Source organism: Schistocerca serialis, chromosome 8, assembly GCF_023864345.2.
Source record: "Schistocerca serialis cubense isolate TAMUIC-IGC-003099 chromosome 8, iqSchSeri2.2, whole genome shotgun sequence".
NCBI classification, from domain to species: Eukaryota; Metazoa; Arthropoda; class Insecta; order Orthoptera; family Acrididae; genus Schistocerca; species Schistocerca serialis.
In genome coordinates this window covers 480,886,907-481,175,264 of record NC_064645.1, presented here as the reverse complement: position 1 = coordinate 481,175,264, position 288,358 = coordinate 480,886,907, and the positions used below count along the sequence as shown (strand labels likewise).

Sequence of the window (288,358 nt, the reverse complement as noted above, 5' to 3'; positions counted from 1 at the left end):
GAAACATCAGATATTATAATCTGGATGATATCAACAATATTCTTCATACTAGCACTTTTAGGAGGATTAAATGACAAATGAAGTGAAAGAGCATTTCAATGAGCAAAATAAAAGGATTGTGATTAAGTATAACATTTTAGTTGAATTCTAAAAGTATGGATATAATCAGTCAACTTTAACAGAATAAGAAGAGAATTATTGCAGTCAGTTTCGATCTGGAAGGTTGGTAAATACTTTACCCTTATTCTATATCAATGGAAGCCAAAAATAGTTTTATTACTGTTAATAATATAATTGAACTGTAGAGTTCTAATTAAGGATATGTAAAGCCAACATGAAAGGTGCTAACTTTTTACATTAGAAGTTAAATTTCTTTAAAATTTCTAACATTTTATATTTTAAATAAAACATTACATTTTCCCTATGAAAAATATAACCTACATTTATAAATACCTAAAAATTAAATATTTCCTTAACATTTTCAGTGCCACACTCTAACTATAAGCTGTTTAGGTACAAGAAGACTTATACTACTAGAATAGATATTAAAAAAATAAAAGTTCAATGATAAATCTTAAAATTTGAGTGAAATCAACCATAATTGTAACCAATGAAACAAATATACAATCTATATAAACCTTGATCACCCAATAACTCACCGCATGTTTGAATAATAGCCTAAATTTAAAAGTAAATATCTAACAAATTTAGTTGAAAGGAAAGGTATAAATCATATACAACTAGCAAAACTAACAAAAGATAATATAGTTAAAGAAAATAAATTCTGAGAAAAATCAAATTTAGAAATAAGGTAACCTAAATTAGAACCTAAAACAACAACAGTAATTGTTAAAAATTTCAAATAGTAAGATGAAACGATTATATGAGGTACAGAGAAAATTAATAAAGATAAAAGGCTACCTCCAAAAATAGCAACAAACAATAAACCAATTATACCAATGGAGATATAATAACCCTTATCATCAATAGAACATGTTGAATAAAATTTACTGTCACCAGACATTCAATAAGATAATGAACAAAAAGAATAAACACGTAGGAAAAAATTAAACAATTAATTCATCTTAAACAAACCATCACAAAAATTAAATCCCTTGAATAAAATCCAGTTAAAAGGGTATGCCACACAAATATAAACTAGAAACATTAGCACAAAGAGGATTAAAAGTATAAAATCCACAATAGAATGTATAAAACGAATATCAAGAGGATCCTTTAAACTATACATTATTGAACCTGTACAAATCAATAACAACGCCTTTAGTAAAGCATGAGCTAACACAAGAAAAAAAAATTCTGCGTAATCCATTGCCAAAATTCTTATTATTAAATTAAGTTGTGTTTAAGTAGAAAGAGCAATATTTTTTCAGATCACACTCAAAATAAGCCACCAAACAAGCTATAAACATAGTTATAGAAACAATTAACAATAAAAGCCAACCACAATTATAAGAGTCCCATATTGGACAAAAACGTATTAATAAATAAATGCCAGCAGAAATAAGAGTTAGAATGAACCAAAGCAGAAACAGGAGTAGGAGCAGCTGTACTAGCAGGAAGTCAAGAAGAAAAAGGAATCAGAGCTCTTTTACTTATTGGTGCTACAACAATCAATATAGTAATAACCTTTATTTCAAAAGAACATAAAATAAAATCATAAGAGTAAATATAATTTCAACCAACAAGATATAACATTCAAGCAATAGAAATTAAAATAGCAACAACTCCAATATGATTAGACAAAGCAGTCAATATACCAGCACTATAAGAGTTCACATTTTGATAATACACAACCAAACAATAAGAAACCAAACAATCCCATACTAATAAAAATCTAATCAAATTTCTGCTAATAATTAAAAACCCTATTGAAAGGGAAAATATTAAAATAATAATAAAATGATTAATGTTTTTTTCACCAGATATATAATCCTTTATATAATAAATTACCAAAGAAGTAATACATATAACATAAGATATATAAATAAAAGTTATTGTATCAAAAATTAAAGTTATCACAACAATAGAACTATTTAAATTAAAAAGTTCCACATGACAAAAAACTCTGTAATCAATTATTAAATAATAAATACCGAAGACAAAATTTATAGTTCTAGGAAAAATAAAAGAAGTTCAAGAAACAAACAGAAAACAAATTCATAGCCTAAAATGAAAAACTTCATATCATTGACCCCTCAAACCAATACTTTTATTTAAAACACTTAAATAAATTAAAGAAAGAAATGATCACCCTTCAAACAAAGAACATTTAAAGGCAACTAATGTAAAAGTAAAAGACGATATTCCTGAAAATAACCAAGATAACAAGTACAACCACTAGAATGATAATTACCATGCTGAGAATAAGAATACATGTACAAACTATAAACATCACTAAAGAACAACAGTTAAACCTAAAAATTTAGAAGAGGATCAAGACATAACTCTATTTAGTAATCTCAATTCGCCCACCAAATTTAAAGAAGGAGAAGCAGCCATATTTGAAGTTCTCAAAAGGAATTACCAGAAAGTCATTCTAGGTATCAAATTAATATACCCTTGTTAATTAATAATCTTCATCTACTAAATCATAAATAATATTAGTTAAACAAAATAATCTAGAGGAACATAAGCCAAGAGCAACCATTAAAGAAAGTGAACTCATACAGGACGATCTATTCGTAGTTATGCAGCCACCAATAATTTTTCTCATATGAGGAACAAAAGAATAAACAGTCAAAGACTATCCACCAACCTGACAAAAACAAATAAATCTAACAATAATACAAAGAGATAAACCAAAAGATAATCAAAAATAATTAAAACTCAAACCCAAATAGAAATAACCTTTACTAGACGAAAAAGACCATAACTATCTAACTTTACTAAAACTCCTGCAAAATCATTCTACAAGAAATGGAAGCTTCTAACAAGCCTTGGGAAGTAAAAGATAAACTGAAAATACTGGCATCTTAACTAAAAAAGGCAATATTATAAAAAACGTAAAATATAAAATAAAAAGAACCAAAATCAAACAACATAGGAAAATACAAAGTGTTAGTGAAATCGTAAACATTAAACAAAACTAACAATAAAGGCAATCTAGCAACTAAGATATAAAGAATCAGCCAGCAAATGTTCAGGTTGATAACCCCAAATTAAAATTAAAAGCAAATTAGGAACTAGTATACCTTCAAAAAATATAAAAAGAAACAAGACTCAATCTAGCAAAAAAACTATAGAGCATAATTAATAAAATCAAAACCATAAAACAAAAAATTAGAATGATATGAAGTTAAATAAACTCAACACCTAGCAGTAATTATTTACGAACAGATCCAAAACTCGATAAAATAAAACTGAAATTAAAGTAATCAACAACAAAATAATATCTAATTATATTCATATTACATAAATATACGTAAATCATAAAGCTAAAGTTTGAAGATAGTATCAAAAAGAAACAATCATTTTAATTGTTTAATAAACAAAAAGGGATTAAAAAACAGACATTAATAAATACTGTAACATAAAGATAAACCAAATGAATTAAAGAAATGAAACCGAATCATTGAAATTAAAATAGAAAGACCCAAAGCCCCCTCACACACAGAAAAACTAAAAAATAAGAAGGAAAAAGTAATCATAATCAAATTAAACTACGAAAATAATAATTAACATAATAAAGAAAGAACAATATTTTACAATATCAACAACACCATCAATAAATGGTTACCTTTTGCAGTACAAAACGTAAACCCCAGCAGAATACAGCATTAAGAAGTAAAAATAGAGAATATAGATGATAGTTATAAAAAACCAGTCTTGTTAACCGGAAACAAGACTAGCCCCCACTTTTAAAACTTCAGGTGTGATAAAGTTTCCCAACATTGGTCTGCATAACCTACGTTTGAATAAACTAACCCCTGAAATTTCTAAAATACTAATTATGTCACTATCAAGAATAATATATATCAATTTTTTAATTTAAGTGATCCAGTGTCGATAAAACTTTTTATTATCTTAGAAACTTTCCTTATTGGTTTAATAACAGGGACAACAACAGAACATTATTGCTTATCATACATTCCATTTTTAACATTTCTTGGTGTCTTATTAGCCTATTTGTTTACATTACAAGAATTGTATTAAATGAAATATTTCAGCCATAATCAATTACTATAAAAATGTGCTTTAACAATATGAATCATCATTGCATGTACACTAATTATTATAGACATAATAATATTTATAGGCTTCTTTAAAGATTATGAGACCATAATTATTAATAAATCAATTAATTGTCAAGAAATAACAATATCTTTAGAATAACTGTATAATACTCTAACATTTATTATTACAATAATAATAATTATTATTATTTATCTATTTCTAGCTTTATTAACAGTAGTCTAAATCACTAACATTCACTAAGGACATATTCATAAAATAAGATAATTATACTAATGAATAAATCTTTCACATTAAGACACTGTTTAATTAAAAGGAGATGGTGATTGACTGTTTCATTAATCTCTCACTTACTTTAGACAATGCCGAGAGGAGTGAAATGGGTCGATAAGTTTCAATGTTGTGCCTACTACTACTCCTTGAATAAAGGTATCATTTTCGACATTTTTAAACTGACCCCCCCCCCCCTCCCAGGAATGATAAATTAACAATATGAGCCAAGAGATTTGTAATTTGTGAAGAAGTATGAATTATAAGTGACAGTGCTACATCATCTACAACAGTTGATATTTTGAATTTGAGGCGTTCAATCATCTTTACTACTTCATGTGCACTAGTTGGAACCAGCTTCCTGCTGTATGTAGCTATATGAAACTTTAACTTATCCTGATTTGCCAACTTTAATATAAGTGTTTGGGAAACATTTCCAAAGTAACAGTTTATGTAATTTGGCAGGTGTTTTTGCTGATGCTGATACCACCAGCACCCATAAGTGTATTTTCCCATTCTTCATATATCTTCCCTGATTCACGTTTTACCATATCCAATTCAGATTTTGCTTTGTTACCCAATATTCTTATTAAATCATCATTTCTAAGTAGCTTCGCCTTTGCAAATTACTTGTCGATATATTTCTTATGAGGCCTACCATATCTTTTTTAAACTGATGGTCTGCAGATCTTTTCACCTGAGAGCTGAGCATTTTGGAAGTCCTACAGGAAATATTCATGCTCTACATAATCCAGGAACACAGTAGTTCGCAGACAGGGACACACTTGTAGAGGGCATCATAATAAATAAATACTGCTGCCACCAGACTACTGCTGTTTCCACTAGTACGCCCTTGCTTTCTTCTAACTTATCTACACTGGTATCCTAATTAAAGCAATAACCAGAAATTTTGCAAGGTTGCATTTATTTTGCCACAAAACAGTATAAATAGGTGATCATAAAGTAGAAACAATGTAAAGAGTAGAAAACGTAAACAACTGCAACTTGTATAATGGTAGACAAAAATGTTGTTCATTTTTTTTCAACTTAACGGAGTTGCTAACATATTCTAACAACTGATTAATATGCTCAGTATGAGGTGTGACCACCTCTGGCAGCAATATAGGCCTCACAACGACTGGCCATACCGTAAATGATATCATCAATTTCGTGTTGAGGCAATAACACCCATTCTTCCTGCAGAGCTGCTCACAAGCCTTGGACAGTGGTTGGTGGATGCTTATTTCATGCAACCTATCCCCCCGGTGCATCCCAGATATTCTCTATGGCTTTCAAATCAGGAGAGCGAGGAGGCCACGCCATGAATGCAGTATCTTCTGTTTCCAAAAAAAACATCAGCCACCTGTGGTCTATGAGGTGGAGCATTATCGTTCATGAATACGAAATCTGGGCAGACAGCACCTCGCTACAACTGTGCATGAGATCCCAAGATCTCCTCAAGGCACCTGACAGAATTTAAATCTTGCTTATTCCCCCGTACAATTTGATGAAGAGGTGTTCGAGTGGTCAACATACCCCCCCCCCCCCCCCCGTCATATCATTAGGGATCCACCATTTTTGGGTCCCAAAATTCTGTTACACATGCCCACCATATGCGAATTCCGTCAAGAATCACTCTCCAGTCGAAATTGGGACTCATCTGTGAAAAGAACATTGGCCCACCGTTCGACTTTCCAGGTGGCATGTTGACGGCTCTGCTCTAGATGCTCCCTTCTTTGAAGATACGCCAAAGGTAAAGAGACAGCACATCTTCAACAATAAAGGCTGCTCTGCTGGAGCCTTCTGTACAATGTTTGCCTCGATACAACATGTACAGATGATGCTCTGAAGTCAGATGCCAGTTGCCGTGCAGTACTAAGGCGGTACCGTCGTGCCCTTAAGTCAAATAATGGTCCACTCTTTCTGATGTCACACATGGTCGTCCTTGTCCTCATCCTGAGGATACAGTTTCCGGTTTTTCCCATTCGTCTACCTGTTTGCAGTTGAACATCAGCTTATTTGGTGTAAATGCGGTTGGTATATGGGGAAGGTTGATAACTTCTAAGAAAGGAGTGACATATTCAATCCATTTGGTATGTCTATGAGGTATATAGGTCTTCATGAACTGTTGAATTCCTTAAACACCCTTTCTAGGGGGGTGTTTTGCTATGAAATTTGGATACTGAAATGTGTTTGTTTGGTTGGAATCTATAAATTCTTTCCATTTACATCCCATAAAATACGAGGCATTATCTGTTAACATGACTTCTCGTTATCCTACTCCTGCAAAATAATCTTCTTTAGTTCAATTTATAATTGAACTGGCAGTAACTTTCTGTACAGCATATTTTTATGTATCTAGTGGAAATATCATACAGGCCTACTATATATTTTACTCCCCCTTTACCTCTGAGGTAGGGTCCAGCAACATCTAAAGATACCTTTTCTAGAGGTTTCTTAGGCACAATGGGATGTAGTTCTTTCTGTTTGCAGATGTTAGAATGTTTTGTTTTCTGACAAACAATACACTCTCTTACCACCTATAGTACTCTTGTTGTAAGGTTGGGGAAATTACAATATTTAGCTATTTTAAGAGTGCATTTAGCCATGCCATAACGGCCCCAAGTATTGTGTGTGTATAAGATAAAATCATCCACACATTCCTCTGGCAAACACACACGCCATTTCTCTAGTTCTGGAGATTCCTTATCTATCAGAACACCGTTGTGAACAGTGAAAAACCTTTTTAGTTTTTCATCACAGTTATGTGCAAGTTTTGTAAACTAAAAAATACTTCCAAATCGAAATTTTGTTTGTATTGGTTCTTTTCAATTAAAGCAGATTTACGAGGTGTGACAACAAAGTAATGAGACTAATGTGAGAAAAAAAATGTTACTTATTGATTTAGTCAAGTTTAGTGTTGTCTCCTTCAAAGTTGTTCCCTTCTGACTGCACACACTTTTTCCAGCGCTTCTGCCATTGACAGTTACATTTCTGGGAATCATCTTCTGTAATATCCTGCAATACCCTCATCACAGATTTTTGGACATCTTCTGTTGTTTGAAAATGGTGTCCCGTGACCATCGTTTTGACTCTTGGAAATAGAAAAAAGTCGCACAGAGCTAAATCTGGTGAATAAGGTGGCTGTGGTAGTAATGAAACTTGTTTTGAGGTTAAAAATTGCTGTACTGACAGAGCAGTATGGGATGGCGCATTATCGTGATGCAAAATCCAATTATCAGCAATGTTGGCAAGGACACGAAGAACTCTTTTACGAAGTCTTTCTAAAATTTCTTTGTAGTAATATTGGTTAACTGTTTGTCCAGGAGATTGTGGTGTGAGGTTTTTGGGGCTATTTTTGCACAAATGTTTCTCATACCAAGATCTTCAGTTATTATATGACAAACCGTTTCTCGATTGATGTTCAGTTCTTCTGCAGTCATTTTCGCGGATAATCTTTGATCAGATCGCACGAGTTCACGTATTTGACATCCGTCCGCGAGGTTGATGGTCGTCCACTGTGGTCTTCATCTTCAACATTCGTTCTGCCTGCACTAAACATTTAATGCCAATGAAAAACTTGAGCTCTTGACGCAACCTCCTCTCCAAAAGCCTTCTGAAGCTTACCAGAAGTTGTCGTCGCGTTTTCACCCAATTTAATGCAAAAAGAAATCGCACACTGTTGCGCAATATTATGCAGTTCCATTTCCGTGACAAGATACACAGACACATGTTAACTTATTACAGCACAACTCACAACTGAGCAGTTGCATTGATGTGACACTTGGACTAGAAGCAGCTTGTAGACCAAGGTCAAAGATATTGTGCGTATGCAGACCTGCAGGGTTGCCACATCTAGTAAAGAAAATCAGTCTCATTACTTTATTGTCGCACCTCATATTTGCATAATCATTAATGAACCTGATTATTCTCTGATACAGTCTTACAGAATTTGAATGAATTATTTTGCACTTTGACGTTGACTTTACGCAAATTTAGTCTTTCCTTCAGAAATGCACTTCTGTAAAGGATATTAATTAGAAGGAAAAGAGATTATTCACCGTGAAAGAGACAGAGCCAAGTGCGGCCATATAAGCACACGACGTACCAGTTCCTACCTTAACCACTGAAATCCGCATTCTCAATGCATCTTGTTTGTAAGGAGAATTTAATTTTAAATTGTTCCTTCAATTGTTAATAGTCCCAATCTTACCGACAAATGCAACAAAACCCTCATTTCTTCCTTGTAACGAAAAAATGTATCATTTATCTCAAAAAATTTTTATCCCAACAATTGAAAGGTCTGTTCATATTCCACTTGGCACCGTCCTTTGAATGGTCATCATGTAATATATAAAGCAGGCATGCATAAAATGCAATATGTAACGGAAACGTGATGTCAGTGCACCGAGGGGGTTCAATTGTAATGTATCATATAATTATTTTTTTCCTTTTCTTTTCTCCTTCATTCTTTTCTGTTTATACACATAAAAAAATCTTTTTTCACTATAAGTGGTAGTGGGCGAACGTATGAAGAGTTCCGCCGCATTAATATTGTTCAAAAATGTGTATTCTAACCAGACATTAAAGAAGAATTATAAAAGTTATTTGGGAGACGAAGTTTACTAAAAAACCATCTGTTCATCAATCCACCACTCGCCGAGAAACCTTCATCAACAGGATCGAAGTAAACAATAGGAATTTTTGTGAGCAGAGGAGGGGCGATCGTCAAACCAGCTCTATGCATAATGGCGATGACGAGAAGTACGTAAATTTAAATGGCGAAAGTTGATCTTAAATGTACTGAATATTGAAGGTCTGTTGATATTAATGCCAGTTAAAATTCACTCAGGATATGTGTACCTTCCAATTTTTTTAAAATCATTCTTTCAAAATTTCTTTTTTTTAATTATTTAAGCAGCAATTATTAATCAGTTTCCATTATATATTACATTTTATACCCCTCCGAGCCACTATGCAAGTGCACAGAAACAGAAACTTATTATGAGTCAGCAGTTTCTCTCAAGCTACAAGAATAGCTCTAATTCAGTGCATAACCACCTAACTCAGGAATAGATCTCTGAAAACAATAGATAACAAGCCTAAAAATAAACATACTCCTAGTAGAAATAAAACAGCACCCGTGGTGCACGGCGCGAAAAATATGTCGACTGCTGAACGGTAAATAAACATTCCACTGCACAAGGACGACTGTAATGTAAGTCGCTAAATCAGCCCCTTGTGGGGAAGCAGAATGCCACCCATAAAGCGTGCTCCTTATGATATGACTCTGTAAGCATCTGTCTACAGTGGCTGAAGTGAGGGTTTGACGCCATCCGTATGAAGGGTGATGTGTGTACTTGTTTCCACGTCACAATGTACATAGCTGGAAGGTGTGCCACGTCATGTAATTTGGGTAGGGCGGATCTGTGAAATCTGTTCCTTCAACTGATGAACGAAATCACAGTAGTTGTGGTCAGAAAGCTGGAAGGATTGCGCGTCTACAAACCGTTCTTGAGGCCACAGTGCTCCTCTGTGAAGTAATTCCGCTGACTGGGAATCTAAGTCTGGCTTGTAAGTACTCTTTTGACCAAGTAAAACCATTGGTGGAGCTGTGGCCCAGTTTGTTTCGTGAAACATGAGTGTTGCATTCAGAGAATGGTGCTAGCATTCTGTTATACCGGTACTCGCCGTATGGTAGCTTGTGGTCTTGTGGCGAACAGCGCAACAGATTTTCTGAAGTTAACAAACACCTCTGATTCGAATTGGGGCAGTGGTAGTTTTCGACGTGTAGCGGTCGACCAAATCGAGAAACCCAGTTTGAAATGAAAATGGAGGCTAAGGGTTCAGCGGAGATGTTATCAGCTGCTACTGCTTTTGCCCAGCGAGTGAAACGATCTATCACCGTTAGAATATAATGTTGTCTTTTACGACAGAGTTAACAGTTCTACGATGTCGATGTGTACGTGTGCAAAACGCATAGTTGCGTCAGGGAAGTCCCTCACTGGTGCATGCATGTGACGAGAAAATTTGCATTGTTGATACTTCACGCATGTACGAGTCCATTCTCCGCAATCTTTTTGAATTCCAGGCTATGCAGAATGTTATTCTGATGCCGGGTAGAAATAAGTTATGTAAACTGTCAAAGGCCTGTCTTCAGAATGTAGTATGCAAGAATGGATGAGATTTTCCAGTTGAGAGGCCACAGTACTAACACTTGCTCCAGGACATCGACTAATTGTAATTCCGAGTTTGACGACGTATCCTTGAGGAGGCCCTGGAGTTCTTGGTCAGTGTCTTGTGCCTCAGCGAGTTGTTCGAAATCGACAGTGCTTGAGATGATATTATCACGGGAAAGACTATCAGCTATTATGTCGTCAATACCCGAAATACGTCTGGTGTCTGTGCTGAACTGAGCAACGAATACCAGTTAGTTATGTTGTCAAGGTGAGTAATTGTTATCGTTTTGCCAGAATGCATGTGAGCAGTTTATGATCTGCAAAAATAGTAAAGTCTCTAGTTTCCAGTTGTGGTCGAAAGCCTCGGAGATAGCGAGAAGTTCTCTATTGTACTCACCCCACTCTTGCTGTGCTGGAGATTGGTTGTGTGAGTAAAAGCCAGTGGCTGCCATGCACCATTGTGTAACTGTTGTAAGGCTGCACCTGGCTCACATCTACAACTAGTGCGAGGGATGCATCCAGTTCAGGGTGGGTGAGAAATGTTGCATCCGCTTTCCACTGTTTTGCCACTCTAAGGGCAGAGCTCATGGCATCTGTCCACTGAATCCGTGAGTTGTCCTTGATTTTCAGACCAGAGACAGCCAAAGTCAATGATTTTTGTAGTTTGGCGAAAACATGGCAGATGTCAGCGGTAGAAACTGAGCACGTTAAGGAAGCGACGTAATCCTATAGCAGAATTTGGTCGAGTAATATGAAAACTGTTTTTCACTTTTTCATGTAATGGTAATGAGACCATAGATGAAATCTGGTTCTCTAGGAAGTTAGCTTGTTACTGGCCAAACACGCATGTAGCGGTGTTTAGAACTGCACCATATTGTTCTCATCGCTTGAAAACTTCAATTAAGTGTTTTTTGTGCTGCTCCGCCGTCTATGGAAAGACAAAAATGTCATAACAAATTGCCGTAATAGTCCTTCACACTAGCCGCTGGCCACTTGTACAATCTTGGCCTTGTGCCCTGCTACTCCACATCGGAAACTCGAATCCGTTAGGCCAGTGATGCTGTTGACGATTCGCGCATACACCATGTCTGACAGGTGGTAGTACGCTAGAAACCGACACCAGTGATGGCCTCTGTTATATCTGTAATTGTGAAATTCCATGTGAATACAAGACACAGCTGCAGATATAATTCTGTTCACTGCGTTCCGTACGTCGCCATAGAAGAGTTGTTCACCGAAGGCAATCGGAACTGGGTTGGCGATTGACTGCTGCAGTATAGGGTTCTAGGAAATATACACAAATCCGACGCGGTATCCACTGAATACTTACGGTCTGACTTCTGATCACTAAATCGGATAATGATCCGCTTACGTCCGATTGGAAGTGACATTTGGGTAGGTGCAAGGCGTGGTACATTTGCGTGCCTGATCACCAATCTACGAAGATGCCAACTGATGGACTGTTGTCATGGCCCAGAACTCGAAGAGGCGGAGGAGCAGCTTCTTGAACTCCTGCAGTAGCGGTTTCTATCAGTGCTGCGATCACGCCAAGGTAATAGTTCACTGATCTATTTGGTGAGCATATCAAACGTGGCTGCAAGATAGTCATAGTAATCCCATGTTACAATTGTCGAGGATATACTGCTACACGACACTGCCACTGCACTTATTGGGACAGGCGTCGTCACATCCTTTATCCTGTCAGCCACGGCCACTGCATCCAAGGGCATCTCAGTTTGTGATATTATACCCTGAAGCGCAAAAGAAACTGGTATAAGCACGCGTATTCAAATACAGCGATATGTAAACAGGCAGAATGCGGCTTTGTTGTCGGCAACATCTATATAAGACAACAGGTTGTTATATCAGTTACTGCTGCTACAACGGCAGGTTATCAAGTTTTAAGTGAGTTTGAACGTGGTGTTATAGACGGCGTGAGTAGCTATGAACTGGGGTTTTCCCGTACGACCATTTCAAGAGTGTACTGTGAATATCACGAATCCGCGCAAAACATCAAATCTGCGACATCACTGCGGTCGGAAAAAGATCCTGCAAGAACGGGACCAACGACGACTGAAGAGAATCGTTCAACGTGACAGAAGTCAAATCATTCCGCAAATTGATGCTGATTTCAATGCTGGGTCGTCAGCAAGTGTCAGCGTGTGAAGCACTGAACGAAACGTTAACGATGTGGGCTATCGCAGCCGAAGACCCACTTGTGCACCCTTAATGACTGCACGACACAAAGCTTTACGCCTCGCCTGGGCCCGTCAACACCGACACTGAACTGTTGATGACTGGAAACATGTTGTCTGGTCGGACGAGTCTCGTTTCAAATTGTATCGAACGAATGGACGTGTACGGGTATGGAGACAACCTCATGAATCCATGGACCCGCCATGTCAGCAGGGGATTGTTCAAGCTGGTGGAGGCTCTGTAATGATGTGGGGCGTTTGCAGTGGAATGACATGGTACCCCTGATACGTCTAGATACGACTCTGACAGATGACACGTAGGCAAGCATCCTCTCTGAACACCTGCAACCATTCATGTCTATTGTGCAGTCCGACGGACTTGGGCAATTGCTGCAGGACAATGCGACACGCCACACGTCCAGAATTGCTACAAAGTGGCTCCAGGAACACTCTTCTGAGTTTAAACACTTCTGCTAGCCACCAGACTTCCCAGAAATGAACATTATTGAGCACATCTGGGATGCCTTGCAACACGCTGTTCAGAAGGGATCTCCACCCCTTGTACTCCTTTACGGATAGCCCTGCAGGATTCATGGTGTCAGTTCCCTCCAGCACCACTTCAGACATTAGTCGAGTCCATGCCATGTCGTATGCGACACTTCTGCGTGCTCGCGGTGGCCCTACAGGATATTAGGCAGGTGTTCCAGTTTCTTTTGCTCTTCAGTGTACTTTCCTTTACTTGCTTGCAGTGGCAGGCGACTACTCCATAATGCACATAACAAGTTGATAATGCGCATAACAAGTTGATAATGCACATAACAAGTTGAAGAGTACAGAGCCGTTGTCGACCTAACTCGTCAAATGCCTTAGGCATCGCACTGGCTTCCAGTCGCCGATATAATCCTGAGTCGAAACTTGTCTTTTGCGTTCTCCCTGGGATGTCACGACTCGATACGAATCAATTCCGTCTTTAGTTTCTCATAGGACCTTGTTGTAGGTGGTGCGGTTAACACATCTTCAATCTCTGCAGCGTACCAATGAAGTAGTTGACACACCACTATAACTGACTTCGTCGAATCTGTTACAGTGCACAAACCACAGCGCAGCGTTGGGGCCGGAAAGGCGGTAATCGCATGGCAAGTCTGGATAGCGACGATTCTGTCGCATCCAGCAAATCAGTCATGGTAGAAAGCTTGAGTTCTTCCAGTGCTGCACTGCAAGCTAGATCATTTTGGGGTCACCAACTATCGGGGTGGCTGCTTTATCTGCTCTGCGACCTCTAAATTATGCATGTGGGGGTCTAGCCTGGATGGCTGGCTTGTGCAGGGAACTACAAAATTTTACTGCATAACATAAAAAATGGAACTTTTAAGTATATTCCTGATAGAAATGAAACAGCGCCTCGGGTGCTGTTGCGAAAAATGTTTCACAGATGTAATGTTGACAAAAATGCACTAGTGGCACAACATGACTCCGCACAAGGAGGGCCATAATATGAGCTGCTGAAAACGTAATAACACTGTGGGATTCTTTCATAATACAATCAGTAATAATTCAGTGATCCAGATGTAATCAAATAAATTGGTTTTATTTGAACAATTGCAAAAATACACGATACTAACTAAAAGCAAAAAATAACTACAGAGAGAGAAAAAAAAGAGAATATATAACATCGGCAACATTAAGCTGATAGACCAAAGAACAATACATGCATACACTTTCAATCATTATCCAAAGACGATGCTTCCCACACAGCCCCCTCCCTGCAGTAGAATGCAGCTCTAGGAATGTGCAGGTATTTATAATGCATGCATAGACCAGCTCGCATGTAAATTGCTGGTGTCTCTGGTGCTTCCTGCAGGCTTGTTTGGTGATGTGAGAGTGACACTGAGGTTGAATGATGAGGCCAAATATGGAGTTGGTTTGAAGTCGTTGATGTAGGATCCCAGGTTCCCTGCCTGTGAGCAGGGGCATCTCATGTCAGCAAATATGCTGGCTTGATCCATACCAGTGATATCATTAGTGGTTTGCTACTGCACATTATTCACACCCTATGTTCATCGCATTTCAGTATTTGGGATGGTCCAGTGTATGGCAGTTGTAACAGTTGGTGTACTGCATCTGTCATTGGCATGACATGCAAGTGCTTTTTAAGGTCCTTATGGTCAAAAACTTTCTGGTTCCCATGGCAGGATGCTGGTGAATGGCATAGCTTAGAGATTTGGCTCCTGATTTGTTGCAGGAAAAATGGTAGTTCTCGTTCAACTGATAGCTGTTGTGCCAAAAAAGCTTCCACAGCAGGTGTAATGGCCTCCAATAAACCATGATGATTAGGGGTTGTGAAGCAACTCAAATTGCTTGATACAGGCAAGTCTTCAGGTCCAGATTGTATACTGATTAGGTTCCTTTCAGATTACGCTGATACTATAGCTCCCTACTTAGCAATCATATACAACCGCTCGCTCGCTGATAGATCTGTACCTACATATTGGAAAATTGCGCAGGTCGCACCAGTGTTTAAGAAGGGTAGTAGGAGTAATCCATCGAACTACAGACCTATATCATTGACGTCGGTTTGCAGTGGGGTTTTGGAGCATATACTGTATTCAAACATAATGAATCACCTCGAAGGGAACGATCTGTTGATACGTAATCAGCATGGTTTCAGGAAACATCGTTCTTGTGCAACGCAGATAGCTCTTTATTCGCACAAAGTAATGGCCGCTATCGACAGGGGATCTCAAGTTGATTCCGTATTTCTAGATTTCCGGAAAGCTTTTGACACCATTCCTCACAAGCGACTTCTAATCAAGCTGGGGGCCTATGGGATATCGTCTCAGTTGTGCGACTGGATTCGTGATTTCCTGTCAGGAAGGTCGCAGTTTGTAGTAATAGACGGCAAATCATCGAGTAAAACTGAGGTGATATCAGGTGTTCCCCAGGGAAGCGTCCTGGGACCTCTGCTGTTCCTGATCTGTATAAATGACCTGGGTGACAATCTGAGCAGTTCTCTTAGGTTGTTCGCAGATGATGCTGTAATTTACCATCAAGTAAGGTCATCCGAAGACCAGTATCAGTTGCAAAGCGATTTAGAAAAGATTGCTGTATGGTGTGGCAGGCGGCAGTTGACGCTAAATAACAATAAGTGTGAGGTGATCCACATGAGTTCCAAAAGAAATCCGTTGGAATTCGATTACTCGATAAATAGTACAATTCTCAAGGCTGTCAATTCAACTAAGTACCTGGGTGTTAAAATTACGAACAACTTCAGTTGGAAAGACCACATAGATAATATTGTGGGGAAGGCGAGCCAAAGGTTGCGTTTCATCGGCAGGACACTTGGAAGATGCAACAAGTCCACTAAAGAGACAGCTTACACTACACTAGTTCGTCCTCTGTTAGAATATTGCTGCGCGGTGTGGGATCCTTACCAGGTGGGATTGACGAAGGACATCGAAAGGGTGCAAAAAAGGGCAGCTCGTTTTGTATTATCGCGTAATAGGGGAGAGAGGGTGGCAGATATGATACGCGAGTTGGGATGGACGTCATTAAAGCAAAGACGTTTTTCGTTGCGGCGAGATCTATTTACGAAATTTCAGTCACCAACTTTGTCTTCCGAATGCGAAAATATTTTGTTGAGCCAACCCACATAGGTAGGAATGATCATCAAAATAAAATAAGAGAAATCAGAGCTCGAACAGAAAGGTTTAGGTGTTCGTTTTTCCCGCGCGCTGTTCGGGAGTGGAATGGTAGGGAGATAGTATGATTGTGGTTCGATGAACCCTCTGCCAAGCACTTAAATGTGAATTGCCGAGTAATCATGTAGATGTAGATGTAGAATAAACCATTTCAGCTGCTGATACTCCAGTGTGTGGTTGTGTTGAGGCCCGGTAAAACCACTGGCATCGCGATAGACCATCTGTTCTCTTGGCACACGTGCGCTAATTTTAACCCCATATGTTAGTGCTCTACCATCCCGTTGCTTGTGGGACGGTAGCTGGTCATATGGTGGTATTGGAATCCACATAATTTGGAAAGTTCGAGCAACAGCGCCGATTGAAATTACCGCCCTTGTTTCGTAGCGACCTTAACTGAGCAGCGAAAATGGGAAACCGTCGCCTCCACTGTGGATTGTATCTATTAATAGTTCTAAATATATATCAGTACCCATCTGACTATAGGAATGGGCTCACAAGATCTGTGTGCATGTGGGAGATAATGGCATGTTGCTTCTGGAAAGTCTCCCACATGCTTTTGTATATGTCTGCCAACTTTGCACTCTTCACACATTACACATGTTCTTGACTACTGGTGACAGGATTTTTTTTAATACTGGGCCACGCAAAATTCTCTGATGTTAGCTTAAATGTGGCTTCACACTGTGATGGATGAAGCTATGATTATTACGAAACACCGCTTTGTGTAGCATTTCAGGCATAAATGGTATGGACAAGATTCTACACACATCATATCAAATATGGTCTTTGGTACCTATTAACGGTATTGGTTTGTGCTAGAGGGCAGTTGAAGTCTGTGCCTTTCTTCATTGTAATCTGCAACCATATTTTCTGCTGCTCTTACGTGTCTTACGTCAGTCGTAAATGCGACCAGTGAACTTCAGTTGACTAAATTGTCAGGGAGAGCAACACTCTTTGAGTATCTTAAATGCTAATGTAATTGGTTGTGGCCTGTATAAATTACAAATGATCTGGCTTCCATATAAGGGCAGAAGTGCTCCACTTCTTCATATATGGGCAGGAGCTCTCGTTGTATGCATTCTAGTTGATTTGTGCCTCTGTCAGTTTGTAGGAGAAAAAAATTAAAAGTTTCCAACACTTCTCAATATATGGATGGTGAGCTGCGCCAACAGCGTGCTTTCATCTGCCACTCCTGTTAATGGCGCAATATGGACTGGGCGAGACAAGAGAACTGCATTTTGTAACCAGGCATTTATCTTTTCATCTTTTCAAAGGTGTGCTGCATCGCTGGCGTCCATCACAGGGAACGTCAGCTCATGGTGTTGTTATCTGTTTGTGCCACTGTCTGCAATGCCTCTACCTCTACTGTCCCCGGCTGGTGTCGGCGATAGAAGTTAACGTTTCACAGGAATCTTCTTAACTTCTGAAAATCCGATAGACGTGGGACGTTGTTAACGACCTCTGTCTTCACTCTTAGTGGACAAATACCAATCACAGAAACTATACGACCAAGAAACGTGACTCGTTTTTGGTGCAGTATAAATTTTCTTTCATTTACTATCAAACCATATTTTCGTATCCTGTCAGGCACTGCACTGAGGCGTTTTTCACATAATCCTGCTGTTTGAGAAAATGCCAAAAAATTGTCTAGATAGACGAAGAAGAAATTCAGTCCCAGTAGCAGTTCATCTACAAAACGCTGCCATGGCTGAGCTGCCTTTTTTAGACCAAATGGCGTGCATAGATAGTCAAAACGACTAAACGGTATTGTCACTGCGGTCTTGGGGATGTCCTATTCTGCCACAGGTTTTTTATAAAAAATTAAGCTAATAATTGTAACTCTGACTATTAAATTCGTGAAATTCCTTAGATTAGAGACTTGACAATAGCTGGGGATAGCATGTGCATTCGAAGTGTGGTGATCGTCACAGGGCCCTCATGTGTCATCTGTCTTCATCAGTAGATGTAATGGTGATGCCCACAGGCTGTCAAATCTTCATATAGTACCCATCTGTAACATTGTCTCGAATTCTGAGTTTACCGCAGAAAAATAGTTGGGTGACAATCTCTGTGGCCATGGAGAGACTGGTTGGAAAGGCTTTTGTCCTAAAATGGTGCAATGTGGTATACAGTACTTTGCGTTAGTGGCCGATTGCTTACTACCTGGTCTCTGGTATAACAAATTTACTGGGTGAGGTGATGGTATTAGCAGCGCCTTTGTCTACGTGTAATACCTGTGACCACCCCTGCGCCCATCTTGATCTGTGGCATACAGAGGTTTATTTCCAGTCTTTGGTGGTGAACGAAATCCACTCCCAATATTGGTCCAATAATGTATACTACTACAATCCTCCTCAATTTGAAATTTCGATTAAAAGTCTGGTGATCTGTTTCCTCACGTTCACCTTTTGTTATAATGGGTAAGTTCTTGGCTGCAGTAAGATTGAGAGGTTCGCCTACTGATGCAGTTTTCTTCTGTCTGTATGGCAACAGACTTACATTTGAACCCAAGTTCATAATATAAACAAACATGTTTGATTCGCTGTGTGCGTGGCTGTGATCGATTTGCCACTGATAACTGGGCCAGTTTCGAGCACCGTGTCTTGGTTAACTCTGGCTATGTCATCGACAGTACTTCCAGGACTAATGATAGCTCCTCCGTGCATGATTTGACTCTTTTGTGGAACAGTGCGGCCTGCTGCACTTACTGCAGGCTGCTGAGGCTGTTTGGGAATGTGCATGGAGACGTGCACCTTGTGGACTGACTGCCAGAACACCTGTGGTACCAGCACACCAGGCAATGTTGTTTCCATTGAGTCCAGTCAACGGAGACCAAAAAAAGTCGACTGAAGGAAAAAGCCGGCCGGAGTGGCCGTGCGGTTCTAGGCGCTGCAGTCTGGAACCGAGCGACCGCTACAGTCGCAGGTTCGAATCCTGCCTCGGACATGGATGTGTGTGATGTCCTTAGGTTAGTTAGGTTTAATTAGTTCTAAGTTCTAGGCGGCTTATGACCTCAGAAGTTAAGTCGCATAGTGCTCAGAGCCATTTTTTAAGGAAAAATTATATACTCGCAAATTTCTGCACAGTACTACGAGGAAGTATCTGAAAATGTTGTGTGGGGTGTGAGAGTTAGGATGGTACTGAGTTTATAGATCACTTTTTTATGTTATGCTCTACCAACTGAAAAACCACTGCTCCTAGCGATAATGTTTTCCAGTACAAAACTAATCTACATTAAATTTGCTACAAGAGAGTTAGTATTCGTTTTTTTCTCTAGGATTAACAGCTTTCTCATTCAAGGGATGGAAAAACCACAGATTATTAAAAATATTGTTCCAACGATAAAAAAATTATGTTTTTTTATAGTAAGTTATTATTCTTTGTATTATATATATATAAATCTCTATATTAAGTTAAAAACAGTTATTAAATGTATGTACCACATCTAAATGCAGTAGAACCGTATTAAGGAATAAATCGTGTCCTGGAGGTGTAACAGGGTGGAAGGCAGATCTGTCTGGGTTGGAAGCATAAGGGAAGGTAGGGCGATGGACTGTGTTCATACACTTCCCTCCTTCATAGATCTGCAAACTGATGATCGAGCAGGCCATACCCCACTCTGTCTACCTCAATACGTCACAAGAAGCAACTACATGGTGCTTCGCAAGGTTTTACAGACCCTCTGCAGTGCGACATGCCCTGCGAATGCTTATTTTACTCAAAATGCGTTAACAACTATGTGGAATGCGGATATTACTTACTAATAACTATAATGCAGGAATGCATATCGACAGAATATGCGTGAGCCTCTCCACACCGTTCTGCACTGCCAGAGAAATTGATTCTTGGTCATTCTCCCCGCAAAGGCAACTTCCCCTGCCATGAGCGATGCTCGCTTTTCAGTTGTACAGGCAGAGTACACGTGCCCAGCATCCCCTGTCCTGTTCTCTTATGTGAGTAGACAAAATAACTTCACTGAGATCCTATTTATATAGTGGAGTTATTTTCAGTTCATTATATGAAGAAACTACAAAAAGGTGCTAATTTAAGGAGATGGGACCTGGATAAACTGACTAAACCAGAGGTTGTAGAAAGTTTCAAGGAGAGCATAAGGGAGCAATTGACAGGAATGGGGAAAAGAAATACAGTAGAAGAAGAATGGGTAGCTCTGAGGGATGAAGTAGTGAAGGCAGCAGACGATCAAGTAGGTAAAAAGACGAGGGGTAATAGAAATACTTGGGTAAAAGAAGAAATATTGAATTTAATTGATGAAAGGAGAAAATATAAAAATGCAGTAAATGAAGCAGGCAAATAGGAATGCAAACGTCTCAAACATGAGATCGACAGGAAGTGCAAAATGGCTAAGCAGGGATGGCTAGAGCACAAATGTAAGGATGTAGATTAGAGAGACCTTTGGAGAGAAGAGAACCACTTGTATGAATATCAAAAGCTCAGATGGAAACCCAGTTCTAAGCAAAGAAGGGAAGGCAGAAAGGTGGAAGGAGTGTATAGAGGGTTTATACAAGGGCGTTGTACTTGAGGACAATATTATGGAAATGGAAGAGGATGTAGATGAAGACGAAATGGGAGATACGATACTGCGTGAAGAGTTTGACAGAGCACTGAAATGCCTGAGTCGAAACACGGCCCCGGGTGTAGACAACATTCCATTAGAACTACTGACAGCCTTGGGAGAGCCAGTCCTGACAAAACTCTACCATCTGGTGAGCAAGATGTATGAGACAGGCGAAATACCCTCAGACTTCAAGAAGAATATAATAATACCAATCCCAAAGAAAGCAGGTGTTGACAGATGTGAAAATTACCTAACTATCAGTTTAATAAGTCACAGATGCAAAATACTAACGTGGCTCGGGGAAGATCAGTTTGGATTCCGTAGAAATGTTGGAACACGTGAGGCAATACTAACCTTACGACTTATCTTAGAAAAAAGATTAAGAAAAGGCAAACCTACGTTTATAGCATTTGTAGACTTAGAGAAAGCTTTAGACAATGTTGACTGGAATAGTCTCTTTCAAACTCTGAAGGTGGCAGGGGTAAAATACAGGGAGCGAAAGGCTATTTACAATTTGTACAGAAACCAGATGGCAGTTATAAGAGTCGAGGGCCATGAAAAGGAAGCAGTGGTTGGGAAGGGAGTGAGACAGGGTTGTAGCCTCTCCCTGATGTTATTCAATCTGTATATTGAGCAAGCAGTAAAGGAAACAAAAGAAAAATTCGGAGTGGGTATTAAAATTCATGGAGAAGAAATAAAAACTTTGAGGTTCGCTGATGACATTGTAATTCTGTCAGAGACAGCAAAGGACTGGGAAGAGCAGTTGAACGGAATGGACAGTGTCTTGAAAGGAGGATATAGGATGAATATCAACAAAAGCAAAACGAGGATAATGGAATGCAGTCAAATTAAATCGGGTGATGCTGAGGGAATTAGATTAGGAAATGAGACACTTAAAGTAGTAAAGGAGTTTTGCTATTTAGGGAGTAAAATAACTGATGATGGTCGAAGTAGAGAGGATATAAAATGTAGACTGGCAATGGCAAGGAAATCATTTCTGAAGAAGAGAAATTTGTTAACATCGAGTATAGATTTAAGTGTCAGGAAGTCGTTTCTGAAAGCATTTGTATGGAGTGTAGCCATGTATGGAAGTGAAACATGGACGATAAATAGTTTGGACAAGAAGAGAATAGAAGCTTTCGAAATGTGGTGCTACAGAAGAATGCTGAAGATTAGATGGGTAGATCACATAACTAATGAGGAGGTATTAAATAGAATTGGGGAGAAGAGGAGTTTGTGGCACAACTTGACAAAAAGAAGGGACCGGTTGGTAGGACATGTTTTGAGGCATCAAGGAATCACAAATTTAGCATTGGAGGGTAGCGTGGAGGATAAAAATCATAGAGGGAGACCAAGAGATGAATACACTAAGCTGATTCAGAAAGCTGTAGGTTGCAGTAAGTACTGGGAGATGAAGAAGCTTGCACAGGATAGAGTAGCATGGAGAGCTGCATCAAACCAGTCTCAGGACTGAAGACCACAACAACAACAATGTGAGTACTTATTTTCAGTTGTTTAGTGAGCTGTAACATAAGATATGTTCCTATTAGTTTAGTTTGTAACTGTGACGTTGACAGCGGCCTATGTAAGTGTTGGTGGGTAAGAGATTGGACTGATAGATGTGCCGCTGTGTATAGTTGATAGCGTATTGCACTGCCACGACACTGTGTTGTCACTGGATGGTGAATTAAATAATGACAAAAAGGTTACTTCAGTTGTCTCAACATTAATTGTGTTACTAGTAGTTTACATAAATCTTTTCCATTCAAGAACTGCCGGTACTTGTAGAATGGGTTGTACTGAATGGAGCCACTAACGACACATTCACAGTCTGTCTTCCAAGAGAGGTGTGAACATGTCTGATGGAAGGGGACTGATCACATTCAAGTCTGGAACAGTAATCCGCCGTAATGCATTGTCTGATTTAATGGAAAAAATCCTAATTTCGATAGACGTAGGTGACCTACATTTGCGGCAGAGTTATACAATTTAAGTCTCTGGGCCTCTTCAGATATTGAGAGACAGGCTGGGCTATGCATTTGATACCAATAGTGCTGTGAAAAGTAGTCCAGACAGAGGCAGTGCAGACAATGAAATCGACGAATACTTATTTGCAGCATGTTAGACTTGAAAAATTCTCTCCAGTGTGGCAGACAGTTGACAGCTCCAACAGTTGAGATTTTTTTACATAATAGATCACTTAACAAATGCAAATAAAAACTCACGTAACAAATTTAAAACAATTCCGCAAAATGAACATGAGCACAGGTCAGTTATTCTGTCTATTTGTGTAAGAAAACTGGACAGAAAATGCTGTGGACATATAGTTTGCCTGTAAATTGAAAAACAGGCAGCACGCATGATGGAGGAAATTTCCTTTCCTGGAGGAACACTGCGACTGTTGCATAGAATGACTATGAATCAATTGCTCCTCTAGCAGTGTAGAACAAAGTGCAGAGATTTACGTAGATTCTGTCAAAATGCATTACCTGAATTAGTGTTATTAGTAAGTAATATCTACAGGCCACGTAGTGTTAACACGTTTTGAACAAAATTAACACTCTCAGTACATGTCTGCACACAGCATGATAAGTGATTCATAAGGTGCGCTTTGGATGACCCATAAAACTTTTTGAAATATCCTGTAGTTGATTCTTGTGATCAATTTGGGTAGATAGAGTGTGGTATCAGCTACTCAACATGTAGTCTCCAGCTCTATAGAGGAGGGAAGTGTATGATCACAGTCTATCGATCTAGCATGCCACACACTTCTACCCCAGATAGCTCCTCACTCCACCCATTTACACCCCCGGTACACCATTTACTCCTTAATATGCCTCTACTGCACTCTCATATGATACATACATTTAGTATTACTTTTAACCCATTTAATTTAAAGATAAAACAATAAAACTTGTTGAAATATCAGCAATATTAGGAAAAGGACAGATTGTTACTCACTGTAAAGATGACCTGTTGAGTTTGCAGTCAGGCACAACTGAAAGAGCGTTTCACATTACAGTATTCGACCAAAACCTTCTTCAGCAAAGAAAACATACAGCCATTCATGCAAGTAAGTATACAGCATGCACACATTACCACTAGCACCAGCAGCTCTGACCATAATGCGACTGTCATGTCAATAACAACTTTGAGTTTGGTGGGTTCAAATGGTTAAAATGGCTCTAAATGCTATGGGACTTAACATCTGAGGTCATCAGTCCCCTAGACTTAGAACTACTTAAACCAAACTAACCTAAGGACATCACACACATCCATGCCCGAGGCAGGATTCGAACCTGCGACCATAGCAACAGCGCGGTTCCAGACTGAAGCGCCTAGAACCTCTCGGCCACGTCGGCGACTGAGTGTGGTAGGGAAGGGGAGAGATAGCAGGATGCCAGTGGAGGGAGAGGAGAGCGCTGGCTGGCGGGGCATGCAGCTGGTGTTGGAGGGAGGAATACTGGCGTCCCAGGTTGTGAAGCAGCTGATGAAATCAAACATGTTATGTTCAGCTGCATGTTGTGCGACACGGTGGTTTACTTTGCTCTTGGCCACAGTTTGGTTGTGGCTGTTCATCCCAGTGAACAGCTGGTTGGTAGTCATACCAAAATAAAAGGCTGTCCAATGGTTGCAGCAGAGCTGGTACACAACACGGCTGCTTTCACAGCTGCCCGGCCTTTGATAGGGTAAGATAATTCTGTAGTACGACTGGAACAGAAAGCACTGAGTGGATGGATTGGGCAGAGATTGCACCAGAGTCTTCCACACGGATATAGTCCCTGTGGCAAGAGGTTGGGGTTGGGAGTGGCATAGGGATGGATTGGTATTTTGCAGTTGTTGGGTGGGCCACAAAACGCCATTTCAGATGGGGGCTTCAGAGCAAAAAATGGATAGAACCCATTTTGCAGGAAATTCAATGTAGTTTAGTTTTATACCAGGAAACATTTTCGATAGAAGTCGTGTTTTTCGAATTATTCGAGAAAAACATAAAAAGTGACCTTCAAACCCACTCCCATGCCAATGCTCACACTAACCGGTCAGGATTTTTAGTATGTTGTTCATTACACTTCCTCCTAGCATTGTGAACAAATTTGCGACTACATAATATTTTCCACTAATTTTCCTTCGTCGACTAAACTATTTGTGCCATTTGGCCATCTGCTTGATTATGCTGGTGGAATTAGTCACTGTCTGCTTTACTTTGCCTGGTTAGGGGCTGCTTGTTTGCCCTCAGTGCCAATAATTGTTTCTGAAGTGTATCCATTTGACATTTTGGGCCCCAGAACTGTTCGTTAACGTTCGATTATTGCTCATGTAAAATGGACGTTGAGATTATATTTTTAACGTAACGTCCAAAACCATTGTGACTGCTCTGCTATCTAAATTGTTAACTGTTATAGGAAATTTTGTGTGATAGCTAGTAACGTAGTTTTGCGTGAACGCATATCAGAAAAGGACCACAGTTCAAATCAAGACAGGACCTCAGTACAGAAGGTGAAGACAAATGCTTTGATATGTCAGCTATTGAATTAACAGGGCTTGATATCACCAAGGAATTAATCATTTTATTTGTGTATATATCTCCCAGTGGTAGTATGGACACTTTTTTCAATAAATTAAAAGAAGATCTAGATGAAGTCTCAAGTATGAAGGTCAACATAATTCTGTGTGAGGACATTAACATCAATACTAATACCATAATTGAATCCAGCAGTATCCGAATAAACATCCTTGAAAGTTTTAGCATGTCCCTATTGGTCAATAGTGCAACAAGGGTTACTACAATGACTGTATCGGTAATTGACCATATGGCCACAAATATGGACAGGGAAAAATATGATGTAGCTGTAAAATCTCGGACTATCAGACCATCTCTGTCAAATAACAACAGTAACATCAGGCATCGAATAATTCCCTAAACTACAATTATACAAACAACATCCATCAGAAATCAAAATAAAAGTTTTCAAAGGAACTAGTAAACCAAAGTTGGGATGAAGTTTATAAGGAAACTAATGTGAATATGAAATTCTTTAAATTCTCCACATTATTTAAATTTAAATTGAACTTTGAAAAAGCATTTCCAAAAGTATGCATATCAACGTCTCACAAAAACAGGTGGATAACAGCAGGTATTAAGAAGTCATCCCAAACACTAAAATACCTCATTTCCATGAAAAAGATTCGCAGTGATCCAGAATTCTTAAATTTCTATGATAGATACAAAAAGATCTATAGGAAGGTGCTGATTGCTGCAAAAAAATCATTTAATGACAAAATAATATATAATGCAGAGAATAAAATCATAGCAGTCTGTAATGTTATAAAAAAGGAAACAGGGAGAGGCAAAGAAACGTGGAATAACACACTGCTAAGGGAGTGGGATAAGGCAGTAAATGATCCACAACACTTAGCAGACAATGTAAATGAGCATCTGTCAAGTATTGCAGAGACGTTACAGCAAAAATACCCCAAAACAAATATTACACCTGTAAATAATGTTGCACTAAATACAGTGACGTTACTTCCAAAATCAGAGAATGAAGCCAATAAAACTGTTCAAAAACTAAAAAAATAAAAAGTCAATAGGCTTAGATGAAGTACCAATGGTTGTACTGAAAAAATGCATAGAGATTATACAAGGCCCCTTAACAACTATAATAAAAGAATCCTTCACATCAGGGACATTTCCAGAGCAGTTAAAACAGGCAAGAGTTGTTTGTACCTTTGCTTAAGAAAGGTAATGCAAAAGACATAGAAAATTACTGGCCCTTTTCCCTGCTGTCGCCATTATCAAAAATAATACAAGTAATTATGAAAGACAGATTAATGAATTACCTGAATAAATACAATTTTTTATGTGAATCACAGTTTGGTTTCCAAATTAGTAAAAATATGGAGTCAGCCATAGTAGCATTCACAAAGGTTGTACTTGATACTCTTGACAAAGATGAGTGTGTCACAGGCATGTTTTTGGATCTTTCTAAGGCCTTTGATACAGCTGACCACAAGATTCTATTAAATAAATTGGAATCACTAGGAATAAGAGGGATAGCTAATGACTGGTTTCAATCATACCTAGCAGACAGGGTACAAAGAGTAGAGATAACACATACTTCAAATAGATCCAAACATTTAGTAAAACACTTACCAGAACCAAAACACATCATTATAGGAGTTCCGCAAGGTAGCATATTAGGACCAATAATATTCCTGATATACATCAATGACTTTCCCAGTAATGTTACTCATGGTGAAACAATTCTTTTCGCTGATGACAGTAATATTATAATCACTGAGAAAACAAGAGAACTCCTTGCAGAGAAAGCAAATGAAGCTCTCAAGGAAGTATACGAGTGGTCAATAAGCAATAAAGAGACATTGAACATAAAGAAAACTAATGCCATGAACTTCAGTTTGAAGAGGGAAAATGACAATATTAAATTAAATGTAGATGGCACCTCTATAGACTGTAACAAATGCAAAATTTCTATGAATGAATATTGATTCTCAGTTGGAGTAGTGTGAACACACAAAGGTACTTGCAAACAGAATGTCATCAGCTTGTTATACCCTTAGAATCCTATCATCAGTGTGTAACATGCAGTGTCTTTTTTGGGAAACAAATGTGCAAAATATGAACACAATTTTCAAACTTCAGAAAGAGCCATAACAATCAAAACCAAAAATGGTAGTCTAGCTCATTGTGAAGATCTGTTCAAAAAACTGGGGATTTTAACTGCTTCCTGTGAACAGGTTTACCAGCCAGTAATACACATCAAAAATAACATTGGTAATTACTGCATGAACAGTTCTGTCCATGACCATGAAACAAGAGCTAGACTCAACTTACACTTGCCAAGAAAAAATAAACATAAAACTCAAAACAGCATTTTCTACCAAGGAGTAAAACTCTACAATAAATTACTAAAAGAGATTAAAGAAATTGCAAAAATACACTCATTTAAAGAGGCAGCTAAAAAGTATCTATTACGCAATACATTTTATACATTGAAGGATTACTTAGATAAAACACAGAAGGAGTATGGTAAAAAAATGTTATACAAATAAATAACAATAATGTTTACAAAACATCCAACATTCCACACCTTCACACTATGTTTTTTCCCATCCTTTTTCCTTTTCTAGAAAAGTTTATCTCCAAGCTATGCACAGCACAATACTAACACCTCTTCCTCTTTCTGAGCTCAACATCTCACTCATTATAGAAGGATGGTGACTCAGTTTTCCAGGATTGCAAATGGGAAGTTGCGGTACAGAAAATGTCTCAGAGATCACCAGTGTATGTGTGTGTTTGATTGTTTGTTTGTTTGTGTGTGTGTGTATGTGTGTGTATGTGTGTGTGTGTGTGTGTGTGTGTGTGTGTGTGTGTGTGTGTGTTTGTGTGTGTAGTGAGTGAAATGTTATGAAACAATGTGTGTATAGTGTGTGCCGTTACTGATTGTGAGATATGAGTGAACAGTGAGGCATTACATTATTTAATAGTTATTTGTAAAAAAGTATAGTATATCAGGAGTAAATTTAATGACTGTCTCTAACTAGAAGTCTACAAATGTAAGTGTATATGAATTCGCTTATTTTAAATTGGTCTAAACTTGTAAAATCTTTGACATGTCCTATATCCTTGTAAAAAGAGATGTACAGATGAATAAAGCAACTGCTACTACTATTGATATTACTACTACTAACAGTAGAAAATCGATTCCTGTTTGTCCAATAGGATTTTCGGAATTTGTATTTTCATTCACTTGTGGGAATATTGTGTGTTGCAGTTTGAGTTTGGAGGTCACTTTTTCAGACCTTCTTGCAGTTGTAAAAACTGTCTTTCCATTTGAATCCGACTGAAATCATGATGCAAAGCCTCTACTTTACTTTATATGATGACTGTCCTCCATTGTATTCCAGGAGTCACTAGTTTGCAGGATACTTCAATAATACAAGCAGTAATAGCTCAGTAATATGCACATAATCACATAAACTAATTGTGGTGTCACCGCCAGACACCACACTTGCTAGGTGGTAGCCTTTAAATCGGCCGCGGTCCGTTAGTATACGTCGGACCCGCGTGTCGCCGCTATCAGTGATTGCAAACAGAGCGCCGCCACACGGCAGGTCTAGTCTAGACTCCCTAGCATTCGCCCCAGTTGTACAGCCGACTTTGCTAGCAATGGTTCACCTTCTACATACGCTCTCATTTGCCGAGACGACAGTTTAGCATAGCCTTCAGCTACGTCTTTTGCTACGACCTAGCAAGGCGCCATATTCTTCAAAAATGAATTCTGAACAGACAATATTGTGAATCTTGTACCGTCAAGAGCGACGTTCATCAGTAATGTATTAAAGTTAAGTGTCAAACTAGCTACGTCCGCTTACTGAATTCTAATTCCTTGTCATGTTCCAGACCTCATGTCAGTATAGTCCTTCCCTCCTCACGCCAGCCTGTGTGACCTAAAACGCGTGCATTTCGGCCTTCACTAGTAACACGGTGTCGGCTTTTCTGCCAACACAACACTAATTGTATTCAAACGATTACGATAATACACCTTTACAATGGAAAGTAAACAAGAAACAGTAAAAAAATAGAACAAAGAGAAAGCGTAACAACGAAAAGTTATGTTGGTAGACCAAAGAATGATATATACATTTTAATCACTATCCACAGACAATTCTTCTTGCAACACCATCGGGGGAGCTTAAGATTACTTTTCATAATGTAAATAACTAGTATGAAGTTGTGGCTGATTCTCACTTTCAAAGAAAGAAAGCAGCAAATGTTTCAAAAATTGCAATGAATGTACCAGTTAAAGATATGAGCTGCTGCTTTAATTCATCTGCTAAAATGGCTCCTGCAGTTTAGGATCAAAATACTTTGAGAGCTTATATGTAGCCACTCTAATGGTACTGTGATAACATAGACATCTATGGTGCCTTTGATACTCCAGAATGCCAATTTCTGCCTGAACGAAACACCTATAGAAGCACTATGTAAAGATAATAACCAATAAATTCTTGAGAGGTCAACAGTTAGTGAATCCCATACACAAGTAACGGATCTTTGTTGTTGTACCCATGGTTGATTAATAAAACTGACATTACCTTTGATACTTCAGAAAGAGGAATGTTAAATAAAGATCTAAGCTTAGTATTGAGCCACCATTTAACAAAAATATTACAAATGAAATTATTGCTCTCAATAAAACAACAATTGAATAATGAAATTGGTTATAAGTCGCAAAAATTAAAAAACTGAATTGAACAAGAGAAATATAAATAATTATAAGGCTAAGCTGACCAATGAATTATCAGTTCCATAATTAAGAGGTTTAATGAAGAGAAAGTCACTGGCACTAGAGCAGATAAAGGGAATAGACTCGTGACATTGGAGGGAGAGTATTACACTTCAAAGACGTTAGGGTTTTTTGCCAAAAATGACATCAATGAAATCTCAAAGTGCTTAACACCAGAATTGCTACCTCAACTAAAACATATTTGAAACATACAGATTTCTTGCTGATGGATGCCGAAAAAAGAAGACACCTTATTATGAACTCAAGTGTCCTAAATAAGATCACAGTTGAAGATACATAAGGATCACCATACAGTTCGTCCATTTGTGAACTCTAGAAACTGCCGAGCTTATAACGTGACTAGACTGCTCGACCTAACTCACAAAAAATCTTATGTCTATGAGAACAAGTATTCTGTGCATGATAGTATGGTCTGATAGACGAAAGTAGGGAGAAACCAGTCACTGATACTTTCTGTCTGGTTACACTGGCTGTTAAATAATCTGTACTCCAGTGTTCTGGTTAATGAAACGATACAGACTTCAGATGAAATTTCCTTAAATACAGTATGATGTCAAGAGAAGAGACCATCAAATTCGTTGAACTTTTGCAGCTGATTACAAATTTTAACTATTTTCCTTTTTCATCGTACGTTTTATATTTAGTGTGGGATCCAGCATTTCAGTGGATATGGCTGGATGTTTATCGATGCCCTGTAAGACAAAGTTTTAAGGTCTTATCAAGGCTTTAATAGTAAAACTCATTATTATAAGCGTTTCGTTTGCGGTTCTGATGAAGATATTGATGAAATAGTAAAAAAGTTCAAAGATACCATGGCTAATAGGGTTTATTGTGGATTATGAAATTAACAGTAGTTTACAATTCCTCACTTTGAACGTTAAAACCCACTGCAATTTCAAGCATTTAGCATGTACAGAATCCCGCAGAAGCTGATGATGTGATTCTTCATGATTCACTTCATCCACAGGCTTTTAGCGAACCAGCAAAGGACAGTTAATATGCTACCAAGCAGGAAGGATAGAGAGACAGAACTAAATATCATTAAGAAGATAGTGGTCAGCAATAGCTAGAAAACAGATATTATTAATAAATTGTTGTGTGGAAGTAATAAGCAACAACAGAATAAATTTAACAGAGATAGAATGAAAATGGGCATGATGCCAAATTTTGGAATAGTCTTGCAAAAAGTCACAAACGTTTTTAAACTGTAGACTATTAAAATAATGTTTAAGAACAAATAGAAGGATAAATAAGTTCGAAAAATCTGATGTTTATAAAAGTCAATGTGCATCCTGTGGCGTAAAATAAATCAGACAGAGAGAAAGGATATTTCGATAAAGTACAAAAACATAAAGATGCATTCGGATTAAGTAATTACGAAAAATCGGCTATTATGAATCAGATACACGAAACAGGCCATCTCGTTAAGGGAACAGGAGAAGATCTAGAAATCCTGCACATAGAAAAGGAAGGGATGAAAGTAGAAATTGCTATAAACATTGGATATCGCTATTCATGAAAATAATAATCACAGTATTCTAAATGCACAAGTGAAAGACAACGAAATGAGATTTCTTAGCAACTTTGTAGGATTATTTAGGCCAGATACATTTAGACATACAGTAGAACTATTGGTGTTGCTGCTTGCAGTGACAGCGTCTTTGCTCCACTGTTGTAATACTGAAAGATCTCTGTTGGATTTCTTTCATGTTAATTTCTTAAATCTGTTGTCATTTACGGCATAAATTCCTCTTCTAAATTTACTGTGGTGATTCTGACTATCTGGGAGGAGACTGAGCAGTGAAACGTGTTACTTTTACACACAAACAAGAACGATCTGTCACACTACTACACTTTAAAACACAGTTCATATGTAATTCATGTCACACAGTCTCATACGGAACCTACATCCGCTTTCTTTTATATACTGTATATGGGACGTTAAACACTAATATCCTCCTCCTCCTCCTATACTGTATATGATAAGATACTGTCATCCCCCTTCCCTTCTGTGTGAGAGGATGAATGAGCAAATGTATTTCTAGTTGTATGCTTGAGGGTAGCAGACAAGCCTGTCTGCTAGAGAACAATAGGACCAACGTCGGAACAGGTAGCTACGCTTTCTAAAAACAGAGAGGTTTCTATTCTTAGTATGGTCCTGTCTGTCCCTTGTCATGTTGGTATAGGAAGCGGCCTCTCTGGCCACTTCCGTTTGTATTTGTGAGCCACCCTCAGGAAGGGACCAGGGCAGTCTGTCCGTGGCGAGCGTCTGAAGTGGTAAGATCTCCGGCTAAGTGCATGTCTGCTAAGTCCGTAGGACAATGGATTTCTTAAGTTCAGCCTAACTGAAAATTTAATCACCTTTATTTCAGGTTTAGCTCTAAAATATCTAATGTTATCTTAAATTGCAACGCAGTGTAATTCGATTGTGAAGCTCAGAATATATTCTGGTAGTTGCTTTGTCACTACTTTGTGAGTAAAGTGGAACCACGTGTTGATCAGTAACTCTAACTAAGATCATCAATCTTAAATGCGAATGTGCGTGAGATTATAACGTCTCGTCTCGACAATATTTTTCAATATAGCAACTTTTCTTTATGTTCAACCCACGTGGGGTGTACTTTGTGAGACCAGTACCATGTGCTTATACAACTGTTTGACCCATCAGGTTAATAGTAAGACGATAGCAACCAGTTCGAGGTTTTTCTTTAGTAAATTGCGTTTCGATGTAATTTATTTTAATTATCAAAATTATTGTGGAGTTACACTCTTTGTGTAAACCAAGTTGACCACGTGAAGCATGTGGTGTAATCATCAAAGTAGCCCTCAGCTATTTTTTCGGGAAGATTTCACAGAGAGTTAGTATGAATTTAGTATACCAGTGTGTGGTAATTACACAGACAGGATTGTGTTATGAACGTAACTTCTTTGGGTGAAAATTGAATCGGTTGGTAGTGGTTAATTTCCTCTTGCATATGTTTCAACGTTCTTCATGTGTTATTTTATGAATGTTATTTTATGAATGCAGTGTCGTATGCAGTCTCCCAATCTTGGCACCATATTTGATGTTTTCTGTAAGATTACAATCTCACGTTTTCACAATCCTAAATAAGGCACCAGTTTAGTTATGAATCAAGTTTAATATGCTGAAATTTCAATGATCAATGTTAAAATAAGTTTCCAAATATAAACTGATTTATTTCTTTTTATTTAAATTCTCTTATGTGTATATATATATATATATATATATATATATATATATATATATATATATATATATATATATATATCACCGGTTATCGTATGACTATTAAAAGATTATAATTAATGTTAGTCTGGTTGGGAATTTGGTAAGATAGACTGGATACCTGGTGAAACAGTTGCGCAGTAATGCAAGGTTAACTTCCCCAGACAGCTCACAGCTTTTAACCCGCTTTTATTGTCTATCTACACCGCTTTCATAGCAAATTAAAGCAACAACGTTACAATACACCTTCATTATTCCACACTTCCTGTATCACTCATTTCAGATGTTTCACTACTTTTTGCCCATCTTGTGGGGTCACTTATTCAGTTACCTCCTTCAAAAGGCATTCCAATTAAACCAACGTATTTGTTTATGTCGTTTGATCTGAGCCAAAACAAGTTCTATTGCATCGAAATGGCAATGACACAGGGGAATCTGAGCATTATATGGCGGTATTTTTTGTCATTTCATCAAAAAGGTAAACTAGATACTTGCTAATTTTGCGACAAAAGTTATAATAATTCTGCCCTATTGAAGGTACTATCAAACCATATCTTGCATTTCTCTAGCCATCAAACAACGTATTTTTTACTCATTGCCTTTGTGGGCTCTTTATTGTGTGCTATTGAGTGATATAGAGCATTATCCATAACAATTATAGAGTTTTTCTTTAAGTTTAGAAGCAGAGCGCCTTCAAACCATTTCACTAAAGTACTGTTGTTCGACTCTATGTGGTAGTTGGAAGTCTTGTTTCAACTGAATAACAACAGACAATTAGGAATGAAACTGTCTGAATTTTTGGTGCACACTGCAATTATTCTCCTTACTCTGCCAATCAGAAGTGCCATACTACCTTCGATGGTATCATGTGTCAATGCTTTTCAAACTGTGTCCCACATTTGCCCATGTTTCACCACGCCAAACGACATCGCCAAAATTTATCCATAATAGTTTCCTAAGAAAGTGGCAGCATAGGGCTGTAATATCTTGACTTTTCTTTAATAACTTGTAGCTTTTTCACTATGTGTAGCAGGGGCGTATGAACTATATTACTATATAGCAGATATCATTAAAATTGGTCCTTACCTATTTCCTAAAAAAGTATCAGTATCAGACTGTGATATCTTGACGTTCCATTAATAACTTGCGGCCAGAAATAGAGTTATAGCGAATCCTAATTTTTTCATAGCTTGTAGCAAGAACATTTCAACTGCACCATCCTAGAACACATCTGCTGTTACAATTGTAGCATCTACCTTTTTCATTATCAGATACTCTTTCCTTGGATAATATGCATATATTTCAAGGTGAAATGCATTTTCCTGGCAAGGGCCTAGTTTTGTAACCTTCCTCTCAAGGAGCCTGTTCTTTCTGGGTGTAACAAGTTTAAATCACTCGCCAAATTCGTCTTTTGCGAATTTCCCCTTGCACTTTTTTTATCATTCATTGTTCGCTGTTTTGTAGAGCAGCTTCAGCTGGCTCCACCAACTTATCCAAAGGAATGAGTCGTTCCTGCAGCTCTCGCTCTCAAAATATTCCCAACAAGAAAACACAAATTCACGTTGCTGACTGTGTATAATCATGCTGTGCACAACGCTTTTAAATAATTTTCTAGGTTCCGCGGCCTCGGTCTGCCTCCCTCTTTCGAATATTTTCATCATACGTCGTAAGGTGCATGAAGCTGGCAGTCAGCCGAATCTCTTATTGTAATGGCTCACTTAGGACTAGCTGGCACAATGCTATAGGCAGCACAGTGCAGCAGAACTGGCAACACAGTGGGACCCAACAGTGCCCCACTACCACTCATGTATTGGTGGTGGGAGCCGTAAGCCCACTACCTGTCAAGTGACAGCTAGTTTAAATCAGCCAGTAGTCACCGCCTCGGCAGGCAGGGTGCGGCATCTAGGCAGGTGGCAAGGCGCAATGCTCCTCCAGCATGTTGCGGCAAATAGCCATGATTTCTATTTCTTTTATTTCGTTGTTTGAGAAAGTTATTTTTACAGCGTGTGTGGAGGTGTGTTAGATGCACTGAATTGTCAAAATTCTGTTATAATTCGTTTGCCATGAACTATCTGTTGATGTTTTAGAATAAGTGTGGCGGCAGCCGCCGGGTGGAGAGCGCGCCAGAAGCATCAGCACTTGTCTGATAAACAGCAAATTAATTTAGTCTTTGGTTTTTCGCGTACTTTTGCAAAGAAGTGAACTATACATGTGTATTTTACTGTGTAGACTAGTGGTTAGAAAATTAATCACAGTTTTTGTTTTTGCCTAAGCTTTGTGAATATCCTTCTGTAGGACAGCTTCCCAATGTAAATTTTCCCGTCGCCAGAAACTTCGTCACACCAGATAGTTTTAATTTTGTGCTGGTAGACAGCACACAGTTAAGATCAGTGCATTCTAGTTTGTATATTTATCTCGTACGGTAACATTCTGGCAAACAGGAATCCTGTTAACAGATATCTGTAAATACATCAACTTATTTCTGTTTAATAGCTTGCAGTCACAGAGTACAGTGAGAAATCTGCACAGCAACTTTTAGTGTTATTTTATTCTCCTTTGGTAGATTTTGTATGCATTTCAAACTCATTAGCGCCATTTAAGACCTTATATCTACTTCAAACACAGTACGGTACGGATAGGGACTTTGCTTGTTGTGAACGGACACAAGGGGAGTTACCTTCTGTCCGAAAACAGCTGGAAGCCACCTTGGCTACCGTCAACAAGCTTCTAGCTCACGCTCAAAGTTGTGGAGACGTCGGAGCGCCTGTGACGAGACCTGCGACACTCTTGGTGCCACTGGAATCCCCTGGTGATCCGGACATCGCTGTGGCTTCTGATATGCAACATCAAACTGGTCCGTCGTTACTCCAGAATGGGTGGCAGACAGTCGTGGGTCTGAGTGTCACTGGACAGAAGCCAAAATAGGTAGCAGGCAGTGCGGTTGTCTCCCTACGTCTTAGCAACAGGTACGAGATGCTACCCAGTGTTGATGATAACTCCGAGCCAGCACAGGATGCCTCTCCTGTTGGGCCAGCGGTCGATTTTCCTGCCCAGTTCGGACAAGTACAGAAGGTGGATATGCTTGACATTCGGAACTCCAATGTTAGGTGGGTGATGGAGTTCCACAGGGAGATAGCAGGCAAGACAGGAAAGAATTCTAGTGTGCATTCGGTATGTTTGCCGGGATGTCTCATCCGTGATGTGGAGGAGGCCCTGCCGGCCGCTATCGGGGGCACAGGGTGCAACCGGCTGAATGTAGTGACACATGTCGAAACGAATGACGCCTGCCGCTTGGGTTCTGGGGCCTTCCTCGGCTCTTTTCGGCGGCTGTTTGATATGGTGAGCGCAACTAGCAAAAAATGGTTCAAATGGCTCTAAGCACTATGGGACTTAACATCTGAGGTCATCAGTCCCCTAGACTTAGAATTACTTAAACCTAACTAACCTAAGGACATCACACACACATCCATGACCAAGGCAGGATTCGAACCTGCGACCGTAGCAGCAGCGCGGTTTCGGAGTGAAGTGCCTAGAACCACTCGGCCACAGCGGCCGGCGGCAACTAGCAATGCAAGTGGGGTGCAGCCTAAGCTGTCTATTTGTAGCATCGTACCCAGGGTTGATTGCGGTGCTCTGGTTTGGAGCAGAGTGGAAGGTCTAAACCAGTGGCTCAGATGATTCTGCGATGGTATCGGATCGAATTTCTCGAGCTCCGCTATTGGGTGCAGAATTGTAGGGTTCCCCTTAATAGGTCGGTGTGCACTACGTGCAGGAAGCGGCTATTAGGGTAGTGGAGTACATGTGGCATGCACATGGGGCTTTTATAGGTTAGAGAACCCCTCCCTAGGGATCAAAGACGATTTGCCTGTTAAATAAGCCACAGTGACCTCAGAGAATCTTCGTCCTCCTAGATCGGAGATAGAAAAGATTAATACGATTTTCGTAAACTGCAGGAGCATACAAGGAAAGGTCCCAGAATTAGTATTGCTTACTGAAGGTTATAATGCACAGATAGTATTGGGAACAGAAAGCTGGTTGCAACCAGATATCAATGACAATGAAATCCTAAGTTCATATTGGAATGTTTATCGTAAGGATAGGTTAGTCGCCAATGGTGGCGGCGTATTTATTGCAGTAAAAATTTCGATAAAATCTCGCGAGGTTATCACGGATTCCGAATGTGAATAAATCTGGATGAAATTGAGTATCAAAGAACAATCAGAAATCGTGATCTGATGCTTCTATAGTTCACCTGGGTCAAGCTCTGTAGTTGTAGAGTGCTTCAGATAGAACTTGCAGAATATCATTAGTAATTTTCCTGATCATGCCATTGTAATAGGTGGTGACTTCAACTTGCCAGGTATAGATTGGGAGTGTTGCCGGCCGCGGTGGCCATCCGGTTCTAGACGCTGTAGTCTGGAACCGCGCGACTGCTATTCATGGCAATTAACAGACCTGAACTTAACAAATCAGTTAATGTAGGTTAATCAAGGTATCAATGACTATAAGGCTGTGAGAGCATGTATGATGACAGGATGCAAATTTCGGAATGTCTCACCAGTCAGCATCAAATATTCCGTGATGAGGACGAAGATGTGGAGAACAAATGGAAAAAATTCGAAGGCATCATTGAATATGCCCTAGACAAGTATGTTCTGAATAAGGTTTTAAGGGATGGAAAAGATCCACCATGGTTTAATATCTGTGTTAGAAAAGAGCTACTTAAACAAAGACCACTTCATCTCATATTCAAGAGACGTAAAAACCTAGCTGACAAACGAAGCTGAACGAAGCGAAAATGAGCGTAAGGAGAGCAATGAGAGAAGCATTCAATGATTTTGAAAGTAAGGCGTTGTCAACAGATCTGAGTAAAAACCGTAAGAGATTTTGGTCGTATGTAAATTCAGTAAGTGGGTCAAAATCATCTATTCATTCTCTCAGCGACCATACCGGCACCGAAACGGAAGATAACAGAGAAGGTCGAAACACTGAATTCGTTCTTCCGAAGTTGTTTCACCGTGAAAGATCGTAACACTGTCCCTCGTTTCGATCGTCGTGTGAACGTCGAAATGGCAGATATTGAAATAACCGACCGTGGAACTCAAAAGCAGCTATAATCGCATAGTAGTGTAAAGGTCTCAAGATCAGATGAGATACCTATAAGATTCTATAAACATTATGTATAAGAACTTGCTCCCCTTCTAGTAGTAATTGTTCGTAGGTCGCTTGAGCAACGAAAGGTACCAAAAACTGGAAAAAAACCGGAATGCCCGTTTTTAAGAAAGGCTGTAAGACAGATCCCCAAAATTATAGACCTAAATCATTGATGTCAATCTGCTGTAGAATTACGGAACACGATTTATGCTCAAGAATTATGACGTTTCTGGAAAATGAACATCTCTTCTACAAAAATCTACATAGTTTCCGCAAACAGAGATCATGCGACTCTGCTCGCTCTGTTCCTCCATGAGACCCACAGTGCAGTGGACAACAGAACTCAGATTGATGCCATGTTTCTTGATTTCAGCAAGACATTTGACACCATCCCGTATTATCATTTAATGAAAAAAATATGAGCTTAGGGAATATTGGAGCAGAATTGAGATTGGATTCAAGACTTTCTTGCAGATAGAACTCAAAATGTCGCTATTAACAGAACAAAATCAACAGATCTAAAGGTAATATCTGAAGTACAGCAGGGAAGTGTGATAGGACTATTGCTGTTTACAATATAAATAGATGACCTAGGAGAAAGTGTTGGCTTCTCTTTAAGGCTATTGGCAGATGATGCAGTTGTCTATACCAAAGTAGCAACGTCAGAAGATAGTAAGAACTTGCAGAACGACCTACAGAGAATTGATGAATGGTGCAGACTCTGGAAGTTGACCATGAATGTAAGTAAATGTAACATATTGCGCATACAAAGGAAAAGAAATCCTCTACCATAAAGCAACACTATTGATGAAAAACAGCTGGAGACAGCGTCTGCCATAAAATATCTAGATGTAAATATCAAGAGCGACATTATGTGGAATGATAATATAAAACAGATAGTGGGAAAAACAGACACCAGACTCAGTTTCATCGGAAGAATCTTAAGGAAATGTAACTCATCATGCAAGAAGTGGCTTATAAGGCACTTGTTCACCCGATTCTTGAGTACTGTTCGTCTATCTAGTATCCCTATCAGGTAGGACTGATAGAGGAGATAGAGAAGATCCAACGAAGAGTGGTGCTTTTCGTCACGGGATCGTTTAGCTGGCGAGAGAGCTTTACGGGGATGCTAAACAAACTCCACTGGCAGACGTTACAAGAGAGACGTAGTGCATCATGGAGAAAGTTGCAATTGAAATTTTGGGACAGCACTTTTCAGGACAATGTATTACTTCCCCCCACATACATCTCGCATATTGACCACGAGGATGAAATTCGAGATATTAGAGCCAATACAGATGCTTCCTGACAATCATTCTTCCCACGCAGTGTTCGCGATTGGAACAGGGTTGGAGGGGTCAGATAGTGGTACCGAAAGTACCCTCCGCCACACACCATTAAGTGGCTTGCGGAGTATGCTGTAGATGTAGATGTAATTTAACCAAATCTCCACTCATGTTGCATAATACTACTATAGTTTCACCAGCAAAGGCAAAGTCACAACTGAGGTCATGTAAAAACATTCCACATCGCATTTCTAACAGCTGCATTCACAAAGGGTGTCAACGTCATATCACACCACGTCACGTCATGTCATGTCAAGTCAAATCATGTTGTCATATGGGTTTCTAAGAAAGATAGCTTGGACGGTGATGTAGTCTGCTAATATCAGACAGCTAATATCGAACGTTAACCTACTTTCACAGTGAGCGAGCATGTTGTCTTAGTTTTTTTGTGCTTTTGTTTCTTCTTGAAATTAATTTTTTTTATTGTGTTCCATTTCCTTTACAAATGACGACGTTAAAAGTCAACTTGGATATTTTTCCATTGAGTGTTCTTCTATATGCCGATTCATTCTAGGCCATGTTATATCATGTCAGCTTCAAGGTGTATTCACACTGGACATCAAGCCATGTTACGTCAATTTGCTTTAGTCCAGCATTGAATTGTGAAAGTGAGATTTTGAATTACCACCTATGATACAAAATGTCTGAGTATAGTATTGGAATTGAGGAACTAACTGATGAAACATATTATTTTAAAGGCAAGAAAACATTTTGTTAACTTTATAATTACACCCTGGATAAAAAAAAACACATTTACTACAAAAACCACAGAAGTTACACAAAGCAAAGAATAAAGCATAAAGAATAATGGAGCAGCACATAAACAAAGACCTCAAGAGTGATTTTTTTTCTTTTCTTTTAACACCTTCCCCAAAAGAAAAAAAATAATGAAATTATTGCTTTGTCTCTAGCATGCCAATTTCTGAACATAGAAAATTAAATCGAACTCATTCAAGGGGTTTCGTCAAAATATCTGCCAACTGGTTGTGTCCATCAATGTGTTCCAAGAAAATCTCACCATTCAGATATCTTTCACGAACATAGAAATGTCGGACCTCTATATGTTTAGAACGTCGATGATATTCTAGATTTTTTGCTAACTTCAATGCACTAGCATTGTCAATGTAAAGAACTGGAGGCTGCCCCGACATTTCCACTAATTACGACGTAACGAAACTAACTCTTTCGCTCCTTCACTAGCTGCAATTATTTCCGCCTCGGTTGTGGATGTGGCCACTACTTTCTGCAACTGACTTCTCCATGACACTACACCACCCAAGTACTTTGCAAGAATTCCAATTGTTGAGCGCCTTGCCCGGTTATCACCTGCGAAATCTGCATCAGCGTAAATCTTTAACTCTTCTTTTTTTATTATACATAATTCCAAAATTTAAGGTTCCTTTCAAATACCGGAAAATGCGCTTTACTCTATTCCAGTCTTCAGTGGTTGGTTTCTCCATAGCTCGAGCAGCTTTATTGACTGCAAAAGTGATGTCTGGACGAGTTACTGTTGAAAGGTACATGAGACAACCAACTGCTTCATGGTAGGGTACAGATGATGTAACTTCGTTTTTATTATTGTCCTCACGTCCAGTAGGAGTTGAGACTGTATCGCATTCTGCCATTCGAAATCTTAGCAGAATTTATTCTGTGTATTTCTCTTGACTTATCGTTTTTGCTCCCTCTTCATATTGCTTTATTTTTATGCCAAGAAAATTGTCAAGACTGCCAGTTCTTATTTCGAATTCAAATTGTAAAACATCCATAAAAACAGCAATTTCTTTCTTATTACTGCCGACAATCAGACCATCATCAACGTAGATTGCCACATAAAGGCTACTTCCATTTTGTCTACGATAAAATAGGCATTGATCTGCATCCCTGTTTAAAAAACCAGCTTTCTTCATGAACTCAACAAAACGTTTGTTCCAGCAACGTGGTGCTTGCATCAACCCATAAAGACTCTTTTTTAAGAAACACACTCGACCTGTACCATCTTGGAAACATTCTGGTTGTTCCATATATACTTCATCTCCAAGTATTCCATTCAAAAAAGCTGTCTTTCATCGAATTGTTCTAGCAGCATTTTCTTTGAAGCAGCTACAGCCAACAGAGTTCGTATGGTGTCATAACGTGCCACAGGACTAAAGGCGTCGTCATAATCAATTCCTGCTTTCTGAATACAGCCTTTTGCAACCAATCTGGCTTTAAAGCGAGTACCTCCATTGACTGCGACCTATCGCCGTAGAACCCAGCGGTTTTGCAATACTTTGGCATTATTTGGACGGTCAACCAGCACCCAGGTATTGTTGTTCTTTAGTGATTGAAGTTCTTCACTAATAGCTTGCATCCATTCTTCCTTCTCGTTTGGCTGCAATATTTCTGAAAAACAGTTTGGATCTTTGTATTCAAGTGCATCAACTTTTGTTGCCATACAAAATTCACCACTTTCCATCCAGGTTGGTTTTCTTCATTGTCTTTTGTTCTTCTGTTTCTCTTCATTAGAAGATTCAGCAGCTTCTGCTTTTAGAAATTCTGTTAATTCTTTATTTTCATCAGATGTACTCGACTTTTGACTTTCTCTAGAATCGAGAGTGCCAATTTTTTTCTGAGTTTGACTTCCTCCAGAAGGAGGTTTACATTGGTCATCTTCAGATGAATTCGGATCATTGAATTCTTCCTGAGGGACTTCAACATGATCATTATGTAAATCACAAACAATTTCAGGCTTAAATTTCACGTCGTGACTCAACACCACTTTTCTTGTAGATGGATTCCAAACTCTAAACCCATCCTAGTCATTAACATATCCAACAAGTCGTCGAAAAACTGCCATATCATCAAACTTAGAATGGAATTGTTTGTTAATGTGAACATAGCAGCCTGTGCCAAAAATTCTGAGATGATCAAGTCGACCTTCTGGTCGATTAAACCATAGTTCATAAGGGGTTTTATTTTCAACTCAAGTTCTGCCCACAACCCGTTAGGTAATTTACTCGGATTTAGCATTGACCGGGCAGCTTCAACAATGGTCCTATTTTCCCGTTCAGCCACACCATTTTGTTCAGGCGTGTAAGGAGGAGGAATCAGAAGCTCTTTTCCCCAGTCTGCAAGCAGTTCACTGACATTCTTATTGTTAAATTCTTTGCCACCATCACATCTAAATTGTTTGACAACATGTCCATTAGTTCGTGCCTCATTTAAAAACTGCTTGAGCACAGTACACACTTCACTTTTGTGTCTTAAAAAGAAAATTCGACGAAATTTACTCAAATTGTCCTTGAAACATACATAATAATGCTTACCTCCAAAAGATTTCGTGCTCATTGGTCCATTGACATCCACGTGGATTAATTCACCAGTACTGGTAGAGCGTATTGTTCGTGTTTTGAATGGCAGCCTATGTATCTTTCCAACCGCACAGCCGTCACAAAATTCACTCTTGGCATCTTCCACATTAATGTTCATTCCTTTTAAAATATTCTTCACTTGTTGTTTATTTTGATGACCAAACCTTTCACGGTACAACTGCAATGTTTTGGATGAAGTCATCAAGTTCATATGATTCATTTTTGCATTTCTAACAACACACATGTTCAACACATAAAGTCCATTTTTCACATAACCTGTCATAACAATATTTCCATTGACTTGTTTTCGAACACAGACATTATTATAACTAAAATTAGTACTGTAGCCTCTGCATGCAATGGCTCTAACAGAGAACAGATTAGCACTTGCATCAGGGACGTAAAAAACATTGTCCATTTTAGCATTGTACCATTTGTTGTTTCGTCGAATTTGGATGAAAACTGTTCCTTGACTGTACGCACACATTTTGACATCTTGTTTTCCCAATGAAATTACTTAAGGAGCATCAAATTCACTATACGAAACAAAATACTGTTCGTTTGGAGTGATATGATTTGTAGCGCCACTGTCGCAATACCATTTATTTGGGTCTCTGTGATTATTGGTACACACACCCATAGCGTATGAAGTAAATGAAGCGTGTTCACTTTTTCACTTCTTCTCTTTTCTTTTATTGCTGTCACGAGTGTTCTGTGGACACTCTGCTGCCCAGTGACCTAATTGTTTGCATATATTACACGGAAACTTCTGTTTTAATTGTGACTTTGTCATCTTTACTTGCCGATTACTTGTTTGCCTTTTTCTTGTTTTAGAAACGACGAAAGCTGCACTTCCATTAATGTCTTGTTCACGTAGTTCAATAGTACAGAGTTTTTCAACTAATAAATTCAAGCTTTGCTTTTTTGTCGGTATCGTATCCCAGAGATCCTTAAAATTGTCGTAGTCTGTTCCCAGTGTAGACAAAATTCGACCATTTAAGATTCTTTCAGATAGAGTATTTTCTTCATGTTTTGCTAATTCAACGTTCAGGTCCACAAATAACTTTTGCAGTTTGGCCACATGTGCACTAATATCTTCTGTTTCATCACGTTTAATACGGAAAAATGTTTCGATCAACACATTCAAACGCTGAGTACTGCTATGTTCAAATCGGGCGCGTAATTTGTCCCAGATTTCTTTAGAATTCTTGCACGTTAAGACGAGTTCTGCAACAGCTTTACTTAGCGCACTTGCTGTAAGACTTGCTGCCTTTGCGTCGTCCTTGTGCCATTGCACATACGCTTCTTTTTATGCATTTGTCGCATCTTGCGGCCACTATACACGTTCGCGCGTACCGTTAATAATATCTTCTAGTCCATATGAACGCAGCACCATAGAAATATGCCATTTCCATTTGGCCCTGTCCTCGGGTCCTTCAAGCTTATCAATGCTGACCTTATAATCGCCGCTAGCAATCATGTTTCTTTACAGACATAGGCCCATTTCAAATATTGATTTAATTAAACTATGTAAGGAGAATCAAGGCAAAACTTATTTAAATAAAGAAACAACAAATAAGAGGCGTCCTCACCAGAAGCAGAACATATGGCGAGGTGGATGAAGAGCCACTCACCATGCACCACCTAAATAGGGAAAGGGAGACAGCCGCAGGAAAGTGCATAAGTGAGCTGCAGGACAAGCAGGGGAAGACGCTCACGACGAAAACGGAATTAACAAAACACATCAAGGACTATTTCCGAGACACGTTCCGTCGAGAAGCGACAGACGACGCGGCAGCTGCTGAAATTTTGCAGCAGAGGAGGAGTGTGCTGACAGACCCAGACAGGGCGTTGCTGACAGAAAATATCGACGAGGATGACGTCAAAGAAACGATGAAGACCAGCGCCAGAGGAAGAGCACCAGGCGCCGACGGCATCCCGCTCGAGTTCTACCTCGCATACTGGGACGTACTAGGATTGCAATTCACAGAGATGGTGAACAAGATATTCGTTAGGGCGGAAATTCCACCTGGGCTGACTGAAGGGACCATAACCCTCATCCTTAAGAAGAGGGCTGCCCCCCGCATTGAAGAGTTTTGTCCGATTACGTTCCTCAACGCCGACCATAAAATAATAGTGAAATACATCACAAACAACCTGAAATCGGCAATGAGGGAAGTCATCAGTCCGTGGCAAACATGTGCGGTACCAGGGAAAAATATATTTGCCGCCACCTACAGGGAAATTATAGCACAGGCAGCCACCACCAGAAGCGCAGGTGCCATAATTTCAGTGGACTTCAACAAGGCCTTCGACAGGATCGATCACAAATACCTCGTAGAGACACTAAACAGACTCGGGTTTGCGCAAAAATTCATCACAATCATCCATAAGATACTAAGTACTGCGAGATCGACAGTGATAATCAATAGTCGGAAAACAAAACAGATAAAACTGGACAGATCCGTGAGGCAAGGCTGTCCATTGTCAATGGCTCTATTCGCTATAGCACTGGACCCGCTGCTCCAGAAACTCACAAATGACAACAGAGGATTCTCCGTAGGAGACAAAGCAATAGCATGTATAGCCTACGCTGACGACCTAGGCATCTTTATTGGAGATCAGGAAGATATTGGGAGAGCAGAAACCATCATGAACACATTCCAAAAAGCGTCAGGCGCCCAAACCAACCCCAGAAAAACAGTGCTACTGCCTATAGGTAATCTACGACTCAAACCAGACAGGCAGTGGTACAGAATAGCAGAAACCCATAAAGTTCTTGGAATATCGATACAGTCTTGTCCACTTAGGATGGCCACATACAACTGGAGAGATGTGCTACACACCAAAAGAGGTCTCTTCAGACAGCACGCGAACTGGAAACTAACAATCCACCAGAAAATAGACCTGGTAAACACGACGGTCCTGTCGAAAGCATGGTACCTGGCGCAAATCTTAAGCATCCTGGCCGAAATTGTGCGAGCACTTACGAGCGTAGTGTACTACCTGTTGTGACGTGGTTGCTCGAAGATTATGCTAGATGAGATGAGATACTGTGGACAGGAAGATGCGCAACCGAGTATGTGGAGACTATGTGTGCTGGATGAAGTGATCATTCCTGCAGTCAGCGCAAGAAAGGTAACTGTCATGTGTCATTCCATGGCTCTTGTAGTGGAATGTAAGAGAAGCATACCACTGAAGAATAACTTGGTCATCCCAGCCTCTGTCGTCTCGTTTAAGAACAGATTTGGTGAACTGTGGATAATTAACTGTCGCCGAGAACTGCAGATCCTTCCAACACATATGTGTGTAGCAAGCGCTGAGCTATTAATTGAAGAACAGCTGAGAGTCATAGAAACCTCCCATGCCGAGTCTGTGGGCGAAATTAGCGCTACCACTGCGAGACAAGATCTTTTAGCTCGACTATCAACAGATCTCACTAAGGAACAACAGAAGAAGCCACTTGCCATTCTACAAGAGTTCTCTGAATGCTTCAGTCCACAGGTGAAGAGCAAATTAGATAAATCGACGGTGAAGCACCGGATTAGCACTGGAGACCATCAACCAATAAGCCAGAGAGCATACCACGTGTCAGCAACGGAACGTCGAATAATTCGCGACGAGATAGAGAAAAGATGAAGAATGTCATCATTCAGCCTCCGCAGAGCCCATGTTCGTCACCAGTGGTTCTCGTCAGGAAGAAGGATGGTAGTTGACACTTTTGTATTGATTACAGGAAGCTTAATAAGATAATTAAAAAGGACGTTTACCCTCTTCCACAAATTGACGATACACTAGATTGTCTGAAGGGGACTAAGTTTTTCTCAACCATGGACATGTACTCGGGATACTGGCAAATCGAAGTAGATGAGGATGATCGTGGGAAAACTGCATTCATCAGCCCTGAGGGCCTGCATGAGTTTAAGGTATGCCATTTGGTTTGTGTAATGCACCAGCCACTTTTGAACGGATGATGGTTAACCTTCTATGTCACCTGAAGTGAACGATGTGTCTTTGTTATTTAGATGACATTATAGCGTTCTCAGAGACATTTGATGAACATATAAAAAGACTGCGGGCCGTTCTTAAGTGTCTTCAACAAGGCGGAGTGAAACTTAATCCAAGAAAGTGTCTCTTTGGAGCGAAAGAAATCAAAATACTTGGCCAGCTTGTGTCAAACGAAGGTGTGCGGGCAGACCCAGAAAAGGTGAGATCTATAACGGAATTTCTTATTCCTAAAAGTATCAGAGATGTGAGAAGCTTCCTCGGAGTATGTTCATATTACTGTCGTTTTATCAAAGACTTTTGTATCAAAGCCAGGCCACTCCAAGAGTTGTTAAAAGCTGATGCTAAATTTATCTGGGTGGTGCCCAACAAGATTCTTTCGATGTGCTGCGAAAAACTCTGAGGACTGACCTTGTAGTTGGTCTCTACGATGAGAGAGCACCTACAGAACTACACACAGATGCCATTAGGTATGGGATCGGTGCTGTTCTGGTGCAAATTTCAGATGGAAAAGAGAAGGTTGTAGCCTTTGCTTCTAGGACACTTACAAAAGCCGAGAGAAACTACTCAACCACAGAAAGAGAATGTCTTGCTGTGATCTGGGCCATGTGCAAATTTCGACAGTATCTCTATGGAAGGCCATTCACAGTTGTTACAGACCATCATTCACTTTGTTGGCTGCCAGATCATAAGGATCCAACAGAACGACTCGCCAGCTGGGCACTACATCGTCAAGAGTATGACATTACCATAGCGTACAACAGTGGAAGAAAACACCAATATGCAGTCTGTCCCTTTAGGAAACTTAGTGCAAGACCATCAAGACTTTGATGAAGATAGTGACTGTCTCGCTCCACTCCAGGATCTCTCTGCTGAACAGAAGAAGGATATCAAGATATCTCAAATTACGCTTGCCCTAAATCAGTCAGAGGATGTGCAAGGACAATTTAAGGTAGTTAATGGATTACTTTGCAAGAAAAAGGTGGCTACCAGTGATTCCTAAACACATGTGCTTAGATGTTCAACAGAAATTCCATGACACACCTGAGGCCGGACATTTAGGATTTATTAAGACCTACAATGATATCCACAAGAGATTTTCCTGGCCAGGTTCATGTAGGAGCGTCCGTCACTATGTGTCGCACTGTAGAGAATGCCAGAGGAGAAAGGCAGTTCCTCAGATTCCACCTGGCCGACTCATACCAATTGCACCAGCCAAAATGCCTTTCCAGCGTGTTGGGATTGACCTTCTCGGACGATTTCCAACGTCTGCTAGTGGCAATAGATGAATTATTGTTTGCACTGATTATCTGACATGCTATGCCATTATAAAAGCCGTGAAAACAGCCGAAGCATCTGAGGTAGCCAAATTCATCGTGGAAGACATTGTATTAAAACATAGTGCCCCATGGTCGTTAATTACGGATCGAGGAAAGTTTTCAATCGAATCTTGTGACACAGCTAAACCGTCGATGCAACATTATTTATCACATGACGACTGCCTACCATCTGCAAACTAACGGGCTTACTGAACGCCTTAATAAGACTTGGCCGACATGCTATCAGTGTTCGTCGATGTTGAGCAGAGCAACTGAGATGAGGTGCTACCTTTCGTGACGTTTGCCAACAAACCGCCAAACAAGACACCACAGGATTTACGCCATTTTTCCTGGTGCATAGGCGTGAGGCGACTACGATGATGGACATTGCGTTTTTGTGTTACATCCTGATGATGTGGGCGACGACTGCATCGGCCAAGTGTTAACCATAGCTCAGGAAGCTCAGTCAGCCGGCCGCTGTGGCCGAGCGGTTCTAGGCGCTTCAGTCCGGAACTGCGCTGCTGCTATGGTCGCAGGTTCGAATCCTGCCTTGGGCATGGATGTGTGTGATGTCCTTAGGTTAGTTAGGTTTAAGTAGTTCTAAGTCTAGGGAACTGATGACCTCACATGTTAAGCCCCTTAGTGCTTAGAGCCATTTGATTTGATTGGAGTTCGGCAGTTAGCTCGACTCCGCACGCTGCAGGCTCAAGAAAACGATCGTCGAAGGTATGACGCGAGCCACCACCCTATTGTCTACCAGGCTGGTGACCTCGTCTGGATCTTCACTCCTGTTAGGAAAGTTGGTCTCTCTGAGAAGCTCCAAAGGCGCTACTTTGGACCTTATAAGGTTGTAAGACAGTTGTCTGATGTTACTTATGAAGTTGAAGATTTCGACCCAGACGCAAAGCGACAAAAGATCAGAGATACGGTCCATGTCCTTCAAATGATGCCCTACAAGGCACCCAGGGTAAATTCGAAGCTCCAGCGACAGGCAACAAGCGGAAAGGTGACGAAGAGCGTAGCGACAAAAGAAGTTCTAAGAAGATAACCGCCAGGACAGGGCATCAGTCATTGGGAGTGGGAGTATGCAGGACCGATGACTCGTTTCTGGACTAGGACGACGTAACACCGAGACGCTGTTCGCTTAAGGGGGGAGCAATGTCGCAGAAGAAGCTGAGTAGCTCTGTGGTGTAGTGGTTATGATATAAAATTGTTGCATGGAGGGTTGTGAATTCAAAATTCACTGGGACTGTACAATTTTAACCTCTATATTCGGTTTGAGTACATTCTAGAAGTATCCACAAATTTCAAGAATCACTGTACTGGAATTTTCTGTAGCTGCATATATACTGTATGTGTTCTGGCAGGAGGGAGTTCGCTCCGCGCTCTTGTATGTGCAAGTGCTGAGTAAACTTTCGTTAAGTGAAGTTAGTGTTCGTCATTCATCTAATTACACCTTCTTCTATGGAACTATATCGTTTGATGTGTTTGTAAGTGTATATTTTCCCTAACAACTTAATGTCGATGGTTGAAATACTCTTGCACATCTCCACATACTGCCATACGAAATTGATCAAGAACAAATATTATGAAGTTTGCTTAGGACATTAATAATCTTTTCATTGTTAGTTTCTCAATTCCGATACTACACATCTTGTTTTTGTATCATGGATGGCAACTCAAAACCTCGCTTTAACCGTTTAGTACTGGGCTAAACGAAATACTGTGATGTGATGGGCAGTCTGAATACACCCTGACGTGAGAGTGCCGTGAAGTGATGAGATGTGATGACCAGTGTGAATTGGCTTTTGTAAACAAAGCCAGATATGTAAAAGCAAAAATTGGTTTATGTTTCACAGCAGAAAATGCTGACTCCTACATTGTGTATAAATAAGAACATATATTGATGTAGCGATTTTCATTAAATAACTGGTTGTTAAATGTAGATAGTTGTTTGCTGCATATAGAGAAAACATAATGTATAAGGTTAACAGATTCTTTGTATTCCAACATAAATATTGTATGATACTGTATTACCTAAACCAGACACTCATTTTACCTTGTTTTAGAAAGTTTGGAAAGTTTTTGAAACAAGGCTAAAAAAGTGTTTCGTTTAGATAATACTAAATACAGTGCAAATAAGTGTCGAAGCTTTGGTTTTTTTTTTGTTACTTTCCGCAATTTGGCTCACAAAATTCATCTAGAATATGAGTTATGAAGTTTGGTTCGACGTTGTAAGTTCCTTAGTTTCGATACCATACCCCGATTTTTTTGTATCACGTACGTTATCCCTTAACCTCATGTTCAGCGTTCGGTAGTGGCCTAATTAACATGACGTCCACTGTGAATACATTTGAAGTCGACGTGACATTACATGACGATTGCTTGACGTCTAGCGTGTATCTGTCATCGCCGTACACGCTGATCTGGAAACTCAAGTTTCCACTAGGTCTGGTAGGCTGAGCCCAAATATTATATCATCTCTGAATGCTCACAGGGTCTTTGCCGATTTGGCGGTTAAATTTGCTCGCAACTCGCAAGGTGGTTGCGAGCAGCTCGGGAACTGTGACAGTTTCTGTGGCTAGTGGTGGTGTTGTTGTTATGTGCGATTTTTCGTGAAAGACAGGACAAAATAGAACCCAGTACCTGACGTAATAATTGACTACTCTTACAGAACTAACTGTTGTGACGGATCTGACTTTGTGATAAGCCGTACTTGAATCACATGCCTTCCATTGTTCTCTGTTGTCAATAGGATATTCAGTTCACGATGCCCGTGAAGGTATTTTATCACCCTTGTTTGAGGAAGAAATTAAGAGTTTTGTTTATATTTTGTATTATCGCTCCATGTGGAATATAGCTTAGTATTAAATTGTGCTGAGAAAGTGAATAGTTAATCAGTTTGCACAATGTCGAGAGCCTTAATTCAGGTGTTAGTTTGTAGAGTGGCCGCTTTATGGCTGTCGCGAATTTTGTTCTGTATAGTATTTGTATGTATTCATCATTTTGTTGTTATTGTGTTCAGGTCGAAGACTACTTTGTTGTAGCTTTACCGAAATTGTAATTGTGTGCCTTGAATTGAAGGAAATAAATTAGTTCAGACAGTTCTGCATGCTGTGACTGCTAATATATTTTGCAGGTTTAATTTGTTTTTACTTCAAAGAGAGCGCAGACAATCATGAACAGCATTTTCAGGCATGAGACATTCCTCTTTGCACCTGCAAAATCTGCTGTTTTCCGGTTTTCGAAAACTACCTGTACTGATACTGAGGAAGAGTTACATAGCTATGTAACTGCCTGTTTGGAACTCGTTTTGATTTATTAAATTTGGTGTTATCTGCTATTGCTTCATATATCCTGTTGTCTTGTTGCTGAAACTTCATCCATAATTGAATTACTAAACGATGCGCTTTTTCCTTTGGCCCGCCCTGGACTTTAATTTAGTCCAAATGAAGTTAATTTTTCTGTCTTGGAAGGCCATGACTGTGTTCATTTGTAACACCACATCATAGAACCCGTTTTGGGGAAAGGCATTGCAGAATTTAAGGTAATGCAGGATTGTGTCCCATAGGTGAGGACGTACAGTGCTTGAAAATTTTGGATTACATTTCAGAGAAAACAATTTCATAAATAAACAAATTATCACCACCCATCTGTTATGTAAAGAAAGTCGGCTTAAGACAGGCTGTACATCTCTGTAAATAGTTCGGGGCATTCATTGAGCATTTGATGCCATTTCTGTGGGTAAATTTGTGTGTAAAAATCATTTTGCGAATGGAACAATGCAGCACTGTGTCTTGTTGGCAGTTTTTGCCACAACAATGTAAAGCCCACATTGAGTATGGCAATGGAAGCTTGCTTTAAATATTTTGTTAACTTCTTGACATATTTACTGTTTTGATTATGAGCTGCTTTCCCTTCAATTTGTGATCTTATTATTCTCTTGCGTGTTAGTTGTATTATACTGTTGAAGAAACTAGGCAGTGGCTCTACGGTAAGAGGTGGCTGACATTCAGAAAGTGCACATTTGATTCTGGTATTCTCCAGTTTGATTTCTGTGATTCAGCTCATATGAATGATATGGTGATTTCTGTACTGGAACCATAATTTGTTCTTTAGTGAGGAAAAGGCTTGTTCCGGTAAGAACTGTTCACCGAAGTGGTAAAATTGTGTACATTAATTAGCAGTGTAGGCAACAGCATTCCCTATATAGTGCCGAGATGTAGGACCTCCTTTACTTAATTACATACAGGTGAGGAAGCTAGTCATTAATGTTTCCCACCAAGCCTCTGTGGAAGGCTGTGTATTGTAATGCTCCATTTTGGAGGAATTGTTGGTAGCTCTTGTGGTGCACCCTCAGAATTGCTTTTCTGTTCATTTACGAACGGACAATACATGACAGTCACTGTTGTGGTAAGTGCTACTTAGAGCATTGTTAGGTTGACAATAGCCGTAAACTGAACACCAGCAGTCCGTCCGTCCTGATTTCAACCATTTCAGAACTAGAAAGTTCAACTTTGACTTTGTGGTAATTAGATGTGGCTGATGGTTAATTTTATGGGAAATATTAATCAACACTTTTTTTTTTTTTTAACAGGTGAAGATGTTCCCATCTGTTGTCTGTGATGAAAAAGATAAATCTGTAAGTACTGTACTGGTCAATCTTTCTTTCATTACAAAGTTGTTATACCCTTTGTGGTTTTTTCAGTTGTTGAACCTAGTGGAATTCCTACAACTCAATACTTTGTCTAATGGAGTACTCGAGAGAATGACAAACTGTGAGAAGCTTATATCTGGGTGAAAATAAAGGGTTGAAAGAACAAATTGATAGACTAGTTTTCACAGAACACTTACCATAGCACCAAACAATTGAGGAAGAACACGTAGTGGTATGCTTGGGGGCCTCACTCAACCTGTTACAGAGGCTATACCGGCAGCCATTGAGAGAATAGGGTGCAACCAACTGCCCACATTTTACCAAATGATGCCTGCCACCTAAGCTGAGAGGTCATTCTTGGGTCATTCCAGCAACTGGCAGAGAAGGTTGAGAAGACCAGCCTCGTGCATGGAGTTTCAACGAAGCTCACAATTTGCGTCACTGACTCCAGAACTGATTGTGGGCTTTTCGTTCTGAGTCAGATGGAAGGACTGAACTAGAGACTTCGGAACATTTCTGTGACAAGCCAGGCTGTGACTTCCAGAGCTTGCACCATAGGGTTGAGAACTGTAGGGTCCCTCAAAATAGGTCAGGTGAGCACTAAACATCAGAGGTTGCTACTCAGATGGCTGACTATGTGTGGGGTGCACACAAGGGTTTTTTATATTAGATGATTCTCCATCCAATCCAGATAATGATAGCTGTAGGAAACCCAGAAGTATCGGTGTAAGATTGAAAGAAATCGCTCTCACAGGTGAGAATATTAGAATCGTAATGGTAAACTGCTGAAGCATGCACTACAAAGTGCCAGAGTTTGAAATGCTAACGGAAAACAGTGCAGCTCACATAATACTAAGTACAGAAAGCTGTTTGAGACCTGAAATTGGTAGCAGTGTGATTATTGAGGAAATTTTAAGTGTGTGTTGAAAGGGGAGGCAAAAATAGGAAATGGAGACGGTGCGTTTGTTGCCTATAGACAAGAAACTGAGATCGACAGTGGTAGAAATTGAAGCTGCATGTGAGATTGTTTAGACAAGATTCAGTGTCAGGGGTGGGCATAAAATGAGTGGATCTCTCTGGCACCCAACAGACTCATCTCCTGATTTACCTGAAAACTTTAGAGAAAACCTCAGTTCACGCGTACATAAGTTCGCTAGCCATACTGTAATCATTGGAGACTTTAATCATCTGACTAATTCCGAAAATTACAGCTTTATTAGTGGTGGGCATGATAGGACACCCTGTGAAACATTACTAAATTCTTTCTCTGAAAACTACCTAGAACAGATTGTTAGGTACCCCCCTCATGGTAGAAATATATTGGATCTAATAGTGAAGTTGCTAAATTTCAGGCAAAATCTTTTATTGATGGTAACTCCATATTAGCAGACCTGTGTTTATGTAAACTTTTTTCTTTAGTTTTACTTGTAGAATAACATTAAAATATTTGCTTATCTTTGTGAATCACCCTGTATATTTTATCCCTTCTAACTTTACAACAGTGTATGTCAGTCATTATTGTTTAAAGCTTTTTGTAAAGCTACAAATGCTTAAAGATATGTTTGGCTATGTTGAATCTCTTGTCTAAGATGAATCTCGGCAACAATATTGCCTGGCATGTTTGCACATTTCTTGGGAACTCAAACTGATCTTCCCTGAAGTCAGGATCTGCCTGTCTTTCCATTCTTGTGTAAATAATTTTTGCCAATATTTTGCAATGATGATGTAAACCAATGGTTGTGTAATATTCATACTTGCAGTGCCTGCCTTCTGTGGAATTGAAAGCAGCATTGGGGTGTTTTGTATTGTGCTTCAAATACAATTACAGCCCACAGTGTTTACTACAAGTTGCAACAGAATATAAGATAATAGTTCTTCTAACATAAACAGTTAACAAAGATATTTTATTTTTGATATGTTAACAATAATGTTACTATTATTGACAGTGCAGAAATGAGTGAAATGCACATCTCCTTTATGGTTGTTCATCATAGTTCTCACAAAAGATAGAAGCCGCACACTAGAGGTAGCGCACAAGAATGATGGAAGGCAGAAGTCATTGCCACTGAGTTCCTTGACAGAAGTTGTTTTGCAGTTTCTTTCACAACACCAAACAGTATTTGTAGCCAGTCGTCATATCTTAAATGAGAAGATAATTGTTTTGGGAATACAGAAGCGTCCGATTCCACCCGTCTGCTTTGACCCATGACGTCACAAATATTGCGGAAACGACTATACACTACGACTCCAATATGGCGCCTATGATGTCATCAGGTAAACATGACCACAAACACGAAAATACATTGAAAAACCAACACACACACGTTCCACAAAAAATCTAAATAAACTAATGGGACAAGTGTGGGAAATTGGGGGTTTTTGGATGGGGACAAAGTAAATATAAACAAATTTAGACACAAACTAAACCAAAAACATCACCTAACACACCACCAGAGAGCACCACCAATCACATCAAAACGACACCTACAAACACGCCACTCTCACAAACTAAATTCCGCGCCGTCGTGATGTCACACACCACAACAGCCTCGCGTCACGGGTCAAAGCCGACGGGTGGGATTGGGCGCTTCGGTTGACCTATTGTTTTTAATCATAAATATTTTGGTGCACATATGTGTGTGGACTTCGAACATACTGAGTTGCCAAAGTAAGAGATGCGTTCTGTTTCAGAAAGAGATGTTAATATGGTGCAGATAGTCACTTTATATTATTAATGTACACACAACTACAACTTTGGCCGTGACATAGGCCAGGTTTTGAAGATGGTATGTAAACATCATTTTCTCAGCAAAGACTCCACAAGTTACCTAAGGAATGGCATGCTATCAGTTAATGTCGGGTTTTCATAGCTTGATGTGACCATCATATTTATGAGTTAGTGAAAAAATTAAGAATTATTGAGTAAATTTTGTTTCAGGTTTTTCTCACCTCTTCTTCCCTTTCGTGCTTCTCCCCATATCGACACATATCTCTGCTTCAAAATAAATGACAATAGCACTGGACTACTGTTTATTTATTTATTTATTTTATTTATTTCTTTATTACAGGCTTCCGTAGAAGTTGAAAGTGTGCATTCAGAAGATTGGAGAGGGGTGAGTGGCTTTTTAGACCATTCTTTAGTGAATGGGCATTATCTTTCATTTATGAATACTTCAAAAGCTGCTGTGAGTTTTGTTTTGTTTTTGATTTTTTTGTTTTGGAATTCTGTAAGGCAGAATGTGATGCAGAAAGGTGTGTTTGGAGTGGTAAGAGTTATTTACTGTATGAAAGATCTCTTTCAGCACTGTACTAATTTTTTTCCTGAAAGTAGGTAAAGAAAGGGATGTTAACACAGGAAATAAGTTCTGTTATCACCATCTCAGTTTTGAGAAATAGAATCGAGTGTTGAATGAAAAGTGAAGGAAACAGAAGCAGAAATTTCTGAGAACTTTTGATTTGAGCTACATCCATATTTAAAACTGTGACAGTGTTTTTGAAAAAAATATCAAATACTATGTAGATTCAAATTGATGTGTCCAGAGTTCAGAATGGAGTAATTTCATAGCTTTGTAGCTATTGAGGAAATGCATTTTGTCCAAATCAAATTCCTTATTGAAGATTTAGTGTCAGATAAGTGAGAGCAAAGTAACTCAATATCGGAAAATTTCAACAAACCCAACATAATCAAATAGTGATACATATTATGTAATGAACTGATATTAGGCTGTTACAATTGTATGTTAAGTCTATAACACCTACTTTTTTGGGGAGGGGAGGGGTCAGTTCCATGACTAAGTGAAGAGCATTTATGCTGCTTTAATCAGTTATACATTGGCACTGTGGCATATAATTCTCTGTGTCATTGTAGACTACATGTTAAAATGTATCAAAAATTATTTATTTCTTTTGTTTCAGGAAGAACTTTCTGAATGTTCAGGTACTTTGTCAGAGGTACGTATAGGATAGTACTACACCATCAAATACTCCATGGTTTCACTCTGTTTTCTGAAATGTGGTTTAAAGAATTTAACTGTACTTTTTACCAAACAAGTCTACTCTAAGTCACTTTTTGTAATTGAAAAGCTTGTCATTTGGTTATACAGTTTTTTATGCTATTAAGAACAACTACGCTGCTTCATAGTATGAGATACAAACAAAATTTAAGTTGCAATCATAAATAAGGATAAGAGAAAAGCAATGAAATTCAGGAAAGTAGGAACTTCGAAAAACAGAGACAAATTCATCCGTGGGGAATGAGAACTGGAAATAGTCAAAGCTTCAGATACCTAGAACTTACACTGCAGGTGGCATACTATATATTTTCCAACCATTTTGAAGACTGGGATCACAGTTGGGGCCACTCGTGTTCCTTATTTATATAAATGATATGCCCTCTAGTATTATGGATATCTCTAAAATATTTCTGTTTGCTGATGACACTAGCTTGGGGTAAAGGATGTTGTGTGCAGCATCGGCCCGGTTTCAAATAGAGCAGTTCACGGCTTGTAGAAAATAAACTAACACTAAATTACAGTAAGATTCATTTTTACAGTTTCTAATGTACAACAAAACCTGACATTTTAATTTCACAGAATGGGCATATGATTAATGAAACTGAACAGTTCAGATGGATAGTCGTGTAAAGCCGACGTTCATAATCTTGTTCAATGACTTAATGCTGCCATTTTTACTATTTGAATGGGATCTAAAGTGAGTGATCGTTTGACATGAAAATATGTCTACTTTGCTTATTTTCGTTCGCTTATGTCGTATGGCAATAAGTGGTGTAAGTTACGAACCTCTTGTCGACCCCTGTTCACGAGTCTTTTGACATTGGCCCCTCTATATATACTGCATTTGGATTGCACTTCCTTAACTTTTGTGCAGAAAGGTGTGCAGTATACTGCTGCATCCATTTTCAATAAGCTACCACTCGAATTCAAAAATCTTAGCAATAATCCACACACTTTCAAATCGAAACTGAAGAGTTTCCTCATGGGTCACTCCTCCTATTCTGTTAAGGAGTTCTGGAAAAATTAAGCTGCCTCTTGTTGTATTATTGATTGCGTTTACTTAAACTTATGGATTGGCTTTTTTCGGGTCCATAAACATTTTGTTTTTATCTGTTATTACTTTTATGTTGTAATTTCATGTACTGACATGTTTCATGACCTTGGAGATTGGCTCCTCAGTGTGGTCCTACGGAACTTGACGTGTAAATAAATAAAATAAAGTGCTACTTTTTTGTTGAAGACCTGCTGATAGCTTGGCAGCAAAAGCAAGAGAGAGAGATCTTGGACTTCTTGGCACCCTACAACAGCTTCCAGCCATGACACTTGTGCCCAAGGTTGGCAGCCCATTGTCTAAATCAGAGAATATACTAACCAAGGGATATCGCAGTCCCATCCGTAGTTGCCAGTGCACCCACCATATGCTGAGGACCATGCAACACATATCACATCATTAAGTGCAACGAAAGAACTTCATCACTATTTAACTATGCAGATGGTGATGTAGTAGTTAAGTAATCAATATCTTGTACATATTGCATTTAATAAAATCAATCACATTCAGCATTATTACATTATATTGTACTTAATGAGGAAGGTCCATGTAGCACCACATTTTCATGACTGTTTTTTTATCAGACCACTATTACCCACCAAGCAAACAGTTTCTTATACCTCAAGTGAAAAGCTAAATTTGATGCTCATTTTTTTTGTGAAAACTTCTGTATACTGAAACCCACACAGAGTCCTTAGAACATTTCTGGTGATTTTTATCAACCCTTACTACCAATTTCTCAGTCACCTAAGATGATCTCCCACTTTGCTCATTATCACAGATTGCTAATTTATACCTGTTGATTCATGTGTTGCCAAATCTTCTTCAATGTAAAAGAAAATTGACAGTTAATATTTGATGATTTGTGTCTTGAGATTCATTAGCAACATTTCAAATGTCATGTTGTGGCCCCTTAGATGAACTGTCTGAGCAGATTACTTTCAAGATGACCTAACATGCATTGCCTCTTTTTTTTAGACAACTTAGTTTCTGAGAATAAGCTGAGTGATTTATTTATTGTTTGGTATGTAGATGCTGTGTTGTATCACCAATGTGGGCAGGGAATGACCTGTTAGATCTTATCGAATAGTTAACTCTCCAGAGTTTGCTGTATCATGTTTAGCTATGTAGCTGTAAATGCTGTTCGCTAATGACTTGTTGAGATTTCTATATAATTCACTTCTTGCTCTCAAACAAAGTAAGTGTGTAAAGTCAAACTGGGATTTTTAATGGATCCTATAAATAGACAAATTATTTAAATCTGTATATATAATGCTGTGAGGAAAAACTATCATAATTCATTGAGACAGTGCTTAGTTTGTGTTTTAACCTGACAAAATTTAGGAATATTCTGAGTTTGATAGATTTTCTGTAATACTATGTACAGATTTTATCAGTCCTGCCTTTTGGACCTGCTGTTTAACTGGCATGTAACTGCGATAAAGTTGATGCTTTGAGTAAAATCTTGGAAAACACTCGATGGCTTAGTGGTTGAACTGCATTAACACAGATTTTTACAGTCTGTCCTGAATGTACTTACTTATTCTACTATCTGTCACTTGTTTGTTCCACAAATTTTCTAATTTTGTTCTACTAATTTTCATCATACTGGGAATTTAAAGTCGTTTGATGATTAATGTAGGTTACTTCTTACAAAGAAGAAAACGGCAACCAGCCATTATTAACACTGCTATTTATTTAGGTAAATAGCACCGTTACCGGTTTCGAACTGGCAAGTTCATCATCAGACGGCTGTTCACATGATTTTCAAAATACACTTTACATTATCGTCCGTTTTAGACATTATATCATTTGATGATGCTTCTTAGAAACACTATCATCATCATTAGTCAGTATACTCATTGTTGAGTGTTGTGGTCTAATTTCTTCCTCGACTGGAGATCTGCATTCACAGTGATCGTCAGCACTTCATAATATAATAATATGAAGAGGTAGGCTGGTAATCTTTTTTGGGGAAGAAAGTTATCTTATGCATTTTGTGAGCTACGTATATTTTTACTGGGGCCTTTGTTTGAAAGTTGGAGGGAATGATCTTTTAGGTATGTGATAAAAAAAAATGTACCTAAGTTATTATTTGATTTTGTGTTTCTGGAATAAACAATCCAGACCATTAAGTTGTCCACTGATCTTTTTAAAAATAAATCCACCCATCAGACAACTTGAACTAAATAGGCTTCTATTTTTGGAAAATAAAGGTTGAAGACTAATTTTATTGTGTTAATCAGTATCAGTAGCTTCATTTAGAGATATGCAACTAACAAACTGAAGAAATTTAGAAAAGTTTCTATCGCTTTACAGGGAGCAATGTATCATGTTAAGTGTGTGCTATGGCAAGTAAATGAAGTCAAAACTCGTGTGCTTTTGTTGTTAAATTTGTTATTGCCTTAGTCTTTGGATCTGGACTGCACTGTGACCATTTTCTTCTAATTATACTTGTGAGATTATTGTTAATGGACAGGGACTGAATAATGAAGTATTTGTCTTCTTAACACGAAATAATTACCATGCAGAAGGCTAATTCAAGGTTTCAGAGGATGTGACTGATGGGTAAGTAACTTTTAGTGACAAGAGGAAAAAAAAAATTCAAATGGTAAACAGAGAAGTAGCTTCAAAAGTCTGTAATAATTTACATCTAGTCTCTTTTTTCCCTGGAGCACATAGTTCTTTTACCTGTCGTGGAAAAATATTTAGGACAAAAATATTGACAATTGTTGATGTATGAGTGCTATTAGATCAGTTTTCCTATTCTTTGTATGTACGAGCATTACATATACATAAAACTGTGTGACTTTGATTTTATTTTCTTCTTTACATAAGAAAAGCAATGAAGTTAGTTTTATAGACTAATTTATGCAAAATTTCTGATTAGCTTATAATTTAAAAAAATATGATGTTATCAGTTCTAATGATTGATCCAGTTAATTTGTGTACTCACACCCAGTTGCCCCAGATGTTGGTGTAAGTTGGCTGCTTTAATTTGGTTGCAAAATACTTAACTCCATAATCGCTTTGCTTTTCCAGGCTGACTCAGAGCAGGCAACCACAAGCTCTGGATTTTCAGAAGTAAGTATGACGAGATGTGACAAACTTGAGAATACCTTTGCTATGTTTCTGGAAAAAAAAGCTAATAATTAATTTTTCTTGCAGGATGGATCAGCAATCATGGCCCCAAGGCAGAATAGTGTAGCTGAAAGACTGGTATGTTTTGCTCTGTACATTTGCTACTCGGGGTCAGTAATAGTCTTCTGTTTATGCTTTCAATGCCAAGTGGTGTTCTTATTTCTTACGTTTATTTGTTGTTGAAGTGAAACTTTGAATGAACAGATGGAATAAGTAAAGTATTACTTGAATTTCATCAGTTTCTACTTTAATTTTTTGAAAAACGTATTTAGCTATGCCTTCAGTTACAACAGTAATATCCTGTGTAGTGGACCACAGTGGATTATTTAGCGCATATGTTGGATCGGCTACATCGGTGCATACATTGAGGTGACAAATGTCATTGGATAACAATTACGCATGTACACAGATGTCGGTAGTATCTCGTACACAATGTATAGAAAGGCAGTACATTGCGAAGCTGTCATTTGTACTTGTGTGATTCAGTGAAGAGGTGACAAACGTGGTTATGGCGACATGATGAAAATTAAGACTTTGAACACGGAATGCTAATTAGAGGTAGATGCATGGGACCTTCCATTTCAGAAAGTGTTAGGGAATTAAATATTCTGAGATCTACAGTGTCGTAAGTGTACTGAGATAACCAAATTTCAGGCATTACTTCTCATCACAGACAACTCAGTGGCTAGTGGCCTTCAATTAATGACAGAGTGCAGCGTCGTTTGCGCAGAGTTGTCAGTGTTAACAGACAAGAATACTCTGTGCAATAATTGCAGAAATCAGTGTGACATGTATAATGAACATATCCATTAGGTCAGTGTATCAAAATTTGGTGTTTACAGGATGTATATGCCCCAGGACAACTGGGAAAAACTGGAACATTTTTTCATTCCCGAGAAAACCAGGAAAATCCAAGGAATTTTTTAGGTTCCAGGAATTTTTCGTTGTTTTTGTTTCCAGATACATTTTTGCAATTTTGACTGGTGAGTACTCTAACCAAGAATTTCACTTTAACCTGCTACTGCAGGGTAACACTGCAGCAAAAGTTATTCCTGTATATAAAAAAGGGGATAAAGTCAATGTTAACAACTACAGACCCATCACAATTTCCTCCTGCATCTCTAAAGTACTGGAAAAAGTTATGTATGACAAACTTATGAAATTTATAAATAAAAACAGCATCCTATGTAATGAACAACATGGATTCAGAAATAAGAGGTCAACGACAACTACTGTCTATGAGTGCATCAATTCCATCCTAAACCTGATGGACAAAAAACAGGAAACAATAGGAGTATTTATTGATTTGTCAAAAGCTTTTGACGTGGGGGACCATAAAATTCTGCTATCAAAGCTTGAAAGGTACGGTTTTCGAGGTCTGCCCAACAAGTGGATCAGTTCCTTCCTGACCAATCGTAAGCAGGCAGTGTGCAGCAAGCACACAAATATTGAACTAAAAACTGTATCTAATCACTTGCTGTTGTGGTCTTCAGTCCTGAGACTGGTTTGATGCAGCTCTCCATGCTACTCTGTCCTGTGCAAGCCTCTTCATCTCTCAGTACCTACTGCAGCCTACATCCTTCTGAATCTACTTCGTGTATTCATCTCTTGGTCTCCCTCTATGATTTTTACCCTCCACACTGCCCTCCAGTACTAAATTGGTGATCCCTTGATGCCTCAGAACATGTCCTATCAACCGATCCCTTCTTCTAGTCAAGTTATGCCACAAACTCCTCTTCTCCCCGATTCTATTCAGTACCTCCTCATTAGTTATGTGATCTACCCATCTAATCTTCAGCATTCTTCTGTAGCACCACATTTCAAAATCTTCTATTCTCTTCCTGTCTAAACTATTTATCATCCATGTTTCACTTCCATACATGGCTACACTTCATACAAATGTAGGGAGTGCCTATATTGTTGGCGACACCCCAAATCACTTTCGGCTTCCCGACCAGTGTTCGGTTTATACTGCGGAGCTTTACGCTGTTCTCCAGGCTGTCCACTACATCCGCCGCCATCAGCGGATACAGTACGTAATCTGCTCAGATTCTCTCAGCTCTCTCCTAAGTCTCCAAGCTCTTTACCCTGTGCACCCTCTGGTCCACCGGATTCAGGACTGTCTGCGCTTGCTCCACCTGGGGGGCGTCTCAGTGGCGTTCCTCTGGCTCCCGGGACACGCTGGTATCTGTGGAAATGAGGCGGCCGATATAGCGGCCAAGGCTGCAGTCTCTCTTCCTCGGCCAGCTATTCAGTCTCTTCCGTTTACCGATCTACGGAGCGGTTTATGTCGCCAAGTTGCTCATTTATGGCATGCGCATTGGTCAACACTTCCCCATAATAAATTGCGGGAAGTGAAAGCCCTTCCTTGCGCTTGGACCTCTTCCTCCCGAACGCGTCGTCGAGAGGAGATAATTTTAGCTAGACTCCGGATAGGGCACAGTCTTTTTAGTCATCAACATCTTTTAAGCGGTGATCCTCCCCCTCTCTGTCCCCACTGCTCTCAGCTGTGGACGGTCAGACACCTTTTAATTGAATGCCCCTATTTTAATCCATTACGCTCCCGTCTACAGCTATCGCCTGATCTATCGTCGATTTTAGCAGATGACACGCGCTCAGCTGACCGCGTTCTACAGTTTATTAGTGACAGTGAAATGACGTCAGTCATTTGAAGCTTTTTTTGGGGGACAACCAACCCCTTTCTATAGTGGATTTTTAAGCATTCCTTCTGCCTTTAGTTTCTTAAATTTTATGACTTTGTTCCCATTGCTGCTGATTTTAAATTTCGTTTTTTTCCTGTTTTCTACGTCACGGGCTGGGCGCTAATGACCATAGAAGTTTTGCGCCCTAAAACCACAAAAAAAAAAAAAACTTCATACAAATACTTTCAGAAACGACTTCCTGTCACTTACATCTATACTTGCTTTTAACAAATTTCTCTTCCTCAGAAACGCTTTCCTTGCCATTGCCAGTCTACATTTTATATCCTCTCTACTTCGACCATCATTAGTATTTTGCTCCCCAAATAGCAAAACTACTTTACTACTTTTAGGTCTCATTTCCTAATCTAATTCATGCAGCATCACCCGACTTAATTCGACTACATTCCATTATCCTCGTTTTGCTTTTGTTGATGTTCATCTTATACCCTCCTTTCAAGACACTATCCATTCCGTTCAACTGCTCTTCCAAGTCCTTTGCTGTCTCTGACAGAATTACAATGTCATCAGCGAACCTCAGAGTTTTTATTTCTTCTCCATGGATTTTAATACTTATTCCGAACTTCTTTTATTTCCTTTACTGCTTGCTCAATATGCAGATTGAATAGCATCGGGGAGAGGCTACAACCCTGTCTCACTCCTTTCCCAACCACTGCTTCCCTTTCATGCCCCTCGACTCTTATAACTGCCATCTGGTTTCTGTACAAATTGTAAATAGCTTTTCGCTCCCAGTATTTTAACCCTGCCACCTTCAGAATTTCGAAGAGAGTATTCCAGTCAACATTGTCAAAAGCTTTCTCTAAGTCTACAAATGCTAGAAACGCAGGTTTGCCTTTCCTTAATCTTTCTTCTAAGATAAGTCATAAGGTCAGTATTGCCTCACGTGTTCCAACATTTCTACGGAATCCAAACTGATCTTCCCCGAGGTCGGCTTCTACCAGTTTTTCCTTTCGCCGGTAAAGAATTTGCGTTAGTATTTTGCATCTGTGACTTATTAAACTGATAGTTCGGTAATTTTCACATCTGTCAACACCTGCTTTCTTTGGGATTGGAATTATTATATTCTTCTTGAAGTCTGAGGGTATTTCGCCTGTCTCATACATCTTGCTCGCCAGATGGTAGAGTTTTGTCAGGACTGGCTCTCCCAAGGCCGTCAGTAGTTCCAATGGAATGTTGTCTACTCCTGGGGCCTTGTTTCGACTTAGGTCTTTCAGTGCTCTGTCAAACTCTTCACGTAGTATCATATCTCCCATTTCATCTTCATCTACATCCTCTTCCATTTCCATAATATTGTCTTCAAGTACATCGTCCTTGTATAGACCCTCTATATACTCCTTCCACCTTTCTGCTTTCCCTTCTTTGCTTAGAACTGGGTTTCCTTCTGTGCTCTTGATATTCATTCAAGTGGTTCTCTTTTCTCCAAAGGTCTCTCTAATTTTCCTGTAGGCAGTATCTATCTTAGCCCTAGTGAGATAAGCCTCTACATCCTTACATTTGTGCTCTAGCCATCCCTGCTTAGCCATTTTGCACTTCCTGTCGATCTCATTTTTGAGACGTTTGTATTCCTTTTTGCCTGCTTCACTTGCTGCATTTTTATATTTTCTCCTTTCATCAATTAATTTCAGTATCTCTTCTGTTATCCAAGGATTTATTCCAGCCCTCGTCTTTTTATCTATTTGATCCTCTGCTTCCTTCACTATTTCATTCCTCAAAGCTACCTATTCTTCTTCTACTCTATTTCTTTCCCCCATTCCTGTCAATTGTTCCCTTATGCTCTCGCTGAAACTCTGTACAACCTCTGGTTCTTTCAGTTTATCCAGGTCCCATCTCCTTAAATTCCCACCTTTTTGCAGTTTCTTCAGTTTTAATCTACAGTTCACAACCAATAGATTGTGGTCAGAGTCCACATCTGCCCCTGGAAAAGTCTTACAATTTAAAACCTGTTTCCTAAATCTCTGTCTTGCCATTATATAATATCTATCTGAAACCTGTCAATATCTCCAGGCTTCTTCCATGTATACAACCCTCTTTCATGATTCTTGAACCAAGTGTTAGCTACGATTAAGTTATGCTCTGTGCAAAATTCTACCAGGCGGCTTCCTCTTTCATTTCTTAGCCCCAATACATATTCACCTACTACGTTTCCTTCTGATCCTTTTCCTACTGTCGAATTCCAGCCACCCACGCCTCCTAAATTTTCATCTCCCTTCACTACCTGAATAATTTCTTTTATCTCGTCGTACATTTCATCCACTTCATCATCTGCAGAGCTAGTTGGCATATAAACTTGTACTACTTTAGTAGGTGTGGGGTTCGTGTCACTTATCTGACTATAAACAAATTAAATGTGGTGTACCCCAAGGATCAGTAATGGGACCATGTCTGTTTCTTATGTACATAAATGATGTAAGCTTAAATGTTGATGCACACAAAACAATCATATTTGCAGATGACACCACGATTCCTAACAAGGACATGTTTATCCCATCAGTCTCCATCAATGACAAACCAGTTGGTAACAATACTGAAACCAAATTCTTAGGACAGAGTAACATCAGATGGAATAAGCATATTGCAATGCAGAACTGAGCAAAACATGTTGCCTTCTTTGTTCATTAAAATCATGCTGTAGTTAGAAAACAGTATTAAATGCATAACATGCATACTTTCATTCTCGTCTTAGATATGGGGTCACCTTCTAGGGAAACTCTAAATCAGGTAATAGCACTTTTAAACTACAAAAAAGGGCCATTAGAATCTTGTTTGGGTGCAAGCCTAGAGAGTCTTGTAAACTCCCTGTTTAAGAAATCTGGTATTCCTCCATTACCATGTGTATACATTATGGAAACCCTTTTGTTCTTTAAATTAAATGTAATAGGTAAGGACTGGAGACTGCAAAAAAACTGTGATACACATGATCACTTTACCAGACAAAACAGAAACTTAACATATGACTCAAATCAGCACAGCACTGTGCCAAAAAGGTACATTTCACATGGGAGTTAAGCTTAATAACAAACTTCCTGAAAACATAAAAGCTATCACAGAGGTCAATACATTTGGAAAATCTCTAAAGTCATATTTACAGCATCACTGCTTTTACTCAATTGAAGAATATTTAAATTTATGAAATGTGTTATATAAATACTTACGTGTAAAGTGTATTATTGTAACCTTTAATATGTATGCCTTGAAATGACTTTCAGCCTGTATATTTATAACTTGACTTGTCCAATGTCTTATGCATAAGCTGATCTTATTTTACTTCCAATGTTATTGGTAATTGAGCATTAATCACCTTGCAGAACGATGAAGTTATTTTTGTCGGTTTCTAAAGAAATTTGGCTTTTGTTAATCTTTTCCATAAAGACAGTCAATTTATTTGAAATGAAGTACTTCATTCAACACTATTGGCTAGTTTCAACTGTTCACTGAATTTCAGTTGTATGTTTTCATCTTCAGGCACATGTGACATTACACGATAATAAAGAACCAAACATTAGATAATACAGTACTGTTACTCCAAGAAAATAGGCATCCTGAAAACCACACTGAAAAGCTTAATATCGGGTAGGGGACTACGCCATTGTGAATCTGGACATTCAAATGTGCAATTTGAACTGAATTGTGCATTTTAGTATAGTTTACGAAATTCTGATGCTCTTGGAGTATTCTCTTATGTCTTGTTTCTGTTTGGCATAATGTAAGATCTCTCAATGCTATATACATACGAACATATGTTCATGTTCAATTGGAGATGAATAAGCAGGCAAATTTGGTCAATAGTATTGAATAAAATGTTTTGTTTCAAATATATTGTCAGCTTTAGCAGAATGTTATGTATGTGCCTTCCTCAAAATGCAATGTTTTTCAATCATAAGACATGTTACAACATGTGTCTGGCACCTTCTTTAGGCTTGACATTTCCTTTTTTTTTTTTTTGTCTTAAATTTACAGAACACCATTTTTCAGTAAATTATAGACTGGCAGCACACTTGTTTTCATTGTAATCCCTCTCATCTGCCCCACCCCACCCTGCTGCCTCCCCTCCCTCCCCCAATGGCTTTATATTGACTCTTGAAGCAGAATATAAACTGCCAGTTATACAGTTTTCTAGGCTTTACAAGGAACCTTGTTAACTTTTAATGCAGTTTGAAAAGTCATGCAAAACTTATTGTTCTTAGCTGTAGTGTATACAAACGGGTAGTGATCCCTCCCCTCCTCCAAGAAATTTGTATTCTTTCTTACTAGCTTTTTGCCGTGCTGTGTGGATGTAAATCCAATTGGAAATGTTGCACAACGGTATTGCAGAGTACAAATAAAAATAAAATATATATTAAAATCACCACATAGCAAAATATTGATACTTTTGAATTTTAGATTCTAAATTGAAATAAGTATTATGCCAAGGACTACTTCCTTATTTTGCATTCCTTATTTGGACAGGATATGATAAAACAATTCCTCTATGTACAATGACTTTGTATGTCCCCTCTGAACAATGTGCCGCAGTGATGCACATCACGTGATTCCCCACTATGAACAAAAATGTGACAAAAGGCATATGAACAGATCAAACACAAAACATGGGCTTCCTACGTCATTGTAGCTGCTCATGCGTAGTAAGCCCTCTTTTCTGGCGCCCTCTGGAAACTGCTCAAATGAAGGTATTTCTAACAGGTTGTGGGAAAATATTGCAAATGGTGGTTTATGAAGCATTAATTTCAAAGTAAATTTCCTTTTATGCAGGATGAATTGTATTACGTATGAGTATGTACAATGAACTTCACAACTTACAGAGCATTTGACTCTGTCAAAACTTAATGCTTTGAGGACCAGCACTCAAGACCAGACGTTTATTTCATTATTTAAAATTTTACTGGCACATGTGTGTTTGATGTCTCTTAAAGAGTAACACATGAAAAAAAGGCCAATATTATATGTGAAACCTTCTTGTAGCTATACTATATGTATATTAATTTAAACAATTAACTTTGCCTATTTGTGTGTTCGCCATACTTCACCATTGATGTTGCTGTTGGCTGACCACATCACGTGTCCAATGCTCTGAATATCTGCCATCATTGGCTGGGGAGATCACTTGATGGGAGCTATGATTGGCTGACAAAAGCTCATCACAATCTCGATCTCAGTTCTTTGGAAACTAAAGTGCTGTGTTTGGTAGAATTTGTTTTTATATTGTTATAATATGGAAATGTGCAGCGTGTATCTTGCTGTGTATCAAAGATCTTTCCAAGACATGTTGCTGTGTAGTGGGGTTCGTTTCCTAAAGTGCCGGTAAGTTCTACACCATTGAAAGGATTGGTAAGTTCTACAGGTCTGAGGGAAAGTATACTGTCACTTAAAATGGTAAAAGTATGTTTCCACCTGGGAAGAACTGTATTTTTATGCCTGTTGCACCTCTTCTGGGCTTGTGACCATATCAATTTGACCTTAGACAAATGTGTCCTGGTTGTATGAGTCCTGATTTCAGTTGGTAAGAGCTGATGGTATGGTTTTAGTGTGGTGCAGACCCCATGAAGCACGGAACCTAGTTGTCAGCACGGCAATGTGCAAGCTGGTGGTGGCTCCATAAAGGTGTGGCCCTGTTTACAATTAATGGCCGGGTCCTCTGCTCCAACTGAACTGATCATTGACTGGAATGGGTTATGTTCGGCTACTTGGAGACCATTTGCAGCCAATAATGGACTTCATGGCTCCAAACAATGATGGAATTTTTATGGATGGCAATGAGCTGTGTCACAGAGCTGCAATGGTCTCAATTGGTTTGAAGAACACTGTGGACAATTCAAGTGACTGATTTGGCCAACTAGATCGCCAGACATGAATCCCGTCATTCATTTGTGGGACGTAATTAGAGACGGGCAAACTCGTTCATCCTTGGGAACTAGTTCACTGGTGATCGCTCTTTTTTTGGAACCGTTCATTGTTACTCGTGTTTTTAATCATAACAGAATTCTCACACACTTTTAATTTTCGTGATTCTGCAAAACCTCTCGTTTAGCCAACTGTAGCGTTATGTGGCTGATCGCAGTGAAATAATATAAGGTGGCACATGAAAAACCGATCCTGAGTAAAGACTGCTCACCAATTACGCATGATTTGCTGATTGTACTAATTAGGCAGTGAAGAAATAACAAATAAGCTAAGGCAAACAACTACTTCGAAACAATAGATGACAGTTGGTGGGCGAGAATGAGTAGTCTAGTACTCGGGGCTGATTTTTCATGCGCCACACTGTACCATTGAAATAATATTGTAGATGTTATCATATTCTCTTTACAAAATGGGACTCCAGCCACTCCATTATGGAGCCTGGTCTTCATTTGGTTGTAAGTCTGTCTGCCTTCCATAACAATGAACATGCTCTTTTACTTTGGATCAAAGAAAGATGGAAAATGGCCACTCGTGTGTGCTGTGCTGACTTTCTTTGGACGTGTAATAACAAAAAAATATTGCCTGTTTACAACTATTTCTTCTGCTATTTATTGAAATAGTGAAGTAAACTGATATGCTGTTTTGTTACCTGAAAAGATGTATGTATGTATTTTTATGTAATTTACATAATTGTAAAATACACTTTAATTACCAGTCATGGATGCTGAATAGAATACGAAAAGAACCAGAAGTTCAGAGTTCAAAAATGGTTTGAAAAAGATCTAGAATGGGCATGCGCAGCGAACGAAATGAACAACTTGATACTGAACTAACTATGAGCAGTCTGCAGTGGAACTGTGATGAGTGGCCATGCGAAGAAGGAAGAGTCCGGCCAAGCGAGACCGAGACAGGCGGGAATAAGACCGGCCGATGTGCCATTGCGGGAACGAGACTGACCATTTCCCGTTCCCAGGAACTATAAGTAGAAAGCCGCATCTGGAGTGAACTATGAAACATCGTTCCTTAGAATTTGTTACTTGCTAGTTCCGTTCATCTTGGTGAACTGTTCCTTTGGACCCCTTAGTTTGCGAACGACCCATCTCTAGACGTAATTGAGAGGTCAGGTCATGCACAAGATCCTGCATCACTTTTACAAGTATGGACGACTATAGAGCACCATGGCTCAGTATTTCAGAAGGGGGCTTCCAATGACTCTTTGAGTCTATGCCACACATATACTTGCTGCGCTATGCAAGGCAAAAGTTGGTCCGACACAATATTAGGGGGTATCGCATGACTTCTGTCACTTCAGTGTATTTTTTTCATGTATTCTTACATAAACATGAAAAAATTACTTTAATTTCATTTATTCTCTTCTTTTATAATGCCAGTCACAGCAGTTAGTCAAGAGAAGAGATACTATTACTGCCTTGCTTTTTAGGGCCATAAATATAATAAACCTTTTCATAATGTTATCATCTTATTTGTTTTCATTAGCAGAGACTATTTGTTCCATATTGTGTAAATGTACTGTAGTATTCTCCAAAGGCACATGCCATAAACAATGTAAATGTATCTCAAAGAGAACCCCCCCTACCATCAAAATAGTTACTGTTCTGGTGTTGCTTGCTTGCAGGCTGCAACTTAACAAAAAAATGGTTCAAATGGCTCTCAGCACTATGGGACTTAACATCTGTGGTCATCAGTCCCCTAGAGCTTAGAGCTATTTAAAGCTAACTAACCTAAGGACATCACACACATCCAAGCCCGAGGCAGGATTCGAACCTGCGACCGTAGCGGTCACATGGTTCCAGACTGAAGCGACTTGAACCGCACGGCCACACCGGCCGGCTGCAACTTAACAGAATTGTACAGGACCAAATAGAGTTAGGCAACAGCCATGGAAAAAATATATGGCAATACAGATTAGCAACAATTTACACTGATTTATTGATAAAAGTTTTATAATACTTATGTAGAGTATGAGTATTGTGTGTGGCAATATAAGAGGTGCATCCAGAAAGTAAGTTCTGATGTGCGGTGAAAAACCAATAACTTCATTAAATAAGAAATGAAAAGTTTACATAGATTCACTGGTATCTTCTCAACATAATCACTGCCATTGTTGAGGCAGTTATTGTAATGGAGCACCATGTATCATGTGTATGTGTCGTACGAGGCCACTGCCAACATTTGGGGCCACAAAGTCACTTCAGTTTGAAGATCAGCATCATTGTAGGAAACGTCCTGCCAGAAAATGCTTCATCGGACAGAAGAGATGAAAGTCACTTGGGGCGAAGTTGGGCTGTAGGGAGGATGGTCAGAGATCTCCCATCCAAATTGATTCAACACATTTCACTCTCAGAAATTTCACTGTCCCAAAATACTGATTAGCATTTACAGTGTCCCCTGCTGGTAAAAAATTCACACGGGGGCACCACATCAATCCAAGAAGACGGTGCACATGAATTTTTTAACCGACCCTCATTGATTGGATTTGATTGAGACTGGTGAACCACTATGCTGCCAGTGCATGGATTGTTGTTTTGTTTTTGGTGTGAATGCGACACCCATGTAGGAATGTCAATGCTGCGGCCAGGTGTTTGGTTTTGTGTTTGTGTGTCAGTTGTCTTGGCACCCATCTTGCACACACTTTCTGAAAAACCAAGCCACCAGGAGACAATTTCGTGCATTAGTGGGTGAGATGTCTTGGCAATTGATGAGCAAGTTCTGAAATTGTGAAGTGCTGGTTCTGCAAAATTGCTTGCAGCACACTTTCCATCAATTCTGATATCACTAGGGATGGTCGGTCACTACGGTGTTCAACACGAACATTGGTTCTTCCTCCAGCGAATTGCCTGCTCCATCGTCTGGCCGTACAGTTGCTCATAATGTGCACATACAAGTGACACAATTGACAGTGGATTTCTGCTGGAGGCTTTTTCCGAGCATACTAAAATTGTATAACTTCACGAACCTCACAGTTGGTTAGATACAGTACCAGAGCAGCCATTTTATCCTAGGTCTGTGCAGTAACTATTGCCTCCACTAGACTGAAGGTGTACTGCATTGTTCCCTCTCTACTCCTGTCATGCACATTCCAGTCAGACTACTCGTGCCCTCTCTGGACCCAATCGAAACTTACTTTCTGGGTGCACATTGTGGTTCAGTATTCACTTTCACTGATCTGTCTGTAAATACTGGTGTAATCCTAAAATCAGTGAATGGTGACAAACATCACTTGTATAATGTCCAGTATGGCTCTTCTTGACCATTTCTAAACAAGTCCTGAGACACTGTTCTAACAATGGTCTGCCACTTACATTCACGTTTGGCAGATGGATGACTGCTTAGGAACTACAGTGAAACCCCGCTTTTACACTTTTCAAGGGTATTAAAAAAAATGGTGCAAAATGTGGGAAAATGTAAAATGTGGGAAATAACGTTTTAAGCTGTAAAAGTTACATATAAGATACCCCTTGTATTTTTGCACTTTATGTATGGTGTATGTACATAACAGGTATCAAAAGACTTGTCAGGAACTTTTTTGTTATCTAATAAAGATTTAGTATTTAATAAAAACCACTGATGTAACTGGAATTGACAAGTGTCAGCCGGCCAGAGTGGCCGAGCGGTTCTAGGCGCTACAGTCTGGAACCGCGTGACCGCTACGGTCGCAGGTTCGAATCCTGCTTCGGGCATGGATGTGTGTGATGTCCTTAGGTGGTTAGATTTAAGTAGTTCTAAGTTCTAGGGGTCTGATGACCTCAGATGTTAAGTCCCATAGTGCTCAGAGCCATTTGAACCATTTGACAAGTGTCTGGGAAGTACAAACGTTTGACTTAATTTCAGACGTCATAATCAATATTTTTGGAAAGTGTGTAGCTGTCATTCATTATTTAGATAATGAAATACTGCACTATTTTTTCATGCTTGACGACATGTTTCTAGAATTTTTCTCGTCAAGTGCAAATATGTACATAAGTAACTGTGTGGTGTTTGAATATGTGTTATTCTGCCTCTCATGCTCTGTAGTCGTCTTTTTGAGATTATCAGGTACTGTGCCTCCTCAGTTATGTAGAAAACAACGCACATGCAAACTGTCACTCACTCTGCTTGTGTAACATCACAAAAAATAATACGAAAATGCTGCACCTGACAACGAGAATAAATTCTTGAAACATGTTTTGCTCAGCATGAAAAAAATTTGTAACTGTCGTTGTGTTTAGACTGAAAACATTTGAGCAATGCAAAGTGAATGACGATGCCAACTAGTCCTACAAGAGACCAAACGCCAAGAGACGCTAAATATGGTTCGACAAAGGTGTCAAGATTCTCACAACAATCAAGAAACTGCATTTTGCCGTACAGAGTTTGTAAATGGTTGTGAATGTTCATGATACCTTTATTCGAATGGACCTAGTTACTCCCGAGCCATCATGCCAAGTAGTGCTTGGCAGCAGCGGGAGATACAACACAAATTGTTCCAACTTTTACACGTTTACTGGCTCAAATCCACTAAGTAGAGTGCCGTGGTGTCAAGAAACTTAACCACATAATACTTGTAAACACTAGTGGACAGCCAACATCATGCCAGAGTCATTTTTCTTCTCGACAAATATTTTTTTGTAATGCATAAATTGCAAGAAAATTATAAATATGTTGACGCAAAATTGGGTGCAAATTAACATTTTGGTCATAGGAAATTTGACGGAAACGATAAAAAATGTCGTGAACGGCGGGAAAACGTCAATTCCGGGAACGTAAGAGTGGGGTTGTACTGTATTTGTATGACACAAGATGGGTGCTTTACACAGTGCTTGTCTTCTGTGCCCTCTCTGTAGTCAATTTTAATTGTTTTACGCCAGAGTCAGAAGCAGCTTGGTGTAAGCTGACCACCTGCCCTTTCATGATCGTAATCACTGGGATCATTTTGCCAGACGTTGTAGCCTTTACTTTTTTATCTCAGATGCTTTGAATTTCATCATCATTTTTGTCAAACCAGTCTCGAAGTTTTCTTCTAATGAATCCGGTTGATTCTTCGCAAGCCGAAAGCCTGATGGTTTCTGGTATTGACCAGTGTTCTTCAACATTGTCAGGTACTCAGCAGGCAGCTTTTGCTTCAGTGTTCTGGAAATTCTTTTAGACCTCTTTATCTTTTAGTCATTCAATATTTAACAGATGTTTTGCTTGTTTCTTTTGCTTCCTCCGTTTGGGTGGCACTTGTAGAGCAATTACTGTCCAGCAGCCATCACTCTGTGCTACAGTTCTTGTGATCCTCGATCTCTAGACCGCACAATCACTTAATCTATTAGGTTCCAGTGTTTTGATTTGGGGTGCCGCCATGTGGTTTTAAACTCATTTTTTTGTCGAAAGAGGGTGTTTATAATGATGAGCATTTAGTCAGAAGGATCCATTGGAGTTCCCATTGCTTATACCCTCCTTACCAATGATACCTTTCCATAGGGCATAGTCTTCTGCCAACTCGTGCATTGAAGTCACCTAGTAGAATAATTTTATCTGATCGAGGTACATATGACAAGTGTCGGTCTAATCGGTTGTAGAGCTTTTCCTTTTTATCATCCTCTGAATCTAGGGTTGGTGCGTATGCACGAATTATAGTAGCTTTTTGGTTGTTCACAAATTTAAGACAGAGATTCTTAAGTCTTTCATTTATTCCCGAGGGTAGTTCGTCTAGATCATTGAGAAGTTGATTCCTTACAGCAAACCCTATCCCATCTATACGAGGCTCATTATCATCTTTCTCTTTCCAGTGGAAAGTATAGCGTCCACCTTGTTCTTTCAGCTGAGCCTCACCCGCAAGTCTTGTTTCACTGAGGGCAGCAATATCGATGATATATCTTTTTAGTTCACGTGCCACAATAGCTATTCTTCATTGTGGTTGGTTGCTTTTGTCTGAGTTAGTGAGAATTTGAACAGTTCAGTCAGCAATATTTAAGTTTTGTTCTCCTTTTTGTTTTGACTGCACATGGTGTACTCTCTGGATGCGGCCATCCAGTCAGGTAGTTGGTTGGTTTGGCTCACTATGTTTCGCACACTTTTTCCAGACCCCTTCCTATGTGGGGTGAGCAGACGAGATCCTGAATAGGCCTGCTTAGTCACAGGTGCAGCACACGAGTTACTCTACAGCCTCCTTGACTAAAACAGTGATCACACAACTGTTGCCTAGGTGCTGGTTTGTCACAAAGATCTTGCAGATTACACAGTCTATCACAACTTGTCAGTTGCTGCAGGCCTTCCTGCATGGGGCTGATGGTATTGTCCTCAAAAAGACGCATGTGCCTTGTACTTTTTTTAATGTTTAAATGTTTCTGCACAACTACAATCACCACACAGTCCCTGACAGCTTTGTAATCTTGGTCTGGTGGCATAGTGACTACGACAACTGGAGACACAAAAGCTGTTGAGGTTTTTTGGTCCCCTGTGACAGATTGTGGTGGAAGGGAGGAGGGATGGGCTTCAAAAAGGAAAGCAGTGGATATATTAAAAAGCAAATGATATCTTACAAAACTAAATCAGATGCTACCAACAGAAATTGTGCAAAGTTCAGAAGATGCCACAAAGACATTGAACATGCATTAGAAGTTGAGAGTAACAGTAACTCTGATGCCAGTGAAAGTTACACAAGAAAGCTCTACCAATCATACGTACTGTATTACATGAACGCTCCCCTCTTACCACACGCAAGACACATGTGGAAAATGCCACAGATCTACAGTTGTACAGTTCTAAGAAATAGTACAAAGCACATTCAATATATAATTTATGTACTGATTGTAGACAGACACTCTTGTCTCCTCGTTTGATGTTGGGAACATGTTCTTTAATGTATTGTAGGCTTCTGTAGTTAACAGAACAGAGCTGTTTAACAATTCAATAATTAATTCTGTTTACAAATTGATGGCTTGCAAGTGAGATCCCCAGTATGAGGAACTGTAGCAAATATAATTTGACATATTTAGAATTTGTAATATTTGACAAAATAGTGCCAACCATGTAAAACGTATAAACGTATTATTCCGTATTAGCTATATTGGTGACATCATTTGTGTGTGTGTGTGTGTGTGTGTGTGTGTGTGTGTGTGTGTGTGTGTGTGTTTTAAGTAATCAATCTTCTGACTGGTTTGATGTGGCCCTCGATGAATTTCCTTCCTGTACCAAGCTTTTCATCTCAGAGTAGCACTTGCAGCCTAAGTCCACAACTATTTGCCAGATGTATTCCAATCTTTGTCTTCCTCTACAGTTTTTACCTTCTACAGCTCCCTCTAGTACTGTGGAAGTTATTCCGTGATGTCTTAATAGGTGTCCTACCACCCTGTCCCTACTTCCTGTCAGTGTTTACGTGCTGATTCTTCAGAGAACCTCCTCATTCCTTACCTTATCAGTCCACATAATTTTCAACATTCTTCTGTAGCACCCCATCACAAATGCTTCAATTCTGATCTTTTCTGGTTTTCCAACAGTTCATGTTTTACTAGCATACTATGCCATGCTACAAACCTACATTCTCAGAATTTTCTTCCTGAAATTGATACCTATGTTTGATATTACTAGACTTCTCTTGGCCAAGAATCCCCATTTTTGTCCATTGCTAGCCTGCTTCTGATGTCCATTTTGCTCTGATTGTCAGGGCTTATTTTGCTGCCTAGGTAGCAGAATTCCTTAACTTCATCTGCTTTGTGATCACGACTCCTGATGTTAAGTTTCTTGCTGTTTTCATTTCTGCTACTTTCGTCTTTCTTCAATTTACTCTCAATCCACATTCTGTACTCGTTAGACTGTTCATTCCATTCAGCAGATCATGCAGTTCTTCTTTACTTTCACTGAGGACAGCAATGTCATCAGCGAATCTTATCATTGAGATCCTTTCACCTTGAACTCTAATTTCATTCTTCAAGCTTTCTTTTATTTCGGTGATTGCTTCTTTGATTTATAGATAGAACAGTAGGAGCAAAAGGCTAAATCCCTGTCTTACACCCTTTTTAATCCCAGCACTTCGTTCTTGATCTCCCACTGTTGTTGTTCCTTCTTGGTTCTTGTACATATTGTATATTACCCATCTTTCCCTGTAGCTTACCCGTGTTTTTCTCAGAATTTCAAACATCTTTCACCATTTTACATTGTTGAACACTTTTTCCATGTTAATAAATCCTATGAACGTGTCTTGATTTTTCTTCTGTCTTGCTTCCATTATCAACCACAACGTCAGAATTGCGTCTCTCGTGCCCATACCTTTACTAAATCCAAACTGATAGTCATCTAACACATCCTTAATTTTCTTTTCCATTCTTCTGTATATTATTCTTGTCATAACTGAAATGCATGAGCTGTTAAGCTGATTATGTGATAATTCTCTCTCTTGTTGGCTGTTGCAGTCTTTGGAATTATGTGAATGCTGATTTTCCTATATTTCGCCAGACTCGTACATTCTACACACCAATGTGAATAGTTGTTTTGTTGCCAATGCTCCTAATGATTTTAGAAATTGTGATGCAATATTATCTATCTCTTCTGGCATTTTTTCTGCATGCTGAATCAGTCCTTGGACACCCACTTCTGTTTCTTCAGTTTTCCTGCAACAATTTCACCTTAGTTTCCCTGCACATCCTGTTTACTTCATTCCTAAGTGGCTTGTATTTGTCTATTTCTGAATTACTCTGAACATTTTTGTACTGCCTCCTTTTGTCTTATTTGCTGAAGTATTTCTTCTGTTGCCTGTGGTTTCTTTACAATTACCTTCCTTGTACTTACATTTTTTTTTTCCAACATCTGTGATCACCCTTTTTAGAGATCTCCATTCTTCTTCAACTGAACTGCCTACCTAGCTGTTCCTTATTGCACTATCTATAGCCTCAGAGAACTTCAAGCGTATCTCCTCATTCCTTAGTACTTCCGTATCCCACTTCTTTGCACATTGATTTTTCCTGACTAGTCTCTTAAACTTCAGCCTACTCTTCATCACTACTGAATAGTAATCTTGAGTCTGTATCTGCTCCTAGGTACCCCTTACAATCCAGTATCTGATTTCGGAATCTTTGCCTGACCATGACGTAATTTAACTGAAATCTTCCCCTATCTCCCATCCTTTTCTGAGCAACCCTCCTCCTCTTGTATTTCTTGGACAGAGTATTCACTATTACTGCCTGAAATTTATTGCAGAACTCAAGTAGTCTTTCTCCTCTCTCATTCTTAGTACCTAGCCCATATTGTTCTGTGACCCCTTCTTCCACTCCTCCTCCTACAACTGCATTCTAGTCCTCCATGACTGTTAGATTTTCATCTCTCTTTATATACTGAATTACTCATTCAGTATCCTATGTATGTCTCAATCTTTTCATCTTCAGCTTGCGACATCCTCCTGTATACCTGAACTGCCGTCGGCGGTGTTGGTTTGCTGTCGATTCTGACATCAATCCTTCCACTGAAGTGTTCACAGTAACTCACTCTCTGCGCATCCTTCCTATTCACAATGAATCCTGCGCCTGGTATACCATTTTCTGCTGTTGTTGATATTACCTGATACTCGTTTGACCAGAAGCCTTGTCTTCTTTCCATTTCACTTCACTGACACCCACTACGTCTAGATTGAGCCTTAGTATTTTTCTTTTCAGGTTTGCTAGCTTTCCTACCATGTTCAAACATCTGATATTCTGTGCCCCGACTCTTAGAATATTACTCTTTCATTAGTTATATGATCTTATTGTCATGGTCACCTCTCCCTTGGCAGTCCCCTCCCAGAGATCTTGAATGGGGGACTAGTCCGGTATCTTTTGCCAATAGAGATATCATCATGACACTTCTTAAATTATGGGGTACATGTCCTGTGGATACACATGGTGTGTCCTTAATGCAGTGGTTTCCATTGCCTTTTGCATCATCATAGAACTAATCATTGCCGGTCCTGCCTTCAGGGGTAGTTTCCCATGCCATGGGCAAGAGAGTGCTCTGAACTTTTGTCCGCTCCTCCACCCCGTTTGACAATGCCATTGGTAGAATCAGGGTGACTTCTTATGCCAGAAGTCTTCGTCTGCCATTGCTGATAACTTTTATTCAAAATTTAAGCGGTTTGGGGTTCAATCCTCGGGACTGAGGACGTTTTGATTACTAATCAAAGATGTTACACCTAGACCACAGGTGCCTAAGAGATAAGCCAAATATCAGATTTGACCAGTTACATATAGGCATATGCAGTACATTAAAATATTAAAGTTACAATGGCAGAATGACATGGTAGGCAATCAGATTTCCGTGGCACTAACATGAAAAAATAGACTGTGCCAACGCACATTTGATATACACTGGATCCGCCACCCCTAATTGTGTATAAAAATCAGGAATGTAAGGGCGCAATAGCACATTAATGTACGAAACTTGAGGAGAGAAACAACACATAGTGGAAGTGAAAGAAAAAGAAAACAAAAATGAAATAAAATTGCAAACAATCAGAAATACCACTTCAAAATATCATTTATTTTCAGAAGGCAAGGCACAGGAAAATAACTACCTAGAAGGTAATTTCGTTAAAAACTGGATCCCTGAAAGAAACGTCAATAGAATATATACCAGACATTAGAAATTCACCAATTAAAGCAAACCTATTTTATCGAAGATATATGGGACGAACAAGTAGAACATTTGACACAAAAGCTTGGAAAAACAAAGCAAATCATTCAATTTTTGTAGGACACCTTTACAAACACCACCATCCAAACAGAATGATGAGACATGAAAGTTATCGTAGACCATATTTGTATCCTTGACATATTACACTCCCCCCCCCCTCCTCAAATCAGTTGTCTTGTCTACGATTATTTCTCTTCTTGTATCCTCTATCACCCTCCCCCCCCCCCCCCCCCTGCCCCCTCTCTCACATACACACATACACAAAGTGAACACACAACTAATTACACAGTGCTATAGAAATTGTGAGGTTACATGAAAGCAAAGGTTTAGCATTTGAAGTGCAGTACATCTTGAAACTAAACTCAGTTTGAGAGAAAGAAAGTAGGCTTCAAATAGCTGAAACAAAGTTAAAATTCAATCTCTGCTTACAGAAAACAAAAATTCAAATATGTGTGAAAAGGAAAATTCAGCACTGTAAACTTGGTGAAAACATAACTTTATGAAGCAGAAGTATTTTGTTTTTACTATTGTATGGTAACTGAAATACCAAAACAGATAGTGTATTAAAAATTTTACAGAAATACCACAAAGGATGGTATATCAATAAATAAAAATGCATTTGGTGGAAATTTTCTTAATTTGCAGTATGCTCAAATACATCAAAAGGAAAGTTATATTTTTTATGACAGCTGCTGCTGAAGATGGTGATCCAAATATATTAAATTAGTGGAACAGCTACATTTGTCTGTGCACAAATGCTTTTTAAGATCAGGGTGTATAGTGCTACTAAGAGGAAACTGCACATGGAGGCAAAAGTAAATCGAAGCCCTCAATTTCTTCAGTATGTAAGCACATTTAAAAAAAAATTTGACAAAATAGTTAAACTTGCAAAACATACTGCGAATAATAACTTCATTTCAAATGCAAAAAACAAATCAAAAGCTGTTTGGTCTGTTATAAGAAGCGAAGTTGGCAGTGAGGCAGAGAGAAAATGCCCTTCTAAAATAGTGATAAATGGTAGAGCTGTTACAGAACCCAGTGCCATTTGTGAATCATTCAATGACTTTTTCATAAACTGTAACAAATTTGGTGACTGTTCACCACCAAAAACAAAGCCCAATATGACAGATAGCAATTGCCCATGTTTCAAGTTTTCTCATGTTTCCATCTCAGATGTCATCAAAATCATAATGTCCCTAAAAAATTCAAAATCTGTGGGGTGGGATGAGGTCCCCCACTGAAATAATAAAAATAGTCCGCCACAGTATTGCATATCCACTCTCTTTCATAATCAACCAATCTGTTGATGAGGGATGTTTCCCAGATCGATTAAAATATGCAGAAGTTCGACCCATACATAAAAAAGGCAAACAAGATGAATTGGGCAACTATAGACCAATCTCACTGTACCAATTTTCTCAAAAATATTTGAAAGAGCTGCATGTGATCAGATCGAAAATCACAATTCATCTAACAGCATTATCTTAGGCAGTCAATATGGTTTCAGAAAAGGCCGCAGCACAATCCATGCAATAAATGAATTAGTCACAAAAGTCAGCAGATGTCTTGATGATAGAATGTGTGTGTCAGGCATCTTTTGTGACCTGTCCAAAGCCTTCGACACAGTAAATCATGACCTGCTTCTCCAAAAATTGGCACGCTATGGTTTTCAAGGCAAATCTCTTAGCTGGATGTCATCATACTTGGCAAACAGAAAACAAAGAGTACTTATTAACATCAACGGCAAGAAATTTCTCTCTGGCTGGAAAAACACTCAATTATGTGTTCCACAAGGTTCAATATTAGGGCCACTGATTTTTCTGTATTATATTAATGATGTGCCATGTCAGGTCCAGTCTGATACTATCCTCTATGCAGATGACTCAACAGCTGTAGTCTGTTGTAAAAATGAGGGAGACCTAATTCGTCATATTGAACAAACACTTGGGGAAGTGGAGGCATGGGTCAAAAACAATAACTTGACATTAAATTTTACAAAAACAGAAATTGTTCATTTTACCACAAAACAATCTGCACAGTCTATAAGTGAAATAAGGTATATGGACAAAAAATTAGAGACTGCAGACTGTGGCAAATCCCTTGGTGTGTTAGTCAATAAAAACCTGTTATGGAGTCACCATGTTGACAACATACTGGGTCGACTGAATAGCCTTGTATATATTATGAATATCTTGTGTAGTATTACTGATTTAGCTGTAAGAAAAACTGTATATAATGCATATTTTGTTTCAGTCATTAGGTATAGTATAATTCTCTGGGGGTCTGAAAAAACAAATTTACTTAGAGCTTTTAGACTACAAAAAAGAATCATCCGAGCAATGGTGGGAGCAAAACCAAAGCAACATTGCAAACCTTTATTTGTAAAACTAGATCTAATGAGCATTCCAAGCATATACATCTATGAAACTCTCACTTTCACGAAAAGAAACCCACAACTTTTTGAGGGCAACCTCTTCTTGCATCAATATGATACTAGATATAGAACGAGCTACATGTTAGCTACCCACCATTTATAATCATATGAAAAAACCCCTTACTATATGGGCATGAAATTTGTAAATAAAATATGGAAAGATATGGATGACCCAAATGTAAAAGGTACCAAAAGAGACCTGGAAAAATATCTGAAAGATAAATGTTACTATAGTGTAGAAGATTTTATGAATGGCAACAATGCCTTATAATTGTAATTAAAATACCTCTCTGAAGATGTTACACCATCTATATTATTAGTTTATTGCCTATTTTTAGCATTATTATATATAGTGTAAAACTGACAAGTCGCCTATGTCACAATCTTTGATTGTATAAGACATGTTATGTGATTATAAAAATTGAATTGAATCGAATTGAACCCGGAAGATCTGGGAAAAACCCGGGAATTTTTTCATCCGGGAGAAAACCGGGAAAAACCGGTGAATTGTTTAGAATTCCGGGAATTTCTCATTGTATTAGTTTTCAGTTAAATTGTTGTGATTTTGACTGGTAAGAACCAATAATCTAACAAAGGACATTATTGTATCCCGCTACTGCAGAATAATACTGCAGCAACAAAACATGAACGAGAGAAAAAAAATGAAAATAAAACTTAAAATTGCAGAGGAGATGCGCCATATACAACAACTAAACAGTGCTCATACAAGTGTCTGCCAACAAAGTGTGTCAAAGGCTTTAGGAACACTATGCATTGCTTTATAACAACAAATTGCCTCCGATGAGCATGACGTGACAACTGTTTAAATTAGATTCGTTTGAGCAGTTGCGGGCGAGCTCTTGCGCCTCCGCAATTGAGTCGCGTATGAGTACTACCTCCTCCCGCTTCTGGTTACAGAAGTGTGACTGGGCGCCACTACTTAACCCATTAAGTCCCAAATTATTTTATTTAACAATTGAATTTTTTATTCCTTAATTATAATGTACATAGTATATGAACCACAATAAGTACAAAAATAGGCAAAGAATATTTACACATGCTGATATAATGGCCATCCTCAAAATAGGACGCTGGGATCTAACGGTATCTTAGAGCATACTAAAATGTATTCAAGTCTTAACTATTTATTTCTTGTGAAATGGTACAAAACACTTCACACACAGTGTTACATGGCATTTAACACACTATGTTTTTGGTTTCCCGTTGCATTTCGCTCTTACACATCTTCTTTGTGTGCTTCTTTTGTCAATCATATGACAAATTCCATCAAACCTGATCTGTGGTATCACTCTCAACTGACTTGATGGGTATTCCATTTGAAGTCCAATATTCGGTCTCCCAGTGTCCAATTTCAGGTATGTAACTGTAACAGCATGTCTGAAATCCAGTAAATCCAGTGCATTTTTCCCATGTACTAGTCTGTAGAAGAGACAGGCATTTACGAAGGCCATTTCCAGCATATGTGTAAATAGGACCCAGTACCATTTTTTCCCTATAATTACCGTCGCATATTTTCCAACTAACCAGTCATGGTGGTCAACACCTCCCATGTACGCGTATACGACTTCAAAACGGCAGGTTGTTGCACTTGTGTCTTCTTACTTGCTTGTCTATCGTACCACGTAGCTGCTCCCAAAGGTTCAACTTTGTCAAAATTTGTACCAATTGTAACCCATCTGTTGTCGTGCCGTCGAACAAATGAGACTTCACCATTCCTGTCAAACTGATAGTCATAGTTTCCTCGAACTGTCTCTTTCAGTTCGTTGCTGCTCAGTAGTGGACAGTCACCAACTCGATTGTCTCTGACAGTCCCAGTTGCTCGAAAACCCAAATTTCTCAGATGAATCAGAAGATCTCTACTAGTGAAGAAATTGTCAAAGTACACGCAATGATTCTCGAGTTTTTCAATGCAGTCCAGCATGTTTAGGACTACTCTTGATCCCAATAGTAGGTCATCTCTTGCAGTATCTCCTGGATCCTCTCCACAGTAAAAATAAAATTTGAAATAGTAGCCATTTGCTCCACAAAGAGACCACAACTTATAGCCAAATCTAATATGCTTGCCTCGTATAAACTGTTTTAGCCCACTTCGTCCATAGTATTTGACTATCATTTCGTCAATTGACAAATTTTCCTCAAATATTCCAAATTTTTGAAAAGATTCATTTATCATTTTCAAGAGAGGTTTAATTTTGAATCCGCGATCATGTTTGTTTTCATTGGCTAAGTCATTATCTTGAAAATGAAGCAATGTTTTCAACTTCTGATATTTATTCCTTGACATAGCTGACTTTATTGGTATGCCAACATCTTCATCTTCAGACCAGTATAGCTTCTCAGCAGGGAGCTTATGGTTGTGTTGTTGTTGTTGTGGTCTTCAGTCCTGAGACTGGTTTGATGCAGCTCTCCATGCTACTCTATCCTGTGCAAGCTTCTTCATCTCCCAGAACCTACTGCAACCTTCATCCTTCTGAATCTGTTTAGTGTATTCATCTCTTGGTCTCCCTCTACGATTTTTACCCTCCACGCTGCCCTCCCATGCTAAATTTGTGATCCCTTGATGCCTCAGGACATGTCCTACCAACCGCTCCCTTCTTGTAGTCAAGTTGTGCCACAAACTTCTCTTCTCCCCAATCCTATTCAATACCTCCTCATTAGTTATGTGATCTACCCATCTAATCTTCAGCATTCTTCTGTAGCACCACATTTCGAAAGCTTCTATTCTCTTCTTGTCCAAACTATTTACCGTCCATGTTTCACTTCCATACATGGCTACGCTACAAACAAATACTTTCAGAAACGACTTCCTGGCACTTAAATCTATACTCGATGTTAACAAATTTCTCTTTTTCAGAAACACTTTCCTTGCCATTGCCAGTCTAGATTTGATATCCTCTCTATTTCGACCATCATCAGTTTTTTTGCTCCCCAAATAGCAAAACTCCTTTACTACTTTAAGTGTCTCATTTCCTAATCTCCTTCCCTCAGCATCACCCGACTTAATTATACTACATTCCATTATCCTTGTTTTGCTTTTGTTGATGTTCATCTTATATCCTCCTTTCAAGACACTATCCATTCCATTCAACTGCTCTTTCAAGTCCTTTGCTGTCTCTGACAGAATTACAATGTCATCGGCGAACCTCAAAGTTTTTATTTCTTCTCCATGGATTTTAATACTTACTTCAAATATTTATTTTGTTTCCTTTACCGCTTGTTCAATATACAGAGTGAACAATATTGGGGATAGGCTACAACCCTGTCCCACTCCCTTCCCAACCACTGCTTCCCTTTCATGCCCCTCGACTCTTATAACTGCCCTCTGGTTTCTGTACAAATTGTAAATAGCCTTTCGCTCCCAGTATTTTACCCCTGCCACCTTTAGAATTTGAAAGAGAGTATTCCAGTCAACATTGTCAAAAGCTTTCTCTAAGTCTACAAATGCTAGAAACGTAGGTTTGCCTTTCCTTAATTTTTCTTCTAAGATAAGTCGTAAGGTCAGTATTGCCTCACGTGTTCCAACATTTCAACGGAATCCAAACTGATCTTCTCCGAGGTCGGCTTCTACCAGTTTTTCCATTCGCCTGTAAAGAATTCGCGTTAGTATTTGGCATCCGTGACTTATTAAACTGATAGTTCGGTAATTTTCACATCTGTCAGCACCTGCTTTCTTTGGGATTGGAATTATTATATTCTTCTTGAAGTCCGAGGGTATTTCGCCTGTTTCGTACATCTTGCTCACCAGATGGTAGAGTTTTGTCAGGACTGGCTCACCCAAGGCTGTCAGTAGTTCTAATGGAATGTTATCTACTCCCGGGGCCTTGTTTCGACTTGGGTCTTTCAATGCTCTGTCAAGCTCTTAACGCAGTATCGGATCTCCCATTTCATCTTCATCTACATCCTCTTCCATTTCCATAATATTGTCTTCAAGTACATCGCCCTTGTATAAACCCTCTATATACTCCTTCCACCTTTCTGCTTTCCCTTCTTTGCTTAGAACTGGGTTTCCTTCTGAGCTCTTGATATTCATACAAGTGGTTCTCTTTTCTCCAAAGGTCTCTTTAATTTTCCTGTAGGCAGTATCTATCTTACCCATAGTGAGATAAGCCTCTACATCCTTACATTTGTGCTCTAGCCATCTCTGCTTAGCCATTTTGCACTTCCTGTCGATCTCATTTTTGAGATGTTTGTATTCCTTTTTGCCTGCTTCACTTACTGCAGTTTTATATTTTTCCTTTCATCAATTAAATTCAATATTTCTTCTGTTACCCAAGGATTTCTACTAGCCCTCGTCTTTTTACCTACTAGATCGTCTGCTGCCTTCACTACTTCATCCCTCAAAGCTACCCATTCTTCTTCTACTGTATTTCTTTCCCCCATTCCTGTCAATTGTTCCCTTATGCTCTCGCTGAAACTCTGTACGACCTCTTGTTCTTTTAGTTTATCCAGGTCCCATTTCCTTAAATTCCCACCTTTTTGCAGTTTCTTCAGTTTTAATCTACAATTCATAACCAATAGATTGTGGTCAGAGTCCACATCTGCCCCTGGAAAAGTCTTACAATTTAAAACCTTTTTCCTAAATCTCTGTCTTACCATTATATAATCTATCTGAAACCTGTCAATATCTCCAGGCTTCTTCCATGTATACAGCCTTCTTTTATGATTCTCGAACCAAGTGTTAGCTATGATTTAGATGTGCTCTGTGCAGAATATCAGGCGGCTTCCTCTTTCATTTCTTAGCCCTGATCCATATTCACCTACTACGTTTCCTTCTCTCCCTTTTCCTGCTACCGAATTCCTGTCACCCATGACTATTAAATTTTCGTCTCCCTTCACTATCTGAATAATTTCTTTTATTTCATCATACATTTCTTCAATTTCTTCATCATCTGCAGAGCTAGTTGGCATATAAACTTGTACTACTGTAGTAGGTGTGGGCTTCGTGTCTCTCTTGGCCACAATAATGCGTTCCCTATACTGTTTGTAGTAGCTTACCTGCACTCCTATTTTTCTATTCATTATTAAACCGTCTCTTGCATTACCCCTATTTGACTTTGTATTAGTAACCCTGTAGTCACCTGACCAAAAGTCTTGTTCCTCCTGCCACCAAACTGCACTAATTCCCACTATATCTAACTTTAACCTATCCATTTCCCTTTTTAAATTTTCTAACCTACCTGCCCGATTACGGGATCTGACATTCCACGCTCCGATCCGTAGAATGCCTGTTTTCTTTCTCCTGACGACGACGCCTTTCTGAGTAGTCCCCACCCGGAGATCCGAATGGGGGACTATTTTACCTCCGGAATATTTTACCCAAGAGGACGCCATCATCACTTAACCATACAGTAAAGCTGCATGCCCTCAGGAAAAATTACGTCTGTAGTTTCCCCTTGCTTTCAGCCGTACACAGTACCAGCACAGCAAGGCCATTTTGGTTAGTGTTACAAGGCCAGATCAGTCGATGATCCAGACTGTTGCCCCTGCAACTACTGAAAAGGGAGCTTATGGCAGCCAGCAAAAAGAAGAAATTCGACAAAGACTTTCACTTCTTCAGCTGTGAGGATAAAATCCTGCATATTCTTTATATTTACCGTATATCTCACAGTTTCTGTCACTATGAACATGTATATGTTTTCATTCATCAGTTCTTTGAACATCTCCTTCGGAGTCAAGGAAGAAAGTTGTTCCTTCAATTCCTCTCTCTTTCTGCTGATGTCATGATCACTAGTTTGAGACAGCTTTGTATGAACTGGAGGTGTCTTTTTCCAATTGCTTTTCTCATCGGTAAGACGTCTCTCCTTCGATTTACTTCTGGAAACTTGGTATGTATTTGGCAGTGAAGTTTTACATACAGTTTCTTCGCTATTCTCTGATGCAACATAATGTAATTGAATAGCCCCTGGCACATCTGAGACTTCCACTGTTCCAGTAACATCGTCTGTACCTTTTTCTTTGTCTGTCATACAGTCTACATTAGGAGGACATACGGTGATATCAATATGGTCCTGGTCATCTGACGCCGCATTATAGAATGCGTCACTGTTTATTATTTTTTCTATTTCTTCGTTAGTGAGGTATCTATCTCATCTGAATGCCATTATAATCTATACAAAATGAAATGAAATAAAATGTAATAAAATATAGTGAAATGAAAGAATAATACATTAGCACAAACTACAGAAAAGGGAATGTGTGAATACGTCTGTCCATCTGGAACTGTATTATTTACTTATGGATAACATATTCATAAATATACTTACGTAATACGCGGTAAATTTCAAAGTAACTTCATATCCTGTATGTAAAAAAGAGGGGTCGTTACCTACCTTAGCAACAAAATCTGGTAAAATTACCACGTTCTGAAAAGAAAATACATCAGCAGCAGCAGAGTTTTGTTAACACCAAGTCCCAGTGTCCTATTTCGAGTACACCAAATTTTATAACAATGGAAAACAATGAATATAACTCCAATTGAACTAACAATGCAAGTAGTTTAAAAGACACGACTATAAATAATCACAAAAAGATCTTTGCCACATATTTCAAATATTACGAAATTGTTGATAAAGTAAATACCTGTAATAACAAAAAGTGTGCCTCAGTATTCAATAATCAGTTAATGGTAGGATTTGTTGCTTTTAATTTCCTGTAAGCATACATTTGTTATGAAAAGCATCAACAAGTGATGTAGAACAGTAATAGTTGCAAATTAATAATTTATTGTGTATTTATAAATAAATATGTGCTCTGTCCTCAAAATAGGGCACTGGTACTTACTGGGTTAATATTGCCCCTGTTCGGAAATATCGTCCATCCGGGACTGATGCACAGAGCAGTCCGAGTTGTGGTGGAGAGGTGGGTCGTCTCCACGTGACCTGTGATTGTGTTCAGTGATTTTGTTGTTTCCTCTTCTTTTATTGCTCTCACATTAAATGATAACAAAACGGGTTTTTGTGGCTGGGAGCTATCAAATGAATTAAAATACGTTCGCGTAATTGCGGCAGGCTAAAATATGTTAATAGTTTCAGATTTTATTTCCACCTTTCTGACAGTCAAACATTAATCGCCTTATAGAACAATGAAGTTATTTTTGCCAGTTTGCTAAAGAGATTTGGCTTTTATTAACCCTTTCTACCGAGGCAGTCAAATTATATGAAACTAATTGTTTAATTTCACTCTATTGGCCAGTTTCAACTGTTCACTGCATTCAAGTGCACGTATGGCATTATGCCATAATAAAGCACCAAACATGAGATAATGCAGTACTGGTACTCCAAGAAAATTTACATACGTATGTGCATTTTAAGCCGAATTATGCATTTTAGTATGGTTCACGATATTCCGACGTTCTTGAAATATCCTCTGGTGTCTTGTTTCTTTTATGACATAATGTAAGATCTTTTAATGTTTTACACGTACGAACATATGGACTTCCTGCATCATCGTAGCTGCGCAAGTGCGGTGACGCTTGTTATCTGGTGCTCTCTTGCAACTGCAGAAACGAACCTATTTCTAACAGGTCGCGGGAAAATATTACGAATGGTGGATTGAAAAACATTGCATTCAAAGCAGATTTCCTTTTACTTAAGATGAGCTATGTGTGAGAATGTACGATTAATTTCTTAAATCACAAAGCGTTTGACTCTCATTTAAAAATCAATTCTTTGAGGACGACCATTTAGAAGAATTTCGAACCCAGAAGATCAGACATTTACTGGCACATTTGTGTGCGCAAAAAAGATCAACATTATATGTGCAAGCTTAGCTTCCCTTCCAACTTATTAATCTTCAAGACCAATATTACATGTGAGTGCTATGCATATTAATTTAAGCCATTAACTGTTCTTATTTGTGTATTCGTGCTACTTAAGAGTGATGTTGCTATTGGCTGACTACATCACGTGTCCTATGCTGTCATCAGTTGGCGAGATCACGTGAATGAGCTATGACTGGCTTGCAAAAGTGCATCGCAATCTCGATTTCAATGTTTCGGAAAGTGACATGCATTGTTTGGTGGAATTTAAATTGATACCTTCGTAATACGAAAATATGCAGCCTACGTGATGCTGCTCATCAAAGGGCTTTCAAAACGTGTTTTCCCCCCTGAGTTTCGTTTTCTAAAGTGCCGGCAAATTCTACATCGCTATATAAAACCATAAACATTCAAAGGATTGATGAGTTTTACAGTGCCGAGGAAGAGTATACTGTCACTTAACAAGGAAAAAGTGTATTTTCACCCGGGAGAAAGTGTATTTTTAACCAGGAAATCTGGGAACTTTTTTTCCTTGTCCACATATACACCCTGAAGATGCTTGGGAGGACATCACAACATTCTTGATGAACTGACACAACATTCTTCATGAACTGAAACCTTGGCCTGTACTGTGAACTAACCTAATGTGATTGAATAGTCCATGAACTATTTAAAATGCCAGTAAAGATCCAGGCAGTAAACTTCAGTTTTAATTATTTATGTTGCAGAAGGAGCAAGTAGCTAAACTGGATGAGCTTCTTGTTATTGTTGAGAAAGTATCTGCTGTTGTAAAAGCAATATTTGAAGCAAATGAGTAAGTAGAATTCATATTACAATAGATATTGTGTTTGTATAAACTAATTTAATTGGTAACATAAAATATCCGTGACACTGTAAATTTAAAAATAAATTATCCAAGTATTGACATTCTTAACTAGGCAGTGAATAAACTAAGTAAAATAGTTTCGTATACAAGAGCTTCCATTTTCTTAATGGACGGGTTTCGTACAAATATGGCTTTAAATAAATCTTGATGTCGTTCTGCTATTAGTATATCATTAGGACAGATTCTGATTCTTACTAGTCACCAATAGAACAACAATGTTGAGATCTGATGCCTAATCTTTCAAAAACAGTCAGTTTTAAGTCATTCATGATCTCATCAAAAATTTAATATCTCAATGTTCGTGAAGTATGTCAAATAAGTAAACCACAGTTAAAGATGACTGCATTTTTAGACTATTTTCCTAGCTTGTGGTGTACAATCAATTATTATTACAGTATGTTTTTGTGAATATTTGTGTATTAGGTCCAGTCTACTTCTTCACTTGGGGGTTAGCAAATCACTTTTCATTTAACAATAAGATAGATCAGAAGAAAAAAGACTGTGTACGCTAGAAACACAATATTTTGAGAGCTTGAACCTTAATCAGCGTCAGTTTATCTAGGTCTGTATCTCTTGCATCAAATTTCAGTGAAAGCAAATATTTTACGATGATGAAATTTGTTTCCTGTATGTAGACTTCAATGTTTTTTGCTGTATTGTCTGGCAGTCAATGCATTATTACCATTTTACAGAAAAAAATTACATCAGAGTTTTCTTATTTTATATTTTCATCTCTTGTAGGAAACAGAAAAAAGAGGGTGCCTTCCATGGCGTGGATGCTGTCTTACAGGTAAGGAGATATGATGGCAAATCCTGTTCTTTATTTTAGTGTTATCCATATTGTGAACCTGAGGTAGCACCACACTCCAGTCACTTGGCTGACCAACATACTTGCACATGGGAAGCGGTAGTCTAGGGCAGAAAGTTCTGGTCTTAATTTAAAACTGTCAGTGCGTGTCACTCTATATGGTGCTGTCACATTACCCCTTGTTCTTTAGAATCTCTCTTCCAGTGTCCCTGACTCCATCCATTTGTTCATTCACATCAACTAATTTCTAGCCCAGTGGCATGGGCAACTGTCCCCTCCCATTCCAAGGAATAAAACACAGGCACACAAAACAACACTGAAAGCCCAGCACAATGTAACTGTACACAATGTAATTTTTGCCAGGATACTTGCAGGGAAGATGCCGTGACACAATGCGCCATTCCCCTATATACTGTCATTTCACTTTCATGTCAGAGATCTGTGCAATTGTGGAAGAACCGCTGGCAGTGAGGGACAGTAAGCTGTGGTTGGCAAAGCCAACTATCCAGATGTGCTATTCCTCCTGCTGCTCACTCATTGTTACAAGTTTCTCATGTTATAAGGAGTCCCTTTAGGTTTTAGTAAAACTGATCTTTTCACCATGCTTCTGATATTGAGATGTGTTCTCTCCTGTGCCTTTCCTTGCACCAGCTCTGAAAATGTTCCTGTTACCTATGTAGCTAAGAGAAGACTGATAGATATTAGACAACAAATACAATTCTAGGTAATAAGTTTCATTGCTGTAATAGTGTGAAATATTGTTTTGTTTTGTTGTAGAGGCAGAATTCTGAGGCCTTAAAAAATGAGACACTGTTTATTGGAACATTAAGTCCCCATCAAATAGATGGTGTAAAATGGATGAAGGTAAGTGTCTGTGATTTATTACCAGTGTACATTTACTAAAAATTCAGTGTTGCCACTTACATGACTACTTACTTACTTTCTTCAAGGTGCTGGACGATCATGAGCTGAGTGGGATCTTGGCAGATGAGATGGGTATGGGTAAGACAGTGCAAGTGATTGCGTTTATCTGTCTTCTTTTAGAGCAGAATATCTCTGGACCATTTCTAATTGTGACACCACTCAGTGTTCTAAATAATTGGGAATCTGAATTCCAAAGGTTTGCTCCCAAGGTAAGTTCTTTCCAAATCTGAATTCCTGAGAACACTGAAGAAATGAATCACTTTCACATTTATTTAATTTTATTTTTTCAGAACAGATGTTTATATCAACTTCATTTGTCTAAGTAACCAATACCTTTATAATTTAGTGGTGTTAATAAGACTGTCTTAGAAAGAACTGGGGATGTGAAGAAGTTAACAATTCTTTCCATGTCTTGATTTGGAGTAACAACTGAAAAACCGTTCCTTGCACAAGTGATGGTTGTCGTACTTGTCACTGCAGTGACTTCAGCTCAGTAATAATTTGGTGAAGTTTGTTCGAAGCTTCTTTCATTATTTCCAGAGGTCTGTGGGCAATGAAGAAGTGGTTCAGTGCTAGAAGAGAAACTCTAGAAGCACATTCTGTTGGTGTGGATGTTGGTATCAGTAACAGGCTTTTCATGGTAGATTGAGCTTAACAGAAAGCCTTGAACAGTGTACATTATGCCAAAGAGGGAGTTGGGTTCTGCTTGCAGGCAATAACCAGCTGAACCTGCCATCACAGGGTTTCTTGAAATAATGCCTCGTGTGGGTACTTCACTGTGAGAAATCTGTTAGCTCATCCCGTGGAAGTGTATCTGTCCTCTACAGGTCTGGTATATTCCTCCTCGATATCTTTCCAGGTAAATTCTGGGTTGGTTCCTTTGATGAAAGGGCGCATCAGACTTCCTTCACTGAATCAACCAACCCAGTTGTGTATTTCAGTCATAGCCCATTTGTGATAGTAACAACTAAAAAATTGTTAGGGAAGACTTTGGTTCATTTCACCCTTTAGCAATCCACATTTAGGTATTCTGTGATTTGCCTGTATTGCTTAAGATCAGGTCTGTATCCATTCTGTATTGTAGATAAATTTCAGTGTTGGCTGGCTTTTTCATAATTTATAATTTACAGATACCTGTTGTGAAATTCGCTGGCTCTAAAGATCAACGCATGTCATTGTACCCCAAACTGAGACGGAAGACGACAGTTCTGACTACTGATATGACTCCAGTAGTTCTGACAAGTTATGATATAGCTTTGAGAGAGCAAATACTTGCAAAGTTCGACTGGAGGTTCATTATTGTTGATGAAGGTCATAGGTTGAAGAATGCGAAGTCCAAGCTTTACAAGTAAGTTTTCTAATTTGTTAAGTAAATTATAAATACTGGTGTGATGTGAGACAGTTTATTCTGAAAGAATTATTGTGTTAATATTGTGCTGCCAGGTATACAGCCGAGCTGTTGTTTCCATAATTTGATGAGTGACCCAGATTTCACAGGTGCTAACTGTTATGCAATTAAATGTACTCACTGACTGGGCTCCTAATGGGCTATGCTCTATTGTTGATTCTGCATCACTATTTGTAGAAAAGTTCGATTCCTCGTGACTTCTACACTCTTTGATGATCTTTCATTTTTCAGGTCTCATGCTGATATTCCTGGAAGCACACTGGTCTCCTTGTATTTCATTTAATTTGAGGCACTGCTTGGCAACAACTGATTTAGTTGGTTATTTTAGTTGGGTGTGTTGGTGATGATATTTGTCTTTGCATCTATCTTCAGCTGTTCTAACCTTAACGAGAGTAAGTGGTTATAGTTGGGATGAGATGGCTGATGGATTCTGGGGAGAGATTCTGGGATAGGCGTAAGGATTTTAATAGGGATTGGAGGCTATGCTGGATGGCAGGGCTTGCAGGTGTGTGTCAGGCAGTGGATGCCTTCTTGTCAAGTAATCTCTGTGGCTTGTCACAACATTGATGGTGCCTTTGTCTACAGTGAGGCTGATTAAATAAAGGTCTGTTTTGAGGCTGTGGATGACAGTATTCCAGAGAAGGGACATTGGAAGATGCCAAATTGAATGTGTATGTGCACTCTACAGTTCTAGAGGAGGATTCATCCAAAAGCTAATAAAATTCTCAGTGCCAATCAATGACTCGGTGCCTCAACTATTCAATATTTTGTTATTTTTATTCCTTAAATAATGTATGTCTAGCAGTTATATACATTTCCACAGGGTGTATACGACCCGGGACAACCGGGAGATCCGGGAAAAACCCAAGAATTTTTTCATCTGGGAGAGAACCGTGGAAAAACGCGGGAATTGTTTAAAATTCCAGGAAGTTTCATTGTTTAAGTTTTCTGTTAAATTTTTGTGATTTTGACTGGTAAGAACCAATACTCTAACAAAAGATATTACTGTATCCCGCTACTGCAGAATAATACTGCAGCAACAAAACATGGACGAGAGAGAGAGAGAGAAAAAAAAGATAATAAAACTTAAGCTTCAAAGGTAATGTACCGTATACAACAACAAAACAGTGTTCATACGAGCGTCTGCCAACAGCAAAGTGTGTCAAAGGCTTTAGGAAGACTATGCAATGATTTGTAACAACAAATTGCCTCCGATGAGCGTGGCGTAACAACTGTTTCAATTAGATTCGTTTGAGCAGTTGCGGGCGGACTCTTGCGCGTGCGCAGCTGAGTCACATATGAGTAGTACTTTCTCCCGCTTCTGGTTACAGAAGTGTGGCTGGGCGCCAGTACTTAATATTACCCCAGTTCGGAAATTAATAAATCTGGGGCTGATGCACAGAGCAGTCTGACTTGTGGTGGGGAGGTGGGTCGTCTCCACGTGACCTGTGTTTATGTTTAATGATTTTGTTGTTTTCTCTTCATTTATTGCTCTCACGTTAAATGATAACAAAACGGATTTTTGTGGCCAGGAGCTGTCAAATGAATTAAAATACATTTGCGTTATTACGGGAGGCTAAAGTATGTTATTAGTTTTTGATTTTATTTCCACCTTTCTGATAGTCAAACATTAATCGCCTTACAGAACAATGAAGTTATTTTTGCCGGTTTGCTAAAGAGATTTGGCTTTTATTAATCTTTTTTGTTGAGGCAGTCAATTTATTTGAAACTAAGTGTTTAATTTCCCACTATTGGCTAGTTTCAACTGTTCACTGCATTTCAAGTGCACGTATGGCATTATGCCATAATAAAGAACCAAACATGAGATAATGCAGTACTGGTACTCCAAGAAAATTTACATACGAATGTGCATTTTAAGCCAAATTATGTGTTTTAGTATGGTTCACGAAATTCCAACGCTCTTGAAGTATCCTCTGGTGTCTTGCTTCTTTTATGACATAATGTAAGATCTTTTAATGTTTTACACGTACGAACATATGGACTTCCTGCATCATCGTAGCTGCGCAAGTGCGGTGACGCTTGTTATCTGACGCTCTCTTGCAACTGCAGAAACGAACCTATTTCTAACAGGTCGCGGGAAAATATTACGAATGGTGGTTTGAAAAGCGTTACATTCAAAGCAGATTTCCTTTTGCTTAAGATGAGCTAAGTGCGAGAATGTACCATGAATTTCTTAAATCACAAAGCGTTTGACTCTCATTTAAAAATCAACTCTTTGAGGACGACCATTTAGAAGAATTTAGAGCCCAGAAGATCAGACATTTACGTCGTTATTAAAAATTTTACTGGCATATTTGTGTGATGTATTTTAAAGTGTAACAAGTGCAAAAAAGATCAACATTATATGTAGAAGCTTAGCTTCTATTCCAGCTTATTAATCTTAGAGACCAATATTATATGGGAGTGTTGAGTGTATTAATTTAAACCATTAACTTTTCTTATTTGTGTATTCATGCTACTTAAGAGTGATCTTGCTATTTGCTGACTACACCACGTGTCCTATGCTGTCATCAGCTGGCGAAATCACGTGACATTAGCTATGAAGGGCTTACAAAAGCGCATCGCAATCTAGATTTCAATGCTTTGGAAAGTGACATGCAGTGTCTGGTGAATTCGAATTTATACCTTTGTAATACGAAAATACGCAGCGTACATGTTGCTGCACATCAAAGGTCTTACAAAACGTGTTTCTCACCCCTGAGTTTCGTTTTCTCGTATACACCCTGTTTCCAATATGTAGACACTGGCAAGAAGTTAAAAATAGACTTTGGAAGAAAGGTATACATACATACAGTGGTGATTTTACACAGTGTTGCTGTTATGCCTCTTTTATGAGTGAGGAAAATGTCAGCTAGGTGGAGAGTCACCTCAGGATATGGCACGATACTGCCTTATGCTGTAAAATTAGAGACAGCGTGCTGTGTGAATGGTCTCTGGGCTTAAGCTCTTGTGTGGATGCATAAGATGTAGTATATGTTACTTTGTTGCCTGATACCTCTCTACTTGTTTATCTGTAGAAACAGTGAAACCCGATATAACTTTGAATTGATAAAGGGGTAGAAAGGTTTTTGCAGTACACGTACACAAGACCCAAAAGAAGTATTGTTAACACTCAAACTTGCCCTACTTTATACCTGTAATGTACCACATAGTGACATCCTGTAAATAGACATAAATGTTGCACATAAATAAACCCCCTGGATGAAAGAATAACCCTTATTTTGGAAGGCACATTTTGAAAACTGACTCTTTTTTTTTTTAGGTAAATTACAAAAATAAGTTTCAGTGCTCAACAGCATTATTAATAGTTGTCATATTAAAAGTCTAGCTAACAAACCATCTTCCTCAATGTGGACCACCACCTCACAGATGGCTACATCTGTACGTCTGTCTGTATCAGACCTACTAACCACCCGCAATACCTCCACTTTGACAGCTGCTCCCATTCCATACCGAGAAGTCCCTTCCATACAGCCTAGCCACCTATGGCTGTTAACATCTGTAGTGACAAGCAGTCCCTCTCGAAATATATCAAGGATCTCACTGAGGCCTTCACAGACAGTTAGTACACTCCCAACCCTATACAGAAACAAATCTTCCATGTATTATGTCTCCTGTCACCTGCCACCTCCCAAAGTCCCACTGTTTGGCCACAGAGGAGCATTCCCCTCATGACTCAGTACCATCCAGGATTGGAACAACTGAATCACATTGTCTGCTAGGGTTTCAACTATGTCTCATCATGCACTGAAATAATGAATGTCCTTCTCTTCCTTGCTTCTTCTTCTGAGAGAGTTCAGGAAGTTGGTTCTGTACAGCAATTTTTTTAAGGGAAAAAAACTGTTACTTTGTGGCCTGATACCTCTCCACTGATACAACTCCTTCCCACCTTTCCAACGGTGGTATTCTGCCACCCACCAAATCTACACAATATCCTACTCCATCTCTGCACAACACCTGCTCTCAAACACTGGACTCGCATTCGGGAGGACGACGGTTCAATCCCGCGTCCGGCCATCCTGATTTAGGTTTTCCGTGATTTCCCTAAATCACTCCAGGCAAATGCCGGGACGGTTCCTCTGAAAGGGCACGGCCGACTTCCTTCCCCATCCTTCCCTAATCCGATGAGACCGATGACCACGCTGTCTGGTCTCCTTCCCCAAACCAACCAACCAACCAACCTGCTCTCAACCCCTTGCATCATGGCTCATATCCCTGTAGTAGACATAGATGCAAGACCTGTCCCATACATCCTCATACCTAGTGCAGTCTGATCACAAGAATCACCTATCCCATCAAAGGCAGGGCTGTCTGTGAAAGGAGGCGTGTGATCTACTAATTAAGCTGCCATCACTGTGCTGCATGCTATGTAGGCATGACAATCAACACACTGTCTGTTGTATGAATGGCCGCTGTTAGACTGTCACCTAGAAACACCTGCACCACCCAGTTGCTGAGCATGTGCTGCCCGACTCAATGGTCTTAATTGTAGTGACTGCTCCACAGCCCATGCCATCTGGGGATCTTTCCTACCAATGCCAGCTTTTCTGAATTGCACAGGTGGGAACTCTCCATGCAATATGTCCTATATTTCTTTAACCATGTCATTGTCCTTTACCCTCCTATCCACTTCCCTGGTCCCACTCCAGCCCTATACAGCCCTTTATTCCAACGACATCCACAGCCTTTTCTACTTACCTCCTTTCCCCTGCCCCCTCCCCACCATATCTCTGTATGCTTCCTCAAGCAGCACTTTACTATTGCCCACACGTACCCTGTTATCCCTCCTCCCTCCCTGCCGCAATCTCCTTCTTGTTCCCATCACTCAGATTGCTTCTCCCATCATGCACAGTTGCTCGCAGTCTAACCTTGGCAGCGTGAGACAGTATCATGTGTGTGTGAGCAGCATTTGAATCTAATTCAGAAGGCCTTTTAGCCGAAAGCTTACTTGAGTATTCTTTTTGTTGTGCCTGTTTGTGAGTCAACATCTCCATTGTGTGATGAGTAGCAATCTTATCATTATCATAATACAGGGTGCATATGACTTAGGCCAACCAGGAAGTCCGGGAAAAACCTGGGAATTTTTCATAATTTTAGATTATAGTTATGTTTTTGTGATTTTGACTGGTAAAAATTGATTCTCTAGCAAAGAATGTTACTGTATACTGCTACTGGAGAATAATACTGCAGCAATAAAACATAAATGAGAGAAAAAAATAAAACTTCAGTTGCAAAGGAAACGCGCCATTTACAACAAAACGCCATGCACACACAAGCATCTGCAAACAGCAAAAATATGTCAAATTGGGCGAAGACTATGTAATATTTCATAAACATAAACTGCTTTCTATGAGAGTGACGTCACAACTGTTTACTTTAGGTCCATTTGAGCAGTTGCCAGCGGGCGCATGCACATGCGCAGTTGACTCGCATATGAGCAGTGCAGTCTCCCGCTTATGGCTACTTGATGTGTGGCTGTTAGCTGCATTGGCAGTAGCAACAAGCAGCCAGATCCCAATGAGAAAAATTTTTCTCGCCCACCCTAGCTGCCAGATTCGCACATGCGCAGAGTTGTCTGAGTTATAATAGGGAGGGTGGTAGTCTCCACATGACCAGTGTTTGCGTTAAGTGATTTCACTGTTTCCTCTTCGTTTACAGCTCCCATGTCAAATGAAAACGAAACAGATTTCTGTTTCCGGGAGCTATCAAGTGAATTAAAATAAATCCACATAATTAAGGAAGGCAAAAATATATTATTAGTTTCAGTTTTCTGATTTTATTTTATTTCCAAGTTCTTAGCAGTCAAGCATTAATTGCCTTGCAGAACAATGCTAAAGAAATTTGGCTTTATTAATCTTTTCCGCTGAGGCAATCAATTTATTTGAAACTTAAGTGGCCGGCTGGAGTGGCCGAGCGGTTCTAGGCACTACAGTCTGGAACTGTGCGAGCCCTATGGTGGCAGGTTCGAATCCTGCCTCGGGCATGGATGTGTGTGATGTCCTTAGGTTAGTTAGGTTTAAGTAGTTCTAAGTCCTGGGGGACTGATGACCTCAGAAGTTAAGTCCCATAGTGCTCAGAGCCATTTGAACCATTTTGAAACCAAGTGTATCATTCCACAGTATTGGCTAGTTCCAATTGTTCACTGAATTTCAAGTGCACATTTTCATCTTCTGCCATGTATGCCATTTCGCCATAATGAAGACCCAAACATTAGATAGTACAGTACTGGTACTCCAAGAAAATTTACATCCCAAAAACCACACTGTAAAGCTTAATATCAGGTGGGACCTACTTCATTGTGAATCTGGACAAACCAGTGTGCATTTCAAGCCGAATTATGCACTTTGGTATGGCTTACGAAAGTCCAATGCTCTTGGAGTATCCTCTGATGTCCTGTTTCTTATGGCATAATGTAAGATCTCTTAATGCTTTATACATATGAACGTGCAGGGTTCCTACATCACTGCAGCTACGCACGCGCAATAGTGCCTGTTTTCTGGTACTCTTTGGCAACTGCTAAATCGAACCTGTTCCTAACAGTCTTGGGATAGTATTGCGAATGATGGATTTGAAAACCGTTATTTTCAAAGTAAATTTCCTTTTACACAAGATCAATTCTGTTACTTGTGAGAAAGTGGGATGAATTTCTTAAATCACAGGGCATTTGGCCTCGTTTAAAACTGAACGCTGAGGACCAGCCACTTAAAATAATTTTGAGCCCAGATTTTAAATTTACTGGCACATTTGTCTGATGTATCTTAAAGTATAACACACACAAGAAAGATTAGCTTCTCTTGTAGCTTTTTAATCTTAGAGGCCAATATTGTATGTGAAAGCTTAGCTTTTCTTGTAGCTACACTATGTGTGTTAGCATGAACCATTAACTTTTCCTTATGGTGTGTTCGCATTACATAATAGTTATCTGGCTATTGGTTGACTACAACAGGTGTTCTATGCTCTGAATATCTGCTGTCATCGGCTGGCGAGATATGATTGGTTTACAAAAGGGCATCGCAATCTCGATTTCAACTCTGTGGAAAGTAACGTGCTGTGTTTGGTGCAATTTGAATTTATACTTTTGTAATACAAAAATATGCAGCGTATATGTTGCTGAACATCAAAGATCTTTCAAAACTTCTCCTTTTTTCATCAAAGGTCTTTCCAAAAAATGGTGTCTTTATGTTAATATAAGAGAAAGAAAGGAATGGTTGACCACAAACAAGTCAGCAACTCCCTTCTGAGAGACCAGTGTGCACTCAAAGAAGATGACGATATGCATCTGGTGGAACAGCAACGGTTTGATTTACTACAAATTGCTTCTCTGAGGTGTAACAACTGAGATGTCTAGCACATAATCCCAAGAACAAAGACCCAGAAGACTGTGAAGTGATGCTACTCCATGAGAATGCCCGCCTGCATTCTGCTAGACTGACAAAAAACGCTATACAGGAATTGGCTTGAGAAAGTCATTATGCACACACTTTATTCACCTGATCTTGTGCCCTCAGATTTTCACCTTTTCCATTATTCATTGAAGAATCTCTAAGGAACTTTCTTTCCGGATGAAAATGTGCTCTGAACATGGTTTGATGAGTTGTTCGCCTGAAAACCATGTGTCTTGTACAGTTGTGGAATCTTAAGTTACTCCAGTGTTGGCAGACTGTTGTAAATAATGAAGGAGAATATATAATTGATGCTTAATGTCTCTGTTATGTGGACAGAATTTAATAAGCTTCTGGAAAAACACTATGAACTTACACATCAACCTAATAACTCTCTGTTGTTAGGAGGAACTTATTGTGATACTGATTTGTTGTAAAATTATGGAATAATTTTTAAGCTCATGAACAAATTTATTTATTTATTTATTTTTTTCCCTAACAGAGTTTGCTCCCCGTTAGGAATAGACAAAAGTTCTCAAACAGCAGTCATACAGACTTAAACTCACTTCAGTCTATCTCCACATCTAGTACACTGTAAATAGAATTACTGACTTCAGGAAGCTGTCAGTATATTTTCACTTCATCGGTTAGCAAACAAGAAAATTAGATGGCATATGTGGTTCTGTGAAAAGAGAATCCAATATATCATCTTCAAGAGAGAGGAAGCAGTGTCGTCAGACATATTTATTAAAAAAATTGAGTTAAGATAATCACTATTAACAAAGTGTATAATGGAGCTAATTTTGTTACATTGAGGCTATTTTCTGACTGTTACAATTTAAAAAAAGATAGCAGAACTGTTTGGAAATCCTAAATTCCTTCCGGATTATCAGTGCTTGGTGCAAGAATTGGTGAGAGATTTAAATAATGCTGTACTCTATATTGTAAGTCATTAGGAATCACGTTTCCTTATTAGATATGTGTCTTTCAGTACTGTGAGGTTCATTGAGTAGTTATATTGTAATAAAATGTGACCTGCTCAGTCAACAATTGTTCGACCATTACAAGGTAATATTCCATTTTCAGAATGTTATCTAGAAGTGCTCTGGAAACATTTGCACTTTTTTTTGTTTTCTAAAAATGCACAATTTATTATTTCTTGCATTTCAGCACCCTAAAATTCCACAGAAGCCGCAGTAGACTTTTATTGACTGGAACACCTTTACAGAATGATATTAATGAATTGTGGGCATTGCTAAGGTTTGTGTTGCCCAAAATATTTCCTGAAGAAAATCTACTTGAGGATTACCTCAAGGTTTCTGACTTTCAAGGAAATGCTGAGATGGAGGAGGATAAAAGATCTGTTATCAATAAAGTGCACCAGGTTAGTGTGTTTCATGGACTTGAGTATTTCATTGTTGATAGAAGCCTAATATTGCATTTGTCTTTTCCTTCAGTGTAATTGCAGTAGAATCTCGATTAACTGTCGCTTTTGGGACCAAAAGATGCTAAGGATGCTAAAAATATCGCTTAATCAAAGGTGAATGGAACAAGTTACTTATAGAGCTCAAAACAATGTAATAAATCAAAATTAACTAAAATCAGACAATGGAAAATCCAGGATGGAATGTAACAATATTATGAAAAGGAAAGTTGCCACTCACCATATAGCGGAGGTGTAGTCACAGATAGGCACGACAAAAAGCCTGTCACAAATAAAGCCTTCATCAAAAATAGATGACACACACACACACACACACACACACACACACACACACACACTGACTGACTGCAGTCTCAGGCAACTGTAGTGTGTGTGTGTGTGTGTGTGTGTGTGTGTGTTTTTGATGAAGACATTATTTGTGACAGTCTTTTTGTTGTGCCTATCTGTGACTCAGCATCTCCACCATATGGTGAGTGGCAACTTTCCGTTTCATAATAAAATCAAGTAAAGGAATTAAATTTCTAATAAAGAGAAAAGAAAACAAAACCTTACAAATTGAAAAGCCACTTAGTGTAAAGTGGGTTGTTTTTTTTTTTAACCCTGAATTTGTGGCAGCATATGCCACTTATTTGCTACAGTATATTCATGATAGTTGTAACAGGTGGCTGTTGTTCCAGATACTGAGGGCAGTCTCTAATGCACCATTGATGCAGATTGGCTGATCTTTTCGTCTTCCTTTTCTTCATCATCTGATTCCTCTTGCTCAACAATATACTGCTGCTGCAAAACAAGATTGATGTCCTGATCATCATAAAATTCTCCATTGTGACAGCAGCGATATCACCTTCTGCTGGCTACTGCTCAACATCAGCAGGCTATATATCATTTTGAAGAGATTGTAAATCAGTGACTAAATCTGCAGTATATGGCTTGGGAGTTCTTACTCTTGATTTAGGTTAGGACACCTTCTTCCATGATTTTCATTGAGTGATTTTATTAAGTTCTGATAAATTTTCGGTTTCATAAACTTAAATAACACTCGGAAAATGTTAAAACTATTAGTTGATTTTATTATATTGAAGGAAGGAGAACCTGAAACAACTGAAGCAATAAAAAACGACAACAAGTGTGCTTTTAAATTGTTGAAATTACTTATCATAAATGGCAGACATAATCATTAAATTGCAGTCTCACCACCTCTCCTCAGTTCAATGATATTACATTTAACATTAACAAAAATTAAGATAAACCCAACAAGCTTCTCAAAGCGATGGATCCAGGAGTTCTCCAAATGTACATGCTTTGGCGGTGGTGAAGTTGATGCATGAAGTTTAATATAACTTTAATGTGCCTCGATGACGTGTCCCCCCCCCCCCCCCCAATCCCTCCCTCCACCCCCCCCCCCCTCCCCCAGGATACACAAATTGGTAACTGGAGTGGAATTTGATTACTGCTGGACAGCAAGTATTTCAGGCAGAGTAACTCGGCAACAGCTGTTGCCAGAGCTATACATTCTGCCTCTGTACAAGACAGAGAAACACTAGTATGTTTCTTCGTTGCCCAACACATTGTGTTTCCAAAAAATTGTAGGCCTAACAAATAATGTAAGATAGATCTTGTCTGCCATTTTGTTACAGTTTGCATCAGCATAGGCTGGAAGAACTTCATGATTTCCTTTTTTTTTAATGTAGTTTCATATTGATGTTTCCTTTGATATATCTCAAAACTCTTTTTCAAGCATCTACAGAGTTCTTCTGATGGATTGTTTTGTTATCTGCTCAAGAATTTTTGACCACAGCGCAAAAATTTGCAGTTTGACTTCTATAGTTGTCTTCACTGGGTTACATCTTGAATGTTGAATCGTTGTGGAAAATTCTTCAAATATGACGGTTGGTCAATACATTTCTCCTTTCTTCCTTGAAATCTCGATTACCAAGAATGATTGTGGTTCTCCCAATTCTTTTATTTTAAACATATATTTTAATGTAAATTTCACTCTGTCTATTTCCTCTGTATTATTTCCTGCTGTCAGAATGTCATCAACGTAGAGCGCTATGGAAATGACAAGTTCCTTTAAAATTGTATAGTAAAGACAGTTATCTGCTTCTGACTGAGTGAATCTTACAGAGATAAAAAAATGTGTGAATCGAATGATGCCATGCTACTGGTGCTTGCTTTAAGCCATATAAAGACCTCTGTAAACTGCAAACCAAACCAGTTATGTCTTTCAGTTCTTCAGGAAAAGCCACTCCTTCAGGAATAACCATGTACAATTCTTCCTTGAGCAATCAATGAAGAAAAGCTTCGGCAACATCAGATTGTTTCAGAACCATTCCTTGTTGGATTGTAACAACTATCACCATTCTAACAGTTGCAAACTGAGCCACTGGTGCATATGTTTCCTTGTAGTCAAACCCCTTTTTCTGTGAACATCCTTCAGCCACAAGTCCAGCCTTGTTGCTTATGATATTTACATCCTTGTCCATCAGTCTGAACACCCACTTACTGCTGATGGCCTTTGTTCTAGGGAGTAATTTAACAAAGATCCGAGTCTTGTTTTCCTTTATACGAGGTCTTATCTTCACAAGTAGCAATTTCCTTGTACCTTTTTGGTATGTCTTCGACAAATGATTCAGCATTCAGTGCAAGAACAGCATATTCAACTGGAGGGTTCCTCTTCCTTTTCAGGTTCCTCTTCCTTTTCAGTTTACTCTTCATCAGTGGTCAATTCCTGCACAGGTTCTCGAATCCAGTCCTCAATTGGTATGCTTTTGAGGTCAGATCTTCCTTCACGGGGAACAATGTTCCTTCCTGTGACTGTTTTTCCTGCCTCTGGACACCAAAGTCTTAGCCATTAGGACAATAGCCAGTAAAGTAGCACTTCAAGGGCTTGTTGTCAAACTTCCCCTCTCTCAATTCCTATGGTACCAGGAGATAAGCAATACATCCAGATACCTTCAGGTTACTCAAGTCAGCTTTCTCGTTGTACCACAAAGCTGCAGGAATGTTTCCTTCCAAAGCCGCCGTAGGACTTGGAGGTATATGGCAGAGGTATATGGCAGTGCGAACAGCTGCTGACCAGAATGTCTTCTTTAATTCACATTGAAGTAAGAAACAGAGAGCTTTCTCACATTTTGCTGAGGAGCGTTCTGATTTTAAACTCAAACTCTATTTCTTGTTCTCCAAAAAATTGCTTCAACTTGTTCAATATGCATTCATGACCACTGTCACAGCACAGTGTGCTGATCTTCAAGTTGAAATGATCTGTAGCCATGGCATGAAACATCTTCAGCTAGACTTAGATTCCAATGTGTAGCCACTGTGAAAAGTGTAGTCATCGATCCAAGTGACTACATACTGCCAAATGATTCCCATGATATCCCACACAGGTCACTGCAGATCAGCTCAAGAGGTCTGATGACATGTTTCCTAGTCTGAGTGTATCACAGCTGTGATTGTTTTCCTTCGCAGGTTCTGAGCGTCATTCCGTGGGGATTGTTGAAGTGTCCTGTTCCATACCATCAAATTGTGACTGAAGGTTTTTAGTGCTATCATAACTCAAATGCCCTATCTGCTTTGCCACAGTTCTGCATCACTTTCAGCTGAAGCAGCTGACAAAGCGTTAAACATTGCAAAAAATTTAAAAAACATATAGCTGCGATTCATTCATATTCACAATGGAAATTGTTTTTCCTTTTTAACTAAACATTGAGCTTTTCCGAATGTGATACTAAAACGATTCATTTCCAATTTTGTAACTGACATCAAATTATAATTAAGATCAGATGCAGATAAAATTACTTTAATTGTTATATGAATTTCCTTTCCTTTTAGAACACTAGGACTTTAATTTCTCCTTTTACTGTAGTGCCCAGAAAAATGCCTGACTTAGCTAATTTAACTTAAATTCGTTGTTCCAGTTTTTTTTTAATTAGTGAAAGGTATCTTTCTGTTAATTAAGTGTTGCATTGCTCCAGAGTTCAAGAATCAGTTTATGTTGTTCACTGATTGAGCTACACTTGATGTTGCAAAACAAAAACCATATTCCTCTTTGACATTAGCCATGATCACTGAGTTGCTGGCTCCGTGTCAGCAGTTAGTGCTTTTGTGACCAGGCTTTCCACAAGGATCACAAGTAAAGTTGAATGAGTTCCTCAAAGTACCTTGCTGATTTCTTGTTTTGCTGGCATCTGATGAATCTTTTTTTGATACCATTGAGTCTGGAAAGCTGTAGAAGGTGCTGTGTAATAATTTTTGTTTTTCCCAATGACTCCCTCCCACCTAGACTCTTCATAATAGCCTATATTCCACGAAGCTCAGCATCAAGTATTTCATAGAGAACGTTTCAACTGCAAGTGACCACCACAATGTATTCTGCAGGCATCTTTAAAAGTAGATGGCACATAATGTCAATTTTAACAGTAGCTCCAGTTGAATGTGAATCTCGAATCAATTTATCAAACTTTCAGAAAGTGATTGACTATTGTATTACTTGTTGCATTGAATTTCATAATTGAGTGCTTTCTCAGCAAGTGACAGTCGGCAGTGTGTTCAATGAGACTTATATTTGCGATATTGTTTAGACAGTTCTGCCTGTCATGTTTCCTTTGTGGCATGCTGCGTGTCTCCGTCTCTGTCCATAGATTACACTTTTGTGAAATGATTCACTGGCACAAATAGGAAGAGTTCCACTTCCTTGAAGAGTTTCCACCCTGAATTTCCAGTTGTTGAAATTTGTTACATCGAATAAAGGAGTACAATGTTTTCCCTCTTCAGTTGCCATCTTGAAAAACTTGTAGGTGAGAGTCCACTCATGGCCAGGTATTTTATTACAAATTCAGTTTTAAAACAAACCTGGACCCATAACTTGATAAATTTTCAGTTTTTCACATTTACGTAACACTAACAAAATGTTAAACGGTTAGTTGATTTGATCAAATTGGAAAAAAAGAAACAACTGACTACTGAGCAACGAAAGAGGCAACAAGTGTGCTTTTAAATCTTTGAAATTAGTAACCTAAGTTGCAGATATAATCATTTAATTGCAGTCTCAACAACTTCTTTGCCAAACTTATAAGTTGTACATTTTATGTTGCTTCAAAAAGATCACAACTGTCTTATGTTTTCTCTAACAAAGTAATGACTCACTACTTCTTGTAATGCCATTTTAACCGCTCAGTAGCATACTGGTCCATTTATGGGGTTTTTGTCACATGGAGGGGTGGCTTTGGGGTATTGTCTACCAATAAAACTAAACAGGATGGTAGGTTTTTGGTGTTGAGTATTTTGTATCCTTGGCTGAGAACCTCCCCTGGTTTTTGTCAGGATTATTGCGGGTATTGGGTCCATGAGGTACCGAAATACGCGAACTAAGAGTAAAAAAAGACAGATTTGTCGAGACTCCATTGCGAGCCGCAAAAGGCTAATTCTGTGTCAAAACCACATGCATTGGAAACAGTTTTGCCTGTGCAGGTGGCCAGCGACGCAACATGACTACTGCGTGTGGGGAGCTGCTCTACGGCTGGTGTATACTGACACCGAAGTTTGTCCTCATTTCACGGTAACACCAGCTCGCACTCGTACCTGCACTTGATGGCTGCGTCCAAGCCTGTAACCCTGACACTGTACCCCCCAAAGAAGATGAGCTACCAAATGTGGCTCAACATGACCAGCTGGCGATCCATGACTTTAGTTTTGCCAGCCCCGGTATCGGAAGACATAGCAATATTTATCTTGTTTTGCAGACACAGTAATTACTGGTACTGATGAGCGGTCTTAAAATCAATAAAAGTAAGAACAACACAATACTGACAATCAAGTATGGGTGAACAGTACTTGTAGAGTCAAAAGACTTAGTAGCTATTTGGTGCTTGAATGAAGTTAACTCATTTTTAGTAGTCATTATATCTTCTAGGATATCCATAATTAAATCATTATCCATTGGAAAACTGGACAGAGAATGGTTTGCATATGTTAATACGTATGATTTATTATAATGAACTGGTAAAATTCTCATTAATGGGAGCTTTCCAGTTGCATGAAAAGTAGTTGGTAATACAGAAGGCATATCAAACAGATCACATTATAAATCACAGTGGGTGACATTTAAAATTAATCCACTACCGCTTAGTTTGAGTGTGAATGGTTGATCCGGCGTACCCGAAGTTTTACATATAAATTTGATGTTGAGAGTGAATTGAAAGAATAAATTATACCTTCAGATCATCGTTTAAGAAATGGCTGTTACGGATGCATAAACTTCCTTGGGCAATCGTCTTGTGGAGGATTATTCATAAACAATTCTTTCTCACAGCTATACATACTACTACCTAAAAATACTGCTGATTCTGAGCAAATTAACTTATGATTACATTTACATATATACATATCATGCTTATTTAGAGTTTAAAAAATACCTTAGGTCCTTACTGGTCAGTAAATAGTCCTTTAGCTGATACATGACATGAAGGCCTGCTTGTTGCAACATGATAGGGTAAGTACAAATTTTACACATTTCAAAATTATGCTTGGCTGTGGCATTGGATATAGAAACAATAATCATTAATTCTTCCTCGGTCATTAAAGATTATGTTGTAGTTAACTTGTAGCAAGCATTTAAATTACAAGAATTAACAGGATAAATCACAATAGCTGTCTCGTCCAACTTACTTTCAATTAATGGTAGCATCTGTAAGAATTGTTCTGGATGCAATAGTACACTGCTTAAGCAATCATTTGAACTACTTTTTAGAGCTGTTCCTAAATCAAGAGCATCAATTCTAGCATTTGATAGACTGTCAGTAATTGTTAAAAGCAGAGTGTTTAAATCTAAGTTAGCACTCTCAGCATTCAATTCTTCAAAGAGCTTGTGGATGGTTGCGTTCATCTCGCCACGAATCATCTTGAAATGTGTAATAAATTGTTTTACAATTTGTTCGATAAAAACTATATTTTTAGTAATGGCTCTTTGCATATTCCTTAATACAATTATTTCATTAGACAGGTTAATTGAATTTGTACTAGACTTGTTCAAGGGATAAAATTCCATCTGTAACATCTAATAGATCTCAACTTGTTAAAGTACCAAATACAGTACGAAGGACATTTCCTCCAAAATCTAACCAGGCATGTTTGCGCCCGATCGAGGTTTTGTGTGACAAAAGGTGCTAGTGTCTTAGGTAGCTGCCATTTCCTGCAGATTGGCTGAAATTTGTTTTTGTGGAAGTTATAACTTGTGTATAGAAATCTGTAGTTGTGTTTTAGATTTATTGAACTTTCTACTTTATACACTAATTTTGGTACTGATAGTGTCAAAACTGAATACACATGTGAAATTTCAATTCAGTAGTATTTATTGCAGGAAAAAAATTGAAAAAGAATTCTAGTATTGACAGACATAAGCAAACAAATAATCTTTCTGTTTAATTCCTTTCTACATCATATTTGCAAACAAAATGCAAAATAGAAGTGAATTTTAGTGTTAGTGGTAGTACTTGAAGCGAGGAGAGGTACACAGCCCGACATTACATTCAGCGCACTCAAATTATGTATCCTTTCTTCCAGCCTTCCCTGTTAAAAATTTTTTCCTTTTCACTGCATACCACACACCTTCTTTGACCTTTCTTCTTCCTTTCTGAAATGGTGACACGATTAGGGAAGTGTTTTTTTGAGTGTCCAGCTACTTTTCCAGACCCTCAAGAAACGCTCTCTGCCTCCCCAACAGACAACATCAATCTTTTACATATTATCTCCAAGAACTTTTTGTTGTAGTTAATTTCTTCTTTGTTATAATGTTGTGCAGTATGCAGGAATTTGATACTGCCATTACAATACAGTGAAAAGCCAGCTTCCTCCACCATTTCACTGTTTTGTGTTCCAGAGCACCATAGACAGTCATTGATCAAATAGGTCCACCCCAACTTTGTGTTGATTATAATCAACAGTTACTGCAGGTTTCATTTTTTTCTATTGATTTTGTTGTTGTTGTTGTTGTTGGTGGTGGTGGTGGTGGTGGTGGTGGTGGTGGTGGTGGTGATGGTGTTGTGACACTCAGCATTGTTGCTGTGTGTTTTGTGCTAACCATTCAAACATCTCTCTTATCCTTCCAAAGCAAAGCAAGCACGTTCCCTTTGCAGCGGAAAACTTGTTCCCTTTTCTTAGCTTTGCCTCCTTTAGTGCTTTTGGCAGGCCTTTCCTGTTCTTCATTACTGTTCCACAAGGCCAGTATTCTCTTTACGTAATTGTTCAGCTAACTGTACACTCTTGTAGAGATGGTTGACAAACACCTTGTATCCTTCACTCAGCAGCTTACCGGTCAAAACGCATCACAGTAGTAGAATCACTGTTATCTTGTTCTTCACCTTTTCTGTGGTACACTTCAAAATTCCATATAAAACCAGTTCTGGATTCAGCAAAGTGTACAACTTCATACCACACTTGTTTAGTTTATTGGCCATATAAACCTTGAAGCCTATACTTCCCCTCATAGTCCTTCATAGGCTGTTACAGCTTCTCTTGGATAGTAAATAATTTGAAATTTTTCCTTTGTTGAATTGAAGTGTAACTTCATAAAGGGCATCATATCCTTTTTCACCTTTCTTCTTTGCTTGTTTGTTGCCATTGAGGTGAAACATAGATAATATATGTATAAATCTGTTCCTTGACAAAACACGGGAGCAACAATTACTTACAGCTGACAACCGGATCAGTGCTGTGGCCTCTCACTTATTGTCATATGCAGCAAAATAGCAATAAATAGTGTCCTTTCTGCTATCATCATAGTTTTTCATTGTTTGAACCTTGAACTAGGCAGGAGCTTATTGTCAGACCTTAGCTTTGCCTGTCTTTGTATTGCATAAAATTTCATGGCTGTTACTAGAGCACTATCAAAGAAATGGTAGTACATCTAAAGGTTTGCTTGATTCATTCATCAAGTGCTCCATTGTGTTTCACTCCATGAGGACCTGGGTACACAGCTATGCCAGGAATTTCATCTACATTGGTCCAGTCACTTTTACACCTCTTTCTACTCTGTGTAGTTGTAGATGTAGAAGATGAATCGTGCTCGGATTCATTTCATGGTATATCTGCAGGAGAATAAATCATAACTGCAAAATCTGTGAAAATAATATGATAAGTGTATGCAGAAACTCAACTTCAAACAAATCTTGACTTACCACTATTTTTGATGATATATAATGTGAATTGTCATCAAACATTCCTTGTTGGTTGTCTGTAGACTCATTAAGGACTTCGTAAATCATTTGCTCCAAACGTTTCTCCTCTTTACGGCATGTGTTGTACACAAAATCAACACAACAGCACATAAAATGCACGAAATGGAGATAACTCAGAAGTCAGGTAGAGCCTACGAAGCAAGCAACAATAACATAGGTTTCAGCAAGGAAAATTTTTCCAATGAAGCTACTACTGCCATCTAGCAGTCACAGCAGTGACTACAATGTATGTAGACCACACAGATTTGCGGGTGATATAAATATATGTTAGATACCACGGAAAATAACAGTGACTGCAGCAACGTAATATTACGTCCGCCGCAGTTTCCCATTTCCTGCAAGTGCCATAATATTAGTCAGCCACACGCTAGGTCATAAGAAACAGTTAATCTCTCTTCCATAATCAGCAAATTTAGACTGTACCTGTATTTTGACAGTATTCAGAGTGTTATACCAAGACGTTTCCATTTCCAAAACTGAATCATTATCTGTGACTGAACGAATCAAATCAATTTGCTTCTTAACAGAATTGAATTATTGTTGAATCTCACGCAAATTGTGTTTAAGTACAGGATTAACATTGTTTGTTGAAACTACCATGTCTGACCATGGTTCAAACGAAACACCTGTTTGTGGTACTACTACTATAGCATTAATGGAACACATTGTCATAATAAAAATTAGTAACTAGAGTTAAACAATAAATATAATACAAATGCGTCTCTTGTGGTGACTTGTGGAGTAAGATTTAGTTACACTTGCGCACTTCGTGTAATAGCTGTGCACTCACTCACACTACATGCATCTGCGAAGACTGTAGGGGTGTCTGGGACTACATCGCTCGGTGTAAGCCGACGCCTCGGCCTCGAAGTCTGGACTGCGATCTCGCGCTGCTCGTGTCCTGAATTTAGGAACAGCTGGTCGGCCCCTCGGTTGGTCCTCATCGTCGCCTCATGATGCTACAGGAAGTTTGCCCAGAAATAGCTTAACATGAACAACAGTCGAAAGAAAAGGCAGTTGGAGCTTAAGAGTGACTGGCAACAACACCTCCAAGATTGGATATGGTCCTTCCCAGAACTACTTAAACTTTTTGACCTGACGCTTATTTAACACTGCATTGCTCAGGTAGACAAGATCTCCAACTCGATACTGTGGTGCAACTGCTTGGTGATAGAGTTGTTTTGCTTGCTGCAGAAAAGATAAATGATTCCGCCATTCCATTTCTTTCCGTGCCTCCTTTAGCTTGTGCGCTAACTCCATCAGTTGATTGGGCAAAGTCCAAGGGTGAATGCAGCCTTCTTCCATATACAGTTTCATATGGTCTTAGGATAGTTGACACGCACATTTTTGCATTGTAAGTGCTCACAGTGTACGGAAGACACACATCCCAAACGTCATGCTTGCTGCTTGCATCTTAAAGATTGTTCTGTGAACTCGCACAGTGCGTCCATTTCCTTCAGGGTGTATTGGAGTAGTTATTAGCTGTGTTATTTGCATTAGCTTACAAGTCTGTTTAAGCAATTCATTCATGAAATTTGATCTTTGGTCACTGATTATGCTTAATGGTGATCAAAACTTTAGAATCCACTCCTTCATAAAAACCTTAGCCACAGTCTCAGCATTCTGATCAGGTATTGGTATAGTGAGAAGATATCTGGAGAAATGATCTAACATGGTCAACATGTATTTATTCCCATCTTTAGTCTTAGGCGAAGGTCCAGTGACATCAAGTTCAACTCTTTTAAATGGTGCACTAGTCTCTGGCAGTTCTTGTAATGGTGCCATCTCTCTCTCTCTCTCTATTCGTTTAGTCGGTTCCGACTCTTCGTGACCCCGTGAACCAAATCACGCCACTTTTTCCTGTCTTGGACCCTCCCGTAGACCTTCCAGGTTGGAACACATTGCTTCTGTGATGCCATCGATCAATCTCATCCTCTGACGTCCTCTTCTTCTAGTTCCTTCAATCTTCCCCAGCATTAATGTTTTTTCCAGCGAGGCATGCCTTCGCATTGCGTGCCCAAAGTAGGTCAGCTTTTGTTTTAACATTAGACTTCCCAGGGAGAAATCTGGTTTTATTTGCTCCAATATTGATCTGTTGGTTCTCTTTGCAGTCCATGGAACTCTAAGTTTCCTCCAACACCACAATTCGAAGGAGTCAATTCTTCGCTGTTCAGCCTTTCTAATGGTCCAGGTCTCACATCCATACATCACAACTGGAAAGACCATAGCCCTCACAATACGGATCTTTGTTGCTAGTGTTATATCTCTGGACCTTATAACCTTGTCAAGGTTTGACATCGCCTGTCTACCGAGCAACAGGCGTCTCCAGGTTTCGTGGGTGCAGTCGCCATCAGCAGATATATGGGAACCAAGATAACTGAATGTGGTCACTACCTCCATGATTTCTCCTGCTATTTCCCACGAATTGGTAGGTGTAGTTGCCATAATTTTCGTTTTCTTCACATTCAGCCTAAGACCGGCCTTTCCGCTTTCGTCTTTCACCTTTAGCAAGAATGTTCTCAATTCTTCTTCACTTTCTGCCAACAGGATCGTATCATCCGCGTACCTGAGGTTGTTTACATTTATTCCAGCTATTTTAATTCCTGTTTCTCCTTCATCTAGCCTCGCATTCCTCATAACATGTTCTGCATACAGATTGAATAAGTACGGTGACAGTATGCAGCCTTGCCGGACCCCTTTCTGAATCTTTATCCATTTCGTTGTTCCATACATAGTTCTGACCGTGGCTTCTTGGTCAAGGTATAAACTCTGTATTAGATGAATGAGGTGATCTGGTACACCCATGTTTTTCAGTACGTTCCATAATTTGTTGTGATCGACACAGTCAAAGGCTTTGGCGTAGTCAATAAAGCAGAGGTACACATCTCTCTGGAATTCTCTTGCTTTTACCATAATCCACCGAATGTTAGCAATTTGATCTCTAGTTCCTCTTCCTTTCCTAAATCCAGCTTGTTCTTCAGGTAGCTCTCGATCTAGATATTGGCAAAGTCTATTTTGTTAGATTTTTAACATGGCTTTGCTAGCATGTGATATAAGTGCAATTGTTCGGTAATCTGAGCATTCTTTAGAACTTCTCTTCTTTGGAATGGGGATGAATACTGATCTTTTTCAATCTTTTGGCCACTGCTGCGTGATCCGTATTTAGTTTTGCCCAAATTATTCCATTTGTTCCAGTAATCATGTTCTGAAACAAACTCAGAAATGTCAGGTTTACGTCTTGGTCACCATTATAGCTCAGCTATCTTAATGTTTGTTGCCTTTTTACTGCAGTGTCCAGACAATAAAGAATCATGTCGTTCTGTCATGATTTGCTTTCTCTTGCTTCCCGGAACAATTCGTCAGTTTCCTTTGCTAGTGATCTTGTTGAGCAGTCCATCTAGTTCAACAAAACATTGGTCATTTTTTTCACATTTTGCATTGTGGATCGTCCACCTGAGCTGCTTTAAACTCATCCTCTCGGCTTATTGTAACACAAACGCGCACCCTTCACTTCTTCGCATCAGCATTTACGTGTAATTTTCCAGGTCAATGAATAACTTTAAACTGAAACTCACTCAGTCTCAAAGCCCACCTTGTTAATCCGAAACTTGGGTCTTATTAAGCTCAATAGCCATTTAAGTGCTGCACTGTCTGTGAATTCTCTTCCCGTCAAAAACAATCTGTTACGTGTTATACCGAAAACTGAAGCACGAAGCTCCCTCTCTGTTGTAGTGTAATTACATTCTGCTTTGTTTAATTGTCCGGAAGCAGATGATATTGGATGTTCATGGCCATCAATTTATTGAGACAAAATAGCACCAACAGCAAAGTTTGTAGCATCTGTTGAAAGAATGGACTTGCTGAAACCTGGATAGGCTAACACTGGAGCTGTGGGTAGGGCAGTTTTAAGTTCGAAACGCAAATAGAAATTTGCTAATCGCAAGAATGATTGTAATTCCTATAAATTTTATTGTTCTGGAAAATTCTTGACAGTGTCAATTAATTTTGGATCAGGATGGTCACCTTCATTAGTCCATATCCGAGGTAGTTCACTTAATTTTCTGCAAAATGACACAAATCTATTGACAAGAACAGATTTGCGCTTCTTATGCACTCGAAAACTGCTCGAAGTCTCTCAGTACGCTGCTTCGTGTTTTTGCTGAAAATTATTACGCCATCGAGGTATACGAGGGCTTGTGGTGGTGTGAGCCCTCATAAAACGGAATCTATCAGGAGCTGATGATATCCACTTGTTAGATCACAAACCAAAAAAATTCGGCATATGCCAAAGTAATCCAGGGTTTCTACCAGCTTCGGTAAGGGTAAATTTCTGGTGTGGTTACTGCATTCAGAGCACAGTAATCCATGCAAACACGGAACTGTGATTCTCCAGAAACAGATTTCTTCTTAACACTGACAACCAGTGGACACCCTGGTGGATCTGCAGGACCTCTTGATTCTGTAATTCTGGCTTCCAGTTGACATCATCAGCGTTCAGTCTGGAGCATAGTCCCCCTTATAAAATTCCTCCATGATCCCCTATTCAGTGCTAACATTGGTGCCTCTTTTGATGTTAAGCCTATTACTTCAAAATCATTCTTAACCGAATCCAGGTACCTTCTCCTTGGTCTGTCCCGACTCCTCCTACCCTCTATTGCTGAACCCATGAGTCTCTTGGGTAACCTTGCTTCTCCCATGTGTGTAACATGACCCCACCATCTAAGCCTGTTCGCCCCGACTGCTACATCTATAGAGTTCATTCCCAGTTTTTCTTTGATTTCCTCATTGTGGACACCCTCCTGCCATTGTTCCCATCTACCAGTACCTGCAATCATCCTAGCTACTTTCATATCCATGACCTCAATCCTGTTGATAAGGTAACCTGAATCCACCCAGCTTTCGCTCCCATACAACAAAGTTGGTCGAAAGATTGAACGGTGCACAGATATATTAGTCTTGGTACTGACTTCCTTCTTGCAGAAGAGAGTAGATCATAGCTGAGCACTCACTGCATTAGCTTTGCTACACCTCGCTTCCAGTTCTTTCAGTATGTTGCCATCCTGTGAGAATATGCATCCTAAGTACTTGAAACTGTCCACCTGTTCTAACTTTGTTCCTCCTATTTGGCACTCAATCCGTTTATATCTCTTTCCCACTGACACTACTTTTGTTTTGGAGAAGCTAATCTTAATACCATAGTCCTCACATTTCTGATCTAGCTCTGATATGTTACTTTGCAAACTTTCAATCGAATCTGCCATCACAACTAAGTCATCAGCGTATGCAAGACTGCTTATTTTGTGTTCACATATCTTAATCTCACCCAGCCAGTCTATTGTTTTCAACATATGATCCATATATAATATGAACAACAGTGGAGACAGGTTGCAGCCTTGTCTTACCCCTGACATTACTCTGAACCATGAACTCAATTTACCGTCAACTCTAACTGCTGCGTGACTATCTATGTAAAGACCTTTAATTGCTTGCAAAAGTTTGCCTCCTATTCCATAATCTCGTAGAACAGACAATAACTTCCGCCTAGGAACCCGGTCATATGCGTTTTCTAGATCTATAAAGCATAGATACAATTCCCTGTTCCACTCGTAACACTTCTCCGTTATTTGCCGTAAGCTAAAGATTTGGTCCCGACAACCTCTAAGAGGCCTAAACCCACACTGATTTTCATCCAATTTGTCCTCAACTAATACTTGCCCTTTCAACAGTACCTGAGAAGATTTTACCCACAACGCTGATTAAAGAGATACCTCTGTACTTGTTACAATCTTTTATGTTTCCATGTTTAAAGATCAGTGTGATAACTGCTTTCGTCGAGTCTCATGGAACCTGTCCCGACTCCCACGCCATTTCAATTATCCTGTGTAGCCATTTAAGACATGACATTCCACTGTATTTGATGAGCTCCGACTTAATTTCATCCACCCCAGCCGCTTTATTGCACTGCAATCTATTGACCATTTTCTCCACTTCCTCAAATGTGATTCTATTTCCATCATCATTCCTATCCCATTGCACATCGAAATCTGAAACATTACTGAAACTTCCTGGCAGATTAAAACTGTGTGCCCAACCGAGACTCGAACTTGGGACCTTTGCCTTTCGCGGGCAAGTGCTCTACCATCTGAGTTACCGAAGCACGACTCACGCCCGGTCTTCACAGCTTTACTTCTGCCAGTATCTCGTCTCCTACCTTCCAAACTTTACAGAAGCTCTCCTGCGAAGTTTGGAAGGTACGAGACGAACTTGGGACCTTTGCCTTTCGCGGGCAAGTGCTCTACCATCTGAGTTACCGAAGCACGACTCACGCCCGGTCCTCACAGCTTTACTTCTGCCAGTATCTCGTCTCCTACCTTCCAAACTTTACAGAAGCTCTCCTGCGAAGTTTGGAAGGTAGGAGACGAGATACTGGCAGAAGTAGAGCTGTGAGGACCGGACGTGAATCGTGCTTCGGTAGCTCAGATCTTAGAGCACTTGACCGCAAAAGGCAAAGGTCCCGAGTTCGAGTTAATCTGCCAGGAAGTTTCATATCAGCGCACACTCTGCTGCAGAGTGAAAATCTCATTCTGTGAAACATTACTGATTGTATTTTCACCCATCAAAATATTCCCTCCATCTGCCCAAGGCATCAACAGGATTCACCAGCAGTTTTCCTGACCTGTCCAAAATTCTTGTCATTTCCTTCTTACCTCCCTTTCGAAGACTACTAATTACACTCCAGAATGGTTTTCCAGCAGCTTGACTCAGTCTCCAACCTGTTTCCAAAGTCTACCCAAGATTTCTTCTTGGATGCTGCAATTATCTGTTTGGCTTTGTTTCTTTCTTCAACATAACTTTCTCTGTCTACCTGAGTTCTAGTATGTAGCCATTTTTGATATGCCTTCTTTTTTCCTTTTACAGGTTGCCTTGACTGTGTCATTCCACCAAGCTGTTTGCTTCATCCTACCTTTACACACTACTGTTCCAAGACATTCTTTAGCCACTTCTAGTACTGTGTCCCTGTACCTTGTCCATTCCTTTTCCAATGACTGTAATTGACTACATTCAACTAACTGGTACCTTCCAGTTGTTCTTCAACTATTTCTTCTAACATCTCTCTTCGACTGAATGCTATTCTGTAAGGTCTCTGAGTGATTGGTACTGCATTTCCAGTATGTATATAATGCTGAACCACATGAATGACTGGTAAATTTGAATGCTCTCGGATATGGTCTGCATACTTCAATAAAACAGGTGCTAAAATCTTCTGCTCTTCAACTGTCAAATTTTCTATTTTTTGCCAAATCTTGTTCTTTAGTTTTGACTCCTGACTGCAAGTTTTCGATACCACTATAAAAATCTGTCTACATAACTGCAACATTTGCAACTTCATCTGGAAACAGTACATCACTTTTACTTAAGCTTCAGCAACTTTCGTTTCTTGTGGCAATACAACATCCTCATTGTTAATGGTTGTTATTGTTACTGGGACTGTAGCTGCATTCTGTCTCGCCAAGGCAGCTACGCCAATGCTTCTGGCAACATAACGATGCATTTTGTCCAGTAACTCACATTTATCTGACAGCTCGGTCAATAACAGAGTCCCCTCTTTGCATCGGGGTGTCTTCGACATGGATTGTGTTTCCTGCTCCCTGGGGAATTTGCTGTGGCTGATCAACCTGTACATTGGCTCAGAGGGTTGGAAATGATTCATCGGTTGGATTGATCGATCCCACGATGTCAGTGTTGCTACTCCTTCGAGTGTGATCTGAAGAATGATTTCCTAGGTTGTAATTTCTATGACCTAGTCTGATCTTTCTATCTGCACAAATATCTCTGCCCCATTAGTGAACAAGAAATGAAACTCAAGAATACCGTTGTAACATGTTTCATTGTTTGTAACTACTTGCACTCTCGCTGTGTATTTTTCTTGGCCTAAACATAATTCTACGTCAGTTGCTCTGTAGTTATGTAACTTTCCGCTGTTTAACCTGCCCACCTTTAGCTGTGAAGGTCTTCACTTGTCACTTTTGACAGTGTAACACCACATTAATGTGGTCTGTGCTCCTGTGTCAATAAGCAGCTTGATCTGTCATCCGCTACACACAGCACCTATCACAAAGTCATTGTCGATCTGATTTTTGGTGGAGCTGTCCCGGCCAGGGAGTGGATGGTGTGCTGGCACATATGTCCCCGTACTCTTTTAACGATCTGCCCAGTTGTCTGTTGCTCCTATTGCTCTTCCTTTTATTGTTATAATCTCTCGATATGTGGCCCTGCATCCCACAATTGTAGCTAATTTGTTTCTACTTACAGTCTTTACATTTATGCCCAGGCTTGTAACATCTGTAACATTCAGTATTGGCATTGAATACTCGACACTCTTCTTTTCATGTGTCATTCAGCCGTCTAATGCTTCCATGATGCCAACACCTACTTCTATTGCATCCTAAAAGGTCTTATTTCGCGGCAGTCTGACTGCTTTGCTTACTTCCTTGCCATACAACCTGTGGATGAACGTATTTAAAACTCTCTGATCGGCTTTGAACAATTGAATCTGATTCTCATTCTTTTCTTCAACAAGCTCATATGTTTGAGCATTAATGTTTTGAATTCTATTGGCAAACTGCTCAATAGATTCGCCCCATTGCATTTGCGGACTATGGAGGTTGCGCTGTGTAAAATCTGATAGCATTTTTGCGTTTGAATCTCTGAACAACTGTCCCTTTGAATTTACTGTTATCTTTTGATTTTACGCAAGTCGGCTCCATGCTGATAAAATTTTATGCAGCTCCCTGAATTCTTAATTGAGTAACTGCTAATTTATCTGAACCAGTCCACGAACCCAACACGGCAGCTCCTTCGAGTTTACAAAAGAACACTTTTATATCCTCCTCCATGAACTGTGGAGGAGGTGGAGAGGCTTGTGTGCCTCATTGTAACATCAACCAAAACAGCCTTGCTGTGTTGGTACTGCGAACGGCTGAAAGCAAGGGGAAACTGCAACTGTAATTTTTCCCAAGGGCATGCAGCTCTACTGTATGGTTAATGATGGCATAATCTTGGGCAAAATATTCCACTGGTAAAATAGTCCCCCATTCGGATGTCCAGGTGGGGACTACTCAGCAGGACGTAATTGTCAGCAGAAACACAACAGGTATTCTATGGATTGGAGAGTGGAATGCCCGATTAAGGACTCGGGTAGGTAAGTTGGAAAATTTGAAAAGGGAAATGGATAGGTTAGAGTTAGATATAGTGGGAATTAGTCAAGTTCGGTGGCAAGAGGAACAGGATTTGTGATCAGGTTAGTACAGGGTTATAAATACAGAATCAAATGTGGGTAATGCAGGAGAAGGTTTAATAATGAACAAACACTTGGTTTAAGAATCATGAAAGAAGGTCGTATACATAGAAGAGACCTGGAAACAGTGGAAGGTTTCAGATAGATTATATAATGATAAGACAGAGATTTAGGAACCAGGTTTTAAATTGTATGACATTTCCAGCGGAAGATGTGAACTCTGACCGCAATTTATTGGTTATGAACTGTAGACTAAACCTGAAGAACTGCACCGAGCGAGGTGGCGCAGTGGTTAGCACACTGGACTCGCATTCGGGAGGACGACGGTTCACTCCTGCGTCCGGCCATCCTGATTTAGGTTTTCCGTGATTTCCCTAAATCCCTCACGGCAAATGCCGGGATGGTTCCTTTGAAAGGGCACGACCGACTTCCTTCCCCATCTTTCCCTAATCTGATGAGACCGATGACCTCGCTGTCTGGTCTCCTCCCCCAAAATAACCCAAGAAACTGCAAGAAGGTAGGAATTTAAGCAGATGGGACTTGGATAAACTGAAAGAACCAGAGGCTGTAGAGTGTGCAAGAGAGAACATTAGGGAACGATTGACAAGAACAGGGGTAAGAAATACAGTAGAAGAAGAATGGGTAGCTTTGAGAAATGAAATAGTGAAGCAGCAAAGGATCAAGTAGGTAACTAGACAAGGGCTAGTAGAAATCTATGGGTAACAGAAGAGATGTTGAATTTAATTGATGAAAGCAAAAAGGAATACAAATGTCTGAAAAATGAGATTGACAGGAAGGGCAAAATTGCTATGCAGAGAGGGGTAGAGGACAAATGTAAGAATGTAGAAGCATGTTTCACCAGGGATAAGATAGATACTGCCTACAGGAAAATTTAAGAGAACCACCTGTATGAGTATCAAAAGCTCAGACGGAAAACCAGTTGTAAGCAAAGAAGGGAAAGCAGAAAGGTGGAAGGAGTATATAGAGGGTCTATACAAAGGTGATGTACATGAGGGCAATATTATGGAAATGGAATAGGACATGAAGATGAAATGGGAGACTGCATGAAGAATTTGACAGAGCACTGAAAGACCTAAGTAGGAACCCCCCCTCCCCCAGGGGGCCCACAGTCCTTTTCGTGGGTATGTGTGTGGCACGCATGGGGCCCCGAGCTTTTGCAGTCTCCTTCCTTATTACAGACTGCATTACTGTCCCTGTTCCTCTCCTTCCCTGTCCTTGCTCCTTTCTCCCTGCCCCCCTCCCTTCCCTCTTGGTGGACTTCTCTATATCGATCCAGCTATCCTCCCAACTTTGTTTTTGGTATGTGCTATTGTTTAGTTTGCTGTTTCCATCTCCTTTTCGGCATTTTTGGGCCCCTTGGGGTTTGACCTCCATACCCAGTGTTTTCCGTTCAGTGTGCACCAATTGGGGATGAGCTCCCAACCTAGTTTCAATGGTGCAGGCTGTGCTCCCCCTCCCCTCCCTTTTCCCCGTCACCCTGGCCCCCTTCCTGCTACATCACCAGCACGGTAGCCACTCAGTGTGGTGGGGCTGTTAAGTACCCACTTGGCTGAGCTCCCTGACAACATAGGGATCACACTGCTAGTACCTGAGCTGTTAACACCTCGTGTATGCCAAGGAGTCGATGCTCATCACTTTGGGACATCAGAACTCCTGACAATGGCTTCCATGCCAGATGGCCCTTGCTGTGGCTGGGTGGCACCTGCAGGATGGGCCCCTGGTCAGAGTGGGTGGTACTAGGGCGGACACCTTGCACATGAAGCGACAAAAGCATCAAGATCCTGGCCATTCTGTGGCCATTTCTAAGTGATAGAAGACATGACACTCCTTCTTCTGATCCTTTGCCCTTCCCCTCCCTGGCCACCCCTGGGAGAGGGTCAAGCTCGCCGGCTTGGGTTGAAACCTTTTCCTCAGTGCCTGGTTTGTTCCAGGACAGGTGGCGAAAGTTTTGCCACAGCCAAGCATTTGTTTTTTGTGGAGACGATCTAAGGTAAGTATGGCTAAGTGGTATCCTTCAGTAAAATGCAGTCCAGTTCTTTGCTCATAAAGACATCTTCTGTGGCCCAGTCTGAAGCCCTGCGTGCTTGTCACCATCTCGGTGACATCCCAGTCTCTGTCGCACCCCACCAATCTTTGAACTCGGTGCAGGGCATCATTTTCCTCTGGGGTCTTCTTCTCCAAACTGTCGAGGAGCTTCGTGCAAACCTCGAGCAGCGAAGAGTTCCATTTATCCACCGTGTACAATGAGGCCCAAAAAACAGTCACACCGATACAGGCACCTTGATCCTGGCCTTGGAGGGGGATACCCTCACAGAGAAGGTCAGAGTGGTGATGTATAGTGTGATGTAAAACCTTACATTCCACCACCGATGAGATGCTTTAAATGCTGACGGTTTGGACACATCTCCCCTCTGCACCCATGATCCCGCCTGTGGTGATTGTGGGCGGCCCCTCCATGAGGGTGTTGCTCCCCCTCCCCCACTGGACAAGCGCTCTCCTTCTTTGGCAGCCGTTGGTGCTGGAGCTCCCTCCTGGGGCTCCTCTTCCCGGCATCCCCCTGAAAGGCGATCTGCAGCTCCACATCGGTTGTGCGATCCGTGGCCAGTGGGCGCCGATTGGCAGGTGTAATTCCGTGCCCGACCTTGCTGCAGTCTGCCCTCCTCTTCTTTCACAAGAGCAGAAGCAGAAACACAAGATCAAGGGCAAGGTCCCTCCAGTACCCTCTGAGGTGCCGCCTTCCCCTCCTCCAGCCAATATGGCGACTCGGCGGTGTGACCGGCTCTGCTCTGTTCGCTTCCCATTTGGACTTCAGTTTGAGAATCCTCCAGTGGAATTGTAATGGGTGTTTGCGTCACCTCCTGGAGTTGCAGCCCCTTCTTTCCTCCTACTCTGCTGCTTGCATTGCGCTCCAGGAGACCAATTTTGTCAATTTTTACTCACCCACCCTTCGTGGGTTTCACGGTTTGTCGGAACCGAACTGGCCCCATGTGGGCTTCTGGTGATCCATCTGGCCACACCAATCACTATCTGTAATCTCTACCTCCTGCCTACAGGCTGCCCACATCCCTTGCCCTAACCACCCTTCTTCAAGGACATTAATGCCCACAAGCCTCTCTGGGGTAGTCACACGACTACTGCCCTGGGCAGGACTGTTGAAGATGTTCTGGCAGGGCTTTACGTCTGTCTACGGCGCTCCCACACACTTTAGTGTGACACACGGCACTTTCTCTGCCATTGACCTCTCCATCTGCATTCCCCACCTTCTTCCCTCCATTCAATGGGGTGTCCATTACCCGATTGTTTTGACCTTCCTTCAGTGTATCTTGCTCCGTCACCCTCCCAGGTGGGCCTTCTCTAAAGCTGATCGGGGTGCCTTCTCTGCTACCATCCCCCCTGAACTACACGTGGCGACATTGAAGAGTATACAGACTTTGACTGCCGCCGTTCTTTCCGCAACTGTTTCAGCCATCTATTCTTCCTCAGGTTCCCACCATCAGAAAATGGTTCCTTCATGGACTCCGGAAATTGCTGCGGCTATAAAAGACCACTGCCGTGCTCTTCAACACTTTCAGCAGCACCCTTCTACTGCTATCCTTCTGGTCTTTAAACGATTCCGTACCCGGACCCGTTACCTAATATAATTTCAGGAGCAGATTTGCTGGGAACGATGTGTGGCTGCCATAGGACCGCACACCCTGTCTTCAGAAGTCTGGGCAAAACACAGGCAAATTTTTGGCGATCCTCCTCCTATCGGAATTGCAGGAATTTATGTGCGTGATGTTGTCCTTACCCATCCGGACTTTGTCACAGAGCATTTCGCTCAACACTTTGCCCAAGCATCTGCATCGACTGAGTACCCACCCACATTCCTCCTCCTGAAATAGCACTCGGTACGACTGGCGCTGTCTTTCATTTCTCACTGCTTGGAGCTTTGTAATGTCCCATTTAGCGAGTGGGAATTCGCCAGTGCCCTCGCCCTTTGTCCCAACACGGCTCCTGGACCGGATCGGATACATAACCAAATGCTCCAACACTTATCTTTGGCTGGCCACCGTCGTATACTGACCCTTTACAACCGTCTGTGGAGTGAGGGGATATTTCCTACCCAGTGGCAGGAAAGCATTGTTACGCCGGTGTTGAAGTCTGGGAACCCACCTCTTCAGTTGGATATCGACTGTCCAATTAGCCTTACCAATACTCTCTGCAAGCTCTTTGAATGCCTGGTGAGTCAGCAGCTGTTTTGGAGCCTTGAATCCAGCGCCCTTTTGTCATTGACTCAAGGTAGTTTTCGCTGTGGCCGCTCTACGGTGGGTAACTTGGTCCACCTGGAGTCTATCCGGCCGGCTTTTGCCCATCGGCAACGCCTCTTTGCAGTCTTCTTTGACCTGCATAAAGCCTATGACACCACCTGGCGCCACCACATCCTCACCACCCTTCACGAATGGGGCCTTCGTGTCGCTCTGCATGTTTTTATCCGTAACTGTCTTTCTTGTCGCTCTTTCCGGGTCCAAGTTGGTTTATCCTACAGCACTTCCCATCGGCAAGAAAATGAGGTTCCACAGGGTTCCATGCGGAGTGCCCCTCTCATTCCCGTAGCCATTAATGTAGTGGTGGCAGCTGCTTGGCCGACAGTGTGCCCCTCTTTGTATGCTGACGATTTTTGTATCTACGTCGCTTCCTTTGTCGTGGGCGCTGCAGAACACCGTCTGCTGGTGGCAATCTAGCGGTCGCAATCTTGGGCTCTCTCCCATGGTTTTCTGTTTTCGATGACCAAGTCATGTGTCATGCGTTTCTGCCGTCATCGTAGAGTCCATCCCCATCCGGACCTGTTCCTCGATGGCAAATCCCTCAAGGTGATAGACACCCATCGCTTCTGGGGTCTGGTCTTCGATGCCCGGTTGACATGGCTCCCTCCTCTTCGTCAGCTGAAGAGGACGTGCTGGTTATGTCTCAATGTTCTTAGATGTCTGTGCAGTACCATCTGGGGTGCAGACTCCTCTATTCTACTGTGATTGTACAAAGCGCTGGTCCAGTCTCGTTTAGACTACAGGAGTTCTGTCTATGGTTCTGCGTCACCTTCGACATTGCAGATACTAAACCTCATTCACCATTGTGGGGTACTACTTGCGACTGGTGACTTCTGGACTAGCCTCATGACTAGCCTTCTTGCAGAGGCAGGGATTCCACCGCTGCGAGTTATGCGCCAACAACAGCTGATATCTTACACACTCCGCATTCCCTGTACCCAAAAGCACCCTAATTATGGTCTCCTTTCTCCAGGCACGGAGATCAACCTCTTGCAATGGTGGTCACGATGTGCGCTTACCATGGCTGCCCGCATTCAGTCGCTCCTTACTGAGCTCCAGCACTTCCCTTTACCTCCTCTTTTCTCCACTCATGCACGTACCCCTCTGTGGTGCGTTCTCGGCCACAGCTCTGTCTTGATCTCTCCATCAGTTTAAAGAATTCTGTCCCTCCGGAGGCCCTTCACCACCAATTCTACTGTCTCCTCAGTTCATTCCATGGTTCATAAGTGATTTATACCTATGACTCCATGGTTGCTGGTCACACTGGTTATGCTTACACCTATAGACACACGGAACTCTGTTCCTTGTCAGATGCCTGTAGTGCAGAATTGGTAGCCATCTTGCGCGCACTGGACCATGTCCTCTTCTGCTCAGGACTGTCCTTCACTATCTGTAGTGACTCCTTGAGCAGTTTGCAAACGATCGGCCAGTGCTTCCCTTGCCACCCGTTGGTCATAGCTATCCAGTACTCCCTTTCTCTCCTTGATCAACGTGGATGCTCAGAGGTTTTCATTTGGACCCCAGGCCATGTTGGGATCCCTGGCAATGAACTTGCTGATCAACTGGCTAAATTGGCTACTAACACCCCATCTCTTGTTATTGGCATTCCGGAAATAGATCTTCGCTCCGTATTACGTCGTCAGGTATGGGACTTTGGAATGCAGAATGGCACGCTCTTTCTTCGCCGAACAAGCTCAGGGCGATAAAGGATTCTACAGCTATGTGGCGGTCCTCCATATGGACCTCTCGTAATGCCTCTGTCGTCCTTTGCCGGCTCCGCATCGGCCATATGTGTCCGACTCATGGTTATCTCCTCCATTGTGAGGACCCCTCTTTCTTTCATTGTGGATCAATGTTGACTGTGGTTCACCTCTTACTGGACTGTCCCAACTTACTGTGATGGACTTTTAGCTTTCCTGACTCGCTACCACTGGTGTTAGCTTACAATGCCTCAGCGGCTGATCTCGTTTTACAGTTTTTCCGTGTTTTTTTTGGGTGGGGGGGGGGGGGGGGGTGTTATCACTTTATTTAAGGGTGGAACCTTCAACCTTATTATTGGGTGGAGGGGATGGCGGGCTGTCTTGCTCCCCCCTTTGCCCCGACTGGACTGGCTTTGACTAGGCTTGGTGGTTCAACCCCGCCCTCTGCCTTCCCACTCCTTTCCTTATGGGGTCTGTTTTATCTTGTCTACCTGTGCTTCTTCCATCGCGCTTCTGTTATTCGTCGCTTTCTTTCCCTCCTCTCTTCTTCTGTCTTTTTCCTTCCTTCTCTGTCAATCGTTTGTAATTTTATGGCCATTCTAGTTCCCTCTTATAGTGTGAAGTTTTATCGGTTTTAGTTATTCAGAGGTCGGAGGGACTGATGACCGCGTAGTTTGGTCCCTTCTCCGTTCCAACCAACCAATCTAAGTCGAAACAAGGCCTCAGGAGTAGACAACATTCCATTAGAACTACTGATAGCCTTCCATCTGCTGAGGAACATGTATGAAACAGGCGAAATACCCTCAGACTTCAAGAGTATGACAATTCCAGTCCCAAAGAAAGCAGGTGCTGACAGGTGTGAAAATTAACGAACTATTGGTTTAATAAGTCACAGTTGAAAAATACTAACATGAATTCTTTACAGACAAATGGAAAAACTGGTAGAAGCTGACCTCAGAGATAAGTTTCGATTCCAAAGAAATGTTGGAACACGCAAGGGAGTACTGATCGTACGACTTATCTTAGAAGAGAAGATAAGCTAAGGAAAGGCAAATCTTTGTTTGTAGCATTTGTAGACTTAGAGAAAGCTTTCAACAATGTTGGCTGGAATACTCTCTCTAATTCTAAATGTGGCAGGGGTAAAATACAGGGAGAAAAGGCTGTTTACATTTTTACAGAAACCAGGTATCAGTTATGAGTCAAGGGGCATCAAAGGGAAGCAGTGGTTAAGGGTGTGAGACAGGGTCGTAGCCTCTCTCTGTTGTCATTCAATCTGTATATTGAGCAAGCAGTAAAGGAAACAAAAGGAAAAATTTGGGGTTGGAATTAAAATCCATGCAGAAGAAATAAAAACTTTGAGGTTTGTTGCCGACATTGTAATTCTGTCAGAGCCAGCAAAGGATCTGGAAGAGCAGCTGAACGGAATGGACATTGCCTTGAAAGAAGGATATAAGATGAACATCAACAAAAGCAAAATGAGGATAATGGAATGTAGTCGAATTAAATCAGGTGATGCTGAGGGAATTAGATTAGGAATTGAGACACTTAAAGTAGTAAATGAGTTTTATTATTTGGGGAGCAAAATAACTGATGACTGACAAACAACGTAGGGAGGATATAAAATGTAGATTGGCTATGGCAAAGAGTTTCTGAAGAAGAGAAATATAACAGCGAGTATAGATTTAAATGTCAGGAAGTATTTTCTGAAAATATTTGAATGGAGTGTAGCCATGTATGGAAGTGAAATATAGACGATAACTAGCTTAGACAAGAAGAGAATAGAAGCTTTCGAAATGTGGTGCTACAGAAGAATGCTGAAGATTAGATGGGTAGATCATGTAACTAATGAGGAGGTACTGAATGGAATTGGGGAGAAGAGGAATTTGCGGCACAACTTTACTAGAAGAAGGTATTGGATGGTAGAACACATTCTGAGGCATCAAGGGATCACCAGTTTAGTATTTGAGGGGTGTTTGGAGGGTAAAAATCATAGAGGGAGACCAAGGAATTAATACACTAAGCAGATTCAGAAGGATGTAGGTTGCATGGAGATAAAGAGGCCTGCAGGGATAGAGTAGCATGGAGAGCTCCATCAAACCAGTCTCTGGACTGAAGACCACAATAACAACAACAACAACAACAACAACTTTTACATCTTCCTCGGGTATACCGCTAAACACTGGTTCTGATGGTAATAATGAGAAATTGTTTATAGGGCCAGCACTGCAAGGTTTATCATTTGACAAATCTGGGAAAGGCTGCACTCATTTCTGTGTGTTTTTAACCACAGAATCCCTTTACACAAATCGTTTATAACGGTTTGGAGATTGGCCGTGTCACTTATGTTAGATTCTACCATACTGATTTATGTTCGCCAGCAAAATCACTCTATTACAGCAAAAATTTTACAAATCCATCACTGCCTTTCATATTGTAGTCAAATTTGGATAGACTAACCTGAATTCCAGCAGTGGAGGATGCTGTGTTGTCGGTGACATCCACATTGCTGCTGCTGATTCACCCTGGAGATATGCCAGGAACTCGGAAATTCTTGGAAGTTCAGACATTGCTGCACCTCCTCAGGACTAGGATTTCCACAATTAATCGCCGTGCAGGCACCACTTCTATAACGCTATTATGAGGTTTGTATCCTCGGCTGTGGCCCACCCTTGGTTTTTGTCAGGATTATTGCGGTCATTGGGTCCATGAGGTACAGAAATACACGAACTGTGAGTTGTTAACAGTCAGCACTTTATTTCTATAAAGAGATTTATAATAACTATTTCTGACATCCTACCATGAAGAAATACAGACTTGCCAAGACTCCACTGTGAGCCGATAAAGACAAATTCCGTGTCAAAACCACGCGCATTGGAAACAGTTCTGTTCATGCAGGCCAGCACTTGGTGGCTGTATCCAAGCCTGTGACCATTACATTTGTACATTTGTAACAGCTGGAATAAATGCATATTAAAAAAAAAAAAAAAAAAAAAAAAAAAAAAAAAAAAAAAAAAAAAAAAAAAAAAAAAACACTCGATGGTGGCAAGTTATGGTCATAACAGTTTTGCCTGTCTCGTCAGTGTTGTATAATTGATCAGCTACCAGTTTATTTTCCGAGATTATTTTTTCAAATTTTCAACAAACTCCCTACCTGCGTCATCTACAGGAAGTTTTTCACCTGAAGTAGCAACCTTCCTAATGGCGTGGCTATTTTTCCACCGGTGAAGCCAACCATCACTTGGAATTTGTCTTCATTGTCTCCTAGTTTTTGATGCAACTGAAAAGCTTTTTCATTTATGATAGGTCCCAAAAGTGGGTTCATCTTAAATCTTTCCTGACAAAACTAAGCCCACTCAGTGTCATCAAAGAGCTCAAATTTTACTTTTTTCAATGTTTTTCTAGTTTTTAAAGCCTTTTCACCATCTGCGGATAGTAGAAAAACTTAAATATCTTTTTGGTTCTTTTTTCAGTCTTTAATGGTTGTCACTCCAACACTTGTTTCTGAGGTTAATTCAACACCTGTTTCTGAGGCTAATTTAGTAACTAACTCACTTTTGTCATGTCTTTGCTGAACACGTAGCTTATATTTAGTTGTGCGCACGACATATTTCCTTTTCTGATCCTAGCCATCTTTTAGTCAGAATCCCTTACACTTCCTCATCACGACTTAATGAACTGTATCAGACTACACTGCAGCTTTAAAATTACAAGAAACATGCTAATAAATTTAAGTGCACTGAAAAACAACAACTTAGAGAGTACAGTAAAGTGAACAGTCCAGCAGTACAGTAGTCTGTAAACGGAGCTTGCATAGGGAGTGTGACTCAGATGATCACCTTTCGCGACGGGAGTAAGCTCGATCAATAACGCTGGCAGGCTGTTTGGCATGGAGTGCAATGGGTGTTGGTCTAATCGAAGTCAGATAATAAAGGTTGTACTTTATAGACCCACTACAGTATCTGAGTGTGTTACAGTGCCTTCTGGTGTGTCAGCCCCAGATTGAATGTGCATTGTAGATTAACTGCGGTGTCGAGAGTTCCGGCCGGCCTGGGATGTGTTTTTCTGGCAGTTTTCCACATCCATCTAGGTAAATACAGAGCTGGTTCTCATGTTCTGCCTCAGATACACAATGTGCAAACATTTTACAAAATGTTGTCTTATTTGAGTATGCACTTCTACCAGATGTAGACTGATGGGGTACATGGATTCCCGATTCTCCCTCCCAAGATGGGTAGGGCGGGGGGGCGGAGCGTGGGTTAACATTAAAATGTGTTTTGTAGTGGCAACCCCACCTTAATAATAACCTATGTACGGGTGTGGTTGGTCCTCCTCATAGTTTTAGAAGAGCCATACCAGTCCCGGCCTGGCACTGAATGGATAAAGTACACCGGAAATGAAGGAAGGGATTTGTGATGATGCTTCTCACTCCTTTCTTACATAATGATCTAGTGCAGTTAGTTTGTATTTTTGAATGTAATAAAGGCTGTTGTTAAATTGACCTTGCTTAAACTGAGTAGAAAGATGTGCTACCTGGATGAAGTTTTGTAGTAATGAGTTAATTAAATGTAGCAACCCAAATACAAAGATGTACTGGATAAGTGCAAGTCTGTTTTCATAACATAATTGTTTTTCTTCCACATTTCTTTGTTAATACATATCCAGTGCCTTAAAAGATTTGCAGGGCAAATGTGTGGGATATTTTTGTCAGTTAATACTATTATGTTTTTTCCCCTAATTGGAGTGACATATTTCATGTATAGTGTATGTAACAAGAATTGTGATTTTAATCCTTTTCAGTTACTGCTACCGTTTATATTACGAAGGGTCAAATCTGGAAACATGCTTGGTCTGCCACCAAAGAAGGAAATGGTGATATATGTGCCACTTACAAGAACCCAGTTAGACTTGTACCAGTCTACGTTAGATGGTTCCATCATCAAGAAATTTAATAAGGTATTTTTCTGTTAACCTCTAAGTACAGTGTTATCCCAGTACAGTTTTATACTTTTATTACTCTTTAGCATAAAGCCTTTGAAACTTTCAGGCCCAAGAAGATTGCACTTCATCAGACTATCACAAATACAACAACAACAAAATAAAGAAAATACTGGGACAGTAAATAGCAGATCATAATCACTCATAAAATTAACTGAGAGAAATGAACCTTGTGTGTGTGTGTGTGTGTGTGTGTGTGTGTGTGTGTGTGTGTGTGTGCGTGTGTGTGTGTTTTATGAATTAACATCAGTTTCTTCGTAGTAAATCCATCATTCTCTGAAAAAATTATAGCAAAAAAAAAAACTGCAATTTGTCTGTCACACTTCACACTGTTATGGCAGATCATTCTGTTGTAATATTGCTAGTGTTGCACTTCCAAATCTTGGTCTCCAGAAAGTAAAACCTGTTGAGCTCAATTAGCAATAAACTGGCTGATGTACAGTGAAAGTGTTTTTATTCTAACCTGTTTTGTATATTGTTACTTTGAGCATGTCTATGAACATGGAATTAATCATTTTATTTGAAATGTTACCAGTAGATCAAAGAAGCATTACTGTCATAATATAGCGCTGTCAGTAATAGAGCCAAAGTTTATGTTATTGGCACCAGAATTTTACAACGTTCATGTTTCGGTTACCAATTAACATAGGTCTTTAGGAGCCACTTACAACATTTCATCAGGGAAAGAATAGCTGTATTTTGGTGTCAGAAGACTTAATTGTAATTAACATTAAACAACTGTTGGAAGTATATTGATAGAGAAAGTAATGAGAGATCAGTATAAAAAATGATACAGGGAGTTAAGGTAAACATCATTTTGAAAACTAATGCAAACCGTCCTGGAAATTAAAATAGATGTGAAACAGCAATTTTCCTATACACTGAAAAAGACTGTGTTATTGTTAAGGCAGCAGGCTCTTATGCTGGGGAAGGTGCTTCAGATTCCTATCCAGTTCCCTAATTTAGCTTTTTCGGCATGAGACAGATATTGAGACAGTTTCTAAACAAGACAAAGGCCAATTTTTTTTATTTTATTTATTTTTTCTCATCCATGTAGAGCAGGGCACTGGTTCTCTCTCTCTCTCTCTCTCTCTCTCTCTCTCTCTCTCTCTCTCTCTCTCTCTCTCTCTCTCACACACACACACACACACACACAAAGTCAAGGTGTCTTCACACTATAGACATTCCTTCATCCTGAATTTTTCTTGCTAGCAAGGTCATATCAGGCAAATTTTTACGTTGTTGTAGGGGGACTGATTTTGTACAGGATGAAATGTGGAACCCTTCCATGTAGTTAGTGATATTTCTGTTTACAGTATTGTGAAATTGGATTCCTGGTGGCTATTGTGTTCTTAGTATTAAAAAAGGAGGGTATTGGTGGCTGGGTCCAGCTGTTCTCTAATGGTGCCTCTCTTACACACATTGAGTTTTCATGTCCTTAAGCCATCTTCACCCGGACCGTGCATGGGGTAGTCTGTCCAAATGTGCAGAGCAATATCTAGCCTGTCAGATATTCTGAATGTGCATTTGAATGTAGGCCAATGAGATGGGAGAACGATGCATATGAGTATGTCGTCTTCCTTCAGTACAGTTACGAGATGCCATATGCACTTTCAGTTGAAGCCCATATGCTTCTACCATTTCTAAGCACTAACAAAGTGAGGATCTGTTAAAAACCTGTTGTTAAGTGTTTGATTTGTTGTAATAAAATGAAAGGAAACATCATATTGATGGGTAAAGAATTTTTGTAACTTGCAAAATATAAAAGCATGCCATTTCAAGGCAACAGCACTTTGAAATTCCATCAGAAATGCACTGTTACAATTAAATGTCAGTTAATAACATATCTAGAAGTAAGTTTTCTGGAGATATAAGGTGCATTCATGATTGGCGTATTATAATGAGTAGAGGTGCAGAACTGTAAGATAACAGGTAATGCATTGCTGGTTCGTTGCGCAATGGACCCAAATATTTCTTTTCTTATTCCTCGCATTTTGTATTGGGGTCTGATACTTCCTTATTACTTTAATAGAACTATATTCTATAATATTTGATGTTATGTAAATATAAGTGCGGTCTTTCTGAGGAGTGAGTTTGTTCGGTTGGCTTTATCTACCAGACAGCTTGCACTACTTTCAGTAAGATATTTTGCACTTCCTTGTTTCAGGGTTTGTTTTTCACATGTAAAGATCCTGCTTTTAGTGGAACGCTCACAAGCCAATGTCCTTATTGACTGGACATGATACTTTTGTTTTTGGCTTGTAATGTATTCATGGATATTGAATTTTTTATTTTTGTATACTACAGACAGAACAACATGGCCAGCATATGGATAAAGGAGGAAATGTGTTTTTTAATAGAGCCAAAATAGCAATATGATGCCTGTCCATTTCGTAAACAGTGTGATGTGCGAGCCAGATACAGTAGGCAACTGCCACTGGAGAGAGCTGTGATCATGTATACCATGTTGAGGCATGCATACTGCATGCACAAGTCGCTTCATTTCTGAGCGCTCAGCAGCACTTTGAACTTGGCACACTCAACTTTGGCATTCAAAAGCATGGTTTGTGTTCAGACGACTCAATGCTGCACTATATTGTCTAAACATGTTGAATAGTTACCTTTTTCTCTTACCATGCTTACACATCATAAAGTAGTTATGTAGATTGCTCACAACTTGATATTCGTGCAGGTATCAATGGAAAATGCAAAACTGTAAACTTTGGACATCTTCAGGAAAGAAAGATACACACCCAAGTGCACCTCAAACACACAAGTGTTATCTCCGGCTGCTCCCATCAGAATTCTGGCTTGCTTATGTGAATGTGTGTGTCTTTTTCTTTTCTGAAGGAAGTTTTCGCCGGAAGCTCAGTACATAACAATCTTTTCATTATGCCTGTTTGAAACTCAATGTGTCATATTTTTGGTAAGTAGCAGTCTTGTCTTTTTCATAATGTTGTTGATATTCCAACATTAACTTTCAGTTGCTCGATGTAAGCTTCAAATTGTGCTTCATCTTTTGTCACAGAAATCTGGTCATCATACTACACAATTCACAATTGCCATCATACCAAAGATTGTGACAAGTTTCTTACATATGTGTGAAGTTTGCGTATATGGCTAAGTTTCAATGAGAAATTAGGCCGATTTATAATTAATGTGTTATCCAAGAGCTCCACTGTATTCAGTATACACAAAAATGAATACATCTAGTTGAAAAGTTAATTGAATTATTTGACAAGTGGTGGTGTCACTTAAATTAGGCCATAAAACACAAATGAATATGTAGCTTCTGGGAACAGACTTCAGTCATATTCTTTCTCTCTGCATTTGGTTTTGGGTGCTACACTTAAAACCAACTCTGGAACTCTCAATTTTTTGATGGACTGAAAAGGATTTGTGGATACAATGTGAAGAAGACATCTCAGTCATATTTGCTTCGCCTCCATTCTTACCTCTCTGTGGAGTTGGCATTCAGCTCTAAATTTGTTTAACCAGGAAGTGTCAATAGAGAAATAAAAACTACCTTTGAACCAAAGCATGTGTGTTGTCGAATCTTTCCTTAGTTGGTGTATTCTTTGCTCACACTGACAGAACAATTACCCTATATGTGTGTTTAAGATCAACTGCAATAGTGCGATAAACATTTAACATAGTCTGCTGTACAGTGTATGCTGTCTTAGATGTAGCCCTGATTTTCTTTTCAAATACTTGTACATGTATTGCTTGATTTATTACAGAAAGAAGAGGAGGAAGAAGAAGATTTGTATGGCCCACGAAAGAAGCGGAGGTGCACATTGAACAAGCGTCCATTTTATGACTCAGATACTAGTAATTCAGATGATGATTCTGATCCAGGCATATCAGAGAAACCAAGAGTGCTTTCAAAAACTATGGAGGACAAGTTGATTAATGAGTGCCGTAATTCAACGTGTGAAGTGCTGCTGCATCGTGAGCTCCTCCGATATTCGGCATTAACAGAGGCCCAAAGCAAGAAACGTAAAGAAGACTATGAGGAGAACCCATATAAAGGCTATCCAGAACTGTGGTATGTCGACATAATCAGGAGGATGTCAGCCATCCCTCTTCCTGCTGATCAGTCCTTTGAAGACTTGCCTTTGGAGAATATATTTATGCGCGAACTCTTGTTTTACCGTTCTATTTTAGAATCCACAGACACACATGATAATCAAGCTGATGATAAATTCAGAGGTTATCCAGACAATGTTGTAAATAGTATATTATCACAAATGTCCCAGCACCCTGTACCTGAAGATCTCGTAGAGGAAGGTCTGACAGCATGTAGTGACAGCTGTGATGGATACGTAGTTTCAGTGAAACAGCCTCTGAATTCTGTTGCTGCTCCATTATGTAATGTTCCTACTAATGTAACTAAAATCAGGTATGTGGTGAGTGTGCGTGTGTGTAGGTACTTAGGTCACCTTTGCAGCACTCAGTAGTACAGTGAAATTGCCCTCAGTGCATGAGAGCATGTGTTGTTGAAATCAGAATAGTTGACAAATGTAGCAGCATACCTTTTAAGCACAATTTTACTTTATTTAGTAGTTGCTTGCAGAAAAAATGTGTGTAACTGAGAGTATAATTGAACGTAATAGTATTTTCTTCTGATTTTTGTGTAAAACTATGTATGTATGTTGTGTGTGTTTAAATTATGGCAATTTAATGTGTGATATGCATAGATATTTAGTTTTTGAAAATGCATGTTATTAATTATCCATTGAATTATGTTTGCAACTAGAAACTGAAGGCAAGATTTTACAGTGGAATCTTTTAATGTACAATGCACAAAAATTTAAGCGTGAGATGCTCACACAAATTTCCTCTTAATACTTCTGAAGAAACAGTTATTCACACTGGGTGTTTTTATTTAGATTTCTAGCCATAACATTGACTGTTTTTGAAGCAGGTGGAGGGCAGGATTCAATCCCTTTCCCTAGTTGTACCCTCAGGTGCAGCTAACACCTAAAGTCAGGAACCCAAGTTAATAATCGCAGGCCATGAGCATCTGCACTGATGGTGACCCAATCACATACTCGCCATGTTCTGCCATCTAGTGACAAAGTGCAACACTACTGTGTCAGCTAAGTTTAAGGATTTCTGTTATGACACACTGTTAAGATATTTGTCAGGAAGTGGAACAATTGAAAAATAAATTCAGAACTATAAACTGTCCTAATATAAGAACCCATGAACCATGGACCTTGACGTTGGTGGGGAGGCTTGCGTGCCTCAGCAAAACAGATAGCCTTACTGTAGGTGCAACCACAACAGAGGGGTATCTGTTGAGAGGCAAGACAAATGTGTGGTTCCTGAAGAGGGGCAGCAGTCTTTTCAGTAGTTGCAGGGGCAACAGTCTGGATGATTGACTGATCTGGCCTTGTAACACTAACAAAAACGGCCTTTCTGTGCTGGTACTGCGAACGGCTGAAAGCAAAGGGAAACTACAGCAGTAATTTTTCCCGAGGGCATGCAGCTTTACTGTATGGTTAAATGATGATGGTGTCCTCATGGGTAAAATATTCCGGAGGTAAAATAGTCCCCCATTCAGATCTCCGGACGGGGACTACTCAGGAGGACACCGTTATCAGGAGAAAGAAAACTGGCGTTCTACAGATCGGAGCGTGGAATGTCAGATCCCTTAATCGAGCAGGTAGGTTAGAAAATTTAAAAACTGAAAGTTAGATATAGTGGGAATTAGTGAAGTTTGGTGGCAGGAGGAACAAGACTTCTGGTCAGGTGAATACAGCGTTATAAATACAAAATCAAATAGGGGTAATGCAGGAGGCCATGTATGGAAGTGAACCGTGGATGATAAATAGTTTGGACAAGAAGAGAATAGAAGCTTTCGAAATGTGGTGCTACAGAAGAATGCTGAACATTAGATGGGTAGATCACATATCTAATGAGGAGGTATTGAATAGAATTAGGGAGAAGAGAAATTTGTGGCACACATTGACTAGAAGAAAGGATTGATTGGTAGGACGTGTTCAGAGGCATCAAGGGATCACCAATTTAGTATTGGAGGGCAGCATGGAGGGTAAAATTCATAAAGGGAGACCAAGAAATGAATACACTAAGCAGATTCAGAAGGATGTACGTTGCAGTAGGTACTGGGAGATGAAGAAGATTGCAACGGATAGAGTAGCATGGAGCGCTGCATCAGACCAGTCTGTGGACTGAAGACCACAACAACAACAACAATAATATAAGAACTAAAAGTGTGAAGTGGTAATTGAAAATATTTAGAATGTTACCAAATGTTTATGTGCACACTGCTATTATCATTTATCAAGTCATTTAACAGGCAAAAGAAAATGCACATACAAATTTTAGGCTGTGGCTCAAACAACTGCTGGAAACTTGAGAGAAATGCCTCTAATGTAGGACTCTGTCTCAAAGATTACTTCAGTGTATACCGCACTGATAGTTCATGTTCAGTGATCATATATGTTTTAGCTGTAGCAAGGCTCTGTTGATGCTGTTACTGATAATTTCATTAATATTTTGCAGGTAGTTCCTGCAATAGAGCAGTGTAAATAAAACTCAGCATTCCTGTAGCAGGTGGCTGTATAAACTAACACCAGTGGGCTAGGTACCTGCACACAAACTACCAGCTTGAATGGTTAGCAAGGGTCCCTATATTCTTTCATGATAGTCTTAAAAAGTTGAGTCCACACCTTCAGTTGATCAAAATCCTCTTATTTTTTTATGGTTTGTGAGAAAAAGACTATTGTACAGCATTTGAATAAAGCTTGTCTTGTACTCAAATAGCGCCAGTAGTTTAACCCCTAACGTAAATTGCGAGTTACCTCATTTTTCAAAATCCCGTGCATACTTGAATACTAAAAGGACAAACTTAGTGAATGTAAAACCTGGCCAATACCCATTCCAGTGCTGATAGTTGTGTTCAGCCACTAGAGAACATAGTCCTGAACTGCCTGGGTGCCATGCACTTGTAGCCTGGGTGCCATGTTTTGAATTAGATGGTTGCCACTAAATGTATCCGTTATTGTGTGCAGCTCTAGATAGCTGACAACAAAACGCATGCTTTGAGCCTCTTAACTGTGTTGCTGGTTAGGCAGTACTTCCACAAATGGATGGCTATAATGATCCTGAGTTTGGTGTTGAACTTAGCGGCTCGGAAAATAAAAAAGAATGTGATGTTACTTCATTGGAGACTGATGAAAGTGACAACAGTTCATCAAACGACTGTTTGATTAGTGCTCACCAATGGTGAGAGAGAAAAGCACCTACTGTACTCAAGCAAGCTCCTCCAAGAATTCCATTCACAGTAACCCTTGCAATTCGTCTAGTTAACAACTGTGTAGGTAACGCCGTGTGTTACATGGATCAGGTCTCACGATGACTCGATAATCCTTGTTATCACAGAAGCAAATAAGTATGCTAAAGCGCGTCATACTTCTTATTAGAAAGACTCTACCAGCGATGAAATGCAAATTTTTATAGCTGTTGTGCTTCATCACAATCTTTGAAGCAGTACAACTACCAAATGTAGTGGGTAAAGCAATTGAAGCTTTGCTGCACAGGTATTTCGACAGGTGATGAGGGGTGTGTGTGTGTGTGTGTGTGTGTGTGTGTGTGTGTGTGTGTGTGTGTCCCTCCCCACTTCCATGTACAATCCCATGAACCATCCACAGCCTAAGTAAAATTTGGCAAGTACACCTCAACAAAGAGGTCAAAAGTATGTGCCTGCCACATAGAGATATAATGATCTGAGGATTGACATTGTATGAAGGGAAACTTAGATGGATACAGTGCTTAGCAGCACAAAGGGTAAAGTTTGGTATAAAGGTGTTAATATTATGCTAGTTCCAAAGTGGGTATGTGCAGTCTCATTACATACATGGGAAAAAGGAATCAAATTTGATAATATACCTAATGATATGCCACAGTCAACTCAGATTGCAATGACATTGATAAAACAGCTTCTGAATAATGGTTATTGCCTTGCTGTCTACAACGTCAGTAAGCTCTTTAATTCGATGACTTAATTATTGCTCAGAAAATTGAAATGTATGGAACTGTTTGACTATCTAGAAGAGGCAAGCCTCGATCATTTCATCATAAAAAACTAAAGAAGGGAGGAATGGACGCTTTTCAGGTAGTGGAAAGTGAAAACAGTTCAGTGGAAGGAGAAAATAAATGTTTGTTGTGATAACAATTTAAAAAGCTGAAACTAAAGTTGTAAAAAAACAAGAGGTGAAGTGTTGAAGACAGTAACTGTTGAAGCATACAGTGACACAATGGATATAGTAGAAGGAGGTAGATCAGCACTCGACTAAAACTCTGAGCCTTGCAGAAGAGGAAAAAAGCATTACAAGAAAATCTTTTTCCACCTCATCAAACTTTCTTATGGAATGCATATGTCATGCTCAAAAAACAAGGGGGTAAGAAAAATTCTCTGGAGATCTGTATTGCTATTACCAAGAACATTATTACCAAATGCCAACTAGAGGAGTTCCAACAACATTAAGAGTAGGATAGATGGCTACTCACCATAAATACAACCTGTCGAGTTCCAGACAGGCACAACGAAAAGACTATTACACATGTAGCTATCGGCCAAAGCCTTTCTCAGCAAAGAAAACGCACACATTCACACAGACAGGCACACTCAGCCGCCAGCATCAGCGGCTTTGACCGGAGTGTGACTGTCACATGAATAGCAATCTGGAGTAGGATTTGGTCAATAGCTACATGTGTAGCAGTCTCTTCATTGGCCCTGTCTGTGGCTCAACAGGTCATCTTTAAGGTGAGTAGCAATCTATCTTTTCCTAATATTGTTGTTACTCCATCACATAGTTTCCATTCTTAGATGGAAGAGCTTGGTTCAGAATTAGTAGATAGTCTGCCTTCAAACACCAACCTAGAGTGACTGACTGGCCAACATAATTCTGCCCACTGCAAAGAAACATCTGACAACAACCTGTGATGAGTGCAGCCATGTTTGTGATGTAGATGGGAAAAAGGAGACAAGAGAGTCAAGGTACTGTTGTGAAGACAGTGATATCACTCTGTGTAGTGTTCTCTGCTTTAGTGCTTATCACGTAGCTACATTTAAAGGCATTGTGAAATTCGATTTCGTGTATACACAGAAATTAAAAGAGACTTGGTTTCAGCATACTTTAGTCAAAGTCCAGTTCACAAGTGTACTCGAGATTTGATTTATGGTGATCACCAAAAGTATATAGCTCATTTATATGTCCGTTCATACATTAAAGGACACGTTTCAACAATAAAAAATACTATTTTTGAACATAATTTTTAAAAAATAAAAATAATATGTAAAGAATTAAAGAACTGATGCAAAGTTATTGCTGAAGCCAACAATGCTTTTCTGAAAAGCAAAGCACACACAGGCCAAATGCGAAAAGGAGAAATTTACAAAAACTGATGGTTTACGTTAATTTGCGGACCATTTTCTATTCTACATTTTTCGCTTACTAACCCTGCCGTCTGTGATATCACAACTTTGTCATCATCCTAATGGCACAGCTGTGAAATTCGCATCTTCATTGCTAGAAATATTTGTTTGTTTCTTCCAAATTTGTTGCAATATCTGAGATTACTGTGGGACCTGAGAACACAGCTGTTTTTATCAGAATACATATTGTATTTCGATTCTATACTGACCTGAAAACTTTACAGTGTCATCTGACTCGCCCTCTTTTGTTCCCATCATACATCACAGTGAGCATTGTAACATGAAACATAAAAGTATGCCAGTGGCTTCTGTTTAGACTTTTACTGTATCCTGCAGAAATGAATACTATTGTTGAGTATTTGTCCAATCTCGAAGTCGACTCAATTCAGTCTAAAAGTGGGTTCAGGCAAACTACAGTTTTAAACGAGGCAGATGTCCCTAAAGAGCCAAAGTACACGGTATGCATCCCTATGGTTGGGAACACGACATAATTTGCCATCCGCTTGCTATCCTCTCCCTGCACTCCTCTATTGTCAGCCAAGTTTGTATCACTGTTCCCCTCCAACTCTTCCATAGTGCCGTGCTTGGGCAACTGTGGAACACAGACTGCAATATCTTCTATGATGAGAGTCATATGTAACAACAGCAAGTAATACATAAACAGAAGATTACAATCTTAATTCTGTCTGATTCTCGAACTTCCACTCATCCCATGATCTGATGTGTGTTGATACTATTATCACCATGACGGGTCTTGCTGCTGTTATCCTCACAAAAATTACACTCAGTTTAATATGAAGGATTTCATTTGTTAGACATTTCATTCTGGATTAATTTTCCATCTTGTTACATCATATTCTAAAGCTGATTAAAAGCTGTTCACACAACCTAGCCCTGCCATTTTGAATTCTTCAAAATAAATGTGCATGTGACTTCAATATCCAAAGCTTCGGCTGTAAGTGAAAGAGGACTCCTGTATACTCTAGTAAACAATGTAAAAACATCATCTTATAATCAGGTAAATATGGTACTTCGAGTTTCATTGTGCTACACTGTAATACTCGAGATGTATTTTTATACATGTGATAATGAATGTAAACATTCATGTAGGGTTAAAGTTTATTTTGTCAGCATGACCTTGTCGTTCTCTGATCCCAAAAAAGATCACAAAGCAGAAGCATGCAGCAAATCACGTACTCACTACAGGAGAGGTGTAAGAGGGATACGCTTAAAACTCCCTACTTGTGGAGATTCAGAATTTCCATTACACTGTCCAAAAGAAATCCAATTTTGGCGTGTGAGCGAATTGTGGAATTGTGTGAATCTCTATAATGTGGGCAGTACGGCCAGATGTAGCATCAGTGCAAAGAAAAAAAAAGTAACCACCTCAGGCTTGTCTGACTCCTCCTCAGAACTGCCGTGTCAGAACAGGTCAGAGACTGGTGAATTTGATAGTTGGTATACCCATTCCTTTAACAGAGAACTGATAAAATTTGTCATTGGTATATCCATCTCAGTACGTAGTATTCCCAACACATTAGTTGGTAATAAAACATACGGAACAACTGTAATGGCTTAAATCTCCAACATTTGAGACTGTCGTGAAAGATAACATTGAAATTAAAACTCCAGAAGTATTCATTAAATAAAACACGAAGTATAACCTCATTAAAGCATAAGGTCCTGCCCTACATCTGCTTAAGGAACAGCAAAAGTTAAAAACCAGAATTTGAATAGCATAATACAAAGGTTGAATGAGGACGACATGTCATCTGAAGGTGCTGGCCAAAGTGACAGCAAGTTCAGCGAAGTCCGCAGGATGCCCCTCTAGTATGGGAACACTTGGTCCATCACTGCAGTGAGTAGGGGTGGTGGGTGTTTTCTGCAAAAGTAAAATCCGAGTGCTCTGGCCCCTTTTGACGTCAGTGTGGGTCCCCATTTTGACATCGGTGTTTGCTGTTAAAATATTATGCATATCTACCATGGTGAGCCATTCATTCTCCTGAGAAGTTTTGTGCATTTAATCAGCTTGTTAGTAATCGGACAGCTTCTGTTATATACATACATCTTGTTTTATACATACCTTTTTTTAGTACATTTGTGTCATTGAACAGATTTAAATGATTATGCCCCAATATCCTTGGTGTCAAACTGTTCTAAAATTGTGGAACTCATTAGTGATTGTGTATTATATTTTTTTAACAAGAATTGCATATATTAGAATCAACATGAATTCCACAAAGAGCAGTCTTGTGAAACTCTAGACACTCTTCTTGTCCATGACATCAGTAATAATAATAATAATAATAATAATAGGTAATATTGGCCACATGAATGCTGTGTTAGTTGACTTTTCAAAAGGCTTCTGTGCTGTCATCTGTGATACAATTTTACGGAACATAGACCAAGTTCAGCCTTGGACTCGGAACCTCTTAGCAGGTAGAATGAAATGTGTAGTCTTAATCAAGTGAAATCCTTGATGTAAAAACGATTTCAAGAGTGCAACAGGGGATTGTTACAGTGTTGTTACTGATTGCGATATATATAAATGAATTGCTGGATAACATGGGCAGCCGATGAAACGATTTACTCGTTATGCTCCAGTGTATAGAGAAGTTCCAGTGCGAGAAAATTATAGATATATGCAGGAAGTCCTGTGGAGAATCAACACCATGGGCTGTGACGGACAGTTAACTCTCGACATACGGAAATTTAAGGTATTGATTATAAATACGTGGGAAGACAATATTGTTTGATTATGGTATTTGAGATCCATCACTAGAAGCAGTAAAACCTGCTAAATATCTGAGTTACTGCCTGATATGCTAGACTGAGATTTGTTGGAAGAATCTTAAGGAAATGTAATGTGTTCATGAAGGAAGTATCTGGCAAACTTTCATTCAAAAGGTTATTGAGAATTACTCGTCAGTATGTGAGCCTTGCCAGGTAGGACTAGCGTGAAAAGTGGGAGAATGATGCATTTCATTAAGAGCTCATGTAGTATGCACAATAGGATCATTACACTGCACTGGCATATGTTACAAGAGAGGTGGTGTGCATCATATGGAGATTTTCTGTTAAATTTCTAGAAGTGTTATGTTCCAAAAAGAGTCAATGTCCTGACACACACCTCGTGTGAAATGACCAAACGTAAAATCAGATTTGGACTCATACCAGGGGTTACTTACAGTTGTTCTTCGCTGACGATTGAAGCTAGAAATGGGGAAAAAGTTAGCAGTACTTGAAGTAGCCCTCACTGCACACATGTTGGAAGGTGGTTTGTGAAGTATACACACAGATGCAGTAATTATAAACTGCTTGGAAAATGTTTTTCACGGCCGTAATGACTTGCATTGTTTGTTTAGTTGTCTATCAAATCACTGTGTAATGTGGAACGGAGGTAAAAGTAAGCCTGAATTGTCATAGTCAGTACAGTTTGGTGGAGCATACTGTGTCTCCATACGTGAACAAGGTGATGTGGCTTGTATAAGGTTTGCATCCCAAGCTTAGGCCTTGCGCACATCATCACTTTACACCAAAAGGGGTCATTTAGCACGGAAGCTGCCAGGCCTGCAATCTAAAACACAATCAGATGACCACTACCTACAAATTATGTCTTGTAGGTAGTCTGAACAGAGTGCAATAGAACTGAGTACTGCATACATGGAAGCAACTTGGAAGGCTGTGTTGACTCATAGTATGCAGCTCTCTCTCTCTCTCTCTCTCTCTCTCTCTCTCTCTCTCTCTCTCTCTCTCTCCCTCTCCCTCCCTCTCTCTCCGCATATCAATTTGGCCTCTTTAAGTTTCCACTACAGATGGCAGCAAAAGCCCACCACCACATGGTGTCTGAATAAGGCAGGCAAGAAAACATCTAGAATTGAGCTAGGGCCAGTGGTGCCTGGTTATCTTCATTGGCAAGTGCAAAATTTGTCGGATGATCACTGTAGAAAAATATGGAGTGTCCAGGTTCCAGTGCATGTGTCAGGCCTGCAGTACTTCAGGTTCAGTGCAGAGGGAGTCAGTCGTATTGTGGTCCAGCACCGAGTACAGATGTTAGTGTGCCCATCACTATTGAGAGTAAGGTAAAAACCTGGCTTTCACATTTGATTTGAATGTGCCAGAAGATTAAATGTAGAAGCAAATTACCTGCTGAATCAAAAAGTAAGTCACAGAGGAATGTAACATTAAAGATCAGGGATTTTACACCATTCCATTGTGGTTTTCTCCCTATAATATGATCATGAGTCACATTGATGTTTTCTGTGTTCTTTACTGTAGACAATTATTGTAGTTTTTATTTTCTGCGTCAATGACATTGCATCAGTATGAATGCTTTGGAGAAGAATGTTTTAACTATTGTAGTAGGGAGTGTCTTGGAGCAACCGTAATAGTGTGTTCCACATCAAATGGACCTTAGTATAGTCTCTCTTTTCTAGATCAGTCATTTTTTGATGCCATATGTTGTGGTTGTTGCATGCTGATGTTATAATCTAAACAGTTTACTACTTTTCTGAATTTGAGGTGCTTTTTTCAGTTCAGATAGTGAGGGCAATTCCCGAACTTTGGCTGAAAGGTATGGGTACTCAGTAGAACTGACACCTCTCAACATGGGGATGCAATTACGCAAGATATCCAATCATCCCTACCTTGTTAGGATGCCAGTTTCCAATGGCTGCATGGTTGTCACTGATGATTTGGTAACCAGCTCTGGAAAATTTATGGTGCTAAAGGCATTACTCCCTCGCTTCAAGCAAGGAGGACACAAGGTCAGAAACTAAATAAAAACCTGTTCTTAATAGGTGGTCTGGATTTTTATTGTTTCGTTTTGTTCTGCAATTTTCATGGTAAAAAATGAAAAGGTCCATCCTAAAATTGTCCCCTGAATCCACCTCCCTTCATCCGCTAACACTATTTTGCATTCCCACCTTTTACATGTACTCTAAATGCCAGAAACCCAAATTCACTGGTGTCCCTCCTGGTCACCCCACCGTGGCTGGTTACAATGCTTCCCCAGAAAAATCCTCTACCTTTATAGACCGCCGACTCAGACTAATTGTCTGCAGTCTTCCTTTTAGCATCCAAGACCCTCCACCAGCTCTTCATGTTTACTCTCCCATTATTACTGGATTTCGTAACTATCCCTATGCATTCTGCCTAATAGGACACAAACATCCATCATGCCCGTGGCTTTTGTGCGTTCTCCAGGTACAAAACCCAACAACTTCTTCCTAATCCTCTGGCCAACGACATCTTCTCCTTTGCATGTAAAGTTAGTCATTTGCTGGCTAAAGTTACTGAAAAATCTGTAGATCTGTTATGATTACCCAAATTTCATTGTCCTACGCCAACCTGTTTATGGGCTATCCAGAGGAATCCTTTGTATCAATTTGTCACCTAAACCCCCTTTTCCTGAGAGCTGCATCTCTCTCCATCGTTCATGCTTTCCATTATATCCTCACCCCTTCCTTACTTCATACATCTAATCACCTACTGTGTTTGTGTGAGTGGTTACCTTTCCTCATCTTAATTTATTATATCAGTCCCAGAATTTCCATTATTTTAAAATTGAAGATTGTTTAGTTTTAATAGCTGTGGAGCTTTAGTAACAACTGTAATTTTCAGATTGTCTTATTTTTAATTGTTCACGCCTTCCTTTTGTCTATGCCTTTGCAACTTGCTCTTCATCTCCTTCAGTTCTTGGAAAGATATCTTTCATACTCTTGTGAACATAACCCTCATATCTTCTCTACCTGATTTTCTTTTTATCTATAATTCACTACCTTCCTTAAGTTTGTGATATTTCTCACATATTGATATTAGTTTCTACTTTCCTTCCTCCTGATTGAGGTGCAACAGTGGATAAGACACTGGACACACATTTAAGACAATAGAGGCTCAAATACCCATTTTAAATTTTAGGTTCTCTGTGGTTTCTCCGATTTCAATATGGTGATTATTTACTTGAATGATTCCTTTCAGAAATACATGACCAGTTTCCTTCGCCAACTATTAGAAATAAAAATTATGTTTTGTCTCTAATGGCCTCATCATTGGCTGGACTTCTTATATTTTCTCCCTCAGTTTTTCTGTGTTAATGATTTCGTCACTTATCCTGATATCGTTTTCTGTTTTAGTCTACAAGGCTGTTTTTGTACTGGATTTCATATAACACTATTTTCCCCACAGAGAGATCATCCATTTAGTGTGTTAATGGTATACTCAGTGTTCCAAAGGCTTGTGATAAAAAAGCCCATTAGATGTATTAGCAGCCATAAAGAAACAGCAAATAAAATATTACAAGTGAACGGCAAAAAATAGAAACTGTGTTCAGGAGAGTTCTAGGGTGCCAGGGCTATTTAGCGTGGCTGTGGTGATAAAGCAACATATGCAACCAAGAAGAGACCAGTTGGTGAACAGAAATAGGAGAGAAGTATATATTTGCCAAAACGATCCATCGTAGTAGATTAAACGCTAAATTTTGTTTTGTTATAAGCGATCCTTTGCTACAATCCAGATGTTATAATTCAGCAAAACCATCTTTTTTTATAGTGGGTTATTAAAAATATTGTTCCAACAGTACAAAGTTAATATTTATTTTTAAATAAAGTGGTTAAAAACAAATATTAACTGTGTGTGCCACATCTAAGTGCCGTAGAGCCATGTTAAGGGGTAAAATGTGTTCGGGGGGGGGGGGGGGGTGTAACAGGGAGGAGGGGGAACATGTGGGGCAGAAGTGTGAGGGAAGATAGGTCGCTGGATCGTTCCTGTGCACTCCATTCCCTCAAAAGCCAAGCAGGCGTTGCCCACTCTGTCTGCCCCATTACATCACAAGAAAAAACTACAGGGTGTTTCAGAAAATTATACGGGGCTTCCACAGTGCACCTTATGACTCACTTGGGATGCAGTATGCAGATGTGCCCAGGGATTGTTTACTGTGCACAAAATGCCTTAACAGATTCATTTGTTAGACATTTCTTAACAGTACATGGAATGCACATATGAGTTACTAATAACACTAACACTGGTAATGCATATATACAGAATCAACTAATCACTCTGCACACTACTCTACACTGCTGGAGCAGAAATTGATTCGTAGGCATTCTGTGCGGCAGCTGTAGTATTCTTCCAGAAAACGCAAATTCCAATACTGTGAGTGCTGCTCCACCTTTTTTATGTGAGTAGACAAAATAACTTCACTGAGCTCCTGTTTATATAGTGGAGTTATTTTCAGTTCATTAAGTGAGTATTTATTTGCAGTTATTAAGAGAGCTAGTATATAAAAAACTCAACACCTGTAGCTACCGACTGTCTACCACACCGAAAGCCTTTTCAAGTGTAACATGCTGTCAATGTGTGTTAGACAATGTTGAATTCACTGTCTCCACAATTACTGTGTGGGATACTTTTCTCAGCATGAGGGGTATCAAATCCATCACCCCAGCCTCGGCCTTTTTAAAATCTGAGGTGTCCCGGAGGCTTAAATTGTCTCCCCCTTCAACGAGAGTAGATCATCTAGGAATTCTAGAACTTTAGGTGTTTTAGCATAATTTGAGCACGGCTTTACAGCAGATTACTGTTGTTGACTGAACATGATCAGTCCCATTCCATCAGACAGTGGAAACTCCAGGTTGGAATATCAACAATATAAGGAAGATAGATCACTACTTACTGTAAAGAAGACATGTTAAGTTGGAGACGAACAATGAAAAGGCGCTTTACACATTGGCTTGCGGTCACAGCTTTTGTCAGTAAAGGGGATGTACATACATTCATTGACTCAAACGAGCATACCTCATGTGCACATGATCGACGTCCCCTGCAATTTGGAGTGGAATAAAAGTGTCATGTAGAATGGAGGAGCAGTCTGTAGGGTGGGAGTGGGAGGGGGGGGGGGGAAGGGGAAGGGATAGCAGCGTATGATTGAGGGAGAGAGGAGTGCTGTTTGGCAGAGTGTACAGGGACTAGACTGCCAACAGGGCAGTGACGAAAAGCTTCGGGGGGGGGGGGGGGGCATGAGAGGAGAGAAGCAAAAAAAGGGGGGGAAAGATGGGCAGGTGGGTTGGCAGAGGGCAGAAGATGAGGTGATAAGACAGGGGGGATGGAAACTGTTGGATGGAGAATGTGGGTTCAGTTGGTTACTGTAGGTTGTGGCTGGGATAATTTTGGGAGCAAAAATGTGTTGTAAAAGTAACTCCAATCTTAACAGTTCAGAAAAGCTGATGTGGGAGGGGAAGATCCAGGTGGCTCGGGTAGTGAAGCCCAGTCCCTCATTCTGTTTCTTAAATTCTACCTAACCATGGAATGAGCCCCTACAGCAGAACCATTTCTCGGGATCCCATCCCTCCTTTCACAGTGACCTTCGTGTTTTCAGATTCTGCCAGTCCCTGGCCCTCAAAGGCCTGGTGCTGCAAAAACATATCTCCATGGCACAGGCATCCCAGAACCGCCTCTGCTCCCTCTGCAAGATACCGGTACTGTGCAATCCCTACTACATGCATCACATCCTCTGAAACTAAATCACTTGTTCTCCAGCATTTGGAGGAGCATTCTGGACACAACCTCTGTAAGTTATCCAACCTGCTGACATCCTACTGCCACCTTGGGGCACCACTATCATACCCACAGTGTTCCTCCTCGTCAACCCCTCATAGCACCCAAACCCTGCCTAGCTGACCTTCTGAACTTGCCACATTACACCAAAACTCCATACAAACACTCCACCAAATTGAGAGCCAAAACATTCCCGTAAAACTGTTGATATATCCTCAGCTCCACAGAAGTTTCCATCCTATCCAAAGGCCTCACCTTTAGTCCTGCATCCACATTTAACCATGATGGACCTGTCAAAGACCTAGTGTCCTCCTGATCCTTGCAGTGGAAACACTTCCTTCCATTTCATACTACCATCCAACAGTGATCCTCCTGTCTCTTCCCCTCCCACCTAAACACCTACTGATCACCTTCCAGAAATTTCTTATTTCCAACTTAGCCTCACCATCCTTCCACAGGTCCCTTTCTCAGAACATCAGCCTTTCAGCAGAAGAAAAAATAGCCCCCATCCACAACCTCAAAACATATCCTGACCTAATAATCACCCTACCTTCAGACTAAGGATGCACCACTGTTGTTATGACTTGCAGAGATTACTTGGCGGAGGGCCTCTGTTAATGACCTGACTGCTGCACCTACAAATGCTGCCATAGTGATCCCATCCCAGAAGTCCAAAATAACCTCCAATCCCTGCTTAAAGCCTTAAGCCCTTGCCAGAACCTCTCTTCTGAATACATTTTCCTCCTCATCCATATGATGCCCCACACACCAACCTTCTGCATGCTCCCAAAAATCCACAAACCCAGCAATCCTGGACAAACCATTGTAGCTGGTTATTGTGCCCCCACTGAAAGAATTTCAGCCCTCATTGACCAACAACTCCAACCAAATGTCTGTAATTAGCCTCCGACATCAAAAATACCGACCATTTCCTTCACTGACTCTCTACCACCCTCACCCCTTTCTGGATCCCTACTCATCACTGTTGAAAACCACCTTCGTATACACCAACATCCCTCATACCCATGGTCTTACTGCTATTGAACACTACCTTTCCCAAAGTCCTTCAGACTGCAAACCCACTATCTCATTCCTCATACACCTTATTAACTTTATCCTAACCTGCAACTACTTCTACTTTGAAGGAATGTTACATAAATGAACTGTGGCACAGCCATGGGCACCTTCCTATACCAGCCTCTTTTTGAGGCATCTAGAGGAGACCTTCGTAGCCTCCCAAAATGTCAAGTCCCTTGCCTGGTTCAGGTTCATTGATATTGTCTTCATGATGTGAACTCAGGCCCAAGACCCTGTCTTCATTCCTTCACAACCTCAACACCTCTCCCATCTGCTTCACATGGTCCTACTCAACCTAGCGTCCCACCTTCCTAGATGTTGAGCACCTTCTCTCTAATGGCTCTATCCACACCTCTGCCCGCACTAAACCCACCAACCAGCACCAGTACCTGAATTTCAACATCTGTCATCCCTTTCATGCCAAAAAATCCCTGCCACACAGCCGGGCCTGGGACAGCGTATCTGCAGTGACAAAAACTCTCTTGCCCAGCATGCTGAGGGCCTCACCAAGGCCTTAATAAAGAGGCACTATCTCCAGACAGATCTCCTGTGTCATTTCCTGTCACACCCCCAACCCTCAGACCAGCTACAAAGGAGAGGCCCCCTTCATCACCCAGTAGCACCCTGGACTGGAACAACTGAAATACATCCTTCGCCAGGGCTTTGTGTAGCTATCATCATACCCTGCAGTGAGGGATATTGTACTCTAGATCCTCCCCACCCCTTCTGAAGTGGTATTACATCACACACCCCACCTCCACAACATCATAGTCCATCCCTATGCCACTCCCAGTCTCAACCCCTCGTCACAGGGGTCATATCCCTGTGGCCGATCCAGGTACAAGTCCTGTTCAATCCACCCAGCACTTTCTGTTCCACTCCTTTCACAGGCTATCATGACTCATCAGGGGCCAGGCCATCTGTGAAAGGAGCCATGTTATACACGAGTTCGCAGTGACCATTGCACTGCCTTTTATATTGGTATGGCTACCAACCACCTGTTCACCAGGATGAATGTCCACTGCCAAACTGTGGCCAAGAGCAAAGTAGACCACCTTGTGGCACAAAATGCAGCTGGAAAAAAGATATTTAATTTCAATGGCTGCTTTACTACTGGAGTAATGTGGATCTTAACCGCTACCTTCAGCTTTTCTGAACTGCACAACTGTGAGTTATCCTTAAAACACGTTCTCCGCTCCCAAAATTATCCCAGCCTCAGCCTACAGTAACCTACTGTCCACACACCCTCCACCCAGCAGTTTTAATCCCTGCACACTTCGCCAGACAGTGCTTTCCTCTCCCCCACACGTACCCTGTTTCCGTTGTATGTGAAGGCTGCAGTCCGGTCCGAGCTGCTGGTGATGGCGGTCATATATGCGTGAGGTGTGCTTGCTTGCATGTATGTATGAATGAACGTGTGTGTGTGTGTGTGTGTGTGTGTGTGTGTGTGCGTGTGTGCGTGTGCGCGCTACCTTCAGCTTTTCTGAACTGCACAACTGTGAGTTATCCTTAAAACACGTTCTCCGCTCCCAAAATTATCCCAGCCTCAGCCTACAGTAACCTACTGTCCACACACCCTCCACCCAGCAGTTTTAATCCCTGCACACTTCGCCAGACAGTGCTTTCCTCTCCCCCACACGTACCCTGTTTCCGTTGTATGTGAAGGCTGCAGTCCGGTCCGAGCTGCTGGTGATGGCGGTCATGTATGCGTGAGGTGTGCTTGCTTGCATGTATGTATGAATGAACGTGTGTGTGTGTGTGTGTGTGTGTGTGTGTGTGTGTGTGTGTGTGTGTGTGTGTGTGTGTGTGTGTGTGCGTGCGTGTGCGTGTGCGCGCTACCTTCAGCTTTTCTGAACTGCACAACTGTGAGTTATCCTTAAAACACGTTCTCCGCTCTCAAAATTATCCCAGCCTCAGCCTACAGTAACCTACTGTCCACACACCCTCCACCCAGCAGTTTTAATCCCTGCACACTTCGCCAGACAGTGCTTTCCTCTCCCCCACACGTACCCTGTTTCCGTTGTATGTGAAGGTTGCGCGCGCACATGACATGTGAAAATGATTCAATTCAGAAATATCTTCAGTGTATTTAGAACAGAAACCATAAACGAAGTAACTTTACAGGTACAGTTAGCAAAATTTCAATCCACCTATTTAGCCTTGAAAGTGGAAATTTCTCAAAATCTGTAACCATCGGTGCTAACCAAGCTCCGGTACTAATGTAAATGGGCATTAAGAAACATACTCATCGTTTTGGGTCTGTACTGTCCCAGTTTCTTAGCATTTTTAATAGCTTAGTAAAACTGAAAAACTATGATCGGCGAGTTACCCTTCTTCTCTCCTATTAGCGCATCTCCCATCTATGTTCTCTTGCAGATCAGATCTGTGCTGCCGCCGCCCCCCCCCCCCTCCCCCCCCCTCCTCCCTTCATACACATACACATAGTGTGACAAACAAATGACAGGATATAATTGTTAGCATTGAAGAATGGTGAAGCTGCGACTACTGAGAAGGGTTGCATGAACTAGTGGAAATGCCTAACATTTTGGTGATTCACAATAGCACAATCTTGTGCACAAAATTCGTAGCATTGGCTGTTGTCTTATTTTATGTATAAAATGTTATTTTATTTTTACTTATGTTTCAAAGTTTAGTATCCACTCTACTGTTTCCGTAATAGTTATGTTCAGAGGAAGATATGCCTACAGCTGAAAGGGCGCAATCATCAGCATAGTTATTACCAAGTAAATACAAGGGCTGGCAGAGATAATTCTAAAGGAAAATATGCTTTCCTGCAAATTTATCCTCCTCCTTTTTCATATCTTGGCCTGGACTATTTCAAAGGAATAGCTAATAAAATTAGGGTAATATTTTCAATTTCTTCTTTTTTTTGTTCTTACTTTTGACTGCCATCCACTAGTGTGATGCTGCCATCTGTTCTCTATTTTCACCTTATTTATTAATAATCATTTTTATCAAAATGATAGTTGTTATTGAGTACTATACAGCTCGATTACAGACGAGTATGCTTATTTTCAGGTCCTGATATTTTCAACTTTCAAAAAAGTATTGGATCTTCTGGAAGTACTACTTGAATCCCTGGGTTACAGCTACTGTCGCCTTGACGGAGCGTCTAGTCTTGATGAACGTACTGAAAATGTTAATGAATTTTGCAACCAGGAAAATATATTTGCATTTTTGATCTCGACAAGAGCAGGGGGATTGGGATTAAATCTTGTTGCTGCAGATACGGTCATCATCTTTGACAGTGACTGGGTGTGTATTGTTTTCCTTTTGATTTATGATTACCATTTGTGAAATTTAACCAAAAAAAGTTAAGTAAAAGGTGATTATGCATTACACTTGTTAAAAATAAATATTAAAGCATTGGGTAATTGGTAATTCTGAGGGAATGTCTACTCCAGACACCTTGTACCATTTAAAGGTTAGTGCTCTGTCAAATTTTTCTTTCATTTCCATATATATCCCATCTCATTTTCATCTGCTTCCTCTTCTCTTTCTATCGCACTGCCTTCAAATTTGATTCCCTCTTATAAATCCCCTGCATATTCCTTCCACTTTTCGGCATTTCCTTCTTAGCTTTAGAACTGACTTTCCATCTGTGCTCCCATCTGTCGCACACGTCTCTCTTTTCTTCAATGTTTTCTTAAATCTTCCTCTGGCAACATCCATACTTCTATAGTCGTGTGTTTCTACAATCTTGCATTTCTTCTTTAGCCATTCTCGCTTCCCCATTTTGCATAGTATTTTGATTTCATTTCTTAGACATCCATATTGCATTATGCCGGTTACATTTGCTGCATTTTTGTTTATTCTGTTTTCAGCAGTTAAAGTCAGTATTTAGTGTGTTGCCCAAGAATTTCTGGTGGGCCTTGGCTTTTTGCCTGTCTGATTGGACTGGTGACCAAGCAGTTTGGTCCCTTCTGCCCCCCTTCCCTCCCACACCCTTAATTCAACCAACCTGTTTGATCCTCCCTTGGCTTCACTACTCAATTTCTCAAATCTACCCATTTATCTTCTATTGTATTCTTTTACCATCATGCAGTCAATCATTTGCAATGCTTCGTTCAGAGAAAATTTGAGTCTTGTAACAAATAAATACCCCACTCATACGGTTATAGCTGGTGGGGACTTCAACCTTCCCTCGATATGTTGGCAAAAATACTTGTTCAAAACCGGTGGTAGGCAGAAAACATCTTCCGAGATTGTCCTAAATGCTTTCTCCGAAAATTATTTCGAGCAGTTAGTCCACGAACCCACGCGAATTGTAAATGGTTGCGAAAACACACTTGACCTCTTAGCCACAAACAACCCATAGCTGACAGAGAGCATCATGACTGATACAGGGATTAGTGATCACAAGGTCGTTGTAGCTAGGCTCAATACCGTTTCTTCCAAATCCACCAGAAAGAAACGCAAAATAATTTTATTTAAAAAAGCGTATAAAGTGTCACTAGAAGCCTTACCGTCTAGTAAGGTCATCCGAAGACCAGTATCAGTTGCAAAGCGATTTAGAAAAGATTTCTGTATGGTGTGGCAGGTGGCAGTTGATGCTAAATAACAAAAAGTGTGAGGTGATCCACATGAGTTCCAAAAGAAATCCGTTGGAATTCGATTACTCAATAAACAGTACAATTCTCAAGGCTGTCAATCCAACGAAGTACCTTGGTGTTAAAATTACGAACAACTTCAGTTGGAAAGACCACATAGGTAATATTGTGGGGAAGGCGAGCCAAAGGTTGCGTTTCATTGGCAGGACACTTAGAAGATGCAACAGGTCTACTAAAGAGACAGCTTAGAATATTGCTGCACGGTGTGGGATCCTTACCAGGTGGGATTGACGGAGGACATCAAAAGGGTGCAAAAAAGAGCAGCTCGTTTTGTATGCGAGTTGGGATGGAAGTCATTAAAGCAAAGACGTTTTTCGTCGCAGCAAGATCTTTTTACGAAATTTCTGTCACCAACTTTCTCTTCCGAATGCGAAAATATTTTGTTGAGCCCAACCTACATAGGTAGGAATGATCATCAAAATAAAATAAGAGAAATCAGAGCTCAAACAGAAAAGTTTAGGTGTTCGTTTTTCCCGCGCGCTGTTCGGAAGTGGAATGGTAGAGAGATAGTATGATTGTGGTTCGATGAACCCTCTGCCAAGCACTTATATGTGAATTGCAGAGTAATCGTGTAGATGTAGATGAAAGTCTTGATAGTGTTTGCTTCTTTAAATTTTAGCCAGGTCCCATCTCCTTAATTTCCAATTTCTTCCATTTTAATCAGCAGTTGATAATCAGTAAATAGGGAAAGGAAAATTTCACGAAAATGATAAGACGAAAAGTAACAAATAATTAGCGGTTTCAAGGGCAGTTTACTAACAATTGTAACTGATAGCTACAGAATGTTAAAACTGCATTTTGACTCCTAATATCCTCAAGGTTGAGTTTTGTGTATGATCTTAACATAACAGTTCATTTCCTGTGTAACAAACTTTGATTTGATGATGTAATTAGCACAGAAATTAGCACACAAGCGCCACTGATTTTGGCAAAAAATCACCACAGAGTTTGGCAGAGAAGCAATACCAAGTTTGGCAGAGAAACAATGCGGAATTCAGCAAACAAACAACACCGAGTCATGAAATAAAACAGTTTTTTTCTGTCCCTACCAATAAATTATGGTGAGAGTCCGTATCTGCCCTTGTAAATGTTTTGCAGTTTAAAATCTTATTGCGAAATCTGTCTTGAAAAATGAACATGTTGTACAACAAAAAAATTTTAAGACCTGAAGGTGACAGCAAAGTCGATTGAAACTGGTTTTCGTAAATAAAGAAATAATTTATGCAATCTTGTCTGTTGATTGGTTTTTTACAAACTGACAATGAGCTTTGCGCATGGCATATTAAACTGGATATTGTTGTGTTGCTGACTCAGATGTTAGTTAGCAGTTTTAGAACCTCTGAACACTTTTAACATTATATCCCCATAATGTGAGCTAGTGTGATGTGCAGCATTTGATCATGGGTGAAATTGGCTGAGAGTGAGTGCAATTTTATCTCATAACGGTTTTTATCCCTTTTCTCTGTTTTAACCACATTCCAGGGTGTCTACGACCAGGGAGATCCGGGAAAACCCCGGGAATTTTTTCATCCGGGAGAAAACCGGGAAAAACCTGGGAATTTTTTAGAATTGCGGGAATTTTTCATTGTTCTAGTTTTCAGTTAAATTTTTGTAATTTGTCTGGTAAGAACCAATACTCTAACTAAGAACATTACTGTTTCTCGCTACTCCAGAATAATATTGCAGCAATTAAAAACGAACATGAGGAAAAAAATGAAAATAAAACTTAATTTGCAAAGGAAATGCACCGTATACAACAACAAAACACAGTGCTCATACAAGCGTCTGCCAACAGCAAAATGTGTGAAAGGCCTTAGGAAGACTGTGCAATGTTTCATAACAACAAATTGCCTCCAACGAGCGTGACGTCACAGTTGTTTACATTAGAATCGTTTGAGTGGCTACGAGCGAGCTTATGCGCATGCACTTATTAGTAACTTCTCGTGCTTCTGGCTACAGAAGTGTGGCAGTTAGCTGTATAAGCAATAGCAGCAAGCAGCCAGATGCCATCCGGAAGAATTTCACTGGTGCGACAAAGCAGCCAGATTCACGAATGTGCAACAGGCACGGAACTAGGGGGCCGGGCATCTGCGCCTGGCGCGGGAAAGGGGGGGGGGGGGGCGGGATGGTGCCAAATTTGTATTATTGAGAAAAAAGACCTTGTTTCACAAAGTGCGTAGCATCCAGCGCACTTGGCCTATCGATTACTCATACGATTTTGAAGGCATCCCTATTGGTTTTTGAACAAATTCTAAGTTGATTTCTGAAAGAATCGTTAAGTTGATTTTTGAATGGGTGCGTAGTGTATGTGATGTTTCTGCCAGGGTCGCATCTAGAAATAAACAGTCCTGCAGACAAAATGGGACGGGACTATATGAGCTGAGCAATATAAAGCCAAACGGGTGAATGCCATTCACTGTGTATGTGGTTGACTTGGTTTGCAGGTGATCAGCGTTGTTATAACTACTAGCGAATTCCATAGATTCGGACTACCGGAGTAGAAATAAACAACTAACAGGAATAACAGGCAACAAAGATTGCGTATTGTCTCCTCCATGTATCCAAGAAAATGAAATTTTGATAGAAATTTTTTAGCCAGACCGCTACACTACTAAGGGTCAGTTATACAGTCCCTGGCTAGCAGCCGCTAAAGTTCTATTGTAGGAGTAGTGCGGAAAACGCCTAATCGGAGAACAAATGCGGGATAATTAATCCGGTGATTGTGGCAGGGTTAGTGAAATTAACCAGAGAATCTACTTCACGATCTCATGCTTCAGAAGCTAGACTGTATTTATGAATTGTGAAACTATTTCCTAGCATAAAACTTTTTGCTTGTAGTAGGCCTAATAGGCATGTGATATTGGTAGTTCGTGAATTATATTCCGCCATGTTATAAAAATGAACATTTGTGCCAAAACAGTGTCATTTATATGGCGTGTGTAACAATTGCTGCAATATTAGGCAGGCCTATTTCATTTCGTCTGGAGTGACAAAATACACGTAATCAGATCGAGAAACCACACCAGTCTTGGGTAATATTAGTATAACAGCTTTTCTAGTATTAGACAATGACATTTTGTTTTTCATGTAGCTAAACTTTGACGAACTTTGTTGGGGTAATAGATTCTTTCCCGGAAAGGAAAGTACGCCATATAAAGCTGTGGCAAGATTACAGAGGAAAGAAAAGCTAGGACCTAAGGATTGAAGAAATGTGTACCGTTTTGCTTGTCTCTTGTCTTTACTCGTTTTATGTGTTCTATATTTAATTTTATGCCACACAAAACACCAAGTTATTAGCTAATACACAGTAAAGACTGCAAATATCCTGAAGAGCTCTTGTTCTGCCGGTTACAAATAATCCCCTCCAGTATTAATTGCGAGAATTTTTTAAAGAGGAGCAGAATGTCAAACCAGCCGATTGGGAGCAGGAGAGGCACCACAGGACATTTTAATTTCCACTGGCGTGAATATAGTTTGATGGCACCCATTACAAAATATTTCATGTTTGAATTCCACAGAGCAAAATACAGAGACGTGCGATGGAAGAATGCTGTGTGAAGAGGCGTGGCACTGCACTTTGGCACACTTAAGACCAAATAACATGTCTTACATTCCCTTGAACATATATGTTTTATGTATCTGTTTCTTCAGAAAGATGTGTGCTAGAAAATGAAGATATTTTTGAAAAGTCGATTTCGTAAATTTTTGGCACCCTACCTCAAACGCTCGAGGGAGGGGTAGCGCCACTATCTAATATTGGCCCAGTTCGGAAGTATCGTAGATCCGGACCTGATGCACAGAGCATCTGAGTTGTAGTGGGGAGGTGGTAGTCTCTACGTGACCCGTGTTTACGTTAAGTGCTTTTGCTGTTTCCTCTTCGTTTATTGCTCTCACGTCAAATGAAAACAAAACGGATTTCTGTGGCAGGGGGCTATCAAGTGAATTAAAATACATTCACATAATTACGGAAGCCTCAAATATGTAATTAGTTTCAGATTTTATTTTGTTTCCACCTTTCTGACAGTCAAGCGTTAATCGCCTTGCAGAACAATGAAGTTATATTTGTCGGTTTGTTAAGGAAATTTGACTTTTATTAATCTTTTCTGCTGAGGCAGTCAATTTATTTGAAACAAAGTGTTTAATTCCACACTATTGGCTAGTTTCAACTGTTGGCTGCATTTCAAGTTCACATTTTCATCTTCCAGCACGTATGGCATCATGCCTTAATAAAGAGCCAAACATGAGATAATACAGTACTGGTACTCCAAGAAAATTTACATCTGAATCTGGACATACGAATGTGCACTTTAAGCCGAATGATGCATTTTAGTATAGTTCACAAAATTCCTATGCTCTTGGAGTATCCTCTTATGTCTTGTTTCTTTTATGACATAATGTAAGATCTTTTAATGTTTCCTGCGTCATCGTAGCTGCTCAAGTGTGGCGCTTTCTGGCAACTGCTGAAACAAATCTATTTCTAACAGGTGTGGGGAAATATTCCAAATGGTTGTTTGGAAAGCGTTACTTTCAAAGTAAATTTCGTTTTATGCAAGATGAACTCTGTGCGCGAATGTCCGATGAATTTCTTAAATCACAGAGCGTTTGACCCTCATTCAAAAATAAAATCTTTGAGGATGACCATTTAGAATATGTTCAAGCCCAGAAGATCAGACATTTATGTCGTCGTCAAAAATTTTACTGGCACATTTGTGTGATGTATCTTAAAGTGGAACATGTGCAAAAAAGATCAACATTATGTGTGAAAGCATAGCTTCTCTCGCAGCTTATTAATCTTAGAGACCAATATTACACGTAAAAGCTTTTCTTTTCTTGTAGCAACACTATGTATATTAATTTAAACCATTACCTTTCCGTATTTGTGTGTTCGCACTACTTAACAGTGATGTTGCTATTGGCTGACTACATCACGTGTCCTATGCTCTGAATATCGGCTGGCGAGATCACGTGACATGAGCTACGACTGGCGTCCAAAAGCGCATCGCAATCTCGATCTCAGTCCTTCGGAAAGTAACATGTGGTATTTGGTGGAGTTCGAATTTATACTTTCCTAATACGAAATATGCAATGTACATTTTGCTGCACATCAGACATCTTTCCAAAACGTGTTTTTTCTCCTGAGTTTCGTTTTCTAAAGTGCCGGGAAATTATACACCAATGTATAAAACCCCAACCATTGAAAGGATTGATAAGCTGTACAGTTTTGAGGAAAAGTATACTGTTACTTAGCACGGAAAAAGGGTATTTTCATCCGGAAGAAAGTGTATTTTTAACTGGGAAATCCAGGAAAAATCCGGGAATTTTTTCTCCTCGTCCATGTATACATCCTGCATTCTGACTTTGTAAGGGCACTGATAAAGTTGTCACATGGGTGAGACACACACACACACACACACACACACACACACACACACACACACACACACAAAGTTAATAGTATTGCTTTACTGATATGTTAACTAGCGAAAGAACTGGCTCCAAGGTTGACATCCAGTGAGCCCCACAGATTTATACATTAACTCCACCCATTGTCTGACACTTTTTAAAGAAAAATGTATGTCGGATTCCACCACATCTCTGTCAGCAATGTGGCAAAATCAAATTTACTATGGAGATAGAAAAGAATGGGGTATTTGCTGGTCCTCAGTGTGGAAGTTTACTGAAAGCCTGATGGTAAACTTGGCCACAGAATATACAGGAAATTCACCAGCACGGACTGGTACTTACATGCCTCCTCCCACCATGACCCTATGCAGGAGAAATCCTCCCTGCACACTTTAACCAAGAGGTCCCCCAAGATCAGCAGTGAACAATATGTGAAACTGGAACGACAAAACTTTGGGTCCGTCTGTGGTGCCAGTGCTTATGAGATGAAGATGATAAATAAAACTAGGGTAACAAAGGCTGAAGGCAATAGGGAAGAGCAGAAGGAAACCAAAACACCGTCACATTGTGGACAAAATTCTCTGCCGAGCAGATATCAAGCCAATTTTCTGAAGCAGCAACAAAATAAAACGTGTTCTTGGATCAACAAAAGATGCAGTTGACATGCTACATATTACTGGAGCTAGTCCACTAGTGTGGACTGGTGCATTTAGGTGAATCAGGGCAACCGATTAGTACACAGATATCTGAATGTGAAAGATATATCCGTCCAAGAAAACGCACCAAGTTGGCAGTGGCAGAACACCAGGATCAATTAGGCAAACAGCTATCACTCAGAGAAGTTTGCATACTGGCAAATCAGCCACTTACCTAGAGGAGGAAGATTAGAGAGGCAACAGGAATAGCCGAGGTGATGCGCCAATGTGAATAGAGAAGATGGTTACAGGCTTGCAGTGTTCTGGCTGCCAGCAGTAACAGCACTATGGAATAACGTTTCTCGCCAAGTCACACGCACAGGGGAGGCCACAGCGGCCTTAAGTACACAGGACATAGGCATCTATCAGATGGCACTAGGCAGAAAGCAAACAGCACTATGCCACGTATGCCGGCAATTTCTCATTTGCTTATTTCCGCCAGGGGCAAAAAATAAAGCCGATATCAATGAATGCCCCCCCCCCCCCCCCCCAATCCCCCCGGCTCCTCTCCTCATCCGCAATACCTATCAGGTTAAGATAATTGCATGTTCCACAAGTTTTTCCTTGTTCAGCAGTCAGTAGAAATGCCCGGAGGAAAGCCATTTGCAGCAGAGGCTGAAATGTCAGAGAATTATACATATAAACAATGTGATCACATATTCTGAAGAATTTCACTGAAAGTTAGCTATTTTTACTCTCAAAAGTTACATAAAATTTCCTGACGATTGGTTTTTGGAAAATGTCTTAGTTGACTCATAGGTTGGTGTGTGATTTTTATGATCTGCAAAGGGCACACACATATGAGTGGGAGTGGGTCCTACTTGCATGATGAGCACTGAAGTGACAGGTGGCACCTTCTGAGACTGGGGATACCTACTTTAAGGCACAGGCCATTGTGTGCAGCAGCAATTATCTTAAAGCTTCCTAATTGTTAATGCATATCACTATGCCACAACAAATTCCCCTAATGCCTCTCAATCTAGCCCATATATGGTTTCAATTTCACGCATTACGAAGCAGCGTGTAGATGCCTTAAAATTGGAAATAAGTAAGACTTGAATTCCATTATTGCTACTCCATCTATGAAGCTTGATGTAATGTTATCTGCTTGGTGACCTAAGAGTTTCCTCTATGATTCCAAGTGTTATGCTGTGTTATCTATAGCTATTTCAACAACCATGAGATAAAGCAAAACTGTGTCGAGAAACAAATGAACAGCTTCTTAAAATTGCAGTATAGTGGTTTGAGGTTGATGTGTGGCTACAGACAAGTTTTGATGCTTTGAAAATTTTATATAAACAGCAGAATCCATTGAAAGCTCATCAGAAATGAGATGCATTGTGATTGGTTCCACTCTAATATACAGGGTGATTCAAAAAGAATACCACAACTTTAAAAATGTGTATTTAATGAAAGAAACATAATATAACCTTCTGTTATACATCATTACAAAGAGTATTTAAAAAGGTTTTTTTTTTCACTCAAAAACAAGTTCAGAGATGTTCAATATGGTCCCTTCGAGACACACGAGCAATATCAACCCGATACTCCAACTCGTTCCACACTCTCTGTAGCATATCAGGCGTAACAGTTTGGATAGCTGCTGTTATTTCTCGTTTCAAATAATCAATGGTGGCTGGGAGAGGTGGCCGAAACACCATATCCTTAACATACCCACATAAGAAAAAATCGCAGGGGGTAAGATCAGGGCTTCTTGGAGGCCAGTGATGAAGTGCTCTGTCACGGGCTGCCTGGCGGCCGATCCATCGCCTCGGGTAGTTGACGTTCAGGTAGTTACGGACAGATAAGTGCCAATGTGGTGGCGCTCCATCCTGCTGAAATATGAATTGTTGTGCTTCTTGTTCGAGCTGAGGGAACAGCCAATTCTCTAACATCTCCTGATACAGTAGTCCAGTTACAGTAGCACCTTCGAAGAAAAAGGGACCAAAAACTTTATTGGCTGAAATGGCGAACAAATGTACAACTAAATGAAACTTTATAGCTCCCTTAATTCGCCGACAGATAGTGCTTAGCTCTGCCTTTTGTCGTTGCAGAGTTTTAAATTCCTAAAGTTGTGGTATTCTTTTTGAATCACCCTGTATAATGGAGTAGGTCTTGCAGTGTCATTTTGTTTTAATGTTGGACTTGCGTAATGAGCTGCACTCATCTGTGCTACTATTGTAGGATTGTGTGTCCTTTAATTTTCCAAAAGAAAATCATTCCCTCTGTGTAATATGTTTTCACAACCAGAGTAAAAGGTAAAAGGCCATTCAGTAATGAATCAATGGGCTGGTATAGAAATAACATTTCAAAATTATTTCTTTACATTTGATGTAAATAAAGAGTAACATATGTGATGCATGAAGAGAAATTTTGATATGAATTAATGCTGGATGATATCTTAGAATCTTGGAAATATGCTGTACACCAAAAGTCCCTACATTAGGACAGGAAATTTGTTTTTGCCGTAGCTGAAAGAGCCACCCAGGTTTTCAGTTGAAGTGATATGGGGTAACCATTAGGATGCTTGGATGGGTATTTGAAACCTGCTGCTTGCAAATCGAACTCAGTACATTAATCAAGTTAAAGAGGTCTTCTGTGTGACCTGACACCTGCCATCACTCCATATCTCCTACCCTCACTTTCTCCTTTACTTTATCATCAGTCTATATTACCTGGCAGTAGACAGTCTACTCCACTAGTGGTTGTCGCATTACATTGTTTGGTTCATCTTTTCATCAGCAAAACGTTTTTATAAATTTTACATTGGGTCTTCCTTAAACTACTTGCCTCCATTTGTTATAATGGACAATCAGAAAATCTGGTCGAAGACCATACAGGCCAGAAGTGGTGTGCCAGTCTGGCAGAATGGCTGTGGCCATTGAGGCAATCAGGTTGAACATACCCGTTCGGTAAAGCACCGTATCCTGCTGCATAAAGAAGAGCATAGCTGCCTGCTGCACATCCTCATCTGATAGGAATGTCAACCCTTCAAAGCCTTTTTTTAAGGAATTGAAAGCGTCATAATAGCAGGGAGAGATCAAGACTGTAGGGTGGGGATGCTCAAGTGTCTCCTACTTGACTTGGTGTAACTTCTGCTAATTCCCCAGATCAATTGGCATCTGTGTACTGGTGTTTGTCCTTTGGGAGCCAAGAAAAGAATAACACCACATTGGTCCTTTTTGGATGCGTTTGGTAATAACATCGCCATAATGCATCGGAAAGCCACAAATGCCACAGTAATCCTTGCTAACATATCAGTGCTTATATACTCACATTGGAGGCCCACTGAGTTAATATGTGCTTTTTGGTCAGCCGCTATGGACCAAAAGTCCTAAAATTTTAAAGCAAATGTAAGAACTCGTTAAGTAGTAAAGACATTTAACCACATAAACAACAAGGCAGAAAACTTCGCTAGCTATAAGATGAGCCTTTTTTCAGATTGTGTGTGCGTGCCCGCGCACAACACACAAAACAGGAGCATGTGGAGTCGAAAAAGGATTAGTCTGAAAATCAGTGAAGTTAAATGCTTTATTTACATGTCTGTTGATGACTTGCTGCTTCTATCATTTGATGAATTTTACCTTGATGCTATAAATTTTTGTACATCTCCCGAGGACACACTATTACCGTAATAACAGTCTCGTACAGTTTCCAATAGCTACACAACCTGGCATCCTTATAGTTGTTACTGTAAGGCCAGTTGAAGCTAGTGTTTTGCCATTGTTTTATACTGTTCTGTAACACAAATGACATTGTGAGTTCTAAAGTTCCTAGTTCTAAAGTTCTTGTGAGTCCTAAAGTTCCATGTTTTAAGCAAGTGTGCCAGTTAAAGTTAGTTTGATCAACATCAGGTTGACGTATGTACAGTGCTTCGTGTTTCATGTACCTCTGTTTACCAGAACTTCGTACCATATTCGAAAAATTTGCAGTAAAACAACAAATTAATGAACCGACTTTAAATGAATATTTCCATTGGTCACAGTGAAACTCCCATTAGAACAATGTTATTCCTGTCCACTTTTAAGGGATAAACATGAAACATTCTGCAAATTAAAATCCAATTTCTAATGTGTCCAAGAGAACTTATAATTAAATTTTCCGCAAGAGTTTCAAAGTTCTTTCAGTTTCACACAGGTCATAGTTTGTGCCGTGTGATACAGTAAACACTAACTGTTCTAATCAAATGACATGTACCTAGATCGCAGTCAGTAACTTGACATCCTTTGTAGTGAAACCAGCAAGTGTGTTGAATAACTCTGAAATCAATTTTTACCTGATGTCACAGTCAGTTCACGAAGGGTGAAAAGTGCGGTAGTTTTTTTTATAATTGTTTGTTTATTGAAGGGTGGAAGTTATCAATTTTACTTTTGTCAGTTTATGGTCCCTGAACATTGAAAACTTACAGTGCAGCAGAAGATGATGGTCTTCCATAATATTAATGACACTCTTAACATAAAACATTCAGACATTGTGAAGATTTATGATTTAGTGTCGTCTACATGTGCAGCATACTCAAATTTAAGAAAGCATTCTTAAATACTGAGGCTAACAATTCCTTTGGATCCAAAAGGAAGAATATTTGTAAGCCTACAATTGATGATGTGAAAAATACTCTTTGAAGTTGTTTCAAAGAATTACAAGTGGCAACATTTCAATAAATGGAAAGAGGCTGTAAGAAAAGGTTCTTGAAATCAACATTGAAGACCTGAAAAATAGCTGTTTGGATCATTTTAAAAAACATCACACACTATTCTTTCAAAGTGGAAGTGGAAAAGGTAAGGCTGTGGTCATAAAAAATGCAAACCCATTGGAAGAACATTAAATTGTCACAATTGATACAGAGTTATGAGCCCAGAGACACTTTCAGTGCTGATGAAACTGGCAACTTGTATGCTTTACTTCCTGCAAAGTGAGTAAAATGCCACAGATGTAATTACAAGTAAAGAAATGGCACTATTGTGTGTAAGTAGGGAAGGAAATGAAAACATTGCCCCCCACCAAGAAGAAGAATGGAGTAGGATCCATTATAGTTCCGAAAATGTGACATTCTAGCACTGTTTTTGGTTGTGATGATGATTTCCTGACTTGCATAGCCAAGATTGATGCAAGTGAAATGTGTGATATGCTTTGATGATAAAGATGAAAAGGTCAGAAATTTCTTTGCTCTTTTAACACAGATGAATCTGTTCTAACTTGTATCAATCAACTGCTGGAAGGACAAAACAAACGAGTCTCAATTTAAAAAAAAAGAATAAATAGAGGATGGATTCTGTGGAAAGTGAAATAATTGCAGGGTTGTGTCTTTTTAATTTGTATCACAGGATATGGCAATTTCATAATTAATAGTGCTCATACCACCTGAAGATACTTGAATTATGATTTTAGGTTACTCCTTCCACATACTTTGGCAAAACCCCTTTTAAGGAAATAATGTTTAAGTCCCTAGAGATTCATTAAGAAGGGATTTTACTGTGCATCTCCCGTTCCTTACGTATGGTAGTTGAATAAAATGGTAATGGAAGTTCTGAATAGTGTACATAAGAGCACTCTCATCAGTAAACTACAATGGCTTTTAAATTTCTGAGGAATTACTGTGCTAAATCGTGTAACTAATTAAAATGTTAAAAATGGACAGTGAAAAAGCTGTGGATCAGAGAAGAAAATTTTGCAATGTTAGTTTTACAATTTGTTAGAACATAATTTGTGATAAAAGGTAGTTTTTGTTTGTTACTGACAAGAAAGGCACACATCGCGTTTGTCTCTTTTTCTGCCGCACCCAATTTTCGCTTTTAGAGGTGGCTCTAAACAGTGGGTGCTCTTTAATGTTTCTTTTTTTATTATTGACTCTTCAGCAAATGTGTGTTATATTTTTAACCTCCTTCCTTTTACTGTTCTGAATCTGCCGACTTAAAGACATTCTTTGCTCTGTAAATGTCTTTATCAGGCAGGCAGAGATCGAAGACAGGGTGAGGCTTTCCTTGCCACTGGATGATCCCTGGGAGACTCCTCATCTGGTCTGACAGAGATTCCAGTATAACCCATACAGTTCTCCATAAATTCTTTCTCAGCTCTGGCATCAGCGTTGCCTTCAGTGGTTGTCTTACCACTCCTACGTATTTTCATCATCAGCATATGTAATCCGGGGATGTCAAGAATTCCGGATGAATTACCCCTAGATCGAGAAACTGGTGACCTTGCTGTTTAATCCCTTAAACCCCAATCAACCAAATTAGAGGAAGGCATGCTTGTTAGCTTTCATTGCTGCCATTTCATTGACTTCACATGTCACAAAGTTGGAGATAGAGCAATTTTAGAATGTCACGCGTTTTGTTAACATGTTGCTTCTTTTACTTGCACACATTTGATACTTGCCTTTCTTTTCCCCCTTTTTTGCAGAATCCACAGGCAGACCTTCAGGCCCAGGATAGGTGCCACAGGATTGGGCAGAAAAAACCAGTTAATGTTTACCGTCTTGTAACCAAAGGTACTATAGATGAAGTAATAATGAAGACAGCTGTGGCCAAGAGGAAACTTGAGAAAGTAGTTATCCTGGAAGGTGTGTACTATAATTAGTGGTGAACATATGCTGAAGCTGGTCTATGTAGTGAACTGTAATGTTCTTATAATAATTTCCAAACTACACATTATTAAACCTACTAATCGCATACTCCAGGAAAATATTTGGTGTGTTGGCTTATGGGGGTAGCAGAACCAACAAAAGTCCCAAAATAGTGTAAGACTTTGGAATGATATTCCCTTGTTTTGGGTCTGTAACAACTTTAGTCCAGTGCAAAATATAGTGTACACCAACATTGTTGTCGCCAATTTGTGTTGTTTTTGTTGTAGTAAGTTTTACTACATGTGGCATTAACTTCTTGTGTTACGTGTCCATTCTGTGCAAAAGCTGAAAATGTGCTAAAATCAGTGTTGGCTGCTAACAGACTCCAGCGAAAATCACAGGAAGAGAATGCTGTTAGTGCGGGTAAGGTACCTTGTGATTTTTTTTATTGATTCATCTAAGCCCCATCAGTCAGTGTGCCAAATGTCTTAAAGGAGTGCACGTATAATGGTATCTGTGCAGAGTTTTTGGCCAAACTTTATATATGCGTGCGCGCACACACACACACACACACACACACACACACACACACAGTAAATTTAAAACAGATTAGTTCCAGTCCAGTATAGTGTTTCAAAGGAGCTGTGGGCTCATTGCAGCAGAATTCATTAACATCACCATGTGGATGCAATAGATTTTTTAGTGTAATCATACTATTTTGTTTTTTTCCTCTTTTTTTCAAAGCACATACTATTCATATTCACATAGTTAGCTTGAAGTAGTGACACAAAATACGCTTTCAGTACTGTGCATGTTTGTTACAGACACCAGCAGTTTGACTCTACCCACTTCACATTATTCAATATTCTTGCAAATTGCTTAATCTGAATTCTGTAACAGTATTTACATGCATGCATGTTAGGTGTATCCATATTCTTCATAACTGGAGTTTAGTGGAATTTTTTTTAATACACCCATGAGAATGCTGTCCACCAATTGACTTATCATTTACGATGCTGACATTAGTATTAAACAAAAATTATATAGCTGTAATACAAACTTCTGATTTAATTCTTCTTCAGGCAAATTCAACTTAACTGCAGATGGTGCAAATACAGAGCTCGATAGAGATAAATTGCGACATCTCCTGCAAGAGTCATTGGCACATTGTGTAATAGATTCAGGAGACAGTGGTAAGAACTCCAAATTATATTCACTTTTAGAAATTTTCAGATCGAAGAAGCTGCTTATTATTATAAAGGAGACAAAGCTGTGTTTGACTTGAAGGTTGGCTTTAACATTGTTGTGCTTTATGAGTTGTGATTCTGTTGTAGGTAGTGTTCCTATGTCTTCTGCTGAACTTTGAACTGACATACCCAGCCAGTTCTAGGCAACCTATATTTTAATATTGACTCATAAACAGAATGCAGCTTGGTGTTTTCCACATTGACAGATCATTACAAGAAGTGAAAAAAGTGACAAGTGACAGGGAAAAAATGCCAGTGAATGGCTGAAGATTGAGCCCCTGGGTTTGTGGACTTATTGCTAGACACTCACTGGGTCACACCTTATAGGCTGAAAGTTGTGGTGTTTGTTAAAACCTCTCATATTCTATACATACCATAAAATAGTCTCCTGCTGTGGGGGTTTCTTCCCCATATATTAAGGCTAATCTCAGGAACTAATGTAGGGATTTTGATATGACTTTTAATAATAGATAGACTGATCCAAGTAGATTTGTGATATATAATTTATTATCATTACACCATACAAATTGTCTGATACATAGTTCTCGAGACTCGTTAGTGTGACACAAAGCATTCTGCCTCATTTGATCATTCTGTCTGATCTTACACAATTTTGTCATTTTTTCTCCGTGGAGCCTGTATCTTCAGTCCACTTTGTCCCTGGTTTCTTTGGGACTTCATTTTCTGATCTAACATTCCACTAGTACATCTCGTCTCTATATATGTCTTTGACTTCAGTTTCTGTTGAATCTATTTGTGCTTATCTAGGTCAAGTTTGACTTTGGTACGGTATTGTTGATCAGACCTCTTGTATGTATGTCAGAATTCTATTGGTGAGTGTTATTGGTGGTAGCCTGCTGATGTGCCTGTAAACTTTTAACATTCTTTTTCTGATGTCTGTTGCTGGGTTTAACATCTTCTCTGTGGTTTTCATAGTGTCTCTTCTGTCAGCTTTTGGCTGAGAATTTTCCTCCTGATTTTGCATTCTTCCTTCAGTATGCTTTCCCTGTCACTTTTCATGGAGTGCTAGTGTCTCATTTGCATACGGTATTTCAGGTTTGGTTACTATGTTGTAGTGTCTGATCTTTGTTTGAATGAGCGTGTATTAATTATTATATATGACTTGTGCTGTGCCAGAAGCTTTTAATTTTTTTGTAGTTGAGTCTTCTGTGAGATATATTCTCCTCCTGTAAGTTCGAGGATTACATCCAGATATTTAAGATATGTTTATCTTGCTGTATTTTGTGTCAAAGCCTGTTTAATTTTGAGCAGAATAATTTAGACTTATGGAAAGAGATTGCAGGCCAACTTTTTCTGCACATTTTTCATTTTAATACGGCTGAAAACTGTCAGAACTAAACTTCAAAGTCATTAAGATAACCCAACACACACACACACACACACACACACACACACACACACACACACACACACAGATTATATATATATATATATTATCTGCTCTCATAGACCAAAACCTTCAGCCTATTATCTGCAACGCACCCTCTTGTATAAAAGATATCAATTATTTCCTTCACTGACTCTCCACAGGTCCTGTTTCTGTACCACATGGCGTCCTGCTTGTCACTATTGATGCCACCTTCCTTCACACTAACATCCCTAATGTCCATGGTCTTGCTGCTACCGAGCACTAGCTTTCTCAATGCTTGACGGATTCCAAACCTGCAACCTCCTTCCTGGTCACCATGACAAATGACATCATCTACAATTATGTCTCCTTTGAAGACATCACCTACAAACAAGTCTGGGGTACAGCCATGGCAGAGTGTGTACGCCCCAGGAAATCTGGGAAAAAAACCAGAAATTTTATACAGGAGGAAATGGAGAAAAATCAGGGAAATTTTTCATTGAAAAATCTGGGAATTTTTCATTGTTTTAGTTTTCAGTTAAATTTTTGTAATTTTGACTGGTAAAAACTAATGCTCTTCATTGTTTTAGTTTTCAGTTAAATTTTTGTAATTTTGACTGGTAAAAACTAATGCTCTAACAAAGACTATTGTTGTATCCCACTACTGCAGAATAATACTTCAGCAATAAAACATAAATGAGAAAAAAAGAAACAAAATGAAACTTCAGTTGCAAAAAAAGAAATGCGCCGTTTACAACAACAAAACACTGTGCACACACTATTCCAACAGCAAAATGTGTCAAAGGGTTTAGGACAAAGACTGTGCAATACTTTGTAACACCAAACTGCTTCCGATGAGCATGATGTAACAACTGTTTACATGAGGTTCGTTTGAGCAGTTGCCAGTGGGCTCATATGCATGCGCAGTTCAGTTGCGTATGAGCAGTAACTTCTCCCACTTATGGCTACTTGAAGCCAGATACTAACCGGAAAATTTTTCTGGTGCGCCCAAGCTGCCAGATACGTGCAGAGCAGCCTGACCTGTAGGGAATGGGGAGGGTTAGTCTTCATGTGACCTACGTTTACATTTAGTGATTTTGCTGTTTCCTCTTCATTTACAGCTCCCTCGTCAAATGAAAACAAAACGGATTTCTGTGACCAGGAGCTATCCAGAGAATTAAAATACCTCACGTAATTACGGAAGGCTGAAATTTATTATTAGTTTCAGTTTTCTGATTTGTATTTTACTTCGACATTTTTGGCAGTCAAGCATTAATCGCCTTACAGAACAATGAAGTTATTTTTGTCTGTTTGCTAAAGAAATTTGGCTTTTATTAATATTTCCGACTGAGGCAGTCAATCTATTTGAAACGAAGGGTTTCATTCCACAGCATAGGTTAGCTCCAACTGTTCACTGAATTTCTAGTGCACATTTTCATCTTCTGGCACGTATGACATTATGCCATTATAAAGTACCAAACGTGAGATAGTACAGTACTTGTACTCCAGGAAAATGTACATCCTGAAAACCTTCATGTCTAGTTGAGGCCTACTTCATCGGGACATACGAATGTGCACTTCAAGCTGAATTATGCCTTTTAGTATGCTTTACGAGATTCCAGTGCTCTTGAAGTATCCTCTGACATCCTGTTTCTGTTATGACATAGTGTAAGATCTCTTCATGTTTTAGATGAGCTTCCTATGCCATCGTAGCTGTGCATGTGCAGTAACGCCTGGTTTTTATGAATTGTGTTACATGTACGATGAATTTCTTAAATCACAGAGCGTTTGACTCTCGTTTAAAACTTAACACTTAGAGGACCAGCCATTTAGCTGAAATTTCGAGCCCAGAAGACCACACATGTCATTATTTTAAATTTTACTGCCATATTTGTATGATATACGAGGGTTGAGTGAAAAGTAATGCCTCCACCTTCGTTAATTGGGTTTGGTTGGGAATATTTTAATAAATCAAATGCTGAAATAATCCTTAGAATGTGATCTTTAATTACCAATATTCACTTTTCCACATAATTACCAGCAAATTGGATACAGTTTTGCCAACGATGAACAAGTTTTCTGAAGCCGTAAGGGAAGAAGTCGACACACTGTTTCCGCAACCACAGTTCTCTCAATATCTTCATCAGAAGCATAATGATGTCGCTGCAGATCATCTTTCATTATCAGGAACAGATGGAAGTCAGACAATGCTTAATCTGGACTATATGGAGGATGCCGTACGTTGGTGAGATTCAGTCTCTGAAGTTCTGCTGTGGTGGCATGTGAAGTGTGTAGTTTGGCATTGTCATGCTGCAGGAAATCATTTCCCTTTTCCTTTCAGGCCCTTGTTAGCCGTCGTTTCAGATTTCACAGTGTTGTGATGTAACACTCTGAATTTGTTGTTGTTCCACGATCAAGGAAATCAACATGGATAACACCATCTGCATCCCAAAATACTGTAGCCATGATTTTTTGCAGCCGAGGGCTTTGTGTTGATATTCCATAGACTGACATTTTGTCTCTGGCATATTTAAAGTCTGTGCGCTTTCATTTCAGGAGTCTGCATCCAGGATACCCATTGTGCACAGATCTTCCGATAGTCACGCAAAGCAATAATGTGACCCACATGTTCTTGTGAAATGCAGATTGAGCTTCCAATTTCTCTCTGAGTTTATACGAGGATTGTCCTAAATCAATCTGTCAACATCTTGCTTGTGAAATTCAGTGGTTGCTGTCACAGGATGTCCAACTCTTTGTTTGTCACGCAGATCAGATGTTCCCGCCCCAACATCTTTAAACTTACTCACCCAAAGATGCACAGTACTCACGTCAACACAATCCCCATAAACTGCTCTCATTCTCTGATTAATCTTCTGTGGGGTAACACATTCTGCTGTCAAGAATTTAATGACTGCACATTGCTTAAATCACATTGACCTACAGTCTGCGCAGGGTTCCATACTTTACACTGTAACAAAACAACCGTTCAGTGCTGAAGCTTCCCGCCTACTGGAGCTGTAGAGAAGAGGCTGTGGAACAAGCCAGTACCTGCCGCATACCAATGCTGCAAACTGTTGAAGAGATACAAAGGTGGAGGCATTACTTTTCAGTCAACCATCTTATCTTAAAATGCAACACACGCATTTTACATGTGAAAACTTAGCTTCTCTTGTATCTTATTAATCTTAGAGATCAATATTATACGTGAAAGCTTAGCTTTTCTTGTAGCTACACTATATATATTAATTTAAACCACCAAACTATGGAAAATCCAGGATGGAATGTGCAAGAGAAGGAAAGTTGCTACTCACCATATAACGGAGATGCTGAGTCGCGATAGGCACAGAAAAAGATTCACACACTCATAACGTTCGGCCATTAAGGCCCTTGTCAGCAGCAGACACACTCACGCGCGCACACACACACACACACACACACACACACACACACTCACTCACGCAAACGCAACTTGCACACACGTCTGCAGTCTCAGAGAGTTGGAACTACACTGCAAGCAGCAGCACAAGCGCATGATGGGAGTGGTGACTGGGTGGGGGTAAGGAGGGGGCTGGAGTGGGGATGGATAGTATGGTGGGAGTGGCAAACAGTGAAGTGTTGCAGTTTAGACGGTGGGCAGGAGAGAGGGTGGGGAGGGGGTAAGTAGCGGAAAGGAAAGAAATAAAAATAAATTAAAATACTGGGTGTGGTGGTGAAATGACGACTGTGTAGTGCTGGAATGGGAACAGGGAGGGAGCTGGATGGGAGAGGACAGTGGCTAACAAAATTTGAGACCAGGAGGGTTACGGGAATGTAGGATGTATTGCAGGGAAAGCTCTCACCAGTGCAATTCAGAAAAGCTAGTGTTGGTGGGAAGGATCCATATGGCACAGGCTGTGAAGCAGTCATTGAGATGAGGGGTATCATGTTTGGCAGCATGTTCAGCAACAGGGTGGTCCACTTGGTTTTTGGCCACAGTTTGTCAGTGGCCACTCATGCAGACAGACAGCTTGTTGGTTGCCATGCCCACATAGAATGCAGCACAGTGGTTGCAGCTTAGCTTGTAAATCACATGACTGGTTTCACAGGTAGCCCTGCCTTTGATGGGATGGTGATGTTAGTGATCGGACTGGAGTAGGTGGTGGTAGGAGGATGTATGGGACAGGTCTTGCATCTAGGTCTATTACAGGGGTATGAGCCATGAGGTAATGGATTGGGAGCAGGGGTTGTGTAAGGATGGACGAGTATATTGTGTAGGTTCGGTGGACGGCGGAATACCACGGTAGGTAGGGTGGGAAGAATAGTGGGTAGGACATTTCTCATTTCAGGGCACAACAAGAGGTAATTGAACCCTGGCGGAGAATGTGATTCAGTTGCTCCAGTCCTGGATGGTACTGAGTTACGAGGGGAATGCTGCTCTGTGGCCGGACTGTGGGACTTCGGGAGGTGGTGGAAGACTGGAAAGATAAGGCACGGGAGATTTATTTTTGTGCAAGGATGGGAGGATAATTACGGTCAGTGAAGGCTTCAGCAAGACCCTCAGTGTATTTAGAGGAGGACTGCTCGCCACTGCAGATGCGACGACCACGGGTGGCTAGGCTGTACAGAAGGGATGTCTTGGTATGGAATGGGTGACAGCTGTTGAAGTGGAGGTATTGCTGGTGGTTAGTAGGTTTGATATGGACGGAGATACTGATGTAGCCATCTCTGAGGTGGAGGCCAACATCTAGGAAGGCGGCTTGTTGGGTTGAGTAGGACCAGGTGAAGCAAATGGGAGAGAAGTTGTTGAGGTTCTGGAGGAATGTGGATAAAGTGTCCTCACCTTCAATCCAGATAGCAAAGATGTCATCAATGAGTCTGAACCAGGTGAGGGGTTTAGGATTCTGGGTTTTTAGGAAGGATTCCTCTAGATGGCCCATGAATAGGTTAGCATAGGATGGTGCCATGCGGGTGCCTATAGCCATACCGCGGATTTGTTTGTAGGTAATGCCTTCAAAGGAGAAGTAACTGTGGGTGAGGATATAGTTGGTCATGGAGACTAGGAAGGAGGTTGTTGGTTTGGGATCCATAGGGCATCTGGAAAGATAGTGTTCGATAGCAGTAAGGCCATGGGCATTAGGAATGTTAGTGTAGAGGGAGGTGGCATCAATAGTGACGAGCAGGGCACCGCGTGGTAAAGGGAAAGGAACTGTGGAGAGTCGGTTGAGGAAATAGTTGGTATCTTTTATATAGGAGGATAGGTTCCGGGTAATAAGTTGAAGGTGTTGGTCTACGATAGCAGAGATTCTCTCAGTGGGGGCACAGTAACCGGCCACAATGCGGTGTCCTGGTTGGTTGGGTTTATGGACTTTAGGAAGCATGTAGAAGGTGGGAGTGCGGGAAGTGGTAGGGGTAAGTAGAAAGATGGACTCTGGGGAGAGTTTCTGGGATGGGCCTAAGGATTTGAGTGGTGACTGGAGATCCTGCTGGATTGCTGGAATGGGATCACTGTGGCATGATTTGTAGGTGGAAGTATCTGACAGCTGACAGAGTTCTTCTGCCACATAATCCTTGCAGTTCAAAACAACGGTGGTGGAGCCTTTGTCTGCAGGTATTATTGTAAGATCGGGATCAGTTTTTAGATGGTGGACTGCGGTTCTTTCTGCGGTTGTAAGGTTAGTATGCATGTTGAGGGATTTGTAGAGTGATGGTGAGGCAAGGTTCGAGGATAAGAAATTCTGGAAAGTTAATAGGGGGTGGTTTGGAGGCAGTGGGGGTGGATCACGGTTGGATGGAGGAGTGAACTGAGTTAGGCAAGGATCAATATTGGTATTTGGTTGAGTCTGATTGGTCGGGTTGGTGGCGAAAAAGTGTTTCCACTGTAGAGACCGGGAGAAGGAGAGAAGGGCTTTAACTAGTCCCGCATGGTTGAATTTGGGAGTGGGCCAAAAGGTGAGGCCTTTGGAAAGGACTGATATTTCTGTGGGGTTAAGGCTTCTGGAGGAAAAGTTCATGACTGTGTTGCAGGTCTGATTAGGTTTTGGGTTCTGTGTGGTTGTGGGAGGGAGTTTTGGAGGGTGGGGTAAGTGTAGTAGGTCTGTGAAACGGAGTATGTCAGCTATGAGGGGACATGGGGGAGATTCTGGAGGTTGTTGTAGAAGTGATGGACAATGGTACTCCGAGGCGGGAGTAGGAACTGAGCAGGATGGAGAGCTTTTTGAGGTGGCGTTGTGCATGTTGCTCAAGTTCCTGCAGGGCAAGAGTTTCAATGTGTGTTATGGATTCCTGGGATTCAGTCTTTTAATTTCTTTTTATTTCTCTCCTTTCCGCTACCTACCCCCTCCCCCCTCTGCACCTTCTCTCCTGCCCTCCGTCTAAACTGCAACACTTCACTGTCCTCGCCCCAACCTCCTCCTTACCCCCATTGAGCCGCCACTCCCATCATGCACTGGTGCTGCTGCTCGCCATTTAAACCATCAGCTTTTTCTATTTTTGTATTTGAACTTCTTTACTGTGACATTGCTATTGGCTGACTACATCATGTGTCCTGTGCTGTGAATACCTGCTGTCATTGGCTGGCGAGATCACGTGACATGAGCTATGATTGCCTTACGAAAGGGCATCGCAATCTTGAATTCAGTGCTTCGGAAACTAACATGCTATGTTTGGTGGTTGTGGTGGAATTTGGATTTATACTTTCATAATACCAAAACATGCAGTGTGAATGTTGCTGCACATCAAAGAGATTTCCAAATTTATTTATTTATTTTTTGTGTAAAGTGCTGGGAAATTTTACGCCAGTGTGTAAAACATTAGCCATTCAAAGGACTGATAAGTTTTATAGTTCTGTGGGAAAGTATACTGTCACTTAAGAGGGAAAGAGTGTATTTTAACCTGAGAATAAATGTGTTTTTTAACTGGGAAATCCGAGAATTTTGTTTCCTTGTCCATGTGTACACCCTGCAATGGGCAACTGCATGTCACCATCCTGTGCCAACCTATTAATGGGCAGTCTAGAGGAATCCTTTCTGATCACCCAGAATCCCATACCCTCATCTGGTTCAGATTCATTCATGAAATCTTCATGATCTGAACTGAATGTGAGGACACCCTATCCGTATTGCACCAGAACCTCAACACCTTCTCCCTCATTTGCTTCAACTGTTCCTCCTCAACCCAACAAGCTACCATTCTCAGAGTTGGCCTCCACCTTAATCATGGCTACTTCATTACCTCAATCCATATCAAACCTGCCAACCACCAGCAATACTATCACTTTGATAGCTGCCACCCATGGCCATCGCATCTGTTGTTATGAGCAGTGCCTCTCAAAATATACCAAGGGTGTCACTGAGGCCCTCACAGACTGTACTTACCCTCCCAACCTTGTACAGCAACAGATCTTGAGTCCCTTATCTCTTCAGTTACACCCCACTCCCAAAGTCCCATCATCTCGCCACAGAGGAACATTCCCCCCGTGGCTCACTACCACCCAGGAGTGGAGCAACTGAATCATATCCTGTGCCAGGGTTTCGACTATGTCTTGTTGTGCCCTGAAATGAGGAACATACTACCCACTATTCTTACCATCCCTCCCACAGTGATATTCTGCCGCCTATTGAAGCTACACAATATCCTTGTCGATCCCTACTCAAATATCCTCGTCGATCCCTACTCAAATATCCTCGTCGATCCCTACTCAAATATCCTCGTCGATCCCTACTCAAATATCCTCGTCGATCCCTACTCAACTTCTGGCCTAACTCGTAGCGTCACGATTCATATCCCTGTAATAGACCTAGATGCAGGGCCTGTCCCATACATTCTCCCACCACTACCGACTCCAGTCTGGTCACAAGTATCACCAATCCCACCAGAGGCAGGATTACCTGTGAACAGGCAATGTGATCTACAAGTTAAGCTGCAACCACTGTGTGCTACATTCTACATGGTAGTGACAACCAACTAACTGTTTGTCCATATGAATGGTCACTGACAATCTGTGGCCAAGGAACAACTGGACCATCCAGTTGCTGAGCATGCTGCCCAATGGAATGTTCTTAATTTTAATGACTGCTTCACAACCTTTCCCATCTTGATCCATCCTACCAACACCAGCTTTCCTGAATTGCTTCAGTGGGAACTCTCTTTGCTTTTACATGTCTCCTTTTCCGCTTCCCCCACCCCTTCTAAACTCCCGACTGCACCCAGCTGCCCTATCCTTTTTCCACCTCATCTCTTTGTGCTCCCACAAACAGCACTTTACTGTCCCCAATCCATACCCTGCTATTCTTTTATAATATTGTCATTATTCCAACCTGGATTTTTCATTGCTAGAGAATGGACTGCTTCTCAGTCAATTTTGAAGCATTCATAGTACTTGCACTATACGACATTTCTTTTCAGAAATACAAATGATTGAAGCGATTTCATAAATTCACTGTAGCTCCATTCATTGACATATGGTCACGACACGCTACAGATACGTAGAAAAACTCGTAAAGTTTTGTTCGGCTGAAGCCGCACTTCAGGTTTCTGCCGCCAGAGCGCTCGAGAGCGCAGTGAGACAAAATGGCGACAGGAGCCGAAAAAGCGTATGTCGTGCTTGAAATGCACTCACATCAGTCAGTCATAACAGTGCAACGACACTTCAGGGCGAAGTTCAACAAAGATCCACCAACTGCTAACTCCATTCAGCGATGGTATGCGCAGTTTAAAGCTTCTGGATGCCTCTGTAAGGGGAAACCAACGGGTCGGCCTGCAGCGATCGAAGAAACGGTTGAACGCGTGCGGGCAAGTTCCATGCGTAGCCCGCGGAAGTCGACGAATAAAGCAAGCAGGGAGCTAAACTTACCACAGCCGACGGTTTGGAAAATCTTACGGAAAAGGCTAAAGCAGAAGCCTTACCGTTTACAATTGCTACAGGCCCTGACACCCGATGACAAAGTCAAACACTTCGAATTTTCGGCGCGGTTGCAACAGCTCATGGAAGAGGATGCGTTCAGTGCGAAATTTGTTTTCAGTGATGAAGCAACATTTTTTCTTAATGGTGAAGTGAACAGACACAATGTGTGAATCTGGGCGGTAGAGAATCCTCACGCATTCATGCAGCAGATTCGCAATTCACCAAAAGTTAACGTGTTTTGTGCAATCTCACGGTTTAAAGTTTACGACCCGTTTTTCTTCTGCTGGAAAATTGGCTCATGCCACAACTGGAGACCGACAGCGCCGACTTCATCTTTCAACAGGATGGTGCTCCATCGCACTTCCATCATGATGTTCGGCATTTCTTAAACAGGAGATTGGAAAACCGATGGATCGGTCGTGGTGGAGATCATGATCAGCAATTCATGTCATGGCCTCCACGCTCTCCCGACTTAACCCCATGCGATTTCTTTCTGTGGGGTTATGTGAAAGATTCAGTGTTTAAACCTCCTCTACAAAGAAACGTGCCAGAACTGCGAGCTCGCATCAACGATGGTTTCGAACTCATTGATGGGGACATGCTGCGCCGAGTGTGGGAGGAACTTGATTATCGGCTTGATGTCTGCCGAATCACTAAAGGGGCACATATCGAACATTTGTGAATGCCTAAAAAAACTTTTTGAGTTTTTGTATGTGTGTGGTAAGCATTGTGAAAATATCTCAAATAATAAAGTTATTGTAGAGTTGTGAAATCGCTTCAATAATTTGTAATAACCCTGTACAGTTTCCTAATCACAACTTGCTTGAGCCACTGGAAATGTTTTGATTTTATCACCATTTAATCATAAGCATTCATACATTTTTAGAAGGAATTGTGTATTATACTGAGTTTATGAAAAAGAATGACCTGATTTTAGAGTGTAATGATTACAGAACATGCAGAGCAGGAAATGTGTATTGATTGAATCAACAGAAGACATTTCATGTACTACCATTTACCAAGAGTGAATCAGTGACTAGTCTGGTGTGAGTTTAGTCAGTGTTTTGTGATTGATCATCTTTGCCAAAAAGCATGCATCGTTGCTATCTTCAGTTTGAAAAGAGAGGATATTTATGCAAAGGTAAAGAGTCCAGGTCGGACCTACACTTCTGATAAAATGGTGGAAAGAATTCAGTAATGTTTGTGCGGAATCCTCAAAACTCTACTAGGCACACAAATATTCCTCATATGACTAATGAGTGCTAGACCGATGTTTGATCTATAAACTATACAGATTACAATTCGTGCAAGCTCTTTGGGTTGTTGTTAAAAGGAAACACGTTGTCTTCAGCTGTACTCTGCCGAAGATGAGAGATTTTTGTCATGGTTAGTTTTCAGCACTAGAACTACATTTCACTTTAGCAATAAAGTGAATGGACAGAATATGCGCATATGGGGACTTCAAAACCTTCTTGCAGTTGTTAAGCATGAGACAGGATCACATTAAGTAAAACTTTTTTCATGTCATTTCTGGCCAAAAAGCTTATGGTGACTTCTTGCTTGAGGAAAAAACAGGGACTGGAACGAGCTATCTTTGAATGTTGGAGCCCTGTCACCTGTCTTTTCCCACATCCATGAGGACTTCAGTGACTTCAGATTAAAAAAGATAGGAGCTCTGTTACACTGTCACAATATTCTGTGACAATTCCTTAATGACATGTCGCCTCAAGACTTGTATTGTATGCGTGGCATCCAGATACACTGACCTACATTCTTCACCTTCCAAAATCTTTCAATATGATCCCATGCAATTTTATCTGGTGGGGATATGTGAAGGAAAGTATTTTCGTCCCTCCTTTATCTTGTAACGTAGATGAGCAGAAAACAGAATAAGAGCTGCTGCAACTTCTGTTGGCATAGATAGTTAAGAGTTTGTGACAAATTTACCTATTGTCTAGGTGTTGACCATGACTATTGTTGCACACACAGGACGTTTGTAATATTGTAAATAAAAGTTGAAAATTTTTTGAGTATTTTGCAATTTGTCTGTTTTCTAATACATTTTTTTTCTAATACATGTTTAAAACAGGATATTGTTTTTGATACACCCTGTATTATTCTTAAAATGTTGATGTATTATTGAATTGTGTGAAACATTACATACATCTTACTTTTATGATTCCAGTATTAAAACCACATCAAATTGAAAGACTTCTGAAGAGGAGAAAATTTCCTGCAGATGATGATGAAGACAGTTCTTCATCTGAGGTAACTTACATTTCTTATTCATTCAATAACTGTGTTGGAGAGGAAGTACCATAAAATGGGTCAAGCAAGTAACTTATTATAGGAGAAAAAAAATTTGGGGTGATGGGGGAGTAATAGTCTACTTGTATGATTTTCTGTATTTTCTAATTGGAATTCTAATCTTAAATAATTTGAAAACAATGCTCAGGTTTACGATGTGGGGTAGGGGGGACTAGCTGTAACTTATAACACTCAAACCATTTTATCACTGTTAAGGTAAAATGGATCAGCATAATGGTTTTTAAAAATATGAAATCACCATTATGTTTCAAAACTGGATGTAATCAGCAAAATTTATACGTGATAACTAAAAAAACACTGAATTACATAAAAACCTTCCAATTATTGTATTGGAAATCTATTTTATACATTCTTATCATTGTTAATGTAATGGAAAACAAAACGTGTTAGTACAGTCAAAACATAATGCAAAGAAAATTGCATTTAATAACTTATACTGATTAATAGAAAGTAATGGAACACTGAACTGCAAAGGAAAATAACTTGTAATCATAATATTCTATTCCACACTCCCAGTATCTACACCAGAAACTTTATATTATTCTTTTCTAATGCCTCTTGCTAAAAATTTGTATTTTGTCATATTAATGGTGGCAAGTATATGCAAAACAGAAGATTTCTGATGTAATAATTGTAAGTATATTTTTGTAATTCAGTATTTTTATTTTATTTTAATTTTTTTTTTCGGTTTCTATTTATACATTTTTTAACATCTGACACATCAGGAAATACAAAGTAATCTCACTTTTTACTCTACCTTTTCCTGAGAAACTTTACTGATTTCTTCTTCTTTCTTCCCACAAAGAAGTAATCCATTTCATTTGTACCAAAGGCAAATGATCAGCTACACTGCAGCGCATTTCAGCTTCAAACTTGGTTTCACCTTCACCTTTCTCAGCAGTTTCATTCTCAACATCTGGTTTATTAACAAGTTCTTCTTCCTCTTCTCATAAATCTTCTATGTTTCTTGCTTTGACACGTTTTTGAGGTTGAATATTCATTCTTTTTCTTATTCTGCTGTTGCTTTGTGATGTTGTGGTGGCAGTTTCATATGCCCTAATTTCTTTCGGTGGTCTGTAGCTGAACGTGCTCATAGCTGCTAAGTTTCTTCTGCACAAGTTAAATTTGTTCCTAGAAGCTTCTGAAGAACTTCCATTGCGTCAGTAGGAGCAAAATTGGATTTAACCTTAAGTGCTCAAAAGTCTTAGACACTCTTGGAATTGCTTTTGTAGAGGACCTTAATTCCTTGCTTTTCAGTCATTTAAAATTAGTCTCCACACTCTTTTCAATGGCCTGAAATAGGCAACATCAGGGATTGACACAAATGTTTTAAGTTTTGAGGAAATAGAATGAAGCATATGTCGTACTTCATACACTCCTAATTGACATTTAAAGTAATATGATTTGACAGATTGTCCCCAACATCAATTTTAAACTGTCCGATGTCTAGAAGCAAGGGATAATGGTCATAGAAAACCAGTCATGAAATAAGTGATGCATTAAACCATCCAAGGGAAATATGTGTCCATCAGCTGCTCCTGCCACCATTACACTTGAGCTGGCTTTGCTGGAGTTGGTTATTTATTCTGGATGTTTCGTGTAGCACCTTTCAACAACCTTGAGAGAACTGGTGTCATCTGTGGAGTTGGTCACGTCATAATTGGTGTGTGACAACTGAAAATCCCATCAAGTCGTATTTGGAGATTGTCTTAGAGAATGATACAGTTTTTTGTTACACGGAGGGTCTTGACCTCTGTATTTTCTACACATTTCACTGCAAATTCAGGATGGTGTTTCATAAGAGTGAAACCATTTCAAACCCAGTCTCTCACCTTCCAATTGCTAATTGGTCTTAAGTGGGAATCCCCAGTTTGCACGTAGGAAGAATGCTTTAACAAGGCTGTTTTCCTCAGTGTGGCTAAGTGCAGGTTCATCACCCTCGCAGGCCATCTGCAAACACCAGTAAAAGGCATAGCATAAAATTTAAATACCTTACGTATTGTGAACTGATTTCATTCCACTTTCTTCAGAACCTCAAGAAGATATTTTCCATTATTGTCTCATTTACCCTCCACTCCTAACTTTTTATCGAATTTCTGTGTCATGGTCCACTTCATCTATCACTTTACAATAAAAAGTAAACCACGGCTTAAAAAGTACAAAACCAAAATTCACTAATTTCGCTTATGTAAGAGTAAAATAAATATGTTTTATATTCATAACACGGTTTCTTCTGTTCCTGCTGTAGCTTTGTTTCTTCAATGCTTTGTTTTCAATTTATGTAGAATTAGGGAAAAGGTGTATTTATAAAACTCCTCTGTATAAAATATGTTACTTATGCTTTCTTCAAAACAAATATCACTAAAATGACTCTGTTGCTGGGTTTATCTTATTGAAATGACAGAAAAATAATTTTCTTCTTGTATATGATCCTTGTAGCATTGATTTGCCTAAGCTGTACACTCACAGTTCTCTTTTCTCCATTTTTATGCTACTGTTCTGATTTAGTGCAGGAAGTAAAAAAATTGTAATGTAACTTGCTGAAGAGTCCTATTCTTCAGCTCTAATTTTTAAAAAAATCTTGCCTGTTCTGTTGTTTACTGTCTTGGATTTTCTTCACACACGAATTTAGGATGAATACAAATGTATATTTGTCCCATACTTCCTTATAAGTTTTCGCAAAAACAATGAAATATGAACATTTCTTGCTGCAAATCTTTTTAAGTTCCTCAAAATATTTATCTTTATTATGTGTACACGGGATGTATTTGAACTAATTCAGTAAATATTTTTTCTGTCCTAATGGTGGCACCTCTAAAACACCATTTTCGAAAAATGCAGCAGTTTTTTCGGGTAATGAAGGTCAAAATGTTCAAAAAATGTGTGTGAAATCTTATGGGACTTAACTGCTAAGGTCATCAGTCCCTAAGCTTACACATTACTTAACCTAAATTATCCTAAGGACAAACAGACACACCCATGCCTGAGGGAGGACTCGAACCTCTGCCAGGACCAGCCACACAGTCCATGACTGCAGCGCCTTAGACCACTCGGCTAATGCCGCGCAGCTAATGGAGGTCACTGTCTATTAATTTTCGGTTGGATGTAAGAGAGCAGAGGGACATTGATAGGTGATAAATCAGGTGAATGTGGACAATGGGACATTAATTCAATGTTTTTCTCTGTCAAATTATCAATTGTTTATGTGACAGCTGATGTGGTGGTGATGATTCCTTGTGACTCAGCAGTCTGGTGCATATATTTCTATTGGATACCACTTTAGTGTCTTGGCATGACCATAATATACTCCTGTAATTTTACCGGGGAAACGGATTCACGGTTTCATGTTCCTGCAAATTCTCACATTGTTGAGATATGAAGGCTAGGTTAAACGCAGGCTGAAAATTCTGTAGTCCAAACAGGTTTTGATTCTCCAACTTTTCAGTTTTGAGCATGTGGCCATCTAGCCTGGCACTGTCATGATGAACAATATAGCTTTCAGTCAGTTTTCCTTATTCCATCAATGACTGCTGACAAAACAGATTGTTGTGTACTACTCAGTATTAACCGTTGCTTGATCCTCTGATGCAAAAGCTGTGGTCATGACAAGTCCAGGGTAACTGAAGAAATAAAAGTATCATTTTCTTGATAGAGCTTCACGAATGGTGCTCCTCTGGGTGTTCGGAGATGAATTGAAACCAACAGTAAATTGCTACTTAGATCACAGCTCATACAAATGTATCCAAGTTTCATTTTCTGTTACAATATTGTATATAATTTTTGCATTTGTTTGGTCAAATATTTTGAGCCTTCATCACAACAGTTGGCAAAAGCCTGCTTGTGATCTGTGGTCGAATTGTAATGAATCTATCAAGAAGAATCCTTTTTAGGAGTTAAATGTTCACAAAAAATTCTGCAAACCAATTTTGTACCATCTTTTCTGAAGTTGATAAATTGTCAGAAGCTTAACTAATCAGTTCAAGACATTATTGCTGAATTAGGAATTTGTGAAAACTGTATAAAATCATCCAACGAAAGCTTCCGCGGGAAATTTCCATTTTTTTCACAGCACTGCTTCTTTAAATGCTCTCTCTAAACAAACCATTCAGTCAGTTACTGATCTGGCTTTGTTTTAACAATATCAAGTGGCAAATGTTAAAAATATAGTAATGTCACATCTCTGTAACTTCATCTAGAGGTCATTTTATAAAACTTGAAATGTGACCATCATACAAGATGAGGATATGTTAGCTCTGATACCTGATGGTACAAAAATTGCCAAATTTACTCAACCACAGTTAAGACTTGATGGAAAATCATGGTCCTTTTTGTCAATTATGTCAACAGAAGGCTTTTGTATTGATATTTTCATGTCCAGTAAATAACACAGCTGCTATCACATGTATTTTGCCACAAACAGTTAAAAGAGATTCACAACTGTGAATTACAGATTGCTAAACATATAATTTGATGACTCCAGTGGTAAAGATTTTTCTCATCTTTTGATAGATCCTAAAATTGGAGATATTTTGTACTTGCAAAGAAACTCTCATATTACAACGAGCGAGGTGGCACAGTGGTTAGCACATTGGACTCGCATTCGGGAGGAAGACGGTTCAATCCCACATCCGGCCATCCTAATTTAGTTTCTTTGATTTCCCTAAATCGCTTCAGGCAGATGCCGGGATGGTTCCTTTGATAGGGCACGGCTGACTTCATTCCCCATCCTACCCGAATCCGATGAGAACGATGACCTCGCAGTTTGGTCTCCTCCCCCAAATCAACCCAACTCTCTCATATTACCTCCCCCTCCCACAACATGCACAGACCACCGAAAAAATGCAACTAAAAGTAGATTTATAACAAATCTGACTTCAGAATATGAAATATTGCTAATGCATGAAATGTTACTTTATATCTTGACAGGTTGAAGATCTGACAGAACTTGCATGAACTATATGTGACCGATCACCTGGTGTGGTGGTCAGTGGCTGACATCATGATGTTCCTTAGACTTTCAAACGGAGTGATGTTAAAGGATGTGTCCACATTTCAGTGTGTGAAAGTTTACTATAGCCATAGTGAGAAGTGAGAGATTTTTAATAGAATATCGCTATTTTTGACAAAAAGATTTAGGTATTGTGAATTGGAATTCTTGCCATTGGCTGGTGAAACTTTTATCGCAGAGTGAATTCGATAATACTATTAGAACCTGTGATTGGCACACATCACATATCACACCTAGTCTCAAAGATTGCTCAAGTTGTCATTTACCATTTGTAAAAATTATATGTAATATATTTTAAAAAGAATCTCATGTTCTACAGTATTTTATAATAAAAAGAATAAATATACCTTTATTGTTACGCCCTTTATTAAAATATAAATATGTTTTTATTTTGTGTGATAAGTTGTCTCTTAAATCCTTTAGATTTGAAACATTCCATCAATATGCATTCCCATTGTAATATTCGGTACTTTGCCATTAGAAAATTATGCTGCACTAAATGGAGGAAGGAGATCTGTCTGTATTGAAATCCAATTGTCTGGTTTACAATCATGTACTTTATACTGAAGGGGAGAAAGTAGTCTGCTTGTGAACCGATTGGGTATTGTTTCACATCTAACAGTAACATCTTTCCTGTAGTTTTTAGTAGGATTTTAGACGCCTGTGACAAGAGTGACTTGTCTTTCATAGTTACTCTTCCATAATACCTGCTGTCAACCATATATTCACAACTGTAATAACTCAAGGAAAATATGAATCTACCTGTGATATTGCTCTAATACATCGGCAATTGTGGAAACTTCCTTGCTCCAAATTTGATGATTCTGTTTCATGAGACATCTGGTAATTTCATGTACCATTTGTTTCATGTACAATGGCAAACACTGCTATCTTCCCAGGAGGATAGATTGTCAAGTGATCTTAACAAGAAGTGATATGACGCTATTGCCGTGTCCTGTGTGTGCAGCACAATCGCGCTTTACGTATTATCAGTGACATGCTTGAGCGGACATCCCAGCAACTACGAGATACTTATAATCTGATTTTTAGGAAAACTATTTGAAAAGAATTAATTTTCACGTCTTACAGTTTGATATTGTTGGTGATGGATGACTGAATTTCTTTTCTTTACTCAAGAATTTTGTAAAGATAGAAACACATTGTGTTGGCTTTGCATATGGTTCATTTTAGGTAATACGTTGCTGTGAAGGAAAAATAGCTAACACATCGAAACAGTATTTAAAGCTGAGACCTGAGTGATATCTTTCACTGTTCAGAGGTATTGGTTTTGCACTGTGTGCCCAGCATTTTGTCTGTCTGAACTCGAATCTACCTGTTGTTTTTCATAAAAAATTAAAGCTGCTGAAACAAGGTTCTTCGCAAATGATTAGATGTAAACAATTGTGTATTTTACTGCACGATTAATACTCGAAACTTTATGTATTGAGATATGAAAAACTATAGCCTTTTGATGGAATAATGTACTTCTTTCAACAGAATTTAATACTTCATAAAAATAACACTGTGGCATTGCACACATTAATATTTATGGTGTTCTATGTGGTCTTTAACTACATTTTAATTGTATCAGTTTCCATTGGACATTTTGTTTATTTACGACGTTTTGAGTGCTTTATAGCTACATTTGATGATATCAGCTTGCTTGCCAACTAGTATGTCCAGTAATGCTATTGAAATGGCCTTTATACGGCTGCGTCTGTTACTCTGCTTCATTTTATTTTTCTCCATAATGCCAAGAACTAGGTATAATTGTCTTGTCACCATCTTCATGATTTCTTCCTCTGTACAACCACAAGACTGTGCCATTTTCTCAGCCAAACACAAAGATGAAAATAGCAACACAAATAAGATCGTAACAGGAAATACACACAAAGGTCAAACACTGGAAATCTACTGAGCACTGTGGATGGACATGTTACTATCTAGCGGCTAAGTGCCTCACACATTTAACGCATCTGGAGCACAGAGGGACCTGAGTGGCTGCCCACCTTAACACATCGGGAGCTGAAAGGCATTGGCAAGTGGCTGTGCATATGTGTCTATAGAACATGACCGAAGGAACAATAGTATTCATAAACACATCCAGATTTCTGGAAGACAGTAGCAATAGAGCGCATTAATATGTCTAGAGCAGTCAAGGGTTTAATGATATATAGGAAGAGCCATCACCATAATTAGTTCAGCAACCTAACTGAGAGAAACACACATACAATGTAAACATTTTCCTGACAATCACAATGAGTATTTTGATGTGGCACGCACAATGCAAGGAAGCACAGAAATAAAACAAAAATCTACTAGTTGTGGCAGAATGTTTTGATACAAGGTTTGAAGGCCTTTACCAAATGTTGTCATTAGTGAGGTTCTATTGTTCAGAGTTTGTAGTCCAAATCTTCAGGTAATGTACCGAGTAGAAACTATGCATTACGTAAACAATAATGTTAGATATTCATTACTTCTGTATGTCCACATTAACACGAGAACAACAGGAATTATTTTGCAATTAAAACTGATAGTACTTGAATGCCCATAGTGTCAGAGCATACCTTCTTTCTTATTTTTGTGGAGTATTGGCTGAAAGAAAAAGAAAACATTCATACTGAATTTGTAGTTTTCCCTTGTAAGTCGTATCTGTGATCGGATTCATTCATTGTATAAAAATACAGCAAAGCAAAATTGTGTTTTCTTATAATCTTTAAGAGCCGATTGCAAACAATGCATTACTTAGAGCTTACTTTCATGTTTTCCCACACATAAGTTTCTTCCAGGTGTCCCATATGTCAGTTATCTTGTTCTTTCATTTTGACATTGTGAACAATTTAAGAGTAAAGGAGACCACTCAACAAATAGCAGAAGCATTGAGTTGTTGGCAGGTGCACATAACGTGGGGATACATCAGTAAACGTGAATTATTTTTTAAAAGCCATATGTTTTCAAATGGCTTACTAAACAACTTTCTCCCCTTCAAAATACTCTCCATTACAACAAATACATTTGTCCTGCTGGTGCTTCCACTGTTCGAAACATTTTTTGCTTGACTTCTTTAGTGTTGTCAACTTGGTGTCCTTTTATACCCACTTTCATGCGTGGAATCAAGAAGAAGTCACACGGAGACAGGTCAGGCAAGTAAGTGTGAGGCAGTGGAACCATGCCATTCTGTCTTTAACAGGGATGTGTGTAGGTGTGTTTTAATGTGGAAGAACCAGTCTCCTGTCTGCCACATATCCCGTCTCCAAGATAACTGACTAGTCTCCTGCAAGTTGATCAACTGTCTATCAAGGGTCTGTGAGCCCAAGCTCTCGAATTTTTCAATATTTTCGTCGATTTGGGCAGCTGATAGTTGTTGAGAACGAGGTTTATCATCAATTGACATGTCGCCATTTTTAAATTCAGCAAACCACTTGTACACTTGAGTTTTTCAAACAGTTTCGGCAGCATTTTTACTGTGAAGAAAACAGCTGAAAATTGTCCACTTAAACTTGCTGTCATAAAAAATGTAACAAGAACAACACAGTGATAGCAAAAATAATCACTGTGGGTGAACAGAACAAGCCAGGTAGACGGCACTGGCGTTGTACACACCTAGCGGCAAAAATGCGTACTACACAAGCTCTGACCATGGCAGTGTTATTCCACAGTTTTTTAAATACCCTCCCGTAGAAGAGAAGCTATCTTTCGACATAAATACTTTCTTGAGCCAGAGTACAAATGCACACACAACTGTACCCTTACATCAGGGGTTCTTTTTCTGACCTACCCTCTCCCCTCTCCTGTTTCTCTTTCCTTCCTCAGCACTTCGCACACTTGACATGAAGAAGGACTTATGATACGTGTTGACTTCTAATTGTTGCAATCATCAATTACAATAATAACAATGTGTGTTCTTTGAGCACATCAGGTTTAATTCTTTTTAAATTATCACACTTTTTTATTATTCCAAAGTGGAGAAAGTTAACAGTCACAGCTAGTTCATAAATAACCACAGCTCCGTGAGGAGTTATTGGAACTGAGCGAGTATGTGTACTTCTCTATACACTTTTTTTACAAATTAATTTGTTAGTTAAAGTTAAATTGTTTCCTTGTATTTTGTTTTTAATTCATAAGGGGTGTTTTAATACGTGAAAGATCACAAGGTACAAATGATGATAGAACAACAGTCAACATTTAAATGCCAATTTAAAAACTGTTATACCCAAACTGATCATCAAAAGGGAAATAAACACGTTTAAAAATTCACACAGTTCAAAATTCAGAAACTTTTTGTCATTTGCACATTTAGTGTGGTGTGTGCGCTTAAATTTCTGAAGAACACTCTGTCTTGGCTGGTTCTTCTAAAAGGCTACTCACAGATCCCCTTCCAGCTGCAGTCAAGACTGATGTTTCCTCTTGATTAATGGCACTGCCAAAACTGTTGACACTCACAAGTAAGTTGATGTGAAGGATAACAACACATTCACTATCTTTCTTGCTGAATTGGAAAATTCATGCAGTCTGCACACAAAAAGTTTCTAGTGTTTTTGATTTAAATACTTTTCGAAGTGTTCTATCACTGGAGAGTTTATTAGCTTCTACTGTTGACGAGTGGTCTATTATGATATTATCGAAAGGAATGTGAATCCAGTCATACTCAGACAAAAGTTCTGGGAATATATCCTTGAATTGTTGGCTAAAGTATTAGAGATTTTTTTTTTTCCTCTGGAAATCATTCAGACAAGAAAGCACCTTGCAGCTACCCTTCTATATCTGGGTTTACCATAGCCCAAGTTTACTAAAAATGCAAGTACTTTCTTGCTTAGGAAGATAATATTACTATTATTTAAGGTCATTCAGTTCCTCAGAGACGACGGCCAAATAGTCAATATTGGAAGCCATTTTTCATCCAGAAATGGACCTGTGACTGCAGGACTGCTGTTCAACATGTAAAGTCGGAAGTTCATCCTTCAGGTCTACAATGCAACATAGAACTGTACCATGACACAACCAACACACCTCCGTGTGCAGTAGAAGCGAATCGGGAGTAGAACCAATCTCCTCGCAAAGACTGTAAAATATCCTACTGTTTAAAGCTCTTGTACAAAATTTACAACAGTGACTACACCGTTCAGCTCTTTATAGACTTCCAGTTGTACTACTTTAGAAGCCAGTGCCTCCATGTCTACCATGCAATGCGTGAATTTTACGGGAGGAGAAATAGCACATATTCTTGGCTTGAAACCCTTCTTAGTTCCAGTAAATGTAGACGCAACCTCGGTACATGCACCAGCACAACTCGTCGCTTTACAAAATTGGTAGTCCTTGATGCATTTCATCTTCATAACAATAGCATAAAAAAAAGCTGTCAAAGATTTCCCATATCACTGCTGTCAGTAAGTTACAGGGTGTTTTGCACGATCATGAAGATGCTGTAGCAGTTGAGTTTTTGAGTCAGTGGCTGTTACATTAATACGATGAGCCATGGTATCATCTGAGAGTGGTATCAACTTCCGACTCTCACTAAACCTTTCTCCGCACATGATTTAACACATTTTGATGGTTGGGGGAAGAATTAATTTCTTACCAATAATATGTGGTGATCTGGATTTTGTTATTAAGTAGGATACCTCTAGGAATGTTCTTAGGAACTCGAACCTGTTTTTTTGAGGAATCTGGTATTTCCTTTTAGTTGTTGATAATGATGCTTAGAAAATTTGATAGGTTTACTTACAAGGTCCGAATATTTTATCTGCAGGTGTGTGTTTAGTTATATGACTTTGTTCGCTGAAATCTCCAAATGAACACATTGAGATGGTTCTTCATTATTCAAACAAATGCTGGCAAAGGCTAATGTCAGATAAACAACTTGATATTTACACGCTTTGATTTTGTGTTTAGAACTGATGCTGCTGATAGAAATAGAGGAAGATGTGAAAGAAGAATGCACTTTGATTTAATTTCAATCTTTTTCCTTATTAGAACTGCATACTTTCGAAGGAGAGGATCTCTCGTTACCACTGCAATGGGAATTATGCCAGTGTTAATCACTTTATCTCAAATCTGGTTAATTACTTCCACTGAAAAGGCACTATAATTAAGCTTCTAGCTGACTCCGGATGTCTGGTTGAAATAGAGTGGACTGTCAAATTGGCAGTGATTAACAATCTATTTTTGCAGTCAGTGTTGCAAGAAAGTTTCAGTCACATTGTCAAGCAGCTAATTGTCATCAGTGGTTATTAAATATTTGGTAAGTAGGTACCCCTGTGAGTGATTGGTGGCAGGGGCTGTTCGATGAAGCATTACTTGCGACTTTTCTCGGCATTCCTTCTGACAGGTTCTACTGTTCAGCTCTTGTGAAGTAAAACAGCAAATTAGTGATGGAGAGCTTCTTTACGTGTTTCATGGAAATGAGAATCTGATGTTAGCAATATTTCTTTATTAGCAGCCTTTATGTTACAGGTCAATCCATACCAAGTGGTCTAAGAAAAAATAATTGGTTGCTTGACCATCTCAGAAAAATGTTATATTTGCTAGATGAAAATAATGTTTCAAAAAAATTTATTGTTTATTATTTTGAAATGGCGACCATATTTGCTCCAGGCCGCATGCGTTTTTTCATATTTGCAAGCATCTACATTTTTTACAATTATTCAGTAGTGGATTGTCCTAAGCCTTTCAGATAAAATGCATTTAGTTCAACACACTCTGGGCTACAAATTAACATCATTATCACTTAGCTGAATGTATTCTTTGATATATTTTTAATAGTTCAAAGTTATCAGCCACAAATTAAAAAACCTCAATTTTTGAACAGTAGTTTTCCAAAGAAAGATTAATTTCTCAGCTTTAATATTTTTTCTGCTATTACACTGTATAGTATAGTTACTTTTTATAGAGTATCAATGGTGAGCAGCTTACACTTAAAAAAATACACTATTTTAGAAAATGGTTTTTTTTTTTTTTTTTTTTTTTTTTTTTTTTTTTTTTTTTTTTTTTTTTTCTAATTTTTCCATTTTGTGGCCTGCAATACCTTTGTTGGGGGACCAGATAAAAATCTGAAAGTTTCACAGTTAATAGACCTTCATGATACCAAACTTCAGTATAAATTTCAACTTTGAGATTCAATTGGAAGTTATGGAAAAAAAATTACAAACACAAGTCAAAAATATGTTTTTTAACATCTGCAATATCTAGGCTTACGGAATAAGTTCACCCAGTCACAGTTGTTAATTCCATGAGAGACAGCTTCCTTAGTACATTTTTAAGTGGCATCCAAACTTGATCCTTATCAATTTTTTAAAAAGATGTCCTTGGTCGTGGAAGGTGATAAAATACAACATGTACATCTTGGTTTTGGCAGCCAATATTATCAACTTCGCCAATCCACCACTGTTCATCGTAAACACGAGCCACTATGTCTTTATTTTGAAGAACCAGTTGTACAAGCTTTCCACACCGATGAAGTTCACTATCAGTCGAAGTTGATGTGATCTTACACTTCAGTAAGTTGTGTGAATGGGGTACAAAACAATGAATAGATCGAGTGCCTTTAATCTTCTGACAAGTGTTGTACCTTTCCTTCAAGACACTGTCATAGACTTCTTGTATTTCCTCACATTGTACAAAAACATATATAATTCTTTTGATATGGTTTTTACAGAATTCAAATATTTCTTAAGGTGTTATGATTGTCATTGGTCCGTTGCAGACTTGCTTTTGTGACAGCTTGCTTTGTTGTACCCCCGACACCACCAGAATTCAAATATTTCTTAAGGTGTTATGATTGTCATTGGTCCGTTGCAGACTTGCTTTTGTGACAGCTTGCTTTGTTGTACCCCCGACACCATCACAAGCATTCTTCCCATGACATGAAGCAGTGCCATTCTACATCAAACCCAAAATCTTTTTTATGAAAGGAGATGTTAGTAAATTCTTTTTTTGTTTTTATATTAACCCATTAATGCCCGAATTAATTTTTTCATGATTTTTTTTTTTTAAAAATTACATTATTATGTCTGCAAAAGGCATAAATTAGACAATAGAGTTGTTTCGACGAAAGTCATTACCAACATTAGCGAGATATTTGATGTTGCCGTATGTCAACGCTAGGCGCTTTCACTACCTAAATTTATACGGATTACAACTTCAACTAAAATAAATAGGTCATTGAAATTTCTTATTACATATATAAGTTTTGTGCAAATTTATTATTCAGTCTTCATCATACAATTGATACTTTATAACACAGTACAATTAATAATCAAAAATCAAACCTTGAACTCAGCATTATTTTACATGAAATGGAATAAAACAGTCAATACACAATCCCACATTACACTTTGAACACATTATTCTCACAATAGATTTACAGTCCTTGTGTGCACACCTTTTCTTCTTCTTTCCTTCTGTGTGCTGGACAAGGTGATCAGTCTTATCAAACCTAATTGAATCTGATATGCGGCTGTCAGAACATGCCCTTGAAGCAGATGGTCTCCCAGCTCCTTTTGGTAAAGCTTGGTGTCTTTGCAAGTACACTGTACTTCTCCCTTGAAACCAAGATGAGAAATAGTTTGGTTTCTTACCTCTACAATTGGATCTTGTGCAGTACGCATTGATGGTGCCAACGGATTACAGTGCTCATAATCAACACTGATCCTTTCGTTATTTAGCATCCTTATTTCAGCATTAGCTCGTAGTTGATGAGAGAACAGGTTGTCTAATAATCTGTAACAATTAGAAATGAAATAACAAATCATAATAAAGTCGGTATCAGTACAGAAACAATTACAAACCAATGATAGGTATACTTACCCGCCAACACGTTCATTTCCCAAATCATCATCTGTGTCTACATTCGGATCTGGGGGCTCAACAAACACAACACCTTCAATATTGTCGTGATAAAGAATCTCCAGCGCCTCAGCAAGCGAGAAACCTCTTCTAAAACAAAAAAGAGAAAATTCGTCCTTTTACCGAGTACAAGCGCCTAGCGTTGCCATATGGCAACACCGACGTTCAAACAGCCTAAATGAACGTAATTTATTTCACAGCAAGCAGTAACCTCCAAAGAATATATATTTGAGTATTTAAAGCACAACCATACTAAAAAAATCAAATTATATATCGTAAGTTAATGTGTAAAACATACTTACTCGAACTTACACTCCATTTTTCTTCGTCATTCAGCAAACGACGACTTCCAGCACTTCTTACGCCTCAGAATGTAAATGTATTGTTAAGACTGTTGCATTGTACTGATCTTTACAGTCTTGCGGAACGGAATCCAGTGCTGCCAACACTCTCGCTTCGTTGATGTCGTGGAATCAACAATTTAAAAAAAGTGTTACAAACGTTGCCATATGGCAACGCACGGCGCTAATGAGTTTACTTGCTGTCCCATCCGAAAAGTAAATCAGTTGTTTTATGGGAGCGTGCTGCTGATTAATGTAGTTTGTTAATTTTAATTGAAAAATGTGCACTGCTCTAGTGTTGTGTTTAAGGTGGTCACTTATGACACAAAAGCTGCGGCTCATTAATTTATCACCATCTTTATAATAGAATACAAGTAGATGAACTGTCGCCTGTTTGTTTACCCAGTGGTGCCCTTGTACTTCATCTTGAACAACAAAGGAATAATTTTTCGAAAAGTCAGTAAGAACTAAGCATTTATCAGTTATCAAGGTTTGCTTTTTGTCTTTCAAAAATTAGCTTTGAGCTTTTGCAATAAAGTGATGCATTTTCAGATTTTCAATGTTAGCCACCAACACTTCAAAAAACTCTTCTTGTCATTTTATGACTCTCACCATTTCAGTTCTGTCTTGTGTCACCCATTGTTCGTATTTTATATTGTCACACATCAAATCGTCTTCTTCGGATTCTTCAAACATTTCAAGTGAGGCTTGTTTGGCTGGACAATCTTCACATTTTCCCTTGATCATACAACTGCAACTGTCAATAATGCATACTATAGCTTCCAAAAGGTCTTTTCAGTCAGCTCTAAGATTGGCCCCATCCATCATCAACTTTATGTTCTGATGATACAAACACAAACATTATGGGTGCCAGATGCCCCTGTAACAATACATCATCTTGGTCTCAACTTGCAAAACTTTCATCTTCCAATTTTAATGTCACGATTTTCTTTTTTAAATTCAGGGAATAGTTTGTGGCGGTTATCGACTGCAAGAGTCTACCCCCTCATCTTTGAGAACGAACTCTTTGAAAACTGTTGATCGCAGTGTGTTCCGAACTCTGTATTCGAGCGGATGTGTTTGTACCGACATGATCAATATTAAGTTAATTCATTATAAACGAGTGTATACTTAATGTTGGGTTCGATATTACCGTACGTAACATCTCGATCCCCACACTGGTGACCCCAACGCTCACGAACGACGCTTACGATGCCAGAAATGTATACTGGAACATCGCCATGGACAAACAATGCAGCAACCCTTTGTCGGATTTCTACGTCCATCGACTTCGCATCGCGCCCCATCTGATTGCAGTGTACAGGAAGTGTAATTAGTGTGTAAATTCCCGACTCTTGTGTGAATCGTGCTTTTTGGTAACTATCGTCACCTTCTCACACATCGACAATGCGACCGAGGCGCACACGTCGTCCGTCGAAACCCGCTCAACGCGTCGGTTATTTCACTTCCGGACAGTACATTGCTCCTTTGCCTATTACTTTGGACTATTTTGACTTCCTTTTGTGTAATGAATTAACTTTGTGCAGTGCTTCGATACCGGACAATCACGCCAAACAATGGACTGCGACCACCGGGCAACCAACGGGGACTATGTTGCAAAGCCCAGTTCACACGAATTCCAAACTACGGCTAAATTGCATGCCTGGTCGAATTCTCAGGAACAATTTCATTAAGGACATCCTACCGATCAACGACAATGCCGGCTGTTTCTCAGTGAAACTCTGGACATGCCACGCCTCCCTCTACGCAGCACCCGAGCCGCACCGACTCTGCCCGACAGCGACGTCACGGCCGCCGCCTGCTGGCTCACTGACCTCGACCCAAACAAAACAAACAGCTGCGCGACTTGCGATCCCGCCACGGCTACCGCACCCGCATCTTGTCAACAACTCGCCGACACTATGCACGAGGCCTTTCACTACTCGATCGCGCCCGCAACTTGTTCACCCACCCTAGAAGACGATTTCAGCCGTATCAATGCTCCATACAGCAGTGAACGTGTTCTCACTCCGCCGCCGCCGAGTACTGGGTTTCACATTCGCGATCGCACACACGATCTCTTCTACTCGAACTGTTACGTCAATACTGTGCCGCCGACTTTGTCTTGTACGCCAGGTTACCCTTTGATAGAAACAGATTCTGGTTTCGACCCCATCTTACTCAGTGATACGCAGCAGACTGCTTCACTACATACATACATTTTCGCCAGAACAACTGCAACAGCTATGTGAGCAAATTGCTACATGCAACTTGTTGGTACAAGATCAGTTACACATGCTGCAGCCGACACCGACCGAGCACGACATGCAACGAGATGCTCCTGTCATTGTTCCGTCTCCGACTGATGACGATTCTTTGCCGTTACTACCAGCTACAACCAATACCCTGACAATCACACTACATGGATCTATGTCCCAGATGTCACAACTGTCATCACCATGCCGCCTCAAGTGGAAGTTCTATGTTACTGATGTGATACAAGCAACTTATTTACGCCGCAGCCACCTTTCCTCGGTAGTTCCAGACACTTCGTTTCTGTACCACGGCATAACCAGCCGCATTCCAGTGCCGCTTGCTTTGCCACCCTGTTAACTAACTCCGCAATGTACGACCAACACATCTGCCGTTTCTGCTTCGACGAGCGAGCATCTTTCCGCTCCAACACACGACCGTGCAGCAGTTTCGCGCGAGTAGCATGCAGCCTTACAACTCGACTGCAGCGCTAACAGCGACAGCCAACCCGCAGCTCCAGTTCCATCGAACTGTGTCGCCTCTCCACCATGGACCAGTAGTTCATCTGCCGATTCGACTTCTTCACGTTCACATTACATCTCATCGCCTTCCTGCTCCGACCACGCCCCCCAACCTTTGATCACAGCTGTTTCGCACATCAAAACACCGACACTGTCAACTCCGCTGGGAACATCCTGCCATCTACCACTGTAACACACTCACCGTCCACGGGCTCTGAGGTGACGCTTCCATCTACACCGAAGTCATCCGCCACCAAGGTCAGTCATGTGCAGCTTGCTGTTTTCTCCCCTGCTGCAACATCAAGCACCTCTATAACTCTGTCATTACCGCGAATGTTGCTCATCTGGTATCTCTTACGCAACCTGTTAAGCCACAGCATGCTTGCTCCTTTATGTCATACGGATGGCTCTCGCCGGCAAATACTTTGACAATACATCGCATCGCATCTTCGACGCACTCCGCACCTTTGATCGGATCAAAACGCCGCACAGCCTCGGCACCACGATGTTCTCCCCACCGACACGCTGCCTCCTCCTGCTTCCACCGTGCCATCAGCAGCATGGCATGGTCAACCTGTGGATGCCCCTTCCGCGCCTCCTTCCCTCCGCTGGTTGTGCCTACCAAGACATCGAGAAACGGTCCGATCGCACCTCGCACTAGCGCCTGCCACTACACGATCGGTCATGCGCACTTGCGCCACCAACCAGCCGGGTGCACACACGCCTCTCATCATCCTTACCATGCTCCGCACTACTGGCGGGGGCTCTGTGGCGGTTATCGACTGCAAGAGTCGACTGCCTCATCTTTGAGATCGAACTTCTTTGAAAACTGTTGATCGCAATGTGTTCTGAACTCTGTATTCGAGCGGATGTGTTTGTACCGACATGATCAAAATAAAGTTAATTCATTATAAACGAGTGAATACTTAATGTCGGGTTCGATATTACCATACTTAACATCTCGATCCCCACAAGTTCATTTAAATTACACAATATTATTCTTTTTTGTCTTTGAATCTTAGAACCATTTTCTTTCACAGAAAAACAGTCTTTTTTGCCAGACATCAAACAGCTGTTATTGTCATCGTCATAATACTTAATAAATTTATTGATAGTGTTTTCATCTACCAAATTAGATGCAGTTTTCTTTTGTAATGCTTGTAAAATTCCCTGTTCTTTTACTAATTGCCTTGTTAACTTAACAAGACGTTCTGACACATTAAATTCATCACTAACTTTTGCTCGACTCCAAGAATTCGGCAGTAAACTGATAATCCTAATTTTATCTTCTTTGTTTGAAGTACTGCATTTCATTTTTAGTTTTTCTATCAAATCACCATATTTTGTTGATGAAGTTTTAGAACTTCCATCTGTTTTAGTACAAATTGTGTTTTGAAATGAAACTTCCAAATCCTTTTTGACTGTAGCTGCCACTTTCTCAATTTTTGTATTAAAGGCACTTGGTCTTTTATCTTGACTTAGTTTTCTAATTTTACTAGCAGGTGATATACCCACGACTTCACAAGCTATATCTATTTTTTTAATGGTTGCTGATAAATCACAAAACTCTGTATCTGAGGTTTCACTATCCTTTTTCTTGTGAATTACAAATATCTTAGACTAACATCTTGGTCACAATGATTTTCCCGGTATGAAATTGATAAAAGGGCTTTTATTTTTAGAATAATGATCAAATGTTATTTCTCGACCTTTGTTATAGGTTTCTTATGTTTCTCAAAAGGATCCATGCAAGACTGACCAAAGAGGTGAGGAAATTTTTTTAAAGTATTTCATTTCGTGGTACTTGCATGTTGATTTGACCTCTGGGCCGACTCGTAAGTAAAACAACACTTTTTCTTCTTCACTGCAATCTTCGGTTAAAGTAATGTCTTTAGGATACACTTCATACACACTTTTATGACATGCTTCATTAACAGAACACTGAGACACCATTTTTCAACTGCACACTTCAAGAACCTCTGGCTAAATAAGTGTGAGTAGACAATTTTTGGTGTAAGGGGGAAGACAACAATCAGACTTGTATAAGCTTGCAGATGCAATTGTTACCCTGCTGAAACAATTACCACAGCACTGTTTCAACAAATAATCATTAGCTAGTGTAATATGGTGTGTTACATTATGCAATTGGTGTACTTTATTTGATTAGCCTACCAGATATTGCAAATGTTAAAAAATGTATTTTTGACTCGTGTTTGTAATCTTTTTTCCATACCTTCCAACTGAATCTCAAAGCTGCAATTTATACTGAAGTTTGATATCATAAAAATCTATTAAAACTTTGCCGTCCGCATGTCTCATACAAATTTATTCGCTTGGCGCTAGCAGCGCTAGTTCGGATTACTTGGCTTGTCACATGCCACTTGTCACCTTCCCGTTGATGACAAGCTTCAAACACATTGACTTTTGTGCGCTTTAATTTTCCTGAAATCCTCTGTCTTGCCGTATCATTCCACAGACTCGAATTTTCTTTTCAAGTAACTTTTCTGCAAGTCCTACACTGTTATAATAATCATCCATGCAGAGGTGATGCCACTTTCCATCACAAGGTGTCAATAGTTCCATCACTGTTTTTGCTGAAAGCTGGCCAGTGCCAGAATATATCTTGAATGAGGAAATGTATCCCATTCTTGAATCACACAGTATCCCGAATGAGTATCCCATATTTCGTAATTTTCGACGGATTGTAAACTTTAAAATTTAACTGTCCATGCCACGGTATCATTCCTTCAATTTGAGATGTTTTGTCTTAGATTAAACGTTTCTTTAAACTTTTTGGAAAAAATAATCAATTACAAATTGCACTTTGACAAGTCGGTCGGCATTATCTGGTTTATTGTTGCTGTCGGAAAAATGATAATATTTGTCTGAAAAGCCCAAATCATTTTCTAAGTTTGGGTCCCGTAACGTTGACAAATTTGGCATTTTTTTTATCCAGTTCCTTCGATTGCAATTTTGACTGTAGTTCTTGTCGGTTATGTTGCTAATATATTCAATTAGATCGTTTCCAGTATATAATTCTACGATATCCTCTACACTCTGTGTATCTTTGGGAAATATGTTTGGACGCAGGGATCCTTCAAATTTATTGTTGGTCCTCAGTAAATCAAAGTCTGACCACTGACCACTGTTCACTGTCTGATTCAGCCGAATCAGTTGGCAACCGTAGCGTTCGCTGAATTCTTCTTGGTCGTATTTCACTATCTTCCTACAATTCTGCTTCACTTTTGATATCCAATGTCTTCTTCCCCAATCGGCCAAGTCATCCGGTACATCAGACAAGATGTCCGCCCATTCATCGTAAATAATCCTATTGCCTCTTTCGTCTGCCGTGATGAAAGGGCTCAAGTACTTATAAAAACAAGAAACCAACAGAATGCAAAAGATATTAAAGTGCTGTCGCCAGCCACTGAGCGATATTATGCGGACGGCACCACTGTGGTGTCACCGGCTGTTGACCGCTGCTTCGCGCACAACACCACTGTGGTGTCACCGATGGCATAGTGTCAACTGTGAAATTTTAAAATTTTTATCTGGTCCCCCAACAAAGATATTGTAGGCCACAAACTGGAAAGATTAGAAAAAAATCCATTTTTTAAAATAGTGTATTTTTTTAATTGTAAGCTGCTCACCATTGATAATCTATAAAAAGTAACTATACTATACAGTGTAATAGCAGAAAAAATTATTAAAGCTGGAAAATTAATCTTTCTTTGGAAAACTACTGTTCAAAAATTGAGTTTTTTAATTTGTGACTGGTAATTTTGAACTACTAAAAATATATTAAAGAATACATCCAGCTAAGTGATAATGATGTTAATTTGTAGCCCAGAGTGTGTTGAACTAAACGCACTTTATCTGAAAGTCTTAGGACAATCCACTATTGAATAATTGTAAAAAATGTAGATGCTTGCAAATACACTTAATATTGTCGGACCAAACATATGTAATTAAGTTAAAATTTCGTTAAATTTACATTTTACCCCAAATCACTAGTTTTTCCCAACTTTGCAATACATTATCCAATTATGGTAAAACAAAAGTTTTTGATTTATTAGTAAATCTCTTATTTTTTGAATACAATGTAGACAAGGAAAGAAATCTGTTGAACTATAATTTACATCTACTTTTTATCTATGACAATCAACTAGTGTTCTCAAGACCTCTTTTTTTTACTAACAGGTTGATAGCTAAATGCTTGTTCTGTAATATGTTTTATAATTTTTATTATATTTGGTAGTTCCGGCCAGTGTGGTCGAGCAGTTATAGGTGCTGCAGTCTGGAACCGCGCAACCGCTACGGTCGCAGGTTCGAATCCTGCCTCAGGCATGTATGTGTGTGATGTCCTAAGGTTAGTTAGGTTTAAGTAGTTCTAAGTTCTAGTGGACTGATGACCTCAGATGTTAAGTCCGATAGTGCTTAGAGCCATTTGAACCATTTTTTATATTTGGTGGTCTCCTATAACAATATTCTTTCCTTAATTCAGCAGCAAGCCATTAATTGAATCATGGAAATCTCAAATTTGACACTTTTGTTCTACGAGTCTCAAATTAACGATTTGGTCATATCTTCAAGGTGAAGAAAATTGAATTAACATACAAAACAAAATTATTATCAAAAAATCTAAAAAATAACAATTATTTATAGACAGAAATAACATCAGAAATACTTTACATGTTAGCTAATTTAGCAGTTCTAGTAATCATAATTAAAAATTATTGTATTTTAAGCTAAGAAGAAAAGTTTTTCCACTAGGTGGAGCAGAAAGATACTTCATGACTGCCTTTCTTAGAGTGGGATATGGGCTAGAATTTCAGTATGAGCATATATCAGTGTTTCGTTGTAACAGTGGTTCCAAAAGATAACACTGGATGGTCTTTGACTGCATCTGATCAGAGATGTGGTAGTGTGACTCCCATAGACTTTCTTCTTCCTGCTTAACACTATGACTGCAAACGGGCTGTGTTCTGCAGAAGTTTTAGGGAATTGCCTCTGTCTAGCAGTACACTATTGTCATGCCCCTTCAAGAATCCAATTATTTTGGGCAGTGCAATGTCCGCTTTGTCAGAAGTAAGATGTTTAGAATTAAAAAGCCAAAAAGAGGCATATTACTCTTAATAACATAATTGAACTGTAAAGTTCCAATTAAGGAAATGTAAAGCCAATTGGGTCAAGCAATGTTGCAGTAATCAGTGTCCTTAAACATAAGAGAATTTCTTGTTAAAGTTTCATGTAGTGCATTTCCCACATTTGCAACTGTCTCATCTTCATTTTTGCATTGAATTTACAGAAATACATGCTTTGCTGAGAGATAAGTCCAATGTGGCTTTGTAGGAACATTTCAGAACTTCTCTGAGATGTTTTACAACATTCCACTCAGAACCAGAAAGTATGGTAATTCCACCACTTTCAACACTATACAAGTTTACTGCCCTTTTGTGTTCCAGAATTCTTCCCAACATCAAGTATAGGCTGTTCCATCTCACATTCAGCATCGTGTATCAAAGTATTTTTTATCACTTCACACTGATTCTGACAGTCTGTTAGTTTTCTGGAAGCTTGTTCACTGCGGTGGAAGTTGCCAATGGTTTTCCTGCGCTTTTTTTTTTATTATGGCTTTGATTTGCTCATTTGAGAACAGGGGATGTTTTATCACCAATTGGAGTGTATGTTACGCACATATTATAGACTAATATTGCTCACGCATTGCACAAACCATATTTGGTGCACTGTGACGTAATATCAGAAAAATCTTGCTGCTTACGCTCCCATTATTAGCCATCTCTGTTAACTTTTATTCAATACATTGGCTAATATGATCTTGATATGACACAGTTCCACCCAGTATAACTTCAAACATTGGTGCTCAATGATGAAATATCCTGTAAAGCTGAGGAGTGAGATTGTTTTGATTGAATTGGTCCATATTTCAGTGGTGGCACTTAACCACTCGCATTTCACCATCAGATTTTTTTTATTTTGGCTTTCACTTTGTCATAGGTCTGCAGCATCAAAATTGTTCTAAAGAATTTTTCAGATTTGAGCTGATATTTGTGAGCAGCCTGTGGATCAGTAAAACTGAGCCATTGGAATGCATCACCATCTGCCGAAGAATACGGCAGCATATCAACAATTATTAAATTCATAATAGCTTTGTCTGTTCTTTTCTTAATTTCATGGTTGTCTGGCTGGTGCGCAGATTTGGTGCAAGCTCAGAATGGTTGACTGAATTAGATTGGGTGTTTCTTCCTTTTCCGTACTGGCACTCAAGAAGACTACGTAATCCACATGCTTTGATTTGGTTTCATTTTTCAAATCGTCCAATTCTGACTGACAGTTTAAAACTTATTTGTATTCTGAGTCATGAAATTTTGATATATTTTGCTTCAATCCATGCAATGTTTGTCTTTTGGGGTCATGGCTGCTCAACAGAAGTGTTTTGTTGTCAACTGTGCAAATAGCTTTAGATAAATTGGTAGTACTTTTATTAAACTTACTTCTAAATTGGATTCTTTTCTCTTTGTTGTGAAATTTTATGCCTAAAAAAATTAAAGTAAGTTACAGAGTAAGTAAAGTGGACTAGATATAGTTACCGCAAAAAATTACACATCATATTAAAAAGATGTTACAATCCTTCATATCTTCTTGTAGGGAGATACCCTTTAGCTCCATTACAAACCTGCCGAGTAGATTCTACGAAATACTGTAGCCTGGACATGACTAATGGCATATCACACCACAGCATAAAGTAAACAGAAAGGAATAATTTGTATGTTTCCATAACGAGCCTTTACAGTTCCATTCTTGGGAGTGCTAGTTTCATACAGCCAGCGCCACTTCAGTTTTTGCAATCGACAAATGGACAAATGACCTGACATATTTCTTGTTTGTCATGCCTAATTAATAATGCATATTAGTTACAATCAGTAAGTCAACTTCAATCAGTGTTGCAGAAAGTAGTTCGAAAACTAATGTCACAGTTTCGGCAAACAGTGTGGTTCTTGTCGTGTAAATTTAGGCAAACTGAACTAGAAGAGCTGTGTACCACATTATCAGTGCTTTCTAAATCGATATTGTTTATTAAAAAAAAGCCCCTCGCTTTCAAAGAAACTCATTAATAAAACTTTTCAACATAATAGTATGATAACCCATTCCATTAAATACAGTATTGAGTATGTTAAATTGTTATTAACTCAGTATAAGAATATTACCATCAGATACGATTACAGTGTATTGTGATTAACAACAAAATACCCACTTTTTATGCACAAGGAAAGAGTCTAATAGTTGAGCGGTGCCACACCAGCTGAGGTCAAGCGCTGAATCCATTCCGAAAATGATCTGACTTCATCCATGAGTTCACACAAGCTGGTTTTAACCAAGCTAAAGATCTGGCTGATTTCTGGTCGAAACAAATATTTTTAGCCGAAACTAAAACTGAAATTTCAGGCACTCCTTACTTACTATGAAAGCCAGTGTGCCCCCCTTTGAGAATGGCTGGCCTACATGGTGCTGGGTGGATGCATAATGCAGGACTGGTGCGGCAGGGGTTGTCGAATGGGGTAGGTAGAGGGAGAGAAGAGTAGGAGGCAAGAAGAGGGGTTAGAGGGAGTAGTTGCATCATAGAGGGAGGCAGCAATTGCTGGATAGGTATGTGGGATGGAGGGGTGGCAGGTGGACGGGATAGTGTGGGTGCTGGAACTGGTGGGGTGCAGTACATGATGAAGGTGATGTGGAGAAGTGAACTGGGATTCTGCAGGGCACAAGAAGGGGAAATTGTTGGGTGGAGGGTGTGGGAACAATGGGTTGATGGAGATTGAGCCCAGGAGGGTTACGGGAGCAAAGGATGTATTGTAAGGATAGCTTCCATCTGTGTAATTCAGAAAAGCTGATGGTAGGTGGAAGGATCCAGATGGCCTGAGCTATGAAGCGGCCATTGAAATCAAGCATTTTGTGTCCCACTGCATGTTGTGGAACTGGGTGGTTAACTTTGTTCTTGGCTACAGTTCTGCGGTGGTTGGTTGTTACATCAATTTAAAAGCTCTGCAGTGATTTTTGCAGTCGGTATATGACTTGGTTCAAATGGCTCTGAGCACTATGGGACTTAACAGCTGCTTTTACAGATAGCCCTTGTCTGATAAGGTAGGACAAGCCTTTGAGTGGAGTAGAGAAGGAAGTGCTGGGTGAGTGGACTGGGCAGATCTTGCACCTGGGTCTCCCACAAGGCAGTTATCCTCATGGCAGGGATTGAGAATGGCAAAGGGATAACTAGAATATTGTGTAGGTTGGGTGGGCAACAGAATACCACTTTAGGAGTAGTGGGAAACCTCTTGGGTAGGACACCCTTCATTTGTAGACATGATGATAGATAATCAAAGCCCAGGCGAAGGATATGGTTCAATTGTTCCAGTCCAGGGTTGTATTGGGTGACAAGGACGGCACTCTTTTGTAGCTGATTCATCCAGACATTCTGCTGTAGTTGTGTTATCTTGGCAGAGTTCAAAGGAAAAGGAGGTGACTTCTGGACCAAAAATGAAGTCTAGTCACCACCCTACCCACAGTAAGGGAAACCATTGGGCAGGAAGGCCAGTCCTAAAAAGAATGATGTCAAAACCTCTAACCATAGTGCTTCAGAAACATCTGATGGGAAGACTGTCCAATGGATGTAGTGGTATGTTTGGATGATCTACCAGAACCTTCTACCCCTACCAGCACCTTCTACCCCTCTTTCCAACATTCTGAACTACCCTCCTAGGGTACAGCACTTGGTGAGGAATTTAAACATTTGTAGGACACATGTTGTTGTTGTTGTTGTTGTGTGGTCTTCAGTCCTGAGACTGGTTTGATGCAGCTCTCCATGCTACTCTATCCTGTGCAAGCTTCTTCATCTCCCAGTACCTACTGCAACCTACATCCTTCTGAATCTGCTTAGTGTATTGATCTCTTGGTCTCCCTCTACGATTTTTACCCTCCACGCTGCCCTCCAATGCTAAATTTGTGATCCCTTGATGCCTCAAAACATGTCCTACCAACCGATCCCTTCTTCTAGTCAAGCTGTGCCACAAACTTCTCTTCTCCCCAATCCTATTCAATACCTCCTCATTAGTTACATGTAGAGGAATTAAATCTGCTGGTACAAGAAAAGCCTGTGTGCAATGCATTCAGAAGATGCACTTCAAGGTCACTGATAGCCCTCTGTTGCTAGGATTTAACCTTCAGAGGAAGGATGACATAATTGCTGACCAAGTAAAGGGTGGTGTAACTGTGTTCATCAACAAAACAGACCACTACTTGTCCGTCACTGCAGTAGCAGTGCCATCTTGCCTTACATTATGCTTTCTGTACATCCTACCACAGGAACCCCTTGATGGTACAGCAGTTCATGATTTCATGTGAGAACTCCCCCCTCCATTTCTGTTGCTTTGTGACATCAATGCACACCATGTCCTCTGGGGCTCTTCTACTGTCTGTCACAGAGGTTGGGTAGTTGAGGGGCTGTAGTATCGGAGGATATCTGTGTACTTAATACTGGGGAAATGACATTCTTCTGCATAGCTACTGGCTCATTCTCTGATACAGCTCCCTCTGTGGCCTCCTGCCCTCACAGATACCATTACAAGTGAAGTGGCCAATAATTTGCTTTCAAGTGACCACTTTTCCATCTGGCTTCACCTACCTGTAACAACAGTGCCTGCACAGATACTACATATGTGAGAAACGCATGATGTACAGCTGCCTGGCTGTATTCCAACACTGTGGCAGCACCCAGGAGTGGATGGACCGCATCATGAGTGGATGTACCATCCTGCTGACTCCTCCATTCCTAGATCTTGTAGCCAACCTAGAAGGAAGAAGAATGTTGTTAAGCAATTAGGGACAGGCATGCTGTGTTATGTCTGTTTAGGAACAGACCAAGTGGAGACAATCTCGCAGCCTTTTGGCAAGTGAGGGCTAAAGCTAGATGAATCATCAAGAAGACAAAACAGAGTGTGAGGAGAGAATTTTTAACAACCAGTAACTGTTTCACACCAGCATCGAAGGTATGGGAGTCACTTCGAAAGATATCAGAGAATAAAGTTTCAGGCCCAGTGTCCACCATATTAAACAATGGTGTCCTCCAAACAGCACCTAAGGAAATCGTGCATACAGTGGTGAAATGCTTGTGTATTTTGATCTCCACCTAATCTTCTATAAAGTATGGGCTGAGGGCTATCATCCTAAACTGCAGCGGGAGGCGATTCTGATACCACTTCTCAAACCACGGACAGACAAATTATCTCCAGGTAAACTGGGTACATAAATAATAAAGGGTGGAGCCCCTCCACGCCCACATTGATGTGGTGACCATCTGAAGAGATCTACTGTCACCTAGATATTTGTTAATTAATAATTGAGGACTTCACAAGAAATGAAAATTGCACTACAGACTTCCTGAATTTGCATTACAGTTAAAAGCTCGAGATTGAACTTCTTAAATAGAAAAACACACAAGCAATTTAAGGAATATACTTTTAGGGAAATACAGGAAAAGCCAAATACATAACTTGTTGCTCTGGAGGTATGTAACAGTCTGTAGCCAGCACCTGATTTAAGAATCATATATTGTCGGACATTACCAAGGAAAAAATCAGTTGGAAGGACACAGTTACAATGAAGTGTGTTTCTACAGAGGAATATCTTACAGTTACTCTCAGATTTTTGGCTACAATTCACCACCTCAAAGATTTAAAATCTGCCACAGGAGCTTCTACATTGTCACTGTCTAACATACTCCACGAGACATGCAAGGCAGTCTATGATGCACTATGACCAGAAGTCATGAAGGTAGGTATTAGTTATTGTATCAATATTTTTTATGTAAGAAATTGCACGGAAGAAAATACACAGGTATCTGCGTAATTTTTTTTGCACTGTCACTGCTTAAAAATGAGAAAAAAGACTTTCCACTATTACTTTACTATTCTGTGGTCATATAATTATAAAATCGGTCATAAAATGTGTTAAGAGAAGTAATGCCTTGATCTGGAATTTGTGTGTGAAACCTTGCAGATGTAGAAGGAGACGAAGCATGGGGTAGTATTGGTATCAACCTGACCTTACACACTTTATTGTCATACAAATCAGTCTTGTAGACATAGTTTTCAGCAAATCTTGGCAGCTTTTGATCAACAGTAAATAAAAGCATGTCAAAGTACCATGAAGCTGTTACCTAAATGTAATGGAGAGACCATCCACTATGCTTTACTGTCACAAACTTCTTCTGCTCCTTTCTAAATGAGCCCCACATTTTTTTTTTTTTTTTTTTTTTTTTTTATTTTTTTTTTTTTCTAGTAAAGCCACTATTCAATTTGAGGAAAACTGGTTTGCAAAACGCACCAACTTCTCAAAAGCTTCAGCCTTTATACTCTTGTTTGTATAATGTTTGCATGTTATTGAAAAGGGTGTTTATGTAAGAAAAATTGATCATTGTGTTTCACATAATTTGCTGTCAAATGTACAGTTAGGCTTTTAGAAGTGGTTTAACAACTTAAAATGCTATACACTCTTTTCTCTGTGAGGTACTGAATGGATTAAACAAAATGTTTCGAATACTATGCAGCTACTTTAATTTAACTAAGGCAAATGATAGCATTGATCACAAAATAGTGCTCCAGGAGGTGGACCATTGTGGAATATGGCGAGCAGCTCACAATTGATTTGCATCTTACTTTAAGAACAGACAGCAAAAGGTCATTCTCCACAGTATTACAAATGGCTGTGATGGTGGATCTGAGTGGGCTGTGGTTAAATAGAGAGCGCCCCAGGGATCAGTGGTAGGGCCACTCCTGTTCCTTATTTAAGAGGGCTGTTTTTTAAGTAGGGGCCGTTCGCGCGTACAGTCCCGTAGTTCACGCGGACATCGCAACAAGCCACCGCGCGACTTGCCGGCATCCTTCCTGTTCACACTGATGTAAGTTGCAGCTCTGTAGCTGACGTGTACGCATCACTGTGCTACTTTATAATGTTTACGATTATTGAATCGCCCGCTGCGTGTGAGATACGGTCAGTGATACGTTTTTTGACCACGAGAAGCCTATCAGCTGCAGAAATTCATCGTCAGTTAACAGAAGTTTATGGCTTGAAAGCAATGAGTGAAGGTAAAGTGCGTCAATGGGTTAGAGAGTTTAAAAATGGCCGTCAAAACGTCCATGACGAAGAACGCTCAGGCCGGCCCTCTGTGATCACTGATGATTTGGTGGCTGCAGTCGAAACAAAGATTCATGAGGACAGAAGATTCACAATTTCCACTCTTTCTTTGGAATTTCCACAAGTTTCAAGATCGGTTTTGTACAAAATTGTGTCTTAAAACCTAAACTTTAAGAAACTATGTTCTCGGTGGGTACCCAGACTCCTCACAGAGGACCACAAAGGGAAGAGATTTGCCACTTCATTGCACTTTTTGATTCGTTACGAGGAAGAAGGGGATGACATGTTGAGTCAAATTGTCACTGGACATGAAACATGGGTACCCCATATCACTCCCGAAAGCAAGCGACAATCGATGGAATGGCGACACACAACCTCACCCGTCAAGGTCAAAGCCAAACAGGCACAGTCAAAGCGCAAGATTATGGCAACTGTGTTCTGGGACCGGCGCGGTGTTTTGCTAGTGGACTTTATGCCACGAGGAACGACAATCAACTCAGATGCCTACTGTGCAACTCTAAAGAAGCTCTGCAGAGCAAATCAAAACAAAAGGCGCAGCATGCTGACAAAAGGAGTTTTGCTCCTGCACGATAACGCTAGGCCTCACACCTCTCAAAAGACTCGGGATTTGATTGATTCTTCTGGCTGGGAAGTTTTGGACCATGCACCGTACAGCCCCGACCTTGCTCCTAGCGATTTTCACCTTTTCCGGTACCTGAAACACCATCTTGGCGGGCAGCGCTTCAATGACGACGATGAAGTGAAAGCGGCCGTGAACTCTTGGTTGTCAGAGCAGGCGGCTGAATTCTTTGAAGAGGGAATTAAAAACTTAGTTGTACGGTATGACAAGTGCTTAAATAAACTAGGCAACTATGTAGAAAAATAGGTAAAAGTGTGTAGAATCAGAAAATAAAAGTTTTTTTATAAAAGTATTTGTGTCTTTTTTTTAAAAATAAAAACGGCCCTTACTTAAAAAACAACCCTCGTGTATAAATGATATTCCTTCTAGTATTTCAAGTGATTCTGAAGTATTTCTGTTCGCTCATGACACTAGCTTGGTAGTAAAGGATGTTGTGTGCAACTCTGGCACTTTTAAATGTGCAGATCAAGATATGAGTTCGGGCTTGTAGAAAATAAACTAACGCTAAATCATAGTAACACAACCTGATGTTGCAATTACACAGAATGGGCAATTGATTACTGAGAGTGAACGGTTCACATTTCTATGGGTTCAGATAGATAGTAAACTGTCATGGAAAGCCCAGGTTCAGGATTTTGTCCAAAGATATAATGCTGCTATATTTTCTATTAGAACAGTATCTGAAGTAAGTGATAGTTCGACATGAAAGGTAGTCTACTTTGCTTATTTTCAGTCGCTTGTGATGTACGGTATTGTTTTTTGGGGTAACATTTCTTATTCTCAAAGCGTTTTTTTAGCTCAGAAATGGGTGGTTCAGACAAGTTGTGCAAGTTCTTGAAAGTCTTATCAACCTCTGTTCATTAGTGTGGGTTCTCCTGACACTGACTTCTCAATATATGTATTCTTTAACGTCGTTTCTTGTTAAGAATATCAGCTTATTTCCAAGAATTAGCAACTTTCAATCAGTTAATTCTAGGCAGAAATCCAATCTGCATTTGCATCACACCTACTTGACTCTTGTGCAGAAAGGCATGCAGTATTCTGCTGCATTCATTTTCGGTAAGCTACCACATGAATTCAAAATCTTAGCAGTAATCCACTGCTTTCAAATCTAAACTGAAGAGTTTCCTCATGGGTCACTCCTTCCATTCAGTGGAGGAGTTCCTTGAAAAAGTAAGCTGCTACCTGTGTTATATTGTTGATTGCATTTAAATAAACGTGTAGCTTGTCGTCTTTTTATGATTCATAAATATTTTATTGTATCTGCAATTATTGTTCTGTTGTAATTTCTTGTGCTGACATGTTCAATTAGCGTGGATATTTGCTCCTCAATTTGGTCCTACAAAACGGGATGTGTAAAATAAAATAAAGTATTTTATTTTCCACAAGCAATGTTGCTCTTTGTACATCTTTAGAAATGTTGTAAAAAAGTCCTTGATCCAGCAATGGGAAACCACCTTGATTGTGTTGCATACTGTAGGTTACTGAGAGAGAGTACATAACATTCCCATGGCATATACACTACCGTTTTTGGAAATTGCAACACCCAGAAAGAAATGCATGAATTCAATTAATTTAATACCACAGGTTAGGTACATGACAAGTAACAAACGATTACCTTTTTAAATCTGTACATGTCCTTTGAGCCCTACTATTTAGTATGTCGTGTGGCTACCATGCACTGTAATTAGAGCTACTACACCTGTCACATTGAATCAATAAGGTTCTGAATATGTTCCTGAGAGAGTTCCCTCCATGTGGTTTGTATCCCAGCCCACAGATCCGTGATACCAGTTACTGGAGGACCATGACACACCAGGTGCCAACCAACCATATTCCAGACATGTTCGATGGGCGACATGTCTGGCGAATGTGCAGGTCAGGGAAGCAATGGTACCCGTTGCTCTTCAAAGAAGGCCTGTACATTCCTCGCAATATGTGGCCGGGTATTGTCCTGTTGAAATGTGGCCTGTGAACATGCCTGAAGTAGGGGAGTACCTCAGGCTCCACAACCTCCATTAGGAACCGGTTGCTGTTCAAAGCTCCCACAATACGTACGAGGCGAGATCGGCTGTTGTAACCAATGATGCCCCAAACCATCACCCCTGGTGTTTGTCCACTACGCCATTCCACAATGCTCCCCTCCAGGTTGCAATCACCACAGTACCACTGGAGACGGATGCGGCCATCACTGTCACACAAGTTGAAACGGGACTCGTCCGAAAAGATTACATGTTGCCACTCAGCTCTCCAGTGATGGTGTTCACATGCCCATTGCAGTCGGAGGAGCTTGTAGTTTCTGGACAATGGAAGCCGACATAATGACATGTGTGCAACCAGTCCAACCTGCAGCAGACCGCAATGAACCGTCAATGCAGACAAGTTCACACTTGTTGCAGTGCTCCAGCAACAAGCCAACACTGTGGATGACGCTGTACGGTCCCTAATGGCCGTGCGGACAAGATGATGGTCATCGGTCCTGTTCCGTGGTCCAGTTCCCACTTGTCGCTGCGTATCGCCTTCCTCTATCCACTGCTTCCTAAACACACGCATCACTGTTGTAGCAGCATGCCCTGTGTGAGCCGAATTGTCACGGTATTACAACCCCATTTCCGGGAACTGATCATTCTGCCCTGTTCGAACTCGCTCACCTGCCAATATGGCTCCCTTTCATGTCAACAAGGCATACCGGCACTCACTGTATTGTTTCCACATTGCGTGACAGCTCTGCACAGACTGCACTACGCGCAACACTGACCCTGTCAGACCGAAACGAGAGGGCTCTGCTCAGCCTATGTGTACCCCATCTCGCTGCAAAACGTATCACGTATTGCTTGCACACTCGTCGCCACTTCCACCAAGTGTGGCGCTATTCGGGTGATTCCTTCTCAGTTTTGCACTTTTCACAAATGGCAATGTAGTAGGTAACTGACAGCAGAATGCGCGAGAGAGTGCACAACAGCAAGCGGGACAATGGCACGCACCAGGCGCGTACAGTGCGGGGAGCTTTGAATGAGGTTTCACCTGCAGCATGCTATGCAAACCATTTTGACCATAGGGATGTGTCCTGGCGGCAAGCTTTTTGGGAGGCGTGTGTGCACCACAACCAGTTGGTATTTCTCGAGCGAGTGGGAAGCCATCTCCCTCGAAGAAATTATCACAGTGGTACAGGGGCAGAAATCTGGCAGTCTAGTCATTCTCAATTTAAAAATAGGTCGACCGGAAGGAAGATATGATGTGTAATAGCAACGAAGCTTAATACTGATGTTAAGTAAACATTTTTAACATGTCATTCCATTCTGACAAAAGTGGTACACAAACATGTCTTCCACATTTCTTACCACTAGTGATTCACTATTACTTCATCTCCTGAGACACTATCTTTTACAGTTTCCATGATGTTTCCAATCATATTGTAATCTGGGTCACTATTTTCATAATACTCTCTAATGATGTGTAAGAGACACGCTGTTTTGATAATAAGACACACCTGTTGTACTTTTGCCTCTTAAGGTTTTCCTAATATGTGCCACTTTGCACACGAAATTCCAAATCCACATTCAATGCACTTTTGAGCATGATAAAGAAATACCTTTGTTTATCATTCAGAGTTCTTACTGGTAACGGACGCATTAAATTTGCCTTCAGTGGGTATGCCTGCTATAAAAACACATGGTAAAAGACTTTTGGTTTGAGGCATTATTTCTAGTGGCGGTGTATCGACATTTCCACTTCCCATTACCTTATGTAGAACTTAGTGATGGAAAGTTCCTGCATCACTTTGCTTCCCACTTGCGCCGATTTCTATCGCTATAAATTTTCCCTGTTCTCAGCGGCAATAGCTTGTAAAACGCAGACAAATAATCTCTTGTCATGACTGGTCTGGATAAATGAGTTCACAGTGTTTACTTTAAAGTGCCCCAGTGCAGTGGCGAAACCACCATAGTCTGTAATAATCATATGCAATTTTCTTCATTTGTTCTGTGTGCTAGTCCTATAGTAAGATATCCGTAACCAGAAAAAACGTCACAAAATATATTTTTGTTTGTTTTTATTTTTTTCTTTTCTTTCAGAGGAGTTACTGAAAAGATGATGGAAGCATCTGAAAGATCGCTACAAAAATGGACTAATGAAACAAACTATCTGTGGGTCTGGGTCAATAGCCGGTTCAACCGGCACATCGCCATGACAGTGCTTTCCATTAATGTTGCTCCTGAAGGATGAACTGATACCAGCCAAGACAACACGCAATTTAAATTCAGAAATAGATACACAGAAAGTTCCAGCTCAGACTTCACAGTAACATCTGAACATGAAGAGAATGATGGTCTGTCTCAACCCACGAAAAGAAAGTGAAATGCTAATGCTTTGCAAGAAGGCTTGCTGGAATTGGAAAACGGAAACATTTGATGATGGAGAAAAGATCAGAGGCAAATGGAGCGAATTAGAAATTAAAACAAGATGAATATTAAATGTTTCTCATGACTATATTGCCTACTATGAAGAAGTTGTTCTCTGGCAATATAGTTGAATGGAAATTGGTGTATATACTCTCAAGCGTCTATCGATCTTTTTTTAAATGTAATCAACTATAGACACACACATTCTCGTGTATTTGTTGAAAGGTGGTTACACTGAGTCACAGTGCCAGAGATTGCGCCAAAGAGTATTATCCCGCCGCCTCCACTGGCGCAGTAGTTGTTGAGAGAATGTCGAGGGCAGTTGTAGTTCAGAGGTTGCCATGGGAAGTACTTGTTGAGAGGATGTCGAGAGCAGTACTAGTTGAGAGCATGTCTTGTGCAGTTATTGTTCTGTTTGGCGAGAGAGTAGATGCTGTTCGGTTGGTGTAATGTATAGATGGAAGATGTTGCAATGATCACAGTGTATTTTTCGTCAATATATATGGAGGTAAGAAAAATTTTTTTTATTTCAAATTTCCTAAATAACAATGCCTCTTGGTCACAGGTTCAGTCAACAAAGCATCTGGCTCGTGTTCATGTATTAGACTTGTAATTCTTGTTTCTATGTGCAATTATAGTATTTCTGTTTTTTTTTTAACTACTTCATTGTAAATGGTGTTTAAAATTTCTTGTCGTATTGAGGAAGAACCGTGCCAGATACGTGTACGTTGAATCACACTTCCACACACAGAACAGTTACACTTGTGCTTTGTTGTTTCGTAGCTTTTATAGTTGCTGGGGACTTAATTAATCAATTGTGTTAACAGAAATTTCCTTTCATTCTTTATTGTTATTTTATGCAGTCAGATTGCGTACTAATACTACTCAGGGCCAACCGGTTACGAGACTTCATAACTGGACTCACAGCTACTAAAATTATTGCATTTTCATCATTTTTATAACTAAGCCCCCATGCACGTGGCGACCGCTGCTTCGGATCGTCCCTTGGAATTCTTTTGATAGTAAAAATAGCAGACAGTAGCATTGTTGTAGTAATTTGTAGTTTAGTAATTGTAGTCTATATTTCATGTGTAGGTTTGGTAATTGAACATTTGTAGTTGTCTTGTCATTCTTCTAATGGTATTTTTGCAGAATTTAATTTTTGATGTCTAGTTTACGGGTTTGGCAATTTTGTGCAATTATGAAGATTTCAATTGTTCGTTAATCGTGTTTGTCGGGAAGCATTTCGTGTGAATGGTATTGTTGGTGATAAAGTGTTATATTGTGTGTAATTTTCGTATAGTGGCGAGTTTTGTATGTTTTGTAAATGATTACGTGATCGATGAAAAAAGCAAAAATGATGGATAGTCAGAATGACGAAATTGTTAACATGGCGAACTCGCCAACTCAGGAGAACAGTAAGATGAATAATGAAGTAGAAAACAATTTAATAAGCCGGGAAAATAGTCCGGCACCAGTTCAAAATTTTTCACAATCAAAAAATTTTCAGAATAAGAGATTAACGACAGAAGATTCTGAAATAGTATCGAACACAGATAGCTTTACAGCTATGATGAAGGAAGTTAGTTTTACGGGAAATGTTAGGGGCGAAAAGAATTTTGAACCAGTTAATATGGAGCAGTTGATGGGTGCTATATTAAATTTGGGATCACAGATGGTAACAATGGAAACACGGTTAGACTCACTGGGATCACAGTCAGGATCTGAATTAAAAACAGTGGCAACACGGTTAGAAACTGATATGGGAATAATGGAAACACGGTTAGACTCACTGGGATCACAGTTAGGGTCTGAATTAAAAACAGTGGCAACATGGTTAGAAACTGATATGGGAACAATGGAAACACGGTTAGACTCACGAATAGGGATATGTTTTAAAAACATGAAAGATGAATTAAAGAAAGAAATTAGAGAAGAAGTACATTCGATTTTGAATGCTCACAATAAGGAAGAAACATTTGAAAGAATCGAGGAATCTGTACCAAATGACAGAAAAAATAACCTAACACAACAGTATGAACAGTTAACTACTAAATGTGTCAATACTGAAACCCAAGTCACGACACTTACAGAAGACGTAAATAAACAGAAAGAACAAATAGGTGACTTATCGGAAAGAGTTGAGGAGATTTCAGATAAAATGACAAATCTTAGTTTAAATGAGGACAGAGATTCAGATGATACAGCTCCATTGCCATTTGCAGAAACGGAAGAGTAGCAGAATATAAATAAGCATGTTGAAAATCAGGGAAAATTTAATGAACGTGTTAACAGGGAATTTGAGGCGTTACGAAAGCAAGTTAAACAAATTGAAAGCGAAATCGTAGAAAAAGACAGTAGAAGAAATTTGGAATCACACATAGCAGCGGGTTTTGAAGAAAATAATTTATTTCATTTACGAGATGCAACAAGAGAGCGCCAGACGCGCGAACTTGACAGTAATCGACATTCGGACTGGGACAGACGGGGCAGGTCTTTGTCGCCACGAGGCGAAAACTTTGACTATAAACACTTTTTAACTGTTCGGAAATTTAAGATCTTCTGCAATTCTAATAATGACTTACATCCATGTTCATGGTTAGATCAATTTATGTACGCACTTCCACCAAATTGGCCACTAAGTCACAAACTGGAATTTATGTGTGGCTATTTAAGTCCTCAGGGGATTCACTACACTAAGTGAATATGTGCCGTAGCGTGCACAGGGCCCCGAGCTGTAGTGGTGCCATTTCCCTTTTAGTTTTCTGCACTGCTGCCTACTCTTTTACTATTCTTTGTATTTATCAAAACAACTCTTCAACTATCAATCTATCTAGAAAAGGAGTCAGTAAAGAATGACCGGATATGATTATTTTACCCAAAAGTGATTTTGGAAATTACTGTTTGGACTTACTGTATCTTCAGCAACATTCATTCATAGTTTAAACGAAATTTTACTTGTTTATCTTCGTGACAATATTGCTTCATATGTTGACGATATTCTTATTGCTAAACGTTCTTGGATTCATTATTACGTACTTTTACAAGAGTTGGCATTACAGTGAACTTGGAAAAATCTGAATTTGGTCGATCTCAGGTGAAATTTCTTGGTCATAATATTTCTACAGAAAGTATTCTTCCTGATCCAGAGAAACTAGACGCTATTAGTAATTATGCCGTTCCTACTACAAAACGTGATGTTCGTAGTTTCCTTGGTGTCTGTAATTTTCTTAGACGCTTTGTTAGAGTGGACAATTTGGCCACACCTCGTTTATGTGAACTATCTGGAAAGAATTCTAATTGGTGTTGGGATGAGGAAGCTCAATCGGAATTTGAACAACTTCGTGATGCTTTAGTTGCTGCTCCACTTCTTTCGCATCCGGATTTATCTAAAGATTTTTGTTTGGCGACGGACTCATCATACATAGGCCTACGTGCACACTTATTTCAAGAGGTAGAAGAAAACGGCGTTGTAGTACAGAAAACTACTGCATGTGGAAGCTGTGTTCTCTCTAAATCAGAAAAGAATTATTCGATTACGGAACTTGAAGCTTTGGCTGTTGTATGGGCTTTCACAAAATTTCCCATCTTTTTGTATGGCAGACATACTAAGGTTTACACCGATCATCGAGCTCTGGAATTTCTTATGTCAACAAAAATTAACACATGGAAGATTGTCACGATGGGCGCTGTATCTACAGGAATTTGATTTGTAAGTAGGCTGTTTAGGTTTTTTTATAGGCTGTTTAGGTTTTTTATTGGTAACGTCACCTCTGTATGAAAATCACTGGCTGTGCTGTGTGCAGTCTGTGGCTGCTTTGCATTGTTGTAATACTCGCCATTGTAGTGTTAGGCAGCTGGATGTGAACAGCGCTTAGCATTGCGCAGTTGGAGGTGAGCCGCCAGCAGTGGTGGATGTGGGGAGAGAGATGGCGGAGTTTTGAAGTTTGTCATGAACTGCTATATTTATATATGATGATATCAAGGTAAATACATTGTTTGTTCTCTATTAATATCTTTCATTTGCTAACTATCCCTATCAGTAGTTAGTGCCTTCCATAGTTTGAATCTTTTATTTAGCTGGCAGTAGTGGCGCTCGCTGTATTGCAGTAGCTTGAGCAGCGAAGATTTTTGTGAGGTAAGTGATTTGTGAAAGGTATAGTTTAATGTTAGTCAGGGCCATTCTTTTGTAGGGAATTTTGAAAGTCAGATTGCGTTGCGCTAACAAAATATTGTGTGTCAGTTTAAGCACAGTTATATATATATATATATATATATATATATATATATATATATATATATATAAAAATTGTTCAAAGGGGACGTTTCATATGTCAACCCTTAGCCGAGGATGCCTCACTGGAATCTTCTGATTTTTTTTGTAGTTTGTGTAATTAGTGTAGATTTTGTTTATTGCTAGCGCGTAATTGTAGAGAAAATCTCCTTTGTAGTTGCAGTCTATCATTGTTGTACAGTAAAACAGGTGTGGCGTGCATGTAGATTTGCACCAAGTATTTCGCAGCTGCAATTAATTAGATATTATTTTCAGTGTTATGTTAATGTGTTCTCTTATTTTTGCTCTTCAAATTGTGTTTTTCTGTGTTATCGTGTGAAATACTGTGACAATAATGGCGTGTGAAAAACGTAATACTAGGCTCCAAAGTAAACTGAGAAATGACAGTGAAAATGAAAGCAGTGTGTTAGCGCCACCGAGTAGTGAATTAACTGATATTCAAAGTAGTAATTTGGTAATTGTGCATATGGAAATGGTGCGGGCTGCAAACAATGGTGTAGACATTGAAACAGGTAGTGAACAGGGAAGCATTATCGATCGATCGGTCGGCAACAGCTCGCCTCAGGAATCCGAAATGACAGGACACAATTTCGCAAATACTGTAGATTCAGGTTTTGGGTCATCACCGTTTTCTCAAATAAGTCAAGACACATTTTCTGCTTGTCAAAATGTGAATGTTGCCGGTGCAAATGCACTGCCGAAAAGCGTAGAGAAACAGATTCCAGACACTAATACACTATTATTGCAATTAATGCAACAAATGGAACAAAATCAGAGACAAATGGGACAAAATCTTAAAAAGTTAGACACAGTGGAACAAAATCTTAAAAAGTTAGACACAATGGAACAAAATCAGAGACAAACACAGCAACTGTTAGACACACTGGAACAAAATCAGAGACAAACACAGCAACAGCTTCAAAAGTTAGACTCATTGGAACAAACTCTTGAACAAACGCGTGAAGATTTAACTACTGAGTTACATAACATTGAATCGAAATGTCAAAAAGTCTGTAATGACGTAAAAACTCAAATTTGTGAGCATTTTCAACCTATTTTTTCGCGGCATGAAAATGCATTACAGAATCACGAAGCAGCCATAAAAGAACTGCAAATTATTGTTCATGAAAATCATGAGACCTTGCAAGCTAAATTTGACTCAGTTGCATCTACCGATTCGGTTACGCAACTTGCAAAAACTCAGGAAAACTTTAAGGACACAGTAGATACTCTGAAACTTGGTTCAGAAAAACACACTGAAGAAATAAGTACACTATCGAAGAAAGTAGCCGAACTTTCGGATCAGTTCACTAACTTATCTACGAAGGTAGATGATAATCTGAACGACACAAAACCGGTAGTCTTTAATGACACAGAAGAGTGCGAACAAATTAGGAAATTCAAACAAAATCAGAATCAAATTAATACGCAACACCAAAGAGAAGTCCGGGAAGTACAAGATCAGCTGACTCAGGTAATACAAGAATTACGTGTTTCAGAGGACACTCGCGCCCCAATACGGGAAGAGGGACATAGAAATACGGAACAGACACAAAATAACAACACAGGCCACTTCGGAAATTGTGAAAGAAGTTGGCAAGGTACGCCGAATTTTGAGATGGAACCGCCGAAACGACGTAACAATGACCGACATGCGACTTGCCGACATGATGATTTTGACTATAAGCTGTTCATTACTACACGTAAATTCAAAACATTTAAGAATTCTGGCAACGACATTCATCCACAAGCATGGCTCCATCAATTCTCTCATTGTTTTCCTCCCAACTGGTCGTTAGAACACAGATTAGAATTCATGTGTGGCTATTTAGAGAATGAACCAGCTGTAAGAATGCGATCGGTCATTCACGATTGTCACAGTGAAGGAGAATTTTACCATGCCTTCCTCTCGGCATATTGGTCTCAAGCCACACAAGACCGAGTAAAACATAGCATCATAATGATGAAACGTTTCGAACAATCTGAATTTTCCAGTCTTATGAAATATTTTGAAGACATGTTGCACAAGAATCAGTACCTGTCAAACCCATACAGCCCCTCAGAACTCATCCGCATTTGCTTAATCAAATTACCTGAACATGTACGACATATTATTTTAGCAGGACGTTGCAAAGACGACATTGAAGCTTTTCAGGGACTCTTACAAGAACTGGAAATTGACACTGACAATCGTGGGATGCGAAAACAGGAAAACCATCACTACAGGTCACATCCGTCACAATTCCGTGACGACAGAAACAATAACTGAACACGACAAGTCTATTCTTACAACGCAAATCGTGACCAATACAGACACCAGCCGTATGACAACCACTGGCAGAGTAATAATTACAGGGAAAGATCACCTCTCCGCGGTAGTGACTATCACAGAGACAATCAGAGAAACAGACAATTTGGGAACCAAAATAATTATTATCAAGGGAGACAGAATAACTTTAGACGCAACAGTCCAGCGCGCAGTTACGATTCAGGGAGAAATTCTCCACCACGTGACGGACAAGGAAGAAACTACGGAACCTACCGACATGACGACAGACGATATACTCGTAACGACAGACCTGAATTGCATCAGAACTGGCGGGATTCAAACAGAGCAGGGCACTTTCGACAACGTGAATTTGTAGAAGTTAGGTCTCCTAATCCCAATAACGACGCGCGCCAACAAAGAGACAGACAATGACTCGCACTGCAGGCAGCCACGTGCGCCAGGTGGCTCAGAGAAAAATAACATAGACGCTAACCTTGAGAAAAATTCCAGTATTCTTTACCGACGTATACCGCCTGACAATTGCATTCAAGTTCAAACTCTGAGTACTAGGAAGAGTAAAGGTTTACACCACATTTCACATGTAAAACCGTTTATTGAAAGATAATCTACCTTTTAATTTTGTCTTTGCCATGTAACTTTTCACTTCACATTTCTAGTATGCTTTGTCAGACTTAAGAAACTGTTAATATGCAACAACGTTTGAAGTTAAATATCCAGTCTAGAACCTAGGGAACATTTTTAAACAGAAATTACGATTGCATTGTTATAGTGAACAGACGACACAGTGTTGTATTTGTACATTCTTGCTTGTTAGTTGCACGATTACGTAACGACTATCAGGCTTACATACTTAGGACACATACTGGTACTGCTAATGAGATTTTAATGCAACATTTTGGTTTACTTGAAAATACATTCTGGGTTTAAAGTACTTTCTGTGAGATACCAGAGGGCACAGTGGTTAGTTTATGTGACAGCTACACGATGTTATCACGACGCTACTAATGAGTGACAATTTACAATGTTGCTTTTGCAGAGTATCTGTTTTATATCTGCACAGTTTTCTGAATTCTTCTAGGAAGAAAAACATGTTTTAGTAGTAACTTTTGTGGTATAGCAACAATGAGACAGCCTTTTTCGTGGCATAACAATACGTTACTGTACAGTACTTTCTTCATCACGCCAATAAGCATAATAACTACGATATCTATACGCAAAGCATTTCACTTTTGTGTATTATGAGGTAAGTACATTGACTTCTGCAGAACTTAGCTTTCGGAGGACGATAACTACGACACTTCCACACAGATTATGTTGCAACAAGACGCACATTTAGCGCTACAGTACACGTATTTGAGTGATTAATTTTGTACTTAAAACATTTATTTTTAAAGATTTTTGAATTACAAAGAAAGTTTTCCGTGATACATTTCATTTCATTGCTGTAATTTGTAACACCTGGGAGTATAATTACATTAATCCTCAGGGGGGTACACGCTTACTTTGTGTACCATGTGTGTGGCAACCACAAGGAACCCTAGCTAATATGGTATTTGCTTATACAACTTTACACATCGGTACCATATTTCTCTAACACACAAATTACACAGCTATCTGGTCATTTAACTGAGAGATAAACATTTTTTTGCTACATCAGTGACATATATTTACGCAATACACAGTTGGGTAACTTCACACTTATGAAACTGTATTTTGTCTGTACTTTGTGAACTGTTCATATGTTTTCGGAATCATTGTGATACTATGAGAGCTTTGAATGATGTATTTGGTATGAGATCATGATTTTTAAAGTACGTTTGAAGCAGATGACACTATTGAAATGAGCAGAGAATATTTTTTATGGTTTGAAATTATTGCAGAAAGCTACGACTTTTTTGAGATTTGACTGAGGTGTTATGCTGTTATTTTTACGACGACGATGTGTATTATGCTGTTGAGGTATGTTTATGTCAATAATATGGTGCTACCATATATGAGGAATGTGATTACGTGTTTATAGGTATATGAATAATGAATGGAAGTTAAGGACTCCTGACTTGTGAAAAAGGATGTTGGAAACCAAGAATCGTACTTTAAGAGTTATGAAATGTGTGTAAATGCGTGAATGTATCACAATGCTGGCGAAAATTTTTTGGACACTGTTATATTCATAAGATTTTGTTTTTACACATTTGCAATGCAAATTCTCGATCCGTGAAATTTTATATGAGACTGCCACTGTAGCGGAACCTGCTGTCGTAAATATTTCCGTAAGAAAGTTAAGTGACCACCTGCACGTAATGCGTCGCGGGCACACAGCTGTGTCAAACACCTGGAGAACAAGGCATTAGGGTGTGCCTTTCCGGAAGCACAGGTAGAAAAAAAAAGAAAAAAGGCAGGCCTTTATCCTCGCCATTGACATTCCTTTAGAGAAAATATTGCAAATGCGACACCCTCATTACTTCCATTAACCTTGCTATTGATATTCCTTTGTAGAAAGCATCGCAAATATTACACGCTCATTACCTGAAAACATATGATTACTCGTACTTTGTGCTAATTACTGAAATGCTTATGAATTGATGGGAAATATTCGTACATCTGCACACCTGATTATGACAAGTGTCTTTCTACGAGAGTTGAGAGCTACTGACTTACGAAATGCCACATGACTATTGAATGATATTTTTATGCTTTGGTTTGCGTAATTGCTTATTTCATTTGTTATCTGGTTTCCAGCTGTGTTGCAGCATTCCTTTTATAAAATAAAATGCATTTGCTAATGTGAACACTTTCTGTCAACAGATCTATTAAATAATAATTTTGTAATCCACATTCTTTAAAAAAGGAGCACTTGGAAAGGAAAGAACAATAAGAAGGGACTAGTAACAGTAACTGGACACATAATTTTCTTTTCAAGTACATGGTAATATTTTTTTTACAATAAGTTGTTGTGGTGCACCACTTTAATTTACATAGACACTAAGATGTGAATATACACTTCCCTTATCTGCATTGTTGTTTTTACTGTAATATCTTTTCTGCTTGAGCTTTGTCATGTATAGATATAAGTTTTATATTTTTTATATTTGCTGCTGCTGTTTGCCAGGCATAGTGCTACTGAATTTTAAATTGTGTTACTCTGTTAAGCTAGTTTTACTACTGACTTATTTTTCTTGTTACTGCACATTGGCTCATATTAGTTGTAATGTTGCATTGCTTGGTAATTTATATTTACTGTAGCTTGCTTTGCAATTTTCCATTTTTTTGCATTGCTGTTTGTGTTAATTTGTTATGTGCTGCTGCATTGCCTCGTCCCTTAGTTTAGCATCTGAGCTCAGTAGATTTAAGTTAGCTTAAGAGGAGTAGACTATATAAGAAACTAACTATTATAAATTTATAAGAAATGCATTGAGAAGCTATCAGAAAATGGTCTGGCAAAATAAAAAGGATACTGTACAGTGGAGAAAAACTATTATTGATAGAGGATGTGAACAGAATACAGAAAGCAGGGAGAAAAACTATTTTTGACAGAGGATGTGAACAAAATACAGAAGGCATGCTTAGATAGGACTTTTGGGAATAATGATGAATGAAGGGAGATCTCCAAGAAGCAAAGAAAGTTTTGTTTGCAAAATACTGCAATGAAACAAACCCTGTCCTTTCCTTTTGTGTTATCCCACTATGTGTTTGGGCACCCTTGTGTATATATGTTCTTCCTGTCTTTATATGTTTACCTCATAAGACTTATGTTGTAGAATTTTTCTCATACTCAGCTACATGAACTATGATGAGGAATACTGTTATCCTCAAATATAATTTGCATTAATAATATGTTATTTACTTTGTAAAGATGTTAGACATTATTAATTCTGTTCTGTTTTAATGTTCATGTGTGAAGTTGTTGTTTCCAAAGCTATTCTGATCTTTATGTAGGTACTTATAATTCCTGTAACACTGATGTATATGTTATTTCGATTCTTTTGTAAAGCCTGTATTACTACAAATGTTATCTGTATTATTATGTTTTTAATGATGTATTTTGTACCTTTGTAATTGTATTCTTATGTTATAAAATTGTAATTGTCACTAGTTCATCATATTATTAACTTGTAAGTTACATTTCACTGCACACGTTTCTGTTGGTCATAGTATATGGACAATATGTGAGAAGTAGGGACTGTTAGTGTTTGCATGTGTGTTAATAATTCAGCAAGGGACTGGGTAACAGCATTGCTGGTTCTAAGGACAATTCCAAAAACTTTGTGAGTGCACAAGTGGTGGTTATGGACTTGCTATATTATCCGCAAGACTCTTCAATGGTGATTGTGCACCTGCACAGTCACAACAGATGGCTGCTGGCCATCTCTACAAGGACTACAGTGGGTCTGCATCTTTGATGACCCACCAATACCATTATCTCTACAAGGACTACAGTGGGTCTGCATCTTTGATGACCCACCAATACCATTATCTCTACAAGGACTACAGTGGGTCTACACCTTTGCTGACTCACCATTACCATTATCTCTACAAGGCCTACAGTGGGTCTGCACCTCTGGTGGCCCACCAATACCGTAATCTCTTTACCAGGACTACAGTGGGTCTGCTCTGTGATGACCTACCTACCAATATTCTTCCAAACTTCGAATGACTCTGCTGTGGGTTTGCTCTGTTGTGAGCCAATACTTGTCTGCATGTCGAGAGTCAGCACTGTCTTTCCGTTGGAAGGACAACACTACTTCTTCAAGACTGCATGGAAATCCACTACTTCCGTGTGCATTTTCTTCTACTGCTCAGACTTTGAGAAAAACACTATATTTTACCGTAATGAATGATCAGGACTGTCTTTATGGACTGTGAGAAAATTTTAGCTTTTGACCAACGTTGTATCAATAAGTGTGTGCATTTGATTTCTTTGTTATTGTAATTATGAAAAATTTTTGCAAATCTGTATTGGCCACTGCCCAATCCAATTTGTAAAATTTTTTGTGGGGAGCATGGGGGCTATGTAAGTAGGCTGTTTAGGTTTTTTTATAGGCTGTTTAGGTTTTTTATTGGTAACGTCACCTCTGTATGAAAATCACTGGCTGTGCTGTGTGCAGTCTGTGGCTGCTTTGCATTGTTGTAATACTCGCCATTGTAGTGTTAGGCAGCTGGATGTGAACAGCGCGTAGCATTGCGCAGTTGGAGGTGAGCCGCCAGCAGTGGTGGATGTGGGGAGAGAGATGGCGGAGTTTTGAAGTTTGTCATGAACTGCTATATTTATATATGATGATATCAAGGTAAATACATTGTTTGTTCTCTATTAATATCTTTCATTTGCTAACTATCCCTATCAGTAGTTAGTGCCTTCCATAGTTTGAATCTTTTATTTAGCTGGCAGTAGTGGCGCTCGCTGTATTGCAGTAGCTTGAGCAGCGAAGATTTTTGTGAGGTAAGTGATTTGTGAAAGGTATAGTTTAATGTTAGTCAGGGCCATTCTTTTGTAGGGAATTTTGAAAGTCAGATTGCGTTGCGCTAACAAAATATTGTGTGTCAGTTTAAGCACTTTGTTTTAAACCCATAGGTGCACGTGATAAAGTATCAGCAATAATATTTGAAGAACCCTGTATGTAAACAATACTAAAATCTGAAAGGTCCCCTTTGAACAATTTATATATATATATATATATATATATATATATATATATATATATAAATTTGAACAATTTATATATATATATATATATATATATATATATATATATATATATATATATATATATAAATTGTTCAAAGGGGACCTTTCAGATTTTAGTATTGTTTACATACAGGGTTCTTCAAATATTATTGCTGATACTTTATCACGTGCACCTATGGGTTTAAAACAAAGTGCTGAGGAGGACTGTAAAGAAAACCATTATTGTTTGATGTACATTCAAGGTGTTGCGTTTGAAAATTTTATTTCGTCTTCGCTCAAGGACATCGCTAAAGAGCAAAACAAAGATCCAATCTGGAAGGACATTAAGGAGAAGTGGAGGAGAAAGGAAAGCATAGCGATTAGACATTACTATTTACGTCGTAATGATATTCTTTCTAAACGAAAATCGGTTGACAACTGTTTGGTTAGTTTGCATTCCTGATGAGTGGGTTAATAAATTGATTTGGTATACACATTTCAGTCATGCACACTTTGGTCCCAGAAAATGCTTTCATAAATTACGAGAAAATTGCTACTTCAGTATTATGGAAAAAAACGTATTCGATTTGCTCTTGCCAAAAGCAAATTATGTCAAAAGGCTAAGCCGCGAACTATTTCTCACAGAGCGCCGTTGTTTCCTATCATTCCAGCGAAATTAAAGGAGATGGCTGCAGTCGATTTTTTCGGTCCAGTGATTCGTTCTACTAATGGTTTTGCGTACATTTTGGTAGCAGTGGAACTGACGTCAAAATATGAGTGTTTTACACCTCTACGCAAAGCAACAGCTCGTTCAGTATCTAATGCTTTCATCAAACATTTTCTTAAAGAAGTGGATCATGTTGATAAAGTTATATCAGATAATGGATCACAGTTTCGCTCTAAAATTTGGCTTCGTACTCTACGGCGTCGTAAGATTAAACCAATTTTCATTTCACTTTTTCACCCTCAATCTAACGCTTCAGAGAGATGGATGAAGGAAATCAATAAATTGTGTCGTCTTTATTGTCATCAGAATCACAGAACGTGAGATCAGTATCTTCAAATTTCCAAAACATTCTGAATGAACTCCCTAATGATTCAACTTCTTTACCGCCTATATTGATATTAAAAAATAAAGCACCGACAAATGGCATTTCTGAAATAGTTCCTCTTCCGCCTACACGGAAACTGCGGCATTCTGAAGTTGTCAACCTGGCTCTACAAAATATTGCATCTGCGGCTGCTAGAAGAGAGAAATCAGCTAAACGTCCTGGTCGTTTAAAAAACCTTGTCAGTTGGTCAAAAGGTGTTAATTAAGTCTCATCGTTTGTCTTACAAAGCAAAAGGCTTGTGTCGCAAATTTTTTCTGCTTTATAACGGTCCATATAGAGTTCGCAAAATTATCCATGATAACACTGTCGAAGTAGAAACTCTTAAATCACGGCGCTCTAAGGGAATACATCATATATCTAACGTTAAAATTTTTGTGGAATGACATACTTTTGAGAGACTGACAGTTACATGTAAACACGCAGAGAATATAAGGATACCGCGCCGTGTTCTGGCGGCGGCACATACTCAAAGCAACAGTCAAGTCTGCGCGCCGCACAAGGCAGTCGTTGACCGCAAACAATTACTTCTTACGTCAGGCGTACCTACAGCTGATCGTGCGCTCAGTGTGAATGCACTGACAGCTATAAACAAATACACAGTGTAATTTCTCCGATTAAATTCAGTATAAAGCTATAGTGACTTGGTAAATTATGTTATTAACGTTCAGTTTTTTTTCAGGATACAATTGTATAAAATATTTAAGAACTTCAGCTAAATTCTGTGTGTGTCCGACATTAAGAGGACTTACTATCGAGAAAATTTCAGGAAGAATGTAATTTCGAAGCAGAAAGTAATATTCTAAAAAGGTAATTATTAATTGAGTTTATTTTTCAGGTAACATATTTCTACTTAGGTATGTACTTTATACGTAATTTGCTCCTCGCGATTACGTGATTTATACTTTGTGTTAACTGATTTTGACAATGATTGATTAATGAACAGGGTTGTTACTTATGTATATTATGCATCGCTTGGCTGCTCTGCTTTTTCACTGATGTCATATTTTTTTATTATGTGCCTGCTGTGCTTATTTATTTAAATTATAATTGTCACCTGATTAGTTGTGCTGATATGGTTATGTATGTAAGTTATACTTTGTGATTCATCTGCTTGCGCCTTCATGTTTACTTATTAAGATTACATATGAACATTTATTTGCTTATGGTGATATGATGCTAATGACCTGTTTATTATGTAAGATATATACTTATTGCTTTGCGTATGGATTGCATATTTACACATTTTTGTTTTGTTGTCATAACTACTCATTAATTTGATATACAGAAATGCTGATATAGTGTGGACAAACATGGAGTTTAGGTCACACTATGGTATTAATTATAGATTGTTCGCTTGGCAGAGCCTCATTGTAGGGATTGTGCTACATCCACTTGTTGACATTCTGTTCTCTGCTGGTATATTTACTCGCAATTGCATGTTCTGCTTACGCTCAGTGCTTTATATTTTAAGATAAGAAAATGAACTGCTAAAATTCTACGAATGACATTGGTACGAGATACTTCAATGAAGTCACATGAGCTGAAGGTTTTATGGAAGCTGTATAAATTTATGTTAATAGAAAGGAAGCTAACGACATGAAATACCAATACTAGGTTTAGACCATTGACAGTAATTACACTGCCTTCTTCGTGAGCAATTGAAATAGTAAGTGACGCTTGACACAAGAAATACTCCTCATGTTTGCTTCTGTTTTGCCATGATTCTTGAAGTGGTGTACACACTGTGAAATATTACGATCATTCACACTTCGTACTCGTACTTACTTACTGAAAGTTATTCAAACTGAAGGCTGTTAGAGGTCATGTATGCATTTCTTTTATTTAATGATGGACAAGGTAACCAAAATGTATTTTATAATTCATAATGAGTAGAAGATTTGGGTCAGGTGGATTACACAGAGGTTGTGTGTGGACATTGTGTCTTCGGATTGTATGGGATGATGAACTGAAGTTGGCACTAGGATTTCATCTGTACTTGTTCGAGGAGACTGACTAGAGGAAAGAGTTGTTATGGCAGTGAAATGATATTGGTGATAAGGTTTATATGTATCGAGGTATTGAAGTAGTATTATTGAGGTATTGAGATTATGTGAAGTTGATGATTATTGGAGTTTTGGTGGACAAGAGGTAAGGTAAATGATATTGGTGATAAGGTTTATATGTATCGACGTAAAAGGTATTAGGGAAGTATTAAGATTATGTGACGCTGATGATTATTGGAGTTTTGGTGGGTAAGAGGTAAAGTAAGTGAGGAGCATATTTTTTTATTGGTTTATATGGAACAAGGAGGATAAAGATGGCAGACTAGAACACTCAAGTGGAAAGAAGATTGTCTACACAAACACTTTGTTAAATCAATAAGCAGTATATACTTTGTTTTGGAGAAAGGATGTATTTGCATATCTTGGCACACTGACAGTTGTTCAGCAACCGTACATTTTGATTTGGCTTGGCAAACATTGGTCTTGAGATGATGACTATGACGTTGACTAACTATTATTGACTATTGTACGCTGTTGCCAATACTACTTGATACACATGTTGAACATCAAATTTTGACAGAATTGCATTTACACAGTTAACACTAATCAATTACACAGTAGTACTTAAATGTGGACGAAAGATGAGTGAGTGTGTTTTGTGTGTTTTCCTTTCCTAATCCCAAATAATTGGTACCAACCTATCTCTTAAATATTATTTTACTTGTTTGTTATGGCTTGCACTGACACCAATAAATATTATAGGATTACTGATATTTGTGTATTTGTAATAGTTAATATGACAATTATCTGATATCAATTGTGTGTTTATTATAATTTGTATGTTTAGTGTAAGAGCATTGATAATAATTTTGTAAAAGCAATTGTGTGTGCATTCAAACTGTTGTTCATTCTTACACGCATTAACATTGGTAGGTGCCATTTGGAAATGTTTAATTTCTGCTAATGAACTCTGATGAACTGTTTAATTATTGAGAGTGAATATTATGGACTGTTACCTGCACTTGTTCAACATTGATGGGTGCCACTTGGAAATGTTTAATTTCTGCTGATGAACTCTGATGAACTGTCTAATTGGTGATAGTGTATATTATGGACTGTTACCTGCACCTGCTTGCCATTGTTGGGTGCCACTGATGGAACTGCTTCTACTGAAATGATGTCACTTGTTGCTGTCTGCGCCTGTTCAACATTGCTGTGTGCCACTGATGAAACTGCTTCTACTGAAATAATGTTACTTGTTGGTGTCTTCACCTGCTCAACATTGCTGGGTGCCACTGATGGAACTGCTTCTACTGAAGTGATGTCACTTGTTGCTGTCTGCACCTGCTCAACATTGCTGGGTGCCACTGATGGAACTGCTTCTACTGAGATAATGTTACATGTTGGTGTCTGCACCTGCTCAACATTGCTGGGTGCCACTGATGGAACTGCTTCTACTGAGATAATGTTACATGTTGGTGTCTGTACCTGCTCAACATTGCTGGGTGCCACTGATGGAACTGCTTCTACTGAGATAATGTTACATGTTGTTGTCTGCACCTGCTCAACATTGCTGGGTGCCACTGATGGAACTGCTTCTACTGAAATGATGTCACTTGTTGCTGTCTGCACCTGCTCAACATTGCTGGGTGCCACTGTTGGAACTGCTTCTACTGAAATGATGTCACTTGTTGGTGTCTGCACTGTTCAACATTGCTGGGTGCCACTGTTGGAACCGCTTCTACTGAAATGGTGCCACTTGTTGGTGTCTGCGCCTGCTCGCCATTGCTAGGTGCCACTGTTGGAGCTGTTTAAATACTACTGATGAAATGTTATGAGACTGCTATTTGCACCTGTTGACCATTGCTGGCTGCTACTGTTGGAACTGTTAACTACTCTGAGGAGTGCTACTTGTTCCTTGAACTATTGAAAAGATTTTATGTGAATATTTGCATAAACTGATTTTTTGTGTATTTACTGTTTATGAAATGTTATGAGACTCTTACCTGCACCTATTCGTTATTGTTGGTGCCATTGATTGAATAATACTTGTGTAAACTATTATGTAAAATCACATGTATGCAAGCATTTGTATTCCTCACTGTATTTTATACATTAGGTTATTGAAGGGTCAGTGCAAAGCCAAAATTTATTTTGTTATGTGATATTTACTTATTAATATCATCTTTTATTTTTGTCTCTAATTTTTTAACGAATTTGGTGGTATTTTCACCACCAATACTGGCAAAAATACCATCAAATTCTAGCCCGTGGAGGAGGGGCATATGAAAGGTGGTTACACTGAGTCACAGCGCCAGAGATTGCGCCAAAGAGTATTATTCCGCCGCCCCAATGGTGCAGTAGTTGTTGAGAGAATGTCGAGGGCGGTTGTAGTTCAGAGGTTGCCATGGGAAGTGCTTGTTGAGAGGATGTCGAGAGCAGTACTAGTTGAGAGCATGTCTTGTGCAGTTACTGTTCTGTTTGGCGAGAGAGTAGATGCTGTTCGGTTGGTGTAATGTATAGATGGAAGATGTTGCAATGATTACAGTGTATTTTTCGTCAATATATATGGAGGTAAGAAAAATTTTTTTATTTCAAATTTCCTAAATAACAGTGCCTCTTGGTCACAGGTTCAGTCAACAAAGCATCTGGCTCATGTTCATATATTAGACTTGTAATTCTGGTTCCTATGTGCAATTATAGTATGTCTGTTTTTTTTTGATTACTTCATTGTAAATGGTGTTTAAAATTTCTTGTCGTATTGAGGAAGAACCGTGCCAGATACGTGTACGTTGAATCACACTTCCACACACAGAACAGTTACACTTGTGCTTTGTTGTTTCGTAGCTTTTATAATTGCTGGGGACTTAATTAATCAATTGTGTTAACGGAAATTTCCTTTCATTCTTTACTGTTATTTTATGCAGTCAGATTGCATACTAATACTACTCACGGCCAACCGGTTACGAGACTTCGTAACCGGACTCACAGCTACTAAAATTATTGCATTTTCATCATTTTTATAATTAAGCCCCCATGCATTGTCCAGGCAGTTTAGGTAAAATCAGGGAAAAATTTATTAAGTTTTGAAACTTTGGGAAAACACTCTTTGGGGATGAAGAACTAAAAAACAGATAAGTTCTCTCCTCTATTGAGGGGAGCTTCCCCATCCCCCACCCCTTAATGTAATTTATTTTCATTTTTCCAAACTTTAAGAAAACTGGTTCATTTAAAAAAGTTATTTATATGATAGAAAATATTAGTGGTGAAATTCTACTCAGAAAAGGTCAAATGCATGTTTAATCAAGGTAATTAATTTATGAGTGCCAAAATTTGTAGATAAAAAAAGTGAAATGTGTTTTAAAACAGACTTTTATTTATATGGAACAATTTTGCTTTATAGTCTTTTACTTCAGATTTATGCAACTTAAATTATTGAAATGAAAATCATTTTTCGTGAAAAATAAGAATTACTGTAAAACTAATCAACAATTACTTTTGTTGTAGTATACACAAATCAAAAAAAGTTTTGTGTCACCTCGGTTCTGATAGTTCCAGAACCTGTACAGAAAATTGGATAGAGATCAACATAAACATCATTTCTGCCCTTCTCATTGCTTTTGAAAACCACACATTGCTTGTTGTATCATATTACAGCGAGAGGTGGTGGTCCTGATTACTGTACACACTTGTACCTCTAATACCCAATAATACTTCCTCTTGCATTGATGCAGCCTGTATTCGTCGTAGCATACTATCCACAAGTTCATCAGGGCACTGTTGGTTCACATTGTCCCACTCCTCAAGAGCGATTCGCTGTAGATCCCTCAGAGTGGTTGGTGGGTCACGTCATGCATAAACAGCCCTTTTCAATCAATCCCAGGTGTGTTCAATAGGGTTCCTGTCTGGAGAACATGGTGGCCACTCTATTCGAGCAATGTCGTTATCCTGAAAGAAGCCATTCACAAGATGTGCATGATGGGAGTGCGAATTGTCGTCCATGAAGACAAATGCCTCGCCAATATGCTGCTGATATGGTTGCACTATAAGTTGGAGGAGGCATTCACATATTGTACAGCCATCACTGCACCTTCCATGACCACCAGCTTCTATGTCGGTCCCACATAATGCCACCCCAAAACAGCAGGGAACTTTCACCTTGCTGCGCTCGCTGGACAGTGTGTCTAAGGCATTCAGCCTGACTGTCTTGCCTCCAAACACATCTCCGAGGATTGTCTGGTTGAAGGCATTTGCGACACTCATTGATGAAGAGAACGTGATGCCAATCCTGAGCAGTCCAGTCAGCATGTTGTTGGGGACCATCTGTATAGCATTGCACGGTGTTGAGGTTGCAAAGATGGACCTCGCCATGGACGTTGGGAGTGAAATTGCACATCATGCAGTCTGTATCACACAGTTTGAGCCGTAATACAACATCCTGTGGCTGCAGGAAAACCATTATTCAAGATGGTGGCGTTGCTGTCAGGGTTCCTCCGAGCCATAATCCTTAGGTAGTGGTCATCCACAGCAATAGTAGCCCTTGGCAGCCTGAGCGAGGCATGTCAGTTCCTGTTTCTCTGTATCTCCTCCATGTTTGAACATCATCATTTTGCTTCACTCCGAGATGCCTGGACCTTCACTTGTTGAGAGCCCTTCCTGGCACAAAGTAACAATGCAGACGCAATCGAACCGCAGTATTGACCATCTAGGCATGGTTGAACTACAGACAACACGAGCCGTGTACCTCCTTCCTGGTGGAATGACTGGAAGTGATCGGCTGTCAGCCCCCTTCCATCTAATAGGCGCTGCTCATGCATTGTTGTTTACATCTTTGGGCAGGTTTAGTGACATCTCTGAACAGTCAAAGGGACTGTGTCTGTGGTACAATATCAACAGTTCTGGAAACTGAGGTGATGCAAAACTTTTTTTGAGGTGTGTATTTACAATCATGAGGACAGCATCTAGACAATGAAGATACTACAATATCTATCAAACAAAAAAAATTCTTGTAAATATCTTCTTTTATATAAAACTATCATCCAAATATTCTGTCAAATGACTGTAAGGGAAATTAGTGCAGCTTTGCTCACGACAGTTTTTGCACATTGTTGTGCAGTGTAAGTCAGCCTTCACACATCCGCAGTTTCTTCTGCAGCCGCATGAAATCAGTAGCAGTATTTACTTTGGAGCAGGTGGTCATTTCATGTGAATCGAGGAGATTCCCTCCAACCCCAGTTTCTGGGATCCAAGTTGTTCCCCAGCCATAGCTGGACTTGTAGGTAAACTCAGTAAGAGTGGAGGCGTCCTGCATCAGTAGTGGGTGGAAAATGAGAGAGTATGACAATTGTTTGCCTGACCCACAAGTACATTAAAACATTGAATGGCATTTAAGTTATCATCAGGACTCTACCGTTTTTGTGTAGAGAGAGAGAGAGAGAGAGAGTATAAATTCTGCTCCTGCTTTACCAGTGGTATCAGGAGAGGAAGCAGAATCGTTGAATATCTGTGGAATATTATGAAGATGAGGAGACCAGTAGAATAGTAGGAAAGCTTCTAGCTTTCCTTTCCCAAACAACGGTGAAGTGTTGTCGCAACCACTTACTGCATGAAGAAACAATATTGAATTCTTGAGTTCATGAACGAGTGAGAAGTTATGTATACTTTTAGAACTGTTAACACCTTGTTCTGATGCTACCTTTATCTTCCTTCATCAGAATTATGTCTGTGTCATCTGGAGCAAGAACGATAAGTAGCACAATAAGATATACATCTTGACCCACAATAATCACTTACTGGTACAATTTTGAGGCATTTATTGCTTTTACAACAACTTCAGCATCTGCGTCATCATCCGCAATCCTGGTTTCAATACCAAAACTGCCTAGTTTTTGCACAAGCAGTGTAGTAAACATTTCCTTATTGCTGAGGTTACTAAGAAAGGCAGTCTGTAATTCAATGCATAACGTCTCGTCATTAAAGAAAATTTCTCGTGAGGTCCGCTTCATCGTTCGCCTTTGGTGTTCAATATTTTTTATGTTCAGAGAGCTTTCTGAATATCCGTCAAATACCACAAAAACATCATCTTTATAATGTCTCTGAATATAGGCTATTAAGATTTTATAAATGTCTCCAAAAGTTCCATTCTTGGGCCACATGACATTGTGTATTAAGAAACCCTCGATCTATAACAATGAACTTTGATTCATTATTGTCAGTATTCCTTTCAGGTCCTTGATTGAAAAGATTGTACAGCAACGACCTTTTTCTTTTCCTCATCAATTCACTACTATCAGACAGACATTGGTGCACTCAATAATTCGTACCTGAAGCAATCAATTAAATCATCAGGTGAATGAAACGTGCACAGTATTCTCTGAAATAATTGAGTTGTATCTACTTCAGTTATATTTTTTCAAGCTTAATAGTTGACATGCACAGTGTCTTAACTACGCTGGATCGCTTAAGCTTCAGAGAACCAAATTTTGGCAAGACAGTAGCTATTGCTCGAAGAGATTCTTCACCAACAGACACAGCTTTGTAGCAGTTTACTTCCTGAGAAGCTACTAATGCAGATCTGAATGAATACAATTGATCCTTATAAGCAAATGGAATGTGTTGCTGCAGCCATAGCTGAAATCTTCTGCTAATTTTCTTGTCAATTTGTATCCTTTCACTTCTCAGTTTAACATGTTGATCATTCGAAACCGAATGTAAATTGCAGAACTGTTCCATAGTTTCACATATGTGATGGGCCATTGGTATACCGCAAATCCGTCGGTTCAACACGCTATCGGTGAAACCTCTGCCGTGTCAAACATCTCCAACACTCTTCAGATTCTTCATAACCGTTTGATCTATCGTCATGTCAGTCCACACTCCACACCAATACTTATCAGAGCGTCGAATCATGAAGGAGCTGTCCTTGGTGAATTTATCGAACTCCGCGGGTTTCATGGTTTCTTTCATTTTTTCTATGTCCTGGAGGTACAAATGACACGCCATAGAATAAGGAAAGTGTCCAGTTGCATGGAATATTGGGAACATAGCTCTCACACTTTCTATATGGAACTCCCAATTCCCCATACGCTCTACCTGGATGAAATGAAATGCCAAGATGACAAGCTGAATGTATTGTATACATAACTGGGATGTTTTCCCTCTTTGCTTAATATCATCCATTGTGTTGACAAATTTATTTTTCAACTTTTCAATCACTTGATCTTTTTCCAAATCGCCGAAAGATGCACCGTTTCCACTCATTTCAGAAATACAGTCTTTAATATATTGCTTCTCCTCCTCCAAGACTAACATTTCCTTCGGTATTATGATGCAAAGAGCACACGTGACAGCAGAGTGAGCTTAATTGCCTTCGTATATGCAAGACCAGAAAGTATATGAGGAATGAAAGCTGCAGCATATACAGTCTCCAAAAGCTGAGAGAGTCCACTGTCTCTCATTAAGATTCCTATTGCTCCTAGAAAAGACATTATCAAGTGAAAGCCTCCTAATAGAATAACTACATTAATGAATAGCTAATTCCATCCATTAGCCTCCACAGCAACTATATCTTTAGCTTTTATGTAGAGTGGTTGATCAAACGTCACGATACATGTTTGCTGTGTGGTCTTCTTACGCTCAGTGATAGCGTAAGTTAAAGCAGTTTAAAAAGTGCTGTGGAGGGGTTGTTGATGAATGGAAGCACTGATACGTTTGATTGCATATAAGGTTCTCCAATTGCGATTTTCTCCATAAAACTTTGCCGTGCAGGAATAGAAAGCTGTAAAAACTTTCCCATCATCCATGTAAAATCGTGATTGGTAGGCAGTGTTGCTTTAGTGAATGATTGTTCTGAGTAGACATTTTGCAGAACGATTTCTTCAATTCCATCTCCATTCTGCCTTCGGAATGTTAGCAGACTAGTTTTTTGGGCATTTGCTGTTTCAGTAGAGCTCGGTATGACAGAGAGTTTCGTTACTTTCTGATGTTTATTGCTTTCCCTGGAGTCACACATCTGCATGTACCTTTCCCCGTCATTGTTGCAATATTGAAATCAGCGTTATCCAAAAGGAACTGTGAGAACGAATCATTTGAAATATCTGGTTTCCAGACTGAATGGCATAAGCCTCAAATAAAGCCACAATGCTATATGAAGAGCAGAAACCCATATGCGAGACAATTTCAACAATGTTTTTGATCCCACTTTACGAAATAAGTACACTGCAAGAGCAAGTTGCAGTGGGGAGATAAATGAACGAGGCTTTGTAGCTGACAATCGCATGGGATATTGATGAACACTTTTTTAAAGGGCACTGTTCACTGCCTTTCTTTTTTTTTTGACGAAACCACACCCTTCACAAATTCGTGTAAAGAGTCAGGAACCATAATTTCAGCATTCTCTGTCAAATTATTGATACATGGATAATCGGCGGTACTGTAAGGAGACATTCTTATATCTTCACAGATGATAGCTGCTGCTTCTACTATTCTCTTTCTCTCATCTTTTTCATTAACAGCTCGTTCATTGTACCAGTGATTGAAAAGTTTGTGGCCACTGCCACGAAAACATACAACTAGGGGATTGTTTGGTATTGTGACAAACGAGACTCCATCACCAAAGACTTCAGTCCGTTTATTTTTCATAAATTTGCATAATTCTTGAACCAAACTTGATATCTTTCTGAGCAGAGGAGGGGTTCTTGCATAATTCTTGAACCAAACTTGATATCTTTCTGAGCAGAGGAGGTGTTCAACACTAATTTAGCATAGCAGTCTGCATGATAGTAGGCTTCTGCAGCCACTAAAGACAAAACACTGTTGATGCGTTTGGCAATCTTTCTACCAAAATCGTCAGCGTGTTTCTCTGATTTCTCAAGCAGCGTATGTTTCACAGTTAAAGAGTGAACTTCAAACACTCCATGGCATTTGTGGAGTGTTTTTTTTTTTTTTTTGTTTTGCCTCTATGTCACACTATTTAAACGGAAGAGGATCTCAAACTTTTTATCATCTGCTTGTGCAACATTCTGAGTAATTAGTTTTCTTATATTACACTCCTTAAGATATTCATGTTGACATACCTTATGCACTTCAATCAGTCCAGTGTTCTGTAGAAGGGTATGGGCCCCATCCTTCCATTCCGTGCTGACGCATATCAGAGTTTCCAAGCCCTTTGTCACTACCGGTGTCTCTCCTTCCAAAAAAGATTTACCACAAACAAAACAGGTAATAGGGTTCAGCATTATTGTTTTCTCGGTCCAGGCAAAAGAAGTGAGACTAAGAAGAAGCACTAGATAACACCACAAACTGATAATACTGTCACAAAAACAGAACTCTCTGGCACTACTTTGACAGTTCACAAGATTAACTCAACTGAGTTGGACACTGGGTGGGAGCAAACGGCAGTGACAATAGTGGTACGGGAACGCTGAGTAAATGAGGAGGGTAACTTGACATTTTCATTGTTGACACGTACTCCTGATTTCAACAATACTGGTCGCAAAAGAAATATCATCAAGTAAAATAATCAGGCTAAGAAATATTTCGATACACTAATTACGCTTTTCATTTCAGTACTTTGCTAAGCAAGAAAAACTGCAAACTATTACGTTAACAGACTTCTATTCCAATTCTTATACCTCAAATAGGAACCATTTGTGTTAATGAAAAGATGCACAAGATCTTTTTCGTGTACAATTTTGCGAGGAATATCCTTCTAATAAGAGCTCTGTTCGAAAAATAAGCCTATTTGTGTATAAATTTAAAATATACAAATTGACTGTTGGAGGGGTGAAAGAGGGACGCGTCCCCCCTACAAAGGGGAACTTTTCTGTTTCTTGTTACTGTACCCCATATGAGTATTTTCCCGTAGCTTCAAAACTATAAATTTTTCCCCCATTTGCTGATTTTCTTACTAATGTGGCTAGGGTATTCAGGGAATTTATCAGTTTCTGATCATAAACTCTCAAACAATGTATTAAACTCTCCTAACTATTCAGTGTTATTGAAAATGTAAAATCTGAAAGAGGTGGAGAAATGGGATCAGACCACTATCTTGTGCTGACAACTATTCGTGAAATGATGAATACAAAAAGGCAGAGAGGCAGACCAGAAAATAAACACAGATCTACTGAAAGAGGACTATGTTGCGGACAGATATGCAACAGAAATTCGATGCAAGTATACTGCCCTCGACGAAGAGGGAGATGATGTAGACACGCTATGGTCCAAGCTCTAGATCGAAGTCAAACACACATCAGATGAAGTGCTGAAGCCATTGGAGAGAGGAAGGAGGATGGTTTGACGATAAGTGTAGACATCCAGCCAACAAGAGAAAAGAGGCTAAAATGTTACAGCTGGCAAACAAACAAGATGAAAGATTAAGACTGGGATACATGGAGACAGCCAGAGAAACAAGAAAAGTCCTCTGAAGAGAAAAGCAAGAGTACATAGACAGTGAGATAACACTGACAGAAAAGGGTCAAATACTAGGCGATGAAAGTGACCATTATAGGAAATTCAGATTCTTCAAGAAAGGACATAACGTGAGTATTGACTGAGGAGAGGCCAAGCGAGGCAGTTGGGAACAAATGAAACAAACGCTATGAAGGAATGGAAAAACTGTTTCGAAATTCTCCTGAATGGGCCGACAGCACCAACAGCATTGCCACAGCAGCATCAGAAGAAGAATTCCATGGAGAAGATAGAGTAGCAATACCAACAGCAAATAATGAACTGCCAAGCCTGGAAGATCGACGCCATAAAAATACTGAAGAGAGGAATGGCATCAAGAATAGATGTAATACCTACAGAGATGGTGAGAGACGTAAGAGATATGCTACAAGAGAGAGTACTATACCATCTAATCAGTTCAATTTAGAGGAAAGAAAGGATTCCAGAAGAATGGAAGCAGTCTATCATCTGGTCAATTCTAAAGAAAAGAAACCCAAGGAGATGCAGCAGCTATACCTTATTATGCACAGCTTTTAAGATCCTGAGCATATTATTGATACAGTACTTGAATTCCAACAAACAAAGATTAGAATCGAAAAATCAACTTTAGACCAACTACATATAAAAAGACAAATGCTATCAAACAGCTGGAAATTTCACAGTGATGTTAACTGCCTTTTTGTGGACTTCCAAAGAGCATATGATGATGTGAACAGGCAAACAATGTGGTAAGAATTGGAAAGCACGCAGGTTACAAGAAAACTAATAAAAATAACACAAGCATATATACAAGCGACAACAAGCATGGTGAAAGTGAATAGAAAGATGTCAGAGAAATTCAAGGTGAAGACTGGAATGCGACAGGGAGACTGGCTCTCCCACCCAAAAGTTTAATCTGGTTCTGGAAAAAGCACTGTAAAATGTAACAAGCCTGGAGTCAGAAATACAGATAGGTAGAAGAATCAACACTCTGTCTTATGCAATGATGTAGTTTTAATAGCACAGAATGAGCAAGATCTGGTTCTGATGGCAAGAATGTTAATTGAGGAAGCAATGAGAGCAGACCTGAAGATGAATATGGATAAGACCGAGTACCTTGTTGTGAGCCAAGAGAATGATCTTTAAAAGGGTAAAAGACTTCAGATCTTGGGCTGTTACTCAGTGAAAGGAATGAAATGGACTAGGAAAAAATGGCAAGAATCCAGACAGAAAACAGGTCAAGGTTTGCACTTGGAGCGGCGACGAGGCCAGACCACCAGGCTACTGTTGGAAGAAGACATCACAGGCAACAGACCGAGGGGAAGACCATGGCTGAGATATATTGATGGGATCAGAAAGGAAATAAGTAAGACTGGACTAGTTGGAGAAGACCACATGGACTGAGGAAGATGGAAGAGGCCGACAGTGGTTTGTGTGGCCAACCTAGTAGGTAAGTAAACAATTCTCTCTGTTTCACTAGAATATTTGGACCTTTATTTCCACTGAATAAATCGACTTTCAGAAGTGTGTCAAACTGATTATCAATGCATCTGACTCCATCGTTTATCTGACCTCTGCAGAAAGGGCGCTGCTGAACAAAGATGGCTCACGTTATGACATCATCGAGCTTTCTGCCCTCTCACCACAGCGCCACGCTAGCGGGCAGGTACATGGCGCATCTGACCGGCGGTTTAACTGCTCGCCAATTTAATGACAGTTTGTTCACATAGACATCCTTGCTCATGGACCTACGTGGTTTGTCCTAAATCGCAATGTTAGGAGTTTACATATCAGAGCCCTAATATCTTCCATCATCTGCACGGTTGGGATTTCGTGGGACTCTCCCTATCTTGCTGCTTTCCTTTCTTATGGAACGATATTTCTGGTACTGAACTCATGCTACATACTCCGACCCATTCCCTCAACGGAATGGTGTTCCTCAAGTAACATTGAGAGCACCAGTTTTTTTTATTATTGCAATCAATAATATCAGTTCCATAATAAGGAGGCCAGTAAAATATTCTTCATTTGTGCATGACTTCGCGGTATTCTGCTCATCTCACGAATATTACATGTCAACTATAGCTGATTGGGCTGATACAACTGATTTTAAATTCTCTACAGAAAAAAACTGCGTGTATTTTAATCATTTGCATCAATCGTTTACTTACCAAGAACTCTTACTGAGGCGGACTATATTGGATTTTAAGATCTCAGTGTTATTCTTTGCCTCGTCTTTGATCAGATGTTAACATGGCTGTCGCACCTTCCATGTTATGAAATGTTGTTTTCTGAAAGCACTAAACACTTTAAAATATCTTAGTGTTAAGGACTGGGGAGCAGATCGGTCCAGTTCCACACATTCTGCAGAACCTTCGTCCATACATCACTTGATATGACTACATAGTATATGGCTCAGCTAGACGTTATTTAAATATAATTGGATGCTGGTCACCATGCATGCATTAAACTGACTACAGGAGCCTACCAAACGAATCCCATTCGTAGAGGCTGATGAGCTGCCTCTTACAGTCTGGTGAGAGCTTCTCATGGTACGACATGTATACAAAAAGAGGTCCATCTTTGAACATCCTGTTGTTGGTACTGGGACTGAACAATCATGCAATGAAGATTAACCAGTCACTATGCAACTAAGCCTTTTTCTGTCCATGTGAAGAGGCGGGCTATCTCGAAAAATTTGGTGTAGCAGGCACATCAGTTCTTAAGTAGAGGATGGAGAAGAAATCCACCCTGGGTGACTAACAGGATCACTCTTGGAATTGACGAGGTACAAGGCCACCATTCTGCCTATGGTTTTAAAAAGGATTTCTAACGACTTTATATAAGAAAATTTCGAGCACATGATCGTTTTTAGCGATGGTTCAAAGCAAGGGGTCAATGTTGGGTAGCGTGTTATGTTCCCAGATTTTATCATTACAATCCACCTACTCAGCTACTTCTTGGTGTACTTACGAAGAGCTCTGTGCTATTAAGTAGGCACATGAGGCTTCTTGGTGAAGTTCCTTGTCTGCATGGGCTCTCTCAGTGTTCTGCAAGCTATTCAGCAAATGTTTCCAGTAAATAGGGTAGTTCAGATTGTCCAGGACACTATCCAACTAATGCATAGACGGACGAAAGAGATAGCCTTCTGCTGGATCCCTGGTTTAATGAGAATCGAGGGATATGAGTAAATGGGCAGAATAGCGAAAGCAGTCTGTCAGGAAAATACCACAGTCCAACTTAAATTTCTCATACAGGCTAACATGTTGTAGAAGACAAAGATAATGTTTGCAGTTTGGGAAAGGCATTGGCTGAAAGTTACCAACATCATGCTGCATTCAGTCAAACCAACTATTTGTCCATAGTGACCTTCCTTTTGAACCCTCTGAAGGGATGAAGTGGTGCATGGGGGCTTAATTATTATGAATGAATGCAATGCAAATAATTTTTATTTTTCGTAGCTGTATGTTCGATTACGAAGTCTCGTAAACGGTTGGCCCTGACTAGTTTTAGTACGCAATCTGACTGCATAGAATAGCAACAAAGAATGAAAGAAAATTTCCGTTAACACAATTAATTAATTAAGTCCCCAGCAACTATAAAACCTACGAAACCAAAACACAAGTGTAATTGTTCTGTGTGTGGAAGTGTGATTCAACGTAGACATCTGGCACGGTTCTTCGTCAATAAGACAAGATATTTTGAACACCATTTATACTGAAGCAATTAAAAAATATATAAATACTGTAATTGCGTAAGGAAACCAGAATTACACTCTAATACAAGAACACAAGCCAGATGCTTTGTTGACTGAACCTGTAATGACGCATTATTTAAGACATTGAAATAATAAAAAGAAAAGGGAATTTTTTTACCTTCATATATATTGACGAAAAGCACTGTGATCATTACAATATCTCCATTCGAACAACATCTGCTGTCTAGCCCATCAAACAACTGCATACAACATGGCCACAAATAGCACAGCTATCAATACCCTCTCAGCAAGATCTGCACAAGCACTCACTACGACGACATCTTAACAACGACTTGACTCCTACTACTTCTCAACAAGCACTGACTACTGCCACATCTCGACAAGCACTGCCAGTGGAGGCGGCGGAATAAAACTCTTTGGCGCAATCTCTGGCGCTGTGGCTCAGTGTAGCCACCTTTCAGTGGTTCTCACTCCCAACGACTAATGTGTATCTCTAACAGCATGACGGCACACTGGAATGCAGTATTTGCAATGTCACACTCATGGTACATCACAATTCGACATCTTATGTTTTGTAAGGTGATAGAGGAAAGCCTGGGGTATACCTGAGACCACCCTCAATTTTAGACAGTGACGAAACAATAGCAAGAAAATTGTTAATATTTTGTGTGGTGTCAAGACTTCTGTGCAAATTAGCTGGACAGAGTGGCTGATTTCTTCTTCTAATATTTCGGCCGTATATCGTCCAGACATCTCCAGAGTGATCCGAGGTGACCAATGCTCCAGCACTTGCTGCAGATACACATACACAGTGGTTCAGTCCTTGGGTGTAAAAGAACGGAGCAAGTGCTGGAATGTTAGTCACCTCAGCTCACTCTAAAGATCGCTGGACGGTATTCAGCCAACATATTAGAAGAAGAACCTGAATTTATGCGCCTGCGCGTCCAAAATTATATGGTTAGTGCCATGCAGGGTAGCCGTGTGGTCTAGGGCGCACAGTTCACTCCCATAGAACCTTATCACAAATGTTCAAAATTTATGGTTAGAAGTTATTTGTGTTTCACTAGTTTTATATATATATATATATATGATCCATTGATCGTGACCGGACCAAATATCTCACAAAATAAGCGTCAAACGAAAAAACTACAAAGGACGAAACTTGTCTAGCTTGAAGGCGGAAACCAGATGGCGCTATGGTTAGCCCACTAGATGGCGCTGCCATAGGTCAAACGGATATCAACTGCGTTTGTTTGAATAGGAACCACTATCTTTTATTACATATTCGTGTAGTATGTAAAGAAATATGAATGTTTTAGTTGGAACACTTTTTTCTCTTTGTGATAGATGGCGCTGTAATAGTCACAAACATACTGTTCACAATTTTAAATGAACAGTTGGTAACAGGTAGGTTTTTTTAAATTAAAATACAGAACACAGGTACGTTTGAACATTTTATTCCGGTTGTTCCAATGTGATACGTGTACCTTTGTGAACTTATATTTTTCTGAGAACGCATGCAATAAATGCTCAAAATGATGTCCGTCAACCTCAATGCATTTGGCAATATGTGTAACAACATTCCTCTCAACAACGAGTAGTTCACCGTCCGTAATGTTCGCACATGCAATGACAATGCGCTGACGCATGTTGTCAGGCGTTGTCGGTGGATCATGATATCAAATATCTTTCAACTTTCCCCACAGAAAGAAATTCGGGGACGTCAGATCCGGTGAACGTGCGGGCCATGGTATAGCGATTCGACGACCAATCCACCTGTCATGAAATATGCTGTTCAATACCGCTTCAACAGCGTGCGAGCTATGGGCCGGACATCCATCATGTTGGAAGTACATCGCCAATCTGTCATGCAGTGAAACATCTTGTAGTAACATGGTAGAACATTACGTAGGAAATCAGCATACATTGCACCATTTAGATTGCCATCGATAAAATGAGGGCCAATTATCATTCCTCCCTTAATGCTGAATCATACATTAACACGCCAAGGTCGCTGATGTTCCACTTGTCGCAGCCATCGTGGATTTTCCGTTGCCCAATAGTGCATATTTTGCCGGTTTACGTTACCGCTGTTGGTGAATGACGTTTCGTTGCTAAATAGAACGCGTGCAAAACTCTGTTATCGTCCCGTAATTTCTCTTGTGCCCAGTGGCAGAACTGTACACGAGGTTCAAAGTCGTTGCAATGCAATTCCTGGTGCATAGAAATATGGTACGGGTGCAATCGATGTTGATGTAGCATTCTCAACACCGACGTTCTTGAGATTCCCGATTCTCGTGCAACTTGTCTGCTACTGATGTGCGGATTAGCAGGGACAGCGGCTAAAACACCTGCTTGAGCATCATCATTTGTTGCAGGTCGTGGTTGACGTTTCACATGTGGCTGAACACTTTCCTGTTTCTTTAAGTAACGTAACTATCCGGCGAACGGTCCGGACACTTCGATGATGTCGACCAGGATACCCAGCACCATACATAACACAAGCCCGTTGGGCATTTTGATCGCAATAGCCATACATCAACACGATATCGACCTTTTCCGCAATTGGTAAACGGTCCATTTTAACACGGGTAATGTATCACAAAGCAAATACTGTCCGCACTGGCGGAATGTTACGTGATACCACGTACTTATTCGTTCGTGACTATTACAGCGCCATCTGTCACAAAGCGAAAAAAGTGATCCAACTAAAACATTCATATTTCTTTACGTACTACATGAATATGTAATAAAAAATGGGGGTTTCTATTTAAAAAACGCAGTTGATATTCGTATGACCTATGGTAGGGACATCTAGTGGGCCAACCACAGCGCCATCTGGTTTCCCCCTTCAAGCTAGACGAGTTTCGTTCTTTGTAGTTTTTTCGTTTGATGCTTATTTCGTGAGATATTTTGCCCGGTCACTATCAATGGACCACCCTGTATATATATGCAGGGTGTAAATTTTAAGTTGACGGACCGGAATAACTCGAAAAATAAGCTTCACACGAAAAAAATGTGTAGAATCCAAAGTTGATTGTTTTCGAGGGGGACATGTGCTGGTGCTAAAATTCGCCCGCCACCCCAGCCTTCTGGGGTGGGGCGGGAGGCAACTTTAAAATTTCTTATGGGAGCTAACATTTTTTATTGCAGAATCAGTTTCTGCAGAAAAAACTATGTACATTTTGTCTCAAATATTTCTTTTGATTCTTGGTAGTTGGTGCTGTAATTCAAGAAAACCCATGTTCTGAATTTGCGTGGAAAATGATTATGGATACATAAAAAATACTTATTCACTTCATAAATTTAGATTCGCTAAAACTAAAACTTCCCTTTCATCCCATAGGGTGGGGTTTGAGAGAGAGGAATTAAGAGTTTTACAAATGTTGACCCAAATATTAATTTTTTTTCCGCAGATTTGGGTAAGTTTTGTTTGTTTCGTGATCATGAGGCCACACAACTTTTAATTATCAAACAAATCATCTGACTAGCTAACTAACCAAACATCCTGCTTGTGAACGAGTGAACTCACTAACTCACAGAGTAAACAAAGTAAAAGACTAACTGAGGAAAAGACTAACCCACTCGCTAACTAAAGATGAACATGTTCCCGTTTAAGATTTGGTGGTCCTGAAATGGAACGATTGGTTTCGTTTTATTATTGATTATTTGCAAATACTTGCAAGTAAATGAATTTCGGGGTGCTTGTTTCCAGTGAGTCCCCTCGTTCTCACTTTTGGCCTGCTTGTTGCCTGCAAATCCCTTGCATCTCACCGTTTTATGAAATCAAATGTTCAAAGTGATGACCTCCAGCTCCAATACATTTATTGACTCGTGCTGTAAATCCCTGCACACATCTTGATATCATGTCTGGTATAATTGCAACGCAAGCATCTCTTATTCTTTGCATCATGTTTTCGGGAGTGGTAGGCGTTTCCTGATAAACGATATCTTTTAGATAACACCATAAGAAAAAATCTAGTGAGGTAAGGTCAGGCGATCTGGCTGGCCAATTCACAGGACCTGCCCTGTCGACCCAGCGACCATGGTAAAGTCGATCTAGTACATAGCCCGCTATTAATGAATGGACAGCCATTATGTTAAAACCACATGTTTTGTCGAAGTTTGATGCTCAGGTCTTCAAGTAGATCTGGCATTTCATTTTCAAGTAAGTTTAGATATTTGTTGCCCTTCAAATTACGGTCGATGAAATATGTGCCGATCAGTTTATCGACAATTATACCACACCAAACATTAACTGACCAAGGTCGCTGATGGTTGACTTCTCGAATCCAGTGTGGGTTCTGTTCATTCCAGTAACGCATGTTATGGTGATTAACTTCACCATTGTTTGTGAAGGTTGCCTCATCAGAGAAAAGTACTCTGGCAAAAATGTTTGGTTTGTTTGCATCCGCTGAACTGCCCAGTGACAAAACGTTAGACGGTTTTGGAAGTCATCGCCATGTATTTCCTGATGCATGGATACATGATATGGATGAAATTTGTGGAGCTTCAGGATTTTTCCAAACACTCGTGTGTAAAATTCCTGATTACCTTGGTATTTCTCTTGTGCTTGCATGTGGATTATGAGCCACGGCAGCTAGGACTGTCACTTGATTGTTTTCTCCACAAACAGTAGCTGGACAGGTTCTTTTTTTCTCGTTCACACTACCTTACGGAGTAAATTTTTTTTTTTATAACTCGAACAAATGAGGACCGTGATCGTAATTGGCCAGGAAAACGCTGCACATAAGGCGCGACTGCATCGTCGAAATTTCTCCCACTTTCCCCATAAATGTACTCCATCTCAATGTTTTCTTCCACAGAAAGATAATTGATAATGATATATGCCACCTATTAATCTCAAGAGAGGAAAGATAAATGGCGTCGAGAAAGGCAGGGTTAGAATTTCTATGACAAGTAGCGCCCCTTTCGGCGTAATTCCGCCTGGCAATACCAACTCCGCGTCAAACGCGACTGGTAGCGAGTAAAAGCCGCGAACGCAGTCACACAAGGTAATCAAACATAAGTCGCCCAAAAGACAATCGTTATAAGCGATGTATTGCTGTCTGAATGCTCAGGTGGGTAAAAGATACAGTGCGTTTATTACATCAATACTTATAATTTCTAACGCCCAATCTTATTACGAGAAACTGCGAATTTCTCGTCCCTGCGCTACCTATCGGCGGCACTTCGAAATATTACGCCACTCATCAGCAAGGGCTGGATAAGATCATCGATCATCGATCAGGGCTGAGTGGGATATTACTATTGTACATAAGTCTAAAAATGTAAACTACGCAACAACCGCGATATTCCGAAATAAAATAAAGGTGTGAACTATGTGATTTAAGTCAATAAATTTATGAATGTCGTTTTCTACGTTTTTCCACTCGATACGGAAAGTCTCAAATTAAGCAAGCAGCCTAGTCGTCAGACTTCTCGACAAACAAGAGTGATTACTCAGAATCTAATAAAAAATTAGGTTCGTGAGTCAGTTAGTTTTTTAGTTAATGAGTTCACTCGTTAGTAAGTAGGATATTTGGTTAGTTAGTTAGTTATTCAGATGATTTGTTTGATAATTAAAAGTTGTGTGTCTTCAAGGCCACGAAACACACAGAACTTATCCTAATCTGCGAAAAAAATTAATATTTGGGTCAACATTTGTAAAACTCTAATTGCTCCCTCTCAAACCCCACCCTATGGGAAGAGAGGGAGAGTTTTAGTTTTAGTGAATGAAAATTTACGAAGTAAATAAGTATGTTTTATTTATCCATAATTATTTTCCACGCATAAATGGCAACCTGGATTTTCTTAAATTACAGCACCAACTACCAAGAATCAAAATAAATGTTTAAGACAAAACGTACATAGTTTTTTTATGCAGAAACTGATTCTGCAATAAAAAAATGAGAGTTCTCATTTTTTATGCCACAAAAAATTGTATACTTTTTGTCAGGCTCTATCGAGATATCGATATTATCGTTCGATTTGAGTTGCGAGTGTGTTGTAGTGTGGTCTTTGGCTCAACACATATTAGTATTTTCATATCTGTATTGAGGAAACAAGACGGCTGGAGCATGCTTTACATTCGAGCAACGAAAATGTATTGTGAAATGGTTTTTCAGGTTTGATTATGCCATTGAAGTGCAACTTCTGTGGAGGCGGCAGTTTGAAACAGAACCGCCAACATGCCTAACAACTAAAAGCATCATTGACAAGTTTAAATTGCATGGAACGATTTGTGATATTCACGAAGAAAAATCAGGAAGACAGCCTACTGGTACAAGTCCTGCTTGCTTCATCGGTTGTTATGCTGGAAACGTTTGCTAATTCTCCACAGAAGTCTGCTACGCAATGTGCACTGTGAAGTGAGGGTTAGCAGTAACAGTGTACGAAAAGTTCTGAAAGCTGCAAAGTGGAAAGTTTACGTTCCACTTTACTGCATGCGATTAATGATGACGAACCTGACTGCTGAATGCAATTTTGCGAATGCTATCAGCAAATGGTAAATAAAAATGAACAATTTGTGAGGAAGATAGTGTGGAGTGACAAGACACAATTTAAACTTAATGGAACCATGATTCGGCACAACAGTGTGTACTGGGCACCGAAAAATCCACATGTTTATGTGGATAAAGCGATCAATCTACCAGGGGTTCATGTGTGGTGTAGACTGTCATCTAGGTGCTTAGTAGAAACCTTTTTCTTTGATGCTACTGTCGCTGGCGAAGTGTACTTGGAAATGTTACGCACATCAATTTTGCCAGGTATATGTACGTTTTATGCAGCTGATGAAGAAATCTTCTACCAACGGGACGGGGCACCACGGCACTACCATCTATCCATACGAGCTTTCCTGGATGACAATTTTCGAGGGCACTGGATTGGACGAAGAGGGCCCATTGGGTTCCCTCCACGGTCGCCTGATTTACGATGTATGGACTTTTACTTTTGGGAACTGTGAAAGGTAACGTCTATCGACGTAACACACGCATTCTGGAGGAACTTTGCCAGGAGATTACAGCGACATGTGCAACTATCTCTACTGTAACATTGACTGAGGTAGTTGCGGCGACCGCTCGTCGTTCTGTTATGTGTATAGCCGCCAATGGTGAACATTTTGAACATTTAAAGTAACCAATGCTAAATTGAAGGTTGCAAACAATGTGTGATCAATTATTAAAAGCAAAATAATCACATAGGTAATATACAGGGTTATTACAAATGATTGAAGCGATTTCACAGCTCTACAATAATTTTATTATTTGAGATATTTTCACAATGCTTTACACACACACATACAAAAACTGAAAAAGTTTTTTTAGGCATTCACAAATGTTCGATATGTGCCCCTTTAGTGATTCGGCAGACATCAAGCCGATAATCAAGTTCCTCCCACACTCGGCGCAGCATGTCCCCATCAATGAGTTGGAAAGCATCGTTGATGCGAGCTCACAGTTCTGGCACGTTTCTTGGTAGAGGAGGTTTAAACACTGAATCTTTCACATAACCCCACAGAAAGAAATCGCATGGGGTTAAGTCAGGAGAGCGTGGAGGTCATGACATGAATTGCTGATCGTGATTTCCACCACGACCGATCCATCGGTTTTCCAATTTCCTGTTTAGGAAATGCCGAACATCATGATGGAAGTGCCGTGGAGCACCATCCTGTTGACAGATGAAGTCGGCGCTGTCGGTCTCCAGTTGTGGCATGAGCCAATTTTCCAGCATGTCCAGATACACGTGTCCTGTAACGTTTTTTTCGCAGAAGAAAAAGGGGCCGTAAACTTTAAACCGTGAGACTGCACAAAACACGTTAACTTTTGGTGAATTGCGAATTTGCTGCACGAATGCGTGAGGATTCTCTACCGCCCAGATTCGCACATTGTGTCTGTTCACTTCACCATTAAGAAAAAATGTTGGTTCATCACTGAAAACAAGTTTCGCACTAAACGCATCCTCTTCCATGAGCTGTTGCAACCGCGCCGAAAATTCAAAGCGTTTGACTTTGTCATCGGGTGTCAGGGCTTGTAGCAATTGTAAACGGTAAGGCTTCTGCTTTAGCCTTTTCCGTAAGATTTTCCAAACCGTCGGCTGTGGTACGTTTAGCTCCCTGCTTGCTTTATTCGTCGACTTCCGCGGGCTACGCGTGAAACTTGCCCGCACGCGTTCAACCGTTTCTTCGCTCACTGCAGGCCGACCTGTTGGTTTCCCCTTACAGAGGGATCCAGAAGCTTTAAACTGCGTACCACCGCCGAATGGAGTTAGCAGTTGTTGGATCTTTGTTGAACTTCGTCCTGAAGTGTCATTGCACTGTTATGACTGACTGATGTGAGTGCATTTCAAGCACGACATAAGCTTTCTCGGCTCCTGTCGCCATTTTGTCTCACTGCGCTCTCGGGCGCTCTGGCGGCAGAAACCTGAAGTGCGGCTTCAGCCGAACAAAACTTTATGAGTTTTTCTACGTATCTGTAGTGTGTCGTGACCATATGTCAATGAATGGAGCTACAGTGAATTTATGAAATCGCTTCAATCATTTGTAATAGCCCTGTATTTCGCTCTTCAAAGTATGTATACATTTTTCTGGCGGACTCTGTATACTTAGTATGAATCTAAGGCTGCTATCCTACTGAATGCACGATGAGACCAAAATCTATGCAATGAATCTACTACTGGTTGTCTACTGCCAACATCACATCATTTTTAAGTGTTGTAGAGAAAATAGGATCCCGAAAATACAAGGCAGTATATGGGAGAAGCAGTACCTACTGAAATTAGGAAAGTAATAAATTCACCCAAAGAAAAGCTCACTTGGAATTGATGAAATTTCCAACAGAGTACTAAAAGCTTATTCCCCACAAAAAAGTAGGACTCTCAGCCACATATGTAGTAGCTCACTGATACAGGGCATTTTTCGATATAGACCGAAATATGCTATTGTTAAGCCATTGCATAAAAAAGAGGATAGATCTGATCCTAACAATTACCACCCAATCTCACTTCTGGCAACTTTATCCAAAATTCTTGACAAAGCAATGTATTCAAGAGTAGCATCACATATTTGTAAAAATGAAGTACTAACAATATGTCAGTTTGGTTTTCAGAAAGGCTTTTCAACAGAAAATGTTATATATGCTTTCACTGATCAAATATCAAATCACTGAACAACTGAAAATCACCCATTGGGGTATTCTGTGACGTCTCAAAGGCTTTTCATTGTGTGAATCATGAAATTCTTCTAGATGAGCTTAAGTATTGTGGTATGAATGGGACAATGCTCAAATAGTTTAATTCATACTTAACTGGAAGAATCCAGAAAGTTGAAATTAACAGTACAGATAGTCTGCAAAAACCAACAGAGTCCTCTAACTGGGGAGGTATCAAGCATGGTGTTCCACAGGGTTCAGTCTTGGGTCCCTTATTGTTCTTAATATATATTAACGACTTGCCCCTCTATATTCATGAAGATGCAAAGCTAGTTCTTTTTTCTGATGATAAGAGTATAGTAATTGCACCCAAGAAGCAAGAATCATCTGAGGAAATTGCAAATAATTTCTTTCATAAAATTATTAAGTGGTTCTGTGCAATTGGACTCTATAACACCATTGATAAATACAGAGTATGAACAGAAGTCTGTTGCTAAGGCAGAATACTCAAAATTTCTGGGTGTGTGCATTAATGAGAAAACACATTGATGATCTGCTGAAATGGTTATGTTCAGCTACTTACGCTATTAGGGTTATTGCAAAGTTTGGTGATAAACATATCAGTAAATTAGCCTATTGTGCCTATTTTCATTCACTGCTTTCATATGGCATCATATTTTGGGGCAATTCGTCGTTAAGAGAGAAAGTATTCATTGCACAAAAGCGTGTAATCAGAATAATAGCTGGAGCCCATGATCACCTTGCAGACATTTATATTCACATTACCTTCGCCATACATATAATCACTTATGATATTTGTCATTAATATCCCATCCCAATTCGAAAATATCAGCGAAGTGCATAGCTACAACACTAGAAGAGTGGATGATATTCACTATTCTGGATTAAATCTCACTTTGGCACAGAAAGGGTTGAATTATGCTGCCACTTTATCTTTGGTCATTTGTCAAATAGTATTAAAAGTCCGACAGATTGGCAACCAACATTTAAACGCAAATTAAAAGAATTTCTGAATGACAACTCTTTCTACTCAGTACATAAATTCTTAGTATCAAGTAGTAGCTGTAAAAAAATTATTATTTTGTGTAAAGAAAACTTATGTTAAAGTGACACATTCCACATCATTATGAAATGTCGTATTCACGATTTGTAGAACAAGGATTAATGTATCTATGTATGTATGTATTTGTTGTTATGACTAATGGAGAAATCATCCGCCACTCTTAGCAAGTTGTTGATGGTCTTTGTCACAGTCCTTTCTATTGCAGGAACAGTCAAATATTTTAGGCGTTTATTGGACATTGATTTCCTTAAATAACGTTTTGCACATCGTATTCACGAAAATGTAAATTTACATGTTACAGAGGAGACTGGTATGGTCACTACCATTTGCCTTAATTTGTACAAATCATGTACCCCAAGTTCGTACTACTCTAATGACTTGAGAATGCAAGTAAATTGTCATTCTTCACTCTGGTTTAATGTTCATGTCTTATTTTTTAGTATATTACTTTTACCTCCAGGAACTCAGTATTGCATGAATAATTTTTTCCAGCAGCAAAAACATTTATGTATCCATAAAATTTTACTTTTTGGGTTTGGACAAGTATAACTTAATTATTCAAGACTTTGAAGTAACACTTCTTTCTAGTTCACTGCCTATTATGTGGGAAATTTTATCAAATACTAAAGATCTGAAGTCAGTTGGTTATGCAGGTTCCAGGCTATCCTTATTTGGCAAATCACAAACATATACCCCAAGATTTTTTGTCAACTTTCGAATTCTACCACAAGAAGAGGAATCTGTTTGAATATTATCACCTATTATTGTTACCATATCTACAATTCGTTTACATGCATAAGTGAAATCTGAGTCAAATCTACACTTTTGGTTGAAACAATCCCTTGTAGCTTCTATTAAGTTGATAACAATAAGAATATCACAATCTTTGCTCCGAAGGAAATGAGATTGTTACTTGTACTTCTCTAGAAAATTTATGAACAGGTTTAAATGAAAAATAAAACAAAAGTTTAACTTTGTACTAAATTCTAAAGCTTCTGCTGCTCGTTCTGAATATTCTGCCTGAATTTTTAGACAGCTTCAATTGTTTTGTTTGAAGCCAAACGAGAAGCATACTGACAGGCCAGTCTAGTGCCACTTAACTTTTTTAATTCCAATTCTGCAATCTTAATTTTTATCTATCAATAAACATTTGATGCACTGACGACCTACTGGTATAAACACATACCCTGCAGCTTCATCAAAAAATCTATAGCTGACTTAATGCCTCTACATGTTATGACTATCATGAGGTTTAACTTATAGTTCATACAGTGTGTGTAGATGGCTTGTGGGACTTCCCTGCTTAAAAGAGCTCGAATAACTGCACAAGAACCACTTATAAGTGCAGCTCCATCATATGTTAGTGCAACACAGTATTTTAAATTAACTTCACAGTTTGCTAGTTTTTTTGTTAATGTAGACTAACAAGAAGAATCATACAAATCTTTTGCTGATTCAAAGCCTAGAAATCTTTCATATATGCTACTCTGTACATAGAACCGAATGAAAATTGATAATTGCTCAGTTTTGGAACAATCTTTTGACTCGTTAACCATTAGAATAAAATAATGCAATTATTTCACTTCATCTGCAATATGATCTAGCACAGTATTGCTCGTGGTAGCAAAAATTTCATTTTGTACATAATTATGTGTATATTTTAATGTTTTAGGGTCAAGTTTTTTTCTTACACTTGTAACTGTTTTTACTATAAAATACATTACCTTTAAAAACTTCCCTTATTTGTATTATTTTTCAGTTCATTATTACTTCTTTGAGCTGTACCTTAAAGGTCTGTGTACCAAAGTACACTGGCTATCATTTCTGCGTATCCTGTGTTTCACTGAACTTCTAGATCGTATGTTTCATTTAACAGTGCGGTGCCTAATGCATTGCTTCCAAACTTACTTCTTTAAATTTTTGAAATACTTGGAAGCAGCTACAAAGTTTTTGTGTGTGAAGCAGTACTCGTGTTGCTTAAAGCTGGAATTGGATTCTGTTGGTCTTTCCAATTAGTGAAACTTTCACTTAGAAAACTAGCAATTCACTTTTAGTGCCTGGAGATTGAGGATGGAAAAATTGGTAGACAAAAGAAAATGCAATATCATTTATGATACCATATTCCAGTTATGATTGAGTTTTGTACCAACCTATCTGGAAATTTCTTTTTCTGTCTCCAAACATGTAAAGAGGAAAATGCTTTAACAGAAGCTGTTTTGGTTCATCAGTTGTTTTCGTAGATGTATCACAAAGTGAAGTAGACAGATTAGTGCTGCTGCTGCTACTGCTAGAAATAGAAAACAAATTTTTGACTTTATTTTCACTGAGTTTTTTCATTTTCTAAATGTTTTAATTCTTCTTCTAGTTGAATTTCATCTTCATCAAAAACCATTTTTCCTGCTTCACTTTCTGGATAGAGAAAACTATCCTGTGCAGTTACAGACCGAGAAAGTTTAATGTCATCATAAAATTGTGTTCCCAACTGAAGAAATCTTATATACTAGGCCATTTTTTTGTGTTACTAAACTCACTTTTAATAACATATAGACCTACAATTTACTACAAAATATAATGCAAACCATCAAGATATGAAGTACGCTTTTATTGTTTACTACAAACTATGACAAACAGTCACGAAACTCCCACAGTTTCTTTGAAATCGCTACTGCAGCGCTGCCAAGCGTTTGGTGTGTATAAACACGCTGCAAAACGATTGTGTGGATTACGAAGTGAAGAAACATGTTAAAAACGCGAATGCGGTCGTATTTCGTAGTTAACTGTTCCGTTATACACTGTAGCATCAATAAAAATATCTCCAATATAGTAAAAAGGTGCCTACCAAGTCTAATGTATTAAAATGAGTATGAAATCCGCAAAGAAACTTGTGAAACGATGTGCAATCAGGCAAAGCATTAGAATTCAGAAAGTACATGGCAAACACTCGGATGCATTTGTAATCAATTCCTTTTGAACTTCAACACATCAGATCACAATTCATTTCCCATCTTAAATGATTTTCGATGGTACAATTACGATTTTGCTACTGTGAATTGTATATATTACATTCCTCTGAGATTTCATTAACAGGAGTCGGGATATTACTTTTAATTAAATTTTCCTTTTCATATTAGAAAAGTCATCGCCACATTTAGTGATTGTGAAATATGGAAGTAACAGCAAATTCTTTGTTTATATCATTCAATTCTTGTATTACATGCCTGTTGCTTGGAACATGTATATCGCTTCATCTTTCAAAATTTTTAGCAGCTGAACTAATGTCAGCACTCCAAATGGCTAGCATGTAGTATCTTCACACAATATGTAGGAGTTTTTCATCCTATACTATTTCGGGACTGTTTGTCGTAGACTGCATGTTTACCATTAATGCAAACCATACAACCCACACGCAAACACAAAATAGACATTGGATTACAACTTTCCGTTCGATAGATCGATCTACTAGTTCGTCTGATTGTTATACAACATGTACAAATCAATGAATAGGCTGATGTTAACTTAATCACGAAATGCACTTCGAATATATTTGTTTTATATTACAGTTTTAATATGGAACACTAAAAAAATGTTCAACAAATTAAAAGAATAATTTTGCCTCTTCCTACACATGGCTTAAGGCCTTTCATTATCGAACAGTATCACTGCCAGTTGTTATATATAGCACTAGAACAAGTACCACAGCAAAATCGTATACATCCACTGCCAAGCTCCATCTAATAAACATAAGTTGTTATAGTTACTCCCACATTTTGCTTAAATTCATTCCCAGTTTCCAATCACAGCACCATTCTTGAACCTATTAGTATTTTTGTGGTTTCCTCCACACATCTCAATACTCTATTTTAATACAAAATAATACAAATATTCAGATGTCATATCACATCCAGTCTTGCTTTCCTTTTAATTATTAATAACTTACATCGGTTTATCATCAGATATGAAGTCAGCTTATTGTCTTGTTGACCCTGTCTATGTGTGACTTTCTATTTCACAAAAAACTTCTCAATTTTGTGTTCAAACATTTCTTATCCCATGTCACGCACTACTTTATGACTGTTACTACATTTTCTGGGATTTTTACTTGTTTTCCACCTTTCGTGATGTTAAATCTCCTCCATGTCGCCAAACGATCTAAAAATTGCTAGAAATGCATTCTCAGACATCGAACCAACTAATACATGCTGCAGTTGTGCTGAAACATGTGACACAGGACCCCTTCACACTAGGCTACCGACAAACCCTTCGCTGCAGCTCACTCAGCCTTCACATAGCGCTGCGCAGCGTGGTGATACTGGAACTGCAGTGTCCCCTTTGTCGTTGGACTGTTTCACTTTGATCTGGAACTCCTGTCATTCAGCTGTGTTTTGGTTCTGTTTTAGAGTCTGATGAGCAGGATGCCTCTCTCTTACTTCTTTAACTGAATAAGAAAATAAAAAAGAGGTAACTTAAGAGTAAATCATGGGTGCCACCATTTCTCAAAGGAAGAAAAGTTTACCCAAGTGTTTGGCACCCCCACCCTCCACTGACCATCTACACATTGCCATCAATTGAGCATGAAATGCATTTATGAGAGCGAGAGTCGACTGCAGTTCGCATACATATCATATTTTGCTGACACAGCATCAGCACTTTCTTGTCATATTGAGAACCATATGCTAAGGGCAAGAAGGTGAAGAGAGGAGGAAGGGGACTGGGAATCACGTCATATCAGCCTACCACTATCTTATCCCCAAAGCCATACCTAGAATCATGACATCATCAGCAGCACATCTGACTATGTGCCAAGGGCACACCCCATAGCGCTACTTGTCAGTCAAAAACGATTAAGTATTTGAATTGCCGACAATTTTGTCCACTATGTTTGCATTACTCACTCCCAATAATTCCTTTAAGGCCTGGCTCAACAGTCACATTCTTACATTTCATTTGAAGCTATACATCATTCCCCATAGAATATTGGAATGATAGCATACTTTTCAAAAAATAATTAAGAAATACATTTGTTTGTAGAATATAAGTAACGAAACAGGACTTCATATTTTTGAAAATGAGTTTTACCTTAAATACAATACTATTCCACAAACCCTGAGAAGTGATGTGGGTATATGTGGAAATCTCTTTCAAACTGCAGATTTTTTTCTGGAATATTGTGATATCACATTAATTAATTTGAGTCTTACAGTGTTTTTTCACATATTAACCGCAACTATGTCCTGGATACTTGGTATAAAAAAAATATACTTTTTGTCCTGCCTGCATATCTTGCAGACATCTTAGAATTTCTTCAACATCTTAGATGTAGGAAATAATTAATTTAAGACTATGTTGTGTTTCTCTACCATAGGTCTGACTGCAAACTGCTGCTATTGTACATAGTCTTCAGTAAGCCTGTATCTTTTGTAATGGTAGCATTAATTAGCATTATCATTGTTTACATTTTTCTCATATATAACATAATGCATTACCTTTATCCCTCCTAAAGTGATGCTTGAGAACAGTTTAAATGCGGAAATCTTCAATTTTTGGTTGTGTTGTGCCTTACATCATGATTTTATCTAATTATTTGTTTTCAGACTGTCTATTTGCCTGATTAGCGCAGTATTTTAGCTAATGCATTGTTTTCTGAAGTTATAAGCCTGCTCAGGTTAGTTTTACAATGTCAAATTATTAGGTCTACAATCTCAACTGTCAACTATTATAATCCATTGAACTCTAGCATAGGGATATATGCTTTAGAATTTTGCCCACTAATTTGCTGAATTGAATATGTGTATATATGGAAATTAACTCATTCTTTCTTTTACATTGCATGTATCTTTTTGCAATATTTTGATATCCTGTGAACTGATTTGGGCCCTTCAGCGTCCTCTCATTTATTAACGTCAACTAAGAGTGGAAACACCGCATGTTTCGCACTGCTGAGGTATTCGACAGACATTTTAGAATTTTTTCGACATTTTAAATGTGGAAAATAATTAATTTACGACTCTGTTGCGTTTTTGAAACATGCAGCAATCTGCTTGTGGCAGTAAATAGTTGCTATATAGAGATCGAATATTGCTCGACTTTACAGTAAAATCATCTGCTGGTGGAAGCAAGCACTCGTCTTCTACAGAGCAGCCATCTGCTGCTGATGCACGGAAGCATAATGTGAAACAGGACTTGTTTTTATTTCACATTTCATGGTTTGTGGGACAGTATCTAAGATAAAATTCAGTTTCAACAAATACAATCTCCTGTTTCGTTACTTATATTTTATAAGCAAGCGTTGGTTTTTCATTATTAATAGAGAAATATGCTATCAACTCATTCCAATATTCTGTGGGAAATAGTATAGAGTTTCAAATTAAATTTACTAGTGTGACTGGTGAGCCAGGTGTTAAACAAATCTTTGCGAGTCACTAATGCAAACTAGTCGAGAAAATTGTCGACAGTGCAGATACTATATTGAATCTGGCTGTTGAGCAGGGGCATGGGCATGGTACCTCCCCCTCCTCTCTCCCTACATGCCCTTGGCACGTGGTTGGATGTGCTGCTGCTGATGTCATGATTCCTGTTTTGGCCTTGGAGATAAGATAGTGCTTATGCTGACATGACGCGATTCCCAGTCCCTCTTTTCTCCACCCCTCCTTGGCCTTCCCAGAATGATAAGGAAGTGCTGATGCTATTGACAGACAAATATGATATGCATGGGAAATTCAGTCGACTCCAGCTCCCACAATTGGTCTTCATGCTCCATTGGCTGCAGAGTGAAGCTGTTCAGTGTCTGTATGTGTATGGAGGGGAGGGGGGGGGGAGGGCTTGGCTTCGGCTTGGCACGTGGGTGGAAGTCATGATTTCTGGAAAAGCCTTCGAGATAAGGAAGTGCTGATGCTGCTGTCAGCGAAATAAGATATCAGCAATAGTTTCAGCTCTAATATGACACCTCAGGTAAGAAATTGCTTATGCTGATATCAGGAGGTTTGGGCCATAATTTTTTCACTCATCCTATTCTCGGAATTGTCACAAATGATGAACTTCCACGTGAGTTGGGAGTCCCCAGTGTAGATCAACAAGGTGTAGCACGTGATCACAGTGAATAACCACAAGCTCCTCATGCGCTATGGAACAATATTTATTACCATTAATAGCATCCATACATAGATATGCAAACATACTCAAGTTACCAGACTGACTGCTGGTCAAAGGGTCTGTTGTACTAGAGCCAAGTCGACCACCAGTGTTAATACCTCTAGGGACAGTGTTCCCACAAGCAAACAGAAGACTGCCAGATTGATCTGTCATCAAAAATTTGTTTAAGACGTTTTAAAAACTTGCTGTGTGTTGCACAGTTTTTTTCATGATTGAGACAGATATAGATCTGAAAATACATTGAGTACTTGTGGATTACATGATGTGTCAACAGACTCAACACAAGTGGGAAGAAAACTGAGTGACGCTCACCACTCGTCTTCTTCTCTGAAGAATTCTGCTTCCGACGTCTGGCGAAAACTTTAATTTTCTACAACTTATCTGAACATACCTCACACTACATGTTGCATATCGATGGTTCCTTTTCAGCTATGAAGATGAAATTTTCTGAACTGACTTCCATCTCTAGCCAACAGTATGACCTACGTGGCTGTACTACCAAATAATAGTGAGGAGTAATCCCAATAGGTCACGAGCCAACAGTTGACATGTGGCTTTACCTGCTGCTTGGCTGGCTGGTAGCGCCACTCAGTGGCTTCATGTGAAGGCTGCTATTGCAAGCACTGTTCCACCACTTCTGTACCACTAGTGATAATCATCCACCACTGAGCGCCATAGAAGCTTGGTGGTGTTACACTGCTTTGCCAGTGGAAATGTCACCAAGAGGCACTACTCGGTGGCTCCATGTGAAGGGGCTCTCAGCAGCGCCACACCATCGTGGATGAAGCACCTCACTACCGCCAATGCTGCACTCTGGTATGCTGCATTGGCTAGGAGGGCTATTGCTAACTTCATTTGTAAATTTAACATTGCGTCACAATTGCTTCCTGCATTGTCTTATCAGACTTCCGATTTTGTGCACTATTAATTAGAGCAGTGGCCTTGTTAATTTGCCGTGTACTATTGGCGATTCTGGCACAGATATTACTCATACTTTGCTCGTCCAGGTTTACCACCACTAAAAGCTGCTGATTTTCTTCTTGCTGTCACTCCTTCAGAACAGTCATTTTGAGTGTGAAATTACAATGTGTATCATCTGTCATACCTTGGGCTGCGATGTTTCCTTGCACCGATCTGTTATTGGTTCGATACTGGATACCTCTCCACCCCTTGACAAAATATTTTACATCTCCATACGTAACAAATTCATATGATCTAGATTTCAATCTGTGTGGTGTCGCATCTTCATTGTGAACACCGATGCTCACTTGGAACATATGAGTCTTCTCCCACAGCCAGGGACTCAGTAGATAACGAAACAGGCAGATTCCACCACAATGCCATCAGCAGCGCCCAAGGAACCGGCGGTGTGTGCTTATGGACAAAGGAGCAGTTGAATGTTTCAGGTCATACTGGTGCTATTGCTAGGGATACAGGCTTTAATGTGATAGCAGAGATAGATATAGTAGGTGTGAAACTGGTAAGGGAATATCAGACTTCTCATCTCAAAACGTACCATGATTTTTGCTGCATGTAATACTTAACATCACTTAAAATATGTGAGCCCAGTTTCAGGTGGTAATACACATCTTTTGTGGAACTGACAAGGCTATTAGTTAACAGTACTTGAAATACAAAAACGAAATTGCAGCTGCCGATAAACACTGGAAGTAAACCAAAAAAGTTTCGATCACTGGTATTTCCAGGATTTGCACTTAACAGATGGATACCCCTGAATATAATTAAATGTTATTGCAATCTTTAGTGTACATAACTGGAAAATTGATGTTTGCCAGGACAGCACTATTTGAAGATGAATCTCGATTCAAGGTTTTGTTAAAAATGGAAGCTAATATTCGTTTATTCTGAAGTACTTCTTCTAATTTTTAGTAAATAGACTCCTGGAAATTGAAATAAGAACACCGTGAATTCATTGTCCCAGGAAGGGGAAACTTTATTGACACATTCCTGGGGTCAGATACATCACATGATCACACTGACAGAACCACAGGCACATAGACACAGGCAACAGAGCATGCACAATGTCGGCACTAGTACAGTGTAAATCCACCTTTCGCAGCAATGCAGGCTGCTATTCTCCCATGGAGACGAACGTAGAGATGCTGGATGTAGTCCTGTGGAACGGCTTGCCATGCCATTTCCACCTGGCGCCTCAGTTGGACCAGCGTTCGTGCTGGACGTGCAGACCGCGTGAGACGACGCTTCATCCAGTCCCAAACATGCTCAATGGGGGACAGATCCGGAGATCTTGCTGGCCAGGGTAGTTGACTTACACCTTCTAGAGCACGTTGGGTGGCACGGGATACATGCGGACGTGCATTGTCCTGTTGGAACAGCAAGTTCCCTTGCCGGTCTAGGAATGGTAGAACGATGGGTTCAATGACGGTTTGGATGTACCGTGCACTATTCAGTGTCCCCTCGACGATCACCAGTGGTGTACGGCCAGTGTAGGAGATCGCTCCCCACACCATGATGCCGGGTGTTGGCCCTGTGTGCCTCGGTCGTATGCAGTCCTGATTGTGGCGCTCACCTGCACGGCGCCAAACACGCATACGACCATCATTGGCACCAAGGCAGAAGCGACTCTCATCGCTGAAGACGACACGTCTCCATTCGTCCCTCCATTCACGCCTGTCGCGACACCACTGGAGGCGGGCTGCAAGATGTTGGGGCGTGAGCGGAAGACGGCCTAACGGTGTGCGGGACCGTAGCCCAGCTTCATGGAGATGGTTGCGAATGGTCCTCGCCGATACCCCAGGAGCAACATTGTCCCTAATTTGCTGGGAAGTGGCGGTGCGGTCCCCTACGGCACTGCGTAGGATCCTACGGTCTTGGCGTGCATCCGTGCGTCGCTGCGGTCCGGTCCCAGGTCGACGGGCACGTGCACCTTCCGCCGACCACTGGCGACAACATCGATGTACTGTGGAGACCTCACGCCCCACGTGTTGAGCAATTCGGCGGTACGTCCACCCGGCCTCCCGCATGCCCACTATACGCCCTCGCTCAAAGTCCGTCAACTGCACATACGGTTCACGTCCACGCTGTCGCGGCATGCTACCAGTGTTAAAGACTGCGATGGAGCTCCGTATGCCACGGCAAACTGGCTGACACTGACGGCGGCGGTGCACAAATGCTGCGCAGCTAGCGCCATTCGACGGCCAACACCGCGGTTCCTGGTGTGTCCGTTGTGCCGTGCGTGTGATCATTGCTTGTACAGCCCTCTCGCAGTGTCCGGAGCAAGTATGGTGGGTCTGACACACCGGTGTCAATGTGTTCTTTTTTCCATTTCCAGGAGTGTATTTGGAATCACACTGTTCTAACCACACTATGAACTTGGAAAATGTTATGTACGATCAGCCTCACTTTGCAGGTGGTGGAAGCTGCTTGCTTTGTGTAGGACTCAGTGAAGTGTGGAGTACCACAGAGTTCAGTGCCATGATGTTGTGGCAAAAACCACATCTCTTTCTCTTTGAACATGACACAACCATTATGACTGACAAACTACCTAGCTGCAGACCAAAGAACACTGCAATTGTTATATACAAAGAAGCTGTAGGCTGATTTGTGTCAAATGGTCTGTGCTTCAATGTTACTAAGACACAGTTCATTCAGCTTCACACAACACGTAAAACACATGTGGCACATGGACATGAGATACAGCAGGGACGGCCAGTGGAAGGTAACTGAGATTCTTCCCGCCACTATCACATCTACATGCTCCAAAACCACCAAGCATGGCGCTGGGCCTGCAAGGTCTGAGCTCTGGACCGGCAGGTATAAATACTGCGAGTCCACAGCAGACATTTCAGTCCATGAGCACCATCTGATGATGGCAGAATGCTTGTCCTCCAAAATGTTATAGACTTTTGTCGACTGGATGTAGTAGTAAACCAGAGAAACATTGAAGTGGATTAATGAATTCCTTGAATAAATGCAACCTTCTAAGTAAATCACAGTTTGGGTTCCAGAGGCTTTATACTACTGAATTAGTCATAGTTGAGTTGACAATAGTAGTACCCAAATCTCTTGACAAGTATCAGTGTGTCAGAGACATATTCTTAGATATGAAACTTCCTGGCAGATTAAAACTGTGTGCCCAACTGAGACTCGAACTCGGGACCTTTGCCTTTCGCAGGCAAGTGCTCTACCATATGAGCTACCGAAGCACGACTCACGCCCGGTACTCACAGCTTTACTTCTGCCAGTATCTCGTCTCCTACCTTCCAAACTTTGCAGAAGCTCTTCTGCGAACCTAGCAGAACTAGCACTCCTGAAAGAAAGAAAGGATACTGCAGAGACATGGCTTAGCCACAGCCTGGGGGATGTTTCCAGAATTCTGGATATTCTTAGATCTTTATAAGGGTTTTGATACTGATGACCATAAGATTCTGTTAAATAAGTCAGAATCATGACATTGTAATTCTGTCAGCGACAGACAAGGATCTGAAAGAGCAATTGAACAGAATGGGCAGTGTCTTGAAAGGAGGATATAAGATGAACATCAACAAAAGCAAAATGAGGATAATGGAACACAGTCGAATTAAATCGGGTGATGCTGTGGAAATTGGATTAGGAAATGAGTCTCTTAACATAGCAGATGAGTTTTGCTATTTGGGGAACAAAATAATTGATGATGGCCAAAGTAGAGAGGATATAAAATGTAGACAAGTAATGCTTTTCTGAAGAAGAAAAATTTGTTAGCGTCAAGTGTAGATTTAAGTGTCAGGAAGTCTTTTCTGAAAATATTTGTATGGAGTGTAGCCCTGTATGGAAGTTAAACATGGATGACAAATAGTTTAGACAAGAAGAGAATAGAAGCTTTCGAAATGTGGTGCTACAGAAGAATGCTGAAGATTAGATGGGTAGATCATGTAACTAATGAGGAGGTACTGAATAGAATTGGCGAGAAGAGAAATTTGTGGCACAACTTGAATAGAAGAAGGTATCGGGTAATAGGACATCTTCTGAGGCATCAAGGGATCACCAATTTAGTATTGTAGGGCAGCGTGGAGGGTATAAATCGTAGAGGGAGACCAAGAGATGAATACACTAAACAGTTTCAGAAGGATATAGGTTGCAATAGGTACTGGGAGATGAAGAAGCTTGCACAGGACAGAGTGGCATGGAGAGCTGCATCAAACCAGTCTCTGGACTGAAGACCACAACAACAACAAGTCATAATCATTAGCGATAAGAGGTGCTACTAATGACTAACACAAACCTCGAATAAGGCAAAATATTTAGTGAAATGTTTATCAAAACCAGAATACAAATAGATTTCCTTGAGGTAGGATATTAGGACTAATATTGTTGCTGATTTACATCAATGACTTTACCAATAATGTTATTATGGTGGAAAAACCCTCTTTGCTGGTGAGTTCAATATTACAGCAACTGAGGAAACAAGAGAACTCCTTGTAGATAGAGTAAATGAAACATTCAGGGAAGTTTACAGTTTGTCAGTAAGCAATAATGATACGTTAAACACATAGAAAACAAAACCATTAATTTCAGAGGAAAAATGATAGCATTAAATTAAATTTAGATAGTACCTCAATAGATTGTGTGACAAATACAAAATTTCTAGAATGTCATCAATGTGTCACACTCTTAGGGTACTGTCAGTAGAATACAACAGCCATTTGTTACATAAATTCATATGTACCCTCAGTTCTTAGTCATGGAGCACTTTTCCAGGCAACAAATGCACAAAATATGAAAACAGTTTTCCAACTACAGAAAAATGCCATGGGAATAATAACAGAAAATTGTAATCGAGTCCACTGGAAATATTTATTTAAGTAACAGGGATTTTAACTATGTAATGTGATTATATTTACCAATCAACTATGTACAAAAAATTACATTGATAATTACTGCACAAACAGCTCTGTCCATGACCATGGAACAAGATCTACAAGATTTAGCAAGAAATATAAACACAAAGTCCAAAACAATATTTTTATAGTAGATATACACTGCACAGTAAGTTCTCCAAGGAGATAAACAGATTACTGGAACCAACTCATTCAAAAGAGAGTTAAGAAGTACCTGTTAAACAATACATTGTATACACTGAAGGACTATTTAGATATCACAGACTAGAGGTTTTAAATAATAAGTAAATAATAATAGTAATAATAATAATAATAAAATAACAATAATAATAAACATCTGTTTTGGGTAGTGTTTCATCCAAAGCATTCTATAAATTTTCTACTTAAGGGGATACGGAATCACCTATCCCCGCAATGTTAATATATGCCTACTATAGGGAACATTTTCTCACAAACTACTGGAGACAGAGAGGTAAAAATTTTACTGTATGTGCATTCATATGTTACAACAATACTGAAACAACAGTTTATTGTCAAAGTATTTTCTTACAGAGATATTGTACATTTATTTTTAAGTAAATTTTTTCCATCGCTTTTTACTAGACTATCACCCCTAAGTCTTTTGTAAATCAAGTAATTAAAAAATCGTTGTTTCAGTATGTAATAGGGACCTATGTCACTACGTCATAAAAATTTCAGACTTCTAGGTTGACCAGTACCTGAGATAATGTTCCTAGATGAAGTAAAAAGTAAACTTACGGGAAATGGAGAAAGAAGATTAAAACATTCCTGATCCGTAGCTAATACCCCCTTCACAGTCTTCATAATCATCTTCAAGTCTTCTTTTGGCACCCCTCTGCACCTGTCTTGCTTTTTTCACTAATGTCTTGATTATATTATCAGCATGCCTTAGTCTGTGCTGATCTAAAAAGAACATAGCACGTACCGTACGGGAACCAACACACATACCCAACTTTTGAAGGACCTGGCATTTAGTTATATTTCCAAGATTGAAGGTTGCCACAGCATCATACACACCAAAATGTAGTGTATTAATTCCGACAAACACTGTTTTTGGGAGACGATGCCATATCACACTATTCAAGCACTCGTTGGGGTTCTGCGTTTTTCCGTGAAGACATTTCATCAGAAGACTTCGGTCAGCCAGATCTCTGAAAATGGGCTTTATTTCTGCCATGATGGCTGATGGTAGACTGTGGTGGTGAATGTATTTCTCTCCTGTTGTTAGTCCCCTATTGTATTTACACCAGCTGTTTTCACCTTTGGGGCACAAACCATGTTGTGGATGCTCATCCGTGGATGCGGTGTGGAAATATAAAGCCCATATAGCTCTCCTCATTTCTTCAAGATTGCCTGTATTTTGCCTGATTGCAAGGCCATAGCAGTTCTGAATGTGGTCTATTATGGAATCAGTCAATCTTCCTCTGCCATCCAAGGTTTTCCCATCATCTAGTTTTTTCCCTTTCATAACTGATTTTAACCTTCTCAGCCTGGCACCCATTCTCTTCTGCACATGTCCTATACATTCAAGTTTGCTTATATTTACACTGTTCCCATATGGTTTGCTTTCCAAAACTTCTTTGAATGCTTTAGAGTCACCATCTCCCAGATATTTGACATAGCGAACATTATACCACTGTGAAGAGCGATGAAAAATTTTCTTCACCCCAGCAACCTCCATGCCACCACTACTACCATAATAATTAGCAATACAGTCATCACTGTGTTCATTTTTCAGCCTGCCTGTGCACCTACAGTATTTAGACATTATTGCAACATCAATAACCTTGCCAGTATCAACACTAGTTGCTGTTACAACACCATTGTTGGAGGTGTGGCCCCTTTTCTGCCACGTGCTATCAAACGCCACTGTGAGGTCACGACTGCCGTCATTTTCTTCCACTGCTTCTTCCACAGCAACCTGCATTGACTTCTGTGCTACATCTTCAACTGCAGATCCTAGTACATAATTGTAAGCTTCAAACTTTGAAGGTGCACTTGGAAGATTTAGAACACCACATAGCATATCACCAGCTGCTTTGCCCTTACCAATTGCTCGCAATCCATAAACTAACCTAATATTTACACTATAAAGTTCAGTTTTCTTGTATCCATTATTTACAGTTACTGAAACCGAACTTGGAAACTTACAGCTGTATTTACAAACACTGCATATTAAATTAAACTGGGCAGCCAGGCCAACATGGGATTCTACTTTCAGAGAAACGTTTCCATGACATTTTTTGCAGCACAAACTGTTTTCAAGAGCTTCACACAATATATTCGTATCAATGAGTTCAAAAACTTCATTCCCTCTATCAAGTAAATTATATTTCTCTTCCAAATCTCTTAGTTTTTTATGAGAAGCACTGTTTTCATTTGGTGTAAGTTCGTTCGGCAAATCAGTAATAAGTGGATTCACATTTTCCAACAGTGATGATGATGAACTGCTTTGCTTTGCTAATGAATCATTATTTCTTTTCTTTTGCCAGTTCACACACTTTTTAAATACTTTTGCTTTAGCTCTAGGCATTTTCACTGCGAAAAATGAAGCACTAAATACGAAATAACTCAACAACAACTACTTTCTTATATCACACTGTTTACAAAACAGTCCCGCCACAAAGTCAAAGAGTAACTTGAGAAAACCAGAGAGAAACATTTTCGGGCAACTAGTGTATAAATAGTCGCTGGAAACCGGGATATTTGAATTCATGTCACTTTAAAGGTACTGCCAAAAAGTTCATGGTCAGCCACGAGAGACGTGTATAACTAAAGCGCAATACCCGATCTCACAAATATATAAAAATAAAATAGTTATAATTGTAGTAGAGCTATGTATGATACGTCATTTTAAAGAGGAAACATGGCAGAATATAATACGCCAATAAAAAAAAAATCGATTTTTTAACCCAAAATCCGATTCCGTATCCCCTTAATCCGAGACAGATATTTTTTTTCATTTGTAGGGACATGTGTATTAAGTAGTATGTAAGTCTTGTTGACATGTAAGATTGTAATATTTGGGTAGTTCATCATTCATTACTTTGAAATTTGTGACAGATTTTAAAGAAGACTTATTATGATGGCAAATGCAATTACAGGTATTACATATGCTTTGAGGATTCCTTTTTGAGCTTCTGATTCAAGGGTCTCTACGTCTGGGTACCATGTTTCTTGTATGGAAATTATGGATATTTGACTTCAGTGTAGGGCTTAAGTAAGAGCTTGCATCATGCCAGTTTGTGTAAGGGGGTTTATGTGGAATGTTGCTATGAAAGTTTTTGATTTGGTTTTGATTTTTGTCCTGTTCACAGTACACCAGGACACTCCAACTCATCGCATGCATGATGTTGCATCTTCTCAAGTGTCCTAATGAGACTCAAGTGTCATGGCTTTCATGATGAGGGATTTATCCAAGGACTCACCCCCTGGGCTATCTTCCTTAAAATATTGTGCAATCGTTCAGCTTGTCCTCAAGTTATATTGGATGTGTAAATTTTAAGCCCAAGTTGGTTGAGATAAAGCAACAAGAAATGATTGGAAACTATGATGTGCACAGAAGAACCAACCAAAATGGCAAGATATTGGTCTCCATTTGTGAGTCACAACCTACAGCTCATGTCAACCAACTTTCGTCGTCTACCTGGAAAGCAGACAGCTTGGCAATATCCCATTCAAACAGTGCTTAACTCTTAAAATTTTAGGTGCCAGACTGCATGTCTTCAGCCACACTACGGTCCTTCCCTCCTGCCATAAAAATCTTGGTATATTGTACAGACACACACACACACACACACACACACACACACACACACACACACACACACACAAGTAGTACTTCACCTCTTGCCCATCACATCACTTTATAAACTTTGACAACAGGTTGTGAAGTTCCAGGAGGAAGCTAGACAAAGTGACTAAAACTTAATAACACCAAATGGTGCCTGACTGAGGGGGTCAAAGAAGCTGTAGAAGTCAAAAGAAGCAAAAAACCATGGATTGAGGAATGATACTTGCGAACTAGTTCTCAAGGGAAACAGTATTATTTGGCAAAATTGGAAACTGATTCAAAAACCTACAAAATCCGATGGACCCACGCAACTAGAGTGATCAGAACAGATAAACGTAAATGTGAAAAATCACTCACTGAAAAGAGAGACCAAAATTTTATGAGAAAGGAAACCGTAGAGTATTAAAGAACCTTTAAAAGGAAACCCATGAGCTATAAACTGCCATTCCTATGCTTACAGCAAAAGGATGCCACATTGGCTATTTCAGATGAAGAAAACTGTAACACTCTAACAGACTATTATAAGATATTATTAAATTGTGATAACTCAAAATCCGAATCACTGCCAACAAATACATTCTCTGGTGCTCAACTCCAGACCACATGCCAAAGGCGAAATCGAGTGCCACATTAGTCATGTCAAAAACGGGGGAGACCACCAATTCACATTGTACATCATGGAACCATAACGTCAAGGTCTATTCACACTGTCTGTCACATCACGGCATCTCAAGTCAATTCAAGTCACATTATCTCTACTCACATTGCTGTCCTACACTGTTCTTTTTGCCAGTATTGCGATCTTTGCAGGGTGATTTTCCAGTGTTTTTATACACGAAGTACACATACACAACATGGTACCTTATATATATGTGGATGTTGGTGTCTGTATTTTTACGAAATTGAAATTTATTGGACTCAAATGATTTGCAGCTTGCAGGGATAGCTTGTATATTAGAGAAGGGAGACAGAAGTGCAAGACAATGCAAACAAAGTGTGTGGATCGAAAAAAAATGTCATTATGTTGCACAGAAGGAGAATTTCACATATTATACAAGCAGATTGAGGAAAAGGAATTTGCATTTTATATTTTTGAAAGAACATAACATAACATATGAACATCAACAAAAGCAAAACGAGGATAATGGAATGTAGTCGAATTGAATCGGGTGATACTGAGGAATTAGTTTAGGAAATTAGACGTTTAAGTAGTAATAAATTAGTTTTGCTGTTTGGAGAGCAATATAACTCATGATGGTCGAAGTAGAAAGGATATAAAATGTAGACTGGCAATGACAAGGAAAGCGTTTCTGAAGAAGAGAAATTTAACATCGAGTATAGATTTAAGTGTCAGGAAGTCGTTTCTGAAAGTATTTGTATGGAGTGTAGCCATGTTTGGAAGTGAAACGTGGACAATAAATAGTTTAGACAAGAAGAGAATAGAAGCTTTCGAAATGTGGTGCTACAGGAGAATGCTGAAGATTAGATGGGTAGATCACATTAGTAATGAGGAGGTATTGAATAGAATTGGGGAGAAGAGGAGGTTGTGGCACAACTTGACTAGAAGAAGGGATCGCTTGGTAGGACATATTCTGAGGCATCAAGGAATCACCAATTTAGTATTGGAGCGTAGTGTGGAGGATAAAAATCGCAGCTGGAGACCGAGAGATGAATGCACTAAACAGATTCAGAAGGATGTGGGTTGCAGTAGGTACTGGGAGATGAAGCTTGCACAGGATAGAGTAGCATGGAGAGCTATCTAACCAGTCTCTGGACTGAAGACAACAACAACAACAACACAACAACAATTTTTGAAAGTGGAGGCATCCTTTTTTTATTTATTACATCATACTACGGGCAGAATTACTAAAAGGAACACAGTATTCCACAGGTCAACTTTAGTTGTTGGTCCAATACAAATTTTTGTGTATTAGTTATATGTCCACTTGCAGTGTCTGAAGGTTTCAGTGCATTTCCATATATAACAATAAAATACCTCACAACATAGAAATAAGTTCCACCTGCTAATCAGTCTGATTCTATCCACAGCGCTTTTTTCACTTCGATCTGCAATCATTTCATTGTAAAATATTAAATACAGCACCAGTATCTATAAAAATCCAATTTATAAATGTAGCAGAGGGCACATAATTTAGTACGCTCATGTTGTACACTGCAGCCTGTGTCTCACTGCTTCAGTTAATCTGTCGTCATTTATTATCAATTTTAATTAATGAAAAATGAAACGGAACAATTTATAGTAAATAACGAACAATCAATAACTGATATCAATCACAAAAACCACAATGAAACGAAATATGGAGATCTTCCTAGGGCCGTGTATTGGGAGAAAATTAATTTTTTGGGTCGTGTGGTCAGCAACAGAAGGGTGGCGTCAGCCATTAGAAGTTTCCTGCAGAGGAATGTTGATGGTGCCATAACATTATATGAAATGGCGGAGTGGGTACTTGGAATGCACTGCAATAAATTTTGATAGGATGGGACGTCACATGACGTGATGGCCAGTGTGAATTGCCCTCAAAGCACCTTAGTAGAGTTAGTATCGCAGAATTGTGGAAATATGCCCCAGAGGTATCAGTTGTAACGTTGGAAAAGCAAATAACAAAACATTGGATTCAGAAATCCTATTTGAAAATTGGGAAACGCACCTAATCGTCCCATTGCACAAGAAAAGCAGTGTCAAAAACTCAAACAAGGGAAATATCCTTGTCACCAATAACCTACAAAATTCTCTCACTGACCGTCCTGGAGGATTTAGGACAAGTCGAATGTCAAATTGGGGGATACCAAGGGGGCTTCAGAAATGGCTGTTCAACAACTGAGCGGATCCATAACCTCAAAAGCATCATGAGGTATTATACCCTAATATTTAAAACATATGTGCCAGCCTTTCTGGACTTCAAAAAAGCCTAAAATTCAGTAGACTACAAAATCCCATTAAACATCCTTAATTAATATGTAATTGACCTTTATCTACTGGCATTACTTCGGGCCCCCCTGTAAGATGTAAATTCCAAGATAAATTTCTCCCAGCTCTTTTATTATCGAAACAGGAGTCAAACAGGATGATGGGGTGCCTCCAACGCTTTTAAACTGAATTCTTGAAAAAATAATCAGGACCTGGGGAATGAGATTGATGGAAATCGACTATAGACTGATGAGAATGGGAACAAAATCCAAGGAATTGTGATAGGCTGTCTAGCTTTTGCTGATGGAATAGCCATTCCGCCAAACGATGTTACAACCGGTGGGATTGAAATAGAACTGTTAAAGGAAACTGACAAACAAACTAATCTGCAGACATCCTTTGGAAAAGGGGGAGTAATGACTAATGTCAAAGATACACACCCAAAACTCCGGACAAAACATGGAGGCCTAAGCAGATTTGAAAAATTTAAGTAGCTGAGTGAGGTCATTATGAAAACTGGGCCGGAAAAGGGAGCACTTAAGGAACCAACATGTAAACCTAAAATAGTCTACCAAACGTCACAGATGATCGGTAATTAAAAATTTCTTTCACAAAACACTGGAATATATCACTATTAAATGGTTCTGAAGCTGGTAGTTATGTATGCAGCCAAAAACCTATCCTTAAATGAAAATAAAGGCCTTCTAGAAGAATTTGGAAAAAAAGAACATAGAATCACCAGGGGAACCAGGTGATCCAATTACAAACATTGTCTCCACTGAATGAAGAGCCAGCAAGTAAGTACGTAGGTTGGAACTTAAATAGTGCCAACACTGCTGTGGAGTCACTATGCAATGGAATCTACTATTGTTGCTGATAGCACACGTTTTTGACATACCTGCCTTACCTCCAAGCAAATGGACTCGCCCATCCCACGTCACCGGCGTGCGCACAATCGAGGGAAACACAGTCACTTGTGAGAAAGCGGTCTAACGTAATGGTGTCACTATGTTTTCGAAATAGGAACAACAAAGTTGGATCAAGATTGAATGTGCCAGAGGTCGTACAGCACAACAGTGTGCGAGATTGCAGGGCACTCTCACTCCTAATTCGGTGTTACGCCGCTTCATGTTCTTAGGGAATGTGAACTTTATTGCGATTTTGACTTCATACATCATGATGAAATGGCGGACAGTAGTTAATGCTCTTGCTTGCATGCTCTAGGGAAGGAATAACGGTAAGCTTTACTTGCGTGCCGATTTAAACAACTGCAGTAAAAGCGCATGGTGACGGTGGGCCGAGGGAAGTGCGTTTTTTCTGCGGAACCTGAGGGAGACATATGCGGACAGCCGAGTTTCGCGGTCTCATTGTGCAGGCACGTTGGTTGGCGCCGGTCAGGAGACAGCCGCGTCCAGGTAGACTGACTAGCGCCGAGAAGTCGCCGCTGCAATGGCCAGTGCATTGTAGACCGGCAATAAACCAGAGGATGGGCCCTTGTTACTCAGGAAGCCGACAAAACAACTGTGAGCGTTCTTGGAATTTCCGAGGGACAGGGCCACTGGCGCCAGAAGTCTAGACTCTGTTACAAAACATATTTGTGAAAGCACAAGGCTTTTAGCGAGTTTATAGTCGTTCTTTGGAAACTTTGAACTGGACGTAACAGGGGAGATAACAAGCTTTTTTGGAGGGATGTAGTTCCATCCTGGTCATGTTGTTAACAAAAGACATGGCAAACGCGTGGGAAAGAGAAAGAGGCCGTGAAGCTGAATCTTTTTTCCTTTTCTCCCAATTAACTTTAAAGCCTCTGATTGGTCAAATCAGTGTATGCGAGCAAAGGCCGCTCTCCCAGCTTCGGATGTTGGGCCCCAGCTCGAGATTGGCTTGTGCTACTAAATGGTGGAAGTCTAAGATGTGAATGTACTTTGCTACTGAGCAGCGGAAAAGAGAGGTCACTCTTGTACTGGTGCTTCGCTAGTAAAGAACTGAACGTCTCTACCTAAACGGGGAGACTTGTGTCCTTTGCTGTGCCACTTAGAGCCTGTGCCAGTCACCTTCTTAACCGTCAGAGGTACTGCTTCTAGCATCACGCACACAACGAGTGATGCGTGGGTGTACTTATTTGTCTTGAGTCGGCCGTCTGAACATTTGACATATTCCGTCACGCACAGTCGTGGCACGGAATCAAATTGGTTTGGCAGACCAGCAAACGGGTCCACCTGCACACTGGAAGCCACTGGGGTTTCAGAGGCTCATAGGAAAGTACCTGCGTTCCGAATTAACCGAACGCGAGACCGCGTACTCGCATTTTTCGGGCTCGCGCCATTAATAACAGATTGCGGCTGTCCATGACTTCAGTCGCCGAACGCATCGTGGTGTGCCGCCCTGACCAGCAGGAGGGTAAGGTATTCGCTGCTACGGCGAAGGGCTGCAATATATGTTTCTCAGCACCCTGTTCTTTCGAACCATATATTTCTTTTCGGAATGGTAGAATATAGATGCTTGATGATGGCGTAGTTTTTGTACGATAGCTCGGATTCACGTGTATGAAGTCAGATATGGTGATTAGTGTTCCGGTTAGTGTCGTGTTTCGATCCCCATCTGATCACTTTGCCCACCATAAACCCCATGGTAGTGAAAGCGTGCCGCGCGGGATTAGCCACGCGGTCTTGGGCGCTGCAGTCATGGACTGTGTGGCTGGTCCCGGCGGAGGTTCGAGTCCTCCCTTGGGCATGGGTGTGTATTTTTGTCCTTGGGATAATTTAGGTTAAGTAGTGTGTAAGCTTAGGGACTGATGACCTTAGCAGTTAAGTCCCATAAGATTTACCACACACACACAACAGTGAAAGCATTTGTCAAATAAAAATGTTAGTGTGATGTTTCTTTAGTCATTTTTGTTGTCATGTGATGTTAAGGATAACTAAAGCTATTGTCATTTCGATCACAACTTCTCCCTGAGGTCTGATTAACAGTTCCTTCCCATTTTATTATTAAAGTCTAGATTTGATACATGAGTAGAAGGTTTTCAAGTGTCATCAAAATCTTCAAGACGCGCGCAGGCAATCGGCATTGCCGTACAGAGCAGTAGCACGTTGGGTAAAAGCCTTCAATGAAGGTCAGCAAACTGTGGCAGACATGCATCGGGTTGGTCGTCCTAGCGTCTCTGAAGAAGACATGCATGCTGTTGCCACGTTAGCGAACAGTGATCGACGCCATATGATTCGTGAGCTCGCCCACGAAACCAGAGAAGCGCATACGACTGTGCTTCGCATCCTGAAGGAACGCCTGGGCATATGAAAAACTGCATCACGATGGGTTCCGCATGACTTGACGGAAATGTAGAACTGGATGCGTTACGACGCTGCCGAGACGCATTTGGAGCGCTATGATACATGGGCCACATCGTAAGCGCAAAAACTGAAACTCCAGTCCAACGAATGGCATCATTATGGGTCGCCGAGAAAAGTCGAAAGTGTGTCAGAGCCCCAGTATGGTGAAAGTTATGGTGATTCTCGTGTACGACTGTGATGGTATTATCTAACGCACTACGTTCCTCCACAGCATACCGTCAATGCACAGTATTACTGTTCGTTTTTGGAGCATCACCTGCTACCAGCTTTGCGAAGGTTCTGCACAACCCACCCATCATTTTGCATGACAATGCGCGGGCGTATACAGCGCAAGCTGTGGCTGCTCTGTTCGGTCGGTGGGACTGGGAAGTACTCCATCATACTAGCCGGACTTAAGTCCTTGCGACTTTGATTTGATTCTGAAGATGAAGAAACCACTTCGTGCCATTCGCTTCAGAACTGTTCCAGAGATTCGACAGGCGGAAGACCGCTCCATTCGCACCATCACCAGAACAGGCTCTGCTAAAGGTATACTACACCTTCCACATCGCTGGCAATGGGTTCTACACAACGCTGGTGACTACTTTGAAGGACAGTAACAGGTGTAAACATGTAACTCTTTTATATCTGTTGTGAATAAATAGTTGCACTATTTAAGTTCCAACCCTCATATGTGACAAAATAGAAAAAATTAGGGACACAATCTGCTAAAGACACATGATTTTTGTGATCACCTCAGAGAAATAGAAGGAAACAGGTTGACCAAGAAGAACTTCTGTTTTTTTTTATTCAAATTCCAGAAACACACTGCTCTGGTACAAAAATACCAAAGAAGACCTCCAATTCCCACAAATCGAACCGAAAGACACCTGTTATAAGCATCTTTTTCACAAGAAGATAATAATGAAAGGAATACAGTGAGATGAGCAGCCAAAAACAACACCCTTGGATGGAGCAGTGTAAGCAAGCCCACTCGCAAAGAATGAAGGAAATCTGGGTTTCAAAGAAAGCATAGTTCACTACCAAATGTAACAAGACTTAATGTGGTTCTAGATCGCCATAGCGAAATAAAGGTCTATAATTTCCCATAACACTGAAACAATGTTTCTTCATTTTTCTTTGCGTTTTCTTTTGTTCTTGTGTGCAAAATATTAGTCTCAAAGCTCTGCAATGTATAATAGTAACACCTTAGCCTTTTTTCCGAGCTCATTATCTTACTCATTACAGAGGGATGCTGATGCAGTTTTTCACGCTAGCAACACTGAAGTTTTGGTACATAAAATGGAAGACAAACATTATCACTATTGTCCTGATGTCAGGTGATAGTATGTGTAGTGTTACATTATCAAATAATGTGTGTGTGTATAGGGAGTGTAATGTGTGCAATGAGAGGTAGTGATAAATGAATAGACTGGAAACAGTGTTTTGTTAGGGCCATTACCCAGGATGAAACATGATTGTTTTTGTACAAACCTGAGTGCAAAACCCAATCCATGGAGTGGCGTCATCCGGGTTCCCCTCGAAAGAAGAAACCAAGACTTTCACGAACAGCAGGCTGAAAGGTGATCGCCTTCTTCTTATGGGATCAGTGTGGTGTCATTTTCATTGACTTCTTGGAACCTGGCTCCACAATTAACCGGGACCGTCATTGGAAAAGCTGCGACGTGCCATCACGACCCACAGACCACAGCTTCAGTGTCAGCTCATCCGACTACACCATGACAATGTCAAACCCCACACAGCCCTTATGACACAGGAGAAAATCAGGAAAGTGGGTTAGAAAATTGTTCCTCATCCTCCCTATAGTCTGGACTGGGCTCCATCTGATATTTACCTCTTTGGCCATCTGAAGGCCCACCTATGCGGCAAAACATTTGATAGTGAGAAAGACATTATTTCCTATGTCAAGCGATGATGTAAAAGTCAATCCCCAGAATTTTACCACAGTGCATTTACATCATGGAAAGAACGTTGGGCCAGATGTGTCACAGCTGATGGAGGCTACACTGAGTAGCCTCAGTGTATAGCTAAATGTTCCAAGTATGTTCATAAAAAATTTCATTCTCCTTCTGCAAAAAATTAAAAAATTAGAGACGACTGTGCAAAACTTTTTGAACGCCATTTGTAGTATAGTACAGTAGGGATAAACAGAATGTGGTAGCGCTGTTTTAAACGAGGTCTTCTATTCTGAGGGATGGAGGATCCAGACTTCATCTGGCCATCCTGATTGGTGTTTTCTGTGGTTTCCCTAAGTTACTTAATGCAAACGCTGGGTTGGCTCCTACAACAAGGCCATGGGCTACTATCTATCCCATCCTTGTCAGACTAGACTTGTAATTACGTCAATACCTGTATATATTATAATGAGCCTAGTGTTTTTAAATACTTCCGAACCTAGGGTGGAAAGTATGAGTGGGTGACTGACAAATTTTTACTACTGTTATTAATTTTAAATCTATGGAATAGTCATCCACACAATCAGCTCATTTTTTTTTATAATTTCATTATTTCAAGTAATGAGATGATGGGGAAAATTGAATTAAAGAAAAGTAAAGTAAGTTTAAACTTTGATATTTATTTTAAAATTCATCAGTGTTCTATAAAAAGTACAGCACATGCTAAGCCTGCCTCAAAGCTAGTGCCTTATTTACTGTTGTGAATTAATTAAGAAAAGTGTTACTCAGAGGGGGTTCAATTAGCATAAAACGTGATTTTCAAAGAATAGTAAACAAAGAATAGGAAACACGATGGGATACCGCATTAAAACAAGCACACAAAGATAGTTCAAGGATATACAAAAAAAAACAATCTGTACCATCACCAATCAATTCTATTTAAGCAATGAAATTCTGCTCCTGGCGTAGTCGTGTTCCCATTGGATAACCCCAGACTGGTATTGGGAGTTTAGACAAAGATCACGTGTTTTGTTGTATCCACAATATTACCAAAATCCTCTATAAAAATCTTTCTACAAATTGTGAAATAGGAAAACTGTTCGCGATATCGATTAATTAAGTCTGAATACACGAAATATTATGCAAAAGAGTAGCTGAGGGCTAGTTGTTACTACAGCACATGTTCCATGTGCACAAGTACATTTACAGAAAATGTGTAATTCCACAAAGATTTTAATGACGAAATCAAATCCAAACACATTAGTTACAAAAGAAACTTCCGAACTGCATTAATAATGGCATAGCATTGACCTGATGGCCCAAACAGTTTTATGAGCATGTGTTGCTGCTACTACAAAGCACACACCAAGTGGGTTGAACACAAGGAGAAATTATTAATTTCAAGAATTTCAACGAGAGAAAACACTTATACACGCATTCACACTAAAGAGCGATGATTTTAATCAGAATTACACGTCATGAAAACGTGCTTCCACTTTCCTTTTTTTGGATTGGAATCAAAGCAACTACCGCAATACACTCCGAAACCAACACTGAAATCGCACTGCATCCCGATTTAAAATTATATATATAAAACTTTTTCTATGTAGATCTGTAAAAAAGTAATTAATACTTCAGTTAGGCTGAAAACGTAAGAATTTCATTGTTCTTTGGACTCACCAAACACACGCTTACTCAGAGATGTTACCCTTTTAGGAACTGCCCACAGGCTGACTAGTGTGGGCCCCATCCGAGTGTGTCCCACAGATACAATAGAAAGTGACCTGAGAGGTAGCTTCCTGTACCAACCTGACATGCGACAAACAGAACCACACCAAGGAGAAGCCGGCCAGGGTGGCAGAGCGGTTCTAGGTGCTACAGTCTGGAACCGTGCGACCGCTATGGTGGCAGGTTCGAATCCTGCCTCGGGCATGGATGTGTGTGTTGTCCTTAGGTTAGTTAGGGGTAAGTAGTTCTAGGGGACTGATGACCTAAGAAGTTAAGTCCCATAGTGCTCAGAGCCATTTGAACCAACACCAAGGAGACAATCTTCTTTGCCTTAGAAATCGTATCTACCTACTCAGACGTTGGTCCTACTGTTCTCCAGCAGACAGAACTCTGCTACCACTGAGCATGCAACTACAAATACTCTCACTCATTCATCCTTTCACACCAGAAGGGAAGGAGATGACAATATCTAAAGACATTGTTTACACTACATAAAGGAGGCAGATGTGGGTTTCGTAGGAAACTGTATGATAAGAATTACATATAAAAATGTGTTTGAAAATGTTGTATGACAAGTTGTTCGTGTTTGTATGTCAATATAACATATTCCATTACTCAGTCTCCTACCAGATAAATTTAGAAATACCACAGTAAATTTAAAAGTGCAAAAGTATGATGTAAACAACAACGAATCAAGGAAAATAGCATGAAAGGAATCTAACAGAGGCCTTTCAATATGATTTATGTTACTTTGTTGTTGTTAGCTGTAATATTGTGGAATGTAGACATCCTTGTGAAATATATCCATGGATGAATGGAACTATTAATACTACTACTAGTAGTACTTCTTCTACACCATAAGTTCGCGCCATTTGATAGTGGTATTGAATTGGCTACACCTGAATAATTCCGGTTTGTACATGCAATTATGAGATGATGCTGTTGCAAATAGTTTTCATCTGTAATGTAAAGAGTATCTGCTAACTCAATTTTCATTCTTTCTCTGCCAACCAATGTAACAATATGTGTGACATCAGTTCCTTTAATGGGTAAATTTTCGTCATTTGCCTCTACCATTTGTGAAGTTAACACCAGTCTACATGAATTCGTTGCACATGGAAGCTTAGACAGTGGTGATACACTAGGTTCATTACACTAGTCATTGCTTATTGCTTTATCTGATATGGGTTTTGTGAATCGAATTTTATAATTTCCCAGTGAGTTGCTGCATTCCCTGGTAATGATGTGATAATTTATTTTGTAATATGACCACACATCTTATAATTGCAGCACCTCAGTCCCTTGGAAAAATAGTGAGCAGAGATTGTGTTCACTTTAATATTCGCTTGATGAGCTGTGAGCTATTGTTAGAATGACAGTACTTTACATACTTTGTTTCCTGCAACAATTTCGTCTGCAGCTATTACTACATTACATTTCACTAAACCCATATCATTAGTGTGTATGCATCAGGTTGTCCTACCAATAGGGTACATCCTATCCATTCTTCTTTCATTTCAAAGTTTAGAGTGTTTAACTAATTAAGTATGTCAATTATTTTGGATGCATATTCTTCTACTGATTTGCAGTTCTCCAACACACACGTCTATCTCATTCACTATATTACCTGAGATGCATTCTGTAATTTTCATATTGAAGAAATATTTTCATATCAGACTGCCACAGACTGCAGTTGTCCTTTCTTCTATAAGCTGTGATGTTCGTAGCTTTACCGCAAATTGTATTTTCGGTGAGGCAAACAATTGTGTTTTCCCTTGTGTTGGAACACTTTGTTCAATAATGCTCGCCTCATTCCTTACCTCAGTGCATCGATTGACAATGAACAGCCCAGTTTTGAGAGTAGCATGCTGTATGTCATAGGGTTGAGTTGCACACCATCACACTAAGCCCTACATTTGAACTCACTGAAATAAATTGGTTTTGCAGTCGAAAATTTTCTTAGATCAGTAAGTTTTGTAAATTAAAAATAAATGAGAATAAATAATTTATAAATAAATAGAATAAATTATAAATCCTTTAGGATAAATAATAGTGGGATACATCAAAGGTTTGAATTTTAAAGACTTTATGATTTATTCATCGAGCAAATGATAAAATGCAATGGTGGCCCTACAAAAAGTATGCAAATAAGCCATAAATAAATAACAATAGCAGAGTACGTACAGTTAAGTTTACATAAATGAAATACAAGTGTAGAATATTCCCTCAATTAAACTAATCATCACAAATGCTCAAAACGCCACACATAGTCAGAGTTCAGTTATATGTTAAATGCCTCTAAAATACTGCAAAAATTTGTACAGTCTATCAGGCTAATCTGCTGTAATTCTCAAAAACAGCAGAGATAATTCTAAGTCCGTTTCTGCACATCGTGAGATCTAGCAAAAGTTAGAGTTCCGACTGCCTGCCAGATTGTAAGTTTATCTCACTAGTGAATTTTACTAAGTTTCCTTTAAAATTAAAGTATTGTGTGGCCCCTTGCCCCCAATTTCTGTTTTTATCCTATTAAATCTATCTGAAAAGCCCTTCACAAACAAGTTACCTTTGTGATGGCTTGGAACAGAATGACAAAGACCAGCCCTCAGCATCCCCTTTTTTAGGCCTTTCCTAATTCCACCAAAATACATGTAATGAACAAGTTAGACTACCATTCAAAATATATACACTAGACTCTCGGCAATCTGGTCATTCCTGGCACATATGGGTGCCGGATTAGTGGAAGTGCCAGGTTATTCAGTGTCTGAAATTTATTTTATTCACTTATTTTTTTAAATTTATTTTGAAAACATAGGGGATATAGTGTACTGTACTTTATTAAACCGAAGGATACAATATTAAAACATAGAGGATCTAGTTTATTAAATCTAAAAATACATTAATTTTCAAAGAAAAGTTAGTCCTTGCATGTACAATATACTGTATGTAATTATACAGTAGTATCACTCACTATGAAACATGTCTATAATTTTTAACTGTCACAATCATGATATGTGATGGTGTTATGCTTTATCATGCAACTACTTTACAAGCATTACATTGGTACTGCATGTATCTGGTTGTTGCATAATGTACTTCAGGAAGACCTTGGCAGCATCAGCACTAGCAATGTGAGAAATCTTCATGCTCTCTCCTCCTATGTCCTCTCCTTCATCACTTTCATCATTACTTTCTTGCAAGCTTCTGATTATTACATCTGTTAAAGTTTGGTCCATATCACAGTTTTCCTCATTCAGCTACTTAGTAACATCTTCATCATCAATTTTTTCTCCTCCTGGAAGGTTGTGGAATATGTCAGTGTACAAAGTAATTGTAAATTCCAAATTGACTGGCTCATCGCTGTCACTCACTACTGGATCCAACTCGGCATCAGTGGATAGCCACAATTTTCTCCAGCTCCTCATTATGGTAGCGCTCTCCACTTTATTCCATGATTCTGCTGCTTGGAAAACAACAGCACGTATATTAATTGCTTTACACGCCTTCAGCATAGTCTCGATAGAGTCCTTTTCACTTTCGTTCAGCAAGAAGACGAGAAGTGAATGTCGATAATGGCGTTTAATTGATTCCAAAATTCCATGGGCTGAATTAGGGCTGTGACGTCGGGTGGGAGAAAGAGTGCTTGTACACCATTAAACTTTAGAGAAACATCTGAACGATGACTGGGAGTATTGTCAGTTATAAGGATAGCTTTCAGTGGAAGCTTTCTCTTCTTTAGCTCTTTTCTCACTGCTGGTACAAACGTTTCATCGAACCACCAAGAGAATATTTGTCTTTCCATCCACACTTTCTTCAGAGCGCAATACTGCACT

The 288,358-nt window shown here is 39.6% G+C and overlaps 1 protein-coding gene across 3 annotated transcripts; it reads left to right on the top strand.

The window, feature by feature from the left end:
• Positions 1 to 51,405: 51,405 nt before the first annotated feature.
• LOC126416255 (uncharacterized) lies at positions 51,406 to 189,226 on the top strand. Of its 3 annotated transcripts, none has more exons than XM_050083883.1 (20): positions 51,406 to 51,665; positions 53,481 to 53,525; positions 56,609 to 56,653; positions 57,456 to 57,491; positions 61,647 to 61,688; positions 61,773 to 61,823; positions 91,947 to 92,032; positions 92,846 to 92,894; positions 93,690 to 93,776; positions 93,863 to 94,045; positions 94,967 to 95,184; positions 103,818 to 104,031; positions 133,451 to 133,606; positions 137,389 to 137,696; positions 147,649 to 147,880; positions 155,784 to 156,020; positions 169,873 to 170,032; positions 171,118 to 171,228; positions 183,718 to 183,800; positions 188,787 to 189,226. In XM_050083883.1, the coding sequence occupies exons 1-20, from the start codon at positions 51,654 to 51,656 to the stop codon at positions 188,811 to 188,813; spliced, it is 2,382 nt and encodes a 793-aa protein (XP_049939840.1). In that variant the 5' UTR covers positions 51,406 to 51,653; the 3' UTR covers positions 188,814 to 189,226. The 3 variants fall into 3 exon arrangements, with proteins under 3 accessions (XP_049939840.1, XP_049939838.1, XP_049939839.1); XM_050083881.1 differs by having other exon boundaries at positions 137,389 to 138,050; XM_050083882.1 differs by lacking the exon at positions 53,481 to 53,525 and having other exon boundaries at positions 137,389 to 138,050.
• Positions 189,227 to 288,358: the final 99,132 nt, after the last annotated feature.

What these genes read in the sequence shown, in the direction of transcription:
- LOC126416255 (XM_050083881.1), top strand. An exon ending in GTGATGAAAAAGATAAATCT is followed by an intron (nt 53,526 to 56,608) that starts GTAAGTACTGTA and finishes TCTTTATTACAG; the next exon opens with GCTTCCGTAGAAGTTGAAAG. An exon ending in TCATCTTTGACAGTGACTGG is followed by an intron (nt 156,021 to 169,872) that starts GTGTGTATTGTT and finishes CCTTTTTTGCAG; the next exon opens with AATCCACAGGCAGACCTTCA.